This window comes from Cinclus cinclus, chromosome 2, assembly GCF_963662255.1.
Source record: "Cinclus cinclus chromosome 2, bCinCin1.1, whole genome shotgun sequence".
Lineage (NCBI taxonomy): Eukaryota > Metazoa > Chordata > Aves > Passeriformes > Cinclidae > Cinclus > Cinclus cinclus.
In genome coordinates, this window is record NC_085047.1 from 83225100 (window position 1) to 83513457 (window position 288358).

Consider the following 288358-nt stretch of genomic DNA (forward strand, 5'->3'; position numbering starts at 1 on the left):
GCTTCAGGATGATGTCTACAGCATGGGTACACAGTTTTCAAGCTCTTGTCTCTGAATCTATTCCTCTTTCTGATGACAATACATGTCTGTGCTTTGATATGCTCCATTCTTGGTTACAGCTATATGTGGCTACTCATAGCCTCTGCTGTACTAATCCTAAGACCTTTACCTCTGATGGAGGGAGTTATTATTATCTCTATTTTATGTCTTCAGGCTACTTGATTTCTTTAGCATTACCCATGGAGCCTAGGGCAAAGTAGGAAACTGAACCCAATTTGGATGTATTCATGCTCTGCCCATTGAACTACACTTCAAGATAAGGTAGCATCACACAAAGAGATGAGTGTAGGTCTGATTTAAACTTCAGGTGTGGGAATGTAGGTTATGGCAGTCTTACCCCCCTTGCCTAGATTCCAGAGAGAAGTACAGGGCCAAGATGGTGCAGAACTGAAGCATTTTGGTGCCTCACAGCAAGCCTCTGATAAAGTCCTATAGGCAGAGAGCACAGCTGGTAAAATTCATCTGGCTAGGCATGGCAGAACCAACACATCCATTTTCCCACTGTAAACCAAAATGCTCTTTCCAAATCTGAAATTTTTCTGCCTAGAGATGGATTCCTAGATTTGAGGAGGTGAATGACATAGAGATTCCTAGATTTTAGGAGATTAATATTTTTCCTTTAAAATTTTTCCAGCAGAAAATTCTCAACAATCCACTATATGCCCCCTTAATTTCCCTCCTGCTTTTCAGTCTCCATGTCCTTGAAGGGGTGAGATTGTTCACTTTTCCAAGATTCAGTACTTCCCTAAAGTACAGCACAGTTAAAAGACAGACAGGCAAACGAAACTACCAAGATTTCCATAAAGTTCAATTAAAAATGCCAATGTATTGTGACTAGCTTTGTCAAAATCTGGGTGATAAGCTCTGTTGTGCAGCAAACCCTGCTTCTTTCACAAAATGCTGGTGAGGAATGGCAGGATGTTACTTCTGAGGAGGCTGCAAGCACACAAATCTTCTGGCTGTATCTCCTCAGCTTGCAGATGACCCATGCACCAGGAGCTGAGCCCCCCTTTGAAAAGGAGAGTCTGAGAAGACAGCCAGTGCACATGTTCTGGGCTCAGAAGGGAAACAGTGCAATCTTGATAGGAAAACAGCATTTACACAGCCAAAATCCTCATCTGTTACTGATCATGCTGCACTGTTATCTTTCTTTTCTTCACCCGATAATCAGGCATGGTGCTTTGAAGTGAACGTAAATCCACTTTTCTTGACTTCTTTGTCTATCTTTTTGGGAAAGTGCTCAGTGCTTGTACTGTGTATCCCAATACGGTTTCTTTTGAATATCTGTTTCAGAAAACACACCCCTACTGCAGCACAGTGTAGCCTATAGCAATGAAGAGGAAAAACAATAAAATCCTTAAAGACAGATCTGGCATTCTGAGTGCTATACTTGGGTAAAACTTGAATCTGAAAGGCTTCTTTGGACCATTGAAAAAATATTTTCTTCCAATCTTATAATAAGTGATCAGAATGTTGGAAATTTCTTCTAGCATGAATAAGTTGAATTAGCTGAACTCATCATAGTTCTTAAACCAAATTTTTATTTGTTTTGAATAAATTCAGTCTCCTTTTTAGTAGAAGTCTCTTACTGCTCCTCCTCCTAAACTTCATTAAAGCCTCATCCTGCTAGTAAACATAGGTGCTTTGATAGGCTCTTGAGATGCTGTGATAAACAAAGCTTCCCAGACGAGTTACATGTTTCACTCAGGACTGATCTGTTCAAAACCTGGTAATCCTGCACATTTGTTTAAACAAGTGGTTCTGTCATGACCAGCCCTGACCTACTTTTCCCAATGCCTTATTTGTTGCACACACGTTTCAGCTTTTCACTGACTATACTCCAAACATAGGCTACCTTTTTCTATCTCTTAGAAAAAATGCTCAAAGCAGTGTGGGCCCTGTTGAGGGGACACCAACGCCACTCTGCTACACAGAGAAGAGACTACAGCATATTGAAAGCACCCATCAAACCAGAGGTATTCACCTGCTCCTCAAGCAAGCTTGGGATTAATTTCTCTTAGCTGGCCAGTTTGAATTCTTATACCACTGAAACAGAGGAGCAAGTTGAATATGAACATGTGACTCCTGCAAAAAGAAAAGCCTGTAGAAGAAAATACAAATGTCATTAAAGGATAAGAGCATTTAACAGTGACCACATCTAACCTCTCTTTACTATTATCAAGAGAGAGATAGAAGACAAAACCAGCTCAGTCCCTGCAGAATACATTGTTCCTCATCTTTCAAACAGACCCAGGATAGAGCCTTTTGTTAGGTATATTGATCTCTTTTGCACTGCACATGGGCTATAATTTTTTCAGGACATCTTTCTGCTCTTTAAATGACAGCTTGATTGTAGGAGCCAATCTCCATCACAGCAAAACTGTGTACCCAGTGGTTGGGTGAGTGGAGCTATTAGTCCTAAAGTACAGTTCTGTGGTCACTAGATAGAGAAAATTGATTTAAAGTTGAAAGGATTCTGTTTTGATGTCCAATATCCAAATCTTTAACTCATTAGGAATTCTCTAAAAGTGCATGCAAAAACAAAAGAAAGCTTTTCCACCAGCTCTTCCACTTGAACTCAATATGATGTTGGGCAACTCCTAGATGTTTTCTAAATACTTCACCTTGGGTTTGGTTTTCAGTAGAGACTTTTCATTCCAAATGTATTATATAAAAGGACAGATTATTTTTTTCAGTGTAAATAAAAATCTCTAACCTGAGGTATTTGTAAAATATTCATGTAGGAATTTGCAGGATGAGCTAAGGGGAAGGGAAGGGAAGGGAAGGGAAGGGAAGGGAAGGGAAGGGAAGGGAAGGGAAGGGAAGGGAAGGGAAGGGAAGGGAAGGGAAGGGAAGGGAAGGGAAGGGAAGGGAAGGGAAGGGAAGGGAAGGGAAGGGAAGGGTCTAATTAATTAGCATATTTCTCTCTCCCTGCACTAAATAAAACAAAGGCTAGGTTAGCATATTTTAAAAGAGTCAAGCAAAAAAAAAAAAATTATAGTCTTCTCCACCATTGTACAAGGTAGGAAGGAAAAGGCATTAAAATTTCATCAGATTTCTCTTTTGAAATCTGATGGAAACATAGATAAGCAGTATTAGCTACCTGTTAGGATGAACATATGCCTAACAAGCTCTCCTCTGTCCTCTGATCCAAAAGACATGTATCAAAAGTGTTCATAGACAATTAGGTCAGAGATAACTCCTTTGAACCTCCTTTTTCTTAACTTGCTTGCTGAGTTTATTCCATGTTTTCAAATTCCTGTAGATAAAATTGAAGAACAAAAGTGTAGCTGGGGTTTGTGCAAGTGGCAATTTTAGGAGTACCTTCATTCTCTAAACAGCTTGACTTTTCTCGTCAGGGAAGAGTATCTGTCAAATCACATGTTCCCCTCCCTAAGATCCAGTAACAGTCGGCTGATATCTGAAAAAGGATGATATTCGAGAACATGCAGTACTTCACAGTTATATTCACAACAATACAGCAATGCAGTCACATCCACTTTCCACTCCACCTGGACAGAAGAACAAAGTAAATCACTCAAACATGGGTAGTGAATCAGTACCACAGGCAGGAGTATGACTGAGCTTTCCCAAGTCTCCACCCTACTGTATAACCACAAGGACATATAACTTGCTCTCATGATCTCTTAGAAACCCCAAGTCACTGTAGCAGACAATGACATAAAGAATAAATCCAGCTGGAATCAGACACAGCCTCAGCTAGGTACAGGATGAAGTTCAACCTGCAGAATACAGCAAATATGGTCCCTATGGCCAGGCCATGCCAGTTCCTGCATCATCACACAAACCATCTTCCCTCTTTTTCTGGGATGAGGTGCCAGGTTTGCATCAGGACCAGAATAAGGACAGGCCCAGCAGTGTGTGAGGTAATAGCACAAACACGACCCCAAATGTAATTGTCTGTTCCATAAGCCAGGTGCCCTGAGAGAGGTCCGGGGGCCTCTAAGTAAACCCAAGGGCAAACAGATCTGTCCATCCTCTGCTGTTTTCTCCCCTGAAAACATAGGAGAACCTGTATCTGCAGCTTCAAGAGAGTCTGGGAAAGTAAACCTACCTGATTTTCTGCCCCAATTTGAAGCTTTGATTTGATACAGATTCCATTCTTAAAGCCTTGAGTAATTTTAGTTACTTTTTCTTGCCTTTCTTTTCCCAAACACTCTAACCTGGAAAGTGGAACTCCAGCACCCCAGGAGGGTATTACTGACGTGATGCATCCTGACAATATGTAACTCCTGTCTCCATCCTGCATTTCCACTCTCAAGTATTCTATAAAGAACGCCTTTTTTTTTTTCCCACAGCTGCATTTTGCCTAAGACTCAGTTAATCTGTTCTTTGTTGTGGCCAATAAGGGCTTTTTCTTCTCCCCATAAATGACCATTATTTCATACCTCTCCTTGTAGTGAATTGCTCCAAAATGTAAAGTCTTACACCCCCTTACATTAAACTGCATTTTCTGAATATTGCATGTGGAATATGAGCTCCTATGATTTTTCTCATTACTTTGGTTCATCCAAATCGCTGACTAAAGGGAGGTCCAATAATTAACATATCTGATAACTCAGATCTTGTTTTCTGGCTCACTCTTTTGAGAGGGAGACTTGTTCTGTTTGTTTGATTGCTCTTCATGCTGCGTGTTTATGTTGTGTCCATCATCATGAAATGTGAGATGGTTGATAATTCTCTTCTAATTCACAGAACAGATACTGTCTTGGCAACAGTGTATTTTGACCTAAAAAGGAGTACTTGAAGCCTGACGTGTAATCTATGGATTTGTCCAATCTAATTATTGCCACTTCCATCAGTGTTTTTTTGATATAGAGATACATCCATTCAGAAAAATCACTAAAGCTACAGAGGTAGCTGCCATGCAGTTGTTTTATCACTTTTGGCTTGGAAATTATTTGAAAGACACTATAGAGTTGGAAGGCTCTCATAAGCACCAGCAGTCCCTTAAACAATATGTTTTTCTTTGTTTCTTCTCACATTCAAGTATTATTTTAGTAGATTAGAATAATTTTTTCACTAATTTAACTGTATTTTCTTTTAACTATGTAAAGTTCTGTTTTTCTTGAAGTCAGTGACTAATAAAACTTTTACAACAACAGCTTGCTGAATATGTACATTTTTAAGATAATAGACTGAGAGTTGGTGTAAAGGAACATGCATTGAGCCCTGTGCAGCAAGGCCAGACAAACTGCTGCTCTCAAGCCTTTTTGCTCACAAGTGCCTTTAGTGTTTCTAACATGTGTGACCCTCCTCAATGCAGATACATTCCAGGAACAGTTGGCCGTGTGTACTCACTGGGCATCTTATACATGTTTCTGACACTCCTTCTCCAAGGAATTGTTCTGTAAGCCTGAAAATCATTCTAATAAACCAGAAAATGTCTTCTTATATTTTTCTTGGATTTAAAATTCCTGTGAAGCCTTTGAAAACTGGGCATGCAATGAGAGATCATATTTAGATCATATTTAGAAATGATCAGTATTTGACTATCTGCACCAGAACTGCCTCCAGCTAACACCAGTGTAAATCACAAGTCTTTCACTGACACCCCTGAAATTATATGCAAAAGCAGCTGCCCTAAAAAAAGTAATAAAGGTATTAGACTGGTTAGATGTTTTCATTGGTAAAGAAATTAAAAAAATGTGATTTATTTCAACCTCAACTCATCAGTGTCCTGTCCAGTCTACCCCTGTCCATACTGAAAGAAGAACACACATTGGTTTTGCATTGCTGCCAATTTTGGGTTTATGGTGAGGGAATATTAATAGTCACAATTTCTCCAAGCAGCTATCTCTGTCTGTACAAGCCTTATCCACCAGCACACACCACTGGTTGTTTGCTTGCCAAACACCTCAGCCAAGTCCCAGAGATCCCAGGGATCCAATGGCTTTGGATTCCCTCCCAGGCCAGGAATGTACCATGAGTCCTCAGGATTTGCTCCCATTAGTGGAATCCAGAGTGACATAGACTGTCCTAGCCTGAGGATATAAAACTGAACCTGCCTTTCCAATAGATTTTAGCAGGTCTGAATAAATATCCCAGCAGGAGGACTGGAGAGCCGACAGGGAGCAAGGATAACTTTGTTTTGGCTAAGGTTGCCGGTGAAACTAATGAGAAACAGCCCGGTCTCCTTGTGCCCTCTATGTCACACAAGCATCCCGTACATTAGCATGGGATTTAATTTGGGCATTTAAAGCTGCCTGCATTAGGCTGTGTCTATGGGGTGTTTCACCCATCTTTTCTGCATGTTCTTCCTTGCAAATGTAGCGCATTTTCAAAGGGAATTGAGAAAGAGAAAACTAAAAGCTACATGTATTAGTATTCCTGTATAATTTAATATCAGTTTACTAGGTGGAAATTAAAATGATTTTTCTGTCACTGTTATGTCTCTTCACTTGGCAAAGATTGATTTCCTTCTTCCCTGCTGCTTACTAATAAGACATCTGAAAACTAAGATGGTTTTTATGTTTACTTCCTTGTTTAAATCAGCTTTCTTAACTAAGGACAGCTTTGGCAATATATCTGTTGCTTAACTTGTGATTTCTGTGTTGGCTCATGCTCCACCAGTGACAGAACATCAAACTCAGAGAGACTATATATTTTTAATTACTCAGGGATGCCCTCGTGCATAAGTACATGCAAATTAAACAAGCGGATTTCAAAACTGGTTCAGAACAGATTGCACGTTACACAATCAATCACATTTTGGTTTCAGAAATGATGGTGCATTATTTTACTTCTCCCGCTGACAAGTATGGAGGTTATCAGCCCTCCCTTGCCATTGATACTGCTGTGTCTGGCACTGCCAGGTTTGGTACCACTTTATCAAGAGCTAACAAGCCAAGGAAGGCTTATGGCAATGCACAGATTCTGGAGTGTGAGAATCAGCTGGACAACTATTCTACATGGAATGACACCTTCCTACAGAGGAAATACTAATGTCCAGCAAGTGGATTAGAAAATATTTGTCTCAAAGAATAGGATGTGAGCACCCACCCAGCCTCCAGAAACTAGCACTCCTCTGAGTTGGAAACGACAAATTAATGAGCACAGTTGCTGTTTGGAGTCCAAGCTGCCTTGTATGAACTTGGTACTTGCACCCCAGAGGCAAGACAGCTCTAAACAAGATGTAATCATTTCAAAACACAAAAAGAGGTCCAGTGAAATTTTGCAGGGTAAGGTGGTCATACCAAAGGAAAAAGGTGGAAAAAATGGCCATCTACACACTGCAGATGAGGAACTAAAGCCTTAGAGACAGAGGTAGTGTGGTGGGTATCCCTAAAAGAGCTAACCATCCCTTCTGCACAAAAAAGCTGAGCCTTTTTGAAAAGCTGTGTAATGTGTACTGTGATACATTCTCTTGAGGTACTATCTAATACCCTTTAGACATTTCACTGTGTTGGAGGCCTCCTTATTTAAGAGCCTAATATTTTTCTTTCTACTTCCTTTCCACCCCATCTTAAATCCCCACGCTTGGCATTAATAGCAGTTTTTTCTCTAGAGTATTTGCGCCTGGAATACCTATATAGCAGTACCTTATCTTCTTCCTCTCAAAATTGATTATTTTTAATTTATCCACTTTTTTATATATTGAAGTTTAAGTCTTTCTTTCTCCCTTGTGATAAAGTTGCTCTTGTCCTTCTTGAGGGATGATGTCTCAAGGTTCCTTTCAGCCCTTTCTTACACTGTTCAATGACGTTTTTCTGTGTTTCTGTATTTTTGATGCAACTGAACTCAGAACTGAAATCCAGCAAGAACCTTCTGTGAAGATGCACCTGGTGTGTCCCCACTAGAGATCAAAGGTGACAAGCTCCTTGCGTGAGACAAGCAGCTCACACCACATGAGCAGCCTGTGTCCCACCAAGGGTGCCCTCACCAGACACCTGGTTGGGTGACCTGAGGGAAGGGTCCCCGCATCTCCGGTTGCCTCGCAGCACAGGGCTGGTCTTGGGGCACCTGGCTCCTCTCCTGGAAACCTGGTCCTGATCAGCTGTGCCCGGCAGGCAGGTGTCTGGACACACTTGAGGTGCTGAGTGCCAAGGTTGGTGTGCACGTGATGTGCCACTACATTGGACACCTCTGGCGCTGCAGAACTCGGGGGTGAGTTGAAAGCTGAACCAGACCTGCTTCTGGGGGTGAATATGCAAGCGGTGCTCTTTCATCCAATTTCCATCTTGCTGTCCTATTTTCGTGCTATCTGTCCTGGTGCACCTTTGGTACATATACCAAAGGCCACAGAGCCGCTGAGGGAAGCTTGGCAGGCTGTGACCCATGCCGACCTGCCTGAATAAAAAAAAAATCCAAAACAACCTTTATTTTTTCGGAGTTGGGGAGGAGTGACCTTTCTGCTTAGAAAACGGAGACAAGCCTCAGCCGTCCTCCCCGCCGCCGGCCCCCGCTCCAGGTCGGTCTCTGATGGGGAATGTGGGTGCTGGAGATGCGAAGCGCAGGCGGAGGGAGTAGACAGGGAAAGGAAATGCCCTTCCCTCGCACCCCGCTACAGTTACAGCCCCAGCACGGACCCGGCCGGCGGGGCTCCCCGCGACGAGGCGGCGGCGGCGGGGGGCGGGGGGACCGCAGGAGGAGGCGGCGGAGGAGGAGGAGGAGGAGGAGGAGGAGGGAAGGAGGAGGGGGCGAGCGGCTGGGAGGGGAGGGAACACCTCTGCTGGGCGGAACACGCCGGCCGGCGCGGTCCCAGGCTGCCGCGGCCGGGCTGCCCGCGGCTCCCACTGCCCCCGCTCGCTCCCTCCGGGGCCGGGGGCGGCGGCGCCCGCCGCGTCCCGCCCGCAACTTTCCCTCCCCCGTGGATGGCTTTCGTCGGAGACCTGCAGGGCGACCGGGCGCTTGACACCTGTCCCCCATGGGCCGCCCCCGCGCCTAAGTTTGCCGGCGCCCTGTCGCACTCCGCCGCCGCCGCAGGGCGGGCTTGAAGCCGCGGCGGGGCCGCGGTGCCCATGGCCGGGTGCCCCGCCGCGCCGAGGTGTCCGTGCGCGCCGCCCCGTCCCGCCCGCCCGGGAGCCGCCCGAGCGCCGCAGCGGGGGCGCTGAGCGAGGCAGCCCCCGGCACTCCGCCACCGGCTCGGCGCCAGCCGCCGGTGCCCGCCGGGTCGCTGGCGGCGGCGGCGGGGGGGGCGGCGGCGGGGCCGCGGGATCCGTCCGCGCTCGCTGCCCCCGTGTAGTTCTCGAGTCGTCTGTCCTCGGCGGCGGTCCGCGGGTGACATGCAGTCCCTCATCTCTCCGGTGACCAAGGCTATCCTGGTGGCTTTGTTCATCTTCGCCATCCTGCTGATCCTCTACGTGATTCTGTGGTACATCTGCCGCGATGTGGATTGCGACCATGGGATCTGAGCGGCTCCGCGGGGCCAGGGCTTAGGAGCCGGGATTCACCCCGCGGGGCCGGGAGCGGCAGCGGGAGCCCCTCCGGGCGGCAGCCGCCGCCACCGCGGCCGAGCAGGGGAAGAGAAGGGGAAGGCAAGAGGAAAAAAAAGGAAAAAAAAAAAAAAAAAAGGCGAGCGGAGGACCGAGCCGAAAGAGCCCGGAGGACAACTGCGATCAAGAAACCATCCTGAGCTTGACCTTCAGAGACCAGGGTGACCCGGTGAGTCTCCGCTCTCCGCGGCGCGGGGGATGCGCGGGTGCGGCGGGGATGCCTCCCTCCCTTCTTCCCGCTCCCCTCCCCTCCCCTCGCGCACACACACACAAACACACACACACTCGCACACGCACGCACATGGATGTGGCACAGGCGCCCCATACACACGCCGCGTACACACACACCCGTGGATGTGCGTGCCTGAGCGCCTGCTGCACGCAGGCATGCGTGTCCCTTGGGGACAAGCAGGACCCGTCCTGCTGGCTGGGATAAATTGTGCCTGACCCCGTCCCCGTGTCCCCCCGCTTTGAATTTTTCGAGGTGACAACGCGCAAAAGGCAGCGCGCCCGCGGGAGCGGCCGGGGCCGGGTGCGGGTGCCGGAGGGCGGCCGCCGCGCTGCCTTTGCGGCCCCACATTGGTATGCAGGCGGTGGATGCGCCGCCAGGCAGACCTAAAAGGTGAGCCCAGGGGATGGGGAAAGTCAATGCTTCATCAGTCCAGGAGCAAATCGGGAAGTTACAGAAAATCAAGGGAAGATGTCAGGTATCCGGCCAGTGCCAGCAGGAAGGCTTCGGGGAGGGGATGTGAAGCAGGATTAGTTTCTCCTTTCTAGGGCCAGGTTGATGGAAGGAAGTGGGGGAGACGACAGAAAAATGTGTACGGGAAGTTCTGGATGTTGGCGCTCCGTGTCTGGTCTCACTGACATTGCATTTCCTATGTGCTACTCTTCCTAAAAGGGTTAACACTCGACGGTTTATCACATGCTCAAGCTGGGCAATTTCAGAAAATGTTGATAAAAAGTACACAATTGATGAACATGTACGTGCTGACTGAGTTGGGACACAGGAGGGGATGTATCCTGCCCAGCCGTTTTCCCACCTGAGAGAATTGGTTGCTGGCGATTTCTGCTCTTACTGTTCGGTTGTATTGAATACCCTGTGCTGAAGCGGAGAGACAGCAACACATTGTGTTCAAAGTGGAAAGGACCTGCTGAAAGAAAAATTGTCCTAAGCACTTGGGCTGTAACTGTTTCTGTCCTTGACAGACAAGCTGCAGGAATAGGAGCAAACTCCAGCTGCGTGCGTTATCCCTGGCGGGATGTATTTGGATGCCGCAGGGTGTGGGTGTGCGTACACAGTGGGGAGGAGGAGAAAAATCAAATCCATGTTTCAAACGGGGGAGCAGGGACCCAGCCAACTGTAAAGTGTAATCGTGTGATTCGGGGTGACTTGACATTGAGTATTGGTGACCGAAAGCTCAGCTTTGCAACAGGGGTCTGTACGTGGAGGAAACTGTTCGGAAGGCGATTCTCTTGCCATTTTGTGCTTCTGTTCAGTCTGTATTTTGAAGGGCTTTTGACCTGATTAGTTGATCAAACATGACATTACCGTTAACACACGCTACTAATGTGATTATAACAGCAGTGACATCAATGTTTCCTTGCCCTGCAACTACAGTAGCAATGCATTTGTTTACTTCCCCGATGCACGCTCTGAAATGTCTGTTACCCAACAGCTCTGAACAGCAAGGGAAGAGGGAGGAGGGAGAAACTCTTACAGACATTTAAAAAAGGCTATAGATCAGTTTCCCTTATGCATATAATGATGTGGAAATGAAACAACCTTCAAGTCCTCGTGATCTTTTCCTTTTTCCCAGTCAGTACACTTGTTTTTACCTAAGTGGCAAAAACCTCTTCACACTTTGACATGTCAGGTTGTGTCACGTGTTCCCTTCCAAATTCTCAGCAGTGCACACCTTCTGCCCCTCTCCCAGCTGGCAGGAACTAGCGGGTGAGACTGTTAGAGAGGCTTTGCCATTTAGTGTTAATTATTTCACTGTAAACCAAACTGTTATTTATAGAACTGGAGGAAATGTGGCAAATTAATGTGGTTTTCAAAAAACTGTAAATATCAAGAGATATTTGTGCAGGTGATTAAATATCTGAAGTGTTGATATGACCAAACATATTTTGTACTACCCATCATAACTGACATTAATCAACTTAATAATTGTAGAAACCATGGAATAGTCCCTTCAGTTACTGTCTGATTGTTAGTATTTCCAGCTGGCTCATTATTATTTTAAGCATATTGTTTTTAGGAGACAAGATGTAGAATTTTTTTTAATAACTAGTTTTATTCTAAATAAGGCAAATATATATGTGTTTATATATAAATATACATCTAAGATTTGTATACAGTCAAATGGGTATTTTCCAGCCTGACAGAACAGAAAAATAAGCAGAGCAATGATTAGCAGTATTGAATTTGATTTGTAGTTGTGGTCACAGATGTGTTGGCTTTGGTTCGATACTGTGTGTGTTCATTATTGTGTATTACCAAACATAAAACGCGAAAGATCTGAAACACACCTTTTCCTATTGCTCCGATGCCTCATAGAAGGAAATGATATCCTGGCCTTGCTCAGCTGTGTTGGAATTTTGCAGTTGATTTTGACAAAGTCAGAAATATATTGGCAGATTAGCATGTGAATTTGTAACAGCATTATGCTACTGAAGTTGGAAAGATATTAAAACAGTAAAAAGGGTAGAATTGATTATCATGGAATACCTAGAGACCTTGTTTTTGCAATTATTTACTTGTTTGCTCATAAGCTTGGTGATGATTTTATTACTATTTGGTGTTTGTGCTCGTGCCCCAACTAAACAATTTTTACCATCTTGCTCTCTCTTAATATATGGTAGTGTTCCAAAGGTGAACTCTGAAATATCACCTGTGACTAAGATGCAGTGCATCAGGTAGATATAGGTCACGTGTAAGTATTTTTTGCAATGAGACAGGTTGTAACACCATGAATAGTGCTTTTGTTTAAGGCAGAGAAAACTTGTTATCATGTTTCTACTTGAGCCATGAGAAATTTTTTACCATATTGCAAAAATTAGTAATTTCATGGTATGAAAACATGTTTTTTATCCAAAAAGCTTTTAATAGGCTGCTCAAAAAATTGTTCTAAATGATATTTCAAATCTTCTCCCTTTTTTTTTTTTTTGTGTGTGTGTGGAAAAAGACTGTAAGGTTACCACTGCTTCATCAGCAGAAGTGTAATGAATTTTATGGATTAATTCCTACTGCAAGGTAGCATGCTATAGCATGGTCCTAGGGTTCTTGCCACATCAGACTTAAACATGCAGTATCTTTCTGGATAAGTCATTCTTTACTCAATTCCTGGTCAGGTGAATTCCCTGCAAATCTATTAAATATTTTCTGTAGTGCTGTGTAGGAAGAGTAACTGGGCATTAAAAATCACAGATTTGCTTATTTTCTATTTTCTTCCTTATTAAATGGATTGATAATAATCAGCATCTTCACGGTGTGCCCTCTGTGCATCTTATGCCATTTCCCTAAAACAGGGTTAAAATGAGCATTGAAGATGATTCCAGAATAGGAGGGTCTCTGCAGAGATGAAAGGTTAGCCAAGGTCCAAGGATGGACAGCTGCATCCTCAAGACGTCCTTGTGTCATACAAGTGCTCAGCTGTACTTCTCCCCCTCCAGGTGAGTGTAAAGCAGAGAGTCTTCCAGCTGCTTCCTTCCTGCCTGTAAGGCAGGACACATAGATCTGCCCAACGCAGCTCCAGCCCCATTTTTTGGGGGACCAAGTCTAGGATGATTTTCTACTGTCTGTTCTATGCAAGGTGATGATTTTGTAGTTTTTCCTCTCAGTCTTAAAATCTGTGAGTCTTAGATTATTGGTAATGTGACAAGCCCTTGGCCCAATTTGTGTGTTTATAAACAGCTCAGAGGTGGGATGATTGGGATTAATTGTACATTGATGCCACAATTCTAACACTTGAAGCTGGCAGCGCCCTTTAAATGAGAAATTTGGAGGCAGTATTAGGGAATACAGTGTCACTGTAACAAGTGTATTAAACCTTCAGCATGAGCAGGCCATATCTTGCTTCTTGCTTCACTAGAATAACAGTCTTGCATGGGTAATATTAATACAAACTGTGTGTGTAAGGAGTTATTGAAAAGGTGGTGTAAGGGAGCAATGGAAAACGGGCAGATTTCACCTGAAGATCCATCTCTGCTCTGGGTACGATGTGCCATTAGATGCTTGCCTGGAGCTCCCTCCCTGCTGCATGGCACCGCGTCAGGGCTGCAATTGGACATTCAAACGTACGGGAAAGTTCCACTGCCGTTTCTCAATGGATGACTTTTCCCCCAGTTTTTCTTTGATGCATGAGTGTTTTCTCCTTTTCCTTCTAAGCATTAATCCTCTGAACTGTGACTTAGTGCTTAATGCAGTTTGTAGACAAACTGCATGGATTGATTTTCCTGAAGTGGGCTGACCAAATGATGAGTGTATTGGAAAGCAGCACACACTTGCTTATTTGTTGTTCTACACTAAGCTAGAGGTTTTTTTGGTTTTTTTTAATGAAATATCCTAATATCTATTAAAATAACTTTAAACAAAAATTATGGGTTACTTTTAATATGCATTGCTGGTATGGTTCATGTAGTTGCATAGCAGCATCTGCTCTTGTTAGAGGCGTTCTGATAACTTTTAAAATTTTACTCAAGTGAGAAAATGTGGGCTTTAGCTTGGAGGGGCTTGTAAGGCTGTCAGCTGTTGAGAATTGCATTCTTATTTTGAAGGTTTGATATATTACTTCGGAATCCTAAAGATATTTACTGGTGTTTTCACAAGTCATTAAAGGATACCAATAAGGTGACATTCAGAGTTTCATTGCAGAGCATAGTTTGAATGTGGATTATGGTTGCGAAAAAGATGTGGAAAGAATTGCTTGCGACTGATGAAGAAAGACAAAGGATTAAGAAAAGAAAGAAGAGTGTTATATCAAGACAGTAGAAGAGAGACTCTAGTGTGTTCAAATTTTAAAAAGTGGAGCTAATGTGAAATAAAATGAGAAGCTCAGCACAAAAATTGCCACTTTCCTATAGAGAACCTGTATGTACATAGAAGTATACATGCATACATATGTCTGTGTATATTTATATACATTTACACAGTCTATGTGATCAAATTAGAAATTTGCAACTCTAGAACAAGCTGAGAATCTTTACATGAATTATTTTTTTCCTTTTTCCTTGAAACCTGACTCTATTAATGCCCAGTAGGAATTTACTTGAGACCCAGACAGTGTTGCGGATGCTTTCTTGAGGACTCAATGATCAAACATAAGTGATGTTGAATATTGGGGTTATAAATGAATCATTTTATAAAGAAAATGCTAATGTTCCGTTCACTTTGGAAAACAATAATTCAGGTTAGTGTGCTGGAAGAAATGCATTAGTAACAAATAGATTTTATGTCTTGTGTTTTTCATTGACCTCAAAGAGACAGTTGCTGCTTATCAGGGAAAAATCCTATTAGGTAATTAATGTATTATGACCAAGACATATATGTGAGAAAAGAGCATCTCAGAGAGAGGATAGAAGAACTGTCAAATCAGTAATAGCCAACATCTTCTTGCAAAAGAACAAATGTACAACTCTTTGATGTAATACATCTTCTGTATTTATGTTTTTACGTACAAAGGATGGAAGAATCCTCCTGAAGTTAGGAGTGTTAAAACTTATTCAGAGTGAAACCTGCTGCAGGATTATGATGCATTTTGGGTATTATGGTATTTTATGTAACACCTGAGTAAGAAAATGTTTTGGTTTGCATGAAATACAGCAGTGTATTACTAAGGGCTAGGGGAAAAAATATGCCTTTTGTATGAATAGCCTCTTCTGTATTTATTGCATGTTATGGTAAAGCTGAACTCATGGAGAAAGTTTCTTTTGCTATTTAGTATCCATTTCAGTGGTGAGTTGTGAGTACTGTAAACCCTATTAAATGAATACCCAGCCAAGTCATTGTGATACCTACAGCAAAATTTAAACCAGGTGTTTATTAAGTTGTGCTCTTCATGGACACTGTATGTGACATTGTTAGGTAACCTGCAGTGTGTGTTTCTTACATATCTCTTATGATTAATGCACTCCTGAGCATACTATCATCATCTCCCTTGTCAGATATGTGTATATAAATGGGCTTAAAAATGAGTTTACCACCAATCTCCATTCTAATGACTTGTTTTTATTTTCTACTGCAACACCATTCTGACACGCTTAAGAGGGGCAATAACTGAGTGGGAGTTTAATGAAGTTTTGGTATCGCTGAAGATAAAAGGAAGATTCTGAGCACACAGAAGGACATCAGTATATGTTTCTAGTGGCTGATACAGCATAATTCAACTTGGCTGCAGTGACCATGAAACAGTGAAGTTTAATATCCTTAGGTCAGTGAGGAGGGAGCACAGCAAGCTCACTACCCTGCTTGTCAGGGGAGCTGACCTTGGCCTCCTCAGGGATTTGCTAGGTAGAGTACTGTGGGATAAAGCCCTGGAGGAAAGTGGGCCCCAAGAAAACTGCTTGATACTCAAGGATTACCTCTTCCAAGACCAAGAACAATGTATCCCAAAAAAGAAGTAAGGCAAAAAAATGCCAGGCTGCATATGTGGATGAACAAGGAGCCCCTGGACAAACTTGGACACACAAAGGAAGCCTACAGAGGATGGAAGCAAGGATAGACAGCTTGAGAGGAATACAGTGAGATTGTCCAAGCAGCCAGGGACAGGGTTAGGTAAGATAAAGCCCTGATAGAATTAAATCTGAACGGGGACATCAAGGACAACAAAAAATACCCTTCTGTAGGTATATGGGTTATAAAACCAAGACTAAGGAAAATGTGGCTCCTCTCCAGAAGGTGGTTTCCCAGGGGAGGGAGAAGACTGAGGAACCCTCTAACTTTTTGTTAGGTGCATGAGTTGTCAATGTGTGAATGTCCTTGGTTCCTCTGAGGGCTTCCTTTCTTGTGTTTGAATTTGTTCAGAAGCTCCTTCCACTAGACCAGATTGCACAAAGCTCCATCCAGCCTCGCCTTGAATATTTCAAGGAATAGGGTATCCATAATTTCTCTGGATGAGCAGTTGCTGTCTTTTCACCATCCTCACAGTATAGAACTTATTTCTAAAATTCAATCTAAACCTTCCTAAATCTAAACCTCTTCCAGTTTGAAGCCATTTCCCCTTTTCCTATCACTGCATGTCCTTGTAAAAAGTCCCTCTCCAGCTTTCTTGTAGGCCCCTTTAAGTACTGGAAAACTGCTATAAACTCTACCTGGAACCTTCTCTTCTCCAGGCTGAAAAGCCCATCTCTCAGTCTGTTATAGCAGAGGGGATATGCTCCCCATTCCACTGGTCATTCCTGTGTCCCTCCTCTGGACCTGCTCCAACAGGTCCATGTCATTTCTGCACTGAAGCCTCCAGAGCTGGAGTTGAGTAGTCTTCATCCTTGGGGGTTTTTAAGACCTCTTGAATAACATGATATGACCTCAAAACTGGCCCACTTTCTTGAGACCTTCTGAGGCACCTTCCAACTTGAACTATGCTAGGATTGTATGATCTTATCAAGCATATATTCTAGAGAGTCTTCTATGGGAATGAGCACTGGCTGGTTTGTTGTTCTGCACGCTTTCCTTAACTCTTAATATGTGCTAGACAGGTAAACCAAAAAGATAGAGGCACAGAACTGGGACTGGGACCGGGTAGAAATCTGCTCCCTGTAGTCCTAATCATCCTTAAGTTTTACATCTACAGCTCCTCTACAATACTCCTGGATATGGTGAGGTGTGGAGCTGAAGTGGTACCTGGCAGTGCACCACTAGAGCAAAATGATCACTGTGCTCATACGTGGATGATGAAACCTTCACAGATCATAGTGACCTGAAGGTTGAAGACAAAAATTACTCTATACTTGTAGCCTGTTTAATTCTTACACCTCTGTGGGGACTCCAGCATATTTCTAGGAACTGGAAATTAATTCAGTTACATTGCTCTGACTATAATATAATCATGCTGGGCATACTCTTGTGTAGTGCAATTTTTCCTGTAATCTGGTCCGGTTTTTATCTTTATGTTTGTCTTCAGCTGTACAAAGCCTATCACATTAACTGTCATGGCTGTATGGGTAGTTGGTACAGTAGGATTTTCAGATACTGCCTGGTTTAAATGTGAACTGCGGCTTTGAAGAAAAAAGCAATCTCATGGGAACTGCATGCTTCAACACCAAACCTGTCATCTCATACCTAGGGTAGTCACAGCTTATATTTATTTGGAAAGCAGATTACTTACTAGGGTAAAAGGCACTTAATGCAAAAGGCCACTGTACCTTTTCTTCCCAGGTAGAAAAAGCCTTTTCCTCAGCACTTGGAGCTGTGCTGTGGTGCTCGCCTGCCTGTCTGGATAGTGGGCAGACTCAGAGGAGAGCAGGGAAGCTGCACAAGGTGGTAGTGGCTCTCCTTTATTCTAACAATCATTATACACCTGAGTGTAATCCAAATTTACAAGATGGAGTTATCAAGAGTAATTATTTTCAATGCAAATCCAAGATAAATGAGAGCTGCAGTGCATCTGTTGTCACGGGTTTAAACAGTGATTCTCTCATGCTAGTATACAGGCTCACTGCCACCCCCCACCTTACTAAACACATGAAAAACCACTTTTCTATACCTCACATGGGGTTTGTTTTTTTTACTTGGAGATGTATCAAAAGTGATGAAAACATTTTGAGCCTAGGAAAAAACCGTACATATTTGAATGCATAAACTGCTATTTTTGAGAATTCTGGAGTGACGTTAATTTTTTCTCTCATGTGGGCTTACAAGCCTGGAGAGATTTGAAATTAAAAGTGGAAGAGAAAACTTGCTTTTTACTTGAGTTCATGAAAGCTCTCTTAGTTCTTAAACTAAATTATGTATGAAGCAGTAAGGTACTGCATTGTCTATTAAATTCACATGGCAATTCCCTTTTTAAAATTTTACACAGTATTCAGATAGTATATGTAATCTATTTATTCCAGACTTCTATGGACCTGGTGCTGACTATAGGAATTAAATGTTTTGACTGTTCTTGTCCCAGGAGCAAGACATTGACACCAAATTCATTTAGTTTGAGTCTGTATGTTAGAAATGCTGTGAATTCCAAGGATAAACATGTGATGGTATTATGAAATAGTATTATCTCTATTATCAACCAAGGGTTTCTTCTCTTACTTTTGGCCCCATAAACAAGGTCAGGTGGAAGGAGGGTAGAGCAAAACAGATGAAACCATGACTGTCTTGGAAGACACTGCACTCACTATTGTGAGTCATTCTCTTTTAATCACAAAGGCAAAATCCTATGGGCATGTGGGATGATACATAAAGGAAGGGAGAATTTTGCTTGCTGTGGAGGAGCTGTTCATTTGTTACAAACATTCAGCTGACTTCAGTGGAGTGGTGCCAATTTCTGACAGCACAGGCGTTGGTTCTGAGGATACATATATGCCTTAATAAACAGTTGAAGTCCTTCTTCAGGCTGCAGAAAGTAACAACCAAGTAAGTGATGCAGCTGGGATGACATCTAGCCACCTTTAATACTCTTCAGCCTGTGTAGCCATGTATTTTTTTGAGCTGATTTGGCAAGGATTGATAAAACACACAGAACTTAAAACTAGTAGCATCTATTAATGTGTTATGTGTGTTCTATACAATATGCTGCTAAATTAAAAGGCAAACTATTATCTCGTGAAATAGAAATGTTCATGATATATGGATGAAAAATATAGCTATGTAATGTGTGCCTTTGGTTCAGCAGATTTCATGAAAGAAAGTGAAAGAATCAGCACTCCTGAGAACCTGTGCATGAACCAATATGGAGTCATTCTTGGAAAAGCTTACAGATATTCTGCTACTATTTTATGAATGTCAGCTAGGCAAAGTAGACTTCTTATACACACTGTGGTCCTCCAGGGTGGGAAAAGTTTTCCAGCATACCTCCCTAGTAGATGGAGGAAAAGATTAATATACAGTATAGGATGGATGGATGGATGGATGGATGGATGGATGGATAGATGGATGCAGGCAAATCCCAGGTGCATTTCTCATGTGGAGAGGCACTTTGAAGACAGAAGACCCTACCCTGTCAGAGGCTCTCCAGTGTCTGGCGAGGAGTGGAACCGCAGACAACACAATGCTGTGACCCAGCATGGGCATGTAGCAATCTGTTTATTGGATATTTAGTTAAATAACATTTTGGTCTGTGTAGTAAAACACATTTCTTAATTTTCTATTTTTAAGATAGCTGTTGTTTAAATTAAGCTTGTGAATAACCTTTCTTTTACAGTCCTGTGATTCCTGCACTGGGACTGTAACTTCATTTCTTTTTGACCTACATTTGTATGAGTAGAGCAGTTGCTTAAACTGTGAAATCCATTTATGTTTTTCTTACCATTTCAGCTAGTAGGTAGTTTCAGAGCTCTTATGTTGTAAGAGCGTAATGTTGCTTTCATAACTGGCTGGATGGTGTCTACTGCTTGATTTCAGTTCCAGTACATTCTCTTCATGCTTTTTTATCCTAACATGCAGCCCCATAGCCACCTATCAGCCTCATCCTCCTCCCTCCCACCAGAACTATTCTGCTACAAACCTGTGCTGGATTTCCTTTCTCATGTGTAGGCAGCAGGTTTTGTGCCCTTATAAGGGACAGACTGAAAAATGCAAAATTATCATCACCTCTGAGTATCACAGGAGAGGAGAATAAGCACTTTCAAAGCAGGAAGTGACTACATTTTTCTTTCCCTTGCTGTAATAGCAGCAGATGGCACTTGTGGACCATAATAATTTGTCCTTTGAATGATGGACCTTGATAAGGAAAGCTCATTTTTTTTTTCCCATGTGTAAAAAGTTGATTTTAAAAAAATTTAACCCCCCCCATGTAAATCCTTCTATTTACCTGCATTTTGCTGGTTTCCTTTTTACCGATTGTAATGGTTCTGGTTTTCAAAACATTCTGTGTAATATCTGTTACATTAAGGTTTGCACCAAGAGAATTTGTTATCATGAATTTAATGAGATGTTGTACAAATTCATGTATGCTCACACATTTTTTACCAGCGATGCTTGAACTGAAAGCGGTCACTCCATTTGCCTATTACTACCAAACCCATCTTGATTTCCTTGTTCTGCTTTAACTTTAGGGCACAGTTTAGTACAGTTTGTTACACTGTTTATGACTTGGGTCAGTGGCTCAGAAGTGGAGGGTAAAACCACTTGGTTTGCAAAAGCAGCTCCTGGAACTCCTGACAGTGTGAAGTTTTTATGGCTTTTTATTACACTTATGCCAACAGAAGCAAGAATGGAAATAAACTCCTTTGCAAATTAAAGGCACTTCTGAATTAGCTTTCTGGCTGGACTTTATCTCTGGTCAAGATGGTGGTCCACCCATTCCTGCCTCATTTTCTGCTCAGCACCTTGGGTAAAGGATTCTCTCTTTCAAGAGAATCCTCAGCTTTCATACGTGGAATGCCCTTATTTTGGTGGTGAAGCACCATAGAAGCTCTTTGGTGGTTTTATAACCAACACTGAGATTTGAAAAGTCTTTCTTTTCTTTTCTTTTCTCTTTTCTTTTCTTTTCTTTTCTTTTCTTTTCTTTTCTTTTCTTTTCTTTTCTTTTCTTTTCTTTTCTTTTCTTTTCTTTTCTTTTCTTTTCTTTTCTTTTCTTTTCTTTTCTTTTCTTTTCTTTTCTTTTTCTTTTTCTTTTTCTTTTTCTTTTCCTTCCTTCCTTCCTTCCTTCCTTCCTTCCTTCCTTCCTTCCTTCCTTCCTTCCTTCCTTCCTTCTTTCCTTCCTTCCTTCTTTCCTTCTCTCTTTCTTTCTTTCTCTCTTTCTCTTTCTCTTTCTCTTTCTCTTTCTCTTTCTCTTTCTCTTTCTCTTTCTCTTTCTCTTTCTCTTTCTCTTTCTCTTTCTCTTTCTCTTTCTCTTCTCTCTCTCTCTCTCTTTCTCTCTTTCTTTTTCTTTCTTTCTTTAAAATGCAAGTGATAAAATCTTCATGTATAGTTTTATATTAAAAAGCAATCTAAAGACATATGTATACAGAAACCTGTATCAGGAAATCCAGAATAATTAAGGAGAGGAGAAAGGAAGAGTTAGTTTTAGATTGCTTGTTAGGTACATCTCTGAAATACAATATTGCTTTTTTACTTAGTTAATGACAAAATGAATAAATACAAGTCTAGACTAAACAATATTTCTTCCATTATGAAAGATTTTCTGTCTCAGGGAGTTAACCAAAGCATAAAAGTATTTCTGTAAATATCTCACAAAAAGAAATTGCACTTTTGCACAATTAGCACTATTGCAAGTTTTTTCTGTTTATATTCGAGGGTAGTTTATGCCTTTTTAACTGTGCAAGACCAACTGGAAAAAGCCTAGTCAATCATAGAGAAAAGTATTGATTTTTTGTATGTTTTAAGTGCACTGGTGTGGAAAGGATGGTCTTACACTTCTAAAATATTTTTCAAATGTAAACAGCAGTCAACTTTGACCAGCCTGCATTTGTGTTTGCTCAAGACCCAGCACCCTGGAGGCAGAAAACTGTAGCAGTAGGAATAATATAACATCCCTGTAAAAATAGAACAAAAACTGTAATAACAGAAATAATATCCAGCCTCTATACTGTAAATACAAAAGCTACGTACAGCATAATGTCCAAACACTTTACAGAAAAGATGGGTGTCAGTCCTGCTGCTTTAAGGGAGCAGGAAAGGAGTCCTGCTTTAAGGGAGAGGAAACTGAGGCTGAGGAGGCTGGGGGCACTTCCTTGAATTTGCTACTTGAACCATGGAAAAACTAAGCTTATGAACTGACTCTGTAATCCCAGTCCAGTGAGCTGCCCTTCAAACTGCTATGAAATAAGATAATGATGTTGGTGATTACTGTGTTTTGATCTGAGAAGTAGTGGTAATGGATTGCGTATCGTACACTATCATTTCATGTAATTTTCCAAACATTTATAAATAATTCAAACTTCAGGTTGGATGTGGCACATCCTGTTACATCCCCTTGTCTTTTTGCATCAAAGGAACACTGGAGACTGTGCTGACATGTTATAGCCATTAAATAAAACATGAGATTTTTAAATGAATGACATTTGAGTACCAGAGTTTGGCTTATAATGGTGAAGTAAGAGAATTGCTAATAAATCTGGTTAGAGCACTGCCATCTCGAGGAGTACATTGACACTGTAAACCTTTGTCATTTTAAAGAAAAACTAAAGGCTGTTTTTGACATGATGAGAGAGGGATGTTTGGTAGAGAGGGCAGGGTTCTTTACTGTGACCATTCTTCTTAAATAATATGTCATTATTTTTAACAACATATTATATATGTCATCTTATACTGAAGTGGGAACCACTGCTTTCAGCAAAAGGAAGCATCATCCTGAACTCCAATTCAAAAACCAAAGCAACCCTGATCTTCAGATTTGATTATATTACAGTGTAAAACTAAAAACAAGATACTTTGACCTTATTTATTTATCTTTTGATAAATATGAAAACAACAAATGATGTTGCTGAATGTTTAAAGCTGCATGAACAAACACATTTTGAAATGGATGTGGTACAGACGAAGTCTAGAAACACTTAGGAAGGATTCAGAAGGTAAAACTGCCTAATAAATTAAGAACACAACATAAGCAATGACTGGCCATGGTACATTGGCTAAAACCAGCAGGGTTTCTTGTTAGTGACACAGAAATGGAAACAAAACCCATTCCATGTGATGACACTTAAACTACTGTTGGCTGTTTAAACTTGGAGCGCTGTGTTACAGGCAGGAATGCAAATTTCCCCGGAGAGAATGCGAAGGAGGTAATGAAAAAGAAACCAACATGGAGAATCCTATTAGTGGGTGAAAATGCAATACCTCCTGTGACTGGAGATTTGGAAGTAATGAAATTTCAATCAATTGATTACAAGGCTCACTAGGACAAAAATGCCATTTTCAGTGAAAGCAAAAGAGATGTTCTGTTTAAACTGTCTGGATGTTATTAATACAACATGATTGCCTTGTTAGGTATTGCAATAATTTTTGCAGCAAAGAAATGTGGAGAAAAGATCTGCAGGGATCATTAGTTTAATCTGTTGAAATGTGCAGTGCTCCACTGCCCTCTTTTGCCATGTACCTGGAAGAGCAGCACTACAGTAGCAGGAGTCACCACAGCAGTGGGTACCTTTTTCTTCCAGGGCATGTGCCTTTTGAAGGGGCTCACAGACCAGTGACAGCATACAAGTGAATCTTCTCTTTCATGTTACAAAAGGAAGAATACTTTGAATATGACCTCTTCATTTACATGCCTAAGGACCAAATATTCATTCTTCAGTCCTGTAGATTTTCCAGTGAAGTGTTTAATTGATACTTAGAGTTTGATCTCAAGCAAATTTGTTCAGAAGGTACTGCTATGCAAAACATCTAACAGGGATGCTGAAGAAACGGAGTTAAAAACTGCATTAGATGTTAACCTCCACATACATTCTGCTGGGAAACAAATCAATCTGCTTAATACTTCTTTTGCAAAGGAGGAAACCACCATAATCATTTACTATTTATCTGTTTGCTTAGTGTGTTTTAAAAATTCTGTGCTAGACCTTAAAAACTTCCTGTTAGTTAAGAGGGTGCACTTGAATAATTATGTTTATAGTTGTCTTTCCATTTTTCACAGTTGACAGTACCCTCTAGCAGCCTGAAAATTGTTTTGGCTTTCCTACCATTTTCTCACTGAAATCTGTGCAGAAAAGGAATGGCCTTGAGCTTATGTTGGTGCCTTTCTGTTGTGCCAAGAGATATATTCCTTTTTTGCTTTTGCACAAGCATAAATGAAAGTGAAAATACAGATCTTGGACCAGTTTTTATCTGTCAGGCTTCCTGCAAAGTTTGCAAAGAATAATGATGAGCAAATTAATCCATCCTAAACTAGACTTATCTCCTGGACAAACTTGTCTGTCTACATTTTTACAGCAGGCACTTTCATTTTTTGTATTTTGTGGGGAAATGAGGCTCTTATGCATTCATTATTTGTACATAAATATAGGTGGAAACATACAGAAGCACATGACATAAAAAATATTCATGTTTGTACATTTCATGTATTCTCTTACATCATTTTTTTTTGAAATTATTAAACACTCAGCTGCAAAATCTAGGTTTATAGCATCTAACCAAGGTTTGTTTTCAATGTGAAGAGGTAATAAATATTCTGAGTATTTTTAACTTTTATTTCTGTACTTGTCTATGGCAACTGATTTTTTTTTTTTTGCCATTGAAAATAACCGCTCAAATATTTTCAATTGGTATTTCCACCAGTGAAAAAGTGATACAGTATCTGCTGTATGGAAGTCCGGGAGCAGGGGAGTTGCATGGAAGAAATGGAGAAGACTGTTGGGGAGGCAAAAGAACAATGTCCAGAGAAAGCTGTGTCAGGGAGGCAGCCAAGCAGAGAGATTCACAGTGAACTTTAAGAGCATTCAGGAGTGCTAGGACATAAGGAAATGGATACTACTGAACCCCTTTCTCTCCCTGATCAGGTCTACATTTGGCCCCAGTAAATTTTGAGATTATATAGCTTTATCAACAAACCTACCTTCCTCCAGCAGTCTCTGAGGAGACTGAAGAAGGAGCTCTGGCTGCAGCCCAGCTGAGTCTGTAGCACTGGACACAAGCAGGCAGGGCTTGTAACACGGCTGCCTGACAGATCTGTGAAAGTTATCTTGCACTTGGCAGCTTTATGATACCAAACGTGTTGACATAACAAACATGACAGAATTCACAACAAGCTATGATATGCTTTCTCTGGCCTTGCCTTGCCTTGCTTTGCCTTTCATTTTCTTGGCTTGGCTTGGCTGGGTTTGGCTTCCTTTCTCTTGCCTTCCCTATCTCTGTTTATCTACAGGTGGCAATTCCCTACTGACACAGTCTTTCTCAAGGTTGGTGAAATGCTTGAGTTCAGCTGAAGTGCTTGAATTCAGTTCAGTCCTGCTTTGCTTATTTTAGGAAAAAACCTTCTTTCAAGCCAAAAGCCCAGAAAGCTAAATTGCATTTTCAGGGTACTCATCTGGCCCACTGTCAAGCAATATGTTTTCTAAGTCTTAATTTTATTTTATTTACTGAAGACAAAATGTGTCAAGAACAAGCACCACGACACAGCAACATCATTGCTAACCTGTAGTAGGACTTAACTACCAATCCATGAGTTTAATGTAAAGCATCTACATTAGTGTTTTGGTTTGGATCAAGAGCATGTATTTAAAATGAGACTGCTGGTTATTGGCATTTTGCAGACCTTGGATCACATCACACACAAATCTCCCAGCGAATGTGAGGGGCCTTCTCTTTGAGTGGCACAGAGTGCAGTCTAGAAGCTTTTCTGATGTACTCCAGTTGTCATTGACTAGTGATACTGGTCACACACAGCTGCCAGAAAAATATGGATGTCTTTTGGAAGATACAGAACTTTTCAGAAACTCCAGCTTTAAGTGCTTCAGCCTCTATCTACCCCTGAGCTTACTCCACAATATTGGTTAGGTTTGAATCCACAAAAGAAACTGCATCTGTAAACTGTCTCATGACATTTGGGCAGCTTGTGTACCAGCAACTGAAGCTCTTCATCATGGATATTTCATATTTGATGACCCTTCCTTATCTAGCAACATCCTGTACTTGATAATAATTTTTAGTTCTAGAAATATATAGCAGTAGCTGTAAAATCTAATTTAATTATGGCTAGTATCAGGAAAATACTAAACTGTTCAAATTTTGTAGTTTTATAATTTGAGAATTTGTGTCATTTTAGATATAGATGATTCTACAGTTCTGTTCTTTATGAGCCCATAGCTCTGATCTATTAAGCAGTTACATACTTGGTCCTCTGGGTTGCTGTAATTCTGCCAAGTGATTACTTTTATATTATAAATGCACAATATTTTGTGGGTGCAGCTGTGAAAAGATGCAAAGGACAGTATGTGTTTATGTCCTGTTGAACTGCAACAGAAGCTGATGTCAAAAAAATCAGGATTTTTTTTTAGGCATTCCAATATATTGGACAGTAAAAGGATAGCAATAAACACCAAATTATTGAGAATTCAAATGGGATGTTTACAGAATCTGTAAAAAAGAAGTGGGATAATAATGTACCAACAGAACTGCATACAGATTCTATCAGTTATTTTTAAATTATGTAAAAAGGACCTGCACATGATCCTTATGTCAGAATAATGGTATGATCCTCTATAAAGAATTTTGGAAATTTGTAACCACTTAAGGAACAGGTGAAGAAAAACACCTTTGTAGCTAGCTAAAGAGATAATACATATGTAAATAGACAATAAATGTGTAGGGGAGAAAGGATGCAATTCTTTAAAATATTGAAGCAAGTTGCCATCCCACTGTTGCCATTCAGTAAGTTGCTTGTTTAGCTATGGTCAATTACTGATACAAATGGTAGAGAAGGATGTATTTGAATATCTGAAGTATGAGTGAATGAGGAGCAGCACACATGAATTTACACAGATAAAATCATATTGGATAATTCAACATATTTCTGAGGGGAAAAAATAAAACTACGAGACATTGTAAAATGTCTAGAGGGTAATAAAACATTCTACCTTGTGTCTCTCAAAGCACTGTTGAAAAAGAGAAGACTGATTTCGTTACAGTAAACACTTGTACTAACATTGACAAACAGCTTACTGGAGGACTGCGTTCAAGGTGGCAGGTGTTGGAAGTTGGATAGGAACATTTACAGTGAGATAGATGAAAAAAAACAACTTGCAAGGCATAGTTTATTTCACATCTCATGAGTGGTCTGCTTTGACTACAGATTCCTTTGGCCAGCAGCATCCTTGATCTTGTTTTTCCCTGATAGTAGACTTCCCTTGGGTTACAGGGTAGTAATAATAATTGATTAAAAAATGAAAGATGTGTTTTGCAGATTTCACTTTCCCCATTTGCAAGACAAATTTTGCTGTGCAGGATTTAGTTCAGATTCATTTCCTATAATGGTCAGGGGTCTATTCCACTGGATCTATTTTGTGGGATTAATAAATAATTATTTTTAGGATGGCCACTCTTCCTTGGATCTTCTGTTTTGAGTGGCAGCAAGAGAGGTCTCCATCATCTGATTTAATTACCTTGGATCATCATCTCTAGAAAGGTCTGTCATTCTCCATCAGCTGAACACCATTAATTGAAATTTATTTATTTTACTCTCCCTTCTCCCTAGAGGAACACCAATGAATGACAACTTTTCTTCTTAGATCCCTAAAGATCCATTGCCTCTAGTGAGGTTGTAATATCTACCCTTTGATGAGAGAATTTGATCCTAAGATGTGTCCAATTACAGAAGTATGCAAAGAAAGATTCACTTCATCAAGAAGCTTTTCTGGGACTTACTGATGAACCACTGTGATTTTTTTCATCTGGACACTACTTCATTATTTCTGAAGCCCAATGGCTTTGCTGAATATGTGACATTCATTTGAAAGCAACGTGCTAATCAGAATACTCCTGTTTTATGTTAGGTTTTCCTTTTTTATTACAGTCCTACTTGACATTTTACTTGACATTTTAGGAAGCTGGATAGAAATTTTTCACTTTCAATCTTTATCATGCTGAATGCACATGAGTGCTCTATGGTTTCCATAAAAACAAGATCAGGGAGCATACTGCTGTATGATGAGGAAGATCCTGGGGCTCTGTGGAAGTTTGCTGGAGTCACTGGATCTCTGTGAAAACTCTGGTTCCATCTTTTCAATTTTCTTAGGATCATATTCAAGTTTTTGAAGACTGCAGCTTCAGAGCAGTATGAGAAACCTCCGTCTGTATAGATCCCATCAAAGATCCAATAAAAACAGGAAATCCAAAAAAGTAAAAAGGAGAAAGTGATATAAAAGTATAATTAAAATGGCTTGAATGACTAACCTCTGTGTTGATGAAAACACATGGATAATTTAACAAAAAAATTGCTGCAAATACTGTGACAGTGGTGACAACTGTCAAAGTTTGTATTAATACAAACTGTCATGTTTGTATTTGATTAGATTCTGTTCTTAGAATCCTCAACTTTGACTTTCTAATTTCATCTGATTCCAGTAGCTTCCCCATAGTTTTAGGAAAAGTGTGTGTCTAATGATCAGAAATGGAGAAAACGTAGCATGTTGCCATTCTGAAAGATTCACAGACTCAGTAACAGATTAGAAAATCAATTCCTAAAATACTAATTTCACAGAATGCTCTTTTAGTCTGAAGATACTATTTTGAGGCAGACATCTATTTTTTCAAGTGCTCTAAGAGAAGTCATGTTCACCCAAGCCTCACATTCAGATGGTGGTTTTGGGTGGACTCTCCTGCCTAGCTGGGGCTGGTGATGGGAAGCAGGATCTGGGGAGAGCCTCCAGAGGGAGATGCTGCCCAGCGAACCTGCCACCAGGGCATAGAGAGGTGCCTGCTCCATGGCTCTGCTTTGGCTTCCTTGGGCTCCTGCGGCTTGGGTGCAAGCCAAGCACTGCTTGAACTCACGGCTCTGAGAGTGTGGCTCTGGAAGTCCTGGTTTACCAGCACAGGTTGCTGGAGAATTTTATCTCCCATGCTTGTTCTTGTTGCTCCGAGTGCTGCTTCCAAGGAAGTGAACAATTTAATGAGATGCTTGGCATTAAAAAGGTCTCTATGATGTATCCAAGTGCTTACTTTTATGAAAACCCATATTTAGTTGGCACTTTGAAATTGGTGAGTGTCTGGATCAAACTGTAAGGGCAATGCTAGGGCTTCCACAGGAAGGGAACTTCTGCAGCACCTGAGCAAAGCAGGAGATGCCCTGGCACCAGTGGTGGCCCACTGAGGAACACCTTAGACTTTTGGGGGTTGCGTGGTAGGGAACTTCTGCAATATGTCCTATACCTGTTACTTTACAGCGCTTTCTCAGGCACAAGGCTGTGTGCTGAACTCTGTCTGGAAATCAGCAATATCTCTCTACTACTCAGCAGTTTGGCAACACACTGAAAATCCCACCATTAGCTTTTCAGTGTGAGCAAGTCCCTGCTCACTACATGGGCTCAGATAAGCTTGTTAAGTGATGGAGACTGACATTTGCTCCTGGAGAGAGAGGCCTTTATTTGGAAAAGTTATCAGATATTAGAATGATTCATCTGCTACTTGAGGCTGTTTAGCTTTCCTTCAAGTCAAATTAAACAGTTGCTGTTGGCATGAAAAACAGGGAAGACAGGCAGAGTAAGAGAAAGGACAACTTATAATTAAAATCAAGCTTGATCTTATACTATACTCCATTATATACATACTTCACCACTGAAGAAAATGGCTGGTTTTACTTCCAAATATTTAGACACTCCAAGCAATATTCATCCATAGCAAGGCAGCTTTGGACTAAGCAAGAGCTAGTATTACAGTAGGAAGATTAGCTAAGTAGTTTTAAATGCTCCTAAATGGCAACATAATCTTTGAAAAAAATATTGTGTAGGCCTTAAAAAAATTAACACTAGCATAGTCTAGAGGTGGCAGCTGACCTGCAAGTCCGGTGTTGCTTAGCAATTATTCACTGTCAGGCAAATTGGGAAAGTGGGCTAGAGTGATTTACACCAGGGAAGAGGTAAATGCTAATTTTCTCTAGAAGACTCAGGTTACTGTGGTTATTAGGAAGGATACTAGATAATAAATACCTCTCCACCTCTTCTTCTTTCTTTTTTTTTTTTTTTTAAGATGTTGAAAAAGACTTCTCCTATGAAGACAGGTTGAGAATGTTGGGGTTGTTCAGTCAGGAGAAGAGAACCTCTGGGGAAACCTTATAGCACCTTCCATACCTAAAGAAGGCCTACAAGAGAGCTGGGAAGGGACTTCCTACAAGTGGTTGTAGTGATAGAACAAGGAGAGATAGCTTTAAACTGGAATAAGTTGTGTTTAATAACACAAAGGAAAAAATTTTTAATGCTTCTGTAAACATTTTCACTGCCACTTAGATTTCTGGATCAGTTGTCAGAGTCCTGACCTTGTCAGAGTCCCTGCAGGTGGGATGCTTAATCTGCCTGGAGTTCAGCTGCTACCAGAGGCTGTGCCAGCCCAGCTGAGCTCACCACTGGACCCAGATATGAATTAGCTGGTGGTCTGGGTTGAGACAGATAAGGCAGAAAAAATTAAAATGTTTTGAATTTGGAAACTTGGTGGTAAAGTTTGAGAGCTTAATAAAGATAAGAAGCTTCTTTCTCCCTACTCATGTTTTCATGTGCAATCCACTTTTTACGCATCCATAGCAGTAGGTCTGGAAAGGGGAAGCATTTTGCTTCATCTTGGTGCCTAGTCCAGACAGAGCTCTTACTTTGTGTTAAAGTAAAGTTTTGTCTGTCAGACTTTCTTGTTATACTGTAGGAGATGCAGGATGCAGTGATGCCTTCCAGTGTACTGGGTGGCTGACAGGACAGCTTTGTGCAAAACTTTACAGAAGTCCTGTGCTCCCTCTTGTTTTCCCTAGATTTTTTTCCTGTGTCTTGAAAACCACAAGAAAGATAGATGAGGTTCCATCTACACACCCTCCCCCCCCTCCCCCCTCTTAAAACTGTTGGTTTTACTGCTGGTGGAAGACAGGCAGTTCAACTGCACTTCCAAGAGCACAGGAGCTATAGGTGTGCCAAATCTGTTTGTGTAAACACATAGATTCTCTATACCCTCCCACCACGATCTGCATAAAACCTAAACCCTAAACTGAGCTCTCACTTGGAAAGGTTTCTGCATTAAGTTAATGTTGCACTCTAAATGAGCTCGCAGCACCCCAGAAATACATTCACCCAGCTGAGAGGTGCAGCATGTTTGTAACGTGTAACACATGAGCTGCTCAGTACAAAGACCTTGAGCACTGAAGCGCAGTGTAGCTTAGAGAAGATGGTGTATTCTGAATTGTAATATGTATACTGTGCGATGGACTGCCATGAAAAGTATTACCACATTATGATGTGGAAGCTGCCCATAGAAAATAAACACAATAGCTTTTCATTTGCTGGCTCTTTTAGTACATGGTCAAAGAGAGAAAAGGATTTCATACTGCTATTGCTTAAGCTGGAACTCTGATGTTTCTAGCAGATGACAGATGATTTTCTAGGCACATTTCTGAGTTCATCTAAACTGAGAGATAGCTATTAACTTTTGGTAATATCAGAGTGTTTGTTTGAGAAATAGTTATTTCTCTCCTTAAAGTGACATAAAGTATGTGAAAGCAGGATGCAGAGGGTCAAATAAAGACTCTTTTGTGCAAGTCATAACTCCCAAGTCATAACTCATCTATCTATATAACTATCCAGAAAGTTTTCAGCTCATTTTTGTCTTGACCTTTTAGCACAAACAATAGTACTTCTGCTTGCTAGGCAACTGATTTTTGCCCATCACTTGAGAAGTTAAAATTAAATAGCACTGATTTTTTTACCACTGTTTCAGAGGACAGCAGAAAGAAAAGGTATTTAATTGAATGCATAGCTTCAGGGAAGTATTAACTGATACTACAACAATAACAGAAAATATTTCAGAATCCCCAACCATTAAAATTTTTTTTTTTGCCAGTGTACCATTTTAATATTAATTTCAAGAGGAGACAAAGCCTGACAACATGCATCATGACAGAGAAATTAGAACTGCAATCAAGAGAGCAGTTTCAGGCAAGAAGCAGTGGGAGAGTTTCACAGTTCCTTTCAGATAAGAAATGTAAGCAACGTCCAAATGTGGAAAATAAATTAAAATGCACCATTAGAATTTCTAAGTAAGGTAGTGAAGAAAATTCTCCCCAAAATGTATCTAAAACTTGCTGTGGATGTGTGTTTTCCTGCTGTCATCACTGCAGCTTACTATGACAATACAAACCAGAACCAGACACTCTAAATGATTTATTAACACTGAGTGATGTAACTGTGCATATTTTACAAATATTTACATATTGTCTTTATTAATACAGATTTTGCTAAGCTGACAAATAACTGATTTCAATAGGGAACGCAGGCTTCTGTTTGACCCTGAAGTAATAGAGAATTAACCTCCTTACATATAAGTAATAATAAAACACTTTAATCCAAAGTTGATATAAAGTCTAGTCAATTCCCATCTTCATAAAGACTTTGCTTTTGCAGGGTACTGTGCAACTTCACTTTCTTGGATGAACTATGCAAAACTGCATCAGTGTATCTGCCTAAAAAATGCTCCCTGAAGAACCGTGAAGAACCTGAATTTGTTTGCAAGGTCACCCCGTTAGCTTGTACACATCATCCATGCCCTCAGTGCCCAATTGATGGCCACAACCTCCTGCTTCATCCTGCTCTCAGCTGAAGCACTGGACAGGCTGGGTGAGGCTGCAGAAGCAGTCCTCTGGCTCTGGGGGTCTGTGCCACAGTGTCCCTTCATCAAGACAACAGCCATCACACACGAGTGTTCACTACTTGCCCTTCTGCAGCCTGGAAGGGGCACCTGTGGATCAAGACGGTCCCTTGAACTGAACTGAGAAGATAAACAACCAAGTGTAATGTTCCTGAGTTTGCCAACAATACTTTTCTTACCAAATGACACAGCTTTCATGAGCTGAGAGACCTTTAGCAGAGAGGAACTGTGGAGCAGGAAATCTGGGCTCATTTCACTGTGCATATCAGGCTGTGGCCAAAACCAAAGCAGCTGTGCTAACATGTGAAAAGTCATCTGATGAAAGGCCAAACAGGCCCAACTCAGAGGAGGAATAGCCTTAATACGTTATTTGTCTTGGTTTTGGTTCCAGAAGATGTCTGTGTCTCATGACTGTAATAATAATCAATCATCATGCTATAATGAAGGGCTTTTCATGTAATCATCTGTAGAACTGATTACTTTGGTCTATACCCTTGTCATGCTGAGCTTCCTGGCAAAATTCCCACTGACATCAGTAAGAGAAGGACTGGACCTTTCCTCAGCAGTTTACCACTTTTATTTGACAACACCACGCTTTTCAGACACTTCACACTGGAGATTAAACATTTAGACTCTTAATTCCTGAAATATTAAAAAGGCATTGTAGAGATAACACATTCAGTCTCAGAAGTCTAAGTTTGTTCGGGTCATTATTGCTTCTAAAGAGTTCAGCACCAAAGTAAGGCATGAACAGGTATTGAAAAGATTGTATCCAAGATGCTGAAAATGGTAGACTTCCAAGGTGTCAAAAATAGGAAGGAAGATAGGATATTTTATATTGTGGATCATATAGAAACATACGCTTTCTTTTTCTTACCATAAAAAATAACCAATTAAGCAATCCAAAGTATTAAAACTTCAAAAGATAATGCACCCACAGATTTATTATTTATTTTTAAAAATGTACATCATCCTTTTCAGCCAAGTTTTACCATTAACTCTGAAGGGACCAGGATGCCCAAGAGATTAGTAGGATCTGAAAAAGGATTGGACATTTATAGGGATAGCCAGAGCACACGATATGAACTCTATAAGCTTGTTTGTAGAGGTTAAGAGCTTGTTTTTCAAAATATTGAATGTATGTAATTCATTTTGACTTGAGTGGGAGTTCAGGGCATGCAGCAGTGCCAAAGAAGAGACCTTAATTTCCTGTCACAAGGGCCAAGTGTCTCTATATTTGGATATTCTAGCTTTTCATAATTTGCACCGCAGTAGCAATTAAGGGATAACTTTACAGGCAACGATCCCATTGTACTAGAAATAACAGTTGTTCTTTACTCCAGAGGCCTTCAGCTCTAAAGCCAAGGCAATTATCGGAGACAGTTTATTGAAAAGAAAAGTGAAGAGCAAATCCCAGCAGTGCCCATCTTTAGGGCACCAAGTGCAGGTGCCTGGATATAGGGGCTGCTCTGTGGAAATCCTTTTCTTGTCCAACACACAGGCAGGCCACTTGAAGCAGTGGCTGAGATGCCCTAGAGTTGCACAAGGAGACACTGTAGCATTCCCTCTGGGGACCATGTTGGTCAGGGCTGGGAGCTCAGCCTGCACAGGGCCTGAACAGGATGAACTGGGCTGTGGAACTGCAGCTCTTGCTGGGGGGTGAGAAACACCATCACCAAGCATTATTTTCCCCTACTTCCAGCAAAGCTTTTGATGTAGTTGCCTGTCAGAAGGAGATCAGCAGGTTATTGTGTGCTGCAGCCTGGGTTTTCAATGAACTAGGCATTTGTCAGTGTGTTCAGGATAGCTGGTCCCCTCCCAGTACAGCTGATGCATCTACTGTGAGGGTGTCACAGAAGATATCCTGCCTGAGTTTCCAGACATGGAGAAGCAGATTAAGGGGCTACAGAGACAGGTCAGGGAGTGCAGGAGAACTTCTCTACCTTCCAGTGTAAGCATCACCTTCATGGGTAGGTAACAGGTGCACCTGTGCTGTGGTTTGCCATAAGACTTGTATGTTTCCATAGCATCTTTACCACGTTTTTTAAGGATTGTGCTTCACAAATACTTTCAAAAGGTCCAATCTGAATTAAGGAGTTGCAGGAATATTCTATATTTGGTGGGTGGTATGTGGAATTTTATGGCTATGTCTGCACTAGCTCAGCAGAAGCAGACTGGAGGAAAAGGGATCTGGTGCTCCAGGGGTTAATACTTTGGACCAAGTCCATGGCATGGTCTGCACACCTGCACACCCAGGGAGTGTCTCATGAAGGGCCTCTTCTTCAGCAGCTCAGATGCCTCTGGGGTGCAAGCCAGGCAGGCTGCTGGGACAGGCAGGAGCTCTGCCTCAAGAAGAGTGTGCCTTGATCTGAGCTAACAGACTCCTGCAGGTGCACACCACCCACTACCTGCACTCCCATGGGCATCAATTCTGTGGTCAGAAATAGACATAAAATTTGAGGTTATGCACAGCACTTTAGCTGGCCAATCTCTTCTGTGAACTGATGCACTGAGCTGATTTTCCAGAAGCATGACATTCTGAAGCCTAGTCTAAAACCCAGGGCTATGCTGCTTCTAATCCTAGCTCTGCCCTGAAGTGCACACCTCTCTGTCCATCATTTTATCTGCTTACTTTCCTTGCTTGTGTTTTATGAGGATTCAATTGTGCACATTAGTCCTAAGATGTGAAGGCTTCCCTATAAGCATTGAAAGAAAAATAAATTGAAAAAAGAAATCACATACACTAGTAAAATTGCTTTATCATTATACTACTATAAAGGGGAAAAAAAAGGAAAGTAAGAAACAAGGAAAGACAGACTTAATGATCAGGATATTGTGAAAAAGATGTGGTGCTGGAAAGTGTCAAAACTTAGCTAGTATGCAGACATTTCCATAGTGCTTAGAATCTCCTCCACACATTCTTGTAAAACATAAAAATATTCTGCTTTGTTAGTTGAAAGAGTAAAATTTTCCTATTCCTTATATGTTGACTTTTTAATTAATTGGAATAATTAATTAAATACTGTTTCTACTAAGTGCTGTAGATATTGATGTATGTAGGGCAGTGTTTTGACAGTATATATCCGGAATACCTAAAAATAATAATTTTTCAGAATTTTTCTCTGAGAAGAATTTATTTTTTTTTATTTTGATTCAGCATGAAAACAGATGTTGAAATATTAATGTTTCCCCAAGCGTGGAAATGCTTACTGGTTGCAAGTATAATTATCCTAAATACTTTTGTTTCTGAAGCCAAATAGAGCAATAGCAGCAAGAATACGCTGGCCTACATTTTGTAATCTATTGAAATTCACATCTTATGCTTTTTATTTGAGCAGTTTTCCTTTTTTTTTCTTACTATATATGTAACTTATGTGAGACACATTTATTCTAAAATAACTTTTAGTCATTTAAGACTTTTGCTCTATTTTTTCTAACATCAGACATTTCAGCAATGCGATCTTAGCAAAGCATAAAATGTCTCTGACTTTTTATGACAACATTTGTTTGATCTATTCCCTTGTTGGTTAGGTTATGAGATTAGAGAAGTATAGGCTATTGATAACCAAGTAAAATATGTATGAAAAGTTTAAGATTTTTCCAGTAAACTACTCAAGTATGAGCTGAAATATTTTTTGTGTACTAGACTTCTTTTCTTAGGTATTGCCACTTTTTTTATGACTGTCTAGAGATATTAATATCCCCAGGTGAGACCTAAGAGGATTTAAGGAGAAGAACACACCATCTGGAACATTTTTTCAGCTTATACATTTACAGTACGATTTAGCTGTACCCATCAGCTCTGCAGCTTGGCTTGGGCTGGACAAGTTTGACTGGTGTTTTTCTAGCTGCTGTCCCATAGGATTTATGGTTCTGCAGTCCAAATCCACCTTCCAGTTACCTGCAACCCCACTGCCAATTCATGACATTATATGAGATTAGTTGAGGATATAATTTGCAGTTATGTAGAATCATGTGATGCCTTCCCCCCCCCCCCTTTTAAATTTTTTTTAACCTAAGGTCACTTTCTGGAACAAAATCATGGCTTAATTACAGGGTCCTTATGGTCAGTAAATAAATTTGAGACTCAAAGGCAGTATTGCAGTGACTAGTGATGAAGCAAAAGAGTCACAGTTTGGATAATAGATTTTCTACAGCATTTACATTTCAGTTATCACCGTTTTGTTTCCACCCTTGGGAAACCTCCCTCAAAAACAGACTGGCCACACTTATGGCTGAAAAAGCTCCCAAGGATTTAGAAGATGCAAGATTGGTTCCTGGCTTGCTTAAAGAGACTACTGGAAAGAAACAAGGCCTTTTGTTAGGATTGATGGAGAGAAACATTTTATGTTGAAAGGTCATTCTGGCTGCTGTTTTATTTTCTGTTTGTCATCTGTTTTTACAGACCTGAAAAAGTGCTGGATATTTCCAGCCAGCCCTCCCTCCCTGTCCTCCTTTCTACAGTATTCTTGAATATTCTGGGCAGCTCTGCCCTTTCATTTTGCAGTTGGGTGTTATGTCCAAAGAGAATCAAAGCTACTGAGGTGTAATCCATGGACATGCTGGGCTTTGATTTTTGCCCTTCATGCATTATCAGAGAAAATTCTCAGCCTAAGGAATTTATATAACTGTTGAAAAGATCCTAACAGCTGTTAATTGGCTTTTCTTGGCCATAGAAACAGAGAATCACATTGAACATTTCCAAGGATCATGACTAGTACTATGCCTGGAGATAGTTGGCAATATGGGCCATAAGACCATGCAGCTTCTCTCTCCTTCCTTGAGCTGGACTGTATCCACTGGGGTTTTGTCATTCTGTGACAGAGAAAGTGACAGGTGAAGTTGAAACTTCATTTTAAACCTTTAACTTCTCATGTCACTTGACTATACCCTTGAAAGTGATTTATGATACTGGCTTTGCCTTCCTTGCTCTACTAGGAAATGAAGTGATGCCTGACAGGGATATCCATCTTCACTGCTAATATTTTGACTGGAATTGGTGGGCACTAAAGATGCAGGAGACAGTGACAATGCCTTTCGAAATATTAGGAGGTGAAGAAATATGCTAGAGGAGCTGGCAGATTATCAGAGGCAAAAAAAACCCCAAATCAAAACAAAACAGGAAAAAAAAAACAAAAAAACAAAAACAAACAAAAAAAAAGTCAATCCAAAAAAAGAATTGTCTGTAAGGAAACCAATGTTTGTTTGCTGACTCTACTAATTAGTCCATAGTGGTTTTGTCATGTAATTGTCATTGATCTTAACAGATATATTTTTTTCCTAGGCACACAGTAGGTCTTATATGTTAGTTTGAATATTTTCCATTGGTTTATTCTGTAGGCAAATAAAAAAAGGACACTGAAAAATAGGCGGAGCCTAAGATGTTTGCAATTCCACAATGTGTCAAAATACAGGAAGATTTCCACTGCTTCCAAGACTGCTGGAGCTGGGTGGCAATTGGGAGTTCCTGATATTCTGGTAGTGACCCTCCTCCCTTCACAGCCAGCTTCTCAGAAGAGTCACAACATTGAGACATGAGAGCATGGCTTTGGGTTTCTCTGTAGATAGGTCAGAGGCAGCAGCCTCAAGCTTCAAGTGCAGGTACGAGGCAGCAAAGTAAAATAAACAGAAGCTTTGCAGAGAATGGGCTGAAACAAGAAAACCATATAATAAATAAATTTAACACACTTTTTTTCTCATTTCCAAACTCTGCCTAGGAGGGCTGGTAAATAAAACCAGTCAAACAGTGTAGTGATTCCTAAACAAGAAAATGAGTTAATGTGCAGCAGAGCACAGAGCTGGTGCGCACCATCTTCACCTGCTTCTTTGTCTTCCCCTGACACTTGTATTTCCTACCATCACCAATGATAATTTCTGGAGACACTGGACAGAGGTGATAAAATCACTCCACGCTTGAAATGCATGTGGGTTTTAGTCACTAATAATCTATGTTGGTTTTTTTACTGGTGGCTACAAGTTATCAATGTATCTTCTGGTTAGTGAAACCTATTCTTCTCTCCTAAATACAGAATAAACTTGAAGTGAATAGTGTGCCACTGATGCATAGTAAACGTAATTGAAGGTAGTATGATTTCTATTTGCAGGCACAATGCTAATACTGAAAGAAGAGCAAAGTTCCCCTTTGTGCAGGAGGCTTGAATGCACCAAAAATCACCTCCTGAGCACTCAAAATTATGTATTTCTTGTCCCTCTCTAAAGATGTGAATGAATTTCACTCAAAGAACAAAACTCAATCACAGAAAACCACATCTAGTTGTTTTTCTTTTCTACTGGAATCATTGCAGTTTGTATAAATGTAAACTGGCTGGTCTGGGAGCAAAAAAAGCCCCAACCAACATCCAAGCTGAAGTATGTGTACTGAGTAGGCCCATCACCCAGCGCAATGATCAGAAAAATGGCCTGAAATTATTAAGGGGAAACAGTTGAAACTATCAGCCTAGTACATAGTAAAAAGCCCAAAGATAATAGATTACAGTAGACTAGTTTGTGTAAGCAAGAAAATAGCAGGGAACTCATCTGATTCTTGATATATGGAAAAATCACTTTTTTTTTTTTTTTCCTGGGAAAAAAACCTGAAGCATCTATACATACACTCAACAGGTGTGTTTATTTTCCCCTATGGTATAGTTAGCAGCTTGTGTATCAACGTGTACATCAAATGTTTGCTTTTAGAAAATTTTATTGATTTTTTTTTGTCTTTTTAGAAAACCCACTGCAATATGTACTGTGAGCATAGGGAATGACACAGCAAAAACAAGAGAGAAGTAATCAGCATGGATTCCCACCCCCCCCCCCCCCCCCAGTAGGAATAAATCATTATAACTATAAATCACACAAGTTTATTACAGGGCTGAAACAGCCCTGAAAATTCCAAGTAGCAGAAGTAGATAATTAAAGAGGAAAAGTTGAGACCAAGTCTTCTACTTAAACTGTTTCAACAACACATTGCAAATACTATTATTTTCTTTCTTTTCTCACTCTCTCTTTTTCTTTTAAGTGGCAAACAAATGTAATGGGAAAGTGCACCAAAGATACTACTTACAAATTGTCCTTTAGCAGCATAATGGCCTAATTGGTGAAGGGGTGATGCAGTCCTGGAGTGTGGAGAATGGCACAGATGGAGAGCAGTTGTGTGTGCTGATGAGAGGGCAGATGCTCTCAAAGGCATTTTGCAGCCTTAGAGATCCTGGCTTGACTCCATCGCTGGTACCGATCTCAGCACGTGAAGAGATTTCACCCTCTAATGCTGCATGGTTGTAATGAGGTGCACCAGTGCCGGAGACAGCCAAGAGACCCCAGGAGCAGAATTTTAGGAAAGCATCTACAGCAGTTGTCATCTGTATTTTCAAATTACCTTGCTGTTTAAAACAGTGTAGACTGCAGACTGGCAAGACTAGCTGATTCTGTGCAGGCCTTAGCAAGAACATCCCTTGTCGGTGGTTCACTTATTACTCATCCTTTAGTCTCTGCCTAGTTTACACTTGCAGTTTTGCTCTATAAATATATGAAACACTCTATATCAACACCTCTTTCCATGTGTAAGTCTGTTACAGTAATATGCTCCATTGTACAGTTTGAACAGCGGGTGTCTAAATAAAAGTTGACAGATTGTGTTGTATCGTGAATTCCCTCTGAAGAGACATAGAAAACCGCTTACAGTAAACAGGAAATGAGTAAGATAAAAAAGCAGTTTATAAAATAAGCTGTTTAAAGATAGAATTTTTCTTTCCTGCCTTGTATAAAAGTAAAAGGCTATGCAATGAAATCAGAAGGTGATTAATTACAAAATATTAAAATGTTTTGTGACATTATATATATAAACATATAAATAAAATACAGCATAGCTAAAAGAGACAATAAAATTAAAATATTTTGGAATTTCATCTACATATCAAATATGCATAAAGAGACAGTTAATGGCAACAAGACAAAAAAAAAGGATATAAAATCTTCAGAATCTTAGCATAACAACCATTAATAAATAGCAGTATAATAGGTGAAGAAGGAAAGTAGAAATTGCCATGTAAGAGGTTGTTTGCTGAGAAGATTTTAAACTTCCTTTTGAGATACCTGATCCTGGTTGCTGTAACAGATTTATACAAATCTGTGCTGATTTTCCATCTCATCCAGTCTGGCTCTTCAGTGCCTGATCCTGTCTCTGAACTACAGGCAATGCATTCTCCCATATGCATTTCTGAAGCCGAGTACAATTTTTTTCCATAACATCATGATTTAAACTAACTTTTTGATTAGCAACAGGAACAGTCAATAATTAAATAGAGAAAAAAATTAAACCTGCAGGTAAAAAAAAAAAAGACCCACTTCTTTGCCTGATTACAGGCAAATTTGTGCACTTTTCTGTAAACAAATTGTATTTTGATGAAGCAATAAAGTTGTCTTTCACTTCATACTCTCCCTTATAATTCAACAACAGCAAGAAAGACAGAATCAGATTGTTGATTGCTATTAATGACATACTGTAAACGGTTGCAAGACAATGCAAAACAAAGGCGTAATTGGTATCGTGACAAACAAAAACCAAGGGAAGCCAGATAGGAAATGTAGTTTTATCTTGGCTTCTCCTTGAGAAAAAAAAAAAAAACAAAACCAAAAAAACCCACAACCCAACAAACCAACTTAAAAACAGTGAATTGGCTGTTTATAGTCTCATAATTGAGAAGCAAAACCCCAATAAAAGGCAGGTTGGCCAGAAGTGAAATGGGTGCAAGACCCAACATGTATGTTGCAGGAAACCCCCGTTTTGCAATTAGACACCCAGCTATTGAAACTGTGTGCATAAAGCCACTCATCCTTTACATAATGTATGGTTTTGGTTGCTTATTTTTCTTTAATCTGAAACAGTAAGTAAAGGCTTCTGGATTTATACTTTTGATGGATAAAAACTTGTTTGCTAGGGCTTGCAACTTGGCTGTATGATTAGCAGGAGAATTTGGACCCCATTGCTAGTTTTTTGTAGCTAGTGAGTGTTATAACAAATGTAACTCCTTTATTCAAAGTCGTAAGAATGCTGTAATGTGATTTGTGTACAAAAATCCCCACTCTTTTGAGGAAAGAAGTAACAGTATAAACTAATACCTTTTAAACACTTCTCTATTCTCTATTTACTGGGTACAGGAAATGCCATTCCCCTTCCACAGGTTTAATACAATTTGAAAATTTTACTTTACTCTCTGTACACATAAATGTGCATATACATTTATAATGTATATGTATATACTTTTTTAATTACTGAAGTAGTCTAAACTCACTTTAGTAATCTAGACTTTAGATAAATCCACTTTGAAGTGAAATCAGGGGGTAGGAAAACATGTTCTAGCTGGGATTATGGAATAAAATGTTCTGTATTGCTAAAGCATCTTATCCTATGCTTATCAATTAACAGTTAAAATGACAGTTCTGACTGGGTGATGGTATTTTTGCAAGTTTCCAGAAAACAAACAGCCTAGCTTTAAGAAGCAGGTTTAAAGATTGCAAGCCATCTCATTAATTGTTGGTTGCTTTGGATTAAGGCCTTTTACTTGATGAAAAATACTTGTTATAAAACTGTTTGAAAAGCTTCTTATGCATGTAAAATACCCATGTCATTTTATAATATAATGCTGGTACTTAAAAACATGCTCTTAGACATACAAACACACACAAAACCCCCAAACTCAGACACTAAAAATTTAATATGTATACAAGCAGCAATAGCTAAGTCCTTTAGGTTAGGCTTATTGTCATTAAATACTGAATGTAAATGGCTGCTATTACTGAAACAGCAGCAACAGATTAGAAAGTAATACAAAGCCAAGAGTAATCCAGAATCTGAAATGCATCATTTCTAACCACTGTACCTCATGGGAATCTGAATTTCATCTACCAGGCTTGAGCAATTTCAGCTCTCAGGGAAGCCAGAGGACTGAGAATTACCCACTTCATTATATATTTGAGAATATCTAGTGAGAGATTTTTAAAAATGGCCGATGTTTCATTCTGTACTGTCTCAGCAGACTGGGATATGATGATGATGTCGAATTAAACTGCCATCTTAACAGACTTGAAAATTAAATTATCATAAGTAATGGATTACATATAATCAAAATAGTTTATGACCTCTAAAAAATATGAAGACTAATATAATATGTAAAATTGGAATCAGACATAGAATCATAGAATATTTCAAGCTGGAAGGGCCTGAAAAGATTATTGATTCCAGCTCCCTGTTCCTCGCACAACTGCCCAAAAATAAACCATGCAACTAAGAGTGTTGTCCAGATACTCCCTGAACTCTGGCAGGCTTGGTGCCATGACTACTTCCCTGGGGACCATGTTCCAGTAATCCATCAAAACTGAAAGCGTTTTCTTAACAGCTGTCAGGATGAGCCCTTGGCTTTTTCCATCCTTTTAATTACTTTTATAAGAAGAATGAATTTTCTTTGATAATTTCTAGGGCATACATTCTAGGGGGGTCAAACTACAATTCTGGAACATTTTGCACATCCTCACACACAAATATTAGAGAAAGTGTAGAGAAAGGTGTGAACCCTGCTGAATCTTCTCTGCAGTTGTTCTTAAGACAATTTGGCATTGACCACACTATCTATGATTTGCTTTTATACTTTTGTAAAATGAGATGAAGAATGAGAAATAAAGCTCACTGTTTACAGAGACTTGGATCATCCAAAGAACAAGGAATGAGAAATGTCTCCTCAGACATCAGAGGTCTCCCCTTACCTTGTCTATGCCATATGTGAATTTGTCCTCAAAAATAGCAGGATTTACTTATTGTTTAACTTTTATTTCTTTTGTTTAACTTTTCCCTTTAAATTTAAAATGTTGAGTGTGTTAATTTCTTGGCCATGTGAGCTTTTCCCACAGCTTCTTTGTGGTCGGTAAATTAATGTAACGCTAAGGAATAGCTGAAGTCCAAACCAGCAGTGCACAAGCCAAACATAAACAAGTTATATAACACTGCAATCATTCATTTATTAAAGTGGAAAATTCAAGGCATACGTAATCTTTTTGGACAACTGACAGGCAGGTGTGATCAAGAGAACAGAGAATCCAGTGATTGTAGGCAGATAGAGAGACAGGTTTGTCTGGGTGAATGGAAAGTAAAGTGAGATGGAATTGGGAAAAATGGGAGAGGGTATTGGCTGTCCCAGGACAAGAAATAACAGTGCAGAGATTGCTGAAGGGGTTGGAGGAAAAAGCTGCAGCAGTAATAAGTGTCTAGGGAGATTGAGGAGACAGGACCCATTGACAAAGAGTAGCGCAAAGCATCTGTGCCAGAGGGAAGGAATAAAAAGAAGGGTAAAGTAGGCTTCAAGAACTGCCAGACCATTTCCTACTCTCAATAATCCCCCAGCATATTTGATATAGAAGGGAGAAAGATAACATTGGGCCCCAGATACATCCCAGCTCAGGTCACTGTTGCATCCTTCCTGTTTGTGGTCCACCTCTCAGCACGCCTCTGCCTGGGGTCAGGGAGGGGCAGCTGGCCCCTGCACCAACATTGCCACAAGATAGATGATTTTATTGCACCAGGCTTTTCAGCTCCACTTGCTTTCAAACATCCTCACCCTACAGACAAGAAGGTTGCCAATCTTCATTCTTCCCACTGCATGACATGATCTAGGTTAGCAGTGAGCTGGACTATTTTGTAGCTAAGTTGAACCAAAGCAAAACAACCTCTAGGCTTTCTCACAGTTCCTATCTTCTGTCACCTGCATGTTTACCTTTGCATCATGTTTTGGCCTGATCTTCCCTCCAGCTTGTTCTACACATCTCTTTAACCATCACTGCATTTGGTCTCTCATATGCCACAGTTTTAGAGACAGGCAGGTGGAAAAACCCCAGTCAGTCTTTAGAAACATCAACAAAAAATAAGAGATGCTCTTCCCATGCTTGGGGGAGCACTGAGGTCAGAACCTGACCCCAAGGAGCCAAGTGCAAAAGCACTGTGGGTCCTAAAGACAACATATAAGAATCCAATTTAAGAAGTCAATTGTCGAAACAGGAATACATGTGGAAAAGAATCTTCATACTGATGAGAGGCATGCTTCAAGCTATATGAAAAGCTCTCAACAGGCAAGAACTGCCCTCTTCTGGCAGCAGCAGGTGCCCCCACTGACTGTCTAGAACATTAGTCACAACCCAAACCTCACATGCGTGTGCATGAGGCACAGTCCTTGCCACTCTGGATAATTCTGTCCAACTCTGAGAAGCTTGACATTCAAACTCCATTTCTCAGCTTCCTTGACCTGGTTACCCATCTATCATCAGTGTAAGGACACCCTGCTTGTGGCATGGAGTCACCTGCTTACCTATAGCTGACATGCCCAAAAGCAAGACTCTCATGTCCTCAAAGGATTCAATACCACTGCTTCCTGAAGCTGACTGGCCAGCTGCAACAGCAGTGTGTGTAGTCTTTAGGGAAGTGCCCACAAACAGCACAGATGAGACTGGTGCACTCTGCTTCCAGACCTTTGATACCAAGAGTAGCAGTGTTGTCATAGTCCCGTTTGGATAAGGGATGGGCAGGATTAAATATACCTGAAAGCTGGTCTGCCACATTCTCCCCACAAACGTTCCCTTGCTCAATATTATTTTATGTGGCACTTGAGTATTCTTGCAAGATGCAACAAAAATACAGGTGCAGATCAACTCATGATGCCCAGTTTTTAAGGGGTAATTCTGCTTTATTATTTCCTTTATATTAGAATCGTGCTAGCCACACTTCTGATGAAAGATGTGTTTATCTTACAGTATTGCTAAGGAAGAGATCAAAGACATGTGGAGCACCTGGGTGTCATGGAAAACTCTTGCTTTGGACCATAATAATCTTCCTGTCCTTTTGTTGAACCCTAACAAAATACTCTTAGCTATGGGTTGGGCAGTGTTGCATACAGAATGCCACAGGTGCTTGCAGACATCCCTGTAGAAACACTGAAATAATCACACTGCAGTTACCGACACTAGGTATTTTTTAACACGATCTAACTGTCAGCAAAGCCATTTCTGTAGTGGGCATAATTAATCTTTTTTTATTGAATAGCATTCTTTTCTTGGTGTTGAAATATTGCCAGTACTCTCTGCTTGTTTAAATGTCTGAAATTCCTCTGCTCCTCTCCTGTTCTGACTAAAAGAAATAACACCGTGCCATTATAGTGCAACAGCTTTTCCCTTACCCCATCTGAAGCATTAAGGAATGTATTAGCCAGAGTTGGATGTTCAATGGAACCCTGACACCCTGTTCTTCTTTTGCTGTGATTTTCTGATAAATATCAATCGGTTTGTTTCACTCTCTGTGGAATTTTGTTTCTATTATTCTGTTCCACAAATATGCTGGCTCTTATCCCCTGAGTGCTTATCATCCCTTGTGCATAGGATTTTGTCAAAGGGCTTTTGAAACTTCATGTATGTTAATCAATCAGTTAATCTACTTACAGACACTTTCCAATAAATCCTAGAATTACATAAGAACTGATTTCCACTGCTGAAATAAGACTGGTTACATCTAGAATTTCCATGTGACTTGCTCTTCTTTCAGCTAAGTCAAGTTGCTATGTACAGTTTGAAGCCTGTTAATACCCCTGCTCAATTCTAAATCCATGCAGTCTTTTTAAGTGTTTTATGATAGAAGTTTTTAACAAAAGCTTGTGTATTTTTGTTAGCAGCTCACCTGCTTTATATTTTTGTCTCCATGCAAGTTTTGTGGGTAAAATCATGTTTAGAGACTTTTAAAAAAATATTTTTAGTTTTGCAATTGCTTTTTTTCTGCATACCTTCTCACTCTTTGGCCTCTGAGTCTTGACTGAGCTGCAGAGGGAATGCTTTCAATATGGAGAAGGCGTATGAGGGAAGGGGAATGCAAACTCAGACCGAACTGCTCAAGCTCCAGGCTTTCCAGACCAGATAGATCTTGGAGGTGTGACATACACTGAATACTTAGATGCACAAATATAACAGTTGCTGTAGAGATGATTGATTAAAAAAACCAAACCACTCAGCAGGAACAATAAGCACACTATGCTGCTTGCATGACTGAGTGGTTTGAGCATTTTATGGAAGAGGGGAAGTTGTTAGTCTGTATTTTGTCCTGTTCTTCTCTAGTCAAAAAAGCGTAGATTTTTCAGGGAATATGGATTTGAACACTGTTGCCTCATTCCCATGAACTCAAATGCTAGGCTAAAAAACCCTCCGATTTCTTTTCTTTACTGTGTTCCTGAGTGCCACCTCCTTATAGCCACACTGGCTAACGTAACTTTTTTTCTCAGTGAGACCATTTTCTTGAAAAGTGAAATAGCTGAAAAAGGCTGAGAGGGACCAAAAGCCATCCCCTTTCACAGGAAAATGCTGTAGCACGGTTCTGTTACACTAAATGTTGATCTTAGAACAATCTACTGTCTATCTTCTCCAGTGTTACTGTAAGCATGTCCCATCAGAAGATTGCCCACAGCAGAGGAGTCTGCTCTCAGTTCCCAGGACTTTCCACTGTGTAGCTTGCAGACACCTCTCCCTTTGGCAAAGTTTCTTTCCCCTTCTAAGTCACTGATCCTCCCCAAGCTACTAAGAAGGCTGACTAAGACCTTACTGCTCTGTATAGTTCTGCTATGCTCAAGTGCACCGAATTAGGCGAGATGATGTCTATTTTTAAGGTAACTAAAATTACTCTTCTTGTTACAGAGGAAAGAAAAAGGCACAGGTCAAAAAAATAATTAAAAAAAAATTAGGCAGCCTGTCAAAATTGTCGGCAGGTACAAAAAAAAAAACCCCTACCATGAATTCCAGATGCAATCCCAACTGTTTCCCAGCACTGCCTGTTACTTTGAGCAACTCCCTACTGAACCTGAAAGCTCCTCAGGCATTTAACTATATTCACCCACACATGTTAAGGAGATCCTGTTCTGGGAAGATAGGCACTTATCTCTTGCCTCAAGTCCCAGTACAATCCAGCTTAGGAAGACAGGCGTCTAAATCCCTTTTAGAAGCCTGAAAATTTTGCAGCAGTCAGAATTATGCCTGGCTTTTTCCGAGACAGGCCATCAGCATCCACATAGGTGTATAAGGCTGAGAGCATGACTTGAGCTAAGCACAGGAGTGCGAATGTACATTTTACCGTTAGAGAGGGACTGATGTGTCACTGACATCTTACAAGACTACCCCAACTATTACACCATGCTTGGTCAGCAAGCATCAACCTCTCCTACTCTGTGTGGATATGCGGAGTTGTTGGCTCTAGTTCTCATCTCAAGAGAAGAAAAAACAAGGGTAGCTAATTCACATGTGGAAAAGATGTGTCATAAAAGAGACAAGAAAAACAAAGCATAACCTTGTAAGTCTCCACCCTGTACCAGAGAGCATCTGGACTGCTAGGCCAGCCTTGGGTTTGCTTTTGTCTTCTCTGATGTCCCCTGTGCCTCATGTGTTCCAGGCTCCACAGGGGCTCAGCTGCAACACCTACCATCCACACTACCCGATGATTGCTGATTATGCCATTCTGCTGGGAAGTTGGAGCTCAGGGCTTAATTAGAGCCTAGAAACATCACCCACTTCCTTTCTTACAGGTTTTTGCATCTTTATGCAAAATGTGAGTGGAAGCACTGTGATCTCATTAACGTTAGTACTGCAGCAGGGACAGAGAGGCTGGATCCTGTGTCGATGGAGTGTTAGGAGTGTTTCAGATGAGTTTCCAAGAGGATATCAGTGCTCTAGCTGCAGGCTGGATTTGCCCGCTGGCACTGTGGGCTCACTTGCAGTCAGTAGAAAAAGGGAGGCACTTTAAGTGCCTCAAAGAAAGCTGCCATTTTCTGCAGGTATTCAGAAGGGCCTCTCTCTGTGTCCTCTGCCTATACAGCAAACCTGGGGAATTAGATTGCTTCTTTTGTCCCTTCCAGGGCTAAGACACCTAAAATTTCATTGAGATAATAATGTCTCAGCGAGGTATCTAAAGTAGATGAATGAGATGCCAGCTTGAATACTTGAGGCTTTGCAGTAAATGATTGCAAGAAAAAAACAGAATGTCAGTAAGAAGATGCAAGCTGTTGAAAACCAAAGAAAAGAGAGTATTGATTAAAATAAAGACATATTAGAAGACTATTTGAAAATAATCAAAAGTCTACAGCCTTTTGTAATTATTTTCATTTTCTCCTCCGTGCCCCATTAGTCTTTAGACAAAAATAAATAATTATATTCTTGAAAAAAAAAATTCTCATCTTTTCTGTTAGATTGTACTCATGAATCATGGAGGGCTGAAAAATCATTGTAACATGCTGAGTTCAACAGCATGTTCAGTAGTGGGTTCAGTAAGACTGTAAAGACTGTAATCACTTTTCCATCCCTTACTCTAATTACTTGGATAGCATTGTCTGAAAAAAGACAGAGAAGTATTTATTGTAATAGCCTGAATATGCATCAATTGATTTTATTATACTAGAAAACCTGAGAAAGTATGGTTTATTTATGTACAGATTGTGTAAATATACTGTAGGCAAGTTTCACAGTTTAATGTTGAAAGGGCTTTCATTAATGTGTAGTTCTGAGAAAAGGATGTAAAGCAACATAAAAGAGTAGAGGTTTGATTTTTACTGAGATAAGTTGAAAGAATAATTCACCTTTAGTAAATGTGTTTCTTCTTTCATGCTGTTTTATGTGCAGCTCTTTCTAGTACTCCATGCATGGTTGCAAAAAATATACATTAAGAATGAATCCCTCACTGATGTGACTTAATGATGTTTGCCTAATTCTATGTGTTAATAATAAAAAAGTAATAATCACCAGATATCCATAAAAATAAATGGTTGGATTTTGTCCTGGAGCAAATACACATTATGCTTTTACTTTATGTGTATTTCTGACAGACATGAAGTCAGTTCTGCTGAGCAATGTAATCTGATACTGAAAAAGTATGTTACTTGTATTGTTTTTTAGAAAATACAGAGTGGGGTTTTCTGAAAGGCTAGGAGACTACATTTCAAATACACTTCCAGAACTTTGTATGGTTTCCCATCTTTCTCAGAGACAAAAAGTTACCTAAAGATTTGAAACTGAATATATGGGCCAACGTCTCGTATTCTGCAATGGCTGATTTTTGGTTTATATCAATACTGAGGCTCATCCGCGTTTCTGAAAACCCACCGGTTCTGTGAATGACAACCACGGCATCAGGACTAGGCGCTCTATTTTCTGCAGCCGAAATCAGCCACCTACCTGAACTGGTAGATAGAACCTGCTTTTCTGTCCCGAGTACTCAGACTAAGAACTCAAATAAGGCTGAGGATTGAAAACTGACAACAGGAAACTTTTCAGCTATAGCACGCGATACACCAGTTATCATTGCAAAGACGATATTCGTCAGACAGGTGTAAAATTCCGGCTCCTGAGGTAGGAAGGCTCCGTACACTGAGCTACATGTGGAGAAATCGGTACCTGCAACTGAGACCTCGAGAGGAGCGAGCCTGAGGGATGCCCGAGGTGAGAAGGGCCGTGCCCAGACCCAGCGACGCCGTGGGAGTCCGCAGCAGCCCCTCATTTGTGCCAGAGTGAAGGGAAACGGTCAGACAACACGATGGGCGCTTTCAGCCGCGGGATCCTGAAGCAATGCCGCGTGCCTCACTCCACCTAGGCACTGACTGCTTGTAGCTTTCACAGACCGGGCAGCGAGAGTCTCTGTGCCCCAGCCCCGGCGGCCTCACCGGGTGGCCTGTCACGCGGCTGCCGCCTCCCCCCTCATCGCTGTGTCGCGCCCGCCGCCCCTCTCCGTCTCCCCCTGTCCAGCTGCTCGGGTGTCCCGGCGGGGCCTGAGCCGCCGCGCCGTCGCTGGTGCCGCCGCCGAGGCCGGTCCGCCCGCCGCCGCCCCTTCCCTTCCCTTCCCTTCCCCCGCCACCGCACATGCCCAGAAGGGCGGGAGCCGCGGCGAGCCCGGGCGCTGCTGTGACAGCGGCGGCGCTTTCCCTTCCGTGGGTGGGTGGGGGCCGCGCCGCGCCCCCGGCCCGGCGGAAACACTGCGCTGGCCGCCTGTTCTCCCAGTGCCTTCCCCGCCGCGCCACGAACCCGCTGCCGCCGCGGGGCGGGAGGCGGCCATGTCGCTATTGTCTGCGCTGGTGCCCTTGCTCCGGGTGTACTGCATCGGCCTCCGCGTCATCCTGCACCAGCTGCGCCGCCGCTTCCAGCCGCGCTGCGCCCCGGCCTCAGGTGAGCACCGCAGCCGGCGCCGCGGGGCGGGGCGGCTCCAGGCCGTGGGGCGGGAGCCCCCGCCGCGGAGAGGGGAAAGTTTGCCGCGCTTCCCCCCACCCACCACGGGCGGGAGGCAGTTCCGGGGCCCTGGGGCCGAGACCGCGCGGCCCGGCCGGGAGCGGCCGGACCGGGAAGGGGAGAACAGAGCAGGACAGCCGCGACCTTGGCTGTAGCGTGGGGCGCCCGGGCCGTGCCGCATCCCGCACAGCGGGGCGGGGGCTGAGGCACCGCGGCGGCCCCAGCACGGGCGCCGCCGCCGGACTGCTTGCCTGCTCCCCATTGCCGGGGGAAGCAGGACTCGCCGCGCCGCCCGAGGGCAGCGGCCCCGGGGGGCTGCGACTGGTGGGGCGCTCTCCCCGCCCCCGCCGCACCCCGCCCTCGCTCCCGGCGCCAGGCCCGGGCCCCACCGCCCCGTCCGGCCCCTGGGCCGCGGCCGCCCCGGACGCAGGGCGGGGCGGGGGGCCGGGCCCGGCACGGGTGCCTGGCTGCACGCCGGCCTGACTTGTGGCCTCGGGAGGTGGCGTGGGGGCTCCGTGAGCCGGGGGTCTCCGCTTCTCCTCTTCCTCTCTTTGGCTCTCTGACAGTGCCTCCTGAGATCTCGGTTCAGAGCCGCGCAGGCGCTCCCTCCCTCAGCCCAGGTAGGTGCTTGCAGGGCGGGTAGATGCGGGCAGCCTCGCCCGCTGTGCCCCCACCCCACCGGGGCGGCCGGGACCGCCGCTTTCGGCCTCTCTGTCCCGGCTGCTCCCGGAGGGGAACGTACCTGTGCTCCGAAAGGTTGGCTTTTGATGCTGGCTGACACTCGCTGATAGTCTTTAAGCTGACAAGTGAGTGACACTTTCGGTTTTTTTCCAAGGGACTTAACGTTAGTCGTTCGTTTGAGGAGTTAGGTTTTTGCACTTTTCTGATTTGGTTCAGCAGCGTGTTAAATGCTAACTTAGGGGAAACTTTGAGTTTGCCAGAAAAAGAACTGTCGGCCCTTATTACTCTTGAAGACTAAAGTGTTTTGGAGTTTATAAACTTAGAGCAAGCTATGAGTTTGGACAGATGTGTAGGTTGTCATCAGAGCTGGCCAAACCGCTGTGTTCAAGTCCATGACTTTAACTTTCTCTCCTTATCAGCAAGTGAGCCTTTATGGCTCTGTCAATAGTTTAACCAGAGGAACAGTAAAAGTAATATTGAGAGGGCCGAGTGTTTCAGTAAGGAATTCAAGAACATGAGGATATTGGTATAGAGAATATCCAAAGTACTGGGAAGGAGATGGAGCAAGTACACCACACAATAGCAGCCTATTTGTTCATATTATCACACTTCACATCCTTGGGTAGTGTTTTGTGTACTTTTTATTCATTCCTGATCCTTCTCCTGAGATTCACTTTCTCATTCTCAAAAGGCAGCAATGAAACCCTCAAACAAATGAGAGGACCCTGGTGACAAAATGGGCAGACGTGCATATGGTTTGAAGTCATCTGAGCATTTTTCTAGCATTAGCCTTTCTTGGCAGAGGAAATTTGGGTATTTTGCCTAGGATGTGTAACACTTTCCAAATCTCTTTTCAAACCTCAGAGAAACAGCATGACGAAAATCTGACCCAGTGTTTTGTTGCACTCTGCTCTTTGATGCTATTGAAAACGAAGGCGTTGAATTTGGAAATGCCAGAGGAAGGCAGTGGAGATCTAACCTAGGAAATGTCACTTGCCTAAGTGGGACCAAGGCAGATTTGACAGATGTGAAAAGTTTTCTTTGAGCCTTGACTTGGGATATTTTTTTTTTCCAAGGACAAGTGGTTTCCTCCTCAGCTCATTGTTTGTACGTAGTTCCCTCTTGGCAGCTACCTGCTGCCTTGCTTTCACTTGTTGTGTCCATCCATTGCTTAAAGAAGTGATTCACCTTAAAAACTGGAACCTTTTTACCCAGATGAACATTGTTTCCATAATAACTTCAAAATAGTGATGTCAGTGCTACAAAAAGCAAAAATACTGATAGGACAAGCTTGGATCAGTAAACTACAGTTCCCGTAAGAAAACCCCAAGTATGTTTTTCAGACAGTCGTCTAGAAAAGTGTGTATGCTTAATGTTTTCTATATCTTTTTGAGGCGGTGTCCATAACTCTCACAAGTAAGGTATGTTATTGTCAGGGTGCCTTCCTGGGGAGAGCTTGGAGTGGCAAAGGGGAGCTGCGAAGGACGGGACAGGGAGGCAGAGATAGCCATTCCTCTGATCCTGGCTTCCTTGGCCCCAGTATCCATGTCAGAGTTACCGCTCTGTGCAGCAGCACTGTAGATCTCTCTTGGAAGATTTAAAGGAGAGAGATGTCTGCTGTCTTGTCCTTTAGCTCTGTGGATGAGTGAAAAGATCTGGTCTCTGTGCAGCCCTTCTGCCTCTGAATTTTCCAAGAAAAGCTTGATTTCTTTTCTTTGCTGTGAAGAAGTGCTCAGGATTTTAATCCAAGTAAATGAAACTAGTTTCACTTTTATTTTTCCTTACCCTAACTTAAGAGTTGCGTGCTCTTAGCACATGTGCTTTTAAAAGTGACCCATCTGTTCTTTCACATCCTATTGGAGTTCATCTGATTTTTATAGATGGAATTCAGGACATTTTTTGGGGAAAGAGTTTGAACTATGAAATCTAGGTTCAGTGCAAAAACTTGATAATTGTTTTCAGTTGCAAACCAAAAAAAACCAGCAACATTCTTTATTCAAGTGAATATCCCCCACCTCAACACAGAGTAGGGAAGTTGAGCTGAAATTCTGATCTTGAAGCTCAGGGAAGGAAGATACAGAGCTGAGACTACAAACAGGGTGTGCAGTCAGCATTGCTTCAGTAACTGAAATCATCAGAGGAAAGTGCAGAAATAAAAGGGAATTTAACTTAAAAACTCTTCTCCAAGTACCAATTGCTTAAACAGTATAACTGCTGATATGTAGTTTTACTGTTCAGTGGTTTAAATTATTAATAGTTTTGTTAGAAATTACTGCTTGGACTTCTTTATAGTGTTTAATCTTAATTAATTGGAGGGAGGAAAAAAGCCCTGCATGACTAAAGTTCTTGATTAAAACAGCTTTTTAAAAACACAAATCTAATCAGTGAATTGATAAAAGATAAACTAATATTAATTATGACACCAGGATATTACCAGTGGAAATGTGGTCACCAAAAGTCATCCTACTGATAAGAAAAATGGTTCATAGAATTAAAAGCTTCTCAAGGAGTTTATTTGGCATCTTCCTCCTGCATTTTTTCCTTCTACTGTCCATATTTCATTGAAATTTGGTAGGGGAAACCTAAATCCTGGGTGTTACGTTTTGAACTCTCTGTAATTAAATTTGGAACCTATAATGTGTGGAAAACTGTATCTGAAGAAGGTAGTTATGTAGATTAAGTTAAGGAGACCTTAAAGATGACTTGTGTTCTTCTTAAAAGTAATTGAGATTTCATACTTAATTTCCTCAAGTTTCAGTTACTCATTATCCTCATTTGTACCAAGTTTCTTTACAGTTAATTATGAAATGTTTATTTAGGATCATCTATCTCGTGATTTCGATTCACATTTTGAGGGCTCTCACATTATATGAGTAAAGCATAGTGAGAGCCTGAGCATCTCCTCCTCAAAGCTGTGTAAGTTCCAGGTTGTAAATCATCCAGAGGTGGGTAGAGAAATGACCAGGTAGGAAGGATTGATGGCACACAAAAATGCAGTTGCGTTGAGCAGTTAAACCTTCTCCCACGCATGTCCCTAAAAGAGTTATTAAGTTAGTTTCAGAATGAGGAATCACTTGGTTTATGGTTGCCCCTCTGCTGACTGAAGCAAAGGTTGTGGGACAGGCATACCCACAGCGTGCCATTGCTGTCCATGCACAGGGAGGCAGAGCTAAGGTTGCAGAGTGTCTGCACACACCATGTTTCCTCACATTCCCATGTTTGGTTTCACAATCCAAGTGACTGTCATGCGGGTTTTGAACCAATTTTCTTTGCCACTGGGGATACCGAGCCCTGTCTGCAAGGGTAGCACGGCTGCCCTCCATGATGCAAGTTGTCACTAGCAGCCCAAGGATGCTGGAGAGGGAAGTCATGGGTTTGTATTAGGAGAATGAGCGGGTGTCTAACAGCTGTGAGGAGACAGCACAGCCTGCCCCAGGAAGAGCAGGGATGAGGTGCTAGGGCCAAAAAGTCTGGAGTCTTCCTCCTCCTGTGGCAGCAGAGTTCATTGCAAAGCCAGCAGAGGATTCTCTCTGCAGGGTTTTAGAAGCTTCGGTCCCAGTAATGGCTGGTGGTGTTGGCCAGCTGTATGGCGGAGGCGAGGGAAAGAAACAGCAGCTTCTCCAAAGGTGCTCTCCTGTGGGTGGGAATTCAGGATTGCTGTTGTTTTTGCCTGGACTAGACTACGAACACTGTTTCACTGAAAGTAGGGAAGTTTATGTCTTCTTGTAGTAAAATGAGAGGTGTGGGGTTTTGGTTTGTGTTCGTAATGCCAGCTGTGCTATATAACACTCGATGAGAGGCAGGGATGATGAGCAGTTTATATTGGAGCTCTTACTAAAGGCTGTGTTTTATAGTGGCATATCTTTAGCTGAGGCATTGCTACTCTGGGCCACTATTACCAAGTGCCTGATACATCACAAAATGAAGGCAAAGCTGTGACATACATAAGAATGAAAAGTGGGGTGAGTCTCTAACACTCCCATACTCTGAAATAACTTCTACTTTGTCAGTTGGTGATGAACTTTTTATGATCCAAGGTGTGTCATACTCATTTTAAATATTAAAGATGCATCAACTCTTTTATTATAGTGCCTTCCTCCTTACTTTCAGGAATTGCCAGGTTACTGCAGAGGAAACTGTAAGATTTAATTAAATGCCATGAGCCTCTGTGCTTCCTGGAGACACCATGTCATGGATTGAAACTGAGGAGTCTAAAAGCTGTGATAATATATATCAATATCATATGTCAATGCATATCTGATGGCATGGCAGGGTTACCTCATTATATGTTACACCACTTGGTCTTTCAAAATCATCCGTTTTTGTGGGATTGCATACCTTGGTGCTGTTGATATGCACATGTTTGGAATTAGGCAGCATTACCATGTTGAATCAATAGTTTATCCTGGCAACTTAAAGGCACTGAATGAATCACAGTAGAAGGCATGCTAGTAGGCAGAACATTGCCCCTCCCTCAGGAAAAAATGCCAAGTGTCTACACCCAGAAGTAAATCTTCAGAACAAATCCAATAAAATACTTGCCCTGCATCTCTTATTCTGCTTCTAAACCAACAGCTGTTTAGTAGATAAGTATGTTTAGTATTGGTTAACCTGTCTTTGATTTTCCATTCAAGACATTCAGGAAATGTTGTAAAATGACAGCTGGAGTTCAGAGAGAAGACTGTCTTTTCTTGAGAGTATTCACCAAGAGCAGAAAGCACTCCAGAGAAGCTTTCACATATACTTCCTTTTTTATTTAATAATTCCCTTGTAGCAATATGAAAAAGTCAGATTGTTTCTTCACTAACCAGCTAGTCTTACCACCTGGGGATTTCTGGGCTTGGACACGGGTGCAGCTCCTGAGGAGCAGAGAAGTTGCAGTACTGTTGTTTTCAGTGTGATGGTCCTTATGTTCCTCTCCAGTTCTCTTTCTCTGGGTTTTTGTGAAGGAGGCTGCATCCATATCTGATGTCTTCCTTGTCCTTCCCAGTGTTGGCCAAGGCCCTGGAAAAGGACTTGTTGCCATCACTGTGGTGTGGAAGAAATAGAGAAGTGTCAGGGTGCAATCGTGCTGTGGTGCAACTTGGCTTTTTGGTGTCGTGAGATCAGCTCTAATGGGTGCCAGCTGCCAGCACTGTAGAGAGGGGCACTGTAGGCCTCAAGTAGCCCTTGCATGTGACTGCACAAGAAGCATTTTCCTGTGCAGATACCAAAGTACAGTTTGCCAAGTCTTGCGTTATCACCACACTCATCTCTAGTATCATCCCCTCCCAACTTCTGTAGCCTTTTGAAGAAAATGCTGCAAAATTATTTTCCAGATGATGTGGATAATAACATTTATTAGTGCTTCCCTGTCTGTTTTTCCTGTAATTATAATGTACTGTTATTCCAGGAACCACAACTGTGAACTAGTACTTCAGGAGATTACTTTGATTTCAGAAAGAGAAGGACAGGAAAGGTGTCAGACATGTATTGTTGATCTGCATGTAGGTCCAAGCTCCTTTTCCTTTTATTTCAGTCAGAAAACATCTTTACATTTTAGAGGAGCAGATTATCGCTGTAATTTGCATCACAGATTTTTTATTATGTGTGGGGTTTTTTTGGTTTTGGTTTTTTTTTAAGCAAAAGCTAGAACAGTTAGATCAAGCTTACAAAACTTCTTTCAAAATAAACAAACAAGAAAACCTTTGCTCCTTCAGTATCTGGTTTCAGTTGAAATAAATGTTAACAGCAAAGTTCAGTAATTCTTGGGCAAGAGGATGTTGGTCTAGTTCGAACTTGAGGCAGGAAAATGCTATAGGAGATGACCAGTTTTTGTAACATTAATTTTTCGAGTCTGTGGTGGTAGTTATGTTTTCTCAGCTCAGAATTATAAAATTCCAGAAAAAGGGTTTACTCAGGTCTTTTAGCTCAGTTTCACAGCAGAATGGGATATATTAAAACCCCTTTTAATTTTTGACAATTCAGTGGGCTTCTTGTAGGTCACGCTTCCAGCAAATTTCGTCTTTAAATTTGCATATGTAATTAGTGAGTAGGTTTCTTGATACATTCACAGAAACGCTGATTTCACATAGTTGAGTGTGGTCAAACTTGTGCTTTCTCATTATATCTTTATCTTACTGCCTTTATCAGGTACTCATTAATGAGTGAAGGATCAAAAGGTGGGACGGTGGCCAAGAAGCAATGGAGAATAAAAGTTTAGAAGGTTCCCCATCAGACCTAAAATTAGTGGCTCACCCGAGAGCAAAGAGTAAAGTGTGGAAGTACTTTGGGTTTGATACCAATGCAGAAGGATGCATATTACAGTGGAAGAAGATCTACTGCCGTATTTGCATGGCACAGATTGCCTATTCAGGAAACACGTCCAACCTTTCCTACCACCTTGAGAAAAACCACCCCGATGAATTCTGTGAGTTTGTGAAAAGTAACACTGAGCAAATGAGGGAAGCCTTTGCCACAGCATTTTCGAAAATCAAGCCGGAGTCATCGCAGCAGGTTGTTCAAGATAGCCTCATCATGAAGACCTACCAGAACTACGAAAACAAAAAACATCAGGAGCTGACATCAGCAGTCATCAGCTTAATTTGTGAGGGCATGTATCCAGCCTCCATTGTCGATGAACCTACCTTCAAGGCCCTCTTGAGAACAGCAGACCCCAGGTATGAACTTCCGAGCCGGAAGTACTTCTGTACAAAAGCGATTCCTGAAAAGTACAGTGCTATTAGAGAAATTGTGCTGAAAGAGCTCACTGAGGTTCTGTGGTGTGGCATATCCACAGACATGTGGAGGAGCGAAAACCAGAACAGGTCCTATGTAACTGTGGCAGTTCACTTTCTCAGCAGCAGTCCTGGCAACTGCCTGGCTGTGAACTCACGGTGTCTGAAAACATTTGAAGTACCAGAGGATAACACTGCAGAGACCATTACACGAGTCCTTTATGAAACATTCATTGAGTGGGGGATCAATACAAAAGTCTTTGGTGCTACAACAGATTACAGTAAAGACATTGTAAAAGCTTGCTCTCTCTTAGATATTCCCGTACAGATGCCTTGTTTGGGGCACACTTTTAACGCAGGAATACAACAAGCTTTTCAGCTCCCCAAACTCTGCAACCTACTTGCCAGGTGCCGAAAGCTGGTGGAGTATTTTCAGCAGTCTACGGTCGCGATGTACATGCTGAGTGAAAAGCAGAAGCAGCAGAATATTCTCCACTGCATGCTGGTAAGTGACCGTGTTTCCTGGTGGGGAAGCACGCTCGCTATGCTGCAGCGCCTCAAGGAGCAGCAGTTTGTCATTGCGGCTGTTCTCGTGGAGGACAGCAACAACCACCACCTCATGCTGGAATCCAGTGAGTGGAATACAATCGAAGGGCTGGTGGAGCTGCTCCAGCCTTTCAAGCAGGTTGCAGAGATGATGTCTGCTTCAAAGTATCCGACGATAAGTATGGTGAAGCCACTTCTCCACATGCTTCTGAATACTACTCTGAACATCAAAGAGAATGATTTGAAAGAAATCAGCATGGCAAAGGAGGTGATTGCTAAAGAGTTGTCATCCACCTACCAGCACACACCTGAGATAGACATGTTTCTCAATGTTGCAACTTTCCTGGATCCCCGCTACAAGAAATTGCCTTTTCTTTCAGCCTTTGAGAGGCAGCAGGTAGAAAATAGAGTGGTGGAAGAAGCAAAAAGCCTGCTGGAAAAAGTAAAAGAAAATAGTTTTAGAACTGAGGAGAAATTCTTCACTGTTTCAGAAGAGCCCCCTATGAAAAAAATTATAATCTCCTCTACTCCTCCTCCTACCAGTGTCATCAACAACATGCTCGCAGAGATCTTTTGCCAGACAGGAGGCGTGGAAGACCAGGAGGAATGGCATGCTCAAATCGTTGAGGAGTTGAGCAACTTCAAGTCACAAAAGGTCCTTGGTTTGAATGAAGACCCGTTGAAGTGGTGGTCTGACAGACTAGCCCTGTTTCCGGTTTTACCAAAGGTTCTTCAAAAATACTGGTGTATTCTGGCCACAAGGGTCTTCCCTGAACGCCTTTTTGGCTCTTCTGCTAATGTTGTAAGTGCAAAGAGAAACCGGTTAGCCCCGGCTCACGTGGATGAGCAGATTTTTTTGTATGAAAACAGTCGCAATGGGTCTGAGGCAGAACCGGAGGATGAAGATGAAGGAGAGTGGGGTTTGGAACAGGAACAGATTTTTAATTTAAATGACTCAGTAAACATAAACAACAATTTCTTTAATATTCGAGACAGTGGGTTTGTTTAACAGGACTGCTGCGGTACATTTAATGACAAAAGAGGTATTTGTCTTAAGTTACCAAAAATTCTTCTGTTTTATGTTATGAATGCTGTAAATATTGGACAGTTGTAACAAACTTTATTTAGCTTCCATTTTCTGTGTTTTCCCCACTGTCTTAAAACATGAATGACAGCACTGAAATGAATGAGGAAATAAATTCTGCGAAGACCGAGATTTCTGACTGTGGCCCAGATTTCAGAAAGCACTTATCCATGTGCTTCCTTTCCACTTGTTTCAGTGGGAGACAAACACATGCTTGCGTGCTTTCTATCATAAAATTATTTTCCTGAGATAGGACCTTGAGGAAGTTTTTTAAAATTCATGCCTCCATTTGTAAATCCTGTGTGACTCAGGATGCTAGCTTTAAACTTTGGATTTTAAAACTTTTTTAAAATCCACAGATCTGAGCAGTGAATATTTTTAGAATATATTGTTGCTGTGGAATGAAAAAAAGATCTTGAGCCTGATTTTCACTACCTCATGTCTTAGGTCTGGTCTGTGCTAGAAAAGTTCAGGTGGTATAATTCTGTTGGTTAGGGGACTGATGTGTTATTATTTTAACTGATACTGTGCTGGCATAGGCTGTAGTATGGACGCATTTATACCAGGATAATTTATTTTCCTTTCCAGTGCAGTGTAAGTGGTATAAACACTTAAACTGGTATTGCTGTGTTCACATTAGTCCAGTTTTACCATTTAACTGCAGCTAAATGGCAACATTGGTTTTTTGTTTGTTTTGCTTTGTATCTAAGCAAGACCTGATTGTAGTCTCTTGTGCTTTTGCAAAGTGGGAACCACGTGTGGGGTGTTGTGTTACCTTTGCCTTGTGCTGATGCCATGGCTGATGCCACATGGTGTGTAGCAGGCATGGCATCAGCCCTTTGGTAAGGGAGGGAGGGAGAGAGGAAAGGAGAGGGCAGGGAGACGTCTACAGGCTACGGGTCTAATGGTTTGTCTGTGTTACATAATTCTTAACCTCTTCATTTAATGGGGACTTTGCCCAGGGTAGCTAGAAAATTTTGTTGGCAAGAAAAGCAAAATAAGAAGCTTTAATATTATGTAAATATATTTAAAAGAAGGGGACCCCTCTATTTCCTCACACGTATTTAGTGCATCTTTAAAATTGTTTTTTGTTATGTTAGCACTTAAAAACGTTTTTCACCTGTTTCTTTTTATTGCGTTTGTAGAGTGGACTTCAGTCTTGTCCAGTCTAATGTTTGAGTATTGTTTCCAATTAGTTGTGTATTGTAACTACTCCCTTTGTGTCTCCAAGCATAAGTGTTTTAAGCCCTTTTGAGAACTTGACAAACAAGAAAAAAGAAAGAAAGGAAACCAACCTGAGACCCACCCCCCATCTCTTATGAAATACTGCAGGTCATAAACATGATCAGAGTTTACACTAGACACAAAGTAGGATGCACCAGTTTTATTTTCTGAGGTTCAATGGAGGACTCCTGGCATTTTCCAGTTACAATCAAGGTTAGCTTGGGGTTTTAGTTCTGTTACTGGTGTCTCATACCACCCGCGCCCCCCCCCCCCCCCCCCCCCCCCCCCACCTCGGTGTTAGTCTACAAATGTGTTGAGCAATATCTGTCTGTTACTGTTCTGGAGGAAAAAAGTTGGGGTTTTTTCATCATGATGGTACCCATGGACATTGGGTTGTAAAATGGGCACAGACAGCAGGAACATACAAAAATGAGAATGGCAATGGAATTTACTCTGTTGTCAAACTGCTTGTTTATTATTTGGTTTAATAGTTTTTGGAGGCCTCTGTGTTCTTTGTAGGTGGTGGGAAGGGATGGGTGAGTGAGAAGAAAGGACAGAGGTTAGGCTGAAGGAACAGAGAAGTAAGTAGTTGCAACTACATAAATAAAAATGTTTAAGCCTGGGAAAATGCAGTTAGCAGGTTCTGAGGCCTGTGTTTGGCTGTTAGTAAGCCTGGGGTTTCACTTTCCAGACCCCTGAAAACTGAATTGCACTTGTACAAAGTACATGCACTGTGCATCCTGTTGAATGTTGCTACTCTCCATGTCCACTGAAGAGGTGTATATTTTTGCCCAAGGTGCAAAATGCAGGCTTGGCCTAAAATCCCACAAGTATATCAGTGAGGGCAACAAAATCAAGTTATGGAAGGGACTGATATACCTGAGCTCCTGTGACATCCCAGCACTCTGCCAGGAAGAGCTCTTGGTTTTTATGGTCATCACTTGCAGCAGCTGTTACCACCACTGCAAGCCCTCCCTCCAGGACCTGCACCTGCTGGTGCGAGGTGTGTGGATCTTGTCTTGCACAAGCATAATGTAAAGCTGTGCTCTCACAATCAAGGCAAAGCCCAGAGCACCCTTGGTTGGCACTTGGCCTTCCCCTGTTGGCAGCATTGTATCCATCTTCATCCTTCTAGGGCTGAACGTAAACGGTGACATTTACAAGCAGTTTTACTGAGATCAGTGCAATGCACTACTCTCTTCCTTCCAGCTTCGTTTTATTTTTTGGTATCCAAAATAAAATTGTAGTTGCTTCAATTGATGTGTCTCAGCATTCTTGTAAAAAAAGGAGAAGAAAAAGAAAAAAAAAACAAGCAAAATCATTGTTAAGTCTTACCCATTGTCTGTGAGATATTTTTTATTTAATGTTCTAAGCCTGGAATATTGTTAAATAAACCAGAAAAATAAGTTAGTTACTAGATTATTTGTCTGATGTGTGGTCATATCTGCAGCACTTTATGACTTTGAACTCTTCCGCAGCAGGGGGAGGTTGTATTCTAAGGATTTAAAGCTATGCATTTATTTTCCTTTTGATCCTGTAACTTATTTTTTAAAAACGATGTACAAATCTTTTGGATTAAAAAAAAAGAGGATGAAAAATGGTGGAAGTTTAGATGATTTTTCTCGCTTAAATATGTGTGGTGTTTTTCATTTATTGACAAGATTTTCTGTTGTTTAGTTGGGTGGAGAAGGAAAATTGCAGAGTCTTTTTAAATATTGCTACAACTTGAGTTAACCCTGGTGTTACTGCCAGGGGTGGGCCCAGAACACATTTCTTAATAACACTATTAAGTCAGCTTTATGTTTGTGTTTCTTGACAGCTACACTTTAAATCCACAGCCTAACATTTCCTTTTCTCTTAAGTACGGCTGAGACATCTTTTTGGAGGGGCAATAGAGGAATGAATTTCAGCTTTTGAGTACTTTCATGCTGAAAAAGTGAATTTTTTAACAGGCTCTCAAAGTGTGTACTCTGTGTCAAAAGAAGAATTGCTCTTGTCACCAACTAGGTATTGCCAATTCAGAATTAAAACTCAATGGTCTAGGTGAGGTGTCTTGGGGTAGCAGTGTAATAACTAAAGGGAATTTTGTGTTTCTGACCAACTCTTGCACGAATTTCACCTGCCATCAGGGATTATGTGAAGACAAAGAGAAATGCCTGATCATATTGAAGTCAAAAAGGTGAATTTTTCCAGCAAGCAATGTCTGAAGTGCTTTGGTTTAAAGGAGGGCAATAAAGATCTGTATTATTTATAGATAGGGTGTACTGTTCTAAGTTTTTGTTGCAGCAGTCTATTTGTTTAATTTCAAGCATTTTCTTTAACCAGTGTGATGGTGTCCAGTTAGCTTTACAGGAGCATTTGTAAGCAGGCATGAATATTAAAAGGAAAAGAAACACAAATTGGTTATTTGTAATACTTTATGGGACTGGTGAAAACTTAAAGTGACATGTAGTTCTTGATTTTTGTCCAGCTTAAAAAGAAGGGAGTGCCTGAGGACATCATTTCTGAAGGAGGGGAAATGCATGGATATCAACACAGAAGTAGTGTATTTTACATACTCCATGACAACTGGGTAAAGGAAACTTTACGCTGGAAAAATTACATTTTAGTCTCTGCACACCATCCTCCTTTTGCTAGTCTCCATTTCTGAGTGTCATTCTGAAGATCTGATGATCCTGGTAGTCTAGACTGTCATTTTCGCTCTGCTGAAAGAACTCTTAGGGTTTTTCAAGTTTTGTGGCTTTTTTTTTTTCCTCTTTGGACCAAACTATGTGGTCTGTCTTGCCTTATCTCCTCCAAATTAATGTTTTGCTAAATTGAAGATGTTTTCAGGAGACATAAGGAAATTATGGAAATTGGTTTAGCTTTTTTTAGTAACATTTGGTGCTGTAGAGAGAATTTAGAGATACAGCTTCATTTTATGTCTGCCTTAAGAGCATATCAGTAAAGCATGTCGTAATGATACTATTTAAACTGTAATTTCAAAACATCTCTGCAGTTGCAGTTGATAATGCTGTTGTTTTTAAGTACAAAAGAATTTCCTTTAGATTAAACAATAAAAACCAATTAAATATACTTTTAATGTTGTTGGAGTCCCTTTCAGTGTCCCTGCCATTGGGTTAAAATGCCATAAGGGAATTGAGTTTAGCATGAAAAAAAATGGAAAAACAAACCCCTGTCTCTGAGCTTACCTTGTGTTTTAAAAACACAACTGGACTTCACATGTTTTTAAAAATTCAAAGGCTGTTGCAGGAACTATTTTCAGATAAGAGTCCCTCAGAACTTGGAATTGTTAAAATATTGAGATTTTTTAGCATTTCTGCTGACTTTTCCACTCTGAGTGGTATTGATTTCTCCTGCTGCCCCAAGATGACAAAAGTGATGCTGCCATCTGTAGTGCTTTGAAATGGTGATCATCAGATCTAACTTTTTTTTCAGAGGTTTTGAAAGACTATTACCTGCTGTACACGTGTTGGTTTCCTTGCATCACAATTACTTACTTCCAATGACTTGAGCTTACCAAATCCTCCATCCTGCCTTTTCTCCCTGGCCCTGCCTGGGCAGAATGCTGGGTGGAAGCAGTAGGGGAGGCAAACTCCAGCTTCTTCTCTTAGAGACGTACTGTCTGAGAGCAGATAAAATTCAGTTTAAAAAGAGTTTAAACTAGGTTCTTATTCCAATCCATGGGGGCTACAGCACCTGTGCCATGGTGTGAAAAGGCAAAGCTGGTGGTTCCTCCCCACAGTGTTGTACACTGGGACACATGGCTCAGTCGGACTAAAATTGCCTGTGTAGGGGAAATATGCTGGGGAATTGAGCTCAGCACAGCTAGGAAACTACACTCAGAGTTGAAGGCATAATGAGTATGTCAGGGTAGAAATAGTATCTGTGCTGCTTGCCTTAGATAGGGGTTTAAGGTAAAGATACTGGTTTGTGCTCTAGACTGAAGCTGTGCCTGGGAAATTACGTGATTATTCAAATAGTTACATGTTTAATACTGACATAGAAAAGAGTGTCCTGTGACATTTAAATAAACATTTTATATAGCCAGAAAACTTCATTTCTTTTTTTGTTAGATGTTTTGGGGGTAACATTTACAGTGGTTTTCCTGGAATTAATGCCATGGTTAAAGGTACACCAAGATTCAACTATCAGAAGTTATAGGGCAGTCCTGTTTATAAGTATACGAGACAGGAGGGGATACTTTAATTTCAAATTAATGAGAAATGTTTTCTTTATTTTAACAATATGAGGTAGAAGATAATTAAAATGAATCTGTAAATTTTTATGATATCCTCATAATTTAGATATAGCTGTAGAGAATTAATCAATTTGTTTTGTTTAGTTCACTGAAAATATGATTGTATTTGTTCATAGCTGCATGTGCATGATGTCGTGTTCAACAGTGCTTCCCCAAACAACTCAGAATAAGGTTATTTTTAAAAAGGCAGTTTCTTTGATTACATACAATATTCTGTCTGTTCATTGTCCCCAAATACTTGCCATTAGGAAAGAAAAATTACTTTTTTATTTCTCCAGTAAGTATTAATTTGCTTTTAAATTTGAGACATTCTGTATATCACCGTGTCTTTGTAGACACTGCAATTGAAAGAGTTTAATTCTCCCTTTCTTTCTTTTTGCTTTTTTTGTTTGCTTTTTTCTCATGAGTCATCAGTGAGGTTTACAGTGATAGGAATTTGCAGTCATAACAAGGAAGATGTCAAGTCAGCATCAGGAGAGCTCATGCCAGAAATATACTGTCCCATGTCGTGAACGCAGTGCTCCTAGGGAAACCTTCATCTTCTCAAACGTGACCTTCTGATGTGTATGTGAGAGAAAAATAAATTGCTTTTTGCAAGCAATGCACAGTTCTGTGTTATGGGTGAGAGCACAGTTTGGTGTGAGTTTGTGCTCTGGGATGCACTCAGTGGTTTGACACCAAATAAAAGTTTCTTGAGCACACAGCAGGACTTACACGAACAAACAGAAGGAATCTAATAACAAGTGTGAAAAATACAGTTACATTACATATGGGAACAGATAGGAAGTGGGTCCATCTAGGGAAAATACTGAAATTTTATCAGGAGTCTCCAAGTCCTGTCCAAAATCCTGATAGCATTTAAAAAAGGCTAAATGACTAACCTTCCTGTAGTCTGACATTTTAGAACTCTGTAAAACAATTGTTTTACACACTTTTTGGTGTTCACATGCTGCTGGCAATGAGCTCTGTGAACTTCAAAAGACTCCTGCACTCCCAAATGGCCAGGGAGGAGGGTCTCATTAATGAGGTACTGGAGAAGAAGGGAGATTCAAGCTCTTACTGTGACCTGGCCTCTAGCCTGTGGGAGTGTGAGCTGAAGGGACTGTTTTGGGGTGATTTGACACACTGATCTACATGGATAAACGTTCACATGCAGTCCAAGAACTTTTCACTGGTTGTAAATCTGGCTGGTCACAAGGGAGCGAGTGCTGTGGTGAGAATGCCAGTCTTGTGGATGAGTGGAGCATGTATCCCTTCTAGTCCCTCACTCCAAGCACCACTTTATTTCCTGTGCAGGCAGCAAGTACATTGGTGCTGCTCTTTGCTGCGTTTCTTGGTGTGTGCCTCTTGTATTCAAAGTGTAGGAATAGGAGAATGTGACCTGCATGTTTTCAAGCCTTGGTGAATATAGGCAGAAGTTCACCTGCACTGTTCATGATTTGCTGCCTGGTTTACGTGAGCAGTGGGTTGAGTAAAACAGCATTTGGCCCGTGGTGTTGCAAATGCGAGACCGGCATTGCTGCTCAGAGATTCCTGTGTACCTGCTCAGAGAAATTAAGTGAGAAAAGCACAACCTTGTGCATGTTGTATCTGAAGGTATGACTCGATGCCCAAGTGGGCTTAAAGTGCTAACATGAAAAAGTTCTGCTGTAGTCTTGCAGACAAGCCACCTTTAGCATGCTCTGCCCACAACACCCCACCTCCCCTTCATCAATACTCACAAAGACTTCACAGTTCTTGGAGAGAGAAATTCAGAGATAATACATGATAATACCAAATAAAAAATACATGAAACTATTTGTCAGTTGTTAAGACGATTGCAGTATGCTTTTTGTGCCTTTTTTGGCAATGCATGCTGGAGCTGATGGAAGATAACATTTTATCCCCGAGACAGCTCTTCCCTGCAGTGAGGGAATCAGCTCAGTCTGCAAAGTAGTTTTGTTGGCTGCACTTCTGCCTTTTCTCTAGGTTGTTTAGGAAGGTTGCTGTGCTCTGCAGAGGGAAAAACAGATTCCTCCAGAGTGTTTTCCCTGTGTTTTTGTGTTGCTGGGGCTGCTTTCTGGTCTGCACATGCCTGAAGGAAGGGTATGGGCCAGGGCTTTTGCCATGATTCTGCTTCTTCCCTGGGCTGATTGGTCACCCCTAGAAGAAGATTGTGCAGAAGGTGACACTGCCAGGTGATAAATTTGCAAACACCAGGATTACAAAATGATTCATTCATTTTATATTTAGCCTAAGATTAGAATGATACAAAAATGTGGCCTGAAAAGGAGTCTGCAGAGTCTATGCACTAACTCATTGACTTAGGTGTCTAAATACAGATTTAGGGACCTTATCACAAAAGCAATCCATTTTTCATGCTCTGCCTTCAGACTCTCTAAAAATACCAGCATCACAAGTGTGTTTCTTTTAATATCCTTTAAATAACGATATTTTGTAGTGGACTGTGTATGAAATACAAACCACAACTTTTCATTTTACACGTGTCCATTTTGTCTTCCATTGTGCTTCAAAGGTTAGTACTCACAGAATTATTCTGTCTAAAAAAGCTTTTGGAACACTTTAGGTCCGAAATGTAGGTGAGCTTCAGAAGTAAGGGAAATATTCCCCCCCACAATTCATAAGCTGGAAGGTTTAATTGTTCTATTGCTGAAAGAGGCAATTGTAACTGCATTTTGCCTAAATATGGGAGGAGTGTAAATATTTACGTTTTCAGGTAAAATTCTGAGTAAAAGGCTTAAATGTAAGCGCCTAATTTTGTGCCCTTACCTTACCTGCATCACAGCAATACAGAAGGAGACCCATGGTATTTCAGTGAGGGTACAAGTGAAAGAACAACCTTCTTTTACTTAGTCATTATTCCGCTTGTGAGATGTTTCAGTTTTGATGATTTAGTCATAACAAGCATAAAAATCATCAGTTTCAGCAGATGCGAATGCACATTTCTATTGCATGGATCTTCCTCAGTAAACAGGAACTTACACTCCTTTGTTAATGTAGAACAAAGGAAAGGAGGCAAATGGGGGTACACTGTTATAGGTCAAAGGTTGGGAGTTTGCTTTTTGCTCATGCAGCTGAAGCAGTGATGTATTTCAGAGCCAAGTGATGGATTCCGTCTGTGCATTTGAGTCTAATGATGGGCAGATGGTATCTTTGCAAAGGATATATGGTCTTTGTCTTCAAGTCAGCACTCTGCCAAGCAGTGGCTGGTTGTGCAAATTTGAATTTATGCAGTCTCTTAATCTCTGTTGTTTTGGGGCTGTTTGGCCTAAGATCTTCTTATTTAGGATTTAGGTGACACAGCAAACTCTGTTAGCTTTAGTATCTCTGTTGCTAATGCTGCAACTCAAGAAAATGAGCTAGAAAATGCAATTGTTCCTTTACACCGTAAAAAGAATTGTTTAACCAAATTCCATGCAGCCACATTTCAGCTGAAGGCACTGGAGGTTGTAGAAACTTAGCTGAGGAATGTAAGAGCTTTACCAACAGGGCAGTTGGGTGGATTAAAGTCTTGAGTCACACAGGACCTTGTGTGGACTCTACCATGGGACTGCCTGTGTAGGACAAGTTGCTCAATCAGAAGTCTTGTTTGTTTTAGATATGAGTGGTGAAGCATCCTCCTAACATTTTGCATGGTCAGAAGGCAGGTGGAAATAGTCATGGATGCCATGATGTTATTTTTGGAGATATTTTTGTAGTAGTTAAGTAATAAGTCAGTTTTCTTAGACCATATAGGTACTGTCCCACCACAAATGCTTTACTTGGAGCTCCCTTGTGCAGTGCTGGAGCAGTGTTGAAGTTGCAGGGGCACTTGATTCAGCTCAGTCATGGTAAAACCTTTAATGCATTGAACAAATGCATTCTTAGGAAATACTTTGGTACCCATGTTGGTAAGGTTATGTGTACCTTGCCTTACAGACAGGGCAAGGATGAAGATTTGTGCAGTTAAGAGTAAAAATGTTACACACACACACACTCACACATACACACACGCACAGTCCTCTCTTAGTATTTGCAGAAACTGTCACCAGTTTCAAGATTTCTGCCCTCAAAGTTTCTAAATTACAGATGTCATTACAGATGGTGATTTTGGGTTTGTGGCTTTGTCATATTGTATGAATTACTGCATTAAAGCTGCAGATGTGGAATAAGGCAAGATTCAAATGGGCATATTGCCAGCAAGGAAAGAAAATATTTGAGAGCTGTGGTTCCCAAAGCAGATAACCAAAAATCAAGGAAGTTTTGCTCCACATAGGATTGCTTTTAAGAAGAAAGAAAGTGACATAGTTTTATAATAAAATAATGACATTTGTTTTCATTTCATTGTATTTATGCTCTACTAGGAGACCATTGATACTTCACAGGACATTCATTGGGGAAGAAAATTACATCCTCCATCCTACCCCAAACATCCTCTGAGTTGTGTAAAGCTGAGTTAGAGTGCTTGGCTCTGATACACTTCTGCTTTTTGTTGTGTGCCTGCTTTCTGCCAGAGTATGCTTTCTGGGATATAGACATTTTGCTGTCTGAGGGACTGCCTAATCATGATTGCTAACATTACTCAGTATTTTAAATTATTCTGGGGAGGTAAAGAAAAAAGGAAAGTTGGGCCCACAAAACGCATTGACATTGTTTACACACTGGTAACACTGGTAACATGGCTGATATAACTAAACACCTTGTAAGCTCTGCAGTGAGTTACTCTCTGAGGTGAACTTCACTGGCATGAGGAAATGAAGTCACACCAAATCAAAGCTCTGCCACATCCTGACCTCACATCTCATGCTGGTGTTTCTCTTGTATATGAACCAGGGACAGAAGTTAATGAACCTTATGAGTGTTGATTGAATTTGGGATTACACTTTTAATCTGCTGTGCTGTGGGCAAGGGTTTGATTGCCAGCTCCAGCTGCCCAGGTGTGATGTGCTGCAGCAGGAGGCAGGTGATGCTCCATGTAAGCCATTTGCACTGAAGCTGCTGATTAGGGCTGTGTTCTTTACAAAGGAAACCCACAAGGTGTGCTCTGCTCTAGGAAGGTTATTTTTAAAACAGACACAGGGAGTTCTGTATAACAGTATTTTTAACAAGCATGTCAACCAGTCCTGAGTAAGGAAATTACAGAGGACTTTGAGTCAGACCTCATTCTTTAAAAAAAGTTCAGTGGTACCACTGCAAATGGCTTATAAAATCCGCACATTCTAAGAATTACACAGAAGGAAAGGACTTTGTAAACAAAACATTACTGGAACTGTACTTTCTACACACCCGGACTGACACAGTGATGACCTTGTAATTTTTTCCCAGTGAACAGGGTGCCTGCAGTTGTCTTTCTGGCAGTTGGATATTACTTCAGTAACTGGACATGGGACATTTGTGCTATGAAACGCTTCTTATAGCTGAGGTACAAGGACTTCCTGGACATATTTTTCCACATAACATCTTGTTAATGAATAAAGTCATCCAGGTGAATACAGACATCACCTAGTCTGCCAGCTGGAGCGTTTTCATGCTAATTAATACCACTACCTATATATGCTGGTCTTGGTTGTGCATTCCTTACTGGAATTGCCACATTGCATGGTGTATAATTTTAACATTAAATAGTCTGCTGAAAATTAGTAGGAAAAAGGTCAAGAAATGCAAAATCCGTGTTCTCTCAATGATGCTGTACTTCCTAATTATATGATAGAGATATCTGAAGAGCAACTAATTTGAGTCAGAAGCAAGTGTCAAGAGCTGCAAACACTGCCATTAGTAGTGCCTAGTAGGTGGTAGTAGAGTTCTTTGCACTTGGTTGTAGGCATGTATTCTTCCTGTGGTCCTCATGGGTTCCTTTTTGGAGTCAATCTGTTAAAGACATTATGTGTAGTCATCCAGCACTCCGAGGAGAAAAGGGATATTTGAAGATACAAGAAAGAGGACGTAAAAGAACAAGATAGGTGGGCAGTGTTGAGGCCTGGACTTCAGCTTGAGCATGGCCCTGTTAGACTTGTACTACAGTGGCATATGGACTTACTAGTGTAAGTCTCTAATATAATATAATGACCTGTATTGGAATTTTTGCTATTAACTATTTCTCCTGTCCATCTCTTCCATATCAATTTTCAGAGATATTTATTTTTTGTCATCGATATTTACTCATAAGTAATAGTCACAAGTATTCTAGTGAGGCACAAGTGAAAACCATGATTTTTTCCCAGTCTTCTAATTCAATTATCAAATTATTTGTTTTCTTCCCTAAAGAAGAAAAAACATATGTACCCACATATGTATATAGAAAATGTTTGCAATTTAGCAATGAAGTCCATTTTTTTCCGTCCAGATTCTTCCAAGCTGCCACACTTTGCTGCAAAGAACAAAGTCATCTTTGCAAGTTGTTCTGGCAGACAGCTAGCAGGTGGCTTTGCTGAGGGCTGTGGTGCTGGGGACCAAGGCAGGCTGGCTCAGTGTGTCTGGCTGTTCTGCCAGCAGCCTCTCTGCAGCTGTGATCTATTCCTTGTAAAGGCACCAGGGTCTGTGTTGAAATGGCTTTGCAGTGTGCTCCTCTGGCTTGGCACGTGGTGGCTTGGAAGGGGAGATGTTGAGACCTCTTCTTTCTGCTTAGTCCCTGACACTTGCAGCTACAAAAAGGGCTGAGTAAATAAAGGGCTGGTAAAGTGCCTGTGCTCCCTAGAGAAATGTCACTGCTGTTGCAGGAGTGTAGGTGATGTCATCCTGATGAGTTGTTCTGGATGTCCCTCTTTATACTGACAGTTCTCCCATGTGCCTCAGGTTTGACTGCAGCTACTGGCTTTTAACTTGAACGCTTCTGTCCTCCAGGATAGGAGCCTGCATGGGGCTGGCTGTGCTGGTGTACTCCATGCTGGGCAAAGCACTCCCCTGTAAACTTACCACGAAGATTAGCAGGGCAGCACTTGCAGAACAGTTTATTCAGTAAGATAATGTTTTCTGTTTCCCCAAGTGAAGCAGGGAATGCTTGTAACTGCCTGAGGCAGAGTTGGGGCTTTTGCTGGGACAGCAGCACTGGTCACAGACTGCATGAGGACACAGACATGTTGGCCAGATGTCCTAGCATGCCTTGCAAGGGAGGTAGTACTGTGGCTGAAATGAAGGTGGTGTGACCCTTAGCACTGCTGGATTTTCTGTATGGATAGTTGCAAAGCTTCAAGTGCAATAACAAAACAAATGCTGATGTAAGGGCTGCAGTAGCTGCTGCTGCAGCTTGTGAAGTTGGCAGGGGCTCACTTTTCTTGCGAGCACCTTGTTCACCTTTTACCTTCTGTATCACTAGGAATTTTTTCTGGGACAGATGATAACTGGTGGCAAAGCCCCACCAGAGAATTCAGTGTCAGTGAGCTGGGTGTTTACACCATGTGTTACCAGGGGGCTGATGGAGATGTAAGGCTGGAGTCTGGAATAGAAATTGCATTTTAGGGTCATATACTTCAAATCACCTAGAAGTCAGTGCACATTATATCACATTCTTTTCAAATGCCTTTTATATTTATGGTAAAAGGCCTAGAGAGAAAAGTATTGGAAACAGCAGAGAGCTGTCAAACAAGTCAGTGCAAGCTCTTGGGCTTTTATTCCTCAAGCTCCTTTGTTTTTTTCCTCCCCTTGATATGTTTAAATTGCTAAGTTCCTTTATGCATCTTAAGAAGAAAGCTCCATTCAACTTATTTTAATTATTTAGCACCCAACAGAAATGAAACAGAGCTATAATTTCTTGCTGTTTAGTGTGAGGTGGAACAAAATTACTGTCTATTGGCTTAGAATCATGGGATATCTAGGTTGGAAGAACAAACATAAACCCAGCACTACCATGTTCACCAGCAAACCTTATCTCTAAGTGCCACATCCCCATGTTTTTGAACACTTCTCTGGGCATCCTGTTCTAATGCCTTCACCATTTCAGTGAAGAAACTGTTCCTAATACGTAATCCAAACCTCCCCTGGCAAAATGTCAGGCCATTTTATCTGGTCCTGTCACTGTTACCTGGCTAGGCAAGGTCCATCCTTTGAGAGGTAGCTCTATCTATCAGCTTTACTGGAAATTGATTATCAGCTTGGCATGATGGAAATAGGACTATATGATCTGTTATAGTAAAGAAAGTGGTTGTGGAGGGTTTTTTTTTGTTTGTTTGGGTTTTTTTTGTTTGTTTGTTGGGGTTTTTGGGGTTTTTTTGTTGTTTTGTTTGTTTGTTTGTTTGTTTGTTCTCAGAAAAGAGAAAGGAGTCGTGCCTTGAAAAATATTTCACATCAAATTGGCTGTTGCAGAGCCATTATATTTGAACTAAATCCTCTGGTCAGGTGGAAAACAAAGCAGGCGTGAAGCCTGTTTATGCTACCAGTGATGCCTGAAAAGTGCTGGTAGTTCAGTCTGGTGTCCTGAGAAGGACTGACAGGATGCACTATGATGTATCAGTCTGTTTGAACACCTGGCTGAAGAGTGAGGTTGTAAAGAGCCTCTGCAGAGCACCAATAAAATTCCTGTAGCTGTCACCTCCCTTCTTAGAAGCAAAATGGTTGGAAGATGTTTGTCGACACAAATACATATTTCTGTATGAAAGGAGCTAATCCCTTAAAATTTTGGTGAGATATTTATAGAAGGTAATTAACTGTAGCAACAAAAATAGGATGTTTGTGTCATACTCCTGGAGCATTATCAATAATGGGACTGGTTTTGTGAGTAGTTGCACATTTCTTCAAAGGAGCATGTGATGGTCTCTAATTGAAATATTAATAGCAGATAATGACACTGTAGAATGATGGCCTCTTAAATGGAGACACACTTTAACAGCTTTTAATCTGTGTGGTAACTGCATATTAAAAATCTTTGACAATTTTGATGAAGAGCAGTTATAGAGCATGCACAGTAGCTGTTCTTTTGAGTTAACTAATTCCCTAAATCTCACAAATCAGCACTAGATTAATGGGCTACACAATTCCATTCAAAATTAAGTTTTTCACTGAAGAATAAAAACATCTAATTTTAAAAATCTTTCAAAACAATTAGCTGTCTTTATTGCAAAGTAGTGGTTTTCCTGTGAAAACCACAGTGCATATTTTATGAGGAATAAGAAAGATGAAAATTGAAAGAAAATCCACGAGTATGAGATCACTCCAGCACGTGTTGAGAATTTTGAAAAGAAATCAGTTTTTTCCTAATAAAGGACTGTTATGAGATAATTAGGAAATTTTATATGTAATATAGTCTAGACCTTTCTGTACTTGCACATTCATACTCAATTTGAAACCCCTGACCTGTTTGTGTTATCAAAGAAGAGAAAAATGAATAGAATTCCATGTTTGGAACACAAGTGTTGTAGCTGTCTTGAAGACAAAATATGTGCATGCTCTTTCTACTTTCTCATTCCAAGTTAAAACTTATTTTTAAGTAGTTTTGAGTATGAAATTGAGCTCTATCCAGAGGCTCAGAGGGCTTCAGTAAAACTGTCTTTTAAAAAAAGAAAAAAAAAAACCCACACAAAATTCTATTCCATCAGGGATTTTTTTTTTTGCTGCTGGAGGTTGGGTGATGGCCCTGGGAAGGTGGCATGTGGCAGCAGAAGTTGGGCAGCCTGATGCAGCTGGGACATCAAGCTTGGGCACTGCCCTGCAAGGGCAGCACCTCTGGGGCTGTGCAGCTGTGAGTGTCCTCCTCACTGGCCTGCTCTGCTTCCACACAGGCCATGTGAGCCTGGCTTTCCTTGCAGCCACTGCTTTGGGCTGTACACCCAAGAGAGAGGCAGACAGGCACCTCCAGGAGTGACAATCCACAGACAGATTTTGCCACTGCCCCAACTCTTCACCAGGTGCTGGCCACAGTAAGAAATAAATGTAATGGCCAGGGGTGGGTTTGAAGGATGTGGAACCAGGTCAGAGAGGGAGAAGAAGGGATGTTGAGACTATTTTCCATGTTTCTATTAAGTCAGTAGTATCTGAGGTTAATCTCACATTAATGTCAATGCTGTAATAATAATTCTGATAATTAGTTGCTTCAAAAAATTTTAATAATATGGAAATGTGCTTTTTAACATTTTGTATTTTAATAAGTTGCAGGTATCTCAGGGAAATTTTTAGTACTGATTGGTTTATATGCTATGTGTTTCCTGTTAACTAGATTTTTCCCAATATTCTCTAATCACCTTGTACCTCTCTTCCTGATTCTAATTAGTAGAGCTTTGTATATGATAACAAGCACTTCAGTTCACAAGTGATTACAGTGTTTTGAAGTGAACTACTCCAGAAACTTTCAATTACCTTTTAAATTCTGTATACCACCTCGTGACTTTTGCTTACTTATTTGATGGAAGTACTGTCACCCTGAAGCTGTGGGAAGCAGAGGGGACTGTTTGAGTGGCAGCAGAGCATTTTTGTCGGCTGGAAGAGACAGATCTGAATGTGACCTTCAGCTGGATGCTCTTAAGCTTGATTGGGATATGGAAATTACATTTTCTGTCTCTGGGAAGAGAGGAGATGCAGTTTAAACTACTCTTAATGATCTTTCTAATGTTTTTTTTCTTCACATGTACACACCCATCATATTCCCAGAATATAATATAGTAAGGGAATATTTAAAGAATCAACTTTCCCAATATATTGGTTGCCCAACTGTATCTCTCCATCTGTGCTGTGAGCAAGATGGAATGATTAATTCAATCTTTTAATAGCATGTGGTCAGAATAAGAGATGTTGGAATTCACAAGCAGTAAAAGTAGAAGCTGTAAAGATGATATTGGGGATTGTCATACAATATATCCTGTCCTATCTAGGAATATGATGATACTGTCAATACTGTCTCAAAAATAAAAGTCAAAATATTTTGTCTTTTGAAAGGTATAGATCACAGCACAAAGTATAAATCGTTTTCTGTTGCCTTTTTAATTCCTCTGGTGAGATGCTAAAATGCAGGTAGCAATATTTTGCTTTTGGTTTGGATTTTTAGTTTGACCATAAGTAGGTCATTATTTCCAGTTTGACCATAAGTAAAGAGATCACTCTTTGTTTCAGTTTCTGCATATGAAAGTGCTAGTGAATTATAGAATCATCAAATCATTTAGGTTGGAAAATTTCAACAGTTAACCTACACAGCCAAGTCTATGACCAAACCGTGTCCCTAAGTGCCACATCTACAAGTCATTTAAATACCTCCAGGGGTGATGACTCAACCGCTTCTCTGGGCAGCCTATTCCAATGCTTAATAACCCTTTCAGGGAATATTTTTTTCCCAATATCCAATCTAAACCTCCTCTGGCACAGCTTAAGGCCATTTCCTCTTGTCCTGTCACTTACTACATGGGAAAAAAGATCTACCCTCTCCTTGGTAAAACACCTTTTAGGTAGTTATAGAAAGCAATAAGGTCACCCCTGAGCCTCCATTTCTCCAGGCTAAGCACCCCCAGCCCCCTCAGCTGCTCATCTGACTTGTGCTCCAGACTCTTCACCAGCTCTGTTGCCCTTCTCTGGACACACTCCAGCCTCTTGATGTCTTTCTTGTCATGAGGGGCTCAGAACTGAGCATGGGATTTGAGGTGTGGCCTCACCAGTGCTGACTACAGGGGGACAATCCCTGCCCTGGTCTTGCTGGCCACACTACTGCTGATACAGGCCGGGATGCCATTGGCCTTCTTGGCCAGGTGAATACACACTGAGAGCTCGTGTTCACATGGTGCCAACCAGGTTCCCCATGTCCTTTTCTGCTGGGCGGCTTTCCAGGCACTCTGCCCCTAGCCTGTAGCACTGCATGGGGCTGTTGTGATCCAAACTCAGGACCTAGCAGCTGACCTTATTGAATCCCATACCCTTTGCCTTGGTCCATCAATCCAGCTGGTCAAGCTCTCCCTATGTAGAGACTTTCTGCCCTCCGTCAGTTCAACACTCCTGTCCAACTTGGTGTTGCCTGAAAACTGGCTGAAGGTGCACTTGATCACTTCATCCAGACCATTAACAAAGATGTTAAACAGGACTGATGCCAGTACTGAGCCCTGGGGAACCTCACTTGATACTGGCTACCAGATGTATATAGCTCCATTCACCACCACTCTGACCATGGTCATCCAGCCAGGATTTTACATAGCAAGCAGAATGACTGTCCAAGCCATGAGCAGCCCGTTTCCCCAGTAGAATGCTGATTTTCAGCATCCTTAGTTTCAGCAGGTGCTGAATATCAGACTTTCCACATTTCTTGAGCTTTGAACACTTCAAATGTTCTCCAGACTTGAAGGTTTATACTGGAACCTTCCATGACACCTTCCACGCCAGGTGTAGGGACTTGCCTGCTTAGGTTTATTTCTGCAGTATTTGGGATTAAATCAAGAATAGCAGCTGTTCTTTTCTTCTTCTTCTTCTCCTTCTTCTCCTTCTTTTTCTTCTTTTCTTTCTTTTTCTACTTTCCATTTTTTCTCTTCTTTCCCTTCTTTTCCTTTTTCTCTTTCTTCTCCTTCTCCTCCTCCTCTTTAATTTTCCTTTTATTTTCCTTTTTTCCTTTTTTAATTTTTTCCTTTTCCTTTTCCTTTCCCTTTTCCTTTTCTTTCTTTTTTTTTCTTCATTTTTTTAATTTTTCCTTTTCTTAACTTTCTTTGTTGTGAAATAACCATCATTTACAGTTTTCTGAAATGAGGTTTTTGCCATCTGTTATGACATTTACTCAGTCTGTAATGGAGTGACAACAGCATCATGCTTTGCTGATTCATATTTTCTTCAGCATTTCGAACTCATTGCCATTTGGCTCTGGTTTTTGATCAAAACTGTAACCCAAATGCTAGTTTTTCATAGATAGACATTAAATTTTAAAACCTTAGGAATTCTGTGCCACATTTCATGCAGATAACTCTCAAGTTTTTTCAGATATATGGGATGTAGTCTTTCCAAGGGAAGACCTTTTTTGGCATTACTCACATTTCATTTTTTTTTGTTATTTATGGCTACTTCACTGGATTTCTGAACACAATTTGGAGAAATACTACATTTATTTGGGACTTTAGTGAGCAGGAAAAGTTGTCTTTAAATGTCAAATGTTTGGTTAAAATGAAACTTTCTCTGTAGGAAAATAGCATTTGGAAATAGGGACTTGCACTTGGGAAGGCTTGTATGCTCAGGGTATGTCTGAGAGCAAGGACTTGAAATGGTTGCTTACACTGTAAGGGATGTAAAGCACTGTCAGATGCAGCTGCATCTACTTGTTAGTTGTTTGGGAAATCTTGGAGCCTAGACAATCTTTAGTTCCTGATATGGAATGAAAAAAATAATTCTAATGTCTCAAACTTTTGCAGGATGGGAAAATGCACTCTGCAGCTACTAGACTATGCAGAGCTATTTCCATTACCCCTATTTAAATCTCCTGGGATAAGCTCCTCTTTTTCATCTCTCATTTCACAACAGGAAAAAAAGTATAATTACATGATGACATGACTTGAAGAGCATTGGGAAGTTTTACATAAAATGGCATTGCCCAAGGTATTGCAGAATTACATTTGCCCGGAGGGAGGAGTATGGGAGTAAGCATCAGTAAATCTGTTCAAAAGATAATCAAATGCTTTTTCTTGATTTAAAGATATACCTGTATATAACTTCCCTATCTTTAGTGTGACTGAAGTGAAAGACAAGAAAGCCAAAGAGTAAGACTTAATCAGTAAATATATAAAAGGAATTAAAGATAAGCAGAGCAGAGAATACAAATGCAAAAATCTCCTTCTCTATTCTTGTGATAGTATTTTCCCATGTAAAAAATGATACGGGTAAATGGAGCCTGTAAGTATATGCATATGTAGGGAAGATTAGTTTCTTCTTGGAGCTAGCATTGTGTTTCTTCTCCTGGTATTTTTAACAAATCCAGTAATCTTTCATGTGCAGGCTGTGTCTGTTCAGTATAGTGTAAGGAATTAGTGGGATTTCTTCATATTATTGCAACAACCGTTCTGCCCTTATTTCACAAAACCCAACGCTGTATTTTTGTGAAGTGCCTTTTGTGACTGAGGGTGGGACTGCTCACTGGATCACTGTCACTGAGCTGAGTTCCTGCCCTGCCTTGTCAGTGGCAGTGCTGTCCCGCACGCCTCTCCTGTCCAGCCTCACGGCAGCAGAGCCCTCCCTTCCAAGCAAAGGCAATGTTTCATGGCCTCATCCAAGTCCCCAGCTGGCATCTGTCCCAACACAAAATGATTGCACAGTGGAGCAAAACATGCCATGGGTGGTGTAATGCCAGTAGGTAGTGAGGTGCCAGATATTTTTGCACAAGTTTGTCAAATGTACTTTCAGGCTTTATCTGAAACAATCCTTAAGCTAGTGTTTCTCCAGAAAAACAAACAAAAAACCACTGAATTAATCCAGGAATAGCAAGAATATGTATGCCAAGGACTAGTGTGTGATGGCAGAAGTTGCTTGATGTCTGTTGGGAACTTGCAGAGCCATAATTTCACTAATGTAATTTGTACTTGTAGATGTAAGGCAACTTTTCCGTCTCTTGATTCCTTCTCTATCACGGTTCTGAACTTTACTCCTAAGAGTGGATTGTGGGCAAACTTGGATTCCTGATTAATTTTTAGCAGATTTTAATGCCGCACAGTGGTATTTTCAAATCTGACTGATTTGTATAATGGTGTATTCAATCTATCTATTTGGCACTAAAAAAAAAGAAAAAAATAATTAAATATCTTCAGTTGAATTTTGGCAAAAGGAACAAAGTACTCAGGAATGGCAAACATGGCCAGAAGTGAGATTCAGGACTCAGGAACTGCACCCTCTCATCTACTTTTGCTTTCTTTTACCTTAGGGTAGCTCTGTATTTGTTAGGATCAAATTTCCTAATATCTCTCTCAAAATCAGCCTGAACTTGTACTGTAGAAATCTCAGATATATGCTTCATCAAACCATTTTTCAATGCAGCCTTATTTCCCATTGTCTGAGAGGAAGGCAATTCAGAAATGTCAAAAAAAAATCCCAAATTAAAAGTCCACTTTAGTTTTCTCCATTCTCATCCTCCTCTTCCTTGGGGGAAAAAACACACAGTTTTTTTTATGTTTATGGTCAATGATCCTGATGCAGAAGGTGTGCATAAGGTTTACTGGAGGAAGAGATTCTTCATAGACAGAGTGAAGACAGCATAAAACACTTTGGAAAATTACTATCCATGTAGTTTTTGAAAACTCCAACTATCTTTTTCTTCATGCAGCCCTTCTGCCAAGTCTAGCAGCACCGCAGAGTCTAAGACTAACATTATTGAGCATCCTATTTAACAAATAAAACAAACGCACTCAGGCTTCAGTCAAAAGATGTGTGAAAATGCATCTTCCCTTGGCTTTTGGAACCAGGCAGGGCTTCTTCACTTGCAAACACACCAGTCATATGCTCTGAAAAATAGGGCACTGACAATGCAGATGCAAGTGGAGAGGAAATATTTTTTTTATTGCTTTGGCAATAGCTGTAGTTTTTTTCTAGCAGTCTGTGTGTCAGTGCCTTGCTTTACCCCACCAAACCATGTCTGATTTGCATCTGTAAGTAGCACTGCCAGTGTCCTCCCTGGGGTCCTTTTCTGGGCCTTGAGGAAGATATCACCATGCAGAAATTTATGATTCAGGTGTATTAAATTGGTTAGAGCTGTATCTCTTTCACCTAAATACCTGGAGGTGGGGGGAAGTTGAAGAGAGGGGAAAGGGGAATTAAGCACTTGAAAATGACCTCGTCTTGACCAAAAAAACCCTTTTTTTTGTGTGTCTTATTTTAAAAGTCTAACGCTTCTTTTCTGCTTCCCCTTCCACACCCTGCTTTCCACACACTCTTCTCCCTTTATCTGCATTTATGCTGTCTTTCCAAGAATCACTAGAAGAAATCCAGATAGGTGTGTCATGCAAATGAAATTTTTAGTGTAGCTTTCCACTCCCCTTCCCACTGTTGTTAGAGAGATGTCTCTCCACAGGTCTTGTATTTTTGAGTGCCAAAAATTATTGCTCTGAACAGCTGCCTCATTTAGAGTATTGTTATTTTTCTTTAGCAAAAAGATACTTATTTCAGGACTGTAATGCTGGCATTATAACTTAAATCTTACTACTGCACTAGTTTATCTTACATTTTTCTAATATGTGGGGGCTTTTTTGCTCGTTAGGTCTTGCTGTGGGTACTCATGCTCCAAGCTTGTGGTATTGGACTCTAATAATATCTCTCTAATTGGTCTCTAATACCCTGCAAGTCTCCACAATGTGTTCATGAGTTGAAAAAGCAAGAGGAAAATGAACCATTCTGCTCATTTGTAGTATGACTTTTACATATGTTAAATGAGATATCTAGGAACAAGTCCTGTAATGGATTTTGGGAGCTTGTATCTCAGCCTTCTGTGAAGGGCTTGTCATCTTGCCTGCAAATGTTATCACTTCATCCCTATAAGCAAGCTGACTTGCTTATCAAAAAAGCTAAACAAATGTTATAAATTTAAAGCAGCCTTACGTTTTGTTGTTTTGATTTTTTTTAAAGTTGTTTTCATTGGCAATTAAAAAAAAAATCATTAGTCTGGCTCAGCAGATGTTTGCTGCTAACTGTGAAGAAATGTCACTTGTTCCTGTGATGACAGTGTCAGGAAGGGATGAGTAAACACATTATCTCCTTAGCTGGCTCTAGTTGCCGTATCTGCCAACTCCTCTGCTTTTGTGTCATTTGCTGTCTTGCTGCACTTTGGCCATTTGTCCAGGCTTTCTGGGTATGAGATGCCTTGGCTGGAGTTACAGAACTGGTTGGGCTCCCAGGTGTTCAGGCAGCCCAGACAAATTCCTGCTGCTGTGTAGGAGCTCTGCTGTGTTGTGGAAACGTCCACTTCACAGGGCACAGGTGGTGTGTGTATTCCCCTGAAATACAAGGATGGAACCTCTGTGAGTTTCCAGAACTGGTAAGTGTGAGCTGTTGTTTGTTGTTTTGTTAGCATGCAGCATTTCAGGCTCTGTGTATCCTGTACATTGGTTAAATAAGAAACTTAGTCTTCTGTGTGCCAGGGGTTTTGCTGTGGTTTTGTGAGCCATTCTTATGAGTCGTATTCCCTGTCAGTGACTGCGTGGGAGCCTTATTAAATTAGGTCTTCCCCTGGCTGCTGAAATTCTTACAGCCATCTGACTGCTGTTGTTCCATTAATAGCACCTTGAGATACCTCTGAGTTTGTAGGGCAAGGGACACATTTCCACGGTTTGGTTTCTCCTGCTGTTCTGGTTCTTCAACACCTTTCACTTCCCATGAGTAACTCCAGGGCAAGCCTCTCTCCGCTACCTCCATTTCCTCATGATTCTTAACAAAAGCTGGGAGGCTTGTCACCTATCTGATGCCAAACTCCAGTTGTTTGGAAACAGGTGCTGTCCCTGTTCAGATAAACCTCCCTTACACCATGCATCCAGCCATCTGAGGTATGTTGGACCTGCTGGCCATGTGCCTGTGGATCCCCATGTGTGCATGACACTTGTTCATCAGCAGAAGGCTCGATGGCCTCAACTGCTGAAACCAGCAGGATACCTTTGCACAGAAGGACTAGTTGGGCTGGTTGCCACCTACCTGGTTTCCAGCCTTAAAGGCCTTCAATCTTGATTGCATGTTGATGTTCATTAGGAAAGTGATTGGAAGCAGCAACGGCAGAGAAGATTTTGGTGTGCAAATTTGGAAAGACAATTTACATCTGAAAAATCATCATCACAGACTTAGGACAGGCTTGAGGCACATACAGTTTGTCTGGCTTATCTGTCAGGATTTGAGTACCTAAATTGTCTTCTGTTAGGATGGTCCTGGAATGACATTTGAATCCAGACCCTGTTTTCCTGGTTTCTGCCAAACCAGAATTTTACAGTGGTGTTTCTGTAAGGCACAAAATCAGGCTATTGCTAAAAGCTGCATGGGTTCCCCAGAAGTTTACTGATTGCCTCTCAGAGTGGGGATTATTTTTCTACATCTGCTTAATGGCTATGATCTCAACATTGCCACAGTATAAATGAGGGGAAAAGAGTCGGGATGTTTTACAATAGGAAAAACTGCTCCATAACTCTGTGGTACACTGAGCTATATGATTTCTTTAATTCATCTAGAATAATTCGATTGTGCCTTGTCCTGTGGTGTTAGATGAGGACTGGAAATTACAGTTTGCCCTCTTTTTCTCACTCAGTGTTGCTATACATGAATGGCTCCAAACTTGGATCTTGTTATTCAGTCATGAAACTAAATATTCATTGTTGGTTCTTTTCTTTTTTTTTTTTTTTTCTATCTGTGCTTCTGCCAGTTACCTTGAGGCCTAATATTTGCATGTAAATTATTCAGTTATAGGAGGAATGAAAAAAACCCCTAAACTGTTAGGATTTGTCTGTAGGGATCTCTCCAGCACAAATACCACCAAAGTTCCTGCACTACATGGCCAGTTCAGGAGGGTCCCAGCATGGCACCTCACAGGTGGATGCTGGCCAACTTTTTGGATGCCTTCAGCTGTGTTCAGATCTTGCCTGATAAGTACTGGTGACTGATTCAGACAATCTAAATTCTACCCTTGTCCTTCAATGTCTTAAAAAGAAGGTTAATGAGAAAATTAATATAAAGAAATTTATTTTAATGTCCACATGACCCATAATGTGCCACAATGCAGATGCTAGATTAGTAGGGTAGGAGAGGGAACTTTGTAAAAATTCAATGCAAGTTGCTTTAAACAAACTTCTAATATTTTTTTCTTTTTTTCCCTTCAGCACAATGTGCTGTAAAGGTTTCAGAATGCCAAAGCAAGCTACTCGCAAAGGAAACACTTCTTCTGAGGTTTGAGTTGTCTGCATTCACATGGTGTATTTCTGCAAAAAAAAGAGAAATTTATTTGTTACTTTTGTTTTGATTTGGCAACTTAAATGACCCTCATCCCTACCCCAGAGGTGAGATTTTGCTGGCAGGAACTGGGCACTGATATGGAATTGGTCATCGATATGGGTCTGCAGACAGTCTTATTTCTCTGTGGTGTTGACAGTTGCAGGGGCATCCTGACAGCCATGTTTTAGAGTCCCTTGAAAATTATTACTGTTTTTTTAATTACAAAATTGCCTTACATTCTTTGCAGTATTGAATTTATCTGAGGATGTCTCTGTACACGGAATTTATTTCTGATTAAGGAGAAGCATATTTCAAAAGAAAATAATTATTTTTAAATAGCCTCATATCAGGACATAATACTACACATGCCTTATTTTTCTGTTTTAGGGTAATCCACTTGCAAAGTAAACAGGCTTATGTCATCCAAATACATTGGATTGCAGGCAGAACCTGCAGCTCGAGAGAAGCTTCTCTCAGACACTGGTGTGATAAAGGAACACCTAAGGACTGCAGGCTGGTTTCTTTGAACACAATGAGAAATTAACATCTACTGCTTGCTCAGGGGATTTCATTAGCACAGGGCTGTACCATTCTCATGTCCTACAGAGATATCACTGGCATTATGCCTCTGAACTTGAGATCAGTATCTACCTCCTTACCAGGAGCAGAGGGAGAGAGACAACTGGGATGGTTTAAATGAGATGCAAGAAATGCCAGGGGGAACCTCTCTGGGCATTGCAAAGCTGGTAGGTCTCCCCTGCCTCCTGCCTGGGGGGCTGTGAGGCTCCAGCTGCACTCAGCTCAACCTCTCACACAGAATAAAACAACGTCTGCTGAAAACCAGGCTGAGCCCAGGTCTGCTTTGAAAATTTCTTGCCAAGTTTCATCATGGAAGTGGTGTATTAACACTGAAAGTTGGGTGTACTGCAAACTCCATATGAGATTGGAGTTGAAGAGGAAACAGGGCACTAATAAATTGCCTTTAACTGGAGTTACCCCTGGCTCGCACACAGAGCCTGTATTTGATTTTGACCGTTTTTACTGATATTAATAGTAGCTGTGTCTCATTTAAATGGAGATTCATTTTACATTAAGATATCTGACTTGATGGAAACTGTACATATTTTTAAAATTTATAACAAATAAGAATTAATTGAGTATGTTTTTCTTCCTGTCACCCTCCCTGATGTATTTCAATTTTACTCTTTGCATTTCCCATTTTGACTGAAGTATGTGGATAGACTGAGTTGTGCCATGCAGTGTTGTGTCTATTCAAAACCATGCTATGGGAAAGCTGTGTACTGACTGTACCTCTTAGAAATAAAACAGATAATGACCATTTATCTGTGTGTCTGCAACCCTCATTTCTCCCTCTCTGTCTGGTTTCGTAGGTCCTTGGAGCTAACTGCTACAAGCAGGCCTGTTTTAAACCTCTCTGTAATAAAGGATCTCAAAATGCATTTTTACAGTGGAGTCTTTAAGTGGCCATTAGGACCAAAAAATTATCATTTTCTTTGCAGTCACCATGGACAGGATAGGACTGGACATCTTCTTTCATCTGCTAAATCCTGTCCTCTGCTAAGAATCACTTTGCTCTTCTAACTTTCCATTTTCACTTGTTATTGCCCCTTCCACAATCCTGACTTATTTTTCTCATTATCTTTCATTAATTTTCTTCTAAGTGAATTTTGCATTAAAATGTCACTTCATTATTCAATAGGTAGGTATAGTGGTGCAGTAATGGAAATGAGTGACAGCACCTGTATGTAACATGTGAAATCCAAATGTCAGGGGAGAGGCCAGGAAGCAAGGGACACATGGGGAGGCAGAAGAGGAAGAGAAGGTACTTGGACCCAAAATAATGCATTTTCTCTTGACAGGATTTGGACCTGCAGGGAATTTTGTTTAGAGTTTGTGATTAGAAGTATTTTTGGTGGAAATTGCAATGCTGCTTATAACTAAATTGAAGCCCCTTAAGAAAGCTCCTGGGGAAGTTTTATTTATCTTAAATTATATATGTCAGGGCACCTATGTACATGCATGTCACTGTAACTGGAGTTAACCTTCAAAGAACTGCAGACAATTCCTTTTCTTCATGGATGGGAAGAATCAAGTCATTACCTGAAAAGAACGGAAATTCATGTTGAATCATGATGGAAAGAACTATGTGTTGCAGAAAAGGTGAAATGTGGATCCTTTTTGAAGTTGTTGTAAAGAAAGAAGCTTGTATCAGTGCTAGTCCTGTGTTTCATAACTATGTAAAATATGAGTTAGTGTTGTACAACAAAGGAATCCCCTAAAAACCTAGAAATCAAAATAGAAAGTCCTTTGATAGATGAAAGTCGGCATCTTTTTAACATTTGTTATCTATAGCATTGCCTACAGACAGTGCACCACAGCAAAATTATGTATTCAGTACCATTTTTCCTGTGCAAATACCTCCCAGCTTCTACTCCAAAGCAAATTAGAAATTCACCTTGGTCACCTAAGGACCACATGGTGCTTCACATGAAATATTCTTCACCAAAAAAAAAGATAGTTGATATTAGAGCTAATTCACACCTTTCCCAAGTGATTAAATTATAATGCCTTTTCTCTGCTTTGGTGGCAGGACCCCCTCCACGGTGGTGGGGATGTGCTGTGCAACTTTCACCCAGTGTGAGAGCTTGTAGCTGGAATGGCAGCTGCTCTGCAAGGGCCATCCCCGATGCTTCTTGGCTCATTTGGCAGGCTAAGGGCTGCCTGGGGATGCAGGAGACACAGGCTGTGTCTAAGCCACCCCTCTAGCAGGGGGAATTAGGGAGCATTCCCTGCCTGCCAGGCTGTGTGTGTGTCAAGGAGCACTTGAGCAGAGGTAGAGTGAGGTTGACAGTGGGAATCAGGGATGCTGGGTTCTGTGGGAGGGGGCTGACGTAGGTGGGAAAAGCAAGTGGGGCATTTCGTGCAAGAAAATTGCATCCTCCTTCTTTTGGGCCTCCAGGCCTTGTGATTTTCAGAAGGGAGAGTGCTCAGTTAGGCAGGGAAATTAGGTCACCTGGTGTACTTTTGATGGCTCACCTTTGGCTGAGAGCTTTCCTCCATGTTACTGACAGAGCCTGGTCTTTTGTCATTCGAGAAATTTTCAGGGTACCATGCTGCCAATTGATTTTTTTACCCTGTACATGTAGAGTAAGCCATCCCTGAGCTGACATAACTGCTGCCACCACGCTCAGTAACAACGTTATGGTGGCAATTTTAAAGGTCAGTTGACTGCAGGATGATGAAATGCATGCAAATAGAAATGAGAAGATTTCTGAAGTGGGTGTTTGCCTTTTGTGTCATCAACCTCAGTGTTTCGTGAGCTGTTAATACTGGAAAATTATAGTGCAGTAAATAATGGTGGATGTTCCTTAGTTTTTATTTCCTTACAGTTTGCTCCTGGGATTGATTACTGGCCTGGTTTGAGTGGTCTGTTAAGTGTACACTTTAAAATGCATCTTAACTTCTTAATTGTGTTACTATTGTCAACTAACCTTGTGTTGTTTCTTTTTTCTCATATAGTTTTCCCTACACAAAATGGAAAGGTTGCTATAGTGACTGGAGGCACTAAAGGAATTGGTTACCAAACTGTGAAGCATTTGGCAAGACTTGGCATGCATGTGATAATAGGTAAAGTCATTATTTTCTTAATGTACTGTTTGTTTCATAAAGTCTTTTTTTTTTTTTTGTTCCTTTTAAGGTGTCTTTTCCTTCCAGCATAAGTAAGGATATGTCAGAGGAATGTAGGAGAATGTTTTGCTAGCATTTAGCCCAATAAAGATTGATTTATGTTTTGCTTTGCAAGATCATTAAAAAAATGTCTTGAAAGATCTTATAAAACGTAGTGGATGGGATTTTTTCTGTAGATCTTGAATGAGTTGTACTACCTTAGATAAGAAATAAACAATAAAAAGTCTTTAAAAATATGAGTATTACAAAAAAATTAGTTATTTGTTACTGGGGATGGATTATGCATCAGGTTTAGGGTGTACATGTTCATTAAGAAGAAAACAAATTCAAGACTTGATGGAATATTGCAGTGTTTGGGGTGGGGGGGGGTGATCTATGTTACAAGGCCGGACGGAGCCCTTATTAAGTTCATCCATGTAAAAATTCCACATTTTCTTCTCAGTTTGTCACTGTAAGAGGCCTCTGTAGGCAAGACATGGAAATAAATACCTAGAAATTCAGTAGCATCATTCTGAGATGGACTGTGCAATTCATCTTCTGGAAGTGCCTGTTTTTCTCCATTGATAATACAGAGTTGATAAGGTGACTGTGTTAGAATGAAACATTTGAAGTCAGATTAATTTCTCTGCAAACTCAAAAACTGTCCTGTGTGCACCATTCATTCTCTCTGCTGCAGACACTATTTAGGAGACATAATGTTTTTTAAAGCTTTCTCTGCTACATATATGTATTTATGCACTAATATGTCTATTAAATCAGAATGTAGCATAATGAATACTTACATGTTTAAAATGCTACATTTTCTCACTTCATCTTTCCTTAACTAGTTTTTTACCTAAACCACTGTAACTTTTATTCCATAGAGTCACTGGAGATTGCTGTTTCACTGGGCACTATCAAGCTGGTGATGTCATTTTGTTCAAGTTTTATAGAGAATTTGCTCTCTCTAAGGTTTTGTACACAGATCAAAGCCACTCCAAATGATGGATGGGAGCATAGTAGCCATGTACTTTTAGTTCAGTGCAGTCAGTAACATTAATGGAGTTGTCCTGGAGTCATGCAGGTGTAATGTGGAACACCACTTACTCATACATGTTTTAATAGATGTGTCAAACCCAACTGTCTGCAAAATGCAGGTAGATGCTGCTTTATGTAGCTAAATGGTAGATGTTGCTAATGTAGCTAGATGTAGCTAATGATGTCAGCATTAATATTTCACTAAAATTGCTGTTCATCTTTAAGGTGGACTGCGAAAGCGTGGGAAAACTCAGCGGGAAAACAAAGGGGTAATCTCTTTGCATAGGGTCAGGGAAGCATGGAACATTGTTTTTTTTTTAAAGATTTATTTTGTATCACTTAAAGTTTAGGTTATTCCATGTAACAAAATTCAATGTGAGACTTTTGGGAATGGGAAGGTGAGGTCTAGGTGCAGAATCTCTAAATAAGCTGAATTTTTTCAACTCACAATCACTCCCTCATAGATCTCATTCACTCACATTCACACCCGTACTCTCATAAGAACCAAGATGTGTGAGCTCATGTGACCTTGTGATCATCACCTGAGTATTGGAAAAGGACATGCCAGCTACTAAATCCTTATTCTGTCCCTGTGGTTCTTCTTGATCAGAAATGACAGGCTAGTTTATGTTCAGATCTGCCACAGAGGTTGGGCAGTCTCCTCTGGACATAGTAACAATTCGTCTGAATGCGACCTGTGTACTTGTTGTAGGTGAACCTGCATTAGCAGGAGGTTGGACAGAGCTCCTTCCAACCACATCTATTTTGTGATCTTTTATATAGTTCATCTGTTCTAATTTTTCCCTGTTTGCAATATATAGGTTCTGTTTATAGCCTATTTTTAGGCTGGACTATAAAATATAGGAAAAATAATGGTATGGGTATTATGCTGTAACCTGGAGATGTTATCCTTCTGATGGCAGAGTGCATGGTCTTCTCCTGCCAGTCTGTGGCCTTGACATGCACAGCACAGGAACATCTAAAGTGTTCTCTAAACATATCTTTTGTTTGTCAGTGAAGGGCATTCTTTTAACCCTTTGCTCTTTCTTTTGATACTTAGAAAACACACACTTCCATTCACTCTACAATTGTATCAATGTAACTATTGCATTACAAATCCCTACAATTGTAAATTAATGAAATTAATTGCAGGAAGCATTTGATGAGTAAGTCTTCCAACTGATTCATTTCTTCCAAGCAAACTCTGACCTAAACACTGAACCCTGTGAGTCACAGCTATCTTCTTCGCCTGTGAAATTCTTCAGTCCAAAGCAGCCCTGTCAGTAGAATGGATAGTCCCAGGCGCTTTTCCAGCTGCAAGATCATAACAGTCTCAAAAGCATATTCAATGCAATGACCTTCCATCCTTGCTCATAACTGTTGGGCCCAAGTGTCCAGAGTATGTTTGAAATATCTGCTGGCATATTAGCATGCATTAGTACATTCTGCTTCAGGCCACACAAGGCTCAAAAAAGACATCAAGTGAGCTCAAGCTTTCTCTTCTAGAAATGTTTTCACCCTATGCTTGTTTATAGACATGAACTTCTGTGAAAAAGGTGTGGATGTTAAGTGAATTTGGGTTTGCAGGGGAGACTCACATGTAGCTTGCAGTCACTCATGCTCAATCACTGAATGTTGTTTCCCATTATAGGTACTGTAGCAATAAAGGATGATATCCCTGCAGCAGGCAAATGAGTCAAGCCTGAATGTCTGATGTAAAAAATGAATCACCATTTGTGATGGATGTGATTTTGATTCAGTTTGACATTTTAGAGGAGTAAATATTTGAAGCAACCTACTTTTTGATCAAATCCACCAATGGAATGAAGAAAGCAAATAAGTAGAAACATGTTATCTTGTGGAATGTGAGTAGGCACTGTATGAAAAGGCAGCATGTTCTCTCAGAATCTTTACAGCAAGTGGTTTCATAGATCTTTTAAACTTTCTTCCTTTCCAGTCCCAGCACTGGTGCACAAGACTCCATTCCCCCACTGACGGCTTCCCTCTGCAGGTGCTGCTCACCCTGCCCTCAGCCTCTCCCTGGGAAAGAGGTTTTGACAAATGCTGAAATGATGAAAGTAATTTCCCGTTTGTTTGTTTGATAGATTTCATTGAGGCTTTCTGCCAGGCTGCTTTTCCCAGTAGCTTTGCTCACAGTCAGCAGGGCTTTTACTTCAGGAAAATCTCATAGCAGACAGCAAACCCTTGGTAGGGAAAGCTGATATCTGTGACAAATCTTCAGAATCAAGCCACACAGGGAGCTCCTGCTCCCTCCTATGCAATTTACTAGTTGATAAATAAACTTGCAATTTTGTTTTCAGTGAGAGAAGGTAAATGACACACTGGATTCAACAGTGACTGATATTTGAGGTAGTGTTTTGTGTGCACCTACAAATAAGTATGCTCTTCACAATGAGGACATTGGAAATCAGGATATCCTGAACATTTCTATGATCTCCCCCAGCCTAGGGCATAAAACCCAGTAGGTTCATCTCTGGTTCAAGGTTTTTTCCACAGTTTTGTGAGTCTCAATTTAGACTGATAAAAAAGCATAAACTATTCATATTTCTTCCATCCTTGTTCACAGCTGTTTAAGTTTATGAGGATTCTGTGCCTGCTTGTTAAAACTCTGGACTCAAAAAGGAGTGCCTCAGTTTGATTTCCCCCCCCTCAGTACATTAATAAAAGAAGACTGAGATAATGTGTGATAATATCTAACATAAAAGTTTTAATAATTCGATCTGAAAATAGTGCATGAAAATCAAAAGATTTGCACCTTTACAGTGTTGCACATATATTGCTTAGTATAAAGCAACAGGTTCAGGACAATGCAATCAATCTTTAGTGTCTAGGTATATCAGTGTCACAGGTTTCTAAGACAGGCTCATACTTTGAAGGAAGCAGTCTCATTATATTTATATATGTATGTATATTCAGGTAACTTATTTTGAGTTCTGAAATTTTGGCTTGAGCCTTGCAATTTTGGCATAAATAAATGTACTGCCATCACCAGATTCAGCACTTTTGTGTGACCTCAGTAAGCCCTGCAGGAGAGCAAGCAAGAGATATTTCTGTCGCCTCTTTCATTCCCATTAGTTTCCAGTTTTGAAGCTGGGTTCTCTGCACCATGAATCAGACAATTGTTATATTGTATAATGCTACAAAATTACTTCAGAGGGATAATTAAATCCTATCAAAATCGTGCAATTGTTCATTTTCAAAGACAATTTGATTTAATTTCAACTACTGAAAATTTCTATGGGTTACTTTAACAGTCTTTTTAAAATATATATAGATCTGTGAGATGCTTGGGTTATAAAATTTTTTTCTTGAAAATATTTGTCTTCCTAATTTCAGCCATGTTTTTTAAGGCCTGAATGTGTTTCAGAGTTAGTCAGGAAGTGTCAAAATTTTACCAGCCTATAAAAAGTGGGTGATGATTTCTTTTTTTCTGTATGAGCATGAAGGAAATGCATGCAGATTGCTTTATAATTTTAATTCAGTTCAGGGTCTGTCCTATCAGTGCACTGTAATCAGGGTTATTAAAAACTCTGTTTTCAGTACTATTATTTATGCACCATACATGTGCATACAGCCACACACAGTCTTCTAGATATGTACAAATTTTGTCAAACACTTTGTTTATGAATTTGTCCCTAATTTCTGTTGGAAGACTGTTACATCTGTGCTTTTTCAACATATGGCGCTTTCAACAGATAATTTTCTGGGAGAAGCACATAATGAAGTGACAAGTCTTTCGAATTGTATCGAACTGTTCAGGGTGATAAAGACCAGGGATATGTGAAGAGTTGCAGGAAGACCATAAGAAGCTGAGTGTTAAAAGACATGTGCAGTTCAGTGCAGATCAATATGGAGTGATGGACATGGGGAAAAATCTTAATGCCAGAAAAAGACATGATGGATTCTGTGTCGACCAGCATCACTTTGGGAGTAGATCTCAGGGTCAAAATAGATCATTCTATGAAACACAATGGTGCTCGATAGGGTGCAAAAATCAAAACAAATATTAGAAATTGTTAAAAAAATGAACAAACTAAACAGACTATATGACTGGATTCAACTGTAGGAATCCTTTGTGGGCCAGAACCTTAAATACTGTTCTGTGTTCTGGTCTGCCTATTTCAAAATTATTTTTGGGTTTAGAAGAAAACAAGTTTATCAAGGGAAGGAAAGTCATCCTTATGAGGAGCAACCAAATGGGCTTGGAGTCTTCAATCTGTTCACTGTCTCTGAAGTGCATAAAATGAGCAGCTAAAAAGATACAGAGCTTAAAATAGTATGGAGATTGTTACAAATTCAGTATAAAAACAGTACTATACATCAAAAAGAAGTTAAAACAGTCTAAATCAGGCCACTGTGATTAAAACCAAAATCCATCAGAAGCATAAAAGTATTTCTGGACTAGAATCTGCTTCATAGAACCTTAAATCATCCTTGGTAAAGGGGAAGTGTAAGGTAGACAAATGCAGGTGCTGGGCAGTTTTGAGAAGGACATTGTGCATAGGCCAATAAGTGTGTTTTTTATATTGAAGAATAAGCCAGGCATTTTAAAAAATGTAGATTTAAATATGTTAATGAATTATGGAAAGTTAGTGCATTTTTCTAGGTCCTTGTTTAATTTATTCATTAAGACTTTATGCTTAATGCTTTGAAATATTCAACAACTGTGTGAATTAATTTAATCCTGGTATACAAAAGCTTTTGTTGAGTTTCATGCCAAAAGATTTAAAGCAGCTGGCTTGTCTTGAGATCAGAGAAACATCTCTTGTAGTTTAGTAATAGATTAGGAGGCAGAAAACAATGTTGAGAAATAATTTATCAGCTTTGAGCTGGAGCAAAGATACTAGTGGTCCCATAGACAGATATTCAGTACATTTATAAAAGGTAGATACAAAATACAGAGTGAAGAGTGAGATGATACACTTGTGTAAATTTGTTTAGAATATTCAATTTTTTTTACTATTGATAATCAAAGGATAAGAGTTTCTGACATGTAAGTATAAGGAGAGGCTGAGAGAGCTGTATTCAGCCTGAAGAGGAGAGAAAGGTTAGGGGGATCTTTTCCAGTGTATCAGTACCTAATGGGAACCCCCCCATCATTTTTTTTTGTTTGTTTTTGTTTTTTTTTTGTTTGTTTTTTTTTACACTGTGGGTGGTCAGACACTGGCACAGGCTGCTGAGTGGGGTTGAGGAGTCTCCATCCCTGGAAATTTCTGAAGTCTGGCTGGACACACCAACTGTTGCAGAGGGTTGGACTGGGTGGCATCCAGAGATGCCTTGTGAAACCTTAACTACTACGAAGGATAGGAAATAATCTCCCAATAGTGAATGACTATGTTATGAAAGGATGGATAAATACAGAGTGTTAGTGAATGCAAATACAGAATATGAGAAAAAACAGCCACACCTATGTATTTACAAGAATAGGACCTAAATTAACAGCTACTCAAAGAGTTAAATAAATATTGTGATTTACTGTTGAAAGCTCAATGTGCAACATCATTGATATTTCATGCCAGTCATAAAAGCAAATGAAATTGTATTGCTTAGCAGGAAAGAAGATGAAAACAGGACAGAAAGCGTCCCTCTTCCTTTATAGAAACCATTGTTTCATCCTGTTGTGCCTACTCAAAAGGAGTCTGGTTGAACAGGAAAAAAACTAAAGAGTGATGGTTGGGAGTCCAGGATGGCTTTGTACAAGGTGGGGCACAGAACAAAGGCCCTTCTGCTTCCAAACTGATGACTGAAGTGTGATATCATACAGTTATAAATGGTGTAGAAAGTGAATGAGAAGTGTCTTCCCTGTCCTATTGTACACAAAGTAGAGAGCATCCAACAAACAACAACAACAACAACAACAAAAAACAAAACAAAACAAAACACCCAAAAAACCCAAACTAACTACTGAAGTACAACCTTTTGCATGTCATTAAGTGTGTCATTAAATCACAGAGTGTGCTGTCCCAGAACTCTTTGGCAGTCAAGCACTTGAATGAACTGAAAGTGCAATTAGGTGAAGTAGTGCAGGCCACGTTCATGTGTGACCTTTGATTCAGGAAATCTCTGAAACCTCTTGCTTCTGGGAGGATGTATTGGAAAAAATAACATTCCTAGATCTATTGCTGTCATATATTTTCCTTAAGCATGTGCTACAGGTTATTGTTGGAAAAAGGGCACTTGTCTAAATGTATCTTGGATTTGATAAACAGGGCCGTTCTTAACCTCTTGTTGGAGCAGATAGGTAGCTGAAACGCAAGGCAATAATGATGTTTTCTTTTCTTTTTGCAAATCAACTTTCTCTTCCTTGCTCCTTTTTTCCTTCTTTCCTCAAAGGAACAGTTACAACATCTTCACATTTCATGTAAAAAAAGTCATGTATTTAATTGTGACTGCTGTGCAATGAACTCGATGACAGTGGACGTGTGGCCTCTCTAGACAAAAGGAAGTTTGTATTGTGTTCACAATTAATTTTTATATCTGGTCATATCCTTATACCTAGCTTTATTGAAATCCATGCCTTAAATGTTTAATGGGTTAGATCAAGATCTGTATTCCTTTCTATTGAAGACTTTATAAATTCCTTTAAAAGAAACCTTATGAATTCCTTAAAAACCTGCTCATATTGTACTGAGTTTAAATTTCTCATCCTTGGAGATTTTGGGGACAGTAATTTCTCTCTTTTAGGAATATTTTATTTGTTGTGCACACTCATAAAATCATAATCTTCCTAACACCAGCTGATCAGATTTTTTTTTCCTCTTGAGGCATTGGGTGCCCTCACAAACCCTGTCTTCGGGCTGGTGCTTCAAAGAAATCAGTTCCCTTCGATCATAATGAGGATTATGCTACTCTGAGGAGGCATCTTGATTCAGATTTCCATTTGGAAACTTTCATATTCTGTTGCACAAAGGCATCTAACCATTATCCTTTCCAATTCCTTAATCAGATGGTATTCACTCATATGGAATTGATTACGGTGTCACCAAGCTTCTCCTGGCGGTGCACATCTGTGTAAGAATTTATGGGCACCACTTCTGAACTAGGTTTGCTTGAGGTCAGTGATGGGGAGAGGGAAGGGCCACGGGGCATGCTGCACTCCCTGGAAAGTTATCTGTTGTTTCAGGGATTAACTAATGCATAATTACGGCTCCGTAAATCAAGGGATGAACATTTATCCCAGGTTTCCAGGCAGTGGTGAATGAGGGGGCCCCACTTGCCAGCAGCTGGGAGGTGCCCTGGGCAGCTCTCACCCTGCCTTTCCTGCTGGGGTTCCCTGCACTGGGAACTGGGTTTATGGCAGGCTGAGGGGAACCTTGTGCACAAGGGGGCTCGCGGGCTCCAAGCTGGAGGGATCAGGTCTTCCTCTGGACACTACATGCTGGTTCCCTTGAATCTTCTTGGTGTTCATCTCCAAAAGTTTTTATTTGTCGTCATTTCTTGCTATCTTACTGAAAGTGAGGAGATTGTTTTCCCTTGAGAAACTTAGGTAAGCAAGGGCTTTTTGTATTTGTGGGTTTATTCTCTCCAGGCAACCTTAATCTTTACAGGCTCTATTGTTGATCACAGACTATTCTAAATTTCTTTACAATGCCCTGAAGTACATTTCCTTGAAACATCAAGATTGCAAATACTTAGTTTTGCAAAACACAATTTGGAAAAGCTCTTTCTGTCTTTATCAGGATCGGTCTTGTACATAAATTCAGTGTGTGAGTGGCAACTACTCTTTTGAAGAGATAGTCACATTCAAAGAAATTAAAAAGATTGTATAAAATATACACATAGATGTATCAGATCCCCTTAACTAGCAATAATGTATTTTTATCCCATGCTGGGTTTCTGTGGGCCGTGCTTTTTTTCAGCCTTGTTCAGACTGGGCAATCTCTGTGATAATTCTGTTGAAATCCCTGACATAACTTTCAGAGTTAGGATCTACTTATGTGACTAAGATGACAGAGCCTGACATTTAGGATAAGATCCAAAGCCTATTGGTGCCAGTAAGAGTTTTAATATGTACTTCTCTGGTGGCTTTATATCAGCTTGCTTTGAATTGTGGTGTTCGTGTAAGTGAATGTGGAGGAGATGAGTAAATTTCTTTGACTGAAAGTTGTATTTAAATATGTTTTCCTTTTTTCCAGTATTTTATTAGGAGTTATATTTTTTATGCCTTTGAAATTATATCTGAATTTAAATGGGTGCATCTGTTTAGAATGAATTTATTTTTATATTATTAAGGTTTTTTCAAAATTTATTTTCTTCAGCGTTGTTATTGAATAAGTCTCACCCAAATTTCTCACTAATCTGTGTGGACTAAGTGGAAAAAAACCATCAGGTAGGGCATGGAACTGCTTGCATAAACAGTTCTAGAGACAACTATACCTATTTTGAGTTCCCAGTAGACACTTTAAATTAGCATGAAAAGCAAGATTATTATGGTTTTGGGTACTTTGATGATCTAAGTTCCCAAGACAATGAATCCCTCTTTCTCAAAGCTTTTTTAAAGATTCTCTCACTGCATAAAATACATGATCTCTCTTCCCTTTCTAACCCTTCCCTTCAAACCACTTGAATTCAGAGTGGGCAGATCTTATACTACAGATGCTATAACACTTTAAATGGATAAATTCTGGCATATGGAACATATGGAAATTATGGTGAATCATTGAAAAAATGTCCAGCCAGGGGATTATTTTGTGTAGCAAAAAATATTTTAAAGAATCATGACAAATATGTTACTGAGGATTTAAACCAGCTGACAGCGGTAAGAATTTGACCCTAGTTTAGTAAATCATTCTCCTCTTGAGTTGAGGGTGCTTTACACCTGTTCAGTGCACTTGAAGGTTGTGCCCTTTAGTGATCCAACTTCATCAAGTAGATGCAAATTAGTTTTGATTTTTCCCAACCCAAAGCTGACCATGTCAGCTTGGTGACTTTAAAAGTGTTTTTTTTTTTCTTAAATTTTGAATAATCAATATAGTACTTAAAAGGAGGTTGATCTTTTTAATGCCTACCACTCAGCTTATAAGATCCCAGAAGAATGTACTAGAAGGGGAAAAGTGCAAAAATGCAGTATCTCTTTCCTCTTCTACTCACCCTTTGCAAGGGGGTGCTGATCTCCTTAACCTAACTCAGAAGCCTAGATTAACCTCCCAGTTTCATGCTATCCTTCTGATCTAAGTGTCTTTGAACTTTTTGTGAGGATTTTGGCAAATTTTCCAGTGTCATTATTTTTTACATTATTTTCTTTGAAAGAAGGGTTTCAAAAATCTCTGTTACTGTGAGGCTATTTCAATTTTGCAATACTCCAGCCTTCAGCATCTGGTTTTCAAACTCTGTTGAATCAGGCTGGAAACAGACATCTGAAGTGACTGTTTAGCAAAATAATTTTTTTCCCCCAGTGGTCTAGAGTGAAAAATATGCAAATATGAATAAAATGAGCTCATTTGGAGGGCACTGAGCTTTAATGAATAACCATTTATATAAGAGCAAAATAAAGCAAATTAAAATTTGTTGTGAGCACAAGCTCTTTTAAAAGAACAAATTAAATTAACATACTGAGAGTTAAGTCAAGACACTGGAGGCTTTAATAAGCCTGATCTCTGCATGAAAGATGCTGAATAAAAGAGAAATCAAGTAAGATCTTCACAGAATTGGCAAAAAAGTATTTTATTTCTAGCATAACACTATCCAGCCTAATAACAACACTTTGAGTTTAAAATCATACTCTAGTATGTTACTTGAGGTGAAACAGTGAGGGAAATTGATTTAAATTGCCATAAACCCTGTGCACAAATTTCCCCAGAAAAGGCAGTTTCACTGGAGGGTTTGTTTGTTGATGCTGCATCTATATCTGGAAATTAACATCAAACTGAATGCTTTTCGTCTCTACAAGGCTGGATGGTTTTAAAGGGGGAAAAACAACAAGAAGAAAATAATGCAAATATCTGCTTTGTTGTTTTGGGATTTCCTTCCTTCCTTCCTTCCTTCCTTCCTTCCTTCCTTCCTTCCTTCCTTCCTTCCTTCCTTCCTTCCTTCCTTCCTTCCTTCCTTCCCAGTCTGAGCAATATAATTCCATAGTTAATAGAATGTACAGACAACAGTTGTACACCTCTATGACTAGATTTTACATGAGAATTATTTTCTCTCCAGTATCTGAATGCTAAATATATTAATTTTGACTTTTGTTGATTGTTTTTTTTTTTGCATATCATGGAAACAAGGATGTGTTTCAAGTCCTTTTTAACTGCAGAAGCACAGCTAAAACTCCCTTCTCAAAAGAATACATCTTAGAGCAAATACAAGCATGTACCAGCTAATGTGAACACGGACTGGACCAGATATCTCCTGAGGTCTCTTCCAGCTTCATCTTATTCTGTGCTGGTGTGAAAGAGAGAACAGGATACTTGTAAGCTGGCACAAGAAAAAAAATCTGTATAGAAACTTTGGCAGAATTTTATATAATGAGGAAAAGAAGAACTTCATGAAGTTTGTAAGAGATGTCAGTATTTTTATTAATTTAGATAATTTAGTAAGTAGTTTAGATAATTAACAGTAGGTATTTTGATGTTTCATGCTATTGAAAATATTTGTGGATGGATTAATTGAATGTTAATTAAAAAAAATTAACTCGTGTTAACAATTCCTGTATCTCTTGTGCTATGTGTTTTTTTTCTTTTGATATGTTATAAAAAAAAAGCCAAACAAATGTCAGACAATCAGTAACCACCCACCTAAGCTGAATGGCACAAAAGACATTTCTGTGATGCTTAATCATATTTAATGTTAGCACTAATAAATCCTCTCATGAGCATTTGAGACAGGGCTGTCAGGACTTTCCTCCAACTGTGGAAGTCTTCATTTAGGAAAAAAGAGCAAGGGGAAGTCTGCTCTAACCTGTAGTGAAGTTTTTTTCAGAATCTGGATGTGATACAATTCACTTGTCTCAGTCTCAAATCTCAAGTCTGCTGGTCCAGTAGATAGTCCTATTTTATATGAATAAATGAGATAAGGTGGCAGAACCTGTGTGAATCGCAGTGCATTTGTGCAGCCCTCTTTGAAAGCCTCTGCTGCCTGATAGTCAGGAAGCACACCTTTCCACCTAAAACTTCATACTGGTTTTGCACTGTGGTTGGCACTTCATAGGGACCCTCCTGAAATTGATTGCATTGCTAATTTTTCATTTTCTCTCCTTTAACAGCTGGAAACAGTGAAAGTGATGGCCAAGAAGCGGTGAGGAAAATAAAAGAAGAAACTTTGACTGGAAAAGGTACCATATTCTATCCTTTCCTTTAAGAAACTCTTTTTCCTCTCTTTTTGTTGTTATCTCCTTTTTTTTTTAAATTTGGGGCATGGGAAAAGGTTGCCCAGAGCAGTTGTAGATGTCTCCTCCCTGGAATTGTTCAAGGCCAGATTAGATGGAGCTCTGAGGAAACTGGTCTAGTGGAAGGTGTCCCTGCCCGTGGCAGGAGGTTGGGAACTAGATGCTCTTTAAGGTCCCTTCTAACCCAAATGATTCTGTGGTTCTGTAAACCAAATTCCTGAAATAAATCTGTCTCAGGGGTAAAATGCATAGGATTTTTTTTTTAAATGTTGTCAGCCTTGTTTGACTTTACGGTTTGTCATTGAAAATGGCTTGCCTGCAAGTTACAGTCTGCCTGCATATGTGTATGTGTATAGCTTAATAAATGGAAAAAAATTCAGAATACCAGTAATTTTTGCTAAGGGGACGATGACAACAAGGTAAGAATGCATTCTTTTTCTTTGCTTGTTTTAGGAGCTAGTATGTTTTTGAAAGATCAAGGCTGCTTGATTGGGTTATTTGACACATGTTAAGAGCTTATAATACTTTGCAAAGTAAAAACATTTTCTTAAATATAAATGGACCTTTCATGTCAAGCCTAAATTCCTACTTTTTTTGGTTCTTCTGTTTTCTTTATCTGATGATCTATCATGATCTATCATATTTGTAGAGGAATAAGGGCAACATAGCTTGATAACTAAGAGAAAAAGCATGTTCCACACTACCTGCTCTGTAACTGTAATTTGCAGTTTATGGTGGAGGTTAGTGCAGCTCATGTTTTTGTCCCTGGGTGTCATTGGGTGTAATTCCTAATGGTGCATGATGATTCATTTCTGCCACTTTGATGTATCATTTCTTGGCAAAATAATAGGGCAGTGTTGCTCATCCGACCTATTTTGGATCTTCATGGCTTCTTCTGAGATCTGATTCTGGTTTTCTGCCTCTAATAATTACTGTTATGATGATCAAAATACGTGTTAATTATTGTGTTAAAAAAACCTTTCATTAAGATTTATCTTTTGACTTAAATAAATGTGCATCCATTATAGCCTCAGGATACATGTATGCTAGTTAAAAAGCATCATAAATTAAGGCATAGTTAGAAGGATCATGAAAGGAAAAAGGTAATTATTACATAATTAAAATATTTTGCTGGAAGTTTCTGTACAGAGACCAAAAACAGTTGGAATTAATTATGTCATGTGACTTGCATGAAGCTGAATAAACCAGGGTCCTTCTTGTTTTCTCCCTTCTGTGTGATCACAGGCTTTTCTAGCACTCCAGCCTTTCTTGATTTTTCTAAGTAAAGTCAGTTATAGCCCTCAGTTATAAACTGTTAAGATACAGATGTCAGTTTGAGGAAGCTGAAAGTGTGTTAAATCAACTGAAGTTGTTCCTCATCATAACTATTTTGACAGAGGCTTAAGAAATCTCAGGCCCTGATAGGTTTGGCCTAAAAATAAATTGGAAGAGTATTGTCTTTTTTTAATTTCTCATGGATTGAGGGAAATTTGTATTTGCAAGTGCAGAGTCCTGCACAAAACACTTGTGCAGAGCTGAGTGCCACTCCTGTGTTACTGTTTATCAATTAATTTGCACTTTGCTTTTAATAGGATGTGTGTGTAGATACTGTGACCAAGACAGGGCTATGGTTCAAAATCTGTTTTGTCACTGCATAAAACATAAGTGGTTGTCTTGACCCTTTTCTCCTGCTTTTTCTTTGAGCATTTTTCATGGCCCATATGAAAACACTGCTTTACAAGAAACCTATCAGGATGTTCCTATCAGGAACATCCGACTCTTGAATGAGAACTACTCAAAATAGTGTTATAGGGCAGCCAGTGTGCTCAAGGATTGGGACAATATAGCTATTATGGACAAACAACATGAGTGGATGCCATCAGTTTGTTATCAAGGTCTCAGATCTCTTATTACAAAGAAAATCTCCTTGCTTTTTATCAGGTTAGACAGCAAAAGGGAGCAAAAGACCTTGTCCTCTCCTTGTTGCCTGGCTGAGCCATACATAGCACAAACATCCCCAGAGACAGCTCTGGGAAAATGCCAGACTTATTGAATGCAAGTAATTACAATATTTTTAAGGCACTGTCATCCTTCTCTGTCTTGGCCCGCTGTCTGTCTGGGGCTCTGTCTGATAATCTAAGGGTAAGTAGTTCTACTTGACATAATCTGTACTTCTGGGACAAGTGAGATTCAAAGCATAAGTATATGCTTTTAATGTGTGCATTTAACATAATGTGCATAAGTAATTCCTATGAAGCAGCTGATGAGCAATAATGTGCTAACAGTTGCAGAGGAGGATAAAGGATACTAATAAAAACACTATGCATGCAGGTGGTAAGATTTTTGGGGTTTTTTTGTAAAGGCATGGCAAGGCATGAACAATTATGGACAAAACTTTTGAGTACAGGGAGGCAGGAAGGTTGGTTTCCCATGCTGGAGGCTTGAAAAGCAGAACCAATGGCAAAAGAGAGTAGGGTACTGGAGAGGAAATCAGTTGCAGCCATTCACCTACAAAGCAATGATGCTAAAGGACTCAGAAAATCTATGCAATGTATCACTTCACCTCTTCCTTCCACCCATCTTCTCCCCTAATGCTGCATCAGAAGCCTTCTTGTTCCTCTCCCTGCTGATTCCAGACTGTTTAAGTGTCCTCCTTGGTTTTGGGTCTCTGTTCTAAGTAACTTATTGCAAAGTGTAAGGAGGGAGGACGTACATGGGCAGTTGAGCAGAAATAAATAATCTACAAGTCCTAGGGGCATGATAGACCCAGTTAGCTTAACCATCAGAACCTCCTCCATGATGAAGAAATCACAGCCCTCATATATCCAGAACAGGCCAGAAGTAGTGCTGCATTGTCATTAAAATTCTCACACGGGCACTGTTTCCAAAAGACCGAGGGCAACAGATTGCTACACCCTGAATCACAAAGCTGGGAGAAGCCAGGATGATATGGACATTTATCTTGCTTCCATTTGTTAAATAGTGAAGTTGTGTTGCTAATAGTAGCAATTATATGGCTGGGAAAATCACTGATGGCTCAGGATTACCACAGAGATATTCTAATTGGATAAATTTCTGCAATTCGAACATAGGGTGTGTCTGTGGTAGTTAGATCAGTTGGGTGCTTTACAGGCAGCCCTCACTCATCAGCTCTTGGCTGCTTGCTGAGCACAGGTTCCCATCAGGAAGGGCACTGCAGGTGCTGGCCTGGATTCCCTCTGGACAGAACTAGCCTGGGAGGAGAGTTGTAGCAGTAACAGAGCATTGCTGCCTGGGAGCAAACTTGTCAGAGTTTATCTGAACTAAGCCTTCCACAAACCTGCAGTCAGGTGTCCAGGACAAAATGAGCTCCAGAAATTGACTTCTGTTGATCCAAACTGCTTGTTAATGCAGCCATAGCCATAGTTACCTGTTGTGAACAAACTTCATTGAGTTGCGGAAACGGCAGGTTTCTGTGATAAACTCAGCTCTCAGTGATACTGGAAAATAATTTCTCCATTTACATAACAGAGTTATATCTCCTGACTCAGTTACCCTCAGTTTATGTCTCTGCAAATGAAAGCTGGTTTTAGCCTGATGATTACAAACATACAAATGCTGGAAACTCATATATAAACATGAATGAAAGCTTCATTCATTCCAGCAAAAGTTTGTGAATGCCAATGGAATCAGCAATTAGCAAAACTTTATGTATAAATATCACATAGCACAGTACCAGGGGAAGGCTCTCACAACCAGTGTGTAGGAGAGCTAGAGTCAAAGGAGAAAAAAATTAACATTTAGAGAGAAAAGAGTGTGTAAAAGCCGTATTAAGCATAGACCTCTTCAAAAGGAGAAGTCTGTGTTTAATCTCACCCAACATTTTTGTGGCAATTCAAATAAAACCGCAATTATAAAACTACGAGCTAAATTCACAGCGTTTGTGGGACTTCCATTTGAAAGTCAGGTGAGAGGAAGAAGAGACTTTCTCCCTCAGACTCAGAGGAATGCAGAGGTTAGCACAGTGGCAACCAAGTTGTATCATTTGCAGTAGGACCCACATCAAGACAGCGTGGGCCAAATAGTAGGATAAATTGTCTTAAAAACAATTTGTGTGCATTTAACAAGCCTAGCTTTCCCCCAGAGCTTTCTCTAGAGATGTTTATGTTACATATGGCTCAGCCAGGGAATAAGGAGATTACAAGGTCTCTTGCTCCCTTTTGTAGTATAGCTTCCTAATAAATAAGGAATTTTTCCTTTTTATTAGAGATCTGAGATTGAAGAATTGACATGGAAGAAGAAGGGCTAATATAGTCAATACATACCGTGTGTAATTGCAGAATAACTCGTGGGTGGTTTCTCCACCCCCATTTGCTGTATGTCAGGCACCATTTTTAACAGAGCAGTCCAGCTTTTTCTGCTGTGTACCAGACAGTTTGTTAGCTTTTTTAGCAGGCTAGAGGAAATCATCTGCTGGCTTCCTGAATTCACAAACTTTTAAACTTTGTGGTGGTATTCCCATCATGTTAGCTGTAGTTGTCTTCAGCAGAGTTCAGTTCAGCAAGGACTGATACCTTGTTAACATGTGCAAAAATCTGCCAGGACTTTTTCTTTTGCATGGCATGTCAAAGATGTCATTATGGAAGTGGTCATCCAGCTAGTCAAAAATAGTGGAAAATATTTGTATTTGAGACATATCTTCTACGAGTGTGCATAAGCATGCGTGAGCTTACGCTTGCTTGTGTCACCTTTTTTTTTTTTTTTTTTTTTTTTTTTTTTTTTTTTTTTTTTTTTGTGGTGTAGTTTTGAGTTGTACAAGCACAGCATCCTGGGCTTGTGGCTAGACCTAATGTGGCTACTTCATCTCTTCCACCACATCCTGCTACTGGAATATCCTTTCTCTACCACCACTGCTGGTGCTGAAAACCTGCAGGATTGGTTTAAAGAGCTTCCTGACAATAACAGTGCAGTTTCCATCTACATGGTTTCTTTTCTCATGCTGGTGCATTATCTCCAGTGCTTGGCTTTGGCAGGTGAATGACTGCCCTCAGCTAGAGTTGCACAGCTGAACACCAGGTTTATGAAGACATCTTGAAAGCAGGTGGTGATATGAATGACATATCTCAGTCTGACAGTATACTGCTTTGCAGAACTCTGTGGGGAACTGCAGAGTTTTTCTGCTTTGTCACTTGATGACAGGTATAAGAACTTTGCCTAAACATTAAGATTTCTTTTCCTTCCATAGTCTCATCCGAGGTTACATCAGGTATATTCAAGCAATATGAAAATATTCAAATATCAGATGTGTTAAACTTAGATTAAGTTTGTGACTGGATCCTTCCCATGCACATGGGATGGAAGACTCCTTTCTGGAGACTAAGGAAGTAATGCATGGGCTAATAATTTTTCTCTGTGCTCATAGCTCTTATGTCCCTTATCCAGTAAATCTGGTGACTTTTTGCTTCGTATTAAGCAGGGAAGATTTTAATCCACAGAAAGGTTTCTCTGGAACCCTCTGATAAAATCACTTGGGTGAAAAGCTTTCAAATCAATTGTCCTGCTTTTCTGTTTGCTTTACATAATTCTTTGATGCAAAACCATGGTTAAATTCATTAAGCCTGTTTGCTTATTTTTCTTGTTCTTCTTTTGACTTCCAGTGTAACATGATACAAGATTTCCCCTCTCAGTTCTTACAGTTACTTAAAACAATCGAGAACCCCCCCTTTTTTTGGGTTTCTTAAAACACTTTGGAAATTGAGTGGTCATGTTAACAGTGTGGTAAATCAGAAATTATGAGCAGTAAGAAATATGGTTCACATAGCTGAAGATGAGTTGCATATGATACTGAGATAGAGATAAAAGTCTTTCAAATGTGAAATGCATTCATAAGGCAGGCACAAGCTCTGCCTGTTGGTTTCCTGAATTCCCATTTCCATTGGAAATGTGAAACACATTTAATTAACAGGCTCTGCCACTAGGAAACATGATTTTCTCTTATTTAAATTATCTCTAATTGAAACTTGGAGACAAAGAAGTGCACAGGTGTAGCTGTAGGCAAAATAGCAAAGTCCTGTCAGATGTCTTGAAATGATTTTCTGACTGTAAATCACCAAAGCTTTGTGTGACTAATGGCACCAAAGCTCTGAGGTTAGGATTTTGCTGATTGTGCTGCCCTACTGAAGGCAATCTGGAAAAAGGGAGTTTCAAATTAAAATTGGCTCTTCAAAGCTGGAAAAAGTTCCAATTTCAGACTTCTACAGGATTTTGTTCCTCTTGTATGTACTTGTAGAGTAATGGTGTTGTGCTGTGACTGAATAAAGGTGCTCCTGGGTTTGCCACCTCCTTTAATATGCCATTATTTTTTCCATTTTGAGCAGTAGTTGCAGGCAGGTAGTGGGAGATATTTCCAGACCTTGTCTGTTTTCAAGAAAATTGCCAACATATACTGAAAGACAAAGCCAAGAAAAGAGCAATTTGTTTTTTCTCTGGAATGCTTTCATATTTCTCTTCCAAGAACATTATATAGACCTATCTTCTGTGGGTTACTTGTAGAGCTTTAGAAGTTAATTTGCCTATAACAAGTAGAATATTTTCTGTCCAAATGCCATTGGCTTCTGTACTGGGGATCCAGCTGCCAAGAGCATGGAGAACTTGTGGCATGGAGAGCATGTGGGCTGAAGTAAATGTGGAATAAGCAGAGCTTGTATGCTGTGTGAGCAACCTCCCAGGTATGAGCTGCACATCAAACAACAAATGCTGGTCAGCCTCAGAGTGCAGGCAGTGCTGGTCTTTCCTTGTCAGCTCCATCCTTGAAGCAGTATGGCAAAGCTCCAAAGGAAGCACTGCTAGAAAGGAGCCTCTGCACCTCCAAAGGACCAATGCCTCTGTGCCTATGCTTAATTTGTGTTTCAAGGACTATTTTTCAATGTTAAAGAATTGAAGCTCTGAAGACACATCCCTGTTCTTAAATGCGTTGTGAGCCAGGCTCTCCCCACCAGTGCCCAGGGACAGGACCAGAGGCAATGGACACAACTTAAATTGCAATAAATTATATTTAAAAATAGAAAAAGCTATTTTACTTCTTTTTTTTTTTTCATCATAACAGCTTTTACATATTGGCACAAGTTACCCAGAGAGTTTGTAGATTCTCCACCTTGAGAGATATTCAAAAGTCATCTGAACTCTGAACACAGTCCTGGGCAACCACCTCCAGGTGGCTCAGTATGAGCAGGGACAATCTCCTTCCAGCTTCACCCACCCTGTAACTTTGTAAGTCTGGCAAATTTTAGCTGCCAAACCCACATGAAACCCTGTCTGCTGTGTGTGTCCAGACCTGAATGCAGGTACTGTAACATACACAGGTTCCTGGACTTCAGGGACTTACAGAAACTGTATCAATGTTCATACAGTGACAATATTAAGACTTTCAGGTGCATATAGTGACCAGAATAGCAATAATTTGACCATAATGCAGTCTTTGGAAGCAGGTATTTGAAAAGAACTTCATAGCTGTGTAAGAAATCACATGTGTGCGAGTAAAAAAACCCAACATTCTGTGGAAACAAAGGGAAGAAGGGTAGGAATGCTGATGTTTAGAGTAAGAATTACTCTGAAGCAGCTCCCACTCTTGTTTCTTTTGGTGCTTTGGATTTTAGTTTGTTTTATTATTATTATTGCCATCGCTGTTTTTTGTGGCTGTTGTTTGGGTGTTTTTTGTTTGTTTGGATGATTTTTGGGTGTTTTATTTGGCTGGTTTTTGGTTTGTTCTCAGTGTTTTGTTTTTAGGGGTTTTTTTTTTAGACTTAAGTTTAAAAATATAGCTTTCAAATTTAATGTGCTCAAGATTACATGATGCATATCATCTCTGCCACATTTTCATCATCTGACTGTAAATTACCATGCTCATGTACACTTTGAAACCCTTTTTAGCCTAAAGTCTTGCAAGAAGTGTGTAATGACAGCATCTTTAATGGTCTTTTTTGATAGTTGGTGCTAGAAAATCTTGCTTGTAAGGAAAAAGAAATATTCCTAAAGAGACTCTTCAATTAAGCAAAAAAATCTACCATGAGAATCATTACGTGCCTAGTAATCATGTCTCAGTTTAGATTTCTTTTTATATATTTAGGTACTGTGCCTGAGCAAGGTGATGTGAACTGTTACCACCACCTCATTAATTTCCCCAAGATAATGCTCAGCTGCATTTCATTCCTTATTTAATTTTCACATTATGTCTGCCACTGACTTCTCCTACCAAGATTACTGTTGACTTCGGGCTGCTTGGCAGGAGTAGCTCTTCACAACTGATGTGACTTCAGGAGACAAAATAAATCAAATCATCTTTCCAACATTTACTTTGACCTAGTTGAAAAATAATCCTGGCCAATGTTTTAGCTCGCAAGCATGAAAAATGTGGGCCTGTGGTTGGAGAGAGATCTCCATGGCTCTGGGCAAGATTTGCTGTTGTTCTGTGTTTCCTCTCATTTTACTCCAATCTCACTTATGCTCACTTGTGCTTTAAAAAAAAGAAAAAACAACAACTAAGCTTTCTGGAACATGGATCTAATTTAAATGACACTGTGTCCGTACTTCTGTCTCTTTAAGACTTTGATGGCCTATCAGAGGGAAAATAAAAGGAGGAAAAGTAATATAAGGCAAAATGCAATTTCTCCTTTTCAAAACTTTGTCATGGCAGTTAGGGGATTCTGAACTGGAGGTTTGTAACAAGTTAATTTTCCAGCCTAAAATATTGCAGTCTTTCTCCTAGCTTATACTCAATGCTTGAAAGTCAGTCCATGAAAAAATCCCATGGCCTTAATTAGAACAAGTTTTTGTGAAGAAAGATTTTTTCCGAGAGATACGTCTGTTTGAATGGCAGTATTTATTGTCAAAAGAGAGAGACAGAAACATTTTTAAACTTATATCTGCAAAATAACAGAGAGAAAGTGCAGAATCTCTGTAGAAGGGATTAATTTGAAAAGTGGCAGTTTGTCTTCAGCCTGATCCGGATCAAAGGCTTCTCATCCCAACTCTGTTTCTTATGTCCCAGACTGCTGCACTATAAAAGAAAACCTTTGTTTTGGAATCTAGACCTCAAAATGTTCTTGAATTAATAAACTTCTGCTTATCAATGCTTTGTGTTGATTTGCAAATGCACTCTATAAATTATTTGAGATTTCTTAATGAAAAATTTTTGCAAAATTTTATTTAAAACAAGATTTTTGTTTAAAAATTGCCACAAAATGGAAATATCCTATGGAAAACACTTTTTTTTTTTCTTTCAGCTGATGCAAAAATTGTTCTGTCCCTGGCTAACTGAAGTCTTCAGATGTGATTTCCTTCAAGTCTTTGTTTCTGAATGTAGAAAAAGACCATCTCCAGTGACATGATGGCCTATACTTTGAAACACTATCTATAGATAATAGAGAGAGATGTCAAAAATGTGCTTATTGAGCAAGGCTGATTTACTGAGCAGTTCTCCTGAGAGTCTTAGGCTCTTCCTCCAGTTAAGATGTTCTCAAGTGGCTGGAAGAAGACTATATTAGAAGATATATGAAACAACTTTTTAGTCTGGAATCATAATCCTGCAGTTACCTTGACTACCAGTGATATATAACTGTATTGTGTTTGCTTCTCCAGATGCCCTTTCAGTCAGCCCTACAGACAGAATATTGTTTGTTTGTTTGTTTGTTTTTAATTTGCTTGAGTCATACATCTAGAAACATGCTAGTCAGAAAGCAGTACCCATTTCTGTGTTTCCACCCAGCAGGATGAAATAGTATGTTTGCCTTTGCTTGCAAAAGAGAACAATTTGTTGCAGCGTTCCCACATCCAATTAACTTTTTCTTCATCTCCGTGCAATCAAAAGCAGAGCATTTAGGGCCACGTTTGCATTTATTGGTGAGCACTGGTCCCCAGGATGCTGGCAGTGTGTGTGTTACCTGTGGAGCTGGGCAGAGCACGGTGGCTGAGCTGAGAGCTCCTTCACCCCCCTTGAGCTCTGAGGTCTGCCCCTGTCTCCTTTGTGGGCAGGCTGTCCAGGCAGGAGTCTGGGGCAGAGCCTGGCATCTCAGCCTTGTGCAGGGGGTGCACAGTCTTTATTGGAGTCTGAGAGAGATCTTCGCAAATTTTTTTTATTTTTTTTTTGTTTAGATGACAAAGAACTCATCAGGTAATGTAAATTGCTGGTGCCAAAGTTAATTTCTCCAGGGTAGTCCAGAAATATCATTCTTAGGCTGTGTGAAAATTTAGCACCAATATCCTTATTGTCTTAAATGTAATTTTACCTTATTTTCTGAAGATAATGTTTTCAAATAAAGCCTTTTTTGTGTGTGTGTGCTTCCAAAGTGTTTCTATGGAGGTTATTTTTCAGAAGCTGGATGCAAAATGGTTAATCCTTCATTTCAGCTGGAAAAGTCCTATCTGTCAGCCCAAATTTTTGGGATTTGTAAGGCAGCAAAATGAGGACAGAACAGGGTATTTAATTAATTTCCTTCAGCCTACGGTAAGAAGCAGGTACTCTGGGGAGTTTGGGTCCAGTGCAGCATGGTGATCCATGGGGGACAGTTGTGTAAGGAGTGGGTGGGGGCTGGAAGGAAACGGAGGCTGTGGCTCCCAGCCCAGCCTCAGTCTGTTCTCTGCAGCTTGGTGGGGTATGGACCAGGGTGAGGCTTTCCCTGTTGCCTGGCTTCATGGGCCATTTCCACAAGCTGTCATTGTAGCAACCTTTTAAAAACCTTTTAATCTTCTGGTGCTAAAAAATAGTGATGTTTTTCCTTCAGTTCCTTTTTAGCACCAGGTGAGATTATATGTCACTGATGATATAAGGAGTATTCAGACTCAGAAAGGTGGTAAAAATTTATGCTACAAGCACTAAATTATTCTTTTGCTTGAGAAATAGATTTTTTTACTGACCCTTTTTATTTTTAAAACATTTTTTCTTGCGGGGTAATTTTAGATTTTGCAGATTCATTTCAGATAATGGTTTTTTTAAATATACTTTAGTCTTTGAGTTAAATAAAAATCAGCCTTCTACTGCAATGGATACTATAAAAAGGAATATGTACCAATGTGTTCAAAGAGCAACTGAATCAGACACATTAAATGAGAGAAAATGGATGAAAAAAGGAAAACAGATAACACAATGATAAGAGGAAAAAAAAAAACAAACCACAACATGAATTCCACATTTCACGTTCTATTTTCTTTTTGAATGGTCATATTTTTAAAATTTAGTTTTAAATTTAATCCAAAATAGACAGTTAAGTCATTAACATGCACATTAATAAGCCTGACAAAATGGAGAGATATTAAAGGCTGAGATGAAAGACAGAGTGAGGAGAAAACCAACAGGAGTAGACAAGAATGAGGAAGCGTATGAAAACAGAGAGAAAGAAGAACGTGGAAAGAGGTTGCTGCCACATAAACTTGAAGGAGTATGAGATCATAACCAGAAAATAATATGTGCAGGGGCTGGCTGTTTATTTAGTGTTTATATCCTACCATTGAGTAGATGGTCCCTGAATAAAGAATTGGAGTCACTCCATAGTTCAGGATTTCGTTGCTGGAAGTTGCATTTATTACACTGAGATGTGTGTTAGAGAAACTCGCAGAGTCAGCAGTGACACAGCTTTCCCAGCTGTACCTGCTTCCAAGGATGAGCTGGGCTAGCACAGTGCACAGAGGCTTTTTAACCCCCCAGGCAGGATGTGTGAGGGTAAAGGCTTTATCTTAGCCCTCAGCTTGCATATTGCCCCCTAATGCTCCATCAAGGAAAACTGTGTGTTTTCCTTTCCATTCTGTCATTCTGTATACTTAACTTTCCTTGTCTTCTTCCAAAGTGTTCAGCTTTCCTGTCACATTTGTATTTCCGTCTCTGTCTCCGTCACTCTTTTGCCTTTCTCTCTTCCTCACTCTTTCTCTCCTTTCCTTACTGTATCTCTCTTTTTCCATCTTTCTTTAAAATAAAACACAGAATGGAAAATACAGCTTTGTAACACATATCTGGCTATTTCATGTTATGTTTAAGATGGTACTCGTGTACTCATAGGAGTTGCTTTCTGTCCTGTGGTTTTTATACTTCAAGCCAGCGTTAAGTATCAATGGGAACAACCTGTAGATTTATTGTGCTTTTTCATTTTCAATTTAAAAAATAATCGCAGATTAATGATGCTTGTAAGGTTAGAAGAATTGCACATTTTTAAATGGAACAATGTGATTTGCTATTCTCTATATTTCATCCACTATGCTAAGTTTTTTAGTTTCTCTTTAGCTGGCTTTTGAGATAGAGACATAAACCTACTCCCCAACCAGGAAAAACAAAGTTTTTTAATGATTTTATATAGGATTGGAAGAGTACACATGAATGGTATGGATTGCATGATATCTTTTCTCTGGCAACTATTCTGTTAAATTAGTTTCAAAGCTGTCAAATTAAAAACCACGAAGTAAGAGTGACATGTTATGTCCAGTGGGTGTTTTTGTCCTAGGAAGAGGTATCATGCTAGCCTTGGGAAAAGCCTGAAAGATAACTTCCATTATTATTCAACTGAAAAGCAGCAAAGAGTGACTGAATCATTAAGCTAATTTTCTCTGAGGGGCATGAAAGAGCTATTGATGGGTTTCCTCTCTTCTTGTGTTCCTGCCCTCTTCATCTCAATGTCTCCCTGGCATCTTCATTCCCACTGAAGCATCCCTCTGTCCTTTTCCAAAACCTTCCTTCTCAAGTCCTGTATGTGCTTCTAAGTATTTCTGGCTTCCCTTTTTTATGTCTCAGAACTACAAATTCTGATTTTGTCTGCCAAAGGCAAGGCAGAAATAGGTATCAGTGGGCAGACACAGAAATGTAAAGGCAGGAACTTAACCTCTACTTATCCATCTATGTCTTTTCATTACTGCCCCCAACCAGTTTCTTGTCAGTGTGTCTCTCTTTTGCCTTTGACATGGGAGCGTTTTGGTCATCCCTTGCACACATAAACTCAAACATTTTCTACTTCTCTAGGTTAGCAGGAAAGCCCCTGAGTTATGCTATGAGGAAGGACAGCCAAAGCCTCCATCCATAGCAAGAAGGCACAGAGCTTCCCCCTGCTGTCTTGGGACTGGAGGCTCACACTGCTCTGTGTGTTTTGTACAATAGAGGCTGAAAGGGCATTACAGATCATCACTAGTGAGGTTAGAAGCCCTGTTCATTCTTCTGCCTCTGTTTTGTGGCACATGCATTTGAAGTCCTTCTATTGACATATATTGACCCAATTTTCAAGCGTTATTAAAATCTGGGAAGCAGTTTTAGTGGTTTGCTGTTCCTTCTGGACATGAACAGCAAGCAGGTAGAAACCTGTGAAACCACACTGGAGGTTTAGGAAGATAGAATGAGAAAAAAACCCTGTTAATGTTACTTTTCCTTTCTTGACTTTATTTTTTTTTTTCCTTTTAAGTTGACCTGTATCCTTCCCCGCTAGGGTCCAAGTAAGTCCTTAACTCCTTAAAAAGTGAACATTAAAGGAAAATAGATATAATATTATGGTCAGAAAAGAACTTGTCATTTATGAAGGACTAAGAACTGTGAAGCATTCTATGCCTAACAGTTTGTATGATTACATTCAATAAACATGACTCACAAAGCTACATGGTTGTTACATCCACATATTTCTAACCCTTGTGGGGGGAGTATTACAGCCTTTCAAATAATGGGGTTTAGGGCTGCAATTCCAGGTCTTCTTTTAAACAATGGTAAATGTACAATTGACTTAACCTAATCAGGGATTCTGTATCATCATTTCAAACATACTGCCTTAATTAGAAGCTTGCCTCAGATTATCAGGGAAGTGATAATTCCAGCAATTCATCTGGACAGTTACTCAGGGGTACTCCAGAAAGACCAGAATTTTGATCCTAGCTGGTCATAAATTTGTTCTGGGAGGTGAGTCTCATGGATCTTTGAATCTGAATCATAATAAGTGTGAAGGCAGCTGCTATTTCCACCCATGTATGCACTTGCTACTAAAAGACCCACAAACTAAATTTCTCTATTTCTACAGTCAGTAAGAACTGTAGTTCAGCTACATATTTTAAAATGATTTGTTTCCAATGAATTTACAGTTAATTGCAAGGATTATTTTGAAGGATTCTAAACCCTTATTTACCCTGAACAGTGTTGAATAATGGTGTAATTTCTGTATATGCCAGAGTTCACATATGCTAATCAGTCTGACTGCTTAAAAACACTGCGTAGCACTGGACTAATTTTCAGGGAGAGTAGCCTGCAAAGGTTGGCTATTAGCTGGTTTTAGTCACCTTTTGTCTATACATTGCCTGACAAGCAGCTGGATTCTTGTGTGTTCCCAACAGCTTGCCGTTCCAGTGCAATGAGGCTGAACCAGGCTTTTCTTTATTAAGGATGAAATCATGGCAAAAATAGTGTCTGTAACTGCTGTTTTCTTTTATTCATGGTAGTTCCAGGCAACAAATCAAAGATCTTAGTTGCTTTATGCTATACACCCCTGCCCACCATACACACACAGTTGCAGGCATTTTGCAGTCCTTCCTTTAATGAGCTGCTTATTCTGAAGAGGTCTCACTCTTCCAGAACATTGTTTATTTTTCTCTGCTCGGGGAGCAACACCTTGCACGTATCTGCAATCATTCCCCTGTTAAGTGTTGTCTAATTGTGCACTTTTGCTCCATCTTTCAGGAAGTTCCTAATGATCCTCCCAAGTCTCTGTTGAGCTAAATATGTCTATGTTGTCAGCAACTTTCACCACCTGTCTATTCAGCCTGCTTTACAGAAAATTCCTAACACCTGGCACCTAGCACTTGTTTGGGTATGAAGCAAATGAACCACCACATTTGTCAGAACTGGCAGCAGGTTGAGGCAATGACTGCTCCTGGTGAGCAGGACCATGAGTCAGCCCTAGAGTCAGGTGCATAGGGAAAGGTTCTCCTTGGGGTCCAAACAAACCTGACACTGAAAACCTGGGCTGGATTTTTTGTTTGGTTGGTTGGTTGTTTTTCCAGTGATGTGTGCACAGAAGAGCAAATGTTCAAGTAAAACAAACAGGCATGATTTGGAAATAGCCCGTGCCTTTGCCTCAAATCAACCCCATCTTATAATAACACTTGTACTAATCTCTGTAGAGCTGAAGAATGAAGCTTGCAGGTTGCAAAAGCAAGGAGCTGAAGGCACCAAGAAGGTAGCATACTAGGATGCAAGCTGCTGCTGTGTAGCATCTTTGGAAAGAGGGTATTTTATTCGGGAGTTCTCCTGTATATTACCTACCTCCGTATATGGGAGTCAAGTCTGCGGAGAAGATGGAAGAGCAAGCTGTTGGACACAGAGCAATGGGAATGCTGTGTCGACTGATCAGAAACCTTGTCTGGAAAGCAAAGCTAATTTTAAGTGAATGCAGCAAGGAAATATGTAGGAAAAAGTTGGAAAAATTTGGAGGCATTTTTTCCTTTTTGTTAGACTAAGAGAAGGACTGAGGGAAACATGAGCTGTCAGCGAGAACATCAGAAGGCTTTGTAAAAGTTTTTTGTGTGTACTGTGACATGTACCTTTAACCTAGATATATTGAACTGAAAGGGATGCAGGTGTTAGCATGAAGATAAGACAACTAGATAAATGTAAGATTTTTGAGTTGCCCTTTCATGGTATAGAGGATTTTTATCACAAGGGAGGGTTTCAAGAAACAGATCCAAGCCTAGAGATGCAATAATAATGGTGGAAGAGTTTGCAATAGCTGAGGGATGACTATGAAGTCAACTGCAACTGGAGAGCTGCTAACTATAATGGACACATTAACTGTATACACACAGATCCTTCAAGATTTTTTAACACAATAAATAAACAGCAGTCTGTATTGAATCTCCATATTCAGTTTCAAGAGTGATATAAATTGCAGATTAAATGGTCATTTCAGCATCTTGGTTTATTTTGTGAAGGTCTCAGAAAGCAGAGCAGTGGGGATGAGATGCAGGAATGGTTTCTAAAGATGAGCAAATGTTGGACTTTTTAATTACAGTCAGCTCAGCCTCTGAATTCATGTGGATGCCTTGTTCTTTGGATTTTTTTTTTAAATGTACTATTTATCATTACAGTGAAGATCTAAAAGCTTCATTTCACTATGTGGGTAGAGGGAGAATTATAAATTGAGACTTAATATGGCTAGATATTAATCTTTTCTTATGTAAGCCAAAAGTGAAAACTTGTAAAGGAAGCAATATTTTTCTTTTCTAACATGTTGATAACAACTTGTCATTGGGAATTTCAGCCTTTCCAAATTCAATTTTAGCACTTATGTGTTTACCTGTTTTAATTAAGAATTGGAGGCATAAAAGAAAGAAAAAAATCTGTTTTATGAGCTGATATGATCTTAATTGAGAATTTCTGGCTCTCACATTGTCATTGATCACTTATTTTTGTGAGTTATATCAAGGCACACATGAGGAATAGGTAGTAGTCCCCCATGGCAATATCTAGCAGAAGGAGCTGAGAGAGCCCAGGTGTTTTAACAAGGTGGTTTGAAAAAGCTCCAGAAATAGTATGTGATTTTGGAATCCTTGGAGGAGGCAGGGGACAGCTTTCCAAACACCTGGACTCCTTGCTCCACCTGAAGGATATGCTTTCCTGCCTAAGATGTTACAGCATATTAATCATCTTTGCCATGTTTGAACAATTCTTCGTGGTGGAGCTCCAGAACAAAGGTGCAATGTTTATATGCAGATCCCATAGAAACATTGCCCCACAAAAAGTATTTTTCCCTGCCTTGTTTCCTTCAGACTTGCAAGAAGACTTTGATGGGCAGAGGTCTGGAGGAAATGGGAAATAAGAGGCCTTAGAATGCTTTAGAACTTCTATGTCCTTATGTATTCTCCCTCTAGTTACAGAGGGAAAAGTACAGATGCTTACCTAAATAATGGTTTGGGTTTTAACTCAAATGCGGTTTCTGAGTAGAGCCTTTCAAAGTGTGCAGTTGTGATAGATCAGACAGAAACTGGTAGATGTTAAAATAGTCAGAAGTGGGGATTTAGCTGTTTTTGCAGTGCAGGAGGGAGAACATGGGCACCAGCAAAGCATGAGGGTAAAATGCAGCTGTGTCAGTGAAATAGTTCATAATAAATGCATTATTTGAATTGTTAATTTCAATTTTCATGTATGCTATAAGCAATCCAATAAGTCTCAAGGTTATTTATTAAAAAAAAATAAAAATCATGCAATATAGTGAAAAAGTTGAATCCAGTGAGATGTAAGAGATGGTCAGCAGACCTTTTCCTGGATCTTTTTGGGAAGAGAAAGAGGCCCCAAGACTACATCTAATGCAACTTAGGAAGAATATATCACATGCAGTAAGAAGTGCTTATTAGTTGCCGCTATTAAAAAAAAATTGCCTGCTGTTGCCAGGCCTAACTTCAGCTGTTTGAAGTGCCTAACTTATATTTCTGAATCATGTTCTTTCATCTCCAAGATCAAAGAGTCTTGGACCTATTTAGGAATGTTGAGACTGTAACTGGCTCAGTTAAGGTGCCTGTTATATAGTAACTACCCATGTCATGACTTAGCATGATATAGCCACATGGATTTCTGTGTCAGAAATATAATCTGGTCCTTTTGTTTCTGAAGAGCTATGTGTAAACTAAATGACCAGGAAGGTGCTTCTGACTGGTGGTATCTGCATCCCATATCAGGGTAAGACAATGGCGCATATCAATACTGACTCTCACCTTTGTTTTTCAAGAGGGGAAATCTGGAAACTGTGGAAAGCTAACTTGGTTCTATATAACTAGGGTACAATACAATATGCTCCCACCAAATTACTTGATTTGGAAGTGATCATCAAGTCAAAACCATTAAGGACATGGGTGTTTTTCAAATATTCCACAGGGGGTGGGATATGGTGAATGTATGTTATATGAAATATTGAGATTATTGTATTTCTGATCAAGGTGATCAAGGGATAAAATCATATTTCAGCTGTATGAGAGTTGGAGATTTCAAGAGCTATCCATGTGGGTTTAGAGGGAGGTATATATCCTAGAGGTTTGTATGAGGCATCTCATCCACCCTGTTGAATCAAAACCTCAGTTTCATCTGGTATAAAGACCTCATCTGGTATGAACAAGTTCTTCCAGATACAGGTTTTAGGTATTTTTTTTCTGAAAATGTCAGGAGACAGCAAGCATGTATCTTTCCTCATTCATGTAGCAACAGATGCCTTTGTGAGGAAGGAGCTCAGGCATACTTAATGCGTTTTTTATTCCATGAAAGAAAAATGGCCTTTCATAACTCAGCATGGTATCCCCTTTAGAAACAATCCTTTGGCAGAGCTAATGTTGGGCATGCTATGGACAGTCTGTCTAACCTCATCTATGTTATTGCTTAAACTCAGTGACTGAGAAAGCCTTTCTGGACTGTGCTGAATAACTTGCGGTCTTCTCACTTGCTGAAGTGTCTCCAAGGAATAGCTTGGGCAGTAAGCATGTCTAAGCCTCCAGTGGCTGGGAGCTGGTGGGAAGTGCTGTGGGAAGCAGCAGTAACTGGTGGGCTGGACAAGCCCTCCTCCTGCTCAGTTTCAGCAGCAACCACTGTGTAAAAGGCAGCTCCTCTGTGTCACTGTGGCTCACACACGTTTGCTGCAGTTGATTGGAGGACTAAACTCACCTGAAATGGTCCTGGGGAGCTGGAGTGCCCTTTGGCAGGCCATGAAGAAATAAAGAAACCAACATTTGGTGCTGCTGGTGAGGACGATTTCGGGAGCTTGAACTTGAGCTCTTGTGGTCCTGCGCTGTGTTCCCCGGCACTACGCCTCAGCCATTTGAGAACTGGTTGAGTCCTTCAAACTCTACACAAACACCTTCACTACTAACAGGAGAGAGACTGGCACAGACAGCTCTTTTAAGGATGCCAGCCTAAGTGGTTAGATGGAGCTAGACAGTTGACATCTAGGCAACTCTAGCTAACTGATTGCCTCCTTTCTTTCTGAACCTTTGCTGCCATGCATAATTCAGTCCTTTACAGGGAGGACAAGTGTTTGTTGGAATTAGTGGAAGAACAGATTAAAGGCTCCCAGGAAGATATATATAAGTATTTCAGTCTGCTACAAGACAATTTGTGTCTCTTTGTAGGAAAATTTATATACTTTTTTTTTTTCCATATGAGATAAGGAAGAGTAATTTAACAAATAATACACTTACCACTTCCAGACAAATTCAAAAGAGATGTATGCTGGGGTAGCTGGCTTCAGTCCAGCAAAGCCATTAGAGGTGGGTAACCCTTAACAAAATGAAATCTGCTTAGCTCCTCCTCCTCATGCTTTTTAAGGCACTGATCTTGTGTTTTGATCCATTTAGCCTGGTGGGCTGGAGTTTTTGAGGACCCAAAGGGAAAGGCCACAACCTGGTCCAAGGTTATGTTTACCAGCCACCCCCTGCCCTCACCCAAAACCAACATGGCAGATTTTTTTGCACTCCTGGACTCCTAGAGTTTTCCTTTTCTAAGTTTCTCTGTGTTGCATGCCAGCTCTCGCCTAGTCCCTTATCCTTCAAATTTGGATAGACTCAATATGTGTCAGCCAGAATTTGAGCCCAACCTAAACACAGCCAGAGCACAGCCATTATTGATAACAGGCACAGAAGGGCAGGTTTAACCTTTGCAGTGCTAAGAGTTTGTTCTTTCTCTAGTTTTGGTTTTACTTTGGGGGCCAGGGGAAACTTGGATCACTGAATGAAATAATAAAAGGGCATGAAATAATTTGTGCCATTTATGGAATAAATAGCTTAGATAAGGACCCATCAGAATTTTTCCATAACCTAGCCAGTTATAAATCTTTATAACAGGAATACATCACTATGTTCAGGGATTTTTGTTCCTGAATATCCTGGAATTACACAGTGAATTTTTATATACTTCTCTGTGTTTGGCCTTAAGGCCAAGCGTGAACACCTGATTTTTTTCCCTATTTCAGTTCCTCTTCCTGTGTCTTGTTGTTTAAGCTAGAGACACAGTAAAATCTCTAGGCATCCAAACTGGCTTCTAGTTGTGTCAAATAGTCGCTATTAATCAATGAGATACATTGCTATGCAAGATTTCAGAGAAATGTAGGTATGCTGAAAGGAAAATAGAAAAATATTAGGAGTTACTTTTGTGGTGGATCTGTTTATCTACCTGCTATCTATGAATATGCCTAGTCATACCTTCTGCATGTTTGTGTGTTTGCTTCGTGCAGTGGGATTTTCCTTACTGCTCCAGGAAGAAACTCTGACCTCTGGGAAAAGCTGCTGGTGTGACGGCCACAGCTCCAGCATCCAAGCCTCAAACAGAAGCTCACTTCTAGTGTGTGTACTCAGTATCAACATCTATACATGTTAGATACAGCTTGCAGTTCCATAGCTTCCAAAAATGTCATTTCCAGGCAAGCACAGCGCTGCAAGTTGTCTTATGCCAAGAGCAAAAGCCAAGTCTTCATTGTCTGGAATGTTTTGTTTGTTCTGCAGAGATTTGCACAGGGCTGTGTCTTTACTTGCTGGTGAGGTGCCTGTGAGTAGCATCACTGTAATGCAGATATGCCTTACCTTTCTCATTCCCTATTTCATGCAGATGCTCCGAGCTCAAAGCAGTGTCATCTGCCCCTTCTATGAGCAGAGGACCCTTGGCAGATATGTCCCTTCCCATGTAAAGGTCACAGGCTGCCACCACTGTGAATGCTACAAATAGTTCAGCTGAAGCCATCTTTAAGCCAGACAGAAAAATAAACCTCTCGCAGTGGAAAGAGCTCTTCAACATGATCCGTATTGCCTCAGTATAGTCCCTTGGAACTATTTGTGCAATGAGATACTCTTTACTGTGAGTAAGAGTGACAAAATCTGGCCCAGAGTTAGTTCCCTAAAGAAGTAAATATAGAAACTGCCACAGAGACACGTGCAGGGGCACAGAAGTCTTTTTTTCCCATCCGTGATCTTTTCCAGCGAGGTCTCTCTCTCAGAGAGTCACTGCAGCAGTTCAAAACTTCACTAACATTGCAGGTTGACAGGGGGAAGCATTGCTGATCCAGCTCAGAGAAGCAGGCAATTTGGTTCTATAAAATTACACTTAGGAAAGCTTTTGGGATTTCATGTGGGCATATCTGAATCAAGTGCATATCAAGTGCTCTCAGTCATGAGAGGAAGAGAGGGTCATATAAGGATGAGAAGTTCTTTGGACAGAGAGAGTAACCTTTGGTGAAGTGCTCAGGCCACAGACAGGGAAGCTGTCTGCAGCTTGTGGAGTGATCTGGAAGTTCTGATTGACAGTTTTATTGTCTTTCATAGAGATTTGCAAAACACTGGAACCCGGAACACACACATCTGCATTACCCCACGGATGCTGTGCACCTGGTCCCTGGTAGGAGGTAGGTGGTAGGAGGATCCCAGCTTTTGGGCAAGGGGCATTTCTTTGACAGGATTTTTTTTCTTCCCCAGATCTGCTGATTCTCAGGGAAGTCAGTTCACTGATTGAAACTTCTCTCTGTGCCCAGTAAGCACTGTTAAGCAGGCAGGGGAAATCAGGCTGAGGTTTCCTCTGTGTGGAGAACTGGATACCCTTGGCATAATGCTTGAGACCACTGAGACAGCCTTAACCAGGAGCTCTCACCCCCACAGCATGAGTTAGCCATGGTAATCTTTGCAAGTGGAGCTGTAAGTAACAAAAACTACTGATCAGCTATGGGCATAGGGTGCTGCTTTTAGCAGTATGAATGTGTTTCTCTAAGAGTTTCATTGTGTTGCACTCATTTCACTCATTTTCCAGGACCTTTCATTTGTGTGCTGTATGCGTGCAGTGCACGGAAGCTCCCTCTGAGGCAACTTAATTTGCTTCTTTCTTTAGAAATACCTTTAGTGTTGGGAGAGATAAGGAATTTTGGTTTTGTTGTTCTTAACCTCACATAACTCTTCAGTTCTTTTGCCCTTTTTTTTTATGTTTTTTTTTTTCTTTTGGCTTTTCAAGGCCAGTTACAGATCCCAGATGTCAAATAGCAGCAGCAGCTGGCTGCGTGACAGATCCCTTAGGCTGCAGCTGGGTGAACACTCCTGGACTTATTCTAGCTGTGTCATATAGATGGTATGCAGATGATTTCTCTGAGCTGTCATGCTTTTCAAATGCCTCTAGCTTCTTTTTTTTTTTTCCCCCCCGTCTTTTATTCTGGTAATACACAGAGCCTGGAAATTCATCCTTGAAGAAATCTTTCATGTATTGTGTACAAGGTCTGTAGATCCAAAGGATGACCTATCTGTGCATTATTCCTTTTACATAAATGATTCAATTAATAAATACCCAATATTCCTAATACTCCATTAAAATAGGGTTGAATATGTCCTTCAGTGCTCAGCATTTGTGACAATAGCACTCTTGTATGAAGATGAAAGGAGAAACATTAATTCAGGAAATCTGATCTCTCTTGAAAATTACATACTCAGTGTCCAAATTGGTTGAATAGTACTTTTGGTACTTTTCTCTTCATTAAGTCAATGTGAGTAGATTGATTGAATGTTGATGACAGAACAGAGCTTCAGATTTCAACAGATGAGAGAAGCAGAAATGAGAGTAAATTTTCAGTAGAAATATAAATAAACAATATTCTGTGTTATCCACAAAGAAGAGTTACCTCACTATATATTTTTAACATCTTCTGTGCTGGTGAATTTTCTTTAGTAGTTTTGCTGTACATTACTTTTAATTAATAACTAAATCCTCTGCCTAACATTAATGCAATAACAACAAATGTCTGGTTTTCCTTTAAACTACAGTATATGTTTTGTAAATGTGTAGTTTTGAAAAAGAAGTACAATTCTGATTAAACTTTAGTATCCTTACTCTGAGTCAATAATAACTAGAGAGCTGAATTATTTCATTTCAGATTATTCGAACATATGCTTAAAATTTCAAGGTAATATTTCAAATAAAATTTTCTAATGATTTCCCTCTCCAGTACTCTCAAGGGTATTGATTGACTCAAAACAGTTTTTCTTCTAGAAATAGAAATGCTCATTGACTAAGCCACTATTCTTCCCTTTTAGGCAAAATCCAGAAAATAGATTTCATCAAGTGGGGCAAATACGCTTTCTCTAAATGATTTAATCACTTCTGTGCTCTTTTTTATGTCACATTTGTTTTCTCTAAACATTACCTGCAGCTAAAATGAAGGTGGTTGGTGTAGATACATGAGAACCCTTCCCATTGCACCTTTCAGAAATTATTCATTTTTCTTGCAGACACAGTGCAGAGCCCAGTTCAGAGCTCTAGGAAAATCCAGAAGTGCCATGCAAAAGTAGCTATAAGCCAATAGAATTTGCAGCACCAATGAAGGGAATTCCACCATAATTTATTTTAAATCTGAAGAAAGTGTATGTGTTTCGTCTTTATAGTCACTGATTTATGTCTTGTGCATTACTTTTGAGTGGGGCATCATATAGCCTACCCCTACATGGCTTCCTGTAGCTACTTCTGCTTAACTCCAATTCATCTTGCTGCTTCCTAGTCACAACTTGCATCTTCCTAGAGACCCCTCATTTTTACAGCTCTCCAAAGGACATTGCAAGCTGGTGTCAATAAATGTCATTCTCACTGAATTTATTAATGATTTTCCTAGCTCAAAGATATTTTTATTCTCCCTCCCTAAAGGAAATCCTATGCATTGATCAGTGTTGAAGCTTCCTTTTGATAAAACTAAGTACAGATGACCTGTCCTGGGACTGTCTAATAGGAGATTAGTCTGAGTGCTCTTGTTTTCCATCCTTGCTAGTCCAGAATAGAATTCTTCTGTTTTCCTCTGGTCTCTTTTTCTCCAGCAGTATTCCTTCTCCAGTTGCAATTCTGAAGCAGACACTCAATGCAATTGTTCATCTCCTTTAATCTTCTGTTGTTAGTGGAGTTCCTGCTGGTCCTTTGTTGTGCTTCTAGTTGGTCAGATTGCTCATTCTCAGTCTCACAGACTGACTGACATGATAGAGTGGCAAAGTATCCTGGCTGCTCTGCAATAGACTATTGTAAACCTGCAGAAACATTATCTGTTAAATGTTTTTCTGTGTTCTGTTTCATGCCTTTCAGAAGGAGGCTTTATTTCAGAAGCTCTTTCCAATTATCTCTTTTTTTGGGTCTTATTTATTTTTTATTATTGTATCAGATTGTTCCTGATTTAGCTGCATTCAGTTATATCTAAAAAATTTACAAGTAGTCTAGAACATGCAACACCTAAGGGAGTTAGAAGTATTCTGCTTAGAAATAGGGTAATATAGAAACTTCTCTTGGTGCTTTTTTTCCCCCTTTGTTATTTTTCTCTGCTTAAGATATCAATCATTTCATCTCCAAGTCTTATGCCTTATCTCGTTTCAAGCTTATCTGAATTGCTGACCATGGACATCATCTTTTTTCCCCCAAGTTACTGGTTATATTTGCCTCTATTTTCAGCTTTTGTGATGTAAATTCTTCTGATAAATCCCTTTAGTTATCTGTTCCTCCATCTGCCTGCTTGATGTACTCCTCCTATAAGCCCTAGTTTCTTACATCATGGTATGTTACCTAGCCTTAGTCTGGGTCAATATGCACAACTTCCCCTGGGACTCCAGTGGTCTTAATCATTATCCTTCTTTTTTTCACTTTGTTTCTCTGAAGCCTCCCACTGATGTAAATGTATCTCTGACTTCAGCACAAAGAATAACAGGCTCCACATGGACCAGTGCAGGACTGCTGAAACACTTTGAGATTTGCTTCGTAAATACTTCTGATCAAGCTGGCTACTTCTCAGCTTATTCATGGGTACTCAGTACAAAGAGGGTAGATAACCTGATGTCAGTGAAAATCTATAAAAGAATGAAAATTTATAATGCAAAGCATTTCAGTTAGGGCTTTTGTTTGGTTTGTTTGGTTTTGTTTTTTTTTTTTGTTTTTCCACCATAAAGCATCATCATTGTAAGACCATAAATTTTTAGTGAGAGCTTGAATTTTATGTCATGAAAGAAATTCCAGTATGCCAGAGAAGCAGGATTTGCAGTTCAGATATCATACATTTAAAATAGTGTACTGAAATAACTCTTCTGAAAGAACCCACTACAGATAGAATTGTAGAGGAGATCCCACCTTTGAAACACCTAACATAAACTGTGATATTGCAGCTTTCATGTTTTCACAGGAGGGAAGATGAGGTTTTGCATAAAATATCTGGAAACAGATGGATTCCTCTGGCCTCTGAACTTGTATTTCTTTAATGGTCCCACTATTACACAGAATCAGAAAGGCAATTACATAGAATTCCCTGTCTGAAGAAGAAAGGTAAGTCAAGATAGGAAAAAAATCCAGCCAAGAGAAACATGTCAAGATGGCATTGAGCTTGTCCATGTACAGTTCTGTCAGTGAGGACAAAGCTGATTTTCTGCTCAGATCTTCTTGAAGCTGGAGCCCTAGAGGAAAACAAATCAAGGAAAAACAGGGCTCTTCTTGTAAAATGCTAACAACTGTGTTTAAATTCTGTATTAAAATGCTTGAATTGTAATTTTTGTGCTACCATGGTGTGACAAGTCTCTGTTTCAATAAAACAGGTTGAACCTGGGTTTGTGCCCTAGCTAATACATAGCGTCTCTGCAGCTTTTTGCACAATTCCATCCTTGCGTATGAAAAGTTCTTTTTTCAGGCCTTATGCATTTATTGTATGTAGTGGATAACAATGAAACACTGCAGCTTGTGAGAGTATCTTCTGACTGATGAGGGGAGAAGAAAATAAAAGAAAGTATTAAAATATTTCTGTTCATGACAGAACCAGACATTCATGTGGCATATGCCACATGAGTTATTTGATGTATATTTTGACTGCCTCGTGGGGTTTGGGAGTCCTGTGAGTACCTGGGCAGCAACTGAGTGCTCCATCATAATTCTCCATTAGTATAAAGCCACAAAACAAGGAAAAGATGGGTGTTAATTTGAATAAAAGATAGAGAAAGGCAGGTACTCTGAGCTGCATTCTGTGATAGAGTCTTAATGTTGTAGAAGAATGCCAATTTAATCCCTTCAGTAATGTTGGTGAACTTTCTAATGCCATTCACTACCACTTATATTAGCATTTTATCCATTTGAATTCTCTTCATAAGTAATCATGTATTTTCAGGTTGTTTGGTCAGAGAGGTGTCACAACTAGAGAGAGAATAGGAATGACTGCAAGATGTACTATGCACAGTAAATGATGATGTCAGATAGACAGTTTTTAAAATATGATAAGCAGGAAAACCTCCAAGCAAACTGGATTTTCTATTTGAAATTCTGAATTAATTATGCATGAAGACACAGTGTTGTATAGGAATTGTTTTAGTTTTCCTATATTTTCCTTTTAAAATTTTATTAAATTATTAATCTAGTTGCCAATTCTGTTTTTAATCATTTTCATAGAGATCAAAATCCCTTGGAATATGAAACACTGCTTGGCATGTATTTTGTAATTAGCTGTAAAAATTTACATAATGAACTAAGCAGTTAATTTCTCAATGTGATATGTGTCTGTGTGTATGAACCCATGAACCTATGGACCTATGACTGCTGCCTCTAATAAGAGATTCTCAGCTAATCAATTCCTGTTCTGGAGCTTTTGAGCCCTCCAGTTCATTCTAGTCACTCATCTGGACAAATTCACCATAGGTAAGGAGCTGCTAAGTGCTGCAAATTAAAATAATGGTTTTTTTTCACACTTCTAATGCCTATGCTGTCCATACTTAACAACTACTGGGGCAAAATACAAGGAAAATCAGACCAACTGTGTCTTCTCAAAGACGCAATTTGTAGTACTCTGACCACCTTCCTGCCCAAGTATGGTGTAATCTAAGGAGAGTAGAGTTTCTTGGTTTGGAACTGTTGCCTCCAAATCTGTGTGTCTGAGTACTTTTTAATAGGATTGTTTGTAGTGTGGCCTTGATCGCTCACAGGCCCTAGCGTGGCAATGACAAACTAGAGCCATTACAGTTCTTTCCTACAGTGGACAAGTTGGTGGAAAAAGCTTGTTGCATCTGAGATGTCACAGTCCAAGGATGACACAGTTGTTGACCAGCTTACCTTGGCAATTTCTTTGAGTTTTACTAGGTTTGGAATATAATACATGAAAGGAAGAGGCTCCATTGTAGGAAATGATGGTAGTAGTTTCCACTGACTAAGAATATTACTCTAAATATTTATTTAGAGTCAGTATTTGTTTACACCCTACAAGTTTCTGAGGTACCTGGGGATTTTCTAGAAGGGGAAGTGGAAGAAGCTGTCCCGTCATTTGAAAAGCCCAGCTATATAAGAAATCACTTTAGCCATGACTCCTGCTATCCTGCAAAGGGTGATGTACTCACTGAGGAGTCATCAGCTGGTCAAGACAGCTCCTCTAGGTAGCAAAGTAGGACAACAAACAAAGGCAGAGGAGTGAAAAGTCCACAGTAAACTAATTTCATAACTTACTTTTCTGAGCACTGAGACATGCTGAAACTGGGGCTATGCCCTGCCCTGCCTGGACAGCACAACCAAGGCCTTATTTGTCTCATTTAGAAGATGGGTGTTCTTCATTAAGGCATGTTTGCTCTTCTTAATAAGCTGTGTGAATCTGTTAGGTAGGGAGGCTTGACTTCAATTGATTTGCTTTGTTTAAACATGCTCTAGCTTTTGCTCATGTATATAGCTCATAAAAAGAAACCTGTTTGAGTTGAGCCTAGTACTCCATGATGATTACTTAGATGTGCTGTCATAGGCAAGAGCTTAGAGCCTAGGATTTTGCTGGCAACAGTGCAGCTGCAGTAATTACAATGATATGGAAAACTGAACCACAATTTAAAAACCAAAAGGACTATTGCAATTCTTACAGTTCAGAGATTGCTGAGTAATGTCCATTCAATATATGTAGGTAAAATTCATGATGCTTTATTATTTTTAGTAATTAATGTGGATCAAATCTGCTTCAGAAGCTCTAGTTTAAGCATGCAGGTAGGTTTGTTTGGCTGTATTGTTTAACCAACCACTTAAGAGTCAAGTAGAAGTTTTAGTGAAATTAATTTTTGTTAGTTAATATTGAGAAAAGTCTTTGAAGATATTTATTGCCATATATTTGTTAAATTTTTGTCTCATAAGCAACTTCTCTTGTGAAAAGTATTTCAACAAGTTTTTAGACCTGTCAGCAGTATTTTTTTTTCCTTGATGAGATCCTGAAAAGTCTTGGATTTTCAATAGCTTCTGCTGGGGCAAGACACTGAATCCTTCTGAATGCTCTGTGGCATGAATTCTGATCCTTCATACTGACTAGAGCTGTCACACATAATAATAACGAAAACCAATGTGAATTTTGTATGCACAACTGTGGCCTTGATTCAGTCAGTGACGATCAGAAAGAGTTTTTGATATGACTTCAGAACACAGACTTGTAGTCAGCACCTTCTCTGATGCTGAATTCATATTTCTTATTGGAATTTCTTTCAATGAAAAAGCAGTTAATTTGCTTAATTAAAATACCTTCAGTTGAATTATTTACCCAGTCTTGAATAGTTCTTCTTAAGCTTCCGATGACAACTACAGGTTGAATATACCAGCCTTTCATTGAAAGATCTGTCTGTGAAGGTACCAAACTTGCTTCCATTTCTGCAATTTATGCCCCATTTGTACAATAAATGCTTGTTTAATACTTGGTTTGGACAATGTTGACTTTGAGAAAATGTGGCAGTCCAGGAGAAATAGATATAATTTGAAATCTGGATCATTTGGTTGTAAGGATTGATCCACTTTGATTGTAATGTAGGAAGCAAAGAAAATTGATGTGCTGTAAGGAAGTGGTCTGTAGCCTTATGAAAGAAGCAGTTGAAAAGCAAAATGAGTGCAACTTTTTGGAATAAAAGCATAGGTGATGTGACTGGTGTGTTTTCCTTCAGCACACAGCTATATGTCTGATGTAATTGAAGAATAAAGAAAAATTACATTTCTTAATAATTTCTGGTAATTAAACAGAGATAGATTTATGGAGGTGCACACTATTTTGATCAACCAGTAATGGTGTTAGCTACACTTCACAGACAAACTTTGTCTTCTGTATAACAGCAGGTTTGCCATCCTGTCTAACCAGGTTAGTCAGTAATGTTGAAAAGCTGATTTTCTGCTTTTGAGAGAATGTTTGAAAGCTGTGGATATGATTTTTATGTGTTTGGGCAATCAATCAATTTTATTGCTTGGCTGCTTTCCCAGCTCCTGGTTGCTTCTACTATCTAATTTTGTGATGAACAAGCAAATGAATGTTCTAATTGTATATAAAGAGAACTGTTCTAATTGTCATGTTTTGAATTCTTAACAACAGCTTAAAGTATTACAGCTGTATCCTATCAGCATATCATGACAAGTCTTGCGAATTAATTTCAGTAATGAGTATGAGGCAAATGATACTGAAACCCTGCAGTACACCTCTGACATATTTTTTGTAGCTGTTTCTATGTATTTGTTATATAATGAGGATTTTTTTTTTCCCTAGAAAATGAGTTTCTTGCACTGTTTCATCACAGTACAGTGTCTCCAAAACTTGTTGAGTTTGAATTGCACTACAGCATCCATCAGTCTTCCACAGTTTGGGTGTCTTAAGGGCAAAGGAGACTGTTGACATGTTTGGCAGCTGCTGATATAAGGAGCAAGGGGTTCTTTGCAGCAGAAGGAGGGTGCTTGCTCCATGGGCACCACAGCCCCAGTGGGCAGCACAATGAAGAGCAGAGCCATGGATGCTTGAGCCCCAGCACACACCTGGCATCTTTGGTACAGGTGTGGAACTGCCACGGGGGGAAAACATTCCAGAGGGATTGTTTGTAACAGCAGGAGGCCAGGTGTGAAGGAGGTATCATCCCAGGCATTTCAGACTGAAATTTGCTGCAGATCTCTAAGACACCTGCCCACTGCAGCCACCTCTGCTTCATTTACTGTTTGAATGTCTGTCACCTCCTCTCCTTTTCAGTTGCTTCATATGGTCCTTGTGCTTGACACCATGCTGAGTTCCATTACTTGGAAAAGCTCAATTAAAATCTGGCCAGCTGCTTCTCAGCTGCATGAACACTGTTGATGCAAAGTGCTGGCTAGAAAACGTTCTCTGCTGATGTTTCATTGGAAGTAGTTGGTTTCTGGGGACAGAGTGAAGTGTCTCCAATTGGCAGAGTTACAGTTCTGCCTGGAAAAGAAATAATTAAATCCCACCCCTCAACTTACCTACCTGTTAAATAACTTGTTTTGCATTAGAGTAATTTCACTGTTAGCCTTAATAAATTGGGATAACCCATAGGCCACACAAAAGTAGGCAAGTCAAGAATTTGTCTTAACTCATCTTCTGTGTGCTCCTGATAATTGTATGCACCAGTCTCTTTTTCCTAGGGATAAAAAAAAAAAAAAAGGAAAACATTGCTAAACCAACAGTAGATCAAAAAATAGGACCCAAAGATAAAGGAAGTCAATAATGCTTACTCTGTGAAATGTTGTGCAAAATCAAAGGAAGGAGAAGCACTTTATTTCCCTGAGATGATACTCCAAAAATCAGACTTTCTGCAACAACATATATATGTGTGTACATGCATACATTTATGTGTACATACATACATGTATGCACACACACATAAGGAAATGGCTGAAGAGCTGGAGAAAGTGCCTTAAAGGGAAAATTAGGCGTTATCCAAATATTGGCCAAGTGTATTTGCTTATGCACAACTCTACATCAAATTCCAGACCAGAGCCAGCTTGCATCCTGCCAGTTTACACCCCAGGCAAAAAATCTGTGTTGAGTTTCTGCCTGACTGTGTAGATTTTCCTTGGCATAACACAGTCCGTTGTCATAAATTTTAAGAAAAAAATTGCAAAAGGTACTGAAAGTAAAGGGCTGTTAGCAGCAGAGGGAAAAAATAAAAGACACAATAAAAGCAAAATATGTTAGGGAGAACTGAAAAACAGTTAGTTGTAATACAACATTTAGGATGGTAATAGGAGTGATTGTGTATGTGTGGTCTCCTGTGAAGACTAAATTTAGATTGAAAAATTTAAACAGGGAGGGTATCATTGGGTGTATGTCCCCCACTTAAAGGCAGATAAGGTCAAATGAGAAATTTGGTTTAATAACAAGGCTGACAAAAGAAAATAAATGAAATAAAAATTTCCAGAAGAGATTAATTTTTCATCTTGTCTAGTCTTAGATCAAAATAGCTTTCCTTTCTGAAAGAGGGGTTTCTGGTTCTGAAATATAAATTAATGAGCTCACCAACTCTCTGAGAAAACTGTTATGAGGTGAATAAGAAAATAGTTACATGGGTCAATAGATTCTTAGCAAAAGAACAAAAGCTGGAATAGATAAGCAGGTAAATCAGTTTCATTTTTCAGCATCATGGTAGAAGTAGAATGCACAAAGAATGCAGTTTCTCGTGGATGATTATTGTATCTGGACACAGACTTTTGCAGCAAATAGGAACATCACAAAACATTTCCAGCTACCACTCTTTGAGATACCTCTGACAAATGTGACACTGGGGTAGTAATTTATTTTCTTAGTCCTCATATTCTATATAGCTGCTAAAAATTATCATCTGAGAAAGTGGAAATATAAACATTTTTGTTTTCTCATCATACTTGTTTATTCTAATCCTCTAGGCAGATAGTCACATTCCTGGATCCCTCTGACTTTCTACCCTTTAATAAGTCAATTAAATTATGGTTTTATCCAACTGTTAGAGGGACCAAAAGCATTTTTTTGTTGTTTTTATCATTAAATTTCTAATTATAAACATGTTAAGTACTGTATCAGGCCATTGCATACAAAACTCTCAGTTCATGTATAATTAAAACTAATTTTAAAAAATTTCTGCTTGTTTCCTGAATGCATTTCATTAAAATTCTTTCCAACATAGTGGAACTCCATTAAAACAAAAATAGAAAACAAAGATCACACGGCACCTGCTTGCCCTTCATGTGCTTAAACATGTGATGCATTTTCTAATCCATAAGCATTGGGCCAGAGTAAGAATATGTTCATGAGTGACAGCACTCATGTACAGTGAGTCCTGTGAGATGTCTGCAGGATCTCAGGACCTCTGAACAACTAACCAATGTGATTATGCAAAGGCACTGTATTGTTTACCTTATACCCTGCTTATGCATTCCAAAACTACTGTCCACAAGATCACACAGTACTTGGTTGGTGCCTCTGTCTTGTCCACGGGTTCTGCACGCACCTTTCAGGAAATGTGATTGGTTAGAGTCCACTGCTTCACAGCCCTTCTTTGTCTTAGTTCTTGCAATCTTGGTATTCTGTTTTTCAGCCTCTTCTCTCCCAGTTTAGTACGATCTATGTGTCAGCAGCCTTGACGAGATCCAGAGTGCTTGATAAGAATAACTAAAAATGGCTTGGCTGGTGCACTGGCTGGCTCTTCAAATACATTGCTACAGATGTCAGGGTTGAATTCAAAACTTTGAGTGGGTTGGGTTAGAGCAAGCTTGTCTATCCTGATCCAGGTCACAGGTCTGATGGAACGAAGACGACCTCTTTAATCTCCCACTGATTGCTCTGGGGTCCCCAAGGTCTGGCCCATGCTGGAGAAGGAATGCACAGTGAGGTGTATGTTTAAATAGCAGGACAGAGACTTGGGCCAAAAGAGGGACATCTGACCCCACAGGTAGCTGCAGGAATCAGGAGACAAGATAGTGAGTTGTTGGTTTGGATGTAGCAATCACTCATGAGAAGATGGATTTCAATTACCCACCACAGCATTCACAGAGCACAAGTGCTGGAGCTATCTGTACACTGGGAAAAAAAACCAGTTCTTTCTGTGGCAGGTGCAAAATATGAAGGAATAATGAAAAGAAGCTTTGGATCACCGATTCCCTCTCCCGTTATAACTAAGAATGTGGTAAAGAGGGATATGATTTGACATTAGAAAAGAGTCATAAATTGAAAGAGATATGACATATTGATGTAAACTGTGACAGGACATGCATGTTGGTAGGACAATGTACAATAATGACAAAAAGAGTACAAAAATATGTAAAAAATCAATGTAGCTTGTGATAATATGGTTTCTCAAACAAGAGCAAGGAAATAATGAAAAATATTAAAGAAGTTTGCAGTCAGGAAAGTAAAGTTTATTCTTATGGCTATGTAGTTCCAGAGCAGGAGTTTGCCAGCCAGGCCAGAGTAGCTGCAGATCTGCTGGCTGTGACTGGGTCAGTGTGTCTGGAGCACTTAGATTCCTCTGATTAGAATGCAAGTCAAAAATAGAGATGCAGCCCTCCAAGAGCTAAGTAATGTTGATAAAACTGGAAAAATGATTTAAATTAAATTATTACCATTAAAAAAAAAAAACAAACCGAAGAAAAACCCACAAACAAACATCTTCCTCTCCAAAATACCTAACCAAAACCGAAAAGAACAACAAAACAAAAAAAAAATCACCAAAGGAAAAAACATCTCTTGCCACAAGTCCAGACAAAAAAAAAAACAAAAGGAAACAAAACCAAACCAAAACAAAAACAACAACAACAAAAACAAACAAACAAACAAACAAAAACAGATCAAAACCCCAAAACAAACAAACAAAAAAAAATCTTCATTCTTATCTTTTATAGCAGTTCCTCATGGTAACCAGATCTGCTTGAGAAAAAAAAGTTATTCAAAACTTTGCTGTTTAATTTATCTCCTTCCAACAAAAATTGAAGCCAAAGTAGCTGTTGTGGTTTTATTATTCACGTTACTAGAGCTTGTTATACGTTGTGGAAACATTCTTCACTTTCGTTTGCATTCTTGACATGTTTTTCCATTCAGGGAGATCAGAGACCTTTACCTCGAAGCACTGTCCTTTCTTCTGCTCTCCCATTTTTAGTCCCATAAACTCCCAAAGACTGAGCAAAGAAGGGGTAGTGTGTTAAAAAATTGCTGTGATATTTGGTGCTTTTTCTATGTGCTCTTTATGGGTATAAAGAGCATTATTTAAATGTGAACTTTCTTGAGCCTGTCATAGTTGATTTTTCCATGGATTGGTGTGATGAAACTTAAACGAATTTTAATGGCAGATTTTCCAGCATAGCTTAGTTGAACATCTTTATATTAAATTTTAATCATCTCAAATGAAGCTCTGTGTGGTGCAATGAAATTCAGCAGAAGTATGCTGTGCTAATAAGCTGCAAAATATTAATACTGAGATGATTTTTTTGTCTGTCTGATATCAAAAGTCTTCCCCAAGCTGTAACATAAAATAAGATTTTAGCTATAAACTCAAAGCTCGTCTGTTAAATATAGCCAAGGAAAAGGAGGATGTCTGTGATTTCAGTGTTACTGGGATGACTAAAGGTGACAGAGAGAAGCCATGTCTGTGGCAGTTTAGGCTTTCATATTACTGTGGAGGAGACAAATGGTCCTAAGATGTATTTGGTGGTGTATACCCAAACGAAATTAGGGAATATTCAGCTTACGCTGTGTTCCATCTAAAATACAAAGTACTCTCCTGCTCTTCAAGTTCAGTAAAATGAACTCAAAATGAAATGGAGGAGGCTTTCTGAGGTAAACAGAGTCTGCTTTAACAAAGGAGGACTAGGCGAACTTGTCTGGTTTTGTCCAAAAATAATGAAATGTGAGAGAAGATGCTCTTGCAGCTCATGATATGTCACTGGGACAAATAATGAAACCAGTAGAAGCACATTCATAGTGAAAGGCAATTTGCAAAACCAATGAGGTGTAAACTAGCCATGAAGGTTAGAAGGTTAGAAGTTATTTTCCCATCAGCTGGATCAGTGAAATTATGACTTAGGCTTCCCATAATACTGCAGGAAAAAATGTATTTCAAGTAGAAGTTGATGAGTTTTTGATGGGATATAACATAGGACATGTGGATATGCCATGATTTGAAAAGCTCTGCTCACTCCATGCTCCCTAACTTTAAATTCAAATAGGTGGTTTGCGCATAACTTAATAAAGTAAAATAAAAATAAGTCTTCCAATCCTTTTTCTGTCTCTTCCACAAATGAACACAAACCCATAAGGATTAGATAATATCTTTCATTGTTTATTATTACAGTGATTTCTGTAAGTCAGCAAAGATTGGGGCTCCCATGTGTAAATAGAAGGTGATTAGAGAAACTTGCAATAAACAATTTATCACTAATTAAAGTAAGTCAACTGTTAAATTAAGTTAGAAAATTACCATTGTATTTTCACTCTTAAGAGTTCTTAATAATTATTTTTCACAGATCAATTTTTTTCATTTCAATAGTGAAATAATTGACTACAAGTGTATATAATTATTTTCCTGTATTTTACCCTTCCTGATAAACACTGCCACTTTTGCTTACAAAACTGTGTGAAATCGTGGATTCAAGGAGCTCTCAAACATTCAGATAGCACCTTCCCCAGCTGATGCTACATTTTAACAGGTCGAGGACACAGACTGCTGGAATAAATGTGATAAGTGGCCAGGAAACGGCTCATAGTTTAGGGAGATGTCTTTTGCATGGTCTGATGATTTTTTTAGCGCTTTTTCAAAATTCATAACTGTTCTTCCCTCTGCATTCTTTTCAGGTAGATTGGGTAAAGTGATATGAGCGCTGAATTAGTAATTTTTCAGTTCCGTGCTTTGTTGTGAATCTGATAATTGTACCATTTGTTATCGTCACGGATGAGTATCCATATCTGTGGGGCCATCCTCGTGCATGTTGGTACGCTGTCCACATTGCCCTGCAGAAATGCAGAGCTGTGAACAGATAAGGGGAAGCCATAGCATTTGCCACACCAGCGTGTCATTATTTGACTACTTTGATGTTCTCACACAGGATAGCTTATCCTGCAGCTTCAAAGGGATCCCACTAAACTGTAACTGCAGCCAGGGCCTACAGGATTCTTGCTGTTTGTAGAAAACAATCTCACCTTTCCCTATGGTTCTAATCTTGTGATGTTTCAAATACATAAACCATACTGCACTTTAATCTTTGCTGGCTCACTGGAATACTTAGGTCAAGATTTTTCATAACTGGTGGCTTTTCTAGAGCCATGTGTTTTAAGGCTCTGCAGTCTGTGCTTCACTTTCTGAGCGTTTAAAAGTTTTCTTAGAATACAAAAATGATAAATTTCGACAATATTGGTGCTTTACCTGCTGCTTCTGTAAGTAGAGGGATACTGGTAAAGTAGGTTTTTGAAACCTTTTTCTTCTTGATTTCTTCATTTTTTGAAAATCTTTGCTGAGGTACAAATTGCTTTCACACATTTTTTGATATATTTTTGAAAACAGTCCTACATTAAAGTAGTATAAAATCATTGCTTTGAGTCACATCTTATGCAGACACAATGCAACTTCTGCTTATGTTAATAAAACAGATATTAAAATATCAAAACCAACTTGACTTGAGCTAAAGAGTGTAATAAGTTGGAACAATGTAAGTCAAGCATCTTAAAGGGTTTGTTTTCTGTAAGAAATTTAGATCTCTTAAAAAGCATTGCCAAGCTGTAACAAGTCTTTTATTCCACAAAAACAAAATTATGTGGAAAGTGAATATTGCCCTCCAGCAGAATTTAATTCCACATTCCCCAAATGTCTTTAAATTGTTCTCTGTTCTCTCTGGCTCGGGCTTCCCTTTCTTTTTCATTAACTTTGCTGAGGCAACAGCAAAGATGTCTTTAGAGAACGAGAATGGAGGTTTTGTTTTGGTTTTTTGGGGTTTTTTTTGGTTTTTTTTAATAGGAAATACGATCAATTGACCATTTTTTGTCATGACTTCCAGAACAGTTTATCAGAAAATGGGTGTTAAAGTGCCTGATGTTTTTCCACGTCACCTATTCCCTTTGGGAAGGTAGCCCTAAAACAGAAATGAAGGCTGAGTATGGTGGGCTGTCACCCACACAATGTGTTTGCATCTGTATTATAGATAACTGTGCTTATCAACAAGGAGCAAATGAAATGTTCACATTCTCACTTTGAAGCCCAGAAAGCTTAAAAATACATTATCAGACAGATACTGAAGCCTTTGGGTAGACACTGCCTGGATAATATCAGGTGGATCTCTGCTTAGGAGATGACAATAAACCTGCAGTTTGCACATTTACATCCAAGGAGATATAAAAAGAAACAAAGGAGTTCTCCAGTGGTGTCATGAGCAACTCTCCACCCCCTTGGTTATCATGCAGGATAACCTGACCCCTTTCTCATCAGAGGACAGGAAGATGCAAGCATGGTCACATAGGCTTTCTACGTCTCAGGATAACCAGGTCATGGAAAAGCAGCAGCATCCCTGTTTCTTGCTAGTAGCTCATCAAGCAGTGCCATAGCTCATTGAGAAGTTACAGGTTTGATTCAGGAGTGAGTGTGGGGTCAGGCCCTGTGTCATGCAGGAGGTCAGAAAGATGGGCTATACCGGTGCTGATCTGAGCATTCCTGAGTTGTCTTCCCTCCTCACAGTAGGTGATGTCTTTTTGAGCTTTTTGGAAAGATTTTGAGGTAATTTATGCCTATAGTATAATCAGCCCACTTTAATTCAGGCCAAGCTAATATAATTTTTGGGCTTGCTGGACAGGGGATGATGCCTACCTGTTCTTAAATGCAGCAGCACCTTGTGGCACTACTCCATCCCTGCCACCTGTGGAGAGCTGCTGCCAGTAGCTGAGAGCAAGATATATTCCTGAGGAAAGCAACAGCTGATGATTTGCTGTAAGCACAAATCTCCCAAAGGAGATTTTTTCTGGAGAGCGTGGAGACTGGGAGGAGAGGATCATGGAAGACGTGGGAAGTGAAGTGAGTGTGTATGAAGGATGACTGGATGGGGATTAGTTCCTCCTTTGATGATTTTAGAGGCTGAGCAAAGGAAAATACTTAGTTTTCCTCATCCATGAAAGCTTTCAGGACAAGCAAAATGCAAAGGTGGAGTACAGAGTGGAGTGATCCCTTGGCAGAGTACCCTAATGGTTTTGAGGGGCTCATATTTGGGTTTAGATACTGTTTCTAATCCAAACAGTCATTTGTGTATTAAAGTTGTTTCGGAGCCCAAGTGGCATCTGGACACTTGCCTCTCTGCATCCACTAGCTACCACCACTGTTGCAGTGCAGATGGCAGTATGTCTGCCTTGGGGTGTAACTTATAATAGGGAGTGAAGGTCTGCAGTTGCCAGAAATTGAATTACCAACGGCCAAAGGTCTGAAAAAGTGGAAAAATTAAATAGAGATAAATCACAGAGAGCTGATGGCTGCCATCCAAGTTGTCTGAAAGAACCAAACAACAAAGCAGCCAAGCAGCTAACCCAAATATATAATTTACCATTAAATTAGCACTCTAGCTACCTCTTAGAAATGTGTTGTTCCAGAGCTTTATACATGGCTAACCAAATGTACTTTGCCCCCCCCCCCCCCCCCAAAATAATAGATGAGGGAATCTGTGTCACTCCTATGGAACAACCAGAGGAAGCACAAGTGATGCCAGGGCTGAGTGGTTGCTCCAAGTCTCAGAGCAGCCCCACTCCCCATTTTTCCCAGGCAGAGCTGACATGTTTTCCCAGGTGGGCATCAGCTCATCCTCCCTGCCCTTTCCTGGATAGGAGAGGGAAAGCAGGAAGGAGACCCACCACCCTTCCTAGCACCAGGGTGGGTTGTAGAATGCCTCCTGTGGCATTGGAGGCCAGATTCAGCCTTTTATAGATGTAGAGCAGAACCATAAACACGGGCTTATGGAGGCAGTTTGGTGGGTGAGAATCTGCTAAAAGCAGGCAGTGTGGGTTTTATATGTTATGACTTGCAACACTAAAATTTTGCATCACAGACTTTTGATCTTGCAGCACTATTAATCTGGAACTCTGCAGCAATTCATAATGTATTCAAACAGTACCATTCAGATCCAGACCTGCTGTTAAAGGTTGTCTGCTAGAACCTCATGCTCAAGTGAATAAAAGTTATTATCTGATTTTTTCTCCAATATGTGTATGGGGGATTATCTTCCCCAAAAATGCTAGTTTATCAATATGCAGAAATTCAAAACCTTTATGTTCTCCTTTAGAGATCTGCTCTCTTTAAAGATACCTTTAGAGCCAGTATCCTGCCAGGTGCAGATCTCTAATTCCCTTCTTCATAGTGTCAGGATCACAGTTTTCACTGAATTACAAATAGTAGTCTATGGTGAGGAGAATTTCTAGCTTTTTCATTAAGTAAATGCCAATAATACATCAGAAAGCATAGGAAGAAGGATTCCATATGTTATTAATTCCCTGCAGAGGATGCAAAATTTAAAAGAGGTTTGTTTTTCTGTGTTTATTCTTCTTAGGTTAGAGAATGGGGAAAAATCCATTTTAACTGTATTGAGTTATACTTGGGAATAAGCAGACAAATGTGAATCTGTTTTCTCCCTCACCTCTCTTAAAGGCTTTTCTCTGAAGGGTGTGCACCAAAGGGAAAAAGAGTGCTGTGACTTTTGCCTTTTAAAATACAGACCTTTCTGATGCTGATCTCCTCCCAGCTAAGGAGAGTGCAGATGTGCATAGAAATAGATTCATGCACTTCTTATGTGTTTAGCTGTGCTGTACATCTCCTTTCACCCATTCAGCAAGCTTGGCTGCCTTCTCTGTAGTATGACTGACACGTTGATCCGTACCTTGTGTCCCTTCTGCAGGCAAGAAATTCAGATCTGGAGAACTATCTCACCAACATCTTTTAGAAATTAGTTTAGCAAATGAAGTATCTCTATAAAGTCCAGGGACTGAATGGGAATGCAGATTTACCTGTACAGATAGTTCTTTCCCTAAAGCTGGTGAAAAAGACAGTGGAAAAAGACTTCTGTGTGCAAGTTGGATTTTTGAATAGGAGAAAGACTTAACTATCCCCGTTTTGCTCACCTGGTACCTCCCCCAAGATGCACCTTTAGAAAAAACAGCTTGTTTTGTTTTTCTTGGAAAATAAAAGGAAGTTATAGGCAGTTAAAAGTATCTTCTTGTTTCCTAAATAGTTCCCAAATGAGTATACCTTTTCCAGCTGGACATAGACTTCCCAGGGTTCTTTTTTCTAACAAAAGGAAGAATTTTCACAAAATGTCTAATGAAAGTACTTAACAGCACGAGCCAATGCTGAACAGTACACAGGATGCATATTTCTAAAGGCAAGAATTATACAGATGTCCAAAAGTCAGTTTGCCTTCAAGAAAAATGAAAATACCAGAAGCACTGAATATTGAGATGGAGGAGAAGAACCCTGTGGCTTCTTGCTCAGCGGCTCTGGCTGGCATTGCCTGAAATTCCAGGTCAGAATTAGCAGTGAAGTGCTATGAAAGATAATTGCTTTAAAGCCCCATTACTAACTAGGGACACCACATTAGAGTGATCATGCTAAAAGTTCTAGAGGACCAGCTAGGGAGGTGAGATGAGAAAAATAACAAAGCAACAAAACAGGATGGGGTGAGGGAAGAGATCTAAAGTTCCCTAAAGATGAATCCATTTCGAAGAAAAAAACCCAAAGCCTTTTTTATATGAATACATTAATAAAAATAATAAGAAATACCTATTTGTATAGAATAAAAAAGAGAAAGGAGGTGGGATTTGGTGTACAGGGCAGCCTGTGAAGCAGCAATCAAGAGATTGGTTCTATTCTTAGCATTTTATTCTTCTACACTTTTTTTTTCCTGTCACTTTGCTAGCCTGAAAGATCTCTGCAGCAGATTAGTAGCTGTGAGAGGTGTGTGATTTATAGAGTAGCAGCAAAGCTGCCAGTTCTCACCTGAGATGCATAGCTATGGTGTCATTATTGTAAAAATTATGATGTCTTGCAGTTTGCTTAAGCTCAGTCTCTTTGCTTAAGCTCAGTACATACACGACACATTCTTAAGCATACATAGTTACATGCATGTAAATACACAATTTCACCAAAACCAGCCACTAAAATTATCTTTACCATCTTTGACTCTCGGGATGTGTTCATCAGTTAGAGTGTGCAACAGTATTTCAAATTTTCTGTTGAGAAGTCACAGTTATTTCAGAGGCATTCACAATTAGGGAAGAATTTAAACACACCCTGCAAGACTTCTTGTCTTTTTCCAGCATGAATTTTCTTTGTTACAGCTATCCATGAGCCTTTGGCAAGATTCTTCTGGAAGTTCTCACTCTCTTTTTTATTTTTTTTTTTCCAAATCTTGAGTATGGTGAATAACACTGAGTCATCTGCACACATTCCCAGTTCTCTGTTTTTTTCACCTCTTCTGTTTGTTCATTAGTAGTTGAAACTGAACACTCCGATTCAAATCACCTAACTTTTGAGGTTCATAATGCAGAGGTTTTAATCTGAGTCAGTGTCCCCAAGCTCCTTTTGCTGTCCGTAGAGAGGAATAAATAGTTGTAAGATGTGATTCATCTCATCTTGAACTAGATTTGTGAAACAGGTCAGATGAATCATATCTTAGAAGCTCTCTACAGACCTAAGCTTGATTAAGCATGAAACAGTCTCATGTCAGATCTGGAGAAAAAGGAAAAAGCAAGCCTATGTACCTTGATTCTTGGAGGAATGGGAAAGGATGACAACATTGCTATCCAAGGTTATTGATGTTCCCTTGCCATAACCCAGGTAACATCCCAGGTAGAGGTTGGCATGAACCAGGTGAAGCAGTTGCACCAGCAGATCTGTGCGGGTGGAATGAAGAGAGGCAAGCATGTGAGGGGAGAGCAGCCCCACCACTGGGTGAAACCAGGTGAGCTGTGATTAACCTGGCCCTAAATCTGAAGGGGTAGCCCTGGCCTCTTGCAGTTCCTCCACCCCTGCTACCTGCTCCTGTTGCCTCCTCTCTGCCACATTCGCTGCCTCTGCTAGCACAGGGGAGCCATGACTTGATTATCCATGCAAAGAGTATCTCCAAACAAAGAGGAAAGAAAAGAAAAAAAAAAAAAAAGTGGATTGAAACTGGATCTGAGAGCCCCTCAAGCTTGCTTAATGAGCACTAGGACTGACATGAGGAGGAAAAGCAGAAAAGCTCTGGGAAAAAGGAAGGTAGTCTTTGTCAAAGTATATTTTATGGATAGTTCTCACGTCTATAGTAAAAGATGTAGTATTCTGGACAACTCCAAGTTGTTCTTGCCTGGAGCTTGGAAATATTATTCCCTTCTTTTTTTTATTTCCTTTGACTCTGCAAGGTTTCTATCCTTGAAGTACTACAAAGCACAGACAATACCAGCCTCTCTGTGTTACCTCAGAGGGTGTGAAGCAGAATATTTGCTGAGGTGTTTTTGTGGTAATACTGAAGCTTATTACAAACATGCTTCTTCACACCAGAGGTTTTTATTTTTGTGGTTTTGAAAAGGTAAGCAAATATTCTCAGAAAAGGTATGTTCTTTTCAGGAAATGTAGCCAATGGGAGATCTGTTTTGCCATCACATAATGATTCTCTGGTATTAAAGTCTGGCCAGGAATCAAAATTTGATATTATCTATGAAATATCTAGACAGACTAACAAATGTCCTACTAGAAATGATTTATTTCAGATCTCCAAGTGTATACTTGATACTGGCTTATGAGAAGAAGCTCCTGCATGACAGACTAGGACATGCTGGTTGCATTCTGAATTTTGACTGAAACATTTGAAACTTAAATCTAGACCGGCAGGTAAAATTTACAAGACTGAAGGTTACAAGTCAGTTCACATCTCTTGACAATTACATCCGTGACAGAAGCCAGACCTGCACCAACAATGACCAAGTGGCCCAGCTCAGTCCTGGGCTACTGTGGGAACGGGGGTATCATCAGCACTAAGCCATTTCAGTGCAAAAGCAGACTTACTGGATTTGGAGGTTTGTTATTGTAGCAACTAAAACAGAAGTCAGTTATACAAACATTAGGGCTCTATGAGTGTCTGTAATTAAGGCCCTTTTTTAGCAAACCCCCACTTTCTGAGCAGCCTGTTTTTCATTGAAGCTCATGTTGATTCTCCCTCCAAAATATATGCATTAGGAATGTGAGAGCTTCTTTCACACTAAAAATTAAATAAACTGGGGAGGCTGAAGGAAGCAAGATTTAGGGGTGTACAGATACAAGCAAGGTATCTAATTTGAAACTGAATTGAATTTGGTAGGGTTTGGCTAGCTTGGAGAAAATGTTTTGAATAAATAAATTTAAATTTCTTGTGAAAAGTAAGCTGTTCATATAGAAAAAAATGCTGCAAGTTGAGACAGAAACAGCTCAAGATGAGTGCTGATGCTTGTTGTAGTCAGGATACTCATCTAATAAAATATTCTGAAGGAGAAGACTACTAGCAAAAGGTCTCTGGCCCTTTTTTTGCCATCTCTCTTTCATATGCTTGTATGTGTCCTTCATCATCAAATCATACGAGTGATTTGATATTTTAGCTTTGAAGCTATGTAACCCAAGATGCATTGGGAATGTGCAAATCCAGAGCTGAGAAACTGGAAACAGAACTTGCTCTGAAGTACATTCTCCTTTTGTCATCTTGTATAAGCCTTGCTGACTTTTATCTTCATTAACAGCTTGACTCTGTATTACATCCAAAAAGCTCTTCACTTGAGTTTCATTCCTGACAGAGAGAGTCAATAGAGGACACTGTGTTGTGTGCATCACATATGTGCCATATATTCTTAGGTTTTAAATAAGGTGCAAGTCACAGTGTAGTTAAGCCATTCCAAAGAGTAAATGTCACCTGAGAAGAAAAAAAAAAAACAAAAAAACAAAAAAAACCAAAACAAAAAACAAAACAAAACAAAAAAAACCCCCCCATATCTACAATTCACAAAATACAGCAATGAAATTTAATATAAATCTGTTCGCCAGGGAGCAAGAGGAAAATAGGTCTAAAAGTATACAGAATCAGAGAATATTTTGGGTTGGAAAGGACTTTTAAAGATTGTCAAATCCCCCTGCAATGAGGGTAATAACAGTAAATAAGGTATTCTAAACCATCTTCTCTTCTGTCCATAAATGATGAATCTTCAGAAGCTCACTGGGAGCTCTTCTGCCCCTGTGAAGCAGAGGGATATTACCTGGGCATGTCTTTTTGGTTTTGATCCTTCTGGAGGGACAAAAGCATGCTTAGCTGTTTACAGGAGGAAGCCTGCCTTCCTCAGTCCTCAGAAACAGATATGAGAAGCATTTTCACTGTGATACTTTTTTTTCTCTTCTGAATATCAGGTTCAGACTGAAATCAATGTGGCCATGGCATTTTCCCACCATTTCTTTACAGTGCTCTAAATGGTCCTATGAAAAGCCAAAGTCATATTTCCTTTCAGTTTATGTGAAGGCACACCCATAGATACTCAAAATGGTGACAGAAGGAGGTCCCAAAACAGTTGTTCAGAAGGGTGAAAACAAAGTCTTCCCATAGCAACAGGGGAGGATGTCAGAGGACTTAGTCTTTCTACAGTCAGAAACCTGGGTGATGAGCACCTGAACTCATGAGGACGAAGCACATGAGGAAATTTTATGTTTCTGTTGTATATTTGCTATTCTAAAAAACCTAGCCTCCCCAGTGAATAAGCTGGAGGAAATTTTACCCATGGGAAGCTGAGATAACCTTTCTCACCCTGAGAGATGCTTGTAGATCCCACTGCTGCCATCACCTCCCAAGGTTACTTTTCTGACGAGCTGATGGCAGCTTTTTTCTTTTCAAGCTCTGGCCCCACTGAATAGAAAATGTCAAGTAATATGCAGCAAAGCACTCCTTGCATGTTTGGAAAACCCAGAGCCTGTATGAACTGTGCTAAAAAGATAACGCATCTAAATTACATCCCACCTGGTGCTGCAACCAGCAGAGTCACACTTGGGCATTTGCGTTGCTTTAGATGGACTCCCTCCCTTCTGTACTGCTGTTAGGTCCCAGCACTCTGTTCAGGGTGCTCTCCTGTGATGAGCTAACATTTTAGCAGTAATGGAACTGAATGGAACTGGAACATCGTTCTTTTCCTTAAATTTTGTCAATTTTGATTAACCAGTACACGAGGGCTACTGGGGTGTTTCTTGAATGTAACAAGGATCACTGTACTAGGCCACACACTTCTCTTGTAGAAGCTGGAAGTATCTAAGTCAGACTGTTCAGTTTCTGAAAGCCAATTCCCTTTTTTATTTTACTCTTCCACCTCTTAGAAAGAAAACAGCTCCCAGCTGAAGATGTTTTCCCCCATTTCTCTTCGTACAATGGAGTAAAGCTCTATGGTTAAGAAACGGCACCACAAAGTGCTTTTATTTTATAGTAGCTCTTTGAGAAGAAAAAGTTAAAACTTTCATGAAGCAGCAAAGAAAAAAAGCATGAATGTCTAATATTTGCCTAATGTGATTTCTCTTTTTGTTGTAGCACTAATGCAGAAGTCTTGTTTCTCTGAACTGGCCAGAGGATGACACACAGAGGCTGTTTCTGTTTACAAAGGCTGACATTAGGAACAGGGAGTTCATCTCTTTATACTGCCTTTAAAGTTAGAGGTGCTGAAATGGATGACTCAGAGAAGAAGCAGCTGAATTTAGGTGCTCTTGCTTGCCTGCTGAAAGGCTGTAGACAAACTAGGCTGCCTTAAATTGTGAGTGTATCTTTTAATATAAAAAAATACTCAAATGGTACATCTTTAAATATGCACGCTATTTTGATCTGTGCCACTGCACTCGCGCACTTTGCCAGATGGATGTCTTCCATTTGTCTTCTTCTTCAGTGGTATATCACAGGCATCAGCTTGAACAGTAAATCTGCTCTAGAGTTACTCATGCTTTATTATTTCTGCTAATAGTCTGTGAAAGATCAGTGGTCTGATAAAGGGCCACAAAATTATTCAGGCTAATAAAAGACAGAGAATAATACTGGGGAGAACTTATAAAATGCCCAGCAGGCTTTCGTCCAAGGTCACATGTTTATAATAATTTGAAGGACTAGGAGTCCAAATTCTGCAAATTGTTACCATAACCATAACTGGAATTAAGCTTCGACCAGTGTCATGGGTAGGATTGTACACACTAGGATTTTCTGCGTGTTAATCAATTTAATGTTTTACTCCTGTGAATCTTGGCTGCTAATGAAGAATGGAGGAAATTATACAGTGCTTGTGGTGTAGAGGCCAGAGAGGTCATCAAGTGCATGGAGGAGACACTGTGCTTGATGCATTTTTGTTGGCTGCCTCTCGTTATGCTCAATATGCAGTTGGTTGGTACATGCCTTATTTACCTGAAGGATTTTGTTTGGTTTTGTTTACTGAGAAGTCCTTTTAAAGTTAGCATTTTATGGTCCTGAATAGCATGCAGTGTTCTGTCATCATGCGTGTCTGAGCAGAGCTTGTATCACAGCCCTTGTGTAAGCCCCAGACAATGAAGGAAAATTCCGTTAACGGGAGCTGTGTTTTGTAGATGGGGACTCTGTGTGCTGCTGCACATACCCAGCTGGCAGAATGATAAACCACAAGTTTGTGTTAGCAGTGTAGAACTGCTTTTGCATTTTCCACTCACAGCAAGGACAGTGTGATGAAAAAAAGGCAAGCAGACTCCAGTCAGTACTGCTTTATATCCTCTCTTCGCAGCTCATGCTCTTTCTTTCCTGAGGTTTGCTCCACTTCATTTTCACCTACCACCATGCTGACAGACCTTCCCTAGCTCTGCAGTGCAACACCTAGTAGATGGTAGGTTTTTGACTCAGGTCCTTTCTGATAAACATCTCCATTGCACCGTGCAGGTTCTCAGAATCATGCTCAGTTGTTTAAGAGCAGGACAGCATTTCTTCTTGTTGCTGTGCAGATGCCCAAGTATAACTGCTTTGTGGAGAAACCAGAATGCAATGTACCTGTGAGATGCTTTTTTGAGCATCAATACCTGACTACTGAACACCATTTTTTGTTATCTCGTCTAGGAAGTATTTCTTGTTCCTTGCTGAAGAAGTAACTCTTCCTTCTGCTGTCTTCAGACACTGGATAGATGGGTGGCAAGTAGAAACAGGCAAAGCAATCCTTCCTGTAGTCCTCAGCTCCCCTCAGTTCTGGGCAGTCTTGTAGCTTTCCTTAGAAAGTATCCCCTGCATTTGTTTTTAACACAAAGTTATTGAAAGCATAACCGAAAACTGCTGTGGCATAAGTACTAAAAGCAAGCAGACTTTGACTTCTGATTTCTGCTGAAGCAGAGCTGCAGCTATCCATAAAATTTCAACATGGTGAGTTAGAGCTGAATGCATAAAAAGTGGTAGTTAGTGGGTGGCTTCTTCTCATCTTAATCTGATCTAAACCAAGCCTAAGTGGTGTAGTCTTTGAGGGAACCAAAACAATGCATTTTCCTGTGTTCAGATGCTCAGTAAACATCTCAAAAGTTACAGTCCCTGATCATTCACTGAAATATCTGTCCATTCTTTTTTGCTTCTGAATTTGCCTTCATACCAGACTGAAGTTCCCATTTCATGCTTTCTATGCCCTGTAATACAAACACAGAGGAAATGTGCAGTCACAGTCTACTGTGCTGGTGTGGAAAGCAGAGGAGGGGAATTCTGGATGTGAAGAAAGTATGGTAGTAGTGTGAAGAAGCAGGCAGACAGAAATGGGGAAGCTGACCCTGAAGGGGAAGCTCAGGGAAGTGTGAGTGCTCAGGGGCTGTATCAGGCTTTCCTAATGCTGGGCCTCCTCCTGGATTTTGTGGGGCTCATGGTGTCAGAAAGCTCTCCAGGAGCTTCCAGATGCCAGTCATTCAGGCTCTCTCATTTTAGTTGTCATGACCAAGCAAGTGGAGGGTGTAAAATGCAGGAGCAGGCACTGCACAGTATGTGTGCTCAGCAGTGTCACACGTGCAGCCCGTGTGGCTTTGTGGGGTCTGTATGGGACTCCTGAGGTGCAGCCAGAAAACATTGTGCTGACTTCCCTGTGGCTGAAAATTGCTGCACCAGGCAGATACTTGTTTGAAAGAAAGCAATTAGGGAAAGCAGCAATTGTAGCACCACAATATACATATCTATTCTTATGAGGTTAATAGCGTAAGTAACTCTGGCTGTCTTTTGGGAAATTTTACTCCTGTTGTATTTCAATACCTAATAACTCTCTGACAACTGAGTCATCAAATTATGATAAAATAATAGAAAATTTTAAGAGTGAAAATTTTAGTCAGTGTCTGACAATTATGGATGTGCTTGAATTCATTGGAAACATTATTTAGATAAGAACATGGGATACATCCAGTAGAAGAAAGAAATATGGGCATGTCTGTCACTACAGAAGTACCTGAAAGCAAACAGTACAGGAAAAGGAGAGATAAAATGGGGTAGAGTTAGAAATTTGAATATCTCAGTAGCATTAGCTGCAGATTTTCTGTATGGAGCATCTACTCTCCATTTTTGTACTTAATAGCATACAGAAAATGAAAATAACTAGGTAGTTTTGGAAACTTATTACATTATCAAACTCTAAAGCAGAAAGGCCACCATTGTGGTAAAAGACAAGAATTTTGGCATGTTTGTTTTCTTGTTAATGTACATATTTTTGCTCATACCTATCCTATATGGAAAAACATTGCCATTCTCATTTCCATGAAGTAATTCAAGTTACATTCCTAGTTCACAATCCAGTTTGGTCATTGGCTCACATCATTAATCACTGGTCTTTATTAACTAAGGCATCTAAAAAATTGCCATGCTTAGTACATTTGTGCGCGCTTCAAAATATTCTAAACACTTATCATTGTTCTTAGCTTCTAAATTTGCAATTCTTCATTACACTGATAAAAAAAAAATCACCATGGGATGAAGAGGAAACTCAGTTTCTGCTCAAGGCCCTGAGTCAGCACATGACTTGGAGCCACATTTTGGCACAGTTTCCCAAAGGGAACCATGTCTTGATCAGCTGAGCCAGTGAATCCTCCTCCCTGGCAAAGATCTGCCATGCACGACTGAGCACCAATAAGGACTCTGGCCACTCGTGTTTCTGCCCTGTGAGCAGAATGAAAAATTTGGGGGTTGATTTGTTTGTTTGTTTTCCTTTCCAAAGCATGTTCCGATTTTTTGGTGGCTAGTGCTTTACAAATACAGAGAATTATGACATGCTTCCCAAGTAAACAAGTAAATAAGTTTATTAATGATAGCCTTGGCCCAGTGTGCCATTAGTCTGGGCACTGCACAGTCATATTGAAGGACAGCATTTGTTGTGCAGAACTGCAAAATTAAGGGAGGGGAGATCAGACAGCTGCAGAAAAAAGTTAATTATCAGGAAGGATGAGACTGTGTTGGTCAGGCTAAAAAGCCTTGGCACACGTTATCTAACCACCATTCTTGTTGGCAATGAAAGGTCAGATAAGGGAAGAGGTTAAAATTTAGCTTAGTTGATGTCCTCAGAGGTCTGTTTTTCTTGCATATGTGGCAGCAGTCAAGTCAATAATATTGTCAGAATCTATACTGGTGATGAAGAAGTGTTGGAGCCATCACTGTGCCACAAAATACCACAGCTGATGAAGGCCTAATGCCTCCTGTACCAAGATAAATATTTTTGTATTGAAAGTGACTCCTCCACTGGCAGTGTGACTGCCTCCTAAGAAGTGGATCATACTTTCCTAATCTCTTACTTGATGAGCTGCCTAATGAAGTAGAACAACAGCAGAGTCAGCATAAAGCTTCATCTAGGCCTTCACTCCACTCATTGTTGCACTAATTATTAATAATTTATTATGATCAGGTTTTGGATATCTGAGCAATTACAGAGCCATTCATGTGGTTTTGTACAGTGGCTAGGCTGCAGGAGGAATGGCCTGAGCAACTCTCTTCATTGACACAAGTTAAAAACTTCTACATTTCCTTACCATCTCCAGGTGCAGGGCTTCAGTGAAATTAAAGAAAATTGCTGAGCACCTAAAGGTCTGCAGAGAGATCAAGAAATTGTCCACTTGTATTCATGGGACAATGCTGTTGAAATGGAATGAACTTTAGAGCCACTTTAAAAAAATGTATTTATGCTATCTTTGCACTGGAATCTAAGCATTCTTGTTTGTTTTTTTGTTTGTATTGGAAAAGGACATAGAATAATTTATACAAATTTATTAAGACAATTTCAAAGGACTAATACTGTCTAGATTCCAAATATATAGGGATTATTAAAGCCTCATACTAAGGAAACTAAAGAAACTGTTATTCTGGGGAGGAAATAAACAACAGTTGTGAATATATTTTTATTTATCTTCTTGTTGTGCCTGCAGACCTTCCTAATCTCTTGTTGTACTGACATGCTATAAAGAGGCATTGTAGCTCGGAGCCTTGGTAGGGACAGGATGAACATCCCTGATAGATCAGGGAAGAGACTAAGAGGAAAGGTCTCTTATTACAGCCTGTGCTGGAGCCTATTTATCCATTAGTTTAATCCTCCTGTCAGAAAGGCATTTTTGAAGAACTGTATCTCTTTAATTTCCCCTTCTTTCAAAGGCTGATCCTTTCATGAGAAGAGATGGGGGAACCCATGTGCAAGGAAAGGGATGGTTGCTCCTTTCTGTGGAGCACAGGGCAGCAGCCCTGGGGCCAGGAGGAGGGAGGGTAGCAGGGAGGAGAGAAAACATGGTGAGCCTCTGAAACCCCAGTCCTTTGATGTGGTCGCCAAAACCATCCTGGAGACTGAGCATCTGTGCTGAGGTTGCCACAGCTTGGGAAACCTAGGAGCTCATTGGAACGAAACAGGACAGTAAGGGCTCACCCTGCAAGGACACACTGAACAGGGGGAGATGCTTTGTACAGCCTTTGCCTTTCTTTCTGATGCATCTAGTCACAGAAGCTCACTCAGTATTTTTTTACTTTCTCAGTTTGAAACACCTTTTGCTGTTCCTTGGAAAATTCACTTTAATGGAGGAGGTTCAAGCAAATCCACCTCAGAGCCCTAGTGTCTTGGCAGGGTGGAATTGAAAACAGTTGGCTGACTTGGGTTCCCACAGTGACAAGTATAAAACCAGAAGAGAGATTAGTATCTGTGGTAGAGCATCATATTTTCTTCCTTAAAGCATAGCTAATGCTGAAACAAACCAAAAGCCTGGCACGCAATATATACTTTTTTAAAGGCTAAAACAGTTTGACAAGGTCATAATTTCCTTTCTTTTTCCCCTTTGCAGAGCTTCTAAAGAATTTGGATTGTTTGTGTGGGGACAGCTACTGCTGTTGGCAGGGGGGCACTACTTCTTTTCACTTCATAACTCTGGTCATAGCTTCATGCAAGACAAGGCAATCAATGAGGCAGTGCTGTGAGAGCCTGGAGTTGAAATCTGAACAACTGCAGCAGAATTTTAAGACCTGATGGGTTTAAAGCTGCTAGGGATTAAAGTATTTTTTTTATTTATTTATTTTGACTAATTAATTTTGTAGCATTCTAGTGCAGATCAATGGTTGATTAATGCTTTGGACAAAAGGACGCTTGTTTGACATGTGTTTTATTGTAAATAAAGACATACTGGTATCAAGTACCTTTGGAGACACTGACACCCTGCCCCTTGAGCAATCTTGTTGGTGCAGATTGCCAGCCCCCCTGCCCCTGCCACCCTGCCCTTTGGCTGACATCAGCAGCATAGGCAGGATGCCACCCGCAATATTCACGTGGGGTATGTTCCTCTCAAATCACACTGCCATTGCCAAAGACAAGGGTCTCTGTGGATGTGCCTCTTGCCCACATTTAAATGGCAGTTTTGTGGTGGGTTGCTGCTCCCAGGTGACCAGGACACCAAATGTCCCTGGATGCCCACAGGAGCCACAGCATTACTTATAATGCTCTGTGTGCTTTTAGTGATCAGTGGAGTTGCTGTGTTCAAGGTGTGCTGCTTCTCATCTCTCCTACTGGCAATAAAGCTTTGTTTCATAAGCTATTCCAAACACAGGTACTCAACAGATAATCTGGGAAAAAACAAAGGGCAGCATATTTGCATCAGAAACAAAGGAAAACTTTTGGTGTCTGATGTGCCTTCTCCTCTCCCCGTTTGATTTCCGGCTGCTGTGTCCTGATCATCTCAGTGCTGCAGCACTGTAGCTTCTCTTCCTAAATAGTACCAGTAGTAAGAACAGTAGGGCTGCTGCATATTTGCTTCGTTTGATGCCCTCATCACCTCCTTTCCCCATATTCACTCTGTGAAGAATCAATACTTTAAAAATAGAAAGGAAGGGAGGAAGGAGAAAGAAAGAACCCGAGACCAGCTTCACCCATGATTTTGAAGTCTGTTTTCTTTTGAAAACTTTTACTTTACTAGTGACGTTATCACAGGAGTCCTCGTTGATGTCTATGTGTTTTATATCATTGTAACTGACTTAATTCTATCTTTGTTTTTATCTTTTCTTCTCTCCCAGTGGAGTTTTTATACTGTGATTTGGCTTCTATGAAGTCTATACGGCAATTTGTGCAGCAGTTTAGAGCAAAGAATTGTCCACTCCATGTCTTGGTGAATAATGGTGAGTTCTGTTTTTTTCTTCACATATCTGCAAGGGAAGATGTGTCAAATGGAGGTCTCATCTATCAATTCACATTTCTAATAGATTATCTGAACCATACAGCAGATTACTATGTGGTTGCATTAACTGGCATGCTTTTCTAGAGTTAAATTGCATTTTTTGAGAGATTATCAGGTGAGCAGTCTGAACACTTCAATGCCACACCTGCTCATGTTGTTATTGCAAGTCTGGTTCTTTGCTGTGATTTTTTTTATCTCTCCAGCACTAAAAAGAATGTGAATATACAAGAATCTGAGCATGTCTAAGAAAAATAAGAAAGGAAAGAGAAGCAGTACTTCATTACAGTAGAAAAATCTGTCTTTTCGCCTTCATTTACTTTCTCTCCCATTATGATTTTCCCTGTATAAACACTTCTTTACTGTGGGTGGCTGATGAGCTGGGCTGGGAGTTTAATCCACTTTAAATATAATCTGGCAAATTATCCAGCAATCTCAGAGAAGTCACTGCATAGATGCAGGTGCTACTGGAAAGCTGTTCATAAAGCTGCATCCTCAGTGGTCAGAGCACAAATTAAAAGGACAATATTTACCTTGCATTTATACAATTATCAAATGAATCTCATTATTCTTATGGATTTTAGCTTTTTTATACACATACTTACTATCTAATTTTGTATTACGACCACAGTATTTTTGGAACACAGCCTGTGCACTAATTTTCTTCCAGAAACCATGCATGCTCTGCATGAACTATCCTAAAGGGGAATTTTCACCTGTCTATTTAACTAGGGGAAAAACCCACCAGCAACAATTTTGGCTTGTTGATGTTTGCTGATGTTATATGCTGCTGTTCTTGTTTTCCAAACTATTTTCATATGTTTTTATTAAGATATCCCAGAGAACATTTTCTGTTTTCCTGTGTACACTTCAATCCTACTGAGAGCAAGCATGCTGTAAATAAATGGCTTTGTTATATTCATTGATGCCTTAAAGAGCTCTCAGTAACACAAGTAAATACTGCAATAAAAATTCAAATGTTTTTTTTGCTGATAGATATAAAATATTTTTTAAATGTTTAGTTAAGAGTTCATTTATCTTTGATTAGTCAAAAAAGCCTACCATTATTATTTTAATCATGCAATAATTAGAGGTGGATATTTAAGGTTATAGTTATCGTTAATTAGTGGATATTTAAGCCTAGCTACAAAGTCTTCCCAGATTTACTTCTAAACACACAGAGTCAAAACTGTTACACAGATAGGAACAGCACTATTTGAAGAAACATTTTATGGAAAAAGAGGTTTTTAATTCTGTGCACCCATCAGGCATCCTCTGCCCTGCACTAGTTTTCAGCATGAGCAAAGCCAGCACTGTCAGCAGGGGCTTGGAGGCCAGTTGGGGGAAAAAGGATGAAGCTGAAGCAACTGGGAAGCCCTCTGGAATACAGGATTTTTTTTTTTTTTCTGCTCTAGCTGCTGCTGAATTGGGTTGGATGAAAATTAAATGTGTCTTCTTATGCAAGAAACAAAGTTGTATGAAAATGGTTCTCCTGATGTTCCTAAAATGTTACAAGACCAAAGAGTGTAACCCAAAATTTCTTTTAACAAAGGAGGTCGAGGGTAAAATTTGCCTGCTTCAGTCTATGTATTTGTGACTTGCAAGAAAGCTATTTGATTTCACTTATGCTTTTTTACCAAATACAGTTGGCAAGAGAAATCTGTTTGAGAAAATCCTTTCAGAATCTACAATGAAATGCATGGTCCAAGTCAGTTTTTTGCCTTAACAGAGTCATGTCCAAAGCACAGAAAGAATCCCATAGAATTAGTTTAGTCTCTGGCTATTACCTGGCAATGATTCCACTTTTGAATGTTCTTTCCCACATCTTCTTATTCGGTTTTTTTTTTTTTTAATGGTCCTTTTAATTTGGTTTTGTAAATAATCTGTAGCATTTAGATTTGTTATCATGGGAAACCCACTTTCATGAGTAACTTTTGTTTCATCGTGAAAGCCCAAATTTTTCCTTGCTACATAAGAGAAAAATGAGCAGACCTAATAGAGGAAAAATTGCCTGATGCAAAAACCACCAGTACTGAGCACAATCAAGACAAATGCTCACACTTGGGCTATTTGGTTGGCTTTTCTTTTTCCCTTTCTCTTCCTCTTTCCTCCTTTTTTCTTTTCTTTTTTTTTTTTCTATTTTTTTTTTTCATTGCACTAAGGAGGATGATTCAGTCCATCATGGACTGCAGAGCAGGAAGAACTACTTTCTCAAAATCCTCATCACAGTTGCCACAGGTTCCACTACCTTTCCCATAGGTTTGGAAAATCAGACTTTGTATGTGTCCCATGACTTCTGGATTGAACTATCAGCAAGCTAGTAAAAATTTTTTATTTCTGTCTTCATGGGACCAAGCATTTTATTATCAGGGCTGTACTCTTCTGTTACATTTAGTGTAAAAATGAAACAACTGTTACACTGAATATTCTGCGCTATGTACTAGTATTATTTAATTGCTTAAATCTAAATCTTTTAAATTGATTGATATAATCATGTGTATATGTTAGTGAATTTTCCACATACTATCTCCATGGATATGTATCCCATATATATGTGAAAGTGTATGATATTGGTTGAGGACTTGTGCAAACCTGTCAAAAACCAAAACATTTGAAGATGACTTGATAAAAGTTCCAACATTTTACAAGAATACAAGGTGTGAAAATAATATTGAAATATTTTTAAAGACAAGGGATTGAATGTGAATTATTGTACTAAATAAATAACAAATACTACATGTCTGACCTATGATTGTTATGGAATACAGCCGTTTTTAAGGTCACTAGTGTTTTGTTTTTTTTTAAAGTATCTTGATAACGTGCTGTCTATTTCTTACCTAACTCAAGGATTTAGTTGGAAATTAAATTAATACTAAAGTCCTGAGTTTCAAAGTATTCTCCTAGAGTTAAACATCCAGGTCCCACAGTAATCATGTGAAGGTTTAGGTATCCAGCTAAGTGGAGATTGGTGCACTAGTCACCTCCTCTTTTTGTTATAGCTTATTTTAGCATGTACATTTAACTTTCTAATTTCTAATTTAAAAGGAAAAATTTGGTTGAATGCACACATTATTTCAGCTGACAAATAAGGGCCTGTTTTTCCATTACTATGCTTTCTGCATCAGTAATGTGCATGCTCAGCTCTTGGTTTTTAAAATAAACAAAACATATTAAAAATGCAAATATTATTAGAGTATTATATAAACTTTTTTTTTTATAATGTGCTAGTGCTAAAAAGAGAAAAATGCTATGACATAGAAAGCAAATTCAGTTTCTGTAGAAAACAAGAACTAAGCTAAATGGTTGAACTGTGAGCCCCAGAAAGAGAGATGCAGCACAAGCAGTGCAGAATGCTTAATCTTACAGAAGGTCAGAAGAATGTGTCTTCTAGTCTACTAATTAGCAATTGGGTGCTAATTTTTAGTTTTGTTTTGGAAAGAACTGTGTCTCTGTACAGCTGAAAAGCATTTAGCAAATTACAGCATGCACACTAGTGTTAATTATTTAATACATTCCTAAAAATGGCATTGCTGTTAAAATGCATTAGAAACTCTGCTGTTTTCTTGTGGTTGAAAAGGAGATAGATGCTAAAACACTTTGTAAAATTCCAAAATTTCAGTAGTCACTGTTTCATGCCAGAGATGTTTTTTCTTTTTTTCTAACCTTGAGGGCAGTAATTTTCTCTGTGTGCTAGAACTGTTCCTCAGCACATTTTAGTTAATGTTTTTGCTTGTTTACAGTACTTAATGATTTTAGAATCAACAGAACCACCACCAAAATCACCAAACAAGATATTTAGTGACACCAGAATACCTCTGGATGCCACTGTCTAGCTCATTAACATTGAAGTGACAATTTGGAGATTTCAGGCTATTATTAGCCTATTGCAGTCAGATTACAGTTAATATATTTCAGGTTGAAACCTATCTAAGGCAATTTAATATCAATACTCCTGAACCGTTAGCTAATTCAGATGATCATATTTGGTACTTCATGGATCATCTGAAAAATTATCAGCCTCTTGATAGAATGAATAAGTCTGTATAAACTTACCTTTTCAGTTCTGGAGCACATTAAAAGCTGTATCAGTAGCTGAGTATGTGAAATATATATATTTCCTTGTGTTATCTACACACAATCCAACCATGTGCAGGTCAGCCATAATCCTTTGCCAGGAGTCCTTTGAATAGTTCCATGGATGCTGTCATGGTTGATTGTCTACAACAGTTGATCACAAATTATTCTTGTGTTTGAGTATTTGCAGGATCAGGTCAGAAGAAGAAGAAATTTGAGGGCTGGGAACAAGGCAATGTATCAAATGCAAACAATTCTATTCCTACTTACCTACTTGCAGGTCATATTTATAAGATTAATTTACTAATAGTTAAATTGTTTGAAATTATCACAGTGGGATCTATGAAAAGATCCTGTCCCACTGGATTGGGACAGCTCCCTTGCCTGTAGCAGCTGCAGGCTACACTGGCTGTTCTGATGAAAAGGAAAGAAACCTCAGAGATGTGGAAATTCACTGGAGAAGGCCTTGAGGGAAAGTTTGTGAGGAGGGCTGCTGTTACTTCAGTGAAACTTGGATTTAATTGAAATTAATGCTTCACCTCCAGCCACATAGGAAAGCTGTGGTGAATTGAGGGTATGATATCTCATTAAAGGTCTTCCAGTGTCTTGCTTACATCTCATTTCATCTTTATCCTTCCTCGAAGACAAATTAGAGCAATACCCAAGCAAAGCTGTGATGGAAAAGTTATAGAGGGATAGGAACAAAGAGAGAAGGGGATGGGCAAAATAGCAAATAGCCTTTACCTGTATGTAATGGATGATAAGTACCGGATACCATGGAAGAGCTGAGCATCTGGGAGATGGTTTTACCTGGAAAGTTAATTTGAGGTGGTGGAGAGATTGGCTTACACATGATCTTCTGTATATGGTGGGAAAAAATGGGAAGATTCATAAGGACCTTAAGATGGGGTATTAACATGTGCTAAAATAAGAATAAATTCCCAGAGCCATATTTTTTTCATGAAGTTCAGCACATGGCAGGTGCCATCTTCTCAGGTTTTTCAAAAGAAATAATCTTTTAAGAGAGCTGACTGTGGGGAGGCTGGCTGCTCACACACTGCTCTTCACAGGTATTAGGTGCCTTGGGTACTGTGAGTAACTTGTCTGGGCACGTGTCAGAGCACCATGACACTGCTAACAGTATCCAGCCTGGCTCGTTCAGAGAAAATGAGGGTTGTGCCATGCCCACATTTATCTGGCATTTGGACTTTGAGCAGCAGTTGTCACCTAGAGATTTTATTATACTTGGATAGCACTTTTATCTGCCAAAATTATATTTATCTTATAAGAAGATGTCAGATTTCCTATAAAAGGTTTTATTTTTTTTTATTGGAAGAACTAATAAGTTAGAGGAGTGACCTTAGACTCTTCTGGCTTTCAAAGAGTAAGGATTTCATTCATGAAAATCCTGACTTTTGTTTGATATTATCTCTATCTTTCTGATTATTTCCAAAACTTTTTCTCTGTCTGTGGTATCAAACACTTTATGAAAGGGGAAATATCTCAGGCTCCACATGCTGCAGGTTTTTGACCCATTTGCTTTTATGTCTTGAATGTGAACGTTTTATCAGTGGAAGACAGATATAAAATTCAGCTATTGATGGATTAGGAAACCCAACTGATTCTACTTAAGTGCATGGAACATTTGCCATTGGCTTTTCTGAAAGGCAGGAGTGAGCCATGTTTTATTTTTACTTAATCCTTTCATAGCTTTTAGGTAAAAATATTACACTAATTGCAAACTGAAATATTTTGCTTCTGAGAGAATATCCTATTGAATTAGAAAGCTGTGACTGACTTTCCTATTTTCTGATTGTGAGTGGGCTGACTCACCATTGTGCCAACTCAAATAACCAAACAGTTACTGAGCATATTTTTAGGAAACAAAGGGTTGTTTTTTTTTTCAACCAGACCTAATTAGGAATGCTCTGATTTATTTTAATATAAAATCAAAACCTTGGTTATGGAATGTATTTACTTTTTTTAACTGATACATTTTCCAAGGAACTACCTTGTGCTATGTTCATAAATATTAGTGTGACACTGATTCAGAATGTGAATCTGTTCTTGTGGAGCTATTACAGCCAGTTCAGTTATGTTCTGAACCTACCAAGATGTGATTGTTGTTCTAACACCCCTTGAATGTGGATGCTTTCCATTTTTTTCCTTTTCTTTTCTCTAAATTACTGAAAAACTAAGAACTTGGTTTTTTACTGGAAAGACTCATTGCTTTATCTTCTTTGATGCAGCTAATACAGTGTGCTTCTCCCTTGTGAACATTATAGATGGGTCTGAGAGCACCAGCAGAAGACATTACTCAGCTCCTTACTACTTAGCCAAGCTTTTAGTGTTTGGGCTAAGAGTTTCCATGCCAAGTATTTACCTTAGGCTGACTTTTTTTTTTTTTCCTTTATTTTATTTTGTAATACCAGATGAAACAGTCTATCTGTTTCCAGCAACAATAAGACAAACATCTTAGGAGTTTGTTTTTTGGTTTTTTTTTTTTAATGTCAAAAATTATGTCAAGGTTTTTAATAAAGGCTGTGGTATTATCACACAGATTGGAATTGAATTGAACTGAATTGAATTGAATGCAGACAAGATCTTGTCTTTGTGTCAGTGGTGGCTGCATCTTTTGTCACATATGGAATATTCCCCTGATGGGTCAACTCAGAAGCTTGCTAAGCACTGCACTTTGTAAGCCACCTTTTATGTGTTCCTCACTGAATATTTTGCCCATATCAAGCATGTCCTGAGTCGAGCCTGAGCAGGTCTTTCTGCCCAAATCACAGCCCTGAGCTGTAGTGGGAGGTGCTGTGTGCAGATGAATGCACCAGCGCTGAGACTGGGCACCAGCATCCCATGTGCTCTTCCTCTGCTTCTTGCCTCCTCTTGCCTCTGATCTTGGTGGAGGTGGGCACTGGGTCTCACTTCAGGCTCCTCCAGTCTCTCCACTCTCCAGACTGGTGGCCTCAGTCTTCTCTGATCTCTGTAACAAGTTTCTGTCCCATGAAAAATAGACTGTGAAGAGTTGATGGGTGGGAGGAACAGGTCCGTTAGTTTGGAACCATCAGGATGACATAAAGCTTGATTGCAAAACATTTGAATTTCCTCATTAAAAGGCTTTTGTAGGGAATTAAACTATGAACATAGCATGTATTCTTGTTAAATATCAGAAAAATAAGAGAACAAGTACAGAGGTAGAGCTGAGGTGGGTAGTGAGGACAAGGAGAGTCATTAGGTATGTCTGAACTGTTGGACATGTCTCAGTAAGAGGTTGGAAATGCTTAGACACCATATAATTCATATAATAAGGATTGAGTCCTTAACCTTGAGGACTGTAGTCTCTGTTGGATACTATGTGATCGAATCTTTTATCTATGAGGACAGTCTTGACTGTTTTCTTACTTTCAAGTTTACCGATGTTTAACAGAGGTGGGAATTATCGCTCCTGCTGAAGGGACTTGAACCTCTCTTCTGCCTGCTCACCCACCTCCATGTAACTTGCACAAAGAGAATTTAACTTAGTCACAGCTGGTTGACACTGAAATGGGAATGGGGAAGCTGGGAGGAGCCTCATAGCCAGAGGTTGTGGCTCCATCAGGAAACAAGCCTCAGGAGCGAGGGGAGGGTGAGCCAGGCGTGTGACAGGCAGATGCCTGCAGGGTGCAGAGTGATGTGGGATTGACACAAAGGAGCTACGATGGCTGGGTAAGAGAATTGGGGTGAGGGAACTTTGCAGGGAAGCAGAGAGGTAGATGGAGCTGATATTCATGTCTGGGGCTGAACCTCTCCCGTCTTCCTGAACACATACAGTTCCTTGATAAGATCAGCATGGGATCACTGGATTGTGTGGCTAAGGGAGGAGGGGAGGCTGGGAATCAGAACACTGTCTTAGGTTCATCATGGCCATGCATTTTGGCTGGCACAGGGAGTTTTGGAAGCTGTCAGGAAAGGTAATCAGAAAAGGCAATGGGTGGTGCATAATATCTTGGGAGAAGGGAGCAGGAAGTGAGAGCTCATGGGAACTTGTTCAGTGCTGGAGCAGAGTCTTGGGCAGACTGCTGTGGAGAAGTTGTCCTGGGATGAGGCAGGAGAGACCTGATCCTCTGGAGATGGTTCTTCTCCACAACCCTAGGCTCAGTCCCTTGTCGTTTATCAAACCTGTTTTCACAGTTGCCAGTACCTTCCAGGAAAGGTCCATGCACAGGACATTATTCCAGCCCTGATGCCAGGCAGACTAACAGGTGTCTTTGCATCTCCCCAAGGGTCAAATGCATTGGTGTGGTATGGATGACACACAGTCATCCAGGTGTCACTGTTATGCCATGGGGTAAAAGTTCTTGCTTTGCTTCATTTTCCTCCCATTTGGCTTTGGAAAATTGCATACACACATAAAAAAAGCTCCAAAAGACATTAGGAAATGTAAGAGTCTAAGCTCCCTCTGGGGAGACTGGAAGTAAGACAATAGCATTGGAAAGCTGCACCAAGTTTCATGCACGCTTTTGTGTTTTTCTTCTAAACTGTTCAGATTTTTACCTTTTCAGTTCTCATACGCTGTTAATCTGGCTTCTGTGTGTGGTCCTGTTGAGCTCAGAACACTTTCCTGGGATACCAATAGGCATGTGGCATACCTTAGCTCTAGATTCTGGGTTAGGGATGTGGCTTAATGAGCAGCTATGTCACAGTTTTTACAGCAGTGCTGTAAATTCACTGTTCTTCAGCCCAGACGAGGCAGTAAGAAGCAGTACCTGTAGGAAGCAGTCATGTGGGCACAGCTGTGCCTCCAGTAAGCACTTCTGGGGGCAATTGTTACAATAAAGCATTGCATGTTCTCATTGCTCACTAGCCAGGAGAGACCCACAGGGCAGGAGTACTCTGGGATTGCACAGCCAGGTGGAACAAGCAAGCAGGTATTGGGCGGCCCAGCCAGGGAATGCTGCTCTATGGAGGTGAGGAGTGGGCTATACTATTTTACGTGTAGATACACCTTCTGTAGAGGTGTTTTGTTGCATGGGTGTGCAGAACAGAGCAGTTCTGACATTCTGTGAAGTGGGGTGGGTTGCCCCATGTGGCTGAACTTGTGGGATTGGAAATGCTGCTAAAGGCATCAGCTAAGACAGTGCAAAGCCTGTACAGAGCCAGGGCTTTGTGCTTTTACTGGAAGTAACTGTCTCCTATTTTTTCCCCTTCAGAACGTTTTTGGTACAATATGTATCTCTTCCTTGTAAATGGCAGGAATTGGGTGAATGTGATTATGAAGGTTCATCTCCTGCTGTGAAGATGTTATGTGTAAGTGTTTGTGGCTGACCTATGGCTTTATCTGCCCAGCCTTTGGCTGTCTGGAGATAAAAGAACTTGTGTAAAGGGGGTCTGCCTCCATACCCTCTTCAGCAAACCTGGCTGGGAAGGCAGACATTTTGTTCTGTGTGTGAAAAAGAGATTTTAAATTTTTCTTTTACAGTTATTTGAGAGAACTGACTTTTAAAAACTCCAAGTAGCTCACTGTAAATAAATCCAGATGAGGGAAATACTTGTATTTTTACAGCTCTTAAAACAAATTTTAAAATGGAAATGAAGGACATCTTTGCAGTGGGAGGTATGGGAGTTAGAGCAATATTTATCATCATCTGCAGTATGAGATGGCATAGTGCAAATTCTCCTGTATAATTCAATAAAAATGGGGTATGTCTGACCTATAATATTTACAACTATCCTAAAATTTTTTGTTATGCTGCATGCAGTGTCAGATCAATTTTGTTCTTTAAATTACATAGGATGGATCAGAAACCAAGAGTTTCATTACAAACTTTTATAGAAAATCACCATAAATTCCTGCTTACAAAGATAGCTCACTTGATGTGTATTCATTCTTTGAGTGAGAAATATGATTATTGCCTAGTCATAGTATTAAAAAGAAAATAATTTTTGTTATTCATTATAGCTAATTAAAAGTGTGTGTAATTTGAACATATTACAATAAATACAGAACTGTAGCACACTGGAATGTATTACTATATCTATAAGAACAGTTGTTCAGCATAGTTTTGAAGAAAAAATATTTTCCTTATTCTAATTTATTTCTACCTCTGCAAAATCACACTTCCATGTTTTGTTTAGTCAGTTTTTTGTTCCCATACCATCAGTCTTTTTGCCAGAATATTTCAGCAACAGCTAATCAATTGCGAAGTAGAAGCTTATGTTCAGTTTACTTATTAATTAATTTTTTGTGCCATGATGTTATCAGTGCTATTTTAAAACTGAATCTCTTGGAGACAATCCAGCTAAATCACAGGGAAAAACATAAAAGGTTATATCAGAACTGAGGTGTTTGACATTAATGGTTTGTGTGCTGCCACTTCAAATTTCACAAACACTCTGAAAAAAATATAATTTATAATTTTAATATATAAATTTTAAATATTAAAATTATATACATATATGTATATTTTCTATGCATATATAACATGTATATAAAATATTGATAATTAAAATTAGAAATATATGGAATTGTTTGGATTCCATACTGGAAGAATAAGCAAAATTATTCTTAGTTTACAGTTAAAAGATGAGACATTTGTTAATATTTCAAGTAGTACTGGACAAATTCAAAGAATTAAAAGTAGAACCAGCTTTCATTTTTGAGTTAACATTTGGGACCCTTAAGTAAAGCTGAGGATGTTTCTGGACAAGGGAAAATCAATAGCATGCCACTTTTAATATTTACTGACTGTTAGGTAGTTAATAATTTAAAAAAGAGAGCTTGCTGTTACACTTACAAGGTTTTCCCTTTTGTTAAGGAAGGAGACAGGTTCAGTTGCCTGTTGGGCAACTTTGTATGTTCACTTTTAGTGAATTAGAAATGGCTTTTCCTCAAATAAGAGAAGCTGCCCTCAGACTACAGGGCAATATTTTTTTTGACAGCCTTGATATGAACTACCTGAAAGATGAGAGCCTTTAAAAAAACCAAAAAAAGTCTTTCAAAGGTGTTTTGGCTTAATATTATTTGAGCAGTTCTTGAATACAAAAAGGGTAGCATCAGACGCAGGCAGAGGTGATTGTGCCTACTCAAGGACTTGACCAGAATTTCTACTCAGGGGATGCTCTTGAAGAATGAACCAAAGAATATTGGGGAGTGTGTATCTTTACAGTTGTGCATTGTGTAAATGAAATTTTTTTCTGTCTCCTATCTGAGGTCAGATCTGGTTGTTTTTTTTTTTTTTTTTTTTTTTTTTTTTTTTTTTTTGGTTGTTGTTTGTTTTTTTTTTGCTTCCAGGATGTACATTGCAGATGGTGAAGACTAATTGGGGTGGAGGGCAAAGCCTCTATGTGTTCTTGAAATCCTGTGCCTCTCTGGAGGTCGAGGGTGAAGTTGCTGTGGCACAGGCATCCTCGGGGCTAATGTGAGCCTTGGCAGCCTCCCTGTGTTTGCCTGCTGGTCATGAAGCAAAGCTGAACGGCTGTAGCAGCTGCCTAACATGCTTCTCTCAGGACAAATTTCTCCATCCCTCCCTCTGACTTAACCAACAGAAGTGTGTCCGTGCATGGAGGGGTCCAATATCGAGCCCTGCAGCAATCCCAGCAGATGCAGAAGCAGCATTTGACATGCAGATCAGCCTTGCTGTGCCAGGGCTCTTTTATATTGGCTGCCTTTCTTGGACTTGTACTTTACCTGTGTTGCTGCAAACAGAACTCTGACAAACTGTTTCTTTTTTCCTTTTCCAAGTGTCAGAGATTTGGAGGGCACGATGGCCTCAGAGATATGTAAATAATTTCCTTGTACTAGCCCTGGTGCTCAGAGATGCAGCAATGTTTTCATCTGCCCTCCAACAGCTCATGCTGAGTTCTGTCTAAAACTTGCAGTGTAGCAGGCTGAGACTTGGTCTGGGAATCTGGGGTTTGTTCCATCTCCAAGCCATTCCCATCCTTTCCTTCTTCCCAGAAAGCAAGAAAAAGTCACAGCTGGCTTGTGTCACATTTGTCCCTAGCCTCCACACCAGTTCTCAGTCCCAGCCACTGTTACAGATGTGATTATACACAGTTTACAGCAGTTATTGACATAAGGAGATGCCAATCAGGGCTTTTGTGGAGCCTCATCATGTAACTTGTGTTTCTTTCACTGTGCCACCAGTCAGCATCACTCATGTTCAGTCTTAAGTTCTCCATTTGCAGGTATGCTATGTTCCACCCAAACCTTTTGTTTTCTCTGTGGTAGGAAGCCACAGGTGAATCCGTATGGGTGTTTGCCGTACTAAAAAAAGGCCCCAAAAATATGTCTCCTTTGGCCCAAGAAGCATTAGCAAAGCAGGACTGTGGGTGGCAGGAGCCCCCAAAGTAGCGATGTAGATGTGCAGCATGCACAAGTTAAAAAGGCCATTTTATGTGTCATCATCAGGTCAGACTGACATCAGGAAATGGGGTGTTAAAGGCTTTTTAGTGGACACATGAAGTAGCATGAGGATTGAGCTGATACTCTGTCATGTCTTGTGTGCAGAGGCGGCCTTTCTGCTGTATCATATTTATGGGTGTTAGAGAGAAGCATCCTATAACAGGATTCTCCATGAGTTATGTCCATCTACATTTAAATGACAAAGGTCACATTCACTTGTACAGTAATTAGACTTTAATAAAATAAGAATAATTTATAGCATTCAAGTCTGTGCTATAACTGAGCAGGGTAGCTATCCCTCACAAAGCCTCAATACATGATATAATTTATGCATGAGCTCAGAATTCTCTGCAAGATGCTGAAATCAACATTGCATGTTGGGTATGTGGATACTTATTTTAGACACTGAGTTTGAAAATTGTGGTTTGTGGAAATTGATGCAAAAATATTGCCAAAATAAGAATTGAAAACCCAATTTCAATATGCAGCTGCTTATAAGCATGGCAATTAAGATATATTGGGTAAATTTACTACATCTGTTCTCACCCACACCAGTGAGACAGAAGTTGCAGATTTCAGATGTAGACTCACCAGAGCTTTAAACTCCAGCCAGGAGAAAGCTGTCTGGGAGAGCAGCTCTGCTGCTTAGCCTGGTCTTTGATGGAGGGAATGGTGTTGGGATAGCCCAGTTCCCACCTCCTGAAAACACTTTTCACAAATGAACTCACAGTCCTGCAGGTAGGGAGGGAGAGTCAGTCAACACGCTATTTGGATAAAGAAAACGAAGTGGGGGTTTAGAGGTTTTTCTTGTCAAGGATCAATCAGTGTCGACTTTACATGCCATCACCAGTCACTCACTGCTCTAAATGCTGTGTTTACCCTCTGCAGCAGGAGATCCCTACTCCTTCTAGCTTGCTGCTCCTCTGAAATAAATCAACAGATTTTACCTCTAATTTTCCCTCCAGCTGGGGTGATGCTGGTCCCTGAAAGGAAGACGGAGGATGGGTTTGAGGAGCACTTCGGCTTGAACTACTTGGGACACTTCCTGTTGACAAACCTCCTCCTGGATACGCTGAAGCAATCAGGAACGCACAGTCACAACGCTAGGATCATCACTGTCTCATCAGCCACCCATTATGTAGGCAAATTGCACCTAAACGACTTACAAAGCAGGTACGGATCCCCTTTTGGTATTCACTGATCTCTAGTAATCGTGTGCAGATTAAACTACAAGAGAATTGTTACTGACTACTGAATGAGGTGGGGGTTGCCTTTTCTTTTTTTTTTTAACACAGTATGTGGTGCTTCTCAAGCACTTGCTTAATATATTTAATATTTGATCAAAGCTTGCAGCCTTGAGCCAAAGGTACAAATAATTTATAAATTCTGAACGGCGTCTTTTATTCTGGACTTTGAAAACCTCACTTTGCTTTCTGATGCTTATACTGCGGTGATGTTTGTGGTGCTTGCAGCGCCTGCACTCGCCACTACCTAACTAGGGAGACGCTCCGTACCGGGATGCTTTGAAATGGCTTGGGTGGATGCTAATAGCTGTCATCCCCAGGAGGATGAGTGCTGCTGCCCTCGGAAGAGCTGGGACAGCCGCCTGTGGCTGCTCAGGGATGCTGGCTGGGTTCCGGGGGGCAGCTCGCCCTTCCTGCCCAGCTGCTGTGCCAGCCCTCTGCTGCCAGCTGCTCCTTCCTGCCCGGCAGCTCCCTCTGCCTCTGGCTGCTCTGCTCCTGACATCCCAGCCTCCTCACAGCCCTGCTCCAGCTTCCCCCACCCACCCCGGCCCCAGGCTGTGGCAACCTGCCTGTCCTTGTCCCTGTCCCTGGTCCTTGCCCTCTCACATATCAGCCTGGCCATCCACTGCCAGCCCTACGCCCCGGCTCGTGTACTTGTCACCCCCGTGCTTCCCCAAGAGCTTGTCGAGATCCAGCTGGTGGCCGCCCTGGGTTTCTAATCCAGTAAAATGGGTTTAAATGCATGGATGGCGTCTGACCTCCTGCTTTCATTTAGGAAAACTGTGGATGAATGGCTGTGGGATATTTCTAACATTAGGAAGACATCAAATGATGCGGTGAAGGTCTCTGATAGCATACAGGAGCTGCGTGGAGTGGTTTAGTTAGCAGAGGGACGGGCAGGGGAACTGAGATAAATGTCAAAATTTCCCCATGCAGTCATGCGTGGCAATTCGGTGCTTACTAACAGGCTTAAGGGGAGCCTGCCTTCTCCTGGGCTCCAGAGAGCTTCTGCCTGCCTGCATGCAGCCACTCTGACTTCTGTGTCACTTCCATGAAAATCTGACTCCATCCTTTGACAGGGAATTCAGCAGGTGATCAGAGGTACCTGGCCCAAGGTTTCATTTCTGAACAAAGACTGAAATTAGAGGGCTGGGCTGTTTCCACTGCAGACATTTTACATATGAATGCTGCATTAGGCATGTCAAACTTCTGATTACATACTATGGCATCAGTTTTATTGCAAGTCATTGTTTAATCCTCTGCAGGGTAGTCACAATTTAATCTCTTGCTTGTAAAACAACTAGAGGAAATTACCCTTCCTCTTCACTTGATGTATATATTCATTGTTTCTGATGGGCATGTGCTGGTTGGCACCATGCAAGGGGGCTAAGGGGATTAGTATTTCTTTGGGCTAAAATGTGAAATGCAGAATTAAATGTGACTGTCCTGTGTTTCTAGATAACAGTAGTTTCCTTGATTATAGCAAGGCCTTGTACTGTGCCTCTCTAATTTAGGATCATCCCTATCTTTGGTTGATCATTATTAGCTCACATTTTAAAGGAACCAGAAATGTTTCAGTTTGGAAAGCTATGGTTGAGTAAGAACATGACTAGTCTGACTTAAAAAAATAATAATACACCGGTGAGATTTACCTGCAGCTTTGGTGTCCTTTACATTTCCACATTATTCATGTAAGAAAGGCCATAAAGGATGACAGACTCTGACTGATTTTGCATACTCATTCCCACACAGATGTTCTGAATCACTCAGGGGCAGCAGTGGTGCCTGCACATATGCACACTGGTGAAACCTAGAGTGGGCTGTAAATTCAGGTCCAAACCTTTCCTTGGTTCAGGTGTAAAAAGATGCTGCTGGGTATTTTTTTTAGCCTAATTGCCAATAAGCTCCCACTCAGGCAAATAGTTTGAGATCACCATAAATAGTGCTGCAAAAACCAGAGAGATCACTTGTGTGTTTGAATGTGTCCCTACAGTGTGAGCAGGAGGTTTAGCAGGAGGGCTGTTTGGGGGTGTCATACCCAGGCATTGCCCACTCCACAGGGCCCTGGAGATGCCTCATGATTCAGAGCAACATTTAAGAGCTTTAATGGATGTGGTAAATACACCCATGGTAAACAGTTTCCTGGTGATGCCATGTCTCATTTTTGCTGCTTGTGTGAAAAAAAAATATATTCTTTATTTTTCCCCTCTATTTTGAGTTGCACCAGTTGGCCATAATTCATTTTATGACTTGGGTGTATGTTCCCAGATTGGCTGGCAGTCCTAAGCTAGCAGGAAAGCAGCAAAACCATCTGGAATCATTCTTGGAGAAAAGGGGGGCTGTACTCTGTGCTGGGAAAATTACTGCTGGCAGCAGGCTGACTTGTTTACCATACTCTTGACCCATTATTCTTAGATGCTAGCTGGACTAGTGTCCTGGCTAGAGGTGAGTGACAGTATGGGAGCAGGGATTCATCCATCAAGCATGGCAGAGAAGGAAAGGCAGAAGACTTGACTTAGAGGCAGTAAGCTGAGGTTCAGTTCTCTGCTTTACCACAGACTTTTCTATGGAATCCTTCTCCCACCCAGAAGACTCAGGGATGGCAGTCACATTTGTGGCCATTTCTCCACATTGCTTGCACTTGCTGCTGAGAGATCTGATCTGAAACCAGACATCATCCATATCAGTGACCACAGGGAAACTGCATAACAAATAATTGTTGGAAGACCTGTACCATGAACATTTAAATGAAGCTTGTGTTACTTCCTCCATGTTTCCACTTTGGATTTTTTGCTGCCATCTTACCAACCATTTATCCCATGTTGCTCTGGTTAGGTCTTTTCAGTGGGATGGTTAATTCAGTCTTTTTACATTTTACATTTTTTCCTTCCTTTGTTGTCTGTTACTTCATGCTTGCCTGCTTCTTCATCTGTGTCTTTTGAGCTTTTTCTTTTTGAATTGCCTTTTCCCTCCCTCTTTTTTTTTTTGAGGCTGTCTTCTTTCTATCTACCAGTTTATCTCCTCCTCTCCATTTATCTTCCTCTTATCTTTTGCCCCCTAGCCCCTCTCCTCCCTATGAATGCCATTTCTCCCCCTTCCTGCCCCTCCTCTTCAGACACACACACACACCAGTGGAAGAGACATGGTATGGGTACATAAAGGCAGGATAGAGCTTGTTCCAAGCAGGCAGGGCACGGCTTGTTTCATGTGTGTTATTGAAAATGCAAACGCACATGCACAGGAACACTGACTGTTCTCCCAGCTCTTTTGCTGAAGGATATATATGAAGAACATCAAACGCCTTTGTGGTCGTTTAGATCCAGACCATTTTCAACAGCAATCACACGAGTCGACAAGGGGATCCCTAAGGCAAATCATTCTCCTTCATCCCTACTTTGAACACAACTGTTTTCAGGGAGGTGAAAGTTTAAGAGAAACACAACCTATATGCGAGCATTTCCACAGAGGAGATTTTGGCAATTGCATGTAGAGGGGAGTACACTGTGTGCTCCAGCAGCACAGCTAGCATGGCCTTCTTTCCTCTTTTGCCTGCCTTAAATAATGCTTTCTAAATTGAGAGGAGACAAAAAAAGTATGGTCATGAGAGAATATGGCTGTGTGGTTTTTGCAAAAGCTTGAAGAATAATCTACCATCCACGTGGGTTGAGATAAGCTTGAGCAGTGCACTGGAGTTCATGGTACTCTTTCAGGACTGAGGTGTAGGACATTTCTTTGAGTGCTCTACCTACCAAAGTAAGAAGGTATTTTTAGGAAAATAAAAGGAGAAAAGACTGTATTCTTTTTCCCAGGCTGTGGATCACACTTGACTATGTTCGCTTCCCAGGGGTTAGCATCTTTTTGTGTTCTGTCTAGCTTTTTCTCCATGACTAACTATTCCTTTCATCATCTTCTCTTTTTGCATACCAAATGGGCCCTGTAGTGCTGTGAATCACAGATCTATGAACTCCCCAGCCACAGTAACACAGCTCCTTTTCTGGTTCACATCTCTTGTATATTCAAGAACAGTTAGTCACATATTTCTGCTCCCTTTCCTTTGCTCTCCAATTGCAGAAGAAGCTGATTTTTTTTTAAACTCTCCAAGCTGAATATAATATATTAGATATAATTTCTGTATTTTTCCCTGTAGCCCTAGTGCATGAATCATGTCAGAGACAATAGAAGTTAAATGAAAAGAATTTCAAAATTCCCAGCTGCCACATGTGTGTCCTAGCTGGTGTAAAATAGGATAAACAGCTCTGCCTGAGACCTGGGAAGATTCTGGAGGGACCAGGCAGCTCCAGTTCATCTCCTCTGTTAGACAGTTCATAAGGAACTGTAATAGGAAGTGTTAGGTACTGATGGCAAAGTGTCTGGAGGTTACCTGTTCTTGGATGAGGGGTGTCCTTCATCTTCTCTTCTTGCATGTATGTGGTGTTTGTTGATTCTAAATGTTATATTAAGTTTGGGCAGAAAGTTGAGGATTTTTTTCCATCAGCATTACTGAAATTTTTGGAAAATATTTTCCACGAACAGCAACTAAAAGTTAAGATGTTGAATTACTTTCAGAAAATATTTATCCATTTTTGAAACCAAAACATTTGTTTTAAGTGTTTAAAAAATGTTTTAAAATTAATTTGTAATTATCCCTATGAGTACATTGGTATCCAGATTTTGAAGTATGATAATAAAACTGAAACTCCCAACCTTTAATTTCTGAAGCATCCTTTTCAACTATCTCTATTAGTTTCAAATTACGTTTTTCTTTTTTATCTTTTTTTTTTCTGGACATTTGTGTAAAATATTTTTTTTTTTAACTTGGAATAGTTTGGTGAATCAACATTTTTTTCCAATGAGAGGCTTCTATTTTTGAAATACCCAATTTGTTCCTTCAGTGCTTTTTCATGATTGATCTGTCACTTAAAGTTTCTTAATTCTCTCTGACTGGAAAAACTGGAAGTATACCATTTTATATTCAAGCAAAAACAAACATGAAGTTGGTGTAACATAGTAACAGAATAGTGCTATTGGGTATTTTTTCAATTTATTTATATAATAAAGGAAAATTTGTAAAAGGAAGCAGGAGAGATTTTCATTATTACCCAGTTTTTGTAAATCCAATTTAGACAGTACAAAGGTTTTTCATAATAACATATAAAGAGCTCTGTCAATGGACTCTTGTTCAATAAAATACGTGAAAAATACAGAAATTGTAAACATAAAAGATTGCTCTAGATCATTAGCTAGACACATATTATCATAGATTTTGTTTTAACTCATGGAATATATGGTTTTGTTTGAGTTCTGCTCTTTAAGCAGCTTCTCCACAATCTCTTCTATTGCATATTCTGGTTCTATTTGCAAGATAAATTATGTTGCCTTGACAAGACCAAATGCCAGCTGCAGTATAGTACTGTACTCATTTAGACATATCCTTCCTGCAGCAGGTTATCATGTTTTCCTGTATAGAGTTAGATGATGAGTATTTAACTGCTTACTGCACACACATAAGTCCGTCTTTGCCAAATACTTCCTGTATAAATGCAAAAGGATTTGCTGCTTTGCAAAATGATCCCTTGTGTTTGCAGTGATTTGCATTAATTGCAAAAATTGACTGGCCTTCAAAATGAGTGTACAGGGGAAGGCACAGATCTCAAATTCTATAAGTTAATTTTTAAAAATAAATGGGCTACACAATGATCGATTCAAAAGACAGAGTTCTAGTTTAAATGCACCAAGTGTTTTTATCTATTCTTGTCCGTTCCTGCAACCAATAACAAGGGAATATTTAAGTCAGGATGCCAACTTCAGAAAGCTTTCATTTTACATTTATCAAGTATTTTTGTTTTTTCTAATCAAAATGCTTTTAGGGTTGATTGATGTTTGAAGAACAATAACAGAGTATAAGACTTATATCACAAAGGTAATGTTAGACTTAAATGTATCTGGGGATATTTAGTGTAGCTACTTTGTTGTAACAATGCTAAATTCCTTTTTGTCTAAAATAATTAATATTTTAACATAGGAGTGTTATTGATGGCTATTGGTTTAGTAGGACATGGTCTTTCTGAACCAGTTCAAAATTGCAGCAAGCTGGGAAGTATGTGAGATATGGGTGCTCCTGCTGCCCAGCCTCTCCCTGCACCATGGGTTGGGTGGGAGAAGCCAGCTCTGCATGGCATTCAGCACAGTGGTTCTCACAGATATGCTGCTTTCCAGAGAGACAAGATGGTTCTATGGTAATTTGAAAGTTAATGTATTGCATTCATGTGATAGAGAGGGCAAAAGGACTTGGAGAACTGGGAGCAGAGAGAGAGAGCTTGTTGCCCTTGAGAGGGGAAGTTTAGCTTAATATCTTTCTATCAGCAAAAAGACTCATTTAGACTGAATGAACCTTAAAAGCTTTGGAGTTCAGGTCCTGGGTGATTATTCAAATGTTTTAAGCATTTCTCTTGATTGCCTTAACTATCACCCTTCTCCCAGTATCTTGTCACTGGAGTTGTCTTTTGGGCTGCCTAGCACAGCTGGGGAAGGCTGGTGCCCATGCCTGTAAATCCCTGGAATATTGTGTTAACAGAAATGGTCAAAATTATCAGCTCACCTTCCAGAAAACTCTTCCAGGTTCAGCCCTGCTGTTGCTCCTGTTTCTTCATACCCATACATTCCTTGTCTTGCCACATGCATTAAAGATTATGAGATATGGTGCGGCTGAAGGCAGATTTCTGCCCCTGTGATTTGTTAACCCTTAACCTTTTCTCTAGTCCTCATCCTAAACCCCTTTGCTCTGAGAAGAACTTCATCTGTTCAAAAGCAGACCAAGCAGCTGAAACTTAAAGCTGTGAAGAAAAATTGGTCTTTTGATTAAATCAAGTTCTTGATAAAAATGTGTTGTTAAAACTGAACTTTCTAAGTAAAAAATGAATTTCTGTAAACATATTTTAGCCCCCAGGAGTTTTAATACTGCCAGAATGTCTGATACAGTTGTAGCTTTGTGGCTCCATTTCTTCTGCTCTCATTATGTGCTGGGTGCTGTGGCAGCCCAGCCTCTCTTGCCGTGGGAGGTGGAGAGGGGCTGTGCACAGCAATGTCTCAGCTCCTCAAGAGGGACAGAGACTGAGGAGCACTGTGGCTCACTGTAGTTTTAGGGGAAGCTCAAGAGCTTTTAACACTGATGTTAAAGGAGTGGTGGGCATGTTCAGTACCTGAATTGACACAAAAAAAAATTAATCAATCAATCTGTCAAAGCAGCAGTTTCTTTACATTCTTTTTTTTCAGTGAGGGCTGGGGCAGGGCAGCTCTGTGACTGTTGGTTTTTCAGGACATGAAACTTCTTGTCATTTCCTGGAAAGCTAAACCTGACAGATTTCACTAGGTTCCGGCATGTCTGCAACTGTAAGAGGTCTTTAGCATTCTGGTCCCAGGCCACGCCATGCCCCTTCTTATGAAATGCTTGGTTTTCCATTACAGATCCTTGTTCACAGTATTCCAGGGTGAAACAGTGTTGGGAAATCTATAATGTGAACCCCGAACCTCATCTCTAAGGCCAAATGGTACAGAAAGTGATTTCTGACACTGTCGTTTATGGTACTTAGAAATAACCACTTTGCAATGCTGGCTGTGGACTGCTTTGGATCTTACTCCTTTCTTGTAGGTTTTTCTGTTTTGTAGAAGTTGGCATTTTTATGTTTCTCAGATAAGACCGTCCCTCTTCACAGGCCCCTTTTATATTTAAATCATATTTAAGTCCCACCTGATTTCTGACAGTGCACAAGTGATGCTGTTGATGTACAGTCTCACAAGAACAAAAGCCTTTTATGCTGTGTCTGCACTGTGAGTCATTTCATGGATGCAGAAAACTTGTTCATTTTAGTTCCTCTGGTACCTGTTGGTATTCAGCTGTATTTCTTCTTTAACCTAGAAAGGTCTTCCAACTGAGGAGAAGGCTTCTTGTGATGGCTTTTAACAAACAGCTGCCTTCTTTATGCGTTTTTTCTTTGTCTTAATTCATATACTGGGAGTTAGTCACTATTACCACTCAGATTGAGGCTGTGATGTTGGTATTCTCACTCCATAAGAAAACTTCTAAAAAACAGAAGTTGTTAAATTGTTGCAACAAGCAGAAACTGATTTTCAAAAGTATGCTGCGTCAGACTTGCTAATCTTTTGTTATTTCTGTAAACAATGACTGATGCCATAACATTTTCTGCACATTAGTTATAGATATCTCAAAGGTAAAATTATTTTGCAGGCATATCTCCAGCAAGATGGATCAGTCCTTCCGTGTGGTAAATATTTGCTCTTGCAGAACACATTCAGCCCCTCCTTAAACCCAAGGCTGTGCAGTGGGTTGAGCCCACCACAATTAAACCTTAAATTATCTTGGCATATACACCAACATAGTCTACTGTAAATCTGCCAACCACAGTTGGTGCACTGTGCTGGATTTGAAATGGCAGCACCTCATTATGCTTATTCAGAACCTACAGTTCCTTTTGAGTCCCAGAATGAAAAGCTCAGAACTTGCAGCTAATCTGCAGAAGTCTACACCAGTTTCAAGATGCTTTTAAAGAATATTTTTGATTATTCTAGTTATTGCTGAGGGTTTTTTTGGTTCTATGTGCATTGTGGTGGAAACAAAGAAACCATAAAACCCCCATTGCTTCCTTCAGCTTAAAAGCTCTATTGCAAGAGAGATAGGAAGCTTTCCACAAGTGGGTGGAGAGTACCTCCCCCCATTTATAATCCTACAGATAATCTTACAAGATGTGTGACAATCTTCAATAACCTGAGATCCAGATTACCCAAGAGATAATATGAAAAGTTATGTGTCCATGTTGTTTCCCCATCCCTCAAAAGGGTCTTGCGTGTAGATCTTTTAGCCATGATCTTTTCCTTGGGTAAGTCAATCCAAGCCCCTGCTTCTTTTTATATGTTTACTCATTCATTTGTTTAATGGAGATTTTTAATTGAATGAAGGGATACTATTATGCTCAAATGCCACTTCAACTGTTAGCATGTACTTAACACTGCATCAAATGCCCTGACTGTAGAAAAGTGGCAATTTATATCATTCTAAATAAATACATCTATTTCCTGGAAGAATGGAATTACAGTAATTATAACTTGAATTTGACATTGATATTTAAAATAATCCAAAACATTTGAAATTAACACCAACTGTACACAAACAGAAAAATTTGACTTCTTTAAAGGTACTGATTCTGGTGAGGCTTTGAGAAGACCAGCCTTTGAGTCCATGTTATATGCATTTGAGAGCTATGCTGAGCACACAGCAACTGAGCTGCACACAGCAACTCTCAGTAGACCAGAATAGCTCTCTCAGTATCTCACCTCCTGCCATTAGAGTAGGAATCAGCCAAATGAAAAATGATGCTCTGATTCCATCTGGATGACAGTGATGCCCAAGACGACAAGCCCTGGCTTATTTTGCCCTTCATAAATTATATTTAAATAAAATCATTCTATGTTTCTTTACTAAATGTAGTCCTCGAGAGACAGTAAGTTAATTTTTGTTCCCTCTGCATTTCCTAAAGGCTATTAGAAAGGGCTAGTCCCTGAATGCTAAATATATATATATATATATATATATATATATATATATATATATATATACTGTGAGGTGCTGGAAGCTGGGAAGCAAGGCTTTAAAAAAGAAACAAAAAACAAAACAAAACACCACCCAGCTTGTGACTCCTACTCCATTCTCCATTGTGGGTTCAGCACAAGGCAGGAGTCATTGATCTGCTGAGGTACCAGTTACTGAGACCATTACCAACACTTTACCTCTTAGAGAGAGAGAGAGCATTTCCCAGCTCTGGGCTTTTACCCTTACACTCTAACTTTAGGAAGAAAAATGTTATTTTACTACAGTTGAAAGATGCCATACAAAGCCTGGATTTGTCCAGAGCTCTGTGTGTGAGCAACGTGTGGAACCGAAGAACTCACTGCAGGAAGAGGAATGAAAGGCAAGATATGTTTCTCTGCCACTGGCCTATGACTGCTTAAGTAACCCCCATGCCAGAAATTAGGACATGAAGGATTTGCTGTTTACCTCGTGTAGAACCACTAATTTCATGTATTGGTCTGGTAGCCTTCCTTTTGAACAAGTTCATCACATGAGGTCATGAGGGGTCTTCAGGAGTCCCTAATGCTGCATTCCTTATTCACTCAAAGTTTATGCTTCAGCTACCTTAACTGTTTTATATATACTGTCCCAATTTACTTTTTAAGGTTATATATCACATATATGAAAGAAATATATGTGAAGAAGTACATGAGAAGTTGCTCAGGAGCACACAAAATGCGCAGTCATGTACATGAGATGAGTGACAGTGCATTGCCTTTAGTAGTAGTTGGTAACAGGACAGCTGCTGTACAAAACAGAACTGCAACAGCATCTCAAAAGTAGATAAGTTAATACCTTAGATTTGAGCTTTGTTTTACTAATGTATATGCTTATTTCCTTCAATTGGTAAAATACTGGTTGTCAGTGGTAATATACTTATTCTCATTTCTCCAGCCTGGTCTTTTCTCCTTGTTTGTATTTCTGGGGGTTTTGTTGTTTGTTTGTTGGTTGGTTTTGGGGTTTGTTTTTTTTTTTGCATTTGTTTGGTTGGTTTTCATGGAGAGAAAATCACAATTAATGAGAATCAGAAAATGTGTTCACAGGATAAATATATGTAGTACTGCCAGGAAGCCTGCTTTAATCTAATAAACAGTATTTAGGACTCAAATTTTATCATAAGAGGAAGAAACTGCTTATGATAACCAGTAAAGACGTTTATTTTCCAATACATTTCTCTAGCTACTTTAAAATAAGCTGCATATTCTATCAAAACATGAAAAATCCTGCGCTGCATTCCCTGAAGAAAGAAAATTTAAGACTGTGAAAGCTTCATGAGTGTTTAATAATAGACTTTTATAGTCTTGACTAAGCAATGGTGATGATGTATTGCAAGATTAATACATAAATCATTAGGAAGCTTTAGGCATTTTAATACAGCAAGCCAATGTTTTGTTTAATTCCCTGATTCATCCCAAGGCATATATTGAAATTTTCTGTGGCCTTTCATTAAAAAGCCCAGCATGTCAGCCACGTTTTGCATCACTTGTCTTTTAATGGAGTACATAGCAGCTGGCTTTTCTGCAGTTTGATCTTGGTGCACTCTGCCCTCCAGGCAAATTAACACACTGGAAACTGGGGAGCATGGTGATGGGTGAAAGGATTATGTGCAAGACAGTTGTGAAAGGTTCATATCAGGAAAGCTTCAGTGCTAGCACTGGCTGGGTTAAATTGATCTGTGTGCCAGTCAGGGTGGTAACAGGTCCTCTGAGCCTTCTGCTGAAGCAAAATGTGGAGGGGCACAGGGTCAGCGAGTCCCTAATGTCTGTTAGGTGTGTGTGCAACATGAAAGGAGCTCTCAGTGAGAGTGGAAAATCTGAGAGCAGCAAGAGAGCCCCGTGCACAGGAGGGTGCAAGAAGTGATCTGTGCTGCTGAGCAGCACAGTTTCTCCTGTTACTCAGTGGGTATCCTGACCTCACTTAATGCTCTTTACTAAATATGGGATCACTGGAGAAAACAGACTGGGAGACCACTGTAGAAAGCAGACCAACTAAAGCCAGCCTGAGGAGAAACAAGTAAGACTGCCAGGAGATGTGCTAAACATGAATCTGGTTTTCAAACTGGGATAGCAGCTGAGTCCATATTTAAACACATAATTAGTGACTGTGGGCTTCAGTTTGAAATTTGACTTCTCATTACTTTTTGAAAATACATTCCATAGGGACGCTGCTGCTGGAGACAGCACCATGGAGATAAGTGGCAAAATCAGCTAATCAGCTTCTAGTGGAAAAGAAGAAAATAGAAAGAAAAAAGAAGGGAAAAACAAAGAGTTAGCAAACCTCAAGGCAGTCACTCCAAAATGGAATACTTACTTATTTTGTTCCTTCAAAAATTCAAAACAATTCCTTTCTTTTCTTCTTCCTAATTTTTGTAATAGTAAATCAAACCTGTATCTTATATCACAGAAAATGTTAAGCCAGAAGTAAGAACTTCTGCTAAAAATTAATTGGACAGAAAATACAGAACCTGCTTTATCCTGATCCTTTGTTCATCAACACAGAACCCATAAAAACATTATTTTCAAAGGAAGGAGAAGGTCTTGTGCATTGGTGCTCTCCTGGACAGATTTCAAAGCAGCAAATTGAATTCTGCCTGCTTTAACTTCTCCTGTACTTTTCATTTAGTGAGTTGTGCATTGCCCTGTTTTGTCAGCACTGACTCAGCTATGGAGGGGCATCCCCTGGGGATAGGAAGAGTGGTCCACAGTGAGCCCCACTCAAACAAAGGAGTGAACATCTCCAAGCTATTGATGCCAGGCATGCTATGCTTTCCCACTGAACTTCTTCCCAACCAAGTCCTTGCTTCACCTAGCTGCTGACTGTGTACAGGCTTGCCATATCACAGCACATGCTGTCTGCCATTGCCCAAGCTGGGTGGGCAGTATTTAATGGGATGTATCCCTGGGCATCCAACACCTGCTACCTCCTTAGCTCTATAGCTGACTGACCAGCACCCACATATAACACTGGGAGCTGCAGGCAGACCTGTCTAGTTGCCTAGTTAGGAGGCAGAGTTTCTCTGCTTAAGAGTCTGCTTGCCTGGCTGTGAAGAATCAATATGCTGTGTCCTCACAGCAGCAAATGTCCAAGTGTCACAGGCACCTCATGTGCACTGCTCTGCTAGCACAGTTTGCTGGTAAGCTGTGTTCTGCTTGGATGGTTTGCCTCTTGTATGCATTTTGATTTCAGAAACATTTTAGAACCTTTAGAAAATGTGGAAATGCATAATGTCAATATTATTTTACTTAGTATGCGATTATACTTTTATTCAGTGTAAAAAATGTGCATGCAGAGTATGAAGTGCTGAGAGAGGCTAGATTTAGATGCATAAAACCAGATAAGTCCATGTGTAAGAGGAATACATTTTATGGTTTTAAACCAAAAGAGGATAGATTTAGATTGGAAAAAAAACCTGAATTTTTTATGATGGGGATGGTGAGGCACAGGAACGGGTTGTCCAGAACAGTGTGGATGCCCCATCCATTCAAAGCCAGGTTGGATGGGACTTTGAGCAGCCTTGTCAGGTGGAAAGATGTCTCTTCTTATGGTAGGGTTGTGGGACTAGGTGATCTTTAAACTTCCAACATAAACACTTCTGTGATTCTACATGTGTGTGCATAGGAGACAGACTCGTGGTATAAGTACAAGCACCTACATGGTCCTGTACTATTTTTCTATTTTTCTGATGCATAAACTCAACACTGGATGTAATGAAGTCAAATAACCAGTGTTGATCTATTTTTTCAATGTGTCATTTAAACAACGTGATTCTACTAAAATAAGGTCTGACAAACAAAACTGTTGTTCAACAGAAATCCTCATCAGTTCTGTGTCACGTTATTCTTCTGTCTTATGTAGTCCATTGATGTCAGGTTCCTGGAAAGCAAAAGACGCACACACACACACAGAAATTGGGAAGAGAGAAGGTAATAATTGCAGAGGCTCTGCCAAAACTTTTTGCTCTGTGTATCCAATTTTATATTTTTCATATCTATATTATGTTACTGAAGTCTGATTCCTGGCTGCCTTGCGGATCATTTGCATCTCTGCACTGTGATATAAAAGGCTTCCTCATTGATTGGGTAGCTTTTATATCTTCTCAGCACTCATGTTTCTCTGACATACATACCTATGCAAAATACAAGGCTTTGGAGGAACAAGCCCTTGTAGTTCATGCTTCATTGCCACAAGGTAAGTCAAAACAGCACTCACACAAAACGTGGGAATGGGGAGTCATGGGGAGCGTTTGGCATCCTCCTGCCTGGCATCTGGAAGGAATTACTGAAGGCCAGACTAGACCCAGGCAGAACAAGTCAGAGTAGTCCCCAGCTCTGCTTCCCTGCCAGCCACTTGCCAGACAAGATAACTCTAGTTCAGCTCGGGAGGCTTGTCCCGTGCCCCAGCTTGTGTTCGGTGGGGGAACGGTGGCGCTGATGGAGGAGTGCCAGGGTTAGCTGCCAGCTGGCTGCCGGAGGCGGCTTGGGATGCATCCTGCTTCCCATGGGTGGTGTGAGCTCTGCCCCGCACGGCTGTGCACAGGGGAAGCTTATAGCAGCTGAGGATCTGGTCCTTCTAGTTAAAGGGGTTGGAATATGCATGAAGCATAAGGTGACATTTTGAGAGTCTCAAATCAGAGCATGGACGTTACTGAATTTAAAATGTAACTGCAATTTCCTGACTAATACCAAGTCACTTTTATATTCATGCAGTGATTGTTCTCTACTCTTTAAATAGCCATTTTGCCCAAAGGTACAGGTGATATATTTATGATTATGAAGGTATGTTATCCAGCACAGTACTGCTGAGGCCACTGTTTGGTGCAAGGGCCACATATGATCAGCTGTCCTTTTTGGTTCTCAATTTATATCATGCTTTTTTAGACTGCTGGTGATTTGCTTGTACAAGAAAGAGACAGAGGGGGAAAAAAAAGGAAAGAGGTGCACTGGAGGTTTATTGTTGTTGTCTTTTACTTCCTGTGGCTAGCTGTATTATTTCATGTGGTGTCTCCAAGTTTCTGAGTCCTTTCAGATAACATAGACAGTTAAATTGCTTCAGCGGCCTTATACCTCTGTAGAGAGTCAGCCTGATGCTTGACATCCAGGGATTTCTGTGATGAAATGCACAGGATATTGTAAATGAGATATTCAACAAGAATGAGATAACAAAATGAGCTCATATGTTTACTATTCATTCAAAATAAAAGACTTGCACATAGTAACAGCCACAGAAATCACAGGCAAGCTTTCCAGCAGAGTAAAAGCATCCCTAGTCTGGGTATTTCTTGCACTTAGGGTGAATGTGTAGAGGATGGAGGCATAGCTGTGGCCACCACAGAGACAGGACAACATCTGGGGGAAGGAAGGAACTAGGAAAGAGAAGTCTGTTCCTGGGTGGGTGCCTCTCTATCCCCTTTCACCAACAGGTTAAGGTTCTGCTGCTGCATGGACCCTAACCCCTGAGTCCCCATGGGCAGCAGCTGCAGTGTGCAGCCTCACTTCCCCAGACTTTTGCAGAGGCAAAACAGATAGGACTGGAGTGGTTTCACTGTTGCTTTAGGCTCCTGCCTGCTTTGCCTATGAGCTGTTTGTAATGCCACCATTTACCTTTGCTCCTGCTAAGCACAAAAAAAGGTTAGATGAGAGGATGGAGTAATTACAGGAGTGAATTGTTATGGCATAGGAATTTGTGGAAGTGATGCTGAGGCTCCAGTCAGGAAGAGCATTTTAAGTGACATACTTGCTAATTTGCCTGAAATTAGCCTGTTTATTACAAAAAAGTACTGCTGCCTGCATGCAATGAAACCCACCTCAGCAGTTCCTAGAAAGCTTGGCTTGAAAGAAAGGCACATGACGTGCAGATGAGAGAGGTGCATAGGAGTCTCAACAGGTAATGTTTTGCTGTAGCTCCTGGAATCTGTGTGCCTTTGTCATACCTCTTTGGAGAAGACCCTGGCAACCATCTGTGCTTTAAAGGCTGTGTAGAGTCTGTAAACTGTGTAAACTGTGGTTACACTTGCAGCTTCTCTCCTCACCCCATCTTTTTATCCATCTCTTAGCTGTGCACTATCTGGTGTGTGACCAGGGCAGCTGCAATGAGTACCTTACTCATGCGTACTGTTCCCAACACTGGATCCTTCAACTAGTAGGTACAGATGCAGTAAAAATAACAATAGCAACGACAAGTAGTATGAGCAGTCATGGATTTAACAGGCAGGAATGGGGTGTGTATGTTTGGAAAGAGCAGAGCAAAAGTGGGGAGAGAAGTTTGAGGGCCTCTAGGTGATGATAGTCCAGAGATTGATACCTCAGCATTTCTAGTTTACAGAGTTTGCCAGAGAGATTCTGGCAGATATTGGGTAATTTTATTTTAATATTTTTCCCTGTTATAAATAATACTTAGTGTCTGATGGAATAATCACCAGAATGTGAGTAAACAACATGTCTGCCGGTGATAAGCTGTTTCTTCTGACGACTCAGTGTATATCTGGATTTTGCAACATGTAGTACATTAGATATTTGTGCAATTCTTTTCTCTGTCTGGTTATTTTTACAAGCATCTCCCTCTCTTTTTCTCTCTTGTGTACAGATGTTCGTATTCACCCCATGGAGCCTATGCCCAAAGCAAACTTGCCCTTGTGTTATTTACCTATCGACTACAGCATCTTCTGACTGCAAATGGAAGCCATGTGACTGCTAATGTAGTAGACCCTGGAGTAGTGAATACTGAGCTCTACAAGCATGTCTTTTGGGTTGTGAAAGTGGTCAAATGGATGACAGCCTGGCTATTTTTCAAGGTATTCAATTTTTAAAATAATTTTGTTGCTGTGCCCCTGCATTGTGAAAGCTGCAGTCAGCCCGGAGCTGAAGGTGTTTCAGTTTATAATCGTGTATGGTATTTATTGCATTTCTCTGTGCTGATGAGATGTACGAAATCAATAAAGACAGGCTTTCCAGCAAACAAAAGTTTATTTTAAATGGAGGGAGCAAGCTGTCACAGCAGGGAAAGGGAGTGCCTTTCACAGTCTGTGCCTCTGCTCTGGTTATCTCTTCCCTGATCTATCCATGTGCTTCTGTGCATGCATGGGGGCAGGACATACTCACATGGAGCCAGAATATGCAAAGTGCTCCTCAGAAATTACTTGTACATTCTCTTAAAGAGAAGCAGACATGATCTGTCATGGTCTACATGTACGCAACATGTTACAGAGAGGAGGGGAAAGGGAGGAAGAAAGTTGTACAAAAGTGGCAGTGGGAAGTGGCTGTGCTCTGAATGTGGGGTCCAGACACTTGTGCTCAGGGAGATGGGACAATTTTTAATTAGGTTTTTCATTCTAACACATACTTGTAATGGTACTTGATTTTTTAATGTACAATCCTGGTCTGCACTAGGAAAGGAAGAAGTTGTTTAATAAAACTGATCCAGGAGTGGGGCAGACTCATTTATGGTTAGTGTTTTGTAGGGGTGTAAGTAGATTAAGCTAAAATCAGTTTAGCTGTGTAGGTGCAATCTCCTCATGCACACAGGCCTTTGAAGGGCTTGTGCTGAGAAAATGTACTGCTTATAGCTCTTTCAGAAAGTAGTTTTGGATTAAGTAAATGGAATCTGATTCCATTAGAGAAAATTAAATGTCCTAATTAAAATGAAGTATTTTACATCAAGGAGAAAGTCCCACAAAGGAAATTAATTTTGAACTTTGATATGGAAATATCAGTTGCTTTCATTTCAGAAATGAACTGGAGGCTGGAAGAGTGACTGTAAAATAAGATGCAAACAAATAAACCCATATTTTAAAAAGAATAGTATCTTCTGAGTGCACCTTGAATATTGCAATAAAATTGTAATAAGAATGCTCATAATCTGTAATGCATTCTTAAAGAAGCAGACTGCAGCTTTGCCAAACCATGTACATTAAACTTGTTTTGCCTCTTGTGATTGCCATTTTAAATATCAATCTTGGGTGGCGGTGTTTTTTCATTGGACTTACTTCACCTTGCTAATATAAAAGTTTCATGTAGATTTTTAGGTTGTGCTTAAAATTTCCTCTGGAGAGACAAAATTCTGACTAAATTCTTGCATCTGAGAGTGAGTTTCCAGTCTCTTGTTGTTTACAGCACTCAATCCCACCCTGTTTTATTGATGTGCCCAGGAGACATTTTTGTATTATACTGGTGATGTTTAGACCCTGAATTGGATTTCATTGAATGTTTAAAATGATTTATCACAGGGGGAATTCCCATTCTTACAACCCTAACAGTCTTGCCGTTGATAGTTCCTGATCACTTCCTTCTTCTTTGGATGAGATACTGCTCAAAAGAAATTCTGTCTTGAAATAGGTGACAGACACACATACTGATCTGTATGGAAGAATGATGCCTATACTGCCTGAAAAGCAAATGTATCAATTGTTTTCTGAGTCAGAATAACCTCAGGTTTGGATATCTGAATGCTTCAGTTATCGAGGTTGAGATTTTCACATTTTTGTCTAACACTCCATGTGTTTTCCCAAAGACCAGAGAAGAGGGAAATTCTTACTTTCTCTCTTCCCATCCTCCCTTAGACCTCTGAGCAACAGTTCCAACTTCTACTCTTTGCTTATTGCTTAGGATATATCCGTGTGTTTGGGAGCACTTCATCCCAGAGTAACACCCTGTTTGGCATCACAAGGAGATGTTTAGCTCCACAGCAAGCTCACATTGAAAGCCTGCCTGGCAATTTTAATAGTGCTCTACTGAGGGCTGTAGTATTCAACATTCAAGCCTGTGTGAGTCATGTGTTGGTCTCATGCATTAGGGTAAATTTTCCCTGAGAAAAGTAAGAAAGCAAGTACAGGAAAATTCACTTTTCTGGTGGTATTAGCTGATAGTTGGTAGTATGGATTTTTTCCTCCCCTGGAATTTTGTTCCCAAGCACTTATATGAATCTTCCTTCTAGGATTATGGCAGTAATGGAGTGAAAATGAGGTGATAGCTCTCTAATCATATTGACTTAGCTAACTATAGTGACCCTGAAGTATTCCAGAGTGGGTCCTAAACATGTGCTGGAAATTGCTTCACTCCCTGCAATGTGGCAACTCTTGAGAGCCTGCACAGCCCAGAGAGCTTCAGTGAGAAAATGCATCACATCACATTCCCTCAGGAAAGAGTCAACATCTTGTTTGATTTAATTCCAAAATAAAGTGGCAGAGCCCCCACTACTTTTCAATGCATTTCTGCCAGCACTGGTTCCAGTTATGTTCAAGTCAAATATCCATTAGGGATTGCAGCCTGGCCCCCACCCTTGCCAGGCTGCATGTGTTTGAGGCAGTTCAGTGTGGGGCAGACAAGGCTGTTGGCTCAACATCCGCCTTGGAGCTGCCTCAAGATATTTAGGTACTTAAACAAATAGACCTATGGCCTTGTAAATAGGCCATGATACGTATGCATAATTTACTCAAAGTATAAACAGCTTGGTTTTCTTAAAACTGCAAAACATTATCTTCTAGACTTTATACATGGCTTAGGAAAGTCTTGGCCAAATCAGTTTGGCGTTTTTTCCCCTGCAAGTTGCAGTGAGAGGCGTTCCTGTAGAAACAAGATAGGCCAAACTAAAGGTTCTGGTGACAGTCATAAAATTTCTGAAATGGGTGCCTGCCCTTTAGAAGTGATGGTTTCATTCTTTCTCAGCTCAATTCTTTCTCAGAAAAGTTAATGTCTGCTGTTATACTCTAAATTTGCACTTCACAAATGTTTTCTCTGTATTTCTCATAAACATGAACTGCACCTGTCACACCAGAGACAAATTATGTTTACTCCTAAAAAAATTATTTCTATCCCTATGACTTCTCAGTAAATAAAGCCTGATGAGCTGACACAGTCCTCTGCAGAATGTGGTAAAGTATGTTATCCCTTAATGTTTTTTAACATCAATTTATCTTCTTTTTGAAGTGAAAAAGTCCAAACTAATAAACACTAACTAATTAATTAAATAGTAATAACCTAAAAAGTCATTCATTGAGCATCAAAATGCAATTCAGCTAAGTGTGCAACACACCAGCTTTAGCGTTGGGTACCGTGCAAACTGGAAACCAGGAAGTACCATTTCCCTCCCAAGTATTTCTGCATCTGCAGCAGATACTGAATATTCATTCTTAAGCCAGATGGTCTCTGCTTGTGATACAATTAAAATGTCTTAGAGCAAAATAAAAAAATTGACTCTCATTAATGTCCAATAACAGGGACTGTTCTTCTTTGTATGACTTCATTATGGCATCAAAGTAGAGACATTTGACAGATAGCAGGGCTGTGAAGTTCCCCAAAACCTTGTTTATGACAAGCTTGGTGAACAGATATAGACTATTTGGTCCTTTCAGCCAGCTCAGATTGGTATTTAGGAAGGCATTGTAGAAAGAAAGCTTTGCATCAGATCCTGTCTCAGCTGTCATTTCCAAAGACACAGTGCCACATAAGTGATTATTGACTGACAAACTGAAAGTGAGTAGGATTAGTGACCCTGCCAGACTGTAAAAAATGAAGGGAAAGGCTTCAGGAACATGGGCTAGATAGACATCAGCCAATATAAACTAATTAATTTCCTTCACCTTGTCAAAATAGGCTTAACATTAGTGGAATTTTCCTATAACATTTTTTAAAAAAATTCTTCCAGTCTATAAGCACGTCTAGAAAGCAAGATCTAAAGGACCTGGATTCATCATTCATGCCAGAGGACATAGTCATGCAGGTCTTATTGCTGCATTTCTTATTCAAACTGTCCCTTTGGCACTGTGAATATAGTAAATTTATTTCATCCTGCCCCCCAGGTGTCAGAAGACAAACACATCGCCACACAATAACACCAGCTGTAGAGAATGAGAGTAATTAAATCCCACAGCTGAAAGCAGCAATTCATCAGCATCAACATCTTCTGTGCCTGAGAGTGTGTGGTCCTCACATAAAGCTAATCTGGGCCTTTCTCACAAAATGAAAACTTGCAGAAACGTATAATTTGCAGCTAATTTTTACAAAAGGCTTTTCTGGTCAAAAACATAGAGAAGAAAACAGTCTGCTTGAATCCAGTAACTGGTTTTTCAGCAGATACCATTTTTGTACACATTGGTACAGGATTTAAGCTTTCAGAGCCATAGGTGTCCTTTTTCCATCTATTAAGTATTTTATTATTTGTACAGCTATAGAATTATTCTAAGGGGAAAGATGGAGGGACTGGCCTGAGCAGGCTAGTGAATAATCTATTATTGAGCTCCCAAATCCTGGTGATCTGGGTTTTTTTCTTGCATGTGAATCCCTGAATTTGGTTAAGTACCCAGGTCCTGTCTGTTATAGGGTATATGGATGGAGCTTGGATGCTTTATTTATTGTAAATGCTAAACACAGAGCCTTCTGAACACAAAGCCCTGTGTGTCTGTTCAAAGTCAGATCAGACCCCTCTAAGGTAGGCTGGCCCTCAGTTGCACACGTAAATACCACTGGACTCTGGTCTCCACTGGACCTGTGACTCCCCTGCATCCCAAGATATCACTATTTTTCTGCATGTTTTCTAAGGTCTAAGTGGTTAAAATATTTATTTGAAGAGAAAGGTTGAGAGTTGTGGCAGGAAAATGAAGGATTTGTGTTGCTTGCCTCATCGTATGGCACGCAGAGGAGTGTGTGGTTGCTGTACAGGACAGCACAAAATGGCTGGGACTGTGTCAGTGCATCACAGGGAGTCAGGGGTGTTGAAGCTCTTGTTAATAACTTATTTGGAGCAGCTGCTGGTGTGATTTATCCCCAAAGCACACCCAATCTTCCTCTTGAAGGGTGCCAGTTGGAACAGGATAAAACACAGCCATGGAGCAAGCAAAAAGTGAAGTAGGACTACATCTCACACCCTGTGCTGTAGTTTTTAGTTTTTTAATTAAAAGAAACATCCCTTCTATTTCTTTTTTTCCCTCTTCTGACAGTGTGAAATGGGAAGATTGTCTTCCATCTTTGAAAATTGTTTGCAGGGCAGGAAAACTGTCTCCATATCAAATATTGCCTGCAGGATTCACCCTTTTAGCCCAGGAAATGGTCTAAAGGAAAACAGGTTAAAACTACACTGTGCACTATGAGAAAACCCATGCTTGCCCTGTGTGAAACTGTTTTGGAGTAGTAAGCAACTGAAATGTCAGAAGCTGTGTGTCCTATTCTGTAAGAAGGGGTTTATCCTTTGGTGTGGTAGAAGATTGCTGATTTAACCTGACAGCCCAGGAAGATTTTTATGTGAAAGCATTTACATTTGTATCCAAAAGAGTGAGAAAAATAGTCCTTCCTTTGCTGTACTGGGGTGAGAGTAAGGAAACAGTTAAGAAATTGTGAAAATATATGAGCCTAACCAGTGTTAGCACGTCAGCACCTATCCCTGTAATCTGTAACTGGTTTCATATTCAGAAACCGCAGAGTTAGTTAGGAAAGACATTTTCCATCAATCAATCTATTCCTTGCTGTCCTTTCCTAAGTATTCAATTAATACCTTTGTGTGGTAATCTGTTCCCAGTCAGACTTGTTGAAAATGGAGAAAACACAAAAAAGGTGGATAATTTTGCTGTGGATCAAACACATATCAGGGACTCTAGACTGAGAGTCTAAAGAAGGTCTCCTCTATGCCTTTAAGGTAAAGGTCTCAAAAAAGAGGCTGAAAGATTGGGAAATTAGAGAACCTTGAAATTTCCACTAGACCATTAGCACAATCTTTTGAATTACAGGTTATAGCACTACAGTACTGTAATTCTTCCTCATGCATCAGAGAAGTACTAAGTTAATCACCGTGTCCTTAAAATTCTGTTTTCTTCTGGTCAGGTAGTATAACATCAGTTGTAAGCTTGAAACCACTGGCAGCAGGATACAGAGCAGCCACTAATTTTTCTCATCAGTATGTCTCTCAGAAAAAGAATAAGAGAGAGGAAACAACCCCAGCACCAGTGAAATTACCCATTCAGCAAGGATAGGAAAAGGAGTGGCAGGCAGTTTCTGTCTTCCATGTGAATGAGTTGTAAAACAGAGTTAGGGAGAAAGACCACTGGCTTCCCTTGGAAAATCCTCCAAATGAGCTTATGAGTGAGCAGGAGTTTGGAATTAAAATAAAAAGATGCAGAGGAGTAGGTTGTGGGGAATGCATGTTCAGGTATATTTTATATATATTCGTATATTTTCATAATCATATATACGTATATGGTCTATCTAAATTCCTCATTGCTTTGCTATTTGTGAGTTATATATCCCTAACAAAAAAATTTGTATTGCAGAGCCCCATCACCTTAACACCCAACTCACTACAGTGAAATATAATTTTAGGAGATTTTGGAGATCTACAGGCCCTTCTTTCCCCCTTTCTGAATATGACAGTTTGTAAGTTACCAGAAGGAGACTCAAAACCCTTTCAGTGTGAAGTAAGGAAATTCTTCCATGAGCAACAGACACAATTTTTGGTGGTTTTCCTGAGTTTTCAAATATCAGGTTCTCCAAAGCAGATGAAAACATCCCCTTTTCTAGAGGTCTAATGTATTTTTGCCTGGAAGTCACCTCGGATAGGTCTCTTGGTTCATAAATGTCTGCAAATGAATGCCAGGATCAGAGGTGTGATTTCCTCATGGTCACTGCTTCCATAGGACCTGTCTTATCCTAAGACAAATATCTACAGTTGGGCAGCTGAATTAAGTCGTTCAAGTGCCAGTTTATTCCTGTGAATGACAAAGGGGTCCTCTGGTGATCAGCTCAGCTGTAGATGTATAAAGGTATAAAGTTGGTTAAGAAGAATCCTTTCCAAAGGTACACAGTGTTAATTTTTTAGGTTTAAAAAAAAAAATGAACTGAAGGTGGTAGGATTTTGGATGTACACAGGAGAGAATAGGAAATGTAAAGGTTTGTTCTTAGATCTGGGGCACAAATTATCTGCTATCAGGCTGGTTTTGCAAATGGCAGCTCTCAGACCTTTTCCCGCATAAGAGGGAAATGCGCTCGTGGGCAGCTACAGATGAGGAAATCCCAGTTACTTATGAAATGTATTTCTCATATATGTTTATAATCTATTGTGTGCCTTCACTACAGCAGCCCTGGGTGAGGAAATCCCAGTTACTTGTGAAATGTATTTCTCATGAATGTTTACAATTCATGGTGTGCCTCCACAGTTTATCGTGCAGATATCGCCGTGCATTTACATGGGTAGTTATGTGTACTCCCTGTGTGCATTTACAATGACCTAATGCTTGTGACAAGAGACAAGCACCATCTACTATTTGAGGACAAACTGAAAGCAGTAAACATTTTTTTTTAATATAAGAGGCTCACCCAATTTGTGAGTTATGAAAACTTTCAATTAAGAAGTCACATGAGTAGCTCTAGCTTCAGTAATGACTGTAGTGACTATTATGATTGCAAGTCATAAACTTCTGTGTTGCATTTTAGAAAGACTACTGACATACTGTGGGATATAGTTTACGTGGTTCTTTTTGTTCTCATTATGTTCTGAGCTAAATACTTGGGATTTGGTGGATTTTAATAGGTAAACACAAGAAGGGACTTTGGTTTAGTGCCTCTAGTCCCCATTTTTTTCTAGAAGGAACCTGATCCTAGATGTGGCACAAGCACATCATTAATGTAATCTCTCAAGAGCTAGTGGTTTGTGTACATTATTAGATATTTAAGCATTCTGTTTAAAATGTCTGTGAGCCTCTTCAGGGCGAATGACTGAATCTGTGGGGTGCCATCTCAGTTCTGGGGAAAGGGGAAGTAACCACAGGGGTTACATTGCCACAGATCAGGCACTCTGCAGGAAATACAGAATATATGCAGAAGAGGATTTGAATGAAACTGGAGCAATGTGCAATAAAACAAGAATGAACTTGGACAGCTTATCAGAGATGGGATTTATAGTGGTATTTGTTTTGACCTACTTTTCTGTCACTGGAATAGGAAGGAGGTGCTGCTGCTGATCCTAAGCTCAGGCAGGGTCTGAAAAACTGAGATGGTCCCCATTTCTCTCAATTGCTCATCAAAGTCTTAGAGCTGGCCACCACCAACTTACAAGCTTAACTTACTGTCTTATCAATATTTTACCCAATGTAGCATATCTGTTACTTTTTGAATGAATAGCAGGGGCTAGGATTGTTGCCTTGATTGTGCCTGGCAGGCCTGTTTTCCCAAGGCTTTGCTGTGAGAGGCACTGTGAGCCCCAGCCCAGCTGTGTCACATCCCTGCAGCTAGCAGCAGGATGCTAAGGCTGGCTGTGTCTCAGGAAGAGACTTATTCAGTATTGTTGCCTGCCAAGCATAAGATGCAAAATTCAGTGTTCCACAGTCTGTCACTTGTCATATACTATCCTAAGATGATTAAAAATGTAGAAAGAGAAAAGCTGTCTTGTTGGTTTTGGAGCTCAGAGTGTTGAAAATAAACTTATACTGACTGTGAGTATATTTGAGTGCCTCCCACCTGGAGTGCTGCATCCAGCTCTGGGCTCCCCTGCACAGGAAGCACATTGAGCTGTTGGAGCAAGTTCAGAGGAGGGATACCAAGAAGATTAAATGGATGGAGCATATCTCCTACAAGAAAGGCAGAGAGAATCAGGATAGTTCAGCCTGGAAAAGAGAAAACTTTGTGGTGACCTAACAGTGTCTGAAGTGAGCTTACAAGAAAGACAAAGACTTTTTTTGCAAGGACATGTAGGGACAGGACAAGAGGAAATGGCTTCACAATGAAAGACTGCATTTAGATTAGATATTCAGAAAAATTTCTTTACTGTGAGGGTGGTGACGTGCTGGCACAAGTTGCCCAGAAGAAGTTGGATGCCTCATCCCTGGAAGTGTGTGCAAGGCCAGGCTGCATGGTACTCTGAGCAGCCAGGGATAATGGAAGGTGTCCCAGCCCATGGAAATTGTGTTGGAATTAGGTCATCTTTAAGATCCCTTCCAACCCAAACTGTTTTTTGATTCTAAAAATTATATAGGAAGGATGCTGTGAGGCAGTATACTTGTTTTTTTGTTTTTTTTCTTTCAAGGCTGTACATTGTCCAGTTACAAAGGCTATTTTTATGACTTCCCAAGCTGTGAATGTAGCCTGATAATTTGTCAGAGTTCAGTTATCACAGCACTCATGCATTACAACCAGTAACAAGAACTTAAGTCCCCATTTTCCTTTGCACATGAAATGATGACTTCCATCATCATGAAGTTTATGGTACTTCATCAGTGGCTTTATACAATGTAGATGATCAGAACCTGCTGGAGAAGTAAATAAGATCTGAATATAAAAGCATCCAGGTCTGAATCTTACTGCATATTATTCTACCAAGGATTATCTGATTTGATTTCATATCCTCTGTGTGAAATATTGTTCTTTTGTAAAGCATGTAAGACATGTCTGATCCTGCTCCTTAGAGGTTCTCCTTGATCTGGGGCTGGCTTTTTATTTTTCTTGCCTGGTTTAGGTTTGTGGCACATGTGTCCTATTTTATATGCCTGTTATCTTGGGAAGTGGATTAAGGCTGGCTCAGATACACTGAACCCTAATCGCTTTAGAGGGCCTGCAAATCTCCAGAGGTAGTAAGTACTTCAAATGTTTATATTACTAGGTTCAGCTGATGTTGCTTGAAATCCATTCAAGAAGATCTGGAAGACAGGAAACAGGGCATTTTGCATAGGGTTTTTTTTTAATAACCCTGTTATTATTATTTTATATACACTTAATGCTCAGATTTCTGAGCATTTCTCACTTAATGCTAATTTTGGTGGATTTTTTTTCCTCCTCATTGTAAGGCAAGCCTCAAGCACTATTTTCACTGCAAAATAGATCCATAACCCGATATCTTGGCTGTACAGCTTCTCCCATGAGAGCATTGAGCCATTTGTTATAGTTCTAGGTTAAAGGCAGATTGCTGGTGTCATTATTTCCAGCTTTTTGAGAAAGTGATAAAATATGAAATGTGCTTGTGCTCAGGTACCTGGATTTGTCACTACTCAGTAGTTTACTCAGAAGAGCCAAGAGAATTATAAAGTACCTCCAGTGCTCAGAAACAGCTCTTGTACATTTGATGTACGATCTGTCACACAATCTCCTGCTTGGAAAGAAAGAATTTGCAGTATTAGAGTCATTAGGCTTTGTAGATGTGAGCAGGTACCATCATGCTCAAGGTTGGAACCAGTGCTGTCACTCTTACCATAAAGAAAACACATCTTTTGTTAGCTGGTTTCAATTTGAATCTGTAGAAGCTCTTGGCAGTTTGTTTTTCTTCTTTTTATTGTTAATTTGTATCATTGTATCTATCAATATTCTCTAATCAAGCAGGAGTAAGAATGCTTTTAGAGAAAAAATTTTCTCAACACAAGAATGAAAGTGACGTGATTAGAAATGTATTTATTTTGCAAAGCTGAGAAAGAGATAACAAAAAAGAAGAAACGTGTTCCTAATCCTTGGAATTATACTCTGAGAATGGCTTCCACAGTGTGGCTGCTATAAAAGTTTTGTTTTTATGATGGAGTTTAAACAGGTTTTGGAGAAAAAGATCAGCTGATAGGTTATCTGCAAAATTAGATCAGAGATGTCCCAAGACAGATTGTTGCTTCTGAATTATTTTTTTAGAATCCTTCTTTGTTTTTATTCCCCAGGTTTACCTGTTTTTCTCCCATGCTAAAAATGAAAAAGGAATCCAGTATGAGAGTACAAAAGTGAAGATTTTCCAAGAAATGTCTATTTTAATTTTGAACTTGTTGAGTACATAGCAAATTCTTCTTTAGGAAAACCTTTGGTGAAGATGTGCCGGTTTTTGCACTCACCTCCATCTTTGCCTCTCATGATAGTAGTTCTTCCAGTTTGCTGATGAGCTGTGCTGAACTGTCCAACACTCTAGTCCTTGCTTTACTTACGGGAGAAAAAGGAAAGGAAAGTTATTACATTCCTTGTTTGTGATGTCAGCTCTCCTTGACCTGAATTGGTATTCTCACTGCTATTTGCCATATTTTTCTTATGGAGAAATTATACTACATGATCTAAGATTTGAAAAAAAAAATAAAATAAAAAGTGGGTTGGGTAGGTTTTGTTTTGTTTTTGTTTGTTTTTTTTTCTGGTTGGTTTTCTGATTTTGTGGCATTTTTAATTTAAACCATGATGTGATATTATAGGGAGGTCAAAACTGAGTGCTTGATCTTTCTTGGGTGGGTCTTTCAAATCCGAGCAATAGACTTGCTGCAGATTACTGGTCATAGATCTGTTATGAGAGCTAAAATGTGTCAGTGCTCCAAAAGACTGAGTAAGAGTTTGCCCCCTGATATAAATGACTGTCTAGATTTCAAAATAAATCCTTTGGATTATATGGAAAATTTGAACTGTCAAAAAATAAATGGTGTGGTGAACTGAAACATAGGTCTCAAGAAACCCGCAATTTAGCTGTATTTCAGTAATCTCTCTTTCACCTTTCATTGCTGTCAGCAGCCTGTAGGGTTTCTGCTATATTTATGATGGAAATATCTGTCAATGAATCATGTCACTGAGATGCATGTGTGTTTTTCCACTTGAAGAAATTATTAACCACTCCATAGTTTCTGTGGTAAACACCACATTGCTGGGTCATTTGTACTACCAGGTATTTTTTTCATGTAAGCATCTTTCTTGCATAAAAAAATCTTTAGTTTTATGTGTGGTAGGTGGAAAATATTTTTGTTAAGCAAATGCATATAATTTTTATTTAATGTTTTACATATTTCACTATCAACTAGTATTTCTGTAAAATTTTGGATGGCAGTAGGTATTCATTAATGGAATTTTGCAAGTATTAATATGGTTACTTAGTGCCTTTATCACAGAAAAATAGATGTACCTAAAATTCAGGAGACCTCTTATGTTTTGGAGTGCCTTTGCTTAAATATGTGGAGATTAGATAATTTCCATATCAAAATATTACTTTCAAGTATAAAACTTTTCAATATACAAAATTGTATTAATAAAATGTAATTTCCTTTTTAATCACATACTTAAAAAATGCAACCTACTGTAGGTTTGCAAGTTAAACAGATATTGTTGTAGCTTTCAATAATATTCTTCCAGTCTTAACCTTAGTCATCAGCAGTACCTAGGAATTTTAGGAAGGATGCATCAATAACCCTAATAAAATGCAAAGCACTGAATATCTTGGGAGACCGCAAGATTCTTTCAATTTTGATCTGCTGTTTGTTATTGTCACTGTAGATTATGGATGAAAACATCTGCAAATCCAGTTAATATACTTTTGAATTAGAAGAAAGGGCAGAGACACAGAGCAGCTGGCAAGTGGTCAGTTAACCTCCATTGCAAATGTTTAAAACACGTCTTCAGTGGGGCTTCTTAATGATGAAATACATAGGGCTGGCTTTTCTGACAACTCATGGAACGAGATCGATGATTGTAACCTTTTCTCTAAATTAAACTGGAAAACCAGAAGCCAGCAGGCTGTATGCTCAGAGCTTTGGAAAAGCAGCTCCTTTCCTGCTCATCACCCCATAAATGCATTTTTAATGTTTATTTTTAAATTATGTGAATATATTCTGGGCTATGCTCTCATCTGCATTTCATTGAGCCTACTTCATTGTTTATAGTTTTGAAGAAGTTATATTTGTACTTATTTAATGTAGCAGCAGTTAGCTCCAGCCAGAGTACTATCTGGATTTTATTTCCTTTTCAACACAAAAGCAAGTTTTATGAGATTGAGCAGCTGTCTACTACTTGCAAATGAGGTGTATGCTGAGACAATTTTCAATCTTATTTTATGATTTCTCATACTTGCCTAAATAAAAGGAAAAAAAAAATACCCTGGGTGAGCTCTTTGGAAAGGAGTTTATATTTTCAGAGAAGGGCTCAAGAGCATACTTGGCTCAGGTATCTGTTTTCCGTTAGACAAACATGTTGTGTAGAGATTTGTACCTTAGTGCTATTTTCTCTCTGGATTTCTCTTTGTAGTTATGTTTGTTGTTTGGAGTGCTTTTTTTTCTGCTGTGGTTGTCTGAAAATATTTGTAAATTCTTCTTCTTAATATTAATTTATACTAGGAGAGGAATCTCCCTGATTTTTCAAGAGCCAAACTGCTTTTCCTTGTTTCATTACATAGTAATTAAAAATGATTGCTATTTTCTTATGCAGAACTGTAGCAAGACACCCAAATATGTTTCTAGTCACAGCTGGGCATTTATTCTTCTGGAAATCTGTCCCTCCTATCAGGTGCTGCTGGTAACTGTTGTCAGATGTTCAAGTAGCTGTGTTCTGATGGCAAGCATGATGTTGTTTCAATTCATTTTCTAAGCAAGGACCAGATGTTTGTTCTAGGCTAAGCAGAATTGATTTGCAGTTAAAACCTCAAGCAAAGGAGTATCATATCAGGCTGTAAACCAGTCATGACTCAAGCCACATATGAATAGAAAAGAAAAATGTGTGAGCCAGTGGTAATCATCTCCTTCACTGCCCTGTACATCTCGGATATTTGTTTGTGCAAGTGAAGAACAGATGTGTTGTTCTCTCCCCTGTGTTAACAAATGAGCATTCATATTTGTACCTTGGACTGTTTCATGATTTTCCCTTGCTCTACACAGGGATAACAATAAAAACAAGGCAAGCAGCTATATTTAGAGAATTAGGCCAATAGGATTTCATTGGTTCCCTGTAGGAGCCAGTGATAAATCTGTCTCCTTGGTACACTTCAGTAAACCCTGAGGCACACCACCTCCAGCTCTGGCCACTTCATGTCCTTCCAGCTGCACTCAGCAGTAAACCATTGCAGGCAGAGAAAGCAAGGGGAAGACTTAAAAAAAAATTAATTCCAGCAGTGTTATACTGGAACTTTAAGAGGTGAGATCTTGATCATTCTGTGACAAAAAATGCTTATGCAAGAAAGTGCTTTGCATTGAATCCCATGGCTACAGTGCTCCGGTAATCGTCATGCCACTGCTAGTAGCTGGACTTATCCATCAGGAGCCTAGCTTTTACATTTTATTCTAGTTTTCATTGATATATTCACACTAACCTTTAATATATTCACAGTGTAACAGGCAGGAAAAATTACGCTGGCACTAAGAAACAAGGACAAATACTGCTGAAGAAATTTTAAATAACGTGCAGATCTCTAGTGGGCATTGATTCATGTGCTTCATGGTGTCAATAATTGTTTGTGAATTGCAGTCATTTTTTTCCCCTGAACAGAGCATTACTCCTGAAATGCCGTCATTACCTATTGATTAACTCTGTAGTTATTTTCATGCATCAGTAGTGCCAGTAAAAAAATGAGTAACACCTATTTTACACCAATGTGTAAGATCTGTACATAGTTCATCAACTAGTGAAAGGAGTCTTTAATTTTATTTTTTTTAATTGCAGAGACCACATCAACATTTTCAGTAGCCATAAGTCTCAGGATAAGTGGGAAAAGTCTAAAAGGCTCATTTGGGTTATTAAGGGTTTTTTTAATCAGGGCATTTTAAATGTTCTGCTCTATCAGGACAAGAGTGCAATAAGAAGGACATATTTGTCACTGTTTAGTGCTAATGTAATTTCCTTTTTTCCCTACTGTATGTCTCTCCATTTAATCTCAATTGTTGTTAATGTGCTACTTTTTGATTAAATGGTGAGAGCTGAAATTCACCAAGGAGAAAATAATTAAAACTATTTGTTTCACAGACTGTCAGCAGCTATTAGGGAAATTAAATGTATTTTTCCCTGAACCATGTTACAGGCTTTGCAAAGTTCACAACCAGTTGGAATCATCTTTTATTGAACGCAGATTTAAAAGCAAAGGTCAGTTATGTTTTGGCCACTAAGGAGTTTATGCAATTGATAAAACCCAACCGTTTAGATTATTTTTATATAAAAATTTTTCAGCTTGGAAACCCTTGCTTTTTGACTGTGGGAGCCTTATAGCTGCATCAGCTCATCAGATTTGTGGAGTAAAGGGGGTTTTGCAGCTTGTCCCCCCAGCTGCAGGAGTGTCCTATGCCCTGGCAAGGGCCAAGCAGCAGTCGGGATTGTGGCTGGTGCTGGTGGCCAGGGACTGTCCTCGCTCACAATCCTTTACTGCAGCCCCGCGTGTCCAGCAGTGTAGCATCCTGTCACACCACTCTTTTGCTTCAAAGAGGAGCCTTGTTGTCTGACCTGCTCTAGGGGTTTGGCACTGCTTGTGGACCCACTATTTCTCCTGAATAATGAGATTTGGCTGGGTTAATGCATTGACAAGGTTTCAACAGGTATTTCCCTCTCCTTTTTCTACTACGATAAGGTTTGGGCTCGCTCCTTTGTTTGCACCACAGATTGTAAACACCATCTACCCCAGGAGGTCATGCTTTGAAGTCTGCTTTTTAACCCTTTTTGGTTTCCAAAGGGGCTTGGTGACATGGATGGGTGATCCGAGGAGGGCGAGTGTTGGTGCTGCACTGGAAGACTCCTACCCTGAGCCCCTTCCTCCTCCACATGGTGCATGTATTGCAGAAAGGGATCTGAGCTAGTGGGGCAAGTGGCACATTGATGTAGCAGCCACACTTGGTAAGCTTGTAGTGAGGGCAAGAGGCATTTAGGAATTCATGAAGAAAAGGGAATGAAAAAGCACTGGGGCTGTCCGTGAGATTATTGTAGGGCACAATGAAAAGGCAGGTGGAGAAATGGATGAAAGTTTTGTCTGCAGACATGCTTTGCATACCACACAGAGAAACAGAAACTAATTTTGATTGGAACAATTCAATTCCACTGTGAAGTACATGTTAAATAACAATAGGCGGCTGCAGAGCTGTGCAGACTTGCAGGTGAAGAGCAGAATTTTAAGCAAGCAGCTGTGTGGGCAGGAGAGGCAGAGGGGAGAACTGGGATTGCACCCAGCACTGGTGTTTGAGCTCTCCTCAGACCTCAGCCTATGCTTTTATGAGTTAAAAGCAGTTGCTTGAACCTTAGCGCTGTTCTGCATTAATTCAGCTGGGATTTTTTCTGGGAAGCAGAAGTTTAATCATCTGGAGCTTTGCTGCTTGCAGTGTATCACCTCAAGTGAGACAGTGAGCAGAGGTAGGGGGGGCTCATTGATTGAACTATCAGGGCCAAAGGATGTGTGCAGCAAAATGATACTACTGAAGAGTATAGTTCAATACTGAGCTTTCTAAATAAAGTGAATTATTTCAGCACAAGATGAATCAGTAAATTTTATTCATCAAGCCACAAAACGTCACAGTATTTGTTTCCCATTCTATACAACTGCTCTAAACTTTATGTCAAAAAGCCATATGAATTCCAGTGCAACAGGAAGTCTCCTGGGGAGCTTAATGGAAAGGTTAATTCTTGCTGTTTTATATTGTCTATCACTAGTTCTCCAAGAGCAAGCCTCTGGGCCATGGCTACCTAAGCCCTTGAATCAGCCCAGTATCATGGCCCTAGACAGAAACTCGGCAGAGACAGGAGTTATCTGAAGAGGAGATAGAAGGAATAAGAAAACTTTCAGGAAAATTGTTAGAATTTTTGACATTTTAACCCTCTTTTTGTTGTGTTTTATCTTTTTTCTTTATATATATATATCTATCTTACTGGAGGAAGATGTTTGGTATAAAATGGATTAAATGGTTTTCTCCTTTCCAGTTTTTCATTGTCCTGTTTCAGTTAATGAGATTTGATCATTCACTATGGATCTCATTTTTGGAATTCGAACCAATTCTTCCTCCAACAAAAGCTGGGACAGTGTGGTCATTCACACAGGAATGTGGTACACCGTTGTCACCTGTACAGCAATGTGGCACCTCTGCTGTGATTCTGTCATGCAGAAAAGGAAACAAGAAGGTGGCAAGGACCACATCTATCACCAAATCCAATTCTGCCTTTTGCAGTGGATACACTTTTTTTTTTCCATCCGCCTTAATGAAGGTTTACAAAAAACTCTTAGAAATAAACCTAGGTAAATTTGATAGTGGATAGTAGATCTGTTTTTTTTCTATTTACCAGTAGTTAACAATTTTATGTACATGCCATTTCATGCTTTCCTTTTTCTGTTCCACTGGCAAGAACTGATGCTTGTTTTTCCTTTAGAGCCCCTGCAAATGAATAGCTATATCACCTCTCCATAGGCTCATACCCCTCTCTGCATTATGAGTACCAACTTGCCCTTCTTTCTTTCCCTTCTTTTAGCTGAGTAATTGTGATGGGCTTAAACTCTTAAGTAATTGTTTTCAAGATGAAAGTTTTTTGCTTCCATTTCAAACCTTGGGAATCATTTGTGTGGCTGATGGTCTACATGTTTTCTCTCTGTCTAATAAGCTCTGCAGTTAAGGATATGATGCCTCAAATCTTCTTGGTCATAGTTTTAGAGACTAATTGCATTGAAATCAATGGCAGTCTTTGCCTGTCTAAAGTTATACATGTTCTTTGGGTCTCTTCTGAGTTTAAGCCATCAATAGATTCCTTTGCCGATAGTGAATAGCCCTAAGGCTGATTGATTTAAACAAAAGGATTTAAGTTACAGAGCTCAAATTCACTTTCAGTCTGCACAACAAAAAGCTTGATTTGAATAATCAGATCCAGTCATCCTTTACATTTGCATTTTTAGTTATTTTGTTAAAAACAAGTTGATTCTGGTGGGTTAATAAGCATTCAGATACGTCAATTTGCAACTGAATGTAGCCTTTGCCTTTAAACTTAGCACTTCTCTTGGGTAACAAAGGATAAGCTTTATAGACAGCTCCATCATGGTATAGTTTCAGAATCTACCCGTTATTGCATGACTTTAGCAATCTGACAGCATTGTGATAGAAAATGGGAAATGGTAGTTCTCTTTACAAGACGACTTTTCTTTTTTTAAATTTATTTTTACAAGCTGCTTCCTGAAAAAATAGAGTTTAATTAAAATGAAGAGCACTTTAGTTTTTCAAGGCTTGTATTACTTAAACAGAAAAGGTCTGAACTTATTGGGCAAAATCAAGGATGTAAAATTTGTAATTTCTAATTTGAACTAACTAACTATCTCTTAAAAAGATATGACTAGAAAATCTGAGCCATTCTCGCCTAATTCTAGTCTTCCACTAAAATAACTATAGAAAATAAGTCTGGTCTTGTTTTCCATCATTATGGTATGTTACTAGGGACAGATGTAAATTAACCTTTTTGTTTATATCTTTCTGGTTTATCATTCAAGCTTAAATGATGAAATTGTCAGCAACTGGAATTATGTGAAACTAATTTCCAGGAAAATATTCCTTCCCTCCCCACCACTTTTAGCTGTCTTCCAGTTTTGACTTTCTCTTGCTAGTCTGGGGAGTGTTGTGAAACTAAAATTTAAGCGCACCATAATGCTATAAAAACCAGAAACTCAGAGCAACTGGGACATGGAAAGTGTTAAATGGTTACTCTGGTTTGGGCTGAGGTAGAATTAATTTTCTTCTTAGCAACTGGTACAGTTTTGTATTCAGTATGAAAATAAAGGTGACAACACACTGATGTTGTAGCTGTCAGTAAGTGGTGCTTATGCTAAGCCAAGGACTTTTCAGTTTGCTGTGTTCTGCCAGTGAGTAGATGCACAAGAAGCCATGAGGCAGCACGGCCAGGACAGCTGACCCAAACTGGTCTAAGAGATATTCCATATCATAGAACATCGTGCTCGATGTGTTAACTGGGGAGCGTTGGCCAGGAGCCATTGGTTGCTGCTCAGGGGGCCTCAGTCAGTTGGTAGTGAGCAATCATGGATTTTATCTTTTTCTGACTCTCTTCCCCATCCTGCTGGGGGATGGAAGGGGAGTAAACAGCTTAATTGTCAGGCATGTGAACTGCAACAATGGTATTTGGTGACCTGCTTTAAACTCCTTTCTTCCTGGTAGCTCAGGGACAAGGAGACAAGGGCTAAGACCCAGGGGGAGGATAAGCACTGCAAGGTGAAGGTCTTTTTCCATATAGGAACTCTGTGTGCAGCAGACCCATCAGCAGGACATATTACAGCCCACCTAGCATGCCACTGCAATGTAGAGCTAAGAAATTTGGGGGGAAAGTGTACTTTTGCTTTCATCTCTCCCATCTTCCCAGATACATTTTCATCTTGTGTGCTATTAATGCATGGATGTAGCACCCTGTAGTCATTTTGAGTTAGTTGGTGCACCTCACTAGTTCTGGTCCTTATCTTTGGCAGTGCAGGCATATGGCCTGCCTGAGTCCTGGGGAAGAAGTGCTCTCTGCTGACCTTACCTGGTGATCCAGGAAAGGATTTGCACTTTCGCACCTTCATTGTCTGTTTTCAGGAGGTGCTTCCAGTGGGAAGGGTAGGAACTGAAAGTAGGCTGGCAGCCACCCTTTCCCAGCCCTCCTCCACCTGGCTGAGACCACAGCTGCAAATAGTCCTGCTGTTTGGGGTGCAAAATGGGGGTTGTAGCAATTTAAAACAGAAGAGCCTATGAATGTAATTTTGGGTTGTTTCATTTTGTCTGTGTTCTGTACAGTCTTTTTTTTTTTTTTTTTGCTTTTTGATCTCATCATGGTTCATACAGGCTTTCTATATTGTGGTTTTCTTTTAAATATTTAGGAGTTCCATGCCCATCCTGAGTTCTTATAATAATTAAAAAATAAAGAACAGTCATTATAAGAAAGTTGTGAAGTGGGAGATGTGTCAGTTTCTATTTTCTAACAAGGGAAAACAAGATACATGACTTGTCAGTAAAAAAGTAGAGATGATGGCAGGGGGCTACAAGTCAGAAGTTGCCAAATATATTATTCCTGAAGTCTTATGTTTTCACAAAAAGCCAGCAAAAAAAATATTTTACTTTGCATGAGCAGGCAGGTAATAAATTGTTCAGAGGTATGTGTACTCAGGAGCATCATCAACAGCACTTTGAGCCTTGCTGTTCAAAAACAAATACTTCTGTGTGCTTTGCTGTGTTGTTTTGATTGCCAAAATCTGGCTTCTTTGAAAGGAGTCAAGCAACTAAGGCTGACCAATGCACTCGTGTAAGATAATGCATTGAAAATTTAAGCTGGAAGTAGACAAGTAAATGGCTTGTTTTCCTTTACAAACACAGAAGTTACAGCTTAGCGCACGAGGCATTGGGATTAGGATCTCGTGGACTCATTCTTTCCTCATCTCTTCTTAGCTGCACTTTTTATTTGCTTCAATAAATCTCTTGTGAGTCTCTGAATAGAAGTGTTGCAGAAAATTCCAGATTATGTGAGGATATCCAGGACAATTCTCATTGATTTAACTCATGCATCCTCAGCAACAGGTGGCTGCAGGACATCACCTGGTTTCCAGAGAGCTCATTGACCAGGCAGAGTGTTATGCTCCCAGAAGAGGCTTCAGTATTTTGTGGAGCACATGTACTTTCTCAGCTCTCTCTGCCTAGTATTGCCTGCCTTATTTCCTAGAGACTGGGTGTTCCAGCAAGGGAGAGTCTCTGGTTGGATATTTGTGCAATGTCTGGGGCAGCAGGCTTCTATCTGTCAAATTTTGCATACTGTTACCGAGCTGAGCGAGGTAACAAGTGTAATGTGATTTCTGTGGCTGCAGCGATATCGCAGTTCTGACTTTGAAGACATTGCTGTCTGCTGCAGAGCAAACTTAGGGATCAACCTCCAGGCAAAGTAATATTCCACAATACACTTGACAAAATGAACAAAGGATTCAGTCATGATTAATGACTTTGACCCAATGTTTCAAGTCCTTGCTCAAATTCAGTCATGTAAAGTTTGGTTCTTGTTTCTATTTCAAAATTGCTTAAAAGTGAACGTTGTTTTTTTAGTGCTCTGTTCAATATCTTAGAAAATGCAAAGTGTGGATCCACAAACAGTCCTGCTGACATCACCAACATTATATTGCAATTCTAACCTGAGAGACATTCTGTTTGAAATTAAGATGCAAATATATTTTGTTATTTATATATAATATTATTTATAATACTTATATTTAATATTATTTATTATGTATTATTTATAATGGTTATATATTTTGTTTATAATATTTGTATATATTATTATTATTTATAATACCTACAAATGAGTTCACTGTTGAAGCTGCTCCTTGAGATCAGTGAGGTTTTCTTCAGCGTAGCCTAGAAAGCTGGCCAGCCAAGAGGAACTTCATTTAGCTGCCTGAGAACACAAGTACCTCATGTTATTTGACATGACCCATGATGTCCTGTTGTTATGGCTTGATACCAGCCAGCAACCAAGCCCCATGCAGCAGGTCCCTCACTCCTAACCTGTGGGATAGTTAGAAGGGGTAAGAGGTATAGAACTCATGGGTTAAGATAAAGACAATTTAATAGGAACTGGGCACACAGGCAAGGGAAAACAAGGAATTGATTCTCTGTTTCCCATGGGCAGACAGCCATCTCCAGGAGAGCAGGGCCCCATCACATGTGATGGTGACTTGGGAAAACAAATGATATCGCTCCAAATATCCCCCCATCTTTTCCCCATACTTTTTATCCTGAACATGATATCGTATTGTTTGGAATGTCTATTTGGTCACTTGGGATCACCTGTCCCACCTGTGACTCCTCCCAACCTCCCACACACACCCAAGTTCCTTGCCAGCATGTCAGTAAAAAGCAGAAAAGGCCTTGGCTCTTTGTAAGTCTTGCTCAGCAATAACAGAAATATCTCCATATTACCAATTCTAAGTTCAGCACAAATCCAAAACACAGCCCTATACCAGCCACTGTGATGAAAATTTACCCCAGCCAAAAGCAGCACACCTGCTTAGCCTGAAGTAGCTGCTTTAGAAGAAGAGGGTTCAGAGTCATGGTAGCTGCCTTCCTCAGTAACATTGTGCTCGTGTTTTGAATCTGCAACAGGACTCACCCCATGGCTTCAGAGTAGAGCTACTTGGCAATTTTTCAGCAGAACAGATTTCTCAGAAGGCGTGTCTTTGACACAAAACCAATTAAAACGTTCTACTGCCAATTCCATCAAAAGGTTCATGGGAAATGAGGCATTTGGACCTGGGCATGTGCCTGCTTCTAGGGCCCCCTGAGAAACAGGCTGACCCTGACTGTCTTTTGAGGACAGTGCCTTTTTTTCCATAGTCTGACTTATCTACAGGCATCCTAGCCACCTATGCAGAGGCTGATGTGAAGATAAGATGGGACTTCCCAGGCTCTCTGTGTACCTGAATTTTTTTTAAGGTCTTCCCAGAAAATTTGCTTTCAAAAGAAAAGGAGATTCGGGATTTGATACTCTCTGTCTCTGTTTGCCAGCTAACTCTGCTTCTGTTCTTTCAGTATCTTATGCCCAGGGAAAACTTCTCTTTTTTTCCTGAATAGTAATAAATTATTCAGATTATAAAAGCTCCTTTCCTTCCAAATTTTGATGCATTTTTAGTGTAAAAATTGCTTTGTGTTCCTAACTTATTGAAGTTTCATCTTTTGTTATATATTTATATCTTTGATTAAGAAATTATTTCTCTGTGGCCACAATTCTGTCAGGAGAGAGGCTTCACACTAACTTTAGCCATTTCTGCTATTTCTTTCAGAGACAAAATCTGAAGAATTTTATTATAAGGTGAATTTACTAAAGAATTCTTATTGCCACAAGTTGGGGATTGAAGAGAAATTAATTTGGTGGTGCTGACTGGGTATCTAGGGAGAACTATATTCAATAAAATATCTCTTTCTAGTCTATTATCAAGGCAGAAATTGGATAGAAATAGCATAATAGCAAGTTACATATGAAAGAATAGAAGGAAGGAGAGAATGCAGATAGAAACCAGGGCTTTTAAGTGAAGGCAGAGATTGCTGAAAAGCTGTGCTGCCACACTTCTCTGCCAGATTTGTCTTCCTGGGGACCCAGCAGTTGGTCCTGGCCCTTGGTCTCACCAGGACATAAAGTCAGCTGCTGCAGCCTTATTGATCAAAGGTGGCTGAACACCTGCGTCATGGTTTCCTTTCTAGCCTTTGTTTTCATACTCACTATTTCAATGGATTACTTTTTGTCTGGCATTTTCAAAGCAACAGTCATGTTAGGAGGTCTAGACAGTGCAAGTTACACAATGCACACTGAACACACATAGCCCCTGTCTTCATGTGGAGGCTGTGGCTCTACAGCAGCTGTTGTTATTTCACCTTGGACTCTTGCACCAGAAAGTAACCTGGTGCCTTCCCAAGACACCTGGCATTGAAATGATTCAGTGCTTCACAGACCATCGTAATCAGTGCACCATAGAACACAGGTAATTTGCTTCTCACAAGCTTGTTTGCTTTAATATTCCTGGGAACACAATCCCAGCTACTGAGTTTCTGAAAGTTTTCAAACTATTGCATGTTTTGTGTTTGACTTTGTTCTTGAGACGCAAGCAGTGCATTGAGGGTGACTGGGTGTCACCCCTCCACTAGCTGCCACCAAGCAGATGAAAGACTTCACGGTACAAAGTAACAGTAATTTATGTTCTCTTTGTTATTGCTAATCCCTACAGTGTATATGCTCAAGTATCACAGATCATAATTGTCTTTCCTGAAGAAAGACAGAAAAAGAAGAAAACTTTGCATATACAGAATTTTTCAGAACAGAAGCAAGTCAGTAATATACCAGCATTTAAAAAATATTACCAAATAATCATCATTGAGAAAGGTGAAGGAACAAGGCAAAAGTGCCTGAGTACTGATGCCCAGAAGATGGCCTGTTCAGTGCTTTCTGTGTTTTGCTAGCTGGAACCAGGGAATTTGTTACCCACTCCAGGAATGGCCTGGTGGAACTCACTCATTTAAAAAAATGAAGCCACAGAGCAAACACCATGAACACCAGTGGGGAAAAGAAAACCAAACAAAAAAACAACTGCAATCTCATTTAGCTCATCAGCTCATGAGATTTCCCACATGAACTGAAAAGTGCATGATTTAATGCATGGTACGTGAGCTAGGGCCAGTGTTATAAGCCCACTTTTGATGAGAGTTCCTACAGCAGCCTACCTAATGTTGCTGATGCAGGTTATTCTGTCAATACTTGATGTATTCTGCAGCACAAGTTTTTCTCAGCATTAAGTGATCTTCCAGCTTACCAGGCAGTCCTGTGTGCACATCTCTCTGTTGGGATCATGTCTCTCAAAACTCAATTGTGATGTCAATGTGTGATTGTGCCAGCTGCTCTCTGTCCTCTGTGCCTAACCTTCTCTCCTATAATCTCTTGAGATGGCAGAATCCTGAATTCATGAAATACAATTCAAGTACAATTTTCTGATTGAGTGGGATGAGGGGAAGCTATTCCAAAGTCATAAATCCCCTGATACCATGGCTTGTATCTGCTGCTCTTTGAATCATATGGCCAACTCTGTTAACCAGTATAAATAGAAGTATATGCATGCTGCACATTCAAGCTATTTTTCACAGTGTTTAAGACACATAGAACAGTTGTCACTGTTTGCTGGTAGCTGCTGCAAGTGGTACTTAGAAAATGAAGGGATTACAGAGGAGGAATTATAGGAGCTTATAAAATTTTTTTTCCAGTACAGTTTTCTGTAGTTTCTGACGAACATTACACAATGTCTAGCCAGGATTCTGAGCTATGAATTCAGGTAAAGGTGGAAGTGGATGAGTCCATGGATTATCGTGGAAAGCACCACAAAGCCATCATGTATAACTGAGGCTGATACATGATTTCTAAAGAGTTAAGCTGTTGCTCCTGTTTTAGACAAATGGACAGGATGAAACATTTCATAGCAACATGGCTGTAGGAACTGACTGTTGTCAGCTAATACATTTTGCAAGAATTAGCACATAGTATGGACAAAATTATATGTCCCTTAAAATTGAATTAATCAAAATGAATGAACTAACAAGTACTTAAAAAGCAAAAATAAAATATAAACCCTCTTAGCACTTGTCCCTAGAACAGAATATTCCATTTCATACTGAGGGGAAATTATTCTTTGTCAATGAGTTATAATTGATGAATATTTATGAAAAAAAATCAGAATGTCTGTAAAAAGAAAAATGCTTTTGGGAATAGATAGTGCCAAAACAATGTCATTTTATGTATTTAGGCAACATTTTGTTTAATAAGCTGGTCATGTAGTATCTTTTCTCTCCCTCCACAACATACACATCTAATGAGCAAAGATGTATACTTTCAGTCAGACCTTTATTTACTGTTGAAGACAAACATATAGTTAATTGAAAAAGAAAGTGAAAGTTGTGATCAATACTGTAACAAGCAAAGGGAAATACAGGTTTAGAATTTCATTAGGTAGAAGTTAAGCAGAAATCAGTTTTACTTGTTAATTACAAAGGCATTAATTACAGCTCCTTGGATACTAATAAGAGTTTGTAACCAAAATTCCAATTTAAAAAAAAAAAATTCAGCACCAATAATTTGGTAATTGAAGAGTGAAGAATCGTTGTGCAATTCATCGGCACTGCCTTCCTCATAGGACAAGTCCAGTCAATTAATGAACAAGCTGTTACTGATTCTGTAAATATGAATATTATTATTTTACTGTTAAGTCTTTTTTTACACTGGTAATGTGTAGAGAATCCTCCCCTGTGATTTGAATTATACTTTTTTTTTTCTTCCTGTCTACCTGGAACTCTTGGTATAATACTTCATGGAAGAGACTTTGAAGTCCATCTAGTTCCAACGCCCCTGCCATGGAAAGAGACATCTTCCACTAGACGAGGTTGCTCCAAACTTTATCCAACCTAGCCTTGAGAACTTCAAGTGATGGCTAATTCCTTAATGTACTGGAACTGGGTTTTTTTTCATTGTATGTTTGTATAGGGCATCATGACAAACATCCTGGGGTTTTATAGGTCAAGATATTTGTCCACTGGCAGGTGATTTCTCTGGTCCTTTATCAGGTGCACTCCTTCCTAGAAAGCCACTGGCATCAAAGGGTGAGTCAGATGTGTTGCTTTGACAGTAGTCTCCTGTTTGTGGCTGTTTTCCAAGGTCTTTGTGGTTCCTCCTCATCTTCTGATGGCCTATCATGTGGTAAAAGAAAAGCTGTGGAAAAGCTCTTCAAAGGAAAGTTGGCAACCAGGAGTGAGTCTGCCACTGCTGGAACAATTAATCATGCTCCTTGTCCAGATACATGTTAATTGCTCCAGTGGTTTCAGCCTATTGCCAGCTTCATCCTTCCCAAGAGGTCCTCAGGCACTGGTGCACAGACAGGATGTCTGCACATGTCTGTCTCTTTCTTTGTTGAAGTTGTTTTTTGGGTGTGTGGTAGACCCAATGCTTTCCCAGAAAAAGTCTCAACTCTGCATGTGGATGTGAAGTTGCTGTCATAGTAGGCATCGGCAAGATCCAGAGAAGGAATTGCAACATGTGCTTTACCTCCAGCCTCTCAAAACAGATAGGTCACCCCCCCAGCAGGAAGGTCAGGGCACTCCTGGTTCAGGGTTTAATTTTTACTTTCATTAAAACAGAAAACATGCCAAAACAATGAAGAGATTATAAAGAAAGGGAAAATTAAAACTTTCATCATTAATTAAGCACTCAGAAGATGGAATAAGACAATTCATTAGTCATACATAAGGAACTCACTCTCTGTTGCACTGAAAATTTTGTTTTCCTTATCAGATTTCCATAATATCTAGAATCCTAGTATCATAGAACGGCTTGGGTAGGAAGACACTTTAAAGACTATCTAGTTCTGATTTCCCTGCCATGGGAAGAGATGTTTTCCACTAGATCAGGCTGCTTCATCCAACCTGGCCTTGAACACTTGAAGTGATGGCCAATTCCTTAATGTAGCATAGTTGAGTTTTCTCATTATATGTCTGGATAATTGCTTCTAGCAACAGTGGTAGAAGCTAAATAGGAATTTTGCACAGAACTTTCAAGTCAGCATATTACGTATGGTGGATGGGAGAAGCAAAGTAAATCATGTGAAATTTTACACAAGCTGACTTCAATGGATGATCAGTCTTACTGTGCTTATAAGTCACAGTGTGGGCATGTAAGCACTTTCAACCAGTGCATAACCTATATTTAAAATATTTGATATTATTTTAAGTAGAAGGGAATAGAATAGACTGTTTCAGTTGAAAGGCACCCTCAAAAGCAGTGACCAGTTCATGACTGACCAAATGATAAAGCACATCCTTAAAAGTATTGTTCAAATGCCTGTTCAAATGCCACTGAGATGTTTGGGACACCAACCACCTCTCTAGGAAGCCAGCTCCAGTGTTTGACTACCCTTTTGCTATAGATCTCCTCTTTGGGGAAATTAAATGGCATGTCATCAAAAGTAAAAATGTTTTAAAATTCCGCATATCTGGGAGAACCTTACTGTTGAATCAGCAGAGACAATATGGTATTTCTGATGCTGTGACAATATCCATGCAGACCAGTCTCTGAGGCTGTAGAGAGCCCTGCTCATAAGAACATAATCACACAAATTCCACCCACAGATGATTTTTCTAAAGCATTTTAGTGTTGAGCTGTTGTCATTAAGATTTGGCAGTCATGATATTGACATTTATGCCTGTTTGTGCTGGAGAGCTGTTTAACTCAGGAACATAAAGTTCAGTGAACCATCACATGAAGTAATGGTTTATCTGTGTCACTATTTTTTTTTATGCAGAGCACAAGAGTATGCAAAAAACTTTCAGTTTTTCTCTGTTATCTAGAATAAGTTGTATAAAATATGAATGCTCATATTCATAATTGTTCTGCTATTTTACAATATCAAGATATTTTATAATGCTGTTCATAGTTGATCATTATATTAACCACTCTGTGAGCAAAGAATAGTGAAGACCCCTATGTTATTTACATTATATACTGGGTATGAATAGCACTATTTTCCTTAGGATAAAGAAGGGTGAAGTAGTAGTAGGTACTAAACCAAACTAAATGAGCTTTTAAGTGATTTTAGACAGAATATCATAGTACAATAATTTTCTAAAAAAACCCCAAACATAACAAAAAGCTTCCAATTACTTATATTTATTATATTATATTATATTATTAGTTTTTATAAGGCACTGAGTAACCTATTCACTACTGTCTCATTCATCAAGTGAGTGCTTAAGGAAAAGACATCCTGTCAGGTGCTTCAGATAAAGCTCTGAGCATCATCACTACTGTTAATGCCTCAGTTAATGACTGCAAGGATTTTATAATGATACATTATTGTCTAGCAGGTATTGATCATAATTATATCACTGATAAAGGCAAAGCATATCAAAAGTTGTGTTTTAAATATGTCCTTTAATTAGAATAAAAATGCCATGGAAATCATTTCAGTGGTAGGTGAGTGATCCTTCTGAATGAAGAATGTAAAATTTTTGCATATACTCAGGATGAAAGGAGTTATCACTCCAAGCTATTAACTTATTAATTTTTCTTTAATACTCATGGTATATCAGACATTATAGATCATTCACTATTTTGCTTTATGACAGAGCAGAACCCTGATAACTATCCTGTGTCTAAAATATAGTTCACTCATTTTTCTGTCTGCTTGGACTGAACTGCAGAATCTTAATTTGCTGTCATGGTTTCCATGATTCTTTGCTCATGTCACATTATTGTTACAATGAACACATTGCATGTACAGCATAGCCTTCATCTTCTTAAGGCAGAGCACAGATGTTTTCACCCTTGCAAAATTAATAATTAAATGAGAATTTTAAAATTGTTGCTTGCTTTTGGGTTTATTAGCTCTAACTGTGAAAGCTAAATCAATTATTTTGTATGCTCCATCTGACTAACTCTTGAAAAAATACACTGGAGTTTTCCATATATCAGTTCTGGCTTTAAGCTATCTTAAAATAGCACTGTTGAAGAAATGGACTCTGCCAATTGAATAAGTGGCTTTCTTATTATTACAGATTTTGGGTTTGCATAAGGACCAGAAGTATAAAGCAAAATTAGGGAAGATATTTGTCACTGATAAGCTCCTATGGCGGCAATATCATTCTTCTGCTGTACCTGCTTCACTTGAATTTGGGTGTTTTTGTTTCTGCAGACCCCAGAGGAAGGAGCTTCTACAACCATCTATGCAGCAGTATCACCCGAGGTGGAAGGAGCTGGTGGCTGCTACCTTTACAATGAGGAAAGGACAAAATCAGCTGATGTAGCATATGATGAGGAGCTGCAGAGGATGCTCTGGACAGAAAGCTGCAAGATGGTTGGGATTTCTGATGAAGCCAACAGGCTGGATAAATGAAATGCATTAAAAAGCATCTTAGGTGAATTCTTGCAGCATCAGTCATCATCCTGGAAATCACTGTTCAGTCCCAAAGGCAAACGTGAACAGCTCTGTTCTTCACTTGAATCCCTAATCTGCTAGGGGGGAGTGTGGGGGGAGTATTCCCACAGAAAGATGTAGTGGTTGGTTTTAAATCTAACCATCAGTTTTGTAAATCATTCTGTTTCAGTCTGTGATTAAAATACAATCTTTAAACATGTTCAGAGATGAGTTTTCATTGTTTTGTCCAACAAAAATAATGCTTCAGCATGTTGTGCTGGGAGGTTTTGAACTTAAACCACCTTTGTACATATAAGTTACTCTTTTAAATCACTTTTCAAAGTTGTAGCTTTATTTCCTTAAGCTTCATTAATCTTTAAGACACTTTCATCAGCTTGTTCTAATGCAGAAATTTAGCATTCATGATCATGATCTTGTTTCTGTCTTAGGGTTAGTTTTATATGTCAGCCTTTTTTATATGTCCAGAGGTATTAACTGAAGGTCAGAACAACAAGAAAAAGCAAAGAAATACGATCTTCTTCAAGCAGGATATCAAATTCACTTGTTTCCAATTTAAGTTGATCTCTCCTATAAAAGTGAGGAGGGGATCAAACATCATAATGGCAACCCAGGGTTTTGGCAGAGGGTGCAGTTGACCTATTGTCTTGTCAGTGAGCTAAGATTTACTTGTCCCCTTTTTTCTCCTGAACCCCTGTAATGTTGCATCTGCAGTTTCATTCATTTTCTTTGATGAGTCACTCATGTACTGTTGCATCAAGAATCACCTCCTTTTGTTGGTATTGATCCTTGTTCATTAGTTTCAGAACTAAAGTTCATGGTTTGGAAGAAACAGCAATTAATGGCAGCCCACTTTTACCTCTTTCTGGAGATGTACAATGCATCCTCACTAAACTGTGCCTTTGCCATTTTTAAGAGTAGCCCCTTCCTACTCATCTGACTTAGACAGGAGCAAGAGGCTATTTTCCCTTTAGTTGTGTATGACTTTCCTAAAATTTCTTAGCAGCTGTTTTTTTAAAGATTTTTTTTTACTATCTCTGAGTGTGGAGCTGATATATTTTATGGAGATATTTTCAGCAAACACTAGTCTCCCCTCTCATTGGGATAGCAGCTGGTTCAGATGCTATCAGTTTTGAACACACCTCAGTTGTGTTCAGGGAACTCTACCTATGTCTACCAAAGAGAATCTATAAGAATGATATTCACGTTCATGGATTAAAAAAACAAAACAGACATTGGGCAGTACAAAGATAGCCTGAATTTATACAAGCTCAAATAACTAGAAGAGAAGAAACTGGACTGAAGATAGAAATATTTTCATGGGGATGGTGGTAAACCATGAAAATAATTTGCAGAGAAACTTCCCTGGGCAGTTTCAATCAAGACTGTAAATCTCACAAAAAAACATCTGGAAGTGTCTGGGGAGACCTTACAGCAGCCTTAGGGTACTTAGAGGAGCATATAGGAGAGATGGGGAAGAACTTGGGCAGTGTAGTGATAGAATGAGGGGTAACAGTTTTAAACTGAGAGAGAGACGATTTAGGTTAGACATTAGGAAGAAATACTTCACTGTCAGGGTGCTGAAGCACTGGGACAGGTTGTCCACACTGACTGTGGGTGTTCCATTCCTGACAGTGTTCAAGATCAGGTTGGATGGGGCTTTGTTCAGTGGCAGATATCCCTGCCCATGTCAGGGGAGTTGGAAACAGATGGTTTTTAAGATCCATTCTGATCCAAACCATCCTTTGATTCTTTGATCTCTTCTCAGTGAGTCTTCCCAAGCACGGGATCTGTTTCTGGACAGCTTGAGGTCTTATTGTTAATGGAGTAAGGTTTACCCTGCTCCCATCTTGTTGATTTTAGGTGACATCTAAAAAAAGCCACATAATCCTATAAATGTCCTTGCATTTCCTTTTTTCAAGATACACGGAGAAAGAAACTAATAGGTGAGCATAAAGCTTATATTAATTTTGAGGAGCTGGAAATCACTGCATGACAGAACCAAGTGCAAACACAGTGTTGTGCTTTCATTTGCAGCGGACTAGAAACAAGAGGAACATGTTCCTATGCACTGAACCCTAGACTAATATCCCTTTTGGGCTTTTTAGCTCAAACATGGTACCTCACTCCAAGTGACCTTATCTCCAACCTTTGGTTCAGAGGAAGATCACATCTAAGTCAAAGTAAGATTGCTCATATGTCCAGAGTCTAGGAAGAAGATGCTTTGACAAAACAAAATAAAACACCCCCCCAAAAAACCAAAGGAAAACATCTGGAACAAAAATAATAAACAAATTGAGGGAGAGCATATTTCCTGTCTGATCAAGCCATGCATGATCTGTTTTTAGCTTCTTAGAGTTTGTATATACAAGGGTTAGCAGCAGGAGATTTATCACTGAGTCACTATAGCACTTTCTCTGTATGACTGGCTGACTTTTTTTTTGGTAAGGGAATGTAGTGCTTGTGAAATGTGCCAGACTGACACTCCAGGAACTAAATTCCTCTGTTTATTCACAGATCATGCACAGGATGCAGTAAGCCTGCTAGACAGCCAACATTTTGATGTTGCCATAGCATTCCCATGGAACATCATTGCTGCTAAAAGTTTGTCCAGGATTACTCAAACTAGTTGGGATGAGATTACCATCAGTTTTAACTCTCTTGAAGCTCCACAATACTAGCACAACCAGTTTCAAGTGGCATAGGGATTAGTGAATTAGCAAACAGTAAAGACAGCTAGTCACACTTTTAGTGTAATCTGAACCAATTTATTAACTGTCTCAGTCCAATGAAATCTGTTTTAAACACTGAAAACATGGTTTGTGAGAACCAAGAACACAGATGCAGCGGAGTGAGGGGAAAAGAAAAAACACCCTAAAGCCAAGCATTTCTAGAGCACAGAAGTTCATGAAAACACAGTTGAGCTAGTTGCAAAACTGTTATGTCAGAAGCTAAAAACAGAAACTTGTGTCAGCTTTGCAATGTCACATAAGCACATGAGCTTATCTGGAGCAAAACCTCGTATTGTTACAGAGTACTCCCAGTGTGAATGGGAATAATCACTCCTAATACTGCTGCAAAAATCCAAAATAATTCTTAATATATCTGTCTAGGGGAAAATATATGAAACATGTAAAAAGGTGACAGTGGTCTTACTTTTGCACAGATAAATGGTTAGAGCTAATTTAATTTAACATTTTAAGATCATGGGATTCTCAGAGATCTGAGCAAGGCTGTATTTCACTTTATTGAATACATGGCTGAGGGGAGGCTTTGTAGTAGTTACACAGGTGTAAAAAAATTCCTGAGAGCTCTTTAACCTTGCAAAGAAAGGCTAAACATGCTCCAATAATGGTAAATTGAAGGTAAACAAATTAACCTTCCAAGAAGAAAGCAGATCCTCTCTGAAAGTGATTTCATATTGGAACATGTGGATCTGATATCTGAAGATAATTAAAAGATGCCTCTGAAATGACACCTGGCAAATAGGACAGGTAGGCTCCTAAGAAAATTAGGTCAGTCACAGAGAAGTCACATTGTCCCTCACGTCCACCATGACAGCACTTATTTTGATTAGTATGAGAGTCGTCCACTGCTCACAACTTCTAAATGGATATTTCCCTGCCAGTACTCCTCCCAGGCTAGTATTTAGTTCAGAAATTGAAGTCCCTATAACTTGTCAGAAAAAGGCACGTGAAATCTGTTATCCACTACAAGTCTGAGATAAACAGAATCATCCACTAAGTACCAAGGTGATCTGAGCTTACTGCCTTTGGTAGCACAGTGAAACCATGTCAAACCAATATTTTTTTTTCTTTTAAAAAAATATTACAAATTTAAAAGTAAAAAAAAAAAATCTCAAAAACAAGGACCAAAAAAAAAGATGACTCCTTTTATGAAGGATAGTTTAAATAAATATAGATCTTACAGGAACAAATGGATCTTATGAGATTGAATGCAATTATCCAGGAATTTGATAAAGCAATGTTATTTAAACAATGAATTTGTACAGGAAATAAATATCTTGCTGACAAAAGAGCTCTTAAGGTTCTTAGGAAAAAAAAATTATATCATTTCCTCAGTAATTAACTACTTTATTTGTCAACTGTGGGGAAATTATTTATGAACTGAAAAGGTTAGTGCTCTAATTTGTACGTGAATACACAGATATTTGCACATGATGAACCAGCTACATTCTTGCTTCCACTTCAATACCAACTTTGAGAGCTAGCTATGGAGCCACCAGCCACACTTCCAGAATTATATTTTATAAATATTTAGACTTCATAATAGACTCTTTACACAACTATCAATTACTTTAGTACGCAGTGAGAATTGATACTGTAGAAACAAAGGACTTCGCTATTTAACATCGGGTTTGCTGCCACCTCTTCCACATGCACAGTAGTGTTAACTCTGAATATAACAACACATGGCAGATACTTAAATGCTCATCCTAAATACATTTTCTACATACAGGCTCTTGTTCAGTTCTGGTGTTAGGCTGCCTTGTTCCATGACATGGTTTCTGCTTCAGCTGCTGCCATGGAAAGACAAAAATCAGATTCCAGTGCAGTTAACATGAAATCTGTCACAGATAAGATAGAACTACCATGATTTTAAGAAGATGAAAGCCAAGTATACTGATCCATCTGCGGTAACTGAGGAAGTCAGTGCAAAATATATATTGTACAACATCAGGCCAGGCAAGATGGGTGAGCCACTAACAATTCTTTGAAGGTAATTTTATTCCTTTTTAGAACAAATGCACCGTGCTTTGGCAATCTACTGTGGCAACGCTGAAGGAAGGTAACAGGAAGAAAACAGACCAGTGGCCAAGAATCCTGTTTCCAAATACATATAGTTACTGGCTTCCATACTGTACCTGTCAACCCTTGTTGGCTTTACTGCCTTTGGAAATGGACCTTAGTCAAGAATTCCTTTCACACAGGAAGTCAAGGAGAGTCAAAATATAGCACTGACTCATTTATTTAGACAAACTGTCTAGATCAAAACCATTCACTTTAAAGTACAAGAGCTCCTAGTCTCAGAAAAGAAGAAGGGGGGTAGAGCCAAAAACCAGACTATGGCACTTTTTCAGTGATCTTAAACCTGGTCACCTCCTCACAGTCAGAATGCATGACACATGAAGTTGGTAAGAAGCCTTATGTCCTTTCCAAAGAATACAGATCAACAAGCATTTCCTTCCCCTTTATCTTGGCACTGCCTGAACTCTCAAAATTAGCTCACTGTTTGCAAACAAGCAGATCAATTTAATCTATCACTTATCTTCCCTGTTTTGAAAGAAGAAACAAAATTTATTTCAGCTTGCCCACATTTCTGGAACTGATTATTTAGTCTCACGTTGATCTGCATATATTGAAAATGTGTGCTCTCAGTTTTTTAACAACAGGAAGAAAAAGGATAAATTCCTTTTAAGATGAACAGTATAGCTAAGGTCCAAATCCTGCTCTTTTTTGTGTGTTTTTCCTCAGGGAAACCTTTTATTGAAGATAATGTCAGTTCTTTACAAGGAAACTAAGACCATGTTCAAGAAAGTTAATGTAAAATATTTGCACAGAACTTTTCTGTTAACTATATTGCATAGCTCTGCTGAAGTTAATGAGACGTCCCAGAATCACTGTACAAAGTCATGTAACTTAATAGCAGAAGAAGCTATAAAAGCCTTGTATCATTTAAATTTGATAATGCTTCAGAACATTATCTCTGGAGTGAAAGATACTTCATACTTCTACTATATTATTTTAATATATTAAACCCCTCTCTTTGTCTCAAAGAAATTAGTCTAAAAAATGTGCAACCTAAAAATTCCACTGATATGGTGTATTGAGAAGAGAGGGTAGCATTAATCTTACTTAAAATCGTCTAAGAGCAGAATAGATGGTCTAAGCCTATGAGTTAGGCTTCATCTCTGGTCAGTGAGTATAATACTTCTATGGGACAATTCCTCTGACTGCTATTTGAGTGGGAAATGAGTCATGATGCCATCTCTCTGGTTGTCCAGAGAGGGAAAACAAACTAGTAGCCCAAGGTAAATGTCCAGTACCTGTACATGGTAGAATGACAGAATCACAGACTCAATTTCGTTGGAAAAGACCTTTGAGATCATCAAATCCAACCTATAACCCAACACCACCTTGTCAACTGGCATTGAGTACCACATCCAGTCTTTTTCTAAACACCTCCAGGGATGGTGACTCCATCACCTCCCTGGCCAGCCCATTCCAATATCTAATTGCCCTTTATATGAAGAACTTGTTCCCAGTGTTCAACCTAACCCTCCCCTCGCACAGCCTAGGACTGTGTCCTGTTCTGTCACTGGATGCCTGCGAGAAGAGGCTGACCCCCACCTGTCTGCAGCCTCCTTTTGTGGTTGTAGAGAGTGATAAGGTCACCCCGAGCCTCCTTTTCTCCAGGTGAAACAACCCCATCTCCCTCAGCCACTCCACATATAACTTGTATGACCTCCTGTTGACTCAGCCAGCTCTCCATGCACTTAAACTGCCTGAGAACAAAGGGGTTTTTTATTTTCTGATTTTTTTTTTGGTCTTCCCCCACATCCTCCCTTCTTCTCCCTCCACCCCCCTCTCCCCCCCCCCCCCCACCCCATCAGCTCAAAAGGCACCATAGCTAATTTACAGTAAGTTTGATCTTCTGCACAACAAAGATCATCTAACCCTGATTTGAACTGGCTGAATCATCTCTTCTAGATATTTGTCAGCTGAAGTTTAATTTTTTTCAGTGAAACAGAGGACCTTAGATATGCTCTTTCCATCCACAATTTTTTTTCAGCTTAAAAAACATGGGCTTTATTTCACTTTTGAATCAGAGTAGCTTTTCAGCTCCCAGGTATTTGAAGTAGTTATACTTTTATCTGCTGGGCTGAAGAACCCATGCTCTGATCCTGGTGGAGATGGACAGGCAGTGAAGAAGGCATCTCTTGGCATATTTTTGATGAACAGGCTTGATCAAGCTCTTTGAATTGTCCATTGGAAATCATGTTTTACATCTTGCAACTGTCTTCTTATGTCTTTGTGAATCTTATCTTATTTTTCAACTTTCCTCCTGCTTTTGAGGCTTTAGAACCTCATTTTGATATACACTGGTAATATAGACTCACTAGTTAGCTTATTTTTCTCTTCCTATGCCCCAAGACCATATGGCCCTCCTTGCCTGAAGCATCATAGAGGAACTAAGATTTGGGAATTCTATAAACCTTTTTTCAGACACATAAAACCTTATACTGTAAATACAGCCCACTTGATTTGTTTCAAGATGCACGATCTAATAGAACAATAAATTATTTCTCTTTTTTGTGATTTATTTCCACCATTTAAGCCTTAAATCTGCACTAAAGATTGCTTGAGAAAATTCTGGAGCTGTTGAGTCAGGAGATGCAACAGGGACTGAGATTCACAGCACTGACATCATGGAAACGTGCCCTAGTTCAGCAGCTGAAGTCATAGATAAAATAGTGTGCAGTGACTTGCTTTATCTGGAACATAACAAATTTCACCTAATCAGTAATTTCCTTTGTTTTAGAAATTATTTCTGTTATTTATCACTCTGACAGAATCTCCCAGAAGGTGCTTCTCTCTCATCCCAGACAGAACTAGCAGGATAAATGCATATTGCTCTGCACCTCTGAAGCGAAGAGATCCCCCAGCAATTACACAGTACTTCAGCACAGTGCTGGAGCTTCAGCAACTTGGCTACAAACATTGGCTCTAACAGTGATACAGAAAAGCAGATTAGGCTCTCAGAGATTTTTCTTTTTTTATAATTTAACATTAATCTTTTTTTTCTAGCTTCTGTTTTCCTCTCATATGTGACTTCTCTTTATGGCCCTCTGTAAAGTTAGGGGGCTTCTCCCAGAGCTGATGGAAACAAATTTTGACCTATGCAGTCACATGGCAGAGCAGTTGTGATTGCAGTATTATAACCCCCTCTTACCCGGCTGGGTCTTATTCCTGGACACTGAATTCAAGCTGCCAATTCACAGCTTCTCTGCTTATTATGAGGAGAAGCATTGCCATCTGTTTTATGGAACTCTAAACCACATTTCATACCACATTTACTTGATACACAATTGCTGCTGCATTTATCACCCATCCTCATGTAGAGAAGAAATCATTTTACCACCAGCTCATTGTTTGAAATACTGAAAAGTACAATTCTCATCCTGTGTCTGAACAAAAATCCAAGATGCAGGTATTTCCTGCGGAACACAGATTCTGAATGATTTATTTTGGCAAACTGAAGATCTCTAATCCAAAGGTTTGACTCAGATAAAATTGAAAAGGGAATGGTATTATTAAAATCTTAAAATAGTCAATCTTCCAAATTTTACTCAAGTTTGAAGTGACATGAATCAATATGACTGTGTTTCTCATATTTTGTTTAGATGGAGCAGCATTTTGCAATGAAGTTGTTTCTTAAACCAGCTCAGGGAAAAGGCTGTTAGTGAAAGGCATGTCTTGCATTCTGCTCTGAAAATTAAATCCTGTATCTTTAGCAATTGTGCTTAGAAGAGATTTTCCTTTTGCCAATGACTTGATGACTTAAACTATAGGAGAGGATTCATTGCACAGAAATTTTTCTTCTACATCATACTGCTGGAGTCCATGAAGATCCAGAAAGGAAGATACAATACATATTCTTGATTTTTCATCTCCTATCCCTCCACTTGTTTCATGTCTGGTGGCTGCATGAAAACAGGAGAAGGAAATTATCAGCAATTTTTCTTCCATTGGAAAAAAGCAAAATATAGCAGAGCAGTTATCCAAAACTTAATCAGACTAAGTTCTTCATATACCTGATGTGTTCAGTTGGATTTTTCTAGGTTGGATATCAGAAAAATTCCTTCATGATAAGAATTGTCAAACACTGAAACAGGCTACCCAGGCTGTGTCATCATCACTGGAGATATTTCAAGACTTGTAGATGTGGCACACAGGAACATGGTTTAGTAGTGGACTTGGCAGTGTTAGGTTTGTGGTTGGGTAAACTTGGAGGTCTTATCCAACCTAAGTGATTCTGTGATTCTATATCTCAGTTTTGATCATGTTCTTGAAGAATACTTCTCAGGGGAAGAGGAATTGGGAAATTTGGTTCCATCTGTTAAAGGTATGACTTACCCTCTTTTGGCTTCTGTGCTTCACCTTTTTTTCACCATAGGTGGTAGTATGAAATGGCTGCTGTTTTCAGTACAGCTGAAAAGGTCAAATGCTGGGTTTGCTCTTTTTAAAAAATATTAACCTCTTAATTCAGTGACAAATTCATGCAGAATTATTCAATTATGTTTTCAAAAGCTTCAAGGTCTGGAGACAGCACCACAGTTATCTAAACAATAACTTTTGACCTTGAATATCTGCAAAGTAGTTTTATTAATGTTTTGATCCTACAAATACCTTTCTATCCTGCATTCTTGTAAAGGCAATGAAAATATCTGGGGAATAGATTAGGCTAAATTTGTATATTTTTTTTCCTTGAAGTTCCATAAACCTACATGACCTAACTGTTCTGAGAGTAGATGTTTTGGGACATTGCACTTATAAAGCACATTAGTATAAAAGCATGTGCTTCAGCATATTCTAAGTAAATTCCTTTCCAACATATGCTCAAATTTCTGCATGCGCTTTACTGACTTGGTGCTACAGTGTGTTGAGCTACAAATGTGGGACAGGTGACAAAAAGAGTTTGAAATCGCACCTCAGTAGGTATAATACACAGTACAAGTTTGAGGGCTATTTTTTCTCTGAAGTAAAGATAAATTATCTCCATGTTTGAAAGCTTTTCCATAAACACCAATGCTAAACTTGCTAAAAGGCAAGTTTAAATTTTAAGCCTTTTAGTTTAATATGTTTCAATCAGAAAATCGTTGCCTCCATAACATAGAGAAAAATAATACAGACATTAAAATATATTTTATAAATAGAAAACCAAAACTAGTGCTGTATTGCAGAACAAATAGTCATAAGTTCAAACCACACATCAAAGCTTGCTAAAGACAAGAGGCACAGAGTTTTTATCTACAGTATTACAAAACAGCTCAAACCCCTTCACTTCTTTACAGGGACTCAGACTGAAGTGGTAACCATATGCCAGCATGAAATGGTTTATTTCATGAATGGAAAATAAATTCAGAACCACTTAGTTTCCATATTTTCAAAGCAGTTGATTTGCTGAATACAGATGAACACTTCTACTTCCTCCTATTTTTCTTGTGTCTTCTTTTATTTTTAATAAGTCTTTTGTTAGTCAGATGAGAGAAAAAGCTTTAGAGCAAATCTCATGAGGTAAAATCCAAAACTCTGAGGAAAACTAAGGATTGATTTGTTTGGTTTCTAAAAACATAACCACATTGCCAAGACCCTCCAGCTGGCAGGATAGAAAAAATGTCTCTCACAATTGCAAATTGCCAATTCTAAAATGGCAGAGCAGCAGCTTTCTACCCTGACTACCTACAGCTGGCCTGCTTTCCACCTTCCCTCTGCCAGGCAAAATAATAGCTGCCTCTTGCCATCTATTCCATTCACCTCCCAAAAATGCACATCGAGTCATGAAACACAGTTAAAAATTGGGTATTTGAGATGAGCCTGTACTATAGCTGTTGGGATCACAAACAGGAGGGAGATGAAGTACATGTCGTTCTCCAGACCAGCTGGTATGGCTGTGGGCAGAAACAGCCAGGTTTGCAACTCATAAAGACTTCTATAGGTCTAAAAAAATACAATTACTGACCTTGAGACTAATTGTTCTCAGTTTAACTTCATTATGTTAATCAATGAAAAAGCCTTACTGACAGCTATGGGCCTGAAGAAATCTTCTTGGCAAAAGGAAATAAGAGCTTTCAATCCCAGGGAATGGAGATAGTGCAGAGGAAACGAAGGAGCAGGACAAGTTTTTATGGGATTCAAGTACTCTGAATGTTGCTGGAAATGAAACAAAAATGAAGAAAACTGCTCTGTAGGAGCTAGCAAAAATTGGTGAGTCTGGTGGGCTGAGATGTGGGTAAGGTAGTGTGTTAATTCTCTTACTAGGCAATGAAAGTAAACACAAACTTAAAATAAATGTGGGCTGAGATGATGCTCCAGACAACAGGAAGCACCAGGGCTGGCACTTCCCTGCTGCAGGTGAGTGCGTGTTCAGGAGACTGCAGAGCTTCAGACTTATTGCTTTGCTTTCCTCCTGTATTTGTGTTGCTCTGCAGCCTGGCAGAACTTCAGCACTGGCTGTGAAAGATGAGCCCACCTGCCCAGAGCACTTAATCCTTTGCTGTTTGTGCTGTGCTCCTGGAAAGAGGGAGATTAATTGGAAGAGTGAGGAAAGAGAGGGAACTCACTCCCCTAGCACTGAAGAGGTGGTGAGCTTGATAATTTATGAACAAAACAGTCCCAGTGCCTGTTTGTAGGTATCCAAACCTTACAAGAGAAACTTGGGAGAGCTCAGAATACAGTTCAGACTGTAGAAGATTTAAGCATGGATATGCCTAATTCCTGGGTAAAAACAGTTCATATGGGAGCATCAACTGTCAGGGAGGAGAACGTCCTTGTCATGCACATTAGCAGATTTCTGGGTGCCTGAGGGAATCCCAGGTGAGACAGGGAGGCTTCTAGTGAGCTGGACTGCTCCTATATTTAGGCAAGTCCTGAGAAGGAATATTTTTGGTGGGATATTTTGATATTATGGTGTTCATCCCTGTCTTATTTTAGAGGTTTTGGCTGTTTGGTTGGTTAGTTTGGTTTCACAGGAGCATAGTGCTGGAGCAGCCAGATCTGAGACATTTTGCTTGCTGGCAGGAAAACAGGGCAGGGCAGTGGCTTGTCAAGAGCTGAAGGGTATCTGCCTGCCCTGGGCATCCAAAATCCTCCCTGTTCAGAACATGAAAAAGAACTGCAGGAGACACAAAAGCAATCAAACCCAAAAGATATGAAAAAATATGGCAAAAATATGAAATTAATACAAAAGCCGAACTGTTGCAAGGGATGACCATTACACTCTTTCTCTGTGTGCTCTCCTTCCCTCTTTCCTCCAAAAGAATACAGTTAATTACAAACAGCATCTGTGACAGGTGAGACCCACATGGTAGGTGTCTAAACACATCCCAGCTGCACTGGGTACGGGAGTGTCTCATTGAAACAGCCCAGTGCCTGTTTCTGTACAGAGAAACTCTAGCTCTCATCTGTAAATACCATGGGGGAAAAGGAATATTTAAGCTAAAAGACAGAGGTGGTGGCAGAAAGAGCAATAATTCAATGATGGTTGAATAAGGCTGAAGAGCAGTAGAAATTTTGTTATGATCTGGAGTTTTGTCTCAGGAAGAGTTTTATCAGGATTAGGGGAATTTAAAAAAAATAAGTATTTTTAAACCTGGAGTCCCATTAGAGCAGAGTTGGCTAAATACACTACAGTGTATTAGACCTGAGCTTGATGACATGGGTGGCTTCTTGAAAACCTAAATTCTTTGACATATTTAGCATCACACTTTCTGGACTGTAGTTTGCATTCTGGTGAATGCCGGTTACTCATGAAAACTGCTGAAGGATTTTTAGGAATGACAGCCCTGGGTAAGCCTTCCACTAGCAAAGATTTTTTGCACTGAATAGAATTGCAGCAGAAGGGAGAAATTAACAAGGCTCCTATTAGAAATGTAATTCAGAAAGCAATAAAGACTCTGGCTTTAAGCTTCCATTAGAGGCTTGTGCTGCAGCTCAGCATCCAAGTTGAGTGAGAGAACAGAGGAATCCCCTACTTTTACTTTGGAGATTCCTCTCTTTCCAAGGGGACTTGGTCTCTAGCATGTTATGAGGGTGCTCTTGATCAGAGCATCTAGTCTTTCGCTGGTGATTTTTCAGTCCTCATACCTATAAAAAATCCATAAACAATTAAGTTGTAAGTGTCTGAATTAGCCGTCTCAGGGCAGGAGGAGAGGGCTGGGGAGTAGGGTCTGGTAAAAATTTGGTTTAGCTGCTCTTGAATTCACATCCTGATTTTGAGTGCTTTAAATCCATGTCTACACAATACAGGTTTTGACACATTCTGATCACATCATAGATGATCCTTTCAGGACTAGAAGATCCCCAGAAGTGCTATGGGAGGTTGTGAAAGCCTGGTGCTCTATCTTCCAAGAAATTGGGAAACCCCATGTTGTTAAAATCCTTCAGCTTTCCTACTGACTTCAGTCATACAGTTCTGAGAAATTTTGTTGGCTAATTTTATATCAAAATGCCTCTCCCCCTCCCACACTTCCCAAGCAGATAATTTTCTTGGTATTATGTTCTCAGATATGACTGATGAGGTGCAGGTAACACTGAGAACACTGGGTTGCCAGCAGAGATTCTGGAAAGCTGAGGCTGGCAGGATATTCCTGGTGTCCCTGCTCATCTTCGAGAGGTATGCAAGGATGAGGGCAGAGAGTGATGGTTGTTTGTCAGCATAGATCTTAAGAGTTCAGGTGAGACTATTATTTTTTTGGTACAGTCTTTGCCTTTTTAACTTTTGTTATGAGTGGAAGTATGATAAAAAAAATGTGCCTGTGAGCATAAAGGGTAGAGATTAGCAGCTCAAAAATGGACTAACACATGGGAGTTTGGGTCATTCCTGACAGTAGGCAAAATAGATGACCTTTGAGAGAAGGAAAAATAGAGCAACATTTTTATTTAAAAGCTTCAATTATGTATCTGAATTATATGTGAATGCACAAAGACTGGGAGATGCTCTTACTCTTACTGGGAGATACTCTTACTGCATCCAAGTTACTTTTCCAGTGTGGGATCTCTAGCAGAATTCAGAGATTCTGCTCTCCTGTGGTGCCCCAGTATTGCTGCAGGGCCAGACATGAAGCTCTGAAACATAAATACTTCAAAGAAAGTAGGTATTATGTTCAGATGTGAGGTGTTCAAACCAACCCAAGTTTGAGAGGGGCTTTGCTGTCTGTGCAGGCACAGTTTTAAAAGGGATGTAGAAACTGTAGGAGAAAAAAAAATCTGGAGAAAACTGGAGGATACTAGTGAAAAATAGTAGAATGAAGGGATTAAATTTCAAAAAGTCTGTATGACAAGAAATATTAGTTGCCCTCACCCAGCTTGCTTCTAAATTCCAGAGTCTTAGTGAAGCCAGCCTCTGAACTCCAGTAACTCCATTGCTCACCACAGAGTCAGTGGAGACTGAGAGGAGTCTGCAGTTCCCCAGAGGGAGAACTTGTCTGGCTGTGTTAGGTAACTGGAGCTCACCAAGTGTAAATTGCAATAGGAAAGTGGGAAAAGACAGAGCAGAAAACAAAAGCAAAAAAATAAGTATTCTGGCTGAGGAACAAAACAACAGTCTGGACAGCAATTTCTGAGAAAAGGTGAGATAAAGAAATATGAATGATGCAATCTAGGAAGGAAAAAGTAAATTGCCAGAGATAAAACAGACTGTGGAGAAGGCAGCTGAGGAAGAAAAAACAATATAATCCTGGTTAAGCACTTTGAAGAAAACAGAGTAAACAAATAGAAACCTTCTGTTTGCCTTGAAAGGCTGCTTCAGACATTGCTGCCTGGAGAGCAACACCTTTTGGTTTTCACTTTGTTATTGCAAAAGATAATTATTCCTCATGTCCTATTTGTTTTGGAAGTAAATCTTCACGTGTTCTATTTGCTTGATGCACTTTTAAATTACTGCCCTGATCTTAGCAAAAAATCTGCAACAGGGAACTGAAGCAAACATTCTTTCAATCTGTGCGTTTGAAACTAAAAGAAAAAGTGAAGCTTCATTTACTAACAGACATTTAACTAAAAATGGCGGAACAAACAACAGCTCAGTGCTGGCTTAGTTGGGTCTTTTTCTCAAATTTCAACTCTAGTTCAAAGTGGTAATCCTGAGATCCTTTCCTCCAATTTGCTACTACCTTACTTCACCAAAATATCTTGCAAGTTCCTCAGCTAGCTTTAATTATGTCTCTGCCCACATTCTGCTCTCAAGCAGGCTTGGTGTTTTCTTCTCATTTGGCTCGAGCTGAAACTCCTGAACCTGCACAAGGAGCTTTTCTCTGAGGAGCTAAATAGGCTGCAAGCTCTGTAATAAGAAAATTGGCAAACAATTCACTTTTAAAAGCACCTATTTCTTTGTAGCAGACTGAAGCCTTCTGAGGTCCAGGTCAGGCACCCAGCTTTTAAGATGGATGAATCTCCCCCTGGTGTTCCTGCAAGGAGACAGGCTCAGAGCAGAGCTGGTGTAACTCAAGAGGGCCAGGAAGTGTGTGGCTTTCTGAGAGGTACCACACTGCTCAGGGAAGATGGGAGATACCTTAGCCTGGGATTGACAAAGCCTGGCAAGGTTTCCTTGAGCCAGAATTCACTCTGCTTTGAGCGGAGTTGGACCAGGTGGCTTGTGGAGATCCTTTCCACTTGGAAGGGGTCACCAAGGCTGTGAAGTTCTGCAGAGTACCCTGATGGCAAACTTTGTCCTTTTTGAAGATAAAAGAGGGGAGGGGAGGGGAGGGAGAAAATTAGCATCTGAGATTAAAAATGAGATGAGTAAATGAGATACAGGTATGAGCCAGAGAGGGAGAGGAGAGGAACGTCTGTGGGTCAGGAAAAACATGGCTTGGGTACCAGTCATCTTCAACTGGCCATTTAGTCAGGAGCAAGGAGGGGGAAAGTATGCTAAAACAAATAACAAATACAGTCCATGTTTCTTAAACTTTGTGTTAATCATATGACAGATCTGTCCTGCCTAACCTGTAATCTAGGTGAGACACTAGTGTCCATGATCTAAGGACTCCAGGATTTAAAAATAAAGATTAGCCTTGCACTTCAACCACCACAGAAATCTAGCAGTATGCCTTTTTCCTCCTTTTTATGTGAAGGGTAATAGCATTTAGCACTTATGACAGTCTTCTGGGCTGCATATCTCTAACAGAGACACTTCAATGCAGAGCTGAATAAGGTACCTGGAAAATGAGGCTAAAAGTTTCATTACTGTAAACTATCAGGCAGCTCCTGACTCAAACAAACCCTCCCTTTTAGTTCCCTTTGTAAAGGAACAAATTTTGACCAAAGCAGAGACTTATTCAGAGGCCTGGGTTCATCTTTGGAGGAACAAGAGCCTCAAAATTGACCATGTGGCACCACAGCCTTTGATCAGACCAAGGCCTGGGAGTCTGATTTCCATGTTTTCCACCCAAACCAGAGCTCTACCGAAGAGATTTCTGTTCATTTTTTCTTCATGGAAGGTGCTTCAGTCCCAGTTGATCCCATCCTGCTCTTTTCTTCCGTATGTGACCTTTCCATTCCATTGCAATGAAATCTGTAGGGGGTGTGTGTCTGACCATAAGCAAGTTCATATTTGAATCCTGTGCTGCAGGATGGCAAAACTGTAAGAAAAAGGAAGATAAATTAATCACATAGAGTCTTATAAATTTTATGAGCAGAATCAGATTCTTCCTCTTCTGCAACAAAGGCAAAAAGCAATTTCTTCGGAAAGAATCTCTGATGATTAAAAGGTTGTTGGCAATAGAGCCACGGAGGCTAATTATGAATTCTCTCTTGCAGTTTTCACTGCTGTCTCGGATAGCTGGCTGACATCATGGAAAAACTCTTTCATTCTAGATAAGAAAGTGGGAAAAAAAGTTTAAGGTTAGAGTCAGACCTGTCTTATGAATTTTTAACAGTAAATCTTATCATGGAAGTAGATGGGAGTGGATGAAGCTATTCCAGTTCATAATCTGTTACTGTGATACTATTTTATGGTACATAGAAGATGGGGAAGACACGTACAAAATAGCACAAAATAAATAATGATTCTTCAATAGTAAATGTCTGTGATTGCCCCACAGGGGCTTCTAGGTATCTGCACGCTTATCCTTTTTTTCCTCCTCAAAGCCATGAAAAGTGTTTGCATATGTTAACGACATAAAAATATGCAATAATCTTCCCTATAGACATACTGATTTTGGAGGAAGATAATTACGGCATGTTCCAGGCTGTGTGCTAACTGTTCTTTACATAAAAGACAATGGTTCCTTCTTTCCCCACAGGAAGATCAATGCTCAAAAAGGCTTTTTGTTCTATTGCAGCCACGTGTGGCAGTAATGCATTCTATTCTGAAGCTCTTTAAAAAGGTGAATTTCTATATTGCTTCTCAATTATGAACTCATAGCACAGACATGAGGGATGAGGAGACTGGATAAAATGCGTGTCCACAATGAGAGCATTCTGGCATAGCAACAATAGGTTTGTGAAAGAGCTGAGCTGCCTTAAAGGTCTGATCTTGTGAGAATAACAACCTTCAGCCTTTGAGAAACAGTGGTCTGTTTAAGGTTTCTTTACTAAACTTTTTCCCTCTTTATGCATGTTCCCAAACACTGATTTTGCCTCTGAAATAAATGCATGGAGGGCACGGGGGATTCCTTTCATTGTTGGAAAAAAAAAAGCGCTGAACACCTATCTCTGTGTGGATGCCAAACAAGGACAGCCATGTCTGTATTCCAGTCATGTTTCCTTATTGTTTGTGCTGTCCTGCCCATTACCAGACAACAAGAAACTGCTTAGGGGGATGTAATTCTGTTTAAAAGTCTGTCATTATGAATTACCAAGGGGAAAAGGCAAATCACAGGGTAGCATAGCAGTACTTTGGTGCCAAAAAAATCCTAGACCTTTGCAGCGTCAGGAAATAATTTGCAGTGAATACCCAAGTTCCCCTTTATAATTTTCTTGAGGCTAGAAACATGCTAATATCTTCTATTTAGGGAATACTGCATATTAAAGGCAGATTTGAAAAGAGAAGACAGCACTTTCAATTTCTACCACTGCCAAATATTAGTCCTTATAATATGCATGTAAATAAGTGCCTTTCATTTGACATGATCAGGTCTACCTGTTCTGTATAAGGTTTCCTCCAGTAACACAAGAGCTGTATTTGCAGTTTGTTTGCCTCAACATTTTTTTCATCCGTGTTCAAAAGTTGCATAACTACATTGTCTTCAAGAAACAGGATGTTTATAATATAAAAGCAGATGAGCCTGGGGTACTTTGGGATGCTGTAGGTTACATTTTAAATAACTTTCATATAAAATTATTCAGCAGAAAGTGGTAGCCTGGAGTGAGACAGTGGTTCAGATATGCTGTAGTGCAGTTAAGCAACCTAGAAGAATTTATTATTGGTCTTTTTAGAATTGTCCTTAATCCCTGAAATGAAACCAATTATGCTTGTATTTTCAAAAGTTTTATTCAGGAAGGGTGTCCCTATGGAAAGATCAGCAGAAAACCAACGCATCAATGAAATTTTATCCTAATCCTCAGAAGAGGGTAGGAGGTGGGTGGAGGTTAAGAATTCAAGGTAGGGAATATACCTTATGATGATGTATGCCCAATAGCAGATTTCATTTCTACAGAAACCTTAGAAGAGGAAAAAGACCCAAGTAACAACCTCCCTCTTTCATTAACTGAATAATGATTAGAACTAAAATTCAATTCCATTCCAGCCAGTGGACAGAATGTCCAGAAAATGCCAGTACCAACAGTCTATTCAGACAGACTTGGCTAAGAACCACGAGTTCTTTATGGCCATTAGATTCCTTAAACTTTTGTAAAGTAAGATACAAATTCATTACAGAGAAGTTTTTTTGGGTTTTTTTTTGGTTTTTTTTTGGTGTGTGTTTTGTTTGGTTTTTTTTTAGATAAGGTCAGTAATGGTGACAGAGCCATCACCCATTTGCAAGCATTGCAATGCCACTTAAAACCACAATCTCTCACTTCAACATATTGATGCGACATCCTGTGAATGAATTTTTAGAAACAGACAGAATGAACAATAATTTACTTCTTGTTTTTAAGTGTAAATGTTTAATATGAAGGGATTCCTTTGCCCCCAAGTGACTGCTTGCTCTTAATATTCAAAAGAATCTAAATTGGATTGATGTTAAATGATTTGATTTGCCAGTGAAAGGATTGCCCTTGAGTCTGTCAAAAGACTCATGTTTTTGTCCTTCTATGTCCTTTCTGTCCAATCTGAAAAAACCCAACTTATTTTACTGTCAGATTTACAAATTAAGCAACTTTGTCCCAAGGAATGCAGTGCCTGACTGAATCTGGCTCTAATTAGATGGCTGTGCCAGGGCTTACCATTACACCACAAAGTAATGAAACTAGGTTAAAAAAAAAAATCTGCTTCTTACACTATTTGAATAGGAAGAGAGAAAAAAAAAGGTTAAAAAATGGTCTTCGTAAAAATTGTAAAGAAAAAAAAATTAAAATCCCTGAAATGAACATTTTTAGCTCCCTTAGTTCTTTTTTAAACTGTTTTAGTTTTTTCCATCCAAGAAGTGATGGTTTTTCTCCTTACTTAGTTCAGTAAAAGAAGGTGGGAATTTGGTGTATGATTGTCTTTTTGTAATTTTTTTTTTAATTACCCTTCTTGTGATTTTTCTTGCTTTTGCATGTTTCAGACTTTGAATTTTTGCATTCTTGAAGAATCATAGCATGTCCTGAACTGGAAGGATCTACAAGCATCATCAAAGTACAACTCCTATTCTCTTCAAAGCCAGCAAGAATGAATGAAGTAAAAAGGGAAAAAAGCTTGAAGACAAATAAGTTTTAAAATTTGAGGTTTTAAAAACATTTAAAAAATAAATTATGTATTTTTTTAAAAAAAAGGATCTTTTAAAAATAACCAGTGTTTCAAATGCACTTACAGGAGTGAAACATCCTTTGGCAATTCCTCTGAATTAACATTTACTATACCTGACATGATCTGGGAATGTTCTTTCACTCTTCAGGTGTTTACAGTAATCACTTGTTTCCATAACTATGACTTTTCTATGTAAATTCAGTTTTCCATCTTAGTTGCTCTACATATTTTATATAAATCAGCAACTTCACAGTTTTCAGTGAAATCAATACAATGCAAAACGGCTAAACATCACTATCAGCTCTTTGATGGGCACTTCTAATAGTGTTTTATGTTTTAATGTGCTTTAATATATCCAATATCCAAAATTCTTTTGCAGGGCTGGTTCAAACTGAGAAGCTTTATAAATTACTTTATAAGAATGATGCATAAAATTGAAAAACATTAGACACAAGAAAAGCTGAAAGAAAAAATTATTTTTATTTGAGTCTTGAAAAATAATTTCAGGCCTCTGAAAGCAGAAATTATTCAGCCTCTCAGAAACAGGCTGCAGCACTTGGAGAAAAGCACAAGATTGCAGTCTAATTATAAAGTACTGTTGTACTGTTTCCTGAATTTGTTGTCATCAAAATAATTAAAATAAATTAATTTAGCACTGATCAAGAGAATAAGCTAGATAATGAAGCAAATTGCTCCCATACCTCATAGAGATGCTGCTACGGTGTTTCATGTGATGCAGAAGTCTCTGGCTGACCCGTGAGAGACTTCAGGGTTCTGGGTGGCTGCAAACTGCAGAGAGCCCTTTGCCTTCTAGGATCTATTCTGTGGGGCCAGGATGTCTTTCTGCTCTGTATTGCATCACACAGCCAGGAAAAGGTAAGTGCCTCTGTCCAGGTGTGCAAGGAAGGTCATCCCTTGTGGATCTGCTGCGGGACATCCCTTTGGGGGCTGGTTTGGTGCTCTCAGCAAAGCTGGGAGGGCGCAGCACAGAGGCTGCATTCCAGTGGGGAAAGTGTTTCCATACACTCCCTGTGAACTATGAAATCAAGCTGAAATGTCTAACAGGAACATGGGGGGAAAGCATGTAACAGAGGGTGATGGAAGCTGAAGGCAATGGAATATTTCACTTCTGCACCTTTCACCCATCTCTGAAGTACTCATGGCAGCCCAAAAATATAGAAATGAAACTGCCTTGGACCTCTGGGATACTTTCCACTTTGGGGATATGGGAAGCTGGAGAACAGCGTGTCCTGGTCAGATGCTGTCACTGCTAGACTCCTGAGTGAGAGGAGCCATTGTCATTGTCCTTACCCAGCCTTTCACAGAGTCACCTAGATGTCAACCAGTGTCCTTTCTTCTTTCGAGACCCTTCTCCCAAACCCCCAGTATTCAAAGGGACTGCAGAACAGCAGAGGTCACAAACACACAGTTCCTCAAAGATGCCCACTTCAGCATGGCAGGGAAGCGCCAGTGTCCAGGAGAGAAGCCCGTCCCTGGTGAGCAATTACAAATCTGCTTCTTCAGACTGGTGGAAGCTGTGATTGTATCACAGGCAGGCAAGGGCTTCTGGGCCTCCTTCCTGCCCTAGCAGAAGATGCATTTAATTCTTGTTTGCCTGCTGGGCACAGAAAGGCTAAATCACCTTTTCTATTTTCACCATTCCCCTGGTCTGATGCTCAGTTGCCTGTACGATCTTGGGTTGCCTGTTCAAACTTCCCTCAGTTGTCTACACAACCAGTTACAACTAAAGTTGAGGAAGCAGCCTGGTTGCTCTGGAATTTTTATAAGACTAAATTTGTCCACCAAGACAGACTCTTAAACGACAGTCATTTTACATTTAATCATCATGTTTAAATATCTTTAAGCCACTGATGTACACTGATTTTTCATTACATTTTCAGTGGGCTAATAACCACTTGGCCTGTGCCCTACTTGTGCACATTTTGCCAACCAAAATGCCAACTGGCACTGCTAGGTCATTTTCAAATGCAAAGGCAGATGTCTGCTCTTGTAGGCAAGGTGGCCAGGAAGGCTTTTTGTTGTTCTTTTTTTTTTTCTATTTTATTTTTTTTTATTATTTTCCTGGGGTTTGTGTGCATAATCATCTTTTTCACTGATACAGGTATATTTTTCTGAAATGAAGTTTGGCTTCCTGGTTCTCATGAGCTCTCTTTCATAAGAGAGCAAAGGGGGATTCCTCATTAAAGAAACAAACCTGTGCAGCTATGGAAGAAAGATGCTGGTATTTAATTTTCCCTTTTTCATTTGGTTTGCCAGAAGGAATATTTTTGTTCAATTTTCAGTCATCAAAGAAGATTGCACTGAGTGCTGTGTGTGTGATATGACCATTTTTATACTAATTGGCATTTTATTGATAAATATAGAACATATTTATTTTTTCTGTCCAAAAAAACCTTTAACACTTGCTCCAAGAGATTGTTTTCTGTAAAGCACCTTGGCACATCTGAGTTCAGCATCACCAGTTTGTTGCACTGTCCACATTAGATAGCTCTGGGCTCCTGGGAAGCATGAGGAATGTGAGACCATTCTCCACAGCTGCAGTAAGGGGACAGTCATTGGGGAACTCACATTTGCTGGCACAGCCCACAGATCTTCCTCCAGCTTAATTGCATGGCAGGAATGATGCTTCCCTGTCCTGTGATACCAGCTCCTGGGATTCATTCCTCTTCCCACCTCCTCCCCTTCCACTTTGTGATTTTTTTCTATTGGCTTTTTATTTCCACTCTTTCATGGCTTCTCCCCTCTGCCTGAGTCCCTGGCCCACAAGCAGAGGGTAAATCTCACAGCTTTATTCTGACCATAACCAGGATTTCATGCTGTGTATACTTCATATAATATACAAACGCAGATGTCTGTTTATTTGTCATATTACCTTGACATATGCAAAATAAACCAAAGGGCCTGCAGGGACCTTTTTCTGTAGCCATTTTACTTATCCCTCTCCCATCCATTACATGCAAACATGAATTATAAACTCTTTGGGACAGAGTGCTTCATTTTTATTTGCCTATTGGCAACAACAATCATCTGCATGAGGAATGAATAAATCATAATTGCATTTTTTTATATAAGAGTGAGCAATGGAGGGTTTTCATTTTTATTTTTATTCAGAATACAAATAATCAGGTAAAACCCCTGAAAAAATCCTTAGCTTTCTGTAGTTAACTCCTTCAGGATTAATTTCAATTTGTGGGAAACTCTATTAGAGGGTATTTTGTCTTTACCACTTCAAGGTGAAAGATCATTGTCATAAAAGGATCACTCCTCTGCAATTAGAAATACATATTTTAAAGAATAAACATCTATTTTTTAAAATCATGTTGTAAGTGAAATTGAAGATAAGTTAATCATCTTTTATTTTCTGTCTTTCCTGCCCTGTTCTAAGAACTTAATCTCCCTCTAGATTACTAGCAAGACAAGAGCTAGACATGAGATAATTTACCACATCATTTATTTACACATTTTAATGAAGGAAAGATCATAGAAGCATAACAGGGCTGAGGTTTGCTGTCAGTTGGGTTGAGAAATGTATATAAATTCCAGGAACAACTTAGTACTGACACTATTTTAATTTTAAATTAAAATTATGCATCTAACAAGTCATATCCTGTGTTCTCACTGTTGTTGATCTGCAAAGCAAGAATCCTAGAGGGCATAATGAAGATCTCAGTATTTCTCAGACCTCAAACCTGATATGTTATTCTCCTTATTTTTAACTGCACTGCTGCACTAGTGCAAAAAGAAAATTAAAACCAAGTATTTTAACATGCCTTTGGTATTTAATTTTCTTATTTTGCAATCAAATAGCATGGAACATTATCTTGATTCACATCAAATCATTGGAAGTGTCACCAGTGGAATGATTTAAGCCTGGTGGCAACTGAACACTATGCTGCTCCTCCCTCACACCCACATTCTGCCATGCCCCCACAGTGGGATGGAAAGAATAATTGGAGAAAAAGGAAAACCCATGGGTTGAGATAAGAACAGTTTAATCATTGAGATAAAATGAAAATATTATTTCTACTACTGCTAGTAATATAATTGTACCTAAACAGGCAACAAAAAGAGAGAGGAATGAAACCTGAGAAAAGCGAGTGCTCTCTACCTGCTGACCAATACCCAGCCTGTCCTTGAGCAGTGATTGGCAGCTCCCAGCCAGCTCCCCCCAGTTTATATTCTGAGCATGACATTCTATGGTATGGAACATCCCTTTGGCTAGTTTGGGTCAGCAGACACGCCGTTGTATACCTGGGTAATGGAAAACCTACAGATAGGAGCAGGTGAGAAAGCTTTAGAGACTTTATAGCTAGTTGGTTGGGTGCTTCTGCTCTCCTGTGCACAATGCCAGAAGAACGTGTGTTTAAAGAGGGCAGTTTTTAAGTCTCTGGTGCAAAGTAGTGCCTTTTAGGCTTTTGTCACATCCTTTTGAATCCCTCAGGGACTTCTCTGACAAGTTACTGTACATTGTGAGATAAGATATAAGTGAAACCTTAGTATTATTCTATATTTACAAATCAGAAGGCAGGTAATTCTAACTATTCTGTTTCCCTTATAAGGGGACAAGGATTAATTAATTTTCTTTTCCATTTTCTCAGTTAGATTTTCTATTTTCTTATTAGCAGCCAAATAAAAATTTTGTCATTTTATAGTTATTCACTTTGGAAAGGGAGATATGAAGATAGTCAAATTCTATGAAATAAGCAGAAATACTGAGGCTCACTCATTTCTGCAGTGGCAAAGCTCAAGTTTAAAAAGAACAAGTGTAGGTCTTCCATGACACTTGTGATTTATCATTTCATATATGCTCTGAAGTTATTTGTCTAAATCTTCACAGCCTTGCCAATAAATCTTTTCCATGACCTGGGTTTACTTTCCCATATTCATCATCTTCATTTCATGACATTATTTCTTTGTTAAACCTCCTGAAAATTCTCATTCTTCCCTTGCCCCATTATCACAGCAACTTTTGGAGCCCAGATCATGGGAGGTCTGAAATCTTCATTTTCTATGGTATCAAATATTTTTCCAAAACGGAGGCCATACACATCTTCAGATATGTGCCACAAGGTTGTTCTTTATCGATGTTGCTACCTTCACATGGCAGAAAACTCTGCAAAGTGACTTCACTGTCCATATGCAAGTTTCCTCTCAAAACTTGCCTCAACTGAAATGCCCAAAGTCTGACAGCTGGACAGCTGGCATGTTGTAACTACTGTTTTTCATTACCTACCAGACTGAATCTTACAACAGAATCATAAAATGGTGTGGGTTGGAAGGGTCCTTAAAGTTCATCTAGTTCCAAGCCCCCTGCCATGGGTGGGGACACCTTTCACTGGCCCAGGTTGATCAAAGCCACATCCAGCCCGGTTTTGGACACTTCCAGGGATGTGGTCTGCAGTTCCTTTGGGCAACATATTGCTATGGCCTCACTGTCCTCATGGTAAAGAATTTCTTCCTAATATCTCACCTAAACCTACCAAAGGATACTCTAAATTCTCCCCAAAGCCTTCTCTTACCCAGCACCCAGCGGTGCTCTCAACCTGACCTTGTAGGAGAGGTGCTCCAGCCCTCCGGTCATCTTGGTGACCTTCCTCTGGACTTGCTCCAACAGGTCCATCTCCTTCTTATGTGGGGGGCCCCAGAGCTGAATGCAGGCCTCTGGGCAGCATTTCATGAGAGAAGAGTAAGAGGGGAGGATCCCCTCCCTTGCCCTGCTGGCCACACTGCTTTTAATGCAGCCCAGGATTATTTTATTAAATTAGCCCAGTAGTATCTTATCCTGGTAGAAATATCTGACTCCAAAGCCAACAGCAACAGGATAAGAGAAGTGCCTGGAGCCCTTAAAACAGGTACATTACTTCTTTTTTGAAGTTATTTACCCCTGTCGAAGCAGGTGACATTCAACTCTCTATCCAAGCATTGCTCGATCTCTAAAATGCTGGTATTAATTAATCTAGCACCATCATCTGAAATATGTTCCACACTGCTAAGATATTGCAATGTTTTCATTATTTCAGATACTGTAGTTTTCTTTCAATAGTCTACAGCTTCCTCATGAAGGGAAGAGGAGAGGCAGGCAGCCATCTCTTCTCTGTGGCAACCAGTGACAGGACCCAAGGGAATGACCTGAAGTTGTGTCAGGGGAGGTTTAAGCTACATTTTAGGCAAAGGTTCTTCACCCAGAGGGTGGCTGGGCACTGGAATAGCTTCCCAGAGAAGTGGTCACAGCACAAGCCTGACAGAGTTCAGGGAGCATGTGGACAATGCCCTCAGGCATTGGGGATGGGACTCTTGGGGATGGTGCTGTGCAAGGCCAGCCAGGAGTTGGACCCAACGATCCTTGTGGGTCCCTTTCAACTTGGCATATTCTGTGATTCTGTGTTTATTTCTTCTGCAAGCATCAGATGTTTCATTAGTGAAGTATCATTTGGCAAAGGTTTCCCTTATTGGTGTTGCAAGCAGATCATGATTAATGCACAGGAAAAATTCTGCGGTTACAGACATAAGCAATGCACAGGTTTTATGGGGTTTAGTAGATTATTAAGATGTGACAGTTTTAAAGTCTGAGAAATGAATTAAGCAGATGGAAGTACAGCCTGAAAACACAGCTATAGCCAGGGGCCTTCATAAGGGTAGCTATCACAAATACACATGGCTTTGAAAAGCAAGTACCATTAATGGTAAGCAATGAGGTTAAAGAATCAATTAGTATTTTTTATTTCAGTTATTGTAAGCATCCTATTAGATCATTCAGGACAAATCTAGTGAACAAGACAAAACAGATTAATCTTCTTTCTGTAGAAATTAAACAAATTTGGGTAAAGAAATAGTTGTAGTAGGAGCTGATGAACAAAATAACCTCACTATTTGAAGTTAGTGTTCTGAGCACAAGCAGAAATTTCTTCATAGCAAATAAGCATTCCTGCGCATCTTGTTCCCAAACCTTCAGCTGTCACTGTTTTCAGCCTTCTCTAAGCCTGGGTCTGTGATGTTTTCCAGCTCTGTCCTCACAGCAGCTCATCAGGCAGCTCTCCTCGAGCTGCCAGCTACAACTATGCTATTTCCATAATTTGTCAGAAAATTTTTTTGCTACCTTTTCGCCTTAGTTCAACTTTTCTAAAGAAACAACAAATGGGAGTCTCGTACCCTTGGGGAAAAAAGTACAGACAGTTCCTGGACATGTGCCCTGTGTAACTTCTACAGGTGGCCTCCCACACCTTCTGCCCAAACCCTGACCACACCAGAGCCTGCCTATCAGCCTTGCTTTGAGCAGGAAGGACTCACAGCAGCTTTGGCCAGAGTATCAGTACCTGCACTCAGTTTTGAGGCAAAGGTTTAATTGCAGATGAGCAATACACTCCTTTAGTTGTCTCCAAAGCCCCTTCTGATAGATTTGGCAATTAGAGCTGGGTAATAAAGCTTTGATGACAAGCAAAGGAAATGCTGACTTGTTCAAGCTTCTGATGGGAACATATGGTTGCAATTAAATGTTTTCAGAAGGATTCCTCAGGGCAGAATGGACTTCTGGTAACTGTGACAAATGGTTAGGGCACTTACTTGAGGTAAGGAAACTGGTGGGTGCAAGGTGCTGATGGCACCATACGTAGAGTAGCAGAATTGCTCTCTGTCCAACTCCCAGAACTTTAAAGGGCACAGTAATTTGTCAGTAATTTCTATCAATGCTTTCTAATGCATGAACAGATTTCTTGAGTTCTATATTTCTGTGTCATTTTGGCAAAGTTTTTTATACTATTAAGAATTATTTTATCTTTGAACTTTCCTAATTTCTGAGAAGAGATCATTTTAAGTATGCCCCTTTAAGCTTCCACCTCTCTAATACATTGTCAAGAGTAGCTTTTATTTCAGCAGCTCAGAAATGTTCTTCTCTGCATAATCACTCCTATGCTAAATAATCCCCACCAAACCAAGAGGCAGAGAATTATGTGGAATAACTAGCTCCTAGGCAGCTTCTTCCCCACTGGAGTGCCAGCCACCACATCCAAATTAATACAAATGCTGCAAATATTCACAGCAAAAGGAAAGGACACAATAACAGGCAGTGGCAGAGAGGGGTAGGAAACACTGTGTGTCATTAAACAGGCACAATATCCAACTCCAAAATCAGCATCTCTTTACCGTGTCGAGATCAATGAACAGAAATTAATAGGTAACACACCTATGACCCCTTGTCCATTTCACTTGGGTCTTTGATCCCTGATTCGAGTGCAAACTCGATTGTGCTGAGCTTAACAATCACCAAAGGCAAGCTGAGCACAACAGGTAGCACAATAGCCTCAAGTGTGCAGCTGCCTGTTTCTGCACTGTAATATCAGTGGTGCCTTATTTCCAAGATGCCCACCCCTAGCAGAGCCAGAAAGCATTCTGTTCTGATTAATCAGAAACAGAGAAGGAGGCTAATTCTGCCAATTCTAGAAAATCTTTCAAGAGATTATGAATGGATTGATGCTGCTGGATGACCAAGCCTTTCATTTACAGTCATGAATTCACCACATACTCTTTTTGCCTGTTGAACAAGGACTTTTGAGGTCACAGAGTAACACAGTCTTAGTTTATAACTGTATTTTAGTTGTTCCAGTATCAGTGTTTTCATAGTCCTGCTCTGTCACAGTCCTTTGATGTGTAATGCCCCATTGAAGTATATATCCTATAGCTATGCCTTGAGCTATTGTGTTTTATAGGCTTTCTGGTGGCTTTTTGAAAACATTAAACATATATAAGGTTTAAGAAAATTCAAAGGCCAGAAAGACAGTATGCACATCCATCCCCTAAAAGGCTCAGCATGAGAGGATGAAACAGCTTCAAAGCTTCCAAACACAGAATTCAAAAGGCTCAAGAAGCTTTTGTCCAAAACCAAACCTGTGATCAAGCACTTTTAATGAATTATCCAATGTAGGGTAACAGCCACAAGTGTGGCTACTGTGATGTTTTCACTCTATCATATTTCTCTGGAATTCGTTTGTGTTTTTAATCCCTGACTGCATGTACATTAGTAGTACTTCTTTGCACTTAAAAGCTAAATCACATCTAAAAAAATTGTGAATTCAAAGCAGAGTTATTTTATCTGAATTATGCCGTAGGTGGATGCTGCTGTTGCAGAATGGTTGAGGTGCTCCTGCTCAGCTGGAAGCTGGACCAAGCCCAGATTACTGTAAATCACTCTGGAAGATATGAATAATTTCAAGTGAGCCACAATTCCCATTTTTTTTTTGCATAGAAATACATTTGAATGTGTACTGTAAAGCAAAGAGAAGTTGTATTCTTTTCTATTAGAGAAACCAACATAACAGTGACAGCTCTTATTTTCTCTTTAAGATGAGCTATGAAAAATCAGTGAATGGGAGAGAATTCTGCCCTATTGTTTAGGTCCCTAACTGAGGTTCCTTATCAGTCACAGTCACACAACTAATGAGGTGTGGAAGACACCTTTGCATTTCTCCAGAGTCAGCTCAAGTCTGCATCATTTAGTGTTCTTCTACTGCATAGAGAACTCAGTCACCTCCAGAGGTTGTTCTAGTCTATTGGACTTGAGTGATGTCCTCAAAGAGTTTCTACAGGTTCTTACCTGTAGAAAATATTGACTGCATCTATACAGCAACATTTGTTTTGCCATGGTTTGAGACAGAGGGGAAAAAGTGATGTGAGACAAGACTAAGAGTGAGAGTGTATGTGGGTGTGAGCGTGTTGGGTTTTCTTGTTTCTTTTCTTCTTTGCTTGTGGAGTTTTTCTTGAATAATCCATGGGTGTCACAGCACGTCTCCTGAGGTGATACTGGACTGCACAGCTGTGACATTGGTGCACTGAGTGCTCTGCTCCTTGTCCTGAGAGCTCATATTACTCCTTTATGGTCAAATATATGTACCTTCAAATGTGTTGGGTCTGGAAGCACATCCTGTGTCCAGCTTTAATCACTCAGCAAGGATCTCTAATTTATTGCTTAATTTTTCCTCTTGGACTTTAGAAATGCTTTGTGAAGGTAAAACCCCGTGTTCATGGTGTATTGGTTTCTGCTGGTCTGAGCAGTTCCTGGCATAAAAAGGGAAGCATTAATTGAATTAAGCTTTTCTATCATTTAGCAATCCTGGAAAGAATGACTTTTTTGAAACTCACACAGGAACGCATATATGGAAGCTCTACAAAGGAACTGTGGAGCTTGACAGGATCCTACTGGAGTTACTACAATATTCAATCAGAAATTAACTGTCAAAAATCAAAAAGTGCAAGGAAGATTAGATTTCCTCTGTTACATTTCTGTTAAAAATATAACTTCTTTATATTTTCCTAATTTTTTTTTCTTCTTGAGACCTGTGATGCTTGATCAAAAAAGATATTTTTGTGCTTTTTAAACTTTAGGTGTCACAACTATATCTTGCAGATATCCCAACTGGAAAAAAGTAAAACATTGCAGATGGAGGGGAACAGGAGTTTAGATGGAAATCACACAAGAATTGGCTTTGAATTATTTCTTCCTTGAATTATTTTTGTGCTAGTTGATTCCATGGTGCTTTTCCATTTGGTTTGTTTCAGTGTTATGTTTGGTGTTTTGGTTGGGTTTTGCCAATAAAGGCCAAAAAATCTGGGAACTGCAGAGTCCAACTAAATAGTGTTTGTAAATTTATAGGTATGAAAATAATCTGCTGTCAAGAGGAACACATTTGTAACTGGTGGCTGAGCATTTCAATTTACATTTCTGTGTTTTCCTCAAACTATTTCCACTGAGTAGTCAAAACCATCTCAGTATTATTGATCTCTAACTTAAAAAAACCCCAACAACAAAACACAAACCCCAACAGATGTCCCTTACGTCCCTTTTCTGTTTTTTTTTTCCTTTTTGTTCCTTTTCCCATCCAATTTCTCAACTACTATTCTGCATTCTAATGCTTCTGCGTTTAAACACGGAAGTACTTGAGTCTCTTGAGAAAACACTTTCTCACAGAAACCCAAGTATTTATAAAATGGGCTGATTGAAACAAATGTACTGGTAGAAGCATGTTGGTTGTGATGTATTTTGAGTAGAGTAGAGGTACAATTTGGAGGGGCAGGCCTTTCCCAAAATGAAGAGCATTGGGGTGGCCAAGATTTTGCTGTGATACTGGGGAAGCCTTGCCTACAGGTCACAGCCAGTTGGCAGCACCTGGAGCTTGCAAGCTTTCCAAAGCTTCCATCTGCTGGAGGCCATGACATTTTTTCCCCCTTTCTAAATTAGGAAAGTTTTTTTTCAGATTTTTTTTTTTCCAAAATAAGAGCATAACACTTAAATCATCTCTATTTCAGACACTATAATCTCCTTTTCCTCCACCATTCACATATGGATGTTACCACACTAAAACTGACACCCATTTTACTGATTAAGCAGGAAAAAAGTTGAGGTAATGCTGATTGCTGCTAGAATTTTCCCTGTTTAGAAATCATACTTGTACACAAAGACAACATCTCTTAGATGCTTATATAAAGAAGAATAAGGAAAAAATAAAATAATACAACTTTATTCTAATGTTCCCTAAAACTATAAAATTAAATTGCATCAGTTATTATGAAGATTTTTTAAAATCTGTTGAGCATTTATTTTAGAATTCAAAGGACATTCAGTTATCTGGAATAGAAAGTCTACTCCTCTCCTAGCATGCACTGGAGCAAGTTTAAACAAAAAACAAAAACACTGAGAAAATTTCAGACATCTCTCTTTGTTTTTTTTCTTCACTCTTTTTGATAAGATCATGTTAACTCACTTCTTTTTGTCTTTATTCCAAGGCACCGCTTACTCCTGGAAATATTTGTTCACTTTTTTTGTCTTCATATAATAACCATGATTTGTTCCCATCTCCCCCATCTCTTGAATGAATTGTGACTGCTAGAGTAATAAAATAAAAGGGGAAGTAATATCCAAAATAAGGGATTTTTATCAAATTATGACTTTATTAGTTGATAGGGTATTTTATGTATTAATAAATAATGCATTGTTCCTGATTCTAGTCCCAGAATTTGTGCTGCTATGCCTTGAAAAGTAATAAAACATTTATTTCTTCCAAACTGATTTAGAAACAAAACCCCAAAGTAATGTTCAGCCTCCATAGCTCTAAGAAATATTGCTCTGGTTAGGAAGAAAATATTGGCAGTATAGAGATTTTTTTTTTTTTCATAGTTGCCTGCTCTGAAAATCGAAACAACCAAGCACAGCCTCTGTTTTCAAGTGCCCACAGGAATCTGCATTTCATGCTTCTCTCCTATTGGGTAGACCTTCCTCATCTCTTAGTATCATAGAATATCCTGAGTTGGAAAGGACCCATAAAGATCATCGAATCCAACTCCTGGCCCTGCACACAAGAATCACACAGAGTGCCCAAGAGCATTGTTCAATGCTTCTTGAGCTCTGTCAGGCTGGTGCTGTCACCACTTCCCTGGGGAGCCTGTTCCAGTGTCCAGCTGGGGGAGAAACCTTTTTCTTTTTCGAACCTAAACCTCCCCTGGCATTACTACAGTAGAAATGCACATCTCCACCCTAGACACTGCTGAGCCACCACATTGGTGGAAACCATCCTCAGTTTAGAGAGCACCACACAGATCCCTCCAGTGACTGCAAGCCCACTCAGAATCCTTTGTAACCACTTGGGCCTCTCCCTGCTTCACTAACAAAAGTGTTTTGCAAATCTGTGTGGTAAGGGAGACAGAGAGGGAGCAAAGCGCTCACTCCTATCCCTTCCTGCAGTTAAACATAAGCTGTTGGTGGCAAAAGCAGAGATGCCCTGTTGTGCTGGTCTCTCCTCCACGGGCAGAACCAGGGAGAGAAGTGCCATCAGCCAGTAAAAAAATAAAAGCTGCCCACAGAAACAACCGTCAGGTTCACTCAGCATCATCTGATAACCCCGTGGAACAGGTGATCAATATTCATCAGCATCACAGTTCTCCTGCTAGTGATAGTTAATGGGCTGATAATGCCATCCTCCTTGTAGCCAAATCCCATCAGGGACCAGACAGCTGGAGCTAAAGCAGAAAACTTATCAGATCTGGCAGGAGACAGTTTAGGAGGCTAAAATTAACCTTGAACCATTCACAGAAAGAACTAATTGTTTGTGACTGCTAGATTCCTGCCAGTGGCAAAGGTTTATAGCTGCACAGATCTTAACCTGATACTAGTTTTTCTGCAGCATTAGAAAAAATGAAAGAAAATAAAGCAGGGGAAAAATATATATACAACAGTTCTTTTTAATCCCTCTTCCATAAAGAAATATAAATTACCCTACATATATTAGAAATTAAACCTAAAGACTTATGAATTCGTGCTTTAATCATTCAAAGTGTTTCAAGGCTCCAGAATATAATGTGAATTGATGAGCTTGACAAAACCCTTGTAATGAAACAGAAAAGTCTCGCAGTAAAGACCAAGTCTGCTTAATTACTTTATTAAAACCTTTTTCTGATACAATTTCCTCTCCTTTTCCTGCCAGCAGTACACAAGTACACATATTGGTTTTGGCTGTAGAGTTATCGTCTGGAAGTCAGTAAAATGAAAAGAAATGAGTGGCATAACCAGAGGTGGTGATGAGGATGTCCAAGAGAGGGAAGACTTGACAATACGTTTGAACTGTAGATCTCTTGAATTTTGGGCATATTTATGTTCAGCAACTGTGCTGCATGGCAGAATTACAGGGCAAACTCCAGAAAAAGAAAGAGAATCTGGAAACAGAGGAGAAGAGGGAACTCAGAGCTGGAGGTCTGCCTCACGGAAGAAGAAAAAGAAGAGGTGGGAACACAAGATGTTGGAAAATGAGAAGACAGCACATTTAGTGCACAAAAGAAAGAGGAATGGAGAGCCAAGGACCGCTTGGTAGCTGCTGTTGAGAAAACCAGAACTGAAAAGCAGGATTGAGTTAGGGTTTTTGAAAATACCATGAGTTGGTTATGATGAAAAAATCTGACTTCCCATAACAGGTATGCAATCAGGAAAAAGAGTTTATCTTGAAGGATTGACACCAGGCAGGTGTCAGGTATACTGGGCTGTGATGTGGATGACTTAAAAATGAGAAATAGAAGAGAGGAAAAGTGAAGTGACACTTCTAAATCACTGTAGTATTGAAACCTGGTCGAAGAGGGCTCAGACGAATGAGGGTTTTGTAGCAAATTATAAATTGCAGAGTATGTAGGAAAGGATGCTAAAATATTTTTTCTGAGGCAATTTGATGAATCACTGAAAAACCCTGAGGGTTAAATATATGCATGGATCAAAGATCTCTATATTATGACTGTAGATATGTCTAAATATTGGAAATTATGCCCTCATTGACAGATTTAATTACTTGATGTTTATCACCTTAGATTGAGGAAGGTGAGAACTGCCAGATGTCATCTGAATTACATATCTGAAAGATAGTGACATAAGTGAATGAGCTCCTAAAAGAAACAAAGAAGATGATAGAAATTAGTGTCATTTCTTTCAACCTACCAGAGTGAAAGAGAACAAAGAAACTGTTAAGTGTCTTCGCTGGTCTTGTCCAACGAGTAATGTATGATACATGATTTCTTTGTTTTCACTCAGAAACATAAGACAGCTGTAAAAAGAATGAATTGGTGACAAAGTCAGTTAGCAATACAACTTTTGGTGTTAAGCTAAACCACTTGTAAGAGCAGTGTTATCTCCCACCAGAAGCAGCTTAGGCAGACAGACAACAAATTAATTTTCCAAACAAATGCCCAAGTCTGCATTTGAATGGCAGAGGCTGTGTAAGGCAGGTGGACATCTATTTCATCTGTATCTCTCACGTGGAAAGCACACTGAAAATAAGCAGAAGAGCTAAACCTCTGGGTTCTGGTTCTTGGGATAAGTGTGTATTCGAGGTTATTCCATTTAAGAGGCTTTCAGCTGAAATGTAGTTTATGCATGGCAGAATAACAATTTCTTCTATGTCCCACTCAGCACCAGCAAGATTACCTGATAAAGAAAGGTAATATTGAATTTATTTTCCTTGGCATACATTCAAAGAACCAAGCATTTTGGCCCTTTCCTGCACTGTTATTACTTCTTTCCACTACAAGCCAAGATCATACTAGAAAGTGCTTCAGTAATAACAATAATCCTCTGTCCAGAAAGAAATATGGCTGTAATTAATATTATATAATAATGGTAGTGGATGCATTAGATAATAGTTAGGGAAACTTAAATAGCTATATTATGGAAACACTTCAAGCTCTTTCACTCTAGTGTGCAAAACAAAGACAACAAAAGTAAGATGTGAAACTAATTAATGTATTGATAACTCGGATGTGGAGATAGTATGAAAATACCACCTTATAGATCAGGCTATGGGTATGAAATATTTAATTTATGGATAATAAGAAATGGTGCTTTTTATAGTAAAACAGAAGAGAGAGACCAAGACATACAGAAGCATGTTCTTCAGTATTGCCATGCAAATGAGATGCAGAGAATTAAAAAGGCCCAAAATACCACAGACAAACATTGAGAAGGCAGACAGAAAATACAACAGGAAGGCACTGACATCAGTCAGATTTTGATGACAAACATGAATAGGCACAAAAGTAAATTGAAAGCCCCTACCAACCCTCCAAGCTAATAGAACCAATATTTTCACCTGAAGAAATGGCAAACAATTAACCACTCCTCTCCAAAATCACATCATGCAATTACAGAGAAGTTCATTGGAAATATTTTTTGTCTAAAATTGTCTAATTAAAATTATTTCAAATTCATATGATTGCGATGATAAGGATTAATTCTGATGAATTAATAATTTAGAATGGCTATGAGGAAAAATCCTCAAGACACTATTACGAGGTCCAATGTTAATAAAATCTACCAAACACACACACACACACACACACACACACACTTACTCCCACTGTCAAGCCTACATTTAAAAGTGGTGTAATAAAGGAGTGAATCCATTCTAGTGCTCTGTATGCAAGGATGAAATATTTCATTTATGTATAATAATGTATAATATATCCCTTTTTTACCATGATCAGGAACTTGCAGAAAACTAAATAAATCAATACTCAATAAATCTGGCAAACAGCAATATATTTAGATAGCTGAAATTTGTATTTTAAAAAAATCCTGTTTCTTCTAGCATTTAGCTCTGCTTTTTTCTTTGTGGGAGTAAAAACAATTCCTTCCCTGTTAAGAATATTTGACCTTTACAAGCTATGGTTATGAGCACAACTGGCTTTTGGTTGGCACTCAAAACAGATTTCTAAATATTTTTTCCCAAATTGACTTCAAACAATTTTGTCAATAAAGCTATAAAATCAAAACAGTGTGAATAGGCAAAATATTTAACTAAGAACACTTTAAAAAAGAGAAAAAAAAGCTACTTTTACAATACATTCATCATTGAACACCGTCATTGTTGGACTATATGAGATTCTGTGTTAAAGTTTTTCATTCTCTTCTGCTGAAGCTTCAAAATCTCTCATTAAACATTTAATAGCGAAGGAAGCATGAACTGAAATGACAACCTCTGACTTCTCATGCAAGAATTCTTACACTTTAGATGACTTTTCAGTTCCTTCTTGGACAAACAAATATTTATTATTTCTTCTTCCATTCTGCCTGCAGGTTTATTGAAATAGCATTGAAATATTTTTGAGATTTTTTTTCAGAAGATATCAGGAGAGTTTCCTTCAAAGTTTCTTATATATCATTTTACTTGTTCAAAATTATTTTGAGAATATGACTAAAATTTTAAAATAACTTTGAATCACCTAAACAGTATTTTTTTGCATCAAAATTTAAAATCACTCGTTTCTGCTCATAACTCATTTTTGTTAGTTATTTTCCACACTGCATCCAAAAATATCACAGCTGTTCCTGAAGGGGAACAGAACAAAAATAACACTGACAAGTTCATTTTGAAGTGCTCCTCCCACAAGTCTATATGCTTAAATAGTCAAAACAGACAATTTAGCTAAATAAGATTATCAGGAAAAAAAATTCCGCAAAACCAGTGTAGAACAGACATTTTCAAAGTATGTAATGGCTTGCATATTGAAACGACTTTCTTCACTTTTACTGGTGACTTCTGCTGTCTGGGCTATAACTCTGCTAAATGTTAGAACTAATAGCAAGCAGCTTCAGATGTTCAAAGGCACAGGTTGCCTTCATGTTCTTTATCATCCATTATTCAAGTGGCTGCTTGTTATATTTAACCTTGGCCAAGTCATAACATTCACTGCAGAAACTCGTTAGTGCTCATTATCTTATGACCACTAACCTGCCAGGCAGGGCAAGTGGCAGGGGCAGTGTACCAAGGAGAATAGGTTAAGTGACAGAGACAGCTAAAAAGAGGAAGGAGCTTTTTGCCACTCAGATTTCTCCTTTCATCCTACCAACAGTTTCACTCTTGCCTGTAGGTCTTTTGCTACTAGAATCATCTAGGCAAGCCTCCTTCTAGGAAATAAATGCTTACATAATTTTGGAATTTCCCCTCTTTTTAGAAGCCAGAGGTTAAAAAAAAATAGGTTTTGGCCAGCAGTAGCTGTGTCAAGGTGTGTGTTCATATTTATACTGCAGAATACAGAAATGTTCATTTTGTGATAATAGTTCACATTTCAACTCCACTTCTTCTTAATTGTAAAATACAAATAGAAAGCATTCCAGAAATACCTAAAAAAATACCTCACAGGCATTTGTTTTCCTTTTACTGGGCACACTTGCATTTCTCCTGTGAAGGACCATAAAGCTGCCAAGCACTATTGGCAATTCAGAACTGCACTTCACCAGCAAAACACTTTATGAGATTTTGGTCACTCCACAACCTCTTCTTCATCTTCCCTCAGGTCCCTCAGCTTTTTGGAAAAGCACAGGCTAGCAGCTGATAGCCATGGCTGGGCACAAGGCTCATCACAGCCACCACGTGCACCTGACTCCTGGCCTTTAGCCTCTAATTGCAGCTTGGCACCTGGACTTGCAAATATTGATTGGTGAAGCATTTTATGATAATCATGTTCAAAGTTTAGCTGATCACTCCTTAATGATATTACTGGAAACATTCTGTAACTCATTTGGCACCCCTTTATCTTGGCCCTTAGAGGCTTCACCTTTATTCAAAGAAGGCCACACTCCACAGAGGATTTCACATCTAGGCTTACAGATGCCAGACATTTACACAAATGCCTGCTGTTCTGCATGGGCTTCATTTTGTTCCAGCAAACAGAATCATTTAACAATGTAGAGAGATAACTATATGCTTAAACATATATATACAAATAGCTAGCTCATAACTGGGCATAAAAAACAGAGCAAGGATTATGAATACAAAGAGAAGGCAAAACCAGCAAAATATAAAACTGAAATATGGAGACATTACAATTTCATTTTACTGTCACTTGAAATCATATACACTTTTTTTTTGTGACTAAGGGTAACTGTATTCAAAAGTGTTCATCATACTGAAAACATTAAGGTTCTTTAGCACAATTACCATTGTTACTTCTACAGTAGTCTCATGCATGCTGGTTTGAAATAGTTCTGGGTTATTTGGAATCCCACAATAACATGCTGCAGAATTAACAGTATTTCTTTGAGACTTAAACTCGGATAACACCAAGAGAACACAAAGAGAAAGGTTCTATTGTGCTGGGAGCCCTAGCAACAGCATCCCATTCTCAAAAAGGTTAATCCCCTGTTTCAATACATCCTGATGCTTTGCTGATAGTCCCCACTGAAACTGTTCAGGTGTAGCCTTCTGCAAATTCCTAAAGACAGAATGTGTCTGGTTTCACAGACAGAGAATGTTTCCTTATTTCAAATGACAAAAAAAATGAAATTAAAATTCGTTCAGTAAGAAGTCAAAATAATTCTACAGGACAAATCCCCTTTTCTTATATGTGTGAAATGCGTTTCACTAGAACAATGCACAGAGCCATACAGCAAGCTGTTGAAGACAACTGGAATTAAAGAAAGGTTTGAAGCTGTTCACCTGAAATAATCTAAGCAAAGACTAGGGAATAGTATATTTAAATGATATATTAAAGAAGTAGATAAGCTTTGAGACAGATGCTTTATTTCTGAACATTTATAATATGTCTTCATTTCCTGTGCTCTGTATTATATTACCAAGGTTGTTTTTTAATTGCACGTAAGCTGCAGAGCATCAGAAAAATATGCCTTGTGTTCCATGTGACTCAAACATGATATATGAGTTTTCTTTGCAATTTTGCTTTAGTGCTAAGTACTTTGAGAAAATTCCTTGAATGTCAAGAGCCAGGGTCACAGATGGAAAATGGCTGCAAAGAACGGAATGGATCTTCACTGAACAGGGATGTATGCCATGTAGGTGTTTCCACTTGATATTTCTGTAGGTAGAAAGCATACTTGGCTTCCTATTTCAGGCATCTAAAACAGCTTCCCTTCTTAGCTACAGAGAGCAGTTGTATGAAGATTCAGGCCATCCAGCTCTAATGACTGAGGGAAGGTTTTGAATAAGCCCCTTTTTTTCTCACTGTCTAGAGAGCAAAACTCAACCTAACACTGGATATTTGCAGCATATGATGTGTAAGCTGTTGACATTGTGTACTACATCCAATCAGTCCAGATTCTAGTGATTCTGCATGCAAAGTCTCAAGGACTGTATCTAAGGGGTACAGTTGATGCTGCATACTACCAAGACTACAGAGAAATTCAGGAGAGAAGTCAGTGATCCACATCCACTTTCCCAGGATGTAAGCTTCAAAGCCTTGTCCTCAGAGTCCTGCTCTGCTGCTGTTCCAAATGGGAGTTCTGCCAATAAAGCCTGGCAACTCATGTTTTTTGTGTCCTTACCCTTAGTTCACTTTTGATGACAAAACACACAGCTCAGAAAAGTCACCAACCACAGGTACACACACACACGTTTCCTTGGTACAGTGGAAAGAAGAGGATTTTTTTTTCTGTGGGTTCTGGCTGTACAATCAGCAAACTACAGACTCTGGCAGCTGCTGCTATCCCTGTGCTATCTTGGATGGCCTTGGAGGAGAAGAAAGGCAAAGAATGCCAGGGTAGGTTTCAGATTCTTACCTGAGTTAATTTATTCCCTTGAGTTTCACAACAATTTCAGCATCAGTGACACAGAAAGCTGTAGAAACTTCTTTCTAATATATGCTTTGATTGGCCTTTCAGCTTTATGAATCTTAAACAGCCCTCATAAAGTTATCTGTAGACAGCAAATATTTAGTATAGGAATATACAAATTGTTACTTGCATGTCCAAAATGTCCAAAGAAATTTTATGTCCACATTTAGATGACTGTTCACACTCTTTTCTATATAGCATGGAGGAAAACAGCCTGACTTGTAGAGCAGGACCTTAATGAAGTTGGTTTTTTTGTCATAATTTGTGCCAACAGTATCCTTTGAATACTCAGTGAATTACAGTTGTTTGTTTTTTTCCAAGCAAATCTGCTGTCTTAAGAAAAAAAAAGTTCTGTGAAACTTGCAGTATACAGAACTATTTCCTTCATTGCCCATAAATCAAAATATGTTTTAAAATTTAGATGTGAGTCATGCCAGAATGAAGACGTTGTTCGTTCCAAAATGAGCTGACAAGAAACAAAACAGATTTGAAAGATACTTTCATTAGAATACCTCTTGTAACAAGAAATGCAAAAAATAGTCTCCTTAAGCTGCAGGGGAAAAAAAAAAAAAAAGAACAAGAGAGAACAAGAGGTTCTTTCTTTATTGTTATTTCATTTTACATTTAACACTGAAATTTCAGTGTTTTTGTTTCAGGCATTTGAAGTCCAGTTCTCCCTCAAAAACAACTAAGATCCTGTGTACTGCCTGGCCTGAGATCCCAAGACCAAGACTCAGGTCAGGGGAGGAATTTTTAATTTTTTTTTTTCTTTTTATCTCAATGATATACTGTGGTGGGACTGGGAAAATCAGCATCTTCAATGTGATTTATTATGTTGCAGACTAATGTTAATGTGAACATGACACACAGTGAAGACATGTAGCCTATTGTATGTAGTCCAAATTAACCTGTTGACTCCCTTTAAATTCTACTGGATGTATCTGAAGGTCTGTACCAGCTCTGGAGATGCCTGCCATGTCCACTGATCACAGAGGGAGCCTGATCAATTCTTCCAGAGGAGATGTCTGGAACTCTTTCAGCAACACAGGCTAGTGGAAATTAAAATTTGTATTAGCAGTGGAGTTTAATGGGTACCCCTTAGAACAAAATATGCAATGAGCATGGGGGTTTCCTGTGCTACTGATGGCTGTTCTAGTATTTGTGCTCTGGATGAAGACTCTCTCTTTTAAATCAATAAAATCACAGAATCACAGAATGACAGAATCACTTGGTTGGAAGAGAACTTCAGGATCATCAAGTCCAACCCATGCCCTAACACCTCAACTAAACCATGGCACCAAGTACCACTTCCATTTTTTTTGTAATCACATCCAAGGATGGTGACTCCACCCCCTCCCCAGGCAGACCATTCCAGTTCTTTATCATTCTTTCTGTAAAAAAACTTTTGCCTAATATCCAACCTATATTTCCCTTAATGAAATCATTCTCATTGTAACAAGCTAATGCAGTGCCTGTTCTGTTTGCAACAATTCCCAGAATTAATTACTGAAAAAACTGGGAAGTTAATTGGGTTCTCTAGACCTTTGATATTGGATTTCAGAACAGGATCTATTGTAAGTGAGCTCTTTTATATGTTAAAACACACCTTTATATATCCTACCATTCCTGTTCTGCTTGATTTCAAGATTTTGGAGACATCCATTGAGTAGAGTACAACATCTTGAAAGTGTCTTCTTGGATCCTCTATGCTCCTGGATTTTTCCTAGATAAAACTCCAAACACCTTGATTACCTATATACCTCAGATAAGAATCTTTCCAGTCATACAGAACTTATTTCTGTTACATCAATCCACGATTTCAGCCTCCCACACAGAAGAGCTATGACAGGGCATCAACTAGAATGGCTTTTTTTATTCTCTACTGTACAAAAAACCTGCAACAACTACAAATATTTTGAGTTGCAAAGATACTTGAGTTAGTTTGATACAGACTGCATAAATATTTATTTTGGGATCTTGGTATCCTATAGTCTGTCCTTAGCTTCTTGGTATCTTGGCTTCACTGTTATCAAGACCCAAGTTGGCAAGCTTCAGAGTGTCTGTGAGCTGCAATTAATCTTCTAAGTTCTGTCATAGACAGAACCTTAAAAATTAGAGGGCTGTCTATGCCTCTTTACAGAGGAGGCTCTGTTTCTAGCTGCTACAGTTGTGACCTAAGCAATGTGCCTGACAACTGGAATGGCAGAGAGAACGTGAAAAGTAATCTTCTGTTATTAGAAAAACATGTACAAAACCACGTGGTGAAGAAGAAAGTCAAGCCTAGGCAAAAAACAGGTAGCATAGGAGCTTAACTGGTCAATACAAGTGGAGATGGTCAAACACACCAAACCCATTTTCACTCTATACCACAGTCTGACTTTATACTTGTTTTGAATGCTCTAACATGGGAAAAGGGAAACAGTGGCTGAAAACCTAAAGAAATATGGGTGTTACTCAGGTTTTAATTTATACAAGTGGCTGGAATGGAGCTAACTTCCTTCTCGGTAGCTCATGCAGTGCTTTCCTGAATTTGGGACCAAGACAGTGTTGACGACACAGGGATGTTTTATCTGTTTCTGATCAGTGTTTACTCACTGTCCAGGCTCTCTCAGTCCTGCCAGTTAGCAGTCTGGGCTTTGGCAAGAGTCTGGAGTGAGACACAGCCAGGACACCTGACCCAAACTGGCTAAAGGGACGTTCCATACCATGTGGGATGCATAAACACCGGGTTAAAATCAGTAAAAACTTGGGAGGGGGACTAAATTTTCCAAGGTAGCTGCTGCTCCTTGGAAAGGAACTGTTGCAAGGTAGCAGATAGAGCCTGACTGAGTACTGGTCTTTGCACTGTTTGGGTTTTTTTCCCCCCGTTTGGCTTAAGTTTTTTTTTTTTTTTTTTCTTTTGCTTTTCTATTTGTGTACCCAGTCCCTCTATGGGAGAGTGAGTTGCTGGTTGGTGTTTAGTTGTTGACCAGGGTTAACATCAATCCTCTACACCTGTCAGTTCTTTTTTTTTTAGACTATTATAAAATAGGAGACAACAGCCTAAGTATACATCCAATCTTTTCTCATAGTTATTGTGGAGTAATATCACCCTAATTGCTGAGTGCAAAATATATTTAACAATAAAGGGTTTTCAGCCTTCTCCTAAAAAAAAATGGTGAAACTGTATAACTATAGTGGCAACCAGTATCTCATATAAAATAGGTCATTTTATGAGAGGATAAGGTGTGTGAAGACCATGTGTGTGCATAAAATTTATTCACAGCTTCAGTTTATATTCCATATGGTATATTACTGAAATAATGAACCCTGTGCACTCAATTTAACACCTTTGACACCTTTTACTTCCTTGGCATTTTTCAAATTGGAAATCTTTTTATAGAGAGTCCTTCCCTTAAATTGCAGAAAGTTGACAATCCCATGTCAATGAAACCAAGACTTTCTGCCAAAGGCAGAGACCAAGAACAGCAGCAAACCCTGTATCACAGTACATCTTTTCCCATTATTTCAGGGATGGGCACAATTTTCAAGGAAATGAAAAAAAACCCATCAAATACATGAATGTGTCTTCAAAATTTTTCCTGTTTTCATATTTTCCTCCCTTCACTTTAACTTCTTCTCTTCCCACAGCTTTCACAACACAAAGTGCAAACCACATAATAATCTGATAAGTACTCATATATTTGTAGATGTATTCTTATCCAGGTGAGGGCTCCCCACAGCATGAAGATCTAAAAATACATTTCCCACAGAACCATACAACCTGAAGAAAATTCACAGAAAAAAAAAAATAAAAAAATCAATCTAAATCAAAGATTCTTTACCCTTAAATTTCTGAATTAGGCAATTTGAAATATAATTAAAAATTTTGCATATTTTTATTTTTTCCAAACAGTTGGGCATCCCTAATTTGTATGACAGAAGCTGGAGCTGATGGGGAAAGGACAGCTGGGTTGACTACTTTGCTTCATTCGTAATGCAGTTCTCTCCTCCTCCCACCATGTGAAACATCTCAGCGATTTTATGTTCTCCCTCCCTTTCACAAAAAGTACCAATGAAAATATCTTCCCCCTGACTGAGCAGATAGTTAATTTTAAATTAAACAGCTGTGTCCAGGCACAATGGGCATATATCTCTGCTGCATAGTGAATGACTTGGAACTGGAATTGCCAACATTTGGGGGTTTGACCTCCAAACAGTTAATTAAAATTTCTCTTAAATGAGTGGTATGATACTGATCCTATCAGTGATAATGAAAGAAGGTTTTGCAGTTTGGATCCAGTTCTCAGTGAGCAATGATGGCAATACAGGTGGCTGTGTAAATGAACTGAGTATAGTAGAGACATTTTGGGAAGTAATTGAGTACTTTACCTTCACACTGGGTAAGAAGACACTTGGAAGGCTAGAGTCACTTACTGGATCAGCAATTGCACTCAAATTTTCAAAACATGAAAGTTTAGAAGTTATTTCGTAGGACAGAACAAGATTTTGAATATGTGATCCACTCCATGGTGATAAAGCATCAGTAAAGTATTATGTCACTTAGGCACACAGCAGGGGCAGAAATTTTGAGTTCAGATGGAAAAAACCCCCTGAAATGCTTCCGTTCCTTTGGCACAAGGGGGAAATAAGTATCTCTGAAGGTTTCAGCTCCTCAGTAGAAGCACCTAAGTCAGTCTAGACTGGAAAAAGCTTGGTGCAAGTTAGATAACTGAGGTGGGCAGGCTGGTTCCCTGCCCATTTTTCTTCCTGCTAGCTTGCATTTATTAATGTAATTATTTTCTGTAAATCGCTCAAGAAGCCACTTGATCAATTATCTCATCAATATTTCTTCTTGTTATGTGTGAGTTAAGCTCACTTTTCATTCACCTGGGTATAGTATAAAGTAGTTTCACAATGACTGGCTGCTAAACAGAATTTAATTCAGCCATACAGAACTGCAAATCACAAACCAATGAATCATTTTTTATGTAAACCTGAAAATCTAGTTCTGTGCTTAGAATAATTCAATCAGTCTATAAAAAGGTCTGTCCAAAAATAGCTTCTACTCTCTAAAATGCTTCACATTTGTTGGAGTTTTCAAAAGACTGGTTCTTTCCTTTTATCATCTGAAAGTTCTGTTATGAAAGAAGGGTCAAAATTGCTAGTAGCAGACCAGTTGAGAAAAGCTTGTGACCCCCCTCACCCCTCCATTTTTATATACTTTCTTTTTCAAACAATTCTCAAAAAGAAAGTATTTCTCTGAAAAGAAATATAGGAACATGCTTAAGCATTTGGTTAGTCACTGATCTCATTTCCATGTTTTCAAAGTCTAACTTTAGGGTTAAATTAAATGAACTTTAAGTTCAATCAAGCACTTGAAACCAAGCAGCACATTTCTTCTGTGCGTGGCATGTCTCCGGGCCTCGATACATGTGTTAATTCCTTTAATACCATTGTGGCTCTTCATTCTACTCACTCCAGTATGTCCATATCTCCCCACTACTGCTGTATTGGGCTGCCCAGAACTGGACCTTCCAGGTGTGTCTCTCCAGTGATGCGACATGTTGGCAGCACTGCTCCTAATGCAGACCAGAAAGCTGTTTGCCTTGTTTGCCCTGAGGGGGCTTTACTGGCACAGGTTGACTTGCTGTCCACCAGAACCCTCAGCATCTTTTCTGCAAAGCTTCTTTTTGGCTGCCGGGTCCCCAGCCTGTGCTGGTACATGAGGCTATTCCTCTCTATTCAAAGGGCTTTGCTTTTCCCTTTTTTTAACATCATGAGATTCTGGCTGATCCACTTCTGCCCCTTCTCAAGGTCACTATCAGCTTGAACCCAGGTCTGTAATTCGTTTTTCTTGTAATGTATAGCAAAGCCAGTTCATGAACTCAGATTATAAACCCAATCCACATCCATCATGAGGACCAAAACTTAATTTTTGTTTGAACTAGAGCTCCTCTTTTAGGGAAGTCTTCAAATGTAATTACCACTTTCCAGTAATAAGTGATAACTAACAAAACTCTTTGTCCTCCCCCAGGCTATAACCCTTGACACCTGTGTGAAAAATCCCATTTCACTTTATGCTAAGAGTGAATCTGTCTTTGAGCGGCAGTTAGCAGAATTTCATCTTTTACATTGGAAACCTGTGTATTCTCAGGCTTAACTTTCCCATATGGAAACTCTAGCCCATGGTCAGTCGTATTTTTCTTTAAGTCTCAAAATATTGGCTGAGTTTCCTGTAGCCATCATGGTAAGATGTTGAAAGCAGAGCACAGTACCATGTCTTGGTAGTAGTTACACTGATATTAAAATTCAGTAGTAACAGAGGTAGGGTTGGTTTGCCTAATTGTATGTGTCTAGTGAATATTTAGATGGTATCTTGCTTAACCTCTATTTGCCAATCTAGATTGGTATTCATCTCTGGTAGGTCCTTTGCCATATTTTTGCACCCTGGACTTGTGATTTGGGTACTGAACAGCCCTTCATACAGCACTAGACACCTGTTCAAGCAACTGAGTTCTGCTTACAGTGTCCTTCCACAGTTCATCAGCTGATGCATACATTCATTTTAGCATGTTTATCTCTTGATCATAAAAGTCCATGAGAAATTATGTTCATCTAAATATTTACCTCTGGGGTTTTTCCAGAGCAATTATTTTTCCCAGGCTAGCAGCTGTTATTCTGCTTGTCCTACAGTCTCATTCTTTTTCTTGGCTTTGGTAGTACACTTCAGTTGGTGCTGAAATTTCCACTTTGCTGAGCAAATAAGAATACCCCCTAACCATGTTCTCCTTATGGTTCAAATTTCCTCAGTTTCTGAATATCAGAGAGTTGTATAATAATAAAAGAAAATTAGAAGGATCTAATTTTTTAAATGTCCTTTTAAAGTTATTTACTCCTTATGATTATAGGTAGAGACATACCAATCATCCTTTGAATGAAAAACATGCTTCTTTTATATCATTCATTCTCCTAAATGATTTAGTGCAGTCTAATATTTTAGGTGCCTTACAGAAGTCTAAATATGTCAACGCCTTGTATAATCTCACTCTTTTTCATTTTCTTTTCCTCAATTAAAAGATAGAGTTCCCTGTTTACTGGACATTTTGTCTTTTGGCTTTGATTTGGTATGTGCTTAAAGAAAGGTACATCAGTGTTAAGATTGTCAGACTGATGGAGTCATATTGATGCAAGAGATTTATTTAAATGAGAGTAAGAGTGGATTTTATGCTTGCTGATGCTAATGGACCAGTACACCTTCATGAATCATAAAAGAACAAAGTGCCCTCGTCTATACAAATATTTAGCTAAAGTCTCAATACTTAGAACCCCGAGGGTATCTTGAGGACAAGGAGAGCTTAGAAGCTGAAGAAGAAAGACCAGAAAAATGCAATTTGAGCTGCACCATCTCACTGTTTACTGCTCCAGGTTAGGAAGTTGAAGAGGATTCCAAAATCATATGAACCTCCTGAAAAGATATCTGTTTGAGATCAATATCAAAGATTCCTACTAGGAGGAGGTGGGGGAGAACTATTTCTTTCTGCTTAGTGGGACTGACTCTTGGATTCTGTGAGCTCAGCAGAAGATGCAGAAGGATTCTGGGCTGAGGGAATATTTATCCATCTGTCCCTTGTGTACTCTTTGTGTTTAAGTGGGAACATGGCAGGGAATGAAACTTGGGAATATTGTGAAGTGGAACTTTGTGCTCCACTCATGTGGGAGATGACTCATTACCATTTGATTCACCCATCTCCCAAATATTTATTTCCTAGCAAAAGTTAAATGTTAAACTCTAAAATTAATTTTAGTGTTGGTATTGCTATGTCATCACCAATATTCCTCAAAGGTGCTGTTTCCTTGTTCATGAAATTCTTGAACTCTAAGAAAAACCAAAACCAACTAACCAGGAAAAAAAAGCAACAAAAAAATGAAACCAACCAACTAACCAACCAAAAATCTCTAAATCAAACAAAACCACAGAATCACAAATGAATAAACAAAAAATCCAGACCACCATCAAAAGCAAACTCCAAAATCAAGCATAAATAATAGCTGTTGTATGTAAAATATTTACTATAGACTTAATTTTAAAAAAATATTGTCATGTTTCGTTATCCTTGCATAACTAAAAAGCCCACCTAGATGCCCCATAACAGGCACGTAAAACTGAAGAGAAACAGAAATATTTCCATTAGAGCTATAAGCATTTAAGTGACAGCTAATTCTATTTTAAATTTTATAGGAAAAATTGATGGTAAAATAAAATATGACAGTAATTCCACACAAAAATATATGTTCATTTTTCACACACATCCATTCAAATCAATCTATTTCTATGTACATTAGATAGAATAATTTAGTACATTTCTCCCATTCTTTTAACTTATGCAGAAATGGAATTACAGTGCATTTTACCCATAAAAGATAACTTAAGATATAACTTAAGCCACAGTACTGTTGGATGATGGAAGCATGAACAGGACAGATGCACAGTCCCTCCAAGAGTACCCAGCTGTTTTTTTCTTCTTAGTGCTAAAATTGTGGTTGTTCTTCTATCCTTTACTTCTGGCCTTTTCTTCTGGCCTCTTACTGCCTTAAAAATGTTTCCACAGTATCTTATTCAGCTAAGTACGTGTTTTTCTTTAGTCCTACTGTACAATCAACCTGCATGAGTAACTGTCTAAGAATGTTTACAGGGCATTTAATCAGCAGGAGATACTTACATTTATGAAGGTAATAGGAAATCCCCTGTGGATTTGTATCTAATTTAGTCATCTTTAAAGCTCAGTGTATTTACTGTTGCAGCTGGGGATTAGTAATGTCAAAAGATTCTCAGCAGAGAAAGAAAATTCAGCACCTTATCTGTCAAAAGCAAAACTTCCAGGTTTCAGGAAGGTCTAACTCATCCACTAGATCAGGGAAATACAGCCATTGTGAAAAATTTAAAGACGATTTTTCTTTATGGTAAGAGAATAATTAAAAGGTAGGTCTTTAATACTTGATATTGAAAATGGAATCTACTTTCTCAGCACAGAGAGAAAGAAGGTGCCCTAAAATACAAGAGACAAGCATCAACACTGTAACAAGACTGAAAAGGCCTCCTTGCTATATCCTTCCAATCATACCAGATCTGAGCTGGCATGGCTAGCTGCCAGCCATTAGTACCACATACTATGTTTAGTCCCTGGATCTTTGATTTCTTATGCTCAAACTCCACTTATTTCACCCTTACAGAGATGAGAAACATGTATCTGAAAGCATTAACAAATTGGGGAAAAAAAAAAAAGAGAACCCTGGGATTAGCCAGAATATTGTGCCTACTCATTTTTTTCCAGCTCATGTTGGAAAATGGGAGCTAAAATGTTGTTCTAACCTTTTGATTAAAATGAACTAACATATGAGGATTTGTGCTGAATTAAGTTAGGAAAGATGCTGCAGCATTACATCATACCACAGGTACTGATACAATGTTCTAAAGCACAATCTAAATTTACATTTATTAAGACCTTGTCTTATTGTTCTTTTTAATTTTTGCAGCGCTAAGCCCAGTGAACCCAGAGGTTCACTTTGGAATGAACCTCTCTCTTGATGCTCTGGGAGAACCAGTAGCTTTCATTGCTATTTTTGCTTGCAGGCAGATTCCATCTCTGGTATTACACCACATTTTGTTTGACAGAATGAGAAATAGACCAGATTGCTTTGTAAAACTAAGAAATGGAGAGAATTTTGTTTGTAGTACCTATTTTGCCAATTTTTAAACAATCAGCTAGGTATTTAAGCACATGCTCAAGGACTACTGGTGTCATTAGTACTTCTGAGGATCTTAATTGCAAAGCCTTAATTCTCTATTAACTAAAACCTCCTGTATCATCAATAGTAAAAGTGGGGAAAGGGAGGCAATAGCAGTTCAGCTGTTCACAACCTAAAGTACAAATTGCAGAATCATCCAGGGGAGTAGAGAGTGGTCATAGAATATTTTTCATATTGAAAGACAGATTGCATCCCTGAAAGCAGATGTATCTGTACAGTTCTCTTGCCTTGATTTTATATCTAAGAAAGGAAATATTTGTGACCAAGACTGATCTTCAATAAATAACCAATATAGGGCTCAGTTCCTGAATGTAGTGTAACTAAATTTCAGCTCATCACACCAAAAAAACCCCAACAAATGGGAAGCAGAAACTTTGAAAAAGTCAGCCAAAGAAGAAGCTTATCAGCTTTAACATATGATGCCTCCATTTCCAAAAACAACTAGAAAGTTATACAGTATAAATTATCTCTCTCACAGATGTCTCAAAGGGAGAAGCTATAATGATCATGATGTTTAAAAATAACAAATTTTTTTTTCAAGTTCCTGGATGCAAGCCTCCTTTCCCATTCCCTGGCTCTCAGGCTGGCTTCACAACAAGTTCTGGCCAAAATTCAGAGCATCTTAATAGGTGATTTAAAAGATGCCAGCGCAGAGGGCAGGACTGTTTGTCATAACTTTACTTCTGCAGCATAGATAACTTTCCTGTAAGTTAGTAAAGCTCTCTACCCTGAGATCCAAATGGCTTATCCATGCTTAACCAGCACATACCTGTTGTTTTTCATGAACATTTGCACTTGGCAGTGATGTCCTAGACTGCAGATGTGTATCACAAAAGCTGCTGCAAGTGGGCATTAGCTGGTGTTCTCCTCCTTGTGACTGGTCCCTGCACAGCATTGTAAGGACCACACTGTCCTGGTTATTCTTGTCCAGCTGCAGGACTTCCTAATGTAGCATCCACTTGGGCAGGAGGTGCTTAAGTCTGCTGGAAAATATCCTCTGCATTCCCTCCCTGACTCTGAAAAGGCTGTCTAAGCTGAGCCATGATACAAACTGCAGCAGAGAGTCAAGGATATTCCTTACTTACACAGGGGAAGTAGTAAAGGGTGAGATTGTTACTTCTCCTTTAAACAGCTGAACAGCATCCCTTATAAAGCAAACACAGTCCTGTTTCTTGTGATGCACAGAAAGAGTGGAGCAGAGCACAGACAGGGAGCACTAAAAGTCACCCTAGAGCCAGCTTTGCATTACGCAATGCTGCAGTGCCTGTGCTGTAAGGGTGACTGAGCAATCTTCTAGATGAAAATCAGCTGTGAAGAATAAAATGCCAGCACAATTTTCTGATGGTTGGTTTTCACTTCTTCCTCTGTTCTTATTTCTGCCTTTATAAATATTTTATGCTTAATTGGTTTATTACTGGGCTTATCGTTAGAGGTGAGCATGAGGCCAGAGAGGCAGGAAAGAATTAACTGCTGGTCCTGCTACTGGACATGGTTGCAGGTTTCCTAACCATGAGTTTTCTTGCATTGATTTAACTGATGCGATAAGACACACCTGTCAAGCCTTTGAAACGTGACTGGTGACTTTGTGTACTACCCTGAAAAAGCAGCAATTAAGAGTGATGAGGGCTGAGAAACAAAATTCTTTCAAGGTCTCCAACTGTGCATGCAAAAGGACCAAGGTACACATTTAAATTTCTTTAAAAATCAATATGCATAATATTAGAGCTATGATTTAATCATGGAATGACTGATTTCTAGGCATTGCACAGATCTGCTTACCTCTGAACCACTGTTTTTCTCTTTCCAGTACATGCCTCTGGATAATAAATGTTGTCTGACTTCTTTTACCTTGGTCTGTACTATATTATCCTGCCTGAATGCACTGGGAACCAGAATGTGCAAACTCTTGGGGGGAAAAATTGCATTAGAGGCAAGATCTCAGACCAGGTATGCTTCAAAGAGTTGCTGCAACTATGGCTGAAACCAAGTGGATTCCTCTTAGCTGGAATTATGAAGGTTGGGATGGATAAAAGTCTTTTTTCTAGGGTTGAGATTAAGGATGGAGAAAGACAAGACCAAGGTGGGTTCTTGATGGGATCCTATGGGCATGACCCTCAGAACTGCTTGGCACTGTCGCTGGGGAGTAGTGGATGCATATAACTGGATGCCTGCTCATATTAAAGTTTCTTAAATCAATTCAGGCAATTTCCTGGAAAATGCCAAATCTTGATGTTCAGAGTCCAAAAGACATGGGATTTTCCTCCCTCATAATATCAAAAATATTGTTATAATTCTAGTTAAACATCCCTGCATTTGTTGAATGATCAGTGGGCAAGTGCCCAGAAGTTTTTAGAGGATCTGTGGTCCAGAATCCCTTCCCAGTGCTGTGGAAGCACATGGTCGTTCCCTGCTCCGCCTTCACCTGTTATGCATCCAGATGTGCCATGGGCATAGGCCATGAAAGACCTCACAATTTTCCCTGAAAAGGTTTCAGGAGCAGAATGTAGCCCTTCCCATCTTCCAGCACAAGGTAACAAGGGAAGGTCTATTCTGAAATTTTCAGAGCCTGTGGTTCATTTGGTTCTTTAGTGGGGCTTTGGCTCTGCTGTGGCCATTGGTTTCAGTTTTGCAGTTTTGTTTTTGTTTTTATAAGACTAAATTATAAATCTGATGTACTTTGATGAAAAGCCAACTCTGGTAAAAGATTAGATATTAAAGAACAACCTTTTGAAACCTTTTATTTTTAATTGAAATAACATTATTGTAAACGGATGCCAGCTGAAAAGAATACTTTCATTTTGCCTTAAGTTAAGGTCTGCTTGGCATTCAGTGAGGCTCCTGCCTTCTCTGGGCCAGGAGAGTGGAAGTTCTGTGCTGACCTGAGTGTGCTGGTACCTGTCTAGATATGCCTGCCTGGAAACAGATGGGCCATGCTGTCTTGGAGATAACACTGGCAGTCCACAGCTGGGCATTGACTCCTCAGTGACTGCCAGTCAAGGGGAACAGAGTGCAGGCAAATGCTGTGGTTAGAGTTTCAAACCAAAGACTGAGTTCTCTGGATGCTTTACTAGGAGGGTGATAGCTGGTGCAGGGAGTGAAAGAATGCTAGGAGTGGTGAGAGAGAGAAGGGAGAAACTCTGTCAGGATGTGCGTAAAATACATTTTGTTTTCTCCATTTAGAGCTGAAAAGACTCTTAATCACTAATGTTTTATTTTTAGAGGTTGTTGTAGACTAGACCAGTGTCCTGGTTGAACAAGACATCAGGCTGCACTGCAGCTGATGAAGTAGCTGCTCTGAGACCCACAACAGCCTGCAGTAGGAGTCTCATTTAGGAGAAGTCAGGGTTGAGCAACAAAGAGACACACCCTGAAAAAAGCCAGAGGTGATCTTTCTCCCTGGACTGGTGTGAAACTGAAATATTTAATTTTCATTTCTGAAAGTGATGTGTTGTTTACCAGCTCACAAATAATTGTAGAATTTACAGGGAATTGCTAGAAGCTTTTTTTTTTTTTTTCCCATTCTGGATTGGAAGACATTTTGAAACAATAGAAAATGAATCAGTTCCACCCCATCCTTCAGCAGCAGAAGTTTCATTCTACGTAGGCACTTGGGTGACCATATTTCACCTTTTGAAAGAGTGGGTCAAAATAAGGGCTTTGAGGAGGCATGCAGACTAGAGAAGATATGATCTGTTAATCACTGTTGCCTGGTTCCATTCTTGTGCCATGTTAGATGCAAACAGTGAAATGTCAGAAGGTCAAGAATCAATTTGAAACAGTAAAATACATCACACTGTGTAGGCTGGTAAAATGTCCTGATACAGATGAGTGTCTTTTTTTAAAAGCAGCTATCAAGTGCATAGCATGAAGGGTAAATCTTCTCATTTTCTGTGTGTTTTGATGAACATGTCTGCAAGACTAATATGTGCTATTACATTTTTGTACTTGTATGATATTTTGCAGACAGGACACAGGGATATTTTTGAACAAAAATTACAATTCAAAATATACAATAATAGAGGAAAGGTAGGTACTACACGTTAAAACCAAAAAGCACTTATTTTACTTATTTTCCCTTTTTGTTTGTTTTCAAAAGTGAAAAGGGAGAAAAAATCTTGCGTTTATATTACAAACTTATTTACCTACTCTTAAGACCAGGACTAGAAGAGCTTCACGTAGCTTTTCATTTTTACTTGTTTAGAAAATCCTAGCTAAGAAGAATCATTTAGGAGTTGCCACAAAGATAATGGTCATGCAGTGACAGTAAAAATAAATGTGATTATGGATATTTGCTGAGTAACACTGATAAGGACACAGGAAAGAATCAAAAATGCCCGAAGTCATAGGTGGTCTCTTCTATTTGAGCATATGCATTCAGCTTTGACTGTTTGCAGTGGTGCATGGCTGTAAACACAGCCAGAGGGATTGCACCTTTCTTTCCAGGCCTGTCAGTCACCAAGTCAAAGTTAGTTTCTAGGCTCCCTCTACAGTCAACGGAGAAAAATCATTACCTCTGGAGGGCAGGCTCCCCTATTTCCTCAGGACATGTCATTTCCAGGCTTCAGTGTGACTTGGCACAGAATGAAGTGAATTGTCTGAAAATCCGAGCACCTTAACGGTAAAGGTTGGAGTGTGGAAATGGCCATCTCGGCTTCTACCTTTTCATTCATCATTTAACTATTATGTATATTCATTGAATAGAAAAAGGATACTTCAGTATTTTTCAGTATCTTTGAAGATATCTTCCGTCCTCTTTGACAGAAGTTCCAGCAATGTGTAATAGGTAATATTTCTTCTTTTACATTGATTCTAAGGTTTAACAAAACTCATAGATACTTTTTGAATTATTTCATTAAACGTTATTAGGTGAAGCTAAGTTCCTTCTCATCCACATCCTCAAGGGGAAATCTGTCCTTTGAGGATTTGTTTTCATTAGCTGCTATTAACATGGGACACCCTGCAGCCTTTATGGGGCTATTTTCTATACTGCTTTTGCCATCATATTTGGAAAATGCACCACGATTCCATGAGTTTTACTCATCATAACCCTCTGCAGATTTAGCAAGGCTTGTTCAGTCTCTTTCTTATGCTATTCCTGGCTGTGACATCATCTCTGTGGAATGATAAGGATTTGTTCTGGTTTGTTTTGTTTTTTTTTTTTTTGGGGGGGGGGATGTAATTATTTTTTTAGAAGGAACACTACTGAAATAATTATTTTCTGTTAAGGACTATTTTGTAGAAGGAGATCTTCAAGGAGATCTGAGTGCTATATTCATACTACAGACAAGAGCAAGTTGTTCCAGTGACAAATACAAAAGATGAATGTTAGGATAACCTTTGTGATAAAGACTCTGTGTGAATTTAAATAAGAACTAAAATAAAAGTGGGGTCAGACAAAAGGCAATGAGATAAATTTTCTCACGTCAAAACATGCAAAATTGATTCTTCTTTGGAGATCTAAATTAATATGAATCTTGCAAATGTGGTAGCCTACTGAAAAAAGAGGGAGGGAGAAAAAGACTGTTTCTGCCCTCAGAAATGGAAACTATCAAAATCAAGATGCAAACAACTGTAAGTCGCTCCTGGATTAGTATTCACTGCTCCTAATTCCAAGTGCTAAGCTCTGCAAGCAAACACTGATAAACAGTGACAGAAAATGGACCTTATTAACACTTTTGCAGACAGTCTCAAAATCGAAGTTAATAAGTTACAGCCCTCCAGATTTTTTTTTGTAAATGTCAGAGAACAACTACTCTTGCAACACATTCTTAGCACTACATACTGAATAAAAGTCAATAAGTAGTTGTGAAACAGAGCTTTGTTTTCACAGGGTCCATGATTGATTCTCTATTGCAATGTCCCACCACAGCCACTGTGGTTTATGTAAAAATATCATGCTACAGTGATATTGAAAACATACAGGTTTAAGCCACTCTGGTTTGTTCCGTACTTTGTGCCTAAATTAAACAAACAATAAAACCCCCTCCATAATCAGGCTGTAAGGATTGTCATACTTCTGGACTTGGCTTTGAAAAGGCAATTTTTCTTAATGTTGTGTACACTAGATTGCAGTTTCATCATTACTGTTAAATGTTCTAACAGAGCAAAGGAGGACTGGAGCTCATAGATCAAGAGCACTGCAGTTCACTGGTAAGATCCCTAAAATGTGACATACACAAGAAAGCAGTAATTGCTTCCACCCACCCCCCCCCCCCCAGCCCCCTCCCATTTAAGTTTTGTTTTTACGTTGTAGAAGATCTAAATGCTGAATTTAAAAAATTCTTCAGATATGGGAGAGAGTAAAGACTAATTTTTTTTTTTTTTTAATGCCTCACAAGATTGGAATAACTATCTCAGGAATAATTTGGGGATCACAATAAAGTTCTTACAAAAGATGCATTGTATTCATAAATAAAGACAGATTGTTAAGCGATACAGTACCATTAAAAAAATCATAGGAGCACTTGGGATTGTGGAAACCAAACTGACACTTCAAGGGCATGTGGGAAAACTCTAGGATGCATAGTAGAGAAGAGCTTGAATTTTATTCAAGACCACCATTCTCATGAAGCCGTGCTCAGCTTTCACACTACTATGCAGGCATGTCCTGAAAGTGTAAGAAAATGAGTGTTGAGCTCTACAGCTGCCTTACACACCCAGGGTTGCTCTGCTCCTTCTCTCCCCTGTGAATCTCCACAGGTTTGTCCTATCCTGGAGTCAGTACAAAAACATACTGGGGGAAACCTGAAATGAGGCCACAACAGTCCTCAAATCCAATCCTAGCCAGTCTCTTCAGTCCTCTGGCATAACCTGGGCACCCCAAGTTGCTTTTATAACTAAGCATATTATTTTCTGGGAAGGTGATTGGTGTCAGTGCTCTTTACAGCGTAGCTTTATCAGGGGCACATGCAGGTGCAGCACACCACAGACAATCTGTCCATAATGTTGTGAATGTAGTAAGCTCTTTATACCTACAACAGAAATGTACAAAGTTATGAGCAGCTATATAGATAATATATTAATCTCCCCTTCCTCAAAGTTACCAGGTGTGCTTTGGGTGCTTCGCTCTGCTACTGAATAATTTTCCACACTCTTTTCCATTATATTTCTAATGTGAAAAAGCTTTTTATCCCCAAAATGGCCCTCTTCACTCAGGCAGCTGAATAAATAGTGATCTCCCTTGCCTGGCTGATGAACAGCACAGCACTGCAGTCAGAGTTCCAACAGTATATTTATTGAGGACTCCCATAACTGTTCAGATTTCTAATAAATTAAGTGTGCATATACTTTACTTATGCAGATTCCCTCAGATCCCTCAGATTCCAGTCTATCTCTTTTGACACATTGGACAAAAGGCTAGTACAGGCTCTTTCGCATCCATTCCCCAGAAGCAGCTATATTTTATTCTCCCCTGCATCCCTGGGCCCCTATTTCCACAGATGCCCTGGCATAACTCGAGTGGGTTTTGGCCCCACAGCCTTGGCCATGCCCTGGGTTGAGCAGGACGCCCTTGATCAGGATGAGCTCCATCACACAGCCAGTGTGTTCCCCCAGGCTGGAGTCCTTCAGCCTGGTGGCTGCAGCATGAGCCTGTCTGATGGGGCTGCCCCATGGCTCCTCTTGTGCAGCTCCTGGTGGGATGACACTCTTCATTGGTGGCCTGATTTGCACACAGGAGGGTTTCTAGTCAGCCCAGGCATCACTGAGGTGGTCCTTAGAAACTCCCCACTAAGATGTGGCTTGAGTACAGTTCACGGGGCTGTCCAGGGAAGGGTTGAGCAGTGAGGGGTGAGAGGGGTCAGGGGAAGAGCTCCTGAGCTGCTGAGGCATGCCATGAGATTGTGGTTCCAACAGTGAAGAGGCTGCCATGCTGCCCCAGGTGGCACAGCTTCAGATCTTCTCATTCAGAAGTGACCACAGTGATGGCACTGATGCAGTGATGTGCAAGCACCTGTTGGCTTCCTGCCCACGTGCTCATGGAAACACCCAAGTTGTGTGGAAGCAGACAGGCTGAATACAAACATGTACATACTAACTCTCCAAATTCCATTCCTACTTACACAGGAATAGTTTTAGCTTTATAAAAAAAATGCAATTCATTTAGATTGTCTATCTGCTTTTAACATTATTATTTTCAGAATTAATCTTTGGTAAGGCCACCAGGTGCCCCAGTTTCATAAGCACACCATATTAATAATGACAGTCATGGAGAAATTAAGGCGCTCTAGTTTTAAAAACTGTTGGAAAATCTTCTGCTGCCTTGGATGGATAATTATTAAGCCTTTTTGAAAGAGAAAAAGGATTGTCACAGGAAAGAGAGGCATTTTAAGGTGACAGTAAAGTAAAACAGTAATTTTGGTTTTCTGTTGAGAATGCATCAAACTCTCCCTGATCATTTACTGTTTGCCTGCTATGCCAGGTTGCTGCTATCCATATACATTTCAACCCAAAATCAGATTTAAATGAACAGTAATTTTATTCACTGTCAAGATAGATAGTTACAGCTGTCAAGAAAGCTATCAGGTTTTATTCCACCTGAATTTTTCCCTAATTCTACTGTAGAAACTGAAACCAGAACACTGATCCAATGCATCTTTTGATATGCAATGAAAACACTTTTGCTATTTATTCTTTTTTGAGATTAGTACTTAATTTATATAACATGTACATGCTGAGCCAAACTCTTGCTTGCTCTTCCCTGGTTTCATCTAACAAGTGAGTGAATCTGAAGGAGAGAGTGAATAGTGCAAAGTTACTGATGGTGTCAGCCCCATTTCCCAGCTAGTTCTGGGTCTGACTACTCCAAGTCCCACCCCAAGGGGTGGAATTTCAGTACCTTCCTGCCCATGTCTAATTCATAAAAATTAAAGTCAAAGGCATGTGAAGAAGAAAAATAGAGTTAGGAATATGAAAGCCTGAAAAAGGATGTCTGTTTTGGAAACGGCAACAAGTGCTACTTGGTCATGAATGGATTTACATACCTTTTTAGAATTGCCATACTTCTGTTTAGATATCTTCATCAGAGCTCTGAAGCAAAGCATCTGAGCCAAGCAAAGTGCGTAAATCTGTCATTCAAAAAATTCAAGTATCCTTGAAACTGTATGCAACAGCAAACTTCATTCCTGTCTTTGCCCCCCCCCTTTTTTTTTTAAATTTTCTGTTTGTTTAACACTTACCCTAACAGTCAATGACAATAATTATTACCTTTGTTCATTCCTTGTTGGATCCCTTAAGTCAGTTTTTTCAAGCTGGTATGCTCTCCACATCTCCACTTATATCAAGGTAATAAAACAAAATTCAGTCCCATCCTGCCAAACCCATTTATTCATATGACTCTTGATCAAGTCAAAGCCCAATAGCAAAACCAACATGCACCAAAACCTGCTATTCCTTTTTTTTTTTTTTGTTAGAGAACACAGCAGTGATAATCTGTTAAATAGCAATGATGATGTTTAAATGTATAATTAACTACAATGCCATGATTAAATGAAACAACATGGCTCCAGTATGTTTGATTTGTTCACCTTATTTCTTAATTTCAGCTCTCTGTCTGTTCTTCAGAACTTTAAATGCTTTCTAAAGGGAATTTGATTAGTCCCTCCCATTGCAAGACAGCTCCTTGTGCATGTCCAGTAGTACTGCAAGCAGATTATAAACTCTATAAATATGTTTCCTCAACTGGAATAGAAAAAAAAACCACCTCAAACAACCAGATTGCCTCATAGGTCTTGCTTTGAAAGGGAGCAGCAGCATGCTGCTGCTTGCTGCCAGTGCTCTCTGCACAGGCTGCTTCATTAAAACCTTTCACCGTCCTAATGGGGGTGGGGAAACCAAACCCAAAAGATAAAAATCCCACAGCTGCGCAAAATTTAGTTCCCTAATGGGGTTTAATGTTAAAATAACAAGCATCACACTATGCTCAACAGCACTACAAGTAGTATAACTAGGGTAATGAATACGAAACATGTCTGCACTGCTAAACATTTAAATTTAAAACTTAAGCAACAAGTGTGGGACAGCACTGCCATGGAGGTTAGTGTGCTGTTGGTCTAAATGTGCTAGTAAAGATGGGGAAAGTTTGCTGACATGGCCAAAGTCTGCCCAAAAATACAGTTCATGCCTTCCTCCAGAGAAAACGATTTGATGGAAAAGTCGGTCCCACTACTGAACGTGGGTCTTCAGCCAAGATCTAAATCCTGAGGTTTTCATGACGCAGCTCCCTAGATCCTTGTCCAAGTGCCAACATGGTCATAAGGCAGCAGCTGTCCCCCAGACCAGAGGTCTGGGGCTGCTGGGAGAGTCTCACAACAACCAGCTCAGCAGGGAGCAGTTTTCTGAAGGCGCACCAAGTATTGGGAAGTATGAAAGGAGAAGCAGCAAAGCAGCAGCAGTCTTGTGGCTCAGTATAAACACACTCTGTAGGGAGTTTGAACCTTGAACGCTTAATAGAAATCTTAGGTCTCCATCCAGTAAAGTAGAAGTGGGAAAGATCCACTGCAGGAAATGACAAGGGCCAGAGGAGGAAAATGGTGTTATAAATGAAGAATGACCAGATGTAAGAGCTCACCAGGCAGGAAATGGAGGAACACAGCACAAGTAATATATTGGCTGACATCATTGTCGACAGGGAATGGATTTTCCCTGTCTTCTTCAGTGCAAGGAGGACCTAGTGAAAGCAGTAAATAATATATTTAAAACATCAACAACAACAAAAAAAGACACTATTTTTCACATCTTGCACAATGGATTTTACAATTGGATATGCTGGAGTTAAAAGTTTGCATGATGTCAGTAAACAGTTGGACAAATCAAGGGGTACAAAAACTGCATTAGTGACTCCCAAAGGCAAAGATTCTATCCCTACCCAGGTGGTCTCTGAGCCACAGTTTTCAGAGACTGGAAGAGCATTATGAGGAAGTATTTCTGAACATGTCAATATTGTTAGATAACTATTATTGATATTTTTCTATACTGCTAATATGTTTCTAGCCCTTCCAGGCATGCTGAAGGACAGAGGGCTGGATAGACTTTTTTTGGCCTAACCCCTTTTCATATTTTATTTGGAGTACATTAGAAACAGAACTGGAAAAATGTAAAAGGGAATCTGATAGTTTAAAATATGTGGAAGATACAAAGGCAGATTTTTGTTGTTGTTTTTGTTTAAAGTAAAGCCCACCATGGCTCCTGTGAAACTGATTTTCCATGGTTTCAATCATCTTGGGGGCAGCAAAAACATACAAATCTTTGCAGCCAGTAAGTGCTGTACATAATTTTCCCTGGATGATTGGCTCTCTGGAACATCCATGATTGCTTTTGACAATTCACTGGTCTCTTTGGGAACAGAAACAATTTCTGACATACTAATCTTCGCCTAATAAGAGGGCTCTCATGATTTTCTATCATATGTCAATTCTGACTTCTCTGGCAAACAGAGAATCCTTTGATTAACAGCAAAACCATCCATAATGCATGGAATGCACTGTGGTACATACCATGAAATACTTGTTCTATAAAGTCACCATGAATAATTTCATCAGATGACTTTGGTCTCTCTGGTTACAGAAAAATAATATATGTCATGTTAAAAAATCAAATGTGCCCACTGTCATCAGGGTATCATTGTGTTATAAAGGCAAGTAGGGTTTGCAACCCACATATCAGACCTGCACTGACAATTAAATTCCAGCTACCTCCTGTTTGTCATTTTGAGAATGGAGGCATACATTTTAAATGTCTGAGTTTTACTTGAACTTAAGCAGAAATCTATTTTCTGTACCAGAATTTATTCCTGTGATTTATGGAATTGATTCAGGCCTCTGAGCCTTTCAAAACACCAGAATGTACTCTACGTTGCACTTCAAATTATATAACTACATTGCCTGTAGCTGCATAATCTTGGGGTTGATTTTTATACATTTTCTTGCTTTCTGTAATAGGAATGGGAAGGTTAATGGCATCTGAAACAGTTCAGGTTACTGCATTTCTGAGCTGAAGTAATCTATACCTGGCCACACTATGGTCTTTACACAGTCAATAACTTTTATGACAGCAGCTGTCTGTTGAATCTGGAAGAAGGGAGCAGAGTATATTTGCCTGTAATTATCATTGAGCAGTACATTAAATAGAATTTCTGGTTCCTATTGTTCCACTCTCATCCAGGAACATCTCACTCTCCATTTTTATGTGAAAATGTTGCTGGAGAAATTTTATGCACCAAACAGTGTGCCCTTGATGTGATGTGAATTGATTTTCCTCCATCTACAGAAAATGAAGTCTAATTTAGAAAAGGGAAGTAAACCAATTTAATCCATTGATGAAGATTTCTGGGTGTTTTTTCCTTGGAAAAGTTTAACTCATTTCTACAGAAGGCAAAAGGAATGCAGAAAGCAACTGATAGTCTAGAAAAAAAATGCATGTGTTTGGTTTTTTATTTTGTTTGTCTGTTTGTTTCTTTGTTTGTTTTCAGAGACTAGTTCTGTATCTGTTGGGGGTTGGTTCTTTTCCCTCTTCCCTCTGTGGAATTTTCCCCATTGTCATGCTAAGATACCCGTTGACTGGGCCTTGGTGACAAGGAGGGGGGGGGGGGGGGGGGAGAGAGAGGAGGGAAACCCCTCGATATCCAAACATCCAGAAGAGGAAGCGGAAGGCTGGGTCTCACCCCATTTCCCCCGCCGAGTTCGGACGAGAAGGACGATCGCTGCCTCAACCCCATCCCTGCCATCCCAGCGTTGGAATCCATCCTCACTGCTGTCAGACCCTTCACTGCTGCCTTCTCGCTGTAACCTGCCACCATCCAGCACTCTGCTGAGCACCAGGACCCACACCGTGAGCGGAGAGCTCTCTCTCCATCTCTCTCTCCCCCTGGGACAGCTCTGCCATCACCCCCAGCCCTCCTGCAGCTCTGTGGGACCCGCCCGCCCCCAGCACCGGGAACTGCAGCTCAGGGAAAAGGTGCCTGCAGCCAAAAAACACTGGGACTGAGTTACTGTTCTGTTTGTGGGTAATTTCATAGCTGTTGTTGTTCTTGTTTGTCTTGTTAGATATACTAGTAAAGAACTGTTATTCCTACCCCCATATCTTTGCCTGAGAGCTCCCTTAATTTCAGAATCATAATAATCTGTAGGAAGGAAGGATCCCATTTTTCAGTTCAAAGGGAGGCTTCTGCTTTCCTTAGCAAACACCTGTCTTTCAAACCAGGACAGTATCTTTGTTTGGGTTTTTGGGTTTTTTTTTTTTGGTTTTTTTTAACTACTCTTATGAGTAAAAGCTTCTGAAGAAGAAACAATAGGTAATTTATTTGTGCCCAGTTTAAAGAAAACACTAGTATGAAAAAATAAATATAACTTACATTTTCTCCTTGAATTGCAAAGTGCATTTTGCTTTTGCTGATCGTACTTCAGGAAGACATATTTTCACTGGCTGTAGTAAACTCCCTAATTTCCAAAGTACTTTTTATTTTAATCTTTAACTGCACTGATATCAGAAATGAAGTAGAGAAGAGGAAGGGCTATTATGATATTACTTTCACAGTCATTTTTGAGATTAGACGTATTTGAGCTTCTGAGTTTTGAAACACTTTCAAGAAATAATTTTTCACTCTGTAAAAATATACTTGAGAGCAAATATCTAGAACAAAGATTGCCTGAACTTCTGCTGAGGCATAAACAAAATAGCCGTCCTCGAAAATTAAATCAACTTTTGCTTCGGTGAATTGGAATTCATTGTTAATCTCAGTGGGATGTGGTCTGCAGACATAACCTTTGTGAATGTGATATTGTACTTCTTGAAGACAGGGATGTTTGGCATACTTGGTAATTTTTCTGACATGCACCTATTTGTCTGTTTTTATTTATCTTGCTCCTGATGTCTGTTCCCATTTTTCTTGCTCATGATTCTCTGGTACATGGTGTGACCTGTACGTGACAACTCCTAGCAAATTATGTCTCACATTTTAATGAAGTACAACATTTCTAGAAAGAGATGGACAGAGCCACAGGGAAGAAGAAGGCTGGCTGGTGTGACTGTGCAGCTGTCATAAACCAATGGAGGCACACAGGAGCAGACAACCTTTGGAGCTCAGAGGATGAGTGGCATTGTGCTGGACACAGACCTGGGCAGTGTGGGGACAAGGAATGACATTCAGCAAGTCATCAGACAGAGCAGAGACAGAGGCTGCCTGGCAAGTCTGTATGATCAAGCATCTTTGATTGCTAAGAAAAAATAAGAGTCTTTCATGGTCTTGTTCTAAAATGTCATCAAAATGTGATATTTTCCCTATAGTATATTTTTGAAAAGTTGAGGTGTCTGCCCTGGCCCCCACAGCAGCTGTTTGCTTCTTAAACAGAATCCTTGGGAGTGTCTCACTTCTGCAGCAGAATTATAACATTCATACTACAGTGGTGGTCAGCAGAAGATTTCCACACCAAGACCATGCTTTAAAACCCCAGAGAGAAGCACTGCCTGGGCTCTGAATACAAAACACTTAAAATTCACAACCCTATGGAGTGAGTCTCAGAGTGAGGGAGGAGTTATTTAGTGCTCCAAAAACACCATATATATTCTAAAAGTATTTAAAACCCCTCAAAATATTACCTTTTCCAAAGAAAGGTCCATGTTTCCTGCTTGAAGTTTGTCTGGAAGAAACTGCCCTTCAAACAGCTTTCAGGACATGCTGTCTCAATGTTATTCACCACAGCTTCATATGGATTGCACCTGGTAGGTGTCCCAGGCAAGGTCTTAGGTCTGAAGTGAATGACCCTGCAACAAATCCCCAATTTTTCAATACCCTGTAAGAAAAGCGTAACCTGAATTTTAACCTTAATGTTGGATTTTATATAAGTACACTTTGAATTAAAAGATAACTCTTCATAGGATTAATTCTTTAATGAAAACTACACTAAATTAAACAGAGATATGAAGAAATACATATTAAAATAAATTCCCACTTAAATATATATTTATCTAGAGAGAGAGAGATGGCTTTCACATATGTGCCTAACAAACCTGTACGATCTTTACCTGTGAATATTCACATGTGCATATACACATACATATATGTGTGTGTGTCTATATATCTGAAACAATTAATTTCTAGCTCTTTTCATGTAGAAGGTATAACTTAAGTATATTGTACTAGTATCAGCTAAGGAAAGTTGACAGGAGCTTCCACTTTGCTGGAAGTTGAGAGATGCCTGATGAACCTTTGTGGCCTCTGATGGGATGAGGCATTAGCACCACTTTGTGTTGCCAGCTTTCCTCTCATGGCTGAAAGTGGTTCTGGTTCTTAGCAAACAAGTGCTGTGCAGCAGCTATGACAGGGATGTAATGAGGAAGTCTTACTTATCATTTCACAGACACTTGAAGACAGGAGGTTGAACTGCTGTAAAGGAGCTCATCCTCATTATCTGGCCATCTCAGTGGTAAAGACACATGGATTACTGAGGAATACTGCAGGTACATTGTATTTAAAGTTTGTTGTACCATTAAATGAAGTTTTGGTGAATGACTTGAGTTACAACCCTATGTAGTAAGGCTTTATAGACATGCTATTTGTGTTGGTTTGAAGTATGTAAAGTGACTAGGTAGCTGTTGGAATTTAGATAGGTTGTTTTCTGCCTTCTTTGATGTCAATATCCTGTATAGACCTCTAACTAGCTATCAAATATTTGCCTATTTGCTCAGTGGATTCTGCACAAAACTCTAAATGCTTCTTAATGATGCACTTGTCTACCTGTTTATCATGTTTCTAAAGCCTCTGTCATTCCCATGAAGTACAGTTTTCAACATTAAGACAGAAGAACAAGAGAAGTGAAAATAAGTGGATGGCAAGGCTGTCTTCCTGACATGCTGCATTGCCAGCAAGAATGAACTGTCTTAGGAAAAATAGTACTAGGATGGTATGGTCAATAGAAACACCTGGAAAGCAATAGCATATTAGTGCCCATTCATTTTAGACATGTTCAATCACAAACATTGCTAGTTACTGCTTTCAGCAGCAAAACCACAGATATTTTGTAATAGAGTATATTTTTAACACTGTGTGTTGCAGATAAACCTATAAAGCCTGCAATGTGCTAATGGAGTTTATATCCTGATTTTCCTTGATGGTGTGGCTCAGTGAGAACACAACTAGCTATGATTCTTTCACTCCTAACTTTTTTCTCTGCTTTTTTTTTTTTTGCTATAGTAGCAAAACAAATGCAACAGCTGAAAGAATGATTATATCTCAAAATAGTGCATTTCATAAAGTCAAAGAAATGGAATTAACTTCTGCAGAAGATGTATTTAAATCATGGCAATATCAGGAGCTGAAGGATTTTCCATCTCTGTCTCTCTGAGAATTTCAGACATTGAACTGAGGATCAGGTTGTTGAATCAGGTGGTGAACTGAGAGACTGACCTGTAATCCACTGTCCCAGTTAAATTCAGTAAAGCAGAATGCTTAGAATCCAACTGCACCGGATGCCTCCTGAGACCCCTCCCAGCCTGAATTATCCCACAGGGAGAGGAAGGCCATGGCAGTGCCTTGCTGGCACGCAAACAAACATGGGTTTTGGGCATGTACAGCAAGAACAGGGATGACTGTCATGGAGCACAGCTCGTCCTGCCATGTGAATAGGAACTGCTTTGACTTAAGAAGAAAAAAACTAATAGTCAAAGATTCATTAGGTAGCTGTTGCTTTTGTTTTTAAATCATATTGCAATGTCACTCACTATTGTAACTATGATTGCTTTGACATTCTCTAGACCCAAATATCAGTATTTTGAAATGAACACAGCTTCTCAAATAATGCTTGCAAATATCATCCCTGCAGGAGTTTTTGAAGTGTCTGTTACTTGGTTTATGAATGAAAAAAAAATCAGAAAAATAGAAATTCTAAAAGTCTATCTTCAGTGTCTTGGCAATGTTCTTTAAAATACCTCTACATCCCGTATAAAAATGGAAATGGCACTGTTGGCATTAAAGCTGGTTCTTTATCTCAGAGTAGTGTAGGGAAAGAGAGACCAATAAGCCTTTAAAAGAATTTTTCAATTGTTTGTAAAAAATGCAGGAAATGTGAGGGGAATAGAAGTTGTTGTGCTACGTGCCTTAGTACCAAAGTCCTCTTTACCCATAACCTTTTCCTTGCAAATGGTAATTAGCAGTTTATTATGCTGAGACCGAATTTCTTCTTTCTGATGCTTAACCAGCCTAATTAAACCCAGTCATTAACGTAAAGACTCTATATGAAAGAGACACTTCATACCTGATCAAACAATTATTTTGGAAGGTGCTGATCCTCTTATAACTATTCAGTATATTTTTCGGTTGATTGGAGATGTGACAATGGCACAGCATATTAACAAAATAATGGAGATTAATGGCTATGAAATTTAAAATTATATTTCTGCTCTGTTGCTTCAATGAAAACTATGTAAAAACGTGTCTTGCAATGATGACAGGAAATATTTGTAAAATTTGCATGCAATTTTCATTGCTTGCAATGAAGGTCTTAAGTTTTTAATGGAAAAAAGTGTAGTAGACTACTAGTAGTCTCTTTTTGGCCTTATTCTTGCGTAGCATTAGTTTAAGTCTTATGTCTGTTAGTTTTATGGCCATTGAATAAACAATTCATTCTATAATAGACTGAATCAGCCATTATTAAAGAACTTGTGAATGAGAGAGTGTTTTGGGGTGCTCCTGGATATAGTTACTGCCTGCTGCCAGAGGCCTGAGCAAAAGTCAAGGACTCATCCAAACCCCCACATTGATTCATAACACCCTATGGACAGATTGAACGAGATTGTTCATTGTGGTATTTACTGTGTATCCAAATTGGTTTGCTGCCAGAAGAGAGGACTGGGCAGTGAGAAGATTCTCCATGTCAGTAATGCTGTCAGAGATGGGACCCCAGGATGGCTACAGCAGGCTGAAAGTGGGCAAAAATTAACACTTGGTGAGTTAATTGAACTTGGTGAGGTCACATAATTCTGACTGAACTGGAAAGACTTAGTATCTGGAGAAATTAGATGAAAATATAATTGTCCAAAGAGGGTGCAACTGGCCATGGTCTGTATACAGAAAAGGATTGCCACTCCTTTCAGAGCTGCCCAAACAAGAGGGGTAGCTGCAAACCTGACCCTCCATACAGACCAAGGGATTTCTCCAGGCATCTCCATGGGTGCATACTCCCCAGAAAGGGAGGAGAACAGAAGAAAAAATTCCGGATCTATATATTCAGAGAGAAGTGTCCTATGAACAATTACTCTATAATATCTTTTAGGTATTACACTTAGCATATCCCTACAGCAGATTGTCATGTTTTATGGCTCCCAGCTTCCAGTCATGAAAGGTTGTGCCACTTGCATAAATCCTACATTTAGAATAAGATTCTGGTATCTAAGGTATTGCCAAACACTTTTATTAGTAAGTTTTTTGATCATTCAAACTAATGATAAAACACAAGCAAAGAGAATGATTGATAGATTGAGACACTGTGTGCAGCTTTGATAGGGAAAAAAGCTGAATGCTCAAGCATATTGAAAACAAATACCCATCAGTAGGAATTGGGAAAGCGTTTTCCCTCCGAGCAAATAAAATATTCATTTTGTGGACTTTATTATTAGCATTTATTATTAGTCCCATGAAACGTCTGTTACTGATCACTGTCACACCTGATGGTGCCAGAGTAAAGGCTGTGGGGTTAGATCCTGAATGGTTACACCTGGTTTCATACTTTCTGATAAAAGAAAAACAGCTGCATTGCATGAAATAATGTAAGAAAAAAAATCCTTTGACTTTTTTTTGACGATTGGTTATTTTTATTCAGTAAAATAGCAGGGAGCAAAGTTGTGAGTTTTTTCTGCTTTCTGCCCATTTTCTGCTCATATCAAGAGCAACACAAACCCCAACTGGCAATACATTGTCGGCTGTGCATGTGTGTTATTTCCGGATTCTCAATCCAGTCTAGAATAATCCTCTGTAGTGTGGGAAAGAATCACACTAACTATTGCTTAGGGAGGGCATATGAAATACACAAAAGGCAAGCACTTACCAAAAGTAAAGATAACAAATCTGTGTTTTGTTTGAAGCATCCCCAACACCACTGCAAGTGGGGAAAGGGTGACTGGAAGAGCACAAAAGAGCAGGTTGTAACCTGCTCAGCATTCCTGAAAACACAGCATCTTAGGACATCCACTTCTTACATGAGGAGTCCAGCTCTGCATGTGTCCCATCCCATCACACTGGTTTCACATTTAGGCCTTCTCAGGGACCATTTGGTACTTTGTGATTAGATCTGTGCCTCTGCAAAAGTTTCTGTTCTGCACCTGAAAAATATTAAGGGTATTTTCTTGTTTGGTTTTGTTTGTTTGTTTGTTTGTTTGGGGGTTTTGTTGTTGTTGTTGTTGTTGTTGTTTTGTTTGGGTTTTCTGTTTGTTTTTGTCTTTTTTTTTTAAGACAACATACTTATAAATAGAATCAGAAAAATTAATAGAATCACACAATCATTAAGGTTGGAAAAGACCTCTAAGATAATTTCTTTTGACCCTTAACCCAGTACCACCGTGTTCTCCACTAAACTATGTCCCCAAATACCACATCCCCCTGTTTTTTGTACACTTCCAAGGATGGTGGCTCCATTACTTCCTTAGGAAGCCTTTTCCAGTGCCTGATCACCATTTCAGTGAAGAATTTTTTTCTAATATACAGTATAAGAATTATATATAATACTATAATAATATAGTAATATAATTATTATATGTTATACTATATACAATATAATTTTTTCTAATATAAATCTCCCTTGGCACAACTTAAGGCCATTCCTTCTCATCCTGTCACTTATTACCTGGGAGAAAAAAACCCTCATTTCAACCTTCGTTCAGGTATTTGTAGAAAGCAATATCATCGCCCCTGAACCTTCTTTTCTTCAGGCAAATCAGCTCCAGCTCCCTCAATCTCTTCTGATAAGGCTTGTTTTCTAACTCTATTCTATTCTATTCTATTCTATTCTATTCTATTCTATTCTATTCTATTCTATTCTATTCTATTCTTCACAAAACTTTTAGTTTTGATAACATTTTCATATAATTTATTTCGACAGATTGAAACATCTGTTAGAAAACTCCATATATGAATGGGTAGTTATGCCACAAATCACTAAAATTTAAGTAGAAAAGTAGGTGAAATTCTGTTGAAGATTCCTGCTGAAACAATTAATGCATGGCCCAGGATATCACTGTGAATGCCTTATGGAAGCATTGCCATGTACTACATTGTTTACAGCTCAAGCATTCCTAGAAAAGAGCACCTAATTGAGTAAATGTTAAGTTTCTGATCATTTAAATAGTAAATGTTCCCAAAGAAAATTATTAAAAAGCATTTTGCCTTCACATTGCCTCAGTCTATTCTACTTACAATCCAGCAATAGCTGATAGTTCCCACCTAGGATCTGAAACAAGCAGTGAAAAATGAGATTTTGAGTGATAATGAAGAGTTTTGCAGTCTTATCTTCATCAGCTACACCCTACCTGTGTTTCTACACTTTAAGATAGGAATGCAGCCTCTCTGTAGAGTGAGTACCTTCACCCTCCCTAAGGTCCATGTGAATAAAAGGTATTATTTAAACAATTTTTAATGCTATTCCCATAGGTCAGGGTCTCGAGTGCCTTACTTTATAATTTTATCATAAACTTCTCTGCCTCTTGTACTGTGCTTTCCATTATCTGTGGATGAGATCAGATCCCCTGTTGGAGCTGTTTCTTGCTGGCTTTCATCATTAGCAGATTTCAGCTTTCAGGACTCTTGGGTGTGCACTGCTGGAAGTTATCCACTGCTCACACCTTCACTTAGGTTTCTAAAACTTCTGAATGTGAATTAGTCACTGCAGCCTCTGTCTAGAAAGCTCAAAATCTTCTCACACAAATGTTTACAGCAGTGGGGAGGAGTTGCCCTCTAGAGCTGTTACTCCTTCATACTGACTAGTGCAGCTAAAGAGAGCTTTTTTGATCTGACTTATGTATCTGTATTTTCAGTGGTCACAGACGAGTGAGATGAACTTTGCCCCAAAGACTACTTGGTTTGAAATATGCCATTTGGCTCCATTGTTCATGTCACACCTTTATGTTCATAATTAAATACACCTCATAGACTTGTATTTCTAGAGTGAATAGCCTTAATTAAAATATAATAGTAAATTTCTTTCATGTTTTTGCTATTTATTTTCAATATGCTTTCCTGGGTTTTGGTATATTCATATACAAAACATGCAAGTAGAGTAGAGTAAGACAGTCAAAGGTAATTAATTAGAAAATTAAGAGCAGAATTTCCTGGATCACCCATAAAATATTATTTTCTCATCTCTAGTCACACTTCCTCTTTAATAATACTGCCCAGAGACAGTCAAATGCACAGATATTATGAGGAAACAGCTGCTTGAGGTACTTCTAGCAGTGCAGATCCCATTTGAAGTCCACTGCTTATGTCATAAGGCTTAAGTAGAGACAAGAATGCACCCCAGAAGACAGCCTCTGCTAAACGAAACCAGGGGAAAGTAATTAGAAAGTGAAGCTTCTTATGAGCTCAGTTAAAAGACTACTTCAAATTTACAAACCTTGTCTCCCTGGCCAGCACAGCTGATGGAGAGAAACAACTTCATGCAGAAGGCAATTCAAAGCATCAAAATCTAGATTCTTAGGAAGCAGAGGTTTCTCGGGCTAAAAACCAGTAATTTCTAGTAACAAAAATCATCTAGAACACCTGTCCTCATAAGAAAAAAAAAATGTTTCAGAATTTATTACTGCTGTAGCTGCTAAACTGCAAGAGACTTACTCCAAAGAGTAAGGTCTCAGGAGTATGCAGTGTCATAGTGGTTAAAAGCCACAGAGTTGAATGGAAACATTCCCATCCTTCATCACTCTTAATCACTTTCTCATTTCCAACTCTGCTGAGTAACCCAGTGAACATTCCCAACTCAGTGTTTCTGCTGGAGCTTTCCAGTCTCCAGCAGATCAGCTAACATGATTTGGATTCTGACATATATAAAACTAATTTTATAAAATTAGGGGGATATTTCTGTGATTTATGTAATTTTAAATATTGTTTTAGGCTTAGATTTTGGTACTTTATCTGCTGATGCAGATAGCAAGTTTTATAGTTGTTTGTCATGAGAGAAATGTCACCAACAACGTAGTCTTCAAATATGCTGAAAATCTAGTAGGCATTTTCATCTGTTCATATAACAATACATTTATAGATAACAAAAACATATATTTTTTTTTTTACATGGGATAATTACTGTAACATTCATGTGTCCCTTCTGGCAGACTTCTTAGCCTCCATTATTAAAAGAAGGATTGCCTACAAAGACCATGCTTTCTAATTTGCTGAAAAGATGTTAGATGAAGATTTTACCACGGGAAGATTAAGAAACAGTTGTTTTGCAGGGTAAGCCAAATGATAGGACATGATGCATCTTTGCATCTGAATGCCTGATTGAACACCCCAAATCCTGTTTCTTCTTCTACTTGTGATCTGAAAATTTGTGCGGCTTCTGTCCAGGCATGAATTTTACTTTTTTTTTTTTCTGTTCTAATAATTCAATCCCTACTGATTTTGTTGCCTATAAATAAGCCGTAAAGAGTCCAAAAAAGCAGTGTTAGTAGGTGCTTATGACCCTGATAGAAATAGATTACACACCCAACCATGACTCAAAAAAAAAAAATAGATTCATATCACTTATTTTTATTGATAATTTTAAAATAAACTGTGAATTTATGTAAGATGGAGGTATACATTAGCATGCCATAATACTGTAGTTTTCAGCTTTCTCAAATCAATTTGATCAATATTTCAAAGTATTAGAACAAAATATATTAATGGTGTAAAAGCAGTGCATTAAAATTCATTCTGCATGTTCATTCCTTATTAAGGAACAAAACAGCTTTGTGATATATGGTTCTGTGAGTAAATTTTACTGAGTTATAGTACACCATTAGCAGACATTTCTCAAAGGCATGTTCTAAAGTCTTGAACTTGGCTGCATATAATGCATCTGAAAATGTGTACTGAATTTGGAGAAGAAAATATGCAAAATGTGCATTCTAGTTAAAATTCAACATTTATTATTCATTGCTGCAACATCCTTGGGTTTTACTGTCACTTTTCAGACAAATGCAGGGAGACATTTGCCTACTCAAAACACATGGCCATGATCCTGCCACTGATAGCAGACAAGAGGAAAGTTGCCTCTAAATGGAGTGTCCTTGAAGACAAAGGGTAGTTTGAGGATGAATCCATCAGTTTGAGAGCTTTCATTTGAAGTGTTGTAAGCCTGAGACCTTTAGCTATGCTCCTCCTGATCTCTTACTATTACCTTCAAAGGTTGCAGGATAAACCTACATTCATTCAGGGTACAAATAAAAAAAATAAAGATGAGATACAGATAAAACACAGAGGAAGGATTCAGCACACTCTGTAAGCTCTCACCAGAGCCAGACATAACAGAACATTATTGGTAAGGAAGCAAAGAATTATGGACTGAGAAGGGAATTCTGTTCTTATGGAAAATCTGTTTGGAATGGCGTTTCTTTTCTAAATTTAAGAAGTTGAAATTCTAAATATTTTATGGAGCAACAGGAAATTCAATAGGATCTCAGTTCAGAAAGCTGAGAATAATTTTTATTCTCTCAATAGGATAAAAGTTATATAGAACAAAAAACTGCATGTAAATGCCTTTTAGTGTACATTAATATGCATTATGATCATCTAAATAACATTAACTAAGTTTAATGCAATTCTTATTTTTAGTTTTGTCAAGGAAACATTGTAAACCAGGTTATCGATCCTGATAGATTTGTGTTTCAATAAGCAGCTGTTTTTTCTCATCAGTAGAGTTACAATAGTTCTAGGTCCTGAATCAGTCACTGGGGGTCTGAGTGCATAAGGAAAAAAAAAAAAAGACATCTTCATCTTCTTCACCTGCTTCATATTTGAGCATAAGATATTAATCCATACAGATTAGCCAAAGCTGGGCTTGACTGTGCTGGGAACCAGTCCAGCCTGGACACCAGCCCAGCCTGGAAATCTCTGGGACAGAGTGCAAGGGTGTCTCCTGTGAGCACAAGAGAAACTGGAATGTGACGTGCTCTTTCACACAGCACGTGGCTTTGAAAAGTCCTTTCTTAGAAATTATGATAATGTAACCAAAACTGATTCAGCAAAACAGCCAAATGCTGATTTATTTTTAACTCTGCTGTTACTCCTGGATGTCTCAAGGCCAGTTCCGTGTTCTCCCTGCAGCTACTGCTCCTATAGAGGAGGCACCACTGCTGGTACAGCCAGAATTAATGCTCAAGAGCACTTCCACCTACTCAGTTTATTGAAGGAGTTTGGGGAGACCTGCTGTTAGCTTTAGAGTATGGGGCTCACTGGGTGCACCTGCATTAGTGTTTCCATTCAGGCTGGAATTGAGGTTTGCAAGCCAATCTTATAACCTCCCTGTCTATTGCACCTTGGTCCTTGTCCAGAAACTATTTGTAGTACTTAGGCTCTGATTCTCAGATAAAACTAAAACAAAACAGGACCCCAAAGCACTCTTCAGTCAGTGTTCAGACACCAGGACCAAACTGTTGCTTATTAGAGTTAATCCAAAGAAAAGAGCTCTTGAAATGCAGGTAGTTTGGATGCCAGGTCTTAAATAGCAGCTAATGCTCTGGAAATTGGTTCCTATTACACAGCACAATACTCGCGGCTGTATGCAAGGCTCTCCTAGCAGATGTAGCCTGGCAGGGAATAAGACCTACTCATATTACAACTATACCACAAGGTTTGTGATGGAAATAGGAACCAAATAATTGTATAATTGTTAAAATCTATTAGTGAAAGATGCCTATGTCAGAATCCTTCCTTCCTACAGATTATTATGATTCTGAAATTAAGGGAGCTCTCAGGCAAAGATATGGGGGTAGGAATAACAGTTCTTTACTAGTATATTTAACAAGACAAACAAGAACAACAACAGCTATGAAATTACCCACAAACAGAACAGTAACTCAGTCCCAGTGTTTTTTGGCTGCAGGCACCTTTTCCCTGAGCTGCAGTTCCCGGTGCTGGGGGCGGGCGGGTCCCACAGAGCCACAGGAGGGCTGGGGGTGATGGCAGCGCTGTCCCAGGGGGAGAGAGAGATGGAGAGAGAGCTCTCCGCTCACGGTGTGGGTCCTGGTGCTCAGCAGAGTGCTGGATGGTGGCAGGTTACAGCGAGAAGGCAGCAGGGCAGGGTCTGACAGCAGTGAGGATGGATTCCGACGCTGGGATGGGGTTGAGGTGGCGATCGTCCTTCTCGTCCGAACTCCGCAGGGAAAATGGGCCGAGCCAGAGCCTTCCGCTTCCTCTTCTGGATGTTTGGATATCGAGGAGTTTTCCTCTTCTCTCACCTCCCCTCTGTCACCAGGGCCCAGTCAACAGGTATCTTAGCATGACAATGGGAAAAATTCTACAGAGAGAAAAGGGAGAGAACCAACCCCCAACACAGAACTAAGGTTCAAGCTAAATCATATGCCAAAGTCAATGATATGGATTTTATTTAACAATGAATGTGATGAAGAGGCACAGAAAGAAATGGATAAGAGAAAGAAATTGACATGAAAGAGAGAGGAGAGGAGAGGAGAGGAGAGGAGAGGAGAGGAGAGGAGAGGAGAGGAGAGGAGAGGAGAGGAGAGGAGAGGAGAGGAGAGGAGAGGAGAGGAGAGGAGAGGAGAGGAGAGGAGAGGAGAGGAGAGGAGAGGAGAGGAGAGGAGAGGAGAGGGAACAAGAAGAAGATGGTCACCAACATGGATCCAGAGGCATTCCCTTTCTCCTTCTTTACACTGGGCTTCTGAGTCATGAGGACTTGCATTGTTGTTGAAAACTTTTCACTCTTTATATATCTTAACAAATACAGGAATTAAGGTTCACTGGATGTACAGTTCTCTTATACTATTGGTTAAATGATTCCATCACTTTTAATGTGTGGGAAGGTAAGTTCTAAGGAGAGTGCGGAAGGGAATCTTCCCCAGTGACTCACAGTTGTACTGATTACCAAGGAATGGAAACATCTGTGTCTGCCCAATAAGTTTGGGGTATATAAAGGAGTGGGCCAGCTGTCTGTGGGATGCAGGTACTTGCAGTTTGAGCTGGAGTGAGAGATTGCTGGCTGTGAGGTGGCAAGGAAAATGTGGTCATGTAAGGGACAGATGTGGTGAGAAGATGTTGTGTGAGGGACAGTCAGGGTTAGGCAGCTGGGAAAGGGATAGCTTGGGGTTACCTAGTCGTGAGAATGAAAGAAGGAGTCAGAGCTATGTAGAACTGCCTATAAGACAAGGACTCAGTACTGTGTGAAGCTGCCTATAAGAAAAGGATTTAGAGCACCTGAGAGAGACACTGAGAGTTGT

The 288358-nt window shown here is 39.7% G+C and overlaps 2 protein-coding genes across 2 annotated transcripts; both read left to right on the forward strand.

Moving 5' to 3' along the window:
- The first annotated feature begins 51047 nt into the window (after positions 1–51047).
- Positions 51048–212382, forward strand: DHRSX (dehydrogenase/reductase X-linked). The gene is made up of 8 exons (XM_062514947.1): positions 51048–51159; positions 51786–51839; positions 88079–88186; positions 100479–100547; positions 152809–152910; positions 166395–166602; positions 182899–183106; positions 212182–212382. Exons 1-8 carry the CDS (start codon positions 51048–51050, stop codon positions 212380–212382), a joined length of 1062 nt encoding a protein of 353 aa, XP_062370931.1.
- On the forward strand, positions 58083–60171 carry ZBED1 (zinc finger BED-type containing 1). Its single transcript, XM_062514995.1, has one exon. The coding sequence runs from the start codon at positions 58084–58086 to the stop codon at positions 60169–60171; it is 2088 nt and encodes a 695-aa protein (XP_062370979.1). The 5' UTR covers position 58083.
- Positions 212383–288358: the final 75976 nt, after the last annotated feature.

Bases quoted from the DNA above. Each gene is read 5' to 3' on its own strand.
- ZBED1 (XM_062514995.1), top strand. From the start codon at position 58,084: ATGGAGAATAAAAGTTTAGAAGGTTCCCCATCAGACCTAAAATTAGTG.
- DHRSX (XM_062514947.1), top strand. From the start codon at position 51,048: ATGTCGCTATTGTCTGCGCTGGTGCCCTTGCTCCGGGTGTACTGCATC. The intron at 51,160-51,785 runs GTGAGCACCGCA...GCTCTCTGACAG, and splicing joins GCGCTGCGCCCCGGCCTCAG to TGCCTCCTGAGATCTCGGTT. The intron at 100,548-152,808 runs GTACCATATTCT...CTTCTCTCCCAG, and splicing joins AGAAACTTTGACTGGAAAAG to TGGAGTTTTTATACTGTGAT.